At 47.9% G+C, this 237,096-nt stretch overlaps 2 protein-coding genes, 3 long non-coding RNA genes and 2 other non-coding genes across 11 annotated transcripts; 4 read left to right on the top strand and 3 right to left on the bottom strand.

Annotated features, from left to right (window-relative positions):
* Positions 1-4,513: 4,513 nt before the first annotated feature.
* CAPZB (capping actin protein of muscle Z-line subunit beta) lies at positions 4,514-151,274 on the bottom strand. Of its 5 annotated transcripts, none has more exons than XM_003949308.5 (10): positions 151,124-151,266; positions 85,425-85,514; positions 51,229-51,350; positions 44,233-44,346; positions 22,992-23,133; positions 22,201-22,317; positions 10,930-10,995; positions 10,099-10,175; positions 8,492-8,604; positions 4,514-5,356 (listed from the first exon to the last, which is right to left on the bottom strand). In XM_003949308.5, exons 1-9 carry the CDS (start codon positions 151,124-151,126, stop codon positions 8,502-8,504), a joined length of 834 nt encoding a protein of 277 aa, XP_003949357.1. In that variant the 5' UTR covers positions 151,127-151,266; the 3' UTR covers positions 4,514-5,356; positions 8,492-8,501. The 5 variants fall into 5 exon arrangements, 4 of the variants coding, with proteins under 4 accessions (XP_003949357.1, XP_009447967.1, XP_003307887.1 ...); XM_009449692.4 differs by lacking the exon at positions 151,124-151,266 and adding an exon at positions 149,877-151,024; XM_003307839.6 differs by lacking the exon at positions 8,492-8,604 and having other exon boundaries at positions 151,124-151,274.
* Positions 16,846-19,464, bottom strand: LOC743172 (uncharacterized). The gene has a single exon (XM_054680200.2). It carries the CDS (start codon positions 19,342-19,344, stop codon positions 18,304-18,306), a length of 1,041 nt encoding a protein of 346 aa, XP_054536175.1. The 5' UTR covers positions 19,345-19,464; the 3' UTR covers positions 16,846-18,303.
* Positions 74,446-82,473, top strand: LOC107970275 (uncharacterized). The gene is made up of 4 exons (XR_008546893.2): positions 74,446-74,568; positions 75,813-75,942; positions 76,827-76,940; positions 82,027-82,473. It is a non-coding gene; the product is annotated as an uncharacterized LOC107970275 (long non-coding RNA).
* Positions 105,715-108,838, top strand: LOC129143450 (uncharacterized). Its single transcript, XR_008546897.2, has 3 exons — positions 105,715-105,817; positions 107,000-107,124; positions 108,612-108,838. It is a non-coding gene; the product is annotated as an uncharacterized LOC129143450 (long non-coding RNA).
* Positions 151,275-175,989: 24,715 nt separating the features above from the next.
* Positions 175,990-176,130, top strand: LOC112206936 (U4 spliceosomal RNA). The gene has a single exon (XR_002941414.1). It is a non-coding gene; the product is annotated as a U4 spliceosomal RNA (small nuclear RNA).
* Positions 176,131-195,350: 19,220 nt separating this feature from the next.
* On the top strand, positions 195,351-197,250 carry LOC107970293 (uncharacterized). Its single transcript, XR_001712825.3, has 2 exons — positions 195,351-195,501; positions 196,969-197,250. It is a non-coding gene; the product is annotated as an uncharacterized LOC107970293 (long non-coding RNA).
* A 388-nt stretch (positions 197,251-197,638) lies between these two features.
* On the bottom strand, positions 197,639-197,743 carry LOC112207436 (small nucleolar RNA U13). The gene has a single exon (XR_002941880.1). It is a non-coding gene; the product is annotated as a small nucleolar RNA U13 (small nucleolar RNA).
* Between the last annotated feature and the right edge of the window lie 39,353 nt (positions 197,744-237,096).

The following is a 237,096-nucleotide window of genomic DNA, read 5'->3' as shown; positions in this document are numbered from 1 at the left end:
ACAACCACAGAACTACAGAATTGTATACTTTAGATACATGAATTGTGTGGTATGTGAATTATATCTCAAAAGCCATTTGAAAAAATATCAAATGTGCCATTAAGATTTGGATGGGAAGTTATGGGTAATGAGAATATAATGACATCTTGCAACATTATATTGAGAAAAATATAAATTGAAATGTTTTATCTTATATTTAACTTACATGATATTTAATTTACAGGATTTAACTTATAGTATTTGAAATGAGGCGTACTTTTTTTTTTTCTTTTTTTGAGACAGCCGTGACGTGTTCCCCAGGCTAGAGTGCAGTGGCACAATCATGGCTCACTGCAACCTCCGCCTCCCGGGTTCAAGTGATTCTCGTGCCTCAGCCTCTCGAGTAGCTGGGATCACAGGGTGCACCACCACACCTGGCCAATTTTTGTATTTTTAGTAGAGATGGGGTTTTGCTATGTTGCCCAGGCTGGTCTCGAACTCCTGGGCTCAAGTGATCTGCCTGCCTTGGCCTCCCAAAGTGCTGGGATTCCAGGCGTAAGCTACCGCACCTGGCCAAGAGAGAACGTCTTCATTGTCCCAGTGTGGGTCATGCACAGGGGAGGAGGGAGTGTCCTGAGTGCACTGTGCCCAGGTGGCATGGAGGTGGTTTGGCACCAGAAAAAGAGGAGCTGTCCCACCTAGCAAAATCCACAATGCCTACATCACCCCACCTGCTGAGAGAGTGCCACACCCTTGGGTGCAACTAGCCCAGGGCCTGCCGCAAAGCAGTTACCTAGAAAGTAATCTGAATGCAGGAGAAAATCTTGGGAGACTAGGAGTCTTGAACCTGGGGCCCCAGGAGAACCTCAGGAAAGGCTTCAGTCTGGGTGCAGTGGCTCACACCTGCAATCCCAGCACTTTGGGAGGCCAAGGTGGGAGGAGGGCTTGAGCTCGGGAGTTCAAGGCTGCAGTAAGACCACTGCACTCCAGCCTGAGCAACAGAGCGAGACCCTGTCTCAAAAGAAAAGGCCAGGCATGGTGGCTCACACCTATAGTCCCAGCACTTTGGGAGGCTGAGGCGGGCGGATCACGAGGTCAGAAGTTTGAGACCAGCCTGGCCAATATGGTGAAACACTGTCTCTACTAAAAATACAGAAATTAGTCAGGAGTGGTGGCGCATGCCTGTAGTCCTAGCTACTTGGGAGGCTGAGGCAGAAGAATCGCTTGAACCCGGAAGGCAGAGGTTGCAGTGAGCCGAGATTGCACCTCTGCACTCCAGCCTGGGCGACAGAGCAAGACTCTGCCTCAAACAAACAACAACAACAAAAAACGGCTCTGGACAACAACAACAACAACAACAGACTCCGGAGGCTGATTTGTTAAGGCCAAGCAAGGGAGGAATGAAAGGGCTTCAGAGAGACAGGGACCCCCTGGATTACCCACTTAAGCCCTCAGCCCTGGAGAGACCCTCACCAAGGCTGCCTCCCCTTCTGTTAGTTGGCACGAAGGGGACCTCCAGGAAGCATCTAGTGAGCCCTTGGGGTGGGGGACATCTCTGCTGCTGCCAAACCCCAGGAGTCTGTAGCCTGCAGCCCATGAACCCCAGGGGCTCCCATACGCCTTCGTTCTCTTCTTAGGTATGCCTGAGGTGCCCTGCTGGACCCCAGAGCTTTCCTCACCAGGCAGCCAAGGAACGAGCAGGGAAAGGCATGGCTGGGAAGTGGGAGAGGGTCGCCAAACACATCCTCGAGGCCCACTGTCCCCAATCTCACCAGCTGAGTTTAGCATTAAAACACTAGCAGTGAGGGCTGTGTGCGGTGGCTCACACCCGTAATTCCAGTACTTTGGGAGGCCAAGTTGGGGGAGGGATCGCTTGAATTCGGGAGTTCGAGACCAGTCTGGCCAACATGGCAAAACCCGGCCTCTACTAAAAATACAAAAATTAGGTGGGCGTGGTGGCGGGCACCTGTAGTCCCAGCTACTTGAGAGGCTGGGGCAGGAGAATCGCTTGAACCTGGGAAGTGGAGGTTGCAGTGGCCCGAGATCATGCCACTGCAGTCCAGCCTGGGTGACAGAGCAAGACTCCATCATAGAACAAAACAAAACAAAACAACACTAGCAATGAGGGCTGGGCGTGGTGGCTTACACCTGTAATTCTAGCACTTTGGGAGACCGAGGTGGGGGGATCGCTTGAAGCCAGGAGTTTGAGACCAGCCTGGGCAACAGGGTGAGGGCCCGTCTCTACAAAAACAAACAAAAAAAACCCAACTAGTAGTGAGGGTCCCTGTGGAAGATTCTAGATAGCAGAGCAAGATCAGGCCTGGCATACATCACAGTCACAATTTCTGGGTTTCAAGCATTATTTTTGGTTCCAGGATTGTACGGCTGATGAAAGTGACAGCTCAAGGAGCAACTGGTGGGTTTCCTGAAGGGAAATCCCCTGAGAGGAGAGCGGGCCTGAGCCTCCAGGGGTGACTCTCAGGTGAGTCAGAGTCCACTCCACCTCCGCAGTTCTGTGGAATTACCACTGGCGTGCACAACAGCTCCCAGCCTAGCAGCCTCTGCTGCAGGACAGCAGGCCTCTGCTGTGACGTTCCAGGTGTGCCTGTCTCACTGACTTCAGGGGTGGCTGTTTTTCCCTTGCGACCTCAGTTCCTCTCATGTGTCCAAGGAAAGGCGTTTTCCATTTGTCCAGTTTCTTCTTGAAGTGACAACTGCCAAAGATTATTTGCTTGGCCAAACTTTAGTCAGGCTCCTGAACCTTCCCCTAGGCCCACCTGTGTGCCCTTGTAAAACCCAGTTTCAGCAATCCCTTGCTAAGTCAATTTTACAAAAACGGCCATCCTTGATATTTTTCTTTTTTTGAGACAGGATCTCACTGTCTCCTAGGCTGGAGTACAGTGGTACGATCTCGGCTCACTGCAGCCTCAATCTCCCAGGCTCAAGTGATCCTCCCAAATCAGCCTCCCAAGTAGCTGGGACGACAGGTGCACACCACCACGCCTGGTTTGTATTTCTTGTAGAGATGGGGTCTATGTTAACCAGGCTAGTCTCAAAGCCCTGGGCTCAAGCCATCCTCCCAACTTGGTCTCCTAAAGTGCTGGGATCGTAGGCATAAGCCACCACACCTGGCCTCATCCTCCACCCCCGGCCCCAGGTGATGTCTGGTCACCCTGGCCTGTCTTCAGCAAGAATCCTGTTAGGTGTGTTTGGCCAGAAGGCCCCTGACCCCTGAGGTTTCCTCTGAGTCATTTTCCACCCACTGCTCCCCTCTGCTCCTTGGCTCTAATCCCCACCTGCCCGTGCTGCTGCACTCAGAGTTGAGCCCAATCTCTCTCCCCATCCACAAGACCCCACTGCAGTGGCCCCTGTACCTACCTTGATGATCCTGGATAAAACTTTACCATGAAAGAAAATGAAAAGCAAAACATTTGTTTTTCCAGCCCCTTGTGTGTGCCAGGCACCTTGCCAACATGACCCCGGGAGGCTGCAGCACCCATGTGCCCATGGGGAACGGCTCGCTGGGCCCTTCTGTGTGCCAGGCACCTTGCCAACATGACCCCGGGAGGCTGCAGCACCCGTGTGCCCATGGGGAACGGCTCGCTGGGTGCATCCCCTCACGGCTCACGGCTGGAGTGTGCCTGCGTTCTCCACCTGGCACTAGGAACTCAGGGGGCAGGGGCTTCTCTGCTGTCTGTATGCCACGGCACTTGCACTCCATAAAGATACTGCATCGGCCGGGTGCGGTGGCTCACGCCTGTAATCCCAGCACATTGGGAGGCCGAGGCGGGAGGGTCACCTGAGATCAGGAGCTCGAGACCAGCCTGACACACAAGGAGAAACCCCGTCTCTACTAAAAATACGTTAGCTGGGCATGGTGACACATGCCTGTAATGCCAGCTACTGAGGAGGCTGAGGCAGGACAATTGCTTGAATGTGGGAGGCGGAGGTTACGGTGAGCCAAGATCATGCCATTGCACTCCAGCCTGGGCAACAAGAGTGAAACTCCGTCTCAGAAAAAAAAAAAAAAAAAGATGCTGCATCAGACCCAGGGACCTCAAACAGATGGGCTGGCCAGGTTGTGGAGCCCGCTGATTGGCCACGGACAGATGGGGGGATGGTCTCGGCAGGGACTTTGAGATCTGCTTCAGATCTTCCCTGGGGCATTTTGGAGGGTAGAAGGCAGACTCTGTGGCTCTGTGCAGCCTTGGCTGAGTTACTGCAACTGAGCCTCGGCTGCCTCACATTTGTACTAGGCACAGTGGGAAGGCGGCGGGAGGTGCGTGTGGCGGCGCCAGAACAGTGTTTGCTGGTGCTTCTGCCCTCCAACGGCGGAGAGCGGAAAGGGACAGGGACTCTGCACCTCATCACATACCTGGTATGTTTTTAGGGCGGCGGGGCTGGGGACCGGACACTTCCTTGCTGCCGTGAGCGGGGCCCACACACGTCCCAGCTTGGAGCCAGCGCACGGCCACGGCCACACGCGCTCGGAAAGTGAGGCTGGCGAGAAGGAACACAGAAGGCCAGCGCTAACTGCGTCCCAGTTTCTTTTTATTGATTTTTTTTTCTTTTCTTTTCTTTTTTTAAGTATGGAGGCTCAAGTATAAGATGTAGATTTTTTTCTTAAGCTTTACAAAAAAACAAAATAAAACAAAAACCTCCTTTTGCATTCCATAGAAATTGACAGAAAAGCACCTGGCCGGAAGAGCGGAACGGTCGGCGGCCCCCCCCAGCCCCCACCCCGCGGCCTCCGTGGGACGGGCGAGTCTGCGCAGGACGGCACCGAGGGCCACCTCTGCTCCCAGAGCTGTCCCCTGTCCCCACGACCCCCAACCCCAAGCAACTCCCAAACACACACGGAATAAGATTTCCAGTTTTTCTTCTCTCTTTCACACACCACAGTTAGTTCATAAAATTTTTTTGTTTTACATTTTTTACACCAATGTAACAAAAAGGTGGGAGGGAAGGGAGGCTGGCAGACAGTGGATTTTATGCCTATAAATGGGGGGACAGCGAGGAAGACGGGGGGCCCGGGTGAACAAAAACCACACGGTCTCTATGGAAATGTGGAGAGAACTGAGAGCGAGGTGTGGCGGAAGCAGGTTCGGAGCCGGAGGAGGGTGGCTATCGGCTTTATTCTCAGGGAGAGATGGTGCTGTGCGGTCAATGATGCAGCTGTTATGTGACCTGTCGGGGAGGGAAGGGACGAGGGAAGGGAGCAGAAAACGAGTTTTCTAAGAAAGGAATCTAACGAGTGCACGGCGTGTCTGGTTAGCATGAAGCAGAGGTTTAGCATTGCTGCTTTCTCTTCAAAGCCTCCACCAGGTCATTCTTCAGAGCTTCTTGTTTTGATTTGTCTGCAAAAGTCTGCACAGACCTGCAAGGGAGGAAAGGCGTTATCAGCAGATTGAATAGGGACTGGTGAGGCGGTGGAGGCCTGGGGGCCACCATGCCAGTGCCTGGCTGATTTGCCGCATGGACCCGCCTCCTGGGGTGAGGCTCTGGGTCACTGGGCTGGGCATCTGCCCCTCTCAGAAAGGGGCAAAGGGGCACATGGCCGAGACCTGCACCCTCTGCACCTTGCCAGGCCCTGTGGGGGGTGGCATATGGCTTACATGGACAGGTGCTCATCTCTGCCCCTGGCCACCGGTGATCCGGCCATAGTCCCTAGAACCCTAAGTTCACTCCTCTGTGTGTAGGCCCCTATGTCACCCTAAGCCACAAGGTGGCTTCTGGGCTTCCAAACACAATGGAACAAAGCCCCTCTGCTTCAGAACAGCTACCCTGGGTTGCTGGCTGGGGACTCAGGCCAGGGGCTAAGAGGGGAGGACTCCGGGGCCATGCGGGTTCCTCTATAAAAGCTTCCCCCTTGCCCAGGCCCTGCCCAGCAGAACAGCCTCATTCCTCACCCCAGGAGTGCAAGGTGCAGCGTTATCCCACCCTTGGGAGTGGGTAAGAACCAGTGTCTCCGCGTGTCTGAGCACACTGTGTTCATGGCCCATGCAGCAGGTGCTTTCAGGCCTCTGCTGTGAGGCACCATCCGCTGTTAACTTGGCCCAGAAAACCCCTCAGCCTGGATTGCAAAGGGCAGCACAGGACAGCCAAGTGCCCCTGGGATCCCTGCTGTCAAATTCTGGATTTGTGGGGAAACGTTCAGAGCGACCGCATTCACGTATGTGTGGGGACGCTCATCAACAAAGCCAGAAACAATGAAGGCTTATGGAGATTTCACAGTTTACAAAACGCCTTTCACATATATTATCTCATTTAATTCTCACAGGCATCCTGGGGAAGTCTCAACTATCAACCCGGCCGGATGTGGTGGCTCAAGCCTGTAATCCCAGCACTTTGGGAGGCCAAGGCGGGAGGATCATTTAAGGTCAGGAGTTCGAGACCAGCCTGGGCAACATAGTGAGACCCCATCTCTACAACGACAACAACAAAAAGCGAAGTCAAGGCTTAAAAAAGAACAAAGCTATCAACCCAATTTACAGATGAGGAAACTGAGGCTCAGAGGAATGCCCCCCTAGCACTTCTTTAATCATTTTGTCAAATTTACCCAACATATTGGTTAGGCAAAGACTTCCTAAATGTAGGTTTTATAACAGTTTAGAAGCAGTGGAAAGAGTGGGTAGAGGGCTGCTCAACAAGAGTGCTACGGAGAGTGCACTCAGCCGGACTCTCACGTTTGATTCACACCAGCCATGGGAAGGAAGAATCAGAAAAATCAATCCCCAGAAGCAAAAATGGGCAAATGGAAGTGAAGCAGGGCCCAGGAGAAGCAACAGCACCCAGACTGAGTTCTGGCTACCGAATCCCTACAAGTCACAGGAAGAGCCCTCAAAATACTCAGCAGGTGCCATAAGACAAGACCTGGAAGCAAGCTGCATACAACTGAAAAAACTCCCAGGAGAAACGCAGACATTTGGTTCATGCTGGGGAAATACACGTTTCTGAGTATCTTCCCAGGACTGTCCCTGGCTCTGTGGCGGCCAAAGGCATCAGCCCCCACGGCCCCCAGGCTCCAAATCTCATCCGATTCCCCAGGGGCTTCTTGCCAAGCTCACAGCGAGAGGTCAACATGGCCAGCGGGAGATGCGGCGGGCAAAGCAGCAGCGCACAGGACCTCTAGCCTGGGTGGTCACTGGCTCTTCTGGGAAGGAAGAGCCAAGCCCGCCAGGTCTTGGCTGGATCACACGAAGGAGAAAGTTCCAGAGCCAGAATCAAGTTAGACACAGGAAGTTAGAAGTGAAATGGTGGAAGGCGGAAGGAGCAGGGGGCTTATTTAAGGGACAATGCTTGGGAAGGTCACGGCCAAGCAACCTCGAATCAGCGCTTGGAGACAGTGCTCGACTCTGTGGGAGGGAGGAGTCATCTTGAGCAGACCTGGCTGCCAGGGTTTCTACGCCAGGACGCCCCCAGTGGGCGGCCAGGGAACTGCACCATCACGGTGTATCTTAAAAAGGGTTTTTTCTCAATGCCATGATGGAAATGCCTGATGACCACACTGTGAGGCTGACCCGAGTCGTGGGCCTTAAGTTGGCACACACAGACCAGACTGGTGCACTTAAGTCCCACGGCCAAGGAAAAGCAGCTCCACCTGGTTTTCTAAGTGCCTGACCCCACCTCCACCTTGGAAAGTCTGCTGCACCCCTTCTGGGGTGGGCCTTCAGTGCGGAGCCCCTGGACCTGGGCTCTGCAGCCCCAGCTGGCAGGGTTCCAAACGCCTTCTTTTTACAAACAAGTTGCCCTCCTGCTCTCCAGGGATGCTGCCTCCTTCCCTACGTCTGGATCTGTCACAAGCTCAAGTCATGGTTCTTGGCCATTACCAACAAGCAAGACTATTTTCCTTTCCATTAGCGTAACCTGTTTAAAGGAACAGCTGCAGCTCGTTAGGGGCGGAAGGTTATGCTGGTTGTGGCCGAGTCGGCACTGGGCGTCCAGGCAGCTCCAGCAGAGCATCTGGGCCGGCCAGGGTGGAGTCCAGCCCTGACTCTGCCCTCCAACCCCAGAGACTCAGAGATCAGAGAGTGAGGTCACCCCTTCCAAGCCAGCTAGCTCTGGACAGCCAATGTGCCGCTGAGCGGGGGCGGGGCTTATTTGGCTTCTGGGATCCCTGCACCAGCATCAGAGGCTCCTCTGAAGCATGTGGGGGTGGACGACAGGCAGACCCCTGCCCTGGGGACAGTCAGGCCGGTGCACACAAGTGGCTGCTGCTGGAGAGGCAGCATCCATCCCTTGGCCTGGGCTTCTTCAGAAGCAAAAGCCAAAAAATCAGCCGTCTTCCCCACACCCAGCCTCCACCCAGAGTGGAAAGCACACACACGTGATAGGTGCCGTGTTACACGGGGCCGAGGCTACACGGGAATGTGGCTGTGCACCGGCCGGGAGCACACGTGGGGGTTAGTGGTGGTTTAAATGGCCGCGGAGCAGCAGCCGGACCGGCAGGGTCTCGGCGGATTGGTGAGTCCTGTTTTAGTGGGGAGGGTCTCGCGGCTCTCAGGCAGGGTACCTGGATCGGCTTAATTATCAGGCTGGATGTAGATCTGGCGCTGGGTCAGCACTTGAGAGAGCTCCCTCTGCAACTGCTTAAACTTTTGGTTGTCAGGGATAGCATCAATAGATCTACAGAGAGTGTTCAAGATGAGTGGAGTGGGAGGGAAGAGAACGACGAGAAGCCAGGAACGCAGGGGGCCACAGCTGAGGAGGAAATTCAGGGAGACCCACGAGGCGGAAGGGGGGATGCCGCGGCGGCTCTGGGGTGTGGAGTGGTATCGCCGCTGCAGAGGTCCACGCTGGCGGTGGTCGTGGTATTCAGGGGCTCGCCACCACCACCCGCAGGCTCTTCTGCTTCTCTCCCCCACTTCCCAGCCACTGCCTGGGGACTGTGCAGGTTGGCTGGGCGGGAAAGTGTGTTTGGTGTATCGGGCAGTGGCTGCCGGTGGCAGGCCTAACGCCAGGGACCACTGGGCTCTAACCCTGTCACAGGTCACGAAGACCAAGCCTCCCCCAGGTGGGCAGGAGATCAGAAGACAAGGGTCCAAAGAGGACTCCTCCTCTGTTTTAAAACTGTAAAGCAGGTGACTGAAATCTGTCGCCCACCCCAGTCCACGCGCTGGGGCAGCCCCAGGACTGCAGCCTGCCTCTCCTCTGGGCTGGGCTGTGAGAGCTACACCACGGCAGTGGGTGAGAGGGCTGGCCGCTAAAGGCATAGCACAGCCCGACTCACACGGTGCTGCTGGACTGCAGAGCGTGTTCTAGATTCATCATCTCAGCCGACCGTGCCTCCTCGACTGGACAAGGGCCTCTGCGAGGAGTGCCAGGGGCCATGCAGCTCAGGATGACAGAGCTTAGGGGAGATCCCGGCCTCCTGACTCTCCTGACTCCAAGGCCAGTGCTCCCTCCACAGCCGTTTACTGCCCCCAGCTGGGCTCTGGCCTCATGTCAGAGGCCTGCCTCTTGCTCTGTCCGCCATGGACCTGGAGGGTCCAGAGAGCCCCTGGCTTTTGTTTGGGCTGACACTGCAGAGCTGAGGGCACGAGGTGGGAGGGATGGTGCAGGACACTGGTCACTGGCAGCAGAGCCCTGGCAGAGGACGTTAGAGAGGCTGGGGCCCCCTGAGAACGCCCAGGCTGAGGGCCCTGCCTGCATGTGGCGTCAGGGAGGCTGGGGGCCTGAGAAGGCCCGGGCTGAGGGCCCTGCCTGCACGTTGCCCTCTGCTGTCTCGGAGAGCAGGCCAGCCAGAGGCGGCCGGGCTGCCCGGAATGTGGTGTCATGGCTCCCCTAGGCCCAGGATGGAGGGTGGGGAGATTTTTGAGCGGGGACTGACAAACTGCAGGGCTGAGGAGGCTCCGGGGGGCAAGGGCACCAATGGCTGTTAGGGTGAACGTGCCCCAGGAAACAAATGGTGCAGGTAGGGACCGACAGCTGCTACGGAGAGTGCAGATGACACATCAGGACTTTACTTTCCAAAATCAACATAATGATCATCCCAGAAGAGGGGCACTGCAGCCTACCAATGAGGACACCGAGGCCCAAGACCACACAGCTAGTAACTGGCAGAGCCAGGGTTCAAATCCCTCTGTCTGCTTCTAAAGCTTGTGCTTTCTGGTACATTACCTCAGCCCATTGACGATATCCTTTGTTTTTCCAAAGTAGATCTCGTTCAGCGTACTTCTGATTTTATTTTCCATGTCCTGGAAGGGAGGTCGGTCAGCGCAGTGGCAAAAGGTCAGGAACCCTGAGGCCCACGCCCTCCCTCCACCCGCCAGCCCTGCAGTCCCCAGTGTGGCCACTGGAGGGTGGCACATGCCTGCTCTGGGGCATCAGTGAGCGAGCTCCAGGCTGCCAAGACCCCACCTGCCATCTGTGCTCCCGGCGCCTTCCCGTCCACAGTCCACAGGCAGGGAGGAAGCCAGTACCCAGGGATTGGCGGCCAGCTCTGCCCATGCCTGGGAGCTGCTCTAAACCACATCACCACCCCTTGGGCTCCCCACTAATTTTGTGAACAATTCTGTGAAACCCGAGAGCACCTCCCTGCCTTCCTAAACAACGTGGTGACAGGAGAGCCAAGGCAGCCGCAACTGAAGCCACACCAGGGCCCACTGGCATTCCTGGGATCTGCTTCCTCTCCCAGCGCAGGGCCCTGTTCACACCCAGGCGATCAGGGGAGACAAGACCTAGTGCGCCCCAGAGCCAGCGCCTGAGCAGAGTCTTCTGGGAGCCCAGGTCTGGGGGTGGAGCAGGAGGTGGCCCTGAAGCTGGAGCCTGCTGGCATCCAAATCAGAGGCTCCAAAAATATGAGGCCAGGGCAAAATCCAAGAAGCGCTCTGCCGGCTGCTGTGGAGCTGAGAGAAAGCAGCAGAGAAGGAGGCCAGCACAGCGGCTCCGGGGCTGCAGTGTCACTGCTGTGGGTCAATGCAGGAGCCAGCCAGAGCCCAGGCCACTCACCTCTACCAGGCGCCCGATGTTGGCTATGTGTGGGGAGCAGTCACTCACAGTTTCATCCTTCTCCATCTGCAAAAGACAGAAACATTCCAAGTCAGAGAAAGCCAGAGCTTTCTGAGAACGGCAGACAGCCCACCCTACCTCCACGGTCTGCAAAGAGCCTATTGTTCCCACCGCAGAGCCAGCTGCAGGTATGACAAGGCCAGTTTTGCAGCCTGGGAACTGAAGCACAAACCGACTTCAGTTTCAGACCATAAAGAGCCCAGAGGGCAGAAGCCCAGAGTCCCCACTTCCAAGGGAGAAGATTTTGCTGCTGCCCATGGTAGAGCAGGCAGATGCCCAGTGCCACAGCAGCAGCCCTTGGCAGGCACCAGCTCACCCGAGTCAACTGGAGAAGACTCGCTCGGTTTGTCTTCAGGCCTCTACTGGCAGGCGCAGGCCCACGCTGGGCCATCCACCCCAGGTTCAGGGCCTGACACTGCAGGGGAAGCTTCTGTGCTGCTGCTGCGCCCTGGCGCTCCCAAATGGTGGCTTTGGGGTGCCATCTGCTGCAGTCTCGCAGGGAGGGACAGACAACCTCTGACGGAGACTTCGGGCCAGAGGGATTCAGTGGCTCACCCTAGTCATGCAGATGGCAATGGCAGAGCCTGGGTCAAACCCTTCCTCGCACCAGGGCCTGTTCGTTCTACTCTGCGAGGGGAGTTTGAGCAAGAGAGTCTCAATACAGACTCTGAGGTTATGAGGGGGGCAGCAGCACTCAAGCCCCATCTCCTCTTCCCAAGCCCAGGAAGAACTGGCTCTGACCCAATCATCTCAACTCGGAGGAGGGAGGAAATGGAGGCAGGTTAGGGTAGAAGGAATTCGGCACTTTCCCCCGAATTTTTTCTGATCTGAAGCCTTATTTCCCTGACAAGAATATAAATTCTTTCAGGAGAGATGTGCCTGCCTTATAACGCACAGGGTACCTGGAAGAGTGCTAGGAACATAAATGCTCAACGTTACTACACTGAAAACAGGAATACGCAGCTACCATGACTGATGTTGTTGAAATAAAATGTGGGAAGCTGAAATAAATAATCAAGAAAGAGGAAGAAAAGAACAGCATCAGAAAGGGTAGAGTTCAAAATGAGACCAGGCCCACAGAAGAAAAACCAGCAAAAGGCGGGTTCCTCTCTTTGGAACCAGGAGAACAGGGTGGAGTCTGGGGGGAGATACTGTCTCAGAGGGTACGGGCTCTGTTGCTTCTCATCTATTTCTACATCTCCTCATCAGGGAGACTGACTTTCAGGCTGTGAAAGGTGGAACCAACCTGGTTAAGAGGGGGTGAGCAGAGGGCAGGAGAGAACCAAGCCACTTTAAACGACCAGGCTTCCAGGGTTGGGCAAACCCGATCTGTGATTGCAATCCTTGACACTGGGGGCGGCAGCACTGACCCAACTTTTGTCTTTTTTTTTTTTTTTTTGAGACGGAGTTTCGCTCTTGTCACCCAGGCTGGAGTGCAATGGTGCAATCTTGGCTCACTGCAACCTCTGCCTCCTGGGTTCAAGTGATTCTCCTGCCTCAGCCTCCCCAGTAGCTGGGATTACAGGTGCCCACCACCACGTCTGGCTTTTTTTATTTATTTATTTATTTTATTTTTAGTAGAGACAGGGTTTTGCCATGTTGGCCAGGCTGGTCTTGAACTTCTGACTTCAGGTGATCCACCTCCCTTGGCCTCCCAAAGTGCTGGGATTACAAGTATGAGCCACTGCACCTGGCCGACCCAACTTTTGTCAAAAAAGGAAGAATGACCTCTGCAAGGAAACGCTAGCTCGAAACTGATCCAGACAACAATTTTTGATGGGATCGTTAAAATCATCTGCTGGCACATTTTAAACTCAGAGATCATGAGGAGCCAGCCAGGCTCACTGTGAACAAGCCCTGCACGAGAGCACTTCTTTTCCTGTTTTGGTGGGGATGCTGGGCTGGAAGAAAACACAACTACTTAAATAGGGTCGCATCCTTCTGGCAAGTTCCCATCTACCATCCTGCACCTGTGGCTGAGAGGAAGGGCAGGATGGAGCCTCTGCCGATAGGGGTAGGGACCTGGCCACATTTCCACAGCCCCCCACCCACTCCCCTCCACACCTGGTCAGGGTCAGCTCGCTGGCAACACCGACCCACCAAAAATAGAACCATTTGTGCACTGCATACATTATGTGGCCCCCTGTAGCAGTCTCTGCCTGCCCTTGGTCAACTTGTTTCTCCAGGACTTAAGTAAAGGCCCAGCTGAGACAATGACCAGCTTCCTATCGACAGTGTCAAGGGTTGAGATGGTCACAGGGTTAATACGGAACCCGGAAACCTGGGCTACCTACAGAACGAGAGCAGCAACTTGGAATGGAGCCAGGCGGCAGCCACCTTTTTCCATCTCAGCTTCCTAGGAACCCTGTTTTAAACCCAAGGAAACCGAAGCTTAAAGAAGCAAGAATCATACAGCACTGTTAGATTCCGACGCCTTTGCTCTTCCTACTTCACCATGCCAGTTAAATGTACCAGGGCAAATGCAAGCCAGATATTTAGGCTCAAGGGTACATTTCATGCAGTACAAAATGGGGAACTGCTGACTTGCAAACAGTTCCTATGAAGAGACTTGTGGTTTTTAGATAATTTCAAGTTTGACAAGGACGAGATGTTGCTACTAGGAAAGCTTTTGTGCAACTTTAAGGTGCATAAATGACACTATTTCTTGTGCCCAGATAAGGGGCAGCATTCCCACCCCATCGCATGATGAAGACACTGCAGCTGCCAGTTTCCATCGCTTGCTTGGGAAGGCAGTGGTTCCCCTCTGTTCTGTCCTGGCCCAGCTACATCTGCAGGGCTGGATTCAGTTTAGGGCACTTTTTTTTTTTTTTTTTAATTTTCTTTTAAGAGACAAGGTCTTGCTATGTTGCCCAGGCTAGACAGGAACTCCTGCAATCCTCCCACACAGCTGTAACTACAGGTGTGTGCCACTGTACCCTGTACCCTGCTAAGGCACTGGGTTTTAAAAGCCTTGAATGAGTTAGCGTTCATCTGCTTAAAAGGTCTGAACACCCTGACACCAAGAAATGGGAAAGAACTAGGGCTATCCAGGCCTGGCGGTGGTGGGTGGGGAGGGATGTGTGTGTGCTAGGGGAGACACAAGAGATTCTGGCAGGCTCTGAAGGTCTGCTGTCTGCCAGGGGAACAGACCCAACCTATGTCGCTGTAGATGGCAGAGGGGGGACCGAGCAGTGAGAGAACATCACGGCTCACTGGGCTGGACTCGGTCTGTTCTGATAGAGCTGTCCCTGACAGGCGTCTGCTCACAAAGCAATGTGGTCTGGGAGACCAACGGGTCTGAGAAAACGGATGGCATCTGACAAGGAGGGGGTCTAGGTGAGGGCAACAGTCCAGAACCTGCTGCCTCCCAAGTCATAACAGTAAATATCTGCAGAAAAAAGACATCTGGTTCTGGCAAGGCTGTTTTATTGAGGACTAGTGGAAAAGAGGGAGAGAAATGCTAGAAAGACCGGCTTCTCTGCTCCCATCTGTCTTGGCACGCTCTGGCGAGTCATCCTGAGGAATCTCGACCCTCAGACCCCAGGGGGTCTCCATAAAACAGGAGTAGTGAGAGTGCCCATGAGCTTGAGAGTGACAGTTCTCATTTCAGGTCTAATAAACACACCACCCTCGGCAGCACTGGAGCGTCTGCTGGAACATCATCTTTATCTGCCACTAGCAAAACCCTGGTGCCAAGACGACGGGGTGGGCTGTCTGCTCAACAGGAGCTGGGGAGCACCCTCAGGAGGGAGGGGGCTCCATCCACCCAGCTTCAAAAAGAACTTTTGCATGCTGGCCCCCGGGGACTGTGTGTTCTCCCAGACGTGAAGGTGGTCACTGTGCCTAGGCTCAGGGCTGGGTGGAGTCAGCTCGGCAGGCAGGGAAGCCTGGGGGTTGGATGGAAATGAATGAGGTCCTTCCAGCAAATCAGTCTCTCCTCCTCCCCGGCTCCATGTGGACGGCAGATTCCCGGCCACCCTAGGGAAGGGATGAGGGTTTTGAGCTCACCGTGGGCCCCATTTTAAATGGGTACCAACAGCCCAAAGAGAGGCCGCGGCCATCGGCAAAGGTCCTGGGTCACCTGGGCAAGTCCAGTCACATCAGCAATTTGGCCTCTTGGTTACCATCTTTGTGTTTCAGAATCAAGAGCCATCTTACAACAAACAGGCGAAACCCCTTAGCCAACGAAGGTAGAAGAGGTCAGGTGGAGGAGAGGGCTGGGTCTTGCAGTGTGCGACACTGTCCCCAGGAGCAGACTGATCCCCTAGAACACAGGCCCCCCTCAGCCCATGGCAGGGAAGCTGAGCCCACGTAAATGGCCACGCAGCCGCTGGGGAGGGAAGGAGAAAGGTGCTTGGGGAGTGAGGGGCACAGGGCTCGGTGCACCCGGCCATATTTCCACAGCCCCCTTGCCCGCCCCTGCTCACTCCCCTCCACACCTGGTCAGGGTCGGCTCGGTGGCAATACCGACCCACCAAAAATAGAACCATTTGTGCACTGCATATATTATTACATCCTTATAAAAGTGGCTGCCGGAAGGAAAACATTTTTATGTGTTGTGGCTGCAGATGTTCCACAAGGTGGTTCCAATGGCGTCTGAAGCCGGAGCCTGGCCCGTGTGTCCCCAGCAGGCGCCTCTCCTCCTCCCCATGGCCCTAACACAGGCAAGTGTTTGGAAGCTGGCAGCCTTTCCCCCAGAGGGGATATATTACACCTCCCACTGCCACGCGGGATCTTCTAGCGCGACCCGCAGGGCGTGGCCCTAAGGCATGGGCCCCACTCACCAGCGCTGAGGCCCCGCAGCTCCTGTGCCGCAGCCCGAGAGGAAAGGGCCTGGGCTTGTCTAGGCCTCCATTTCTTTGCCTTCACCTCGCACTAAATAAACAAATGTACACAAAAGGCCTAGAGCAGGACTTGCCAGAATGGCAGCTCTCACCGATTGTCAAAGCACAGCTCCATCCCCAGCACTCTTCTGGCCTCTGGCATCCTCCTGGTCACCACACTGTGCTGTGGGTTGGAGGTCAGGACCCGGCATGCAGCCAGGCCAGAAGAAGGTGGTCAGACGGCCTCCCGGGGAAAGTTACGGTTGCCCAGTTTAGGAAAATTTTGAATCTAGAATTGTACATATTCAAAAAGCCTCTCCTTGCAAGATATATGGTAGTAGCAGTAAAAGTTATTGTTTTTATTTTTATTTTTGAGACAGGGTCTGGCTGTGTTGCCCAGGCTGGAGCACAGTGTTGTCACCACAGCTCACTGCAACCTCGGCCTCCCAGGTTCAGGCCATCCTCCCACCTCAGCCTCCTGAATAGCTGGGACTACAGGCACACTGCTGCCTCACCTGGCTAATTTTTGTATTTTTTGTAGAGAGATGGGGTCTTACTTTGTTGCCCAGGCTGGTCTCAAACTCTCGAGCGCAAGTGATCTGCCTGCCTTGGCCTCCCAGTGTTGGGATTACAGGCATGAGCCATCGCGCCTGGCAAAAGTTATTATTTATTGAGCATAAAACTGTGTGTAAAACAGTTTTTTGTTTCTACTCTACAATGATCTTTCCTTTTTTTTTTTTTTTTTTTGAGGTGGAGTCTTGCTCTGTCGCTCAGGCTGGAGTGCAATGGCGCGATCTTGGCTCACTGCAACCTCTGCCTCCTGGGTTCAAGCGATTCTCCTGCCTCAGCCTCCTGAGTAGCTGAGATTACAGGTGCATGCCACCACACCCAGCTAATTTTTGTATTTTTAGTACAGACGGGGTTTCACCGTGTTGGTCAGGCTGATCTCGAACTCCTGACCTCGTGATCCACCTGCCTTGGCCTCCCAAAGTGCTGGGATTACAGGCATGAGCCACTGCGCCCGATCTTTCCATTTTTTTTTTTTAAATAACATTTGTTTATTATGTTTTTTAGAGACAGGGTCTTGCTCTGCTGCCCAGGCTGGAATGCAATGGTGCAATCATAGCTCACTATAACCTCAAACTCCTGGGCTCAAGTGATCCTCCCATCTCAGACTCCCAAGAAGCTAGGACCACAGATGCCACCCTACCCAGGTAACTTTTTGTTTTGTTGGGAGGGGTGAAGGGGTGGGGGGGCAGTGCAACTGTTGCCCAGGTTGGTCTCGAACCCCTGGCCAAGCAATCTTCTTGCCTCAGCCTCTCAAAGTGCTGGAACTATTATCTTTCAAAATGGGCATTATCAACACTGAGTTCAAAGAGGTGGCGGTCTGTCTAGGTCACACAGCTGGAAAGTTCCTGAGCTAGGATCTGAATCAAGGTCTGGGTGATTCTGAAACCTGCTTCCTTTTATGAGATCTCTCTGCTGGCTCAATTTCATATACATCCTTTACCAGAAAACTGAAGGACAAACCACAATCCAGGGCTCAGAAAACCTGAGCAGGGTCCATCCCTGCCTCAGCCGCCTCCTGCCAGGGATCTCCAGTCCCTTCGTCTCCTGTTTCCGCCCTTCACAGCACGGGATGGTTGTGGGGAGCCTGTCTCAGGCCAGCTTTCCTTCTCAGCCAGGCACTGGTCACTCCACCCCAGGTCATCTGGCAAAAACCCAGCCGCCCCTTGAAGCTGCGCTGCTCAAGCATCTCCACCCCTGAACCCAGGCAACCCCACAGGACACGAGGAGCGTGTGTGCAGCTGCAGCCAGGCCTCCCCAGCGAGCGTGCACTCCTGGAACTGCCAAGCTGGGCCCGGCCCACCCTTTGTTCCCTGCATCTGGAAGGGCAATGGGCTTCTTCCCTGTGACAAAAATATACTGCCTGGCCTAACTGCCAAACGCAAGTCAAAGAGGATGTTCCTGCTAGGATACACAGGCAAGTGCCTCTACTGGGGATTTACTGCCTGAAGATATATTGGGGGTGTCTACTGCTGAGTGGGGAGAGACTGCTCACTAGCCAATGACCTGCCTGATCTCCCCACTCAACAAAACATTCCACCTTCATTTCTAAATATTTAGAAGCTGAGAAAATATCAAACGAACATCTGCAGGGCCCTTCCCCGGATGGGAAACCTTGGATCTCTTTCCAGACATTTACAATCTCGCCTCTTTCCCACGTCTCTGCTGTCACACAGGAGAAGTGACCTCTCAGTACAACTTCCTTTTCAACATTTTGGAACTTGGGGCTTGCAACCTTTTTTCACTTGCTCTACAACCCTCCCATGGGGGGCCACGTGGCAGTGTGTCAGAGGGTACCTTCTGCCCGCCTCTCCTCACACACATCCACAAGCCTGGGCAGGAAGGTATGATCCGGCCGGCCTGCGGCTCACCTTCACTCCGACAGCCTCACTGCTGCGGGAATTTGCCAGAAGACTTTAGCTGTTTACCTTGTCTTCCAGTTGACGTCCCTGAGAAACATCTTTTGGTGGTTGGAGGTGGGAGAAATAAAAGCCGAAAATGATGGAGGCAGGGCTAGGTGGAGGCAGCATCGCCTGGTCTGGCTGTGTTCTGGCTGGCTGGCAGGCCACATGCCCAGGAGAGTGGCGCTCTGCCCCGGCCACTGGCCTACCACCAGCCGCCTACACTGGGACACGAGTGGGCACAGGGCATAGCCTGATGTGCCCACGGAAGGGACCCCTGCGAGGTGCCAGCAAGCCAAAGCTGGCGGCCTTCTCCAGATGGGCCGTGGGAAACAGGAAGACAAGGGTGCGCCCGGGGCCACACACAGGGAAGGGCAGCTGCCGCTGCTGCCGGGGTGAGGCAGGCTGGGCCACAGGACCCTGGGAAAGCTGAGGACCCATGGGGCCTTGCTGAGGGTGCTGATGCTGGCTGGGATGGCTCTTGGGGCTAGGGCCTGGCACTGTGGGCCTGGGGAGACAGCTCCAAAACCAAGCAGCCTTCCTTCCTGACACACGTGGGGCAAGGGCATGTGAGCGTGGGTGACCTGGATGAGGCCAGGTTTCCAGAGGAAAAACCCAGGCCCAGGTTGCTGTAAGGACTGTGTAAGGAGGAACTCGAGTGAGGGGCTCTCATCTGACCCCCATCTCATATCTTGGTCGTCCAGCCCCTGACCACTCCACTCCAGAATGCCTCCCAGCCTGCCCTTCTTCCCCTGCCCTTCTGTTTCTGCCCTTGCCACCTCATGCCTCAGACTGACACTAGCTTCTTCACTGACCTCTCTGCTGCAGGGCTGTCCCCTCTGACCCTCCCAGGGCTGCCTGATCCAGGCCCTTGTCATCTCTCTCCTTGATGACTGTAACAGCTTCCCCCTGACCACCCATCCCCCAAGCCCACTGGCAGAGCCACCTTCTGAAAACACAGATCCAATCAGATCATTGGACTCCCTAGAAACCTCAAAGCCCTCCTGACAGCCTCTAGTAGTGAACACACCCCAGTGGCCAAGTGGCTTCCAGCAGGAGATCATCCTGAAAGACAAAGGCACACCTGCGGGAGGGGCCCAGAGGGCAGCGCTGCTCAGCACACACCTGGGGAGCCTTGACCCCGTGTGCGGCTCTGCAGGGTTGATCCTGCTTGCGGGGCCTGCTTGCTCCTGAGGCTACAGGTCCACTGCAGCTGCTCATGCCGGCTGCTGAGACAGAGTCCTGTCTACACTGAGCTGACTGCTCCATGCACTTCCATCTGACTATTTAGCAGTCACCGAATGGCAGGCACAGAGGACGAATTAAGACCAAAACAGTTGTGGCGTGGTATAAAGTAGCATATTTTTTTCTCACCAGGCAAATCTGGGTTCACATCCCAGCTTTGCTTCTTACTGGTTAAATTATATGGGCAAATTATTTAAGTTTGAACTTCAGTTTCCTCACCTGTTAAATGAGAATAACTTGACCTTGGTTACAATCTAATCCAAGGGGAGAGCCTGCAAACCATGCATGTTCATGCTCACTGATCTGCTCACTTCTCCCAGAACCCTTCGTCTCCCATCCAAACAAGCACAGGCGTTTTTCCAAGGCTCCTCTGGGACCCGTAGCCAAGCTCTGCAACCCTCACTTCCCCTGTTTGCTCAGAAGCTGTGCATCATTAACTTAGATTTGTCTACCTCATTGCAATCCCTCCTCCTTCTGTAGTTACTTACATCGGAACCCAGCCCCAGCTTTAATGCACCTCAAATGAATGATGTGGTGATCGGCCGTTAGAATGATGGCAGAGCATTAATTTCCTCATTAAAGCCCCCAGAGCAAAAGGCAACGCGAACCAAGTCCGAAGCCCTGGCCAAGGTGTGCTGAGGACAGGCACTCATCAGGCCTGGGTTTAGCTTGGCAGGAGACACTGCTCATGGCAAGCCGGAACCAGACTCTGGCCATGGGCTGACAGCTCTGATTTAAACTATTAGGAGGGCTGAGGATTAAATATTTGTCCAGGTCACTGTAAACCGGGTGGAATTATCAACAGCCTGGAGTGGTAAGTGATACAGGAAGCAGTCTCTGGATACAGATTCAGGATTTTCCACCCAGTCCCCAGGTGGCAGGATGTGGGAGAGTCAGGCTGCAGGGGAGCTGGCTGCCTGGGGGTTTGGCTGTTCCTCCCTAGCCAATGGCCCCTGGAAGATAGGAGTCCACTTCCACGCAAAAAGGCTAAGTGCCCCCCGTGTGCACTAGTGAGTAGTCCTGGGATGGGACTGTGACATCCCTGCCCAGAGGCCAAAAAGAGGACCGCAATATCCCTTCTGGCCTCCAGCCCCTCTGACACAGGAGAGGCAGTGGAGCTTCTATAGGTGGAGGGAGGGTCCCAGGTATGACGGCTGACATTCACCTTGCGCCACTATTTTTTCAATGCATGTAGATGTTGTTGTAACTAGTAGAATGCAAATTCACTTAAAAGATTTACTACACTGGGCCGGGTGTGGTGGCTTATGCCTGTAATCCCAACACTTTGGGAGACCGAGGTGGGCGGATCACTTGAGGTCAGGAGTTCGAGACCAGCCTGGCCAACATGGTGAAATCCCATCTCTACTAAAAATACAAAAAATGAGCTGGGCGTGGTGGTGCATGCCTGTAATCCCAGCTACTCGGGAGGCTGAGGCAGGAGAATCGCTTGAACCCGGGAGGCAGAGATTGCAGTGAACCGAGATCACACCACTGTACTCCAGCTTGGGTGACAGAGCGAGACTCTGTCTCAAAAAAAAAAAAAAAAAAAAAAAATTTTACTGCATCGATCCTTTCGGTCATATTTTTTCTATCCACAGCTATTGAGAGCATAATTATCTTACCGAAACAGATCTCTGATGTTAAAAGGAATTCTCACAGTGGACAGTCAGGGACTGCTGGAACCGAGAACGGAAGGGCATCCTTGCAGAAAGTGGCGCCCCGCTGAGGCTCTCAAGGCTGTGCCGTTTCTGCCAATACCGACTTCTCCGAAGGCAAAGAGGGGTCCTTGTGAAACCCAGTTGTGCTTGGTCTATGCTTTCTCTTCCCCCTTTACGCCAAGCATCTTGTGGCACTGCACTAGCACAAGATTAAGGCCTTCTCTTGGGATGGGAATGTAAAGGGTCCGGAACATGGACCTTTATACAAGGTTCTTAAACCCACCCAGATGCTTATGGGAGCATCTAAGGTAGAAAGGCAGACAAGTTTGCTCAGGGGAGGCAGTACCTTCCAGTCCAAGTCCAAGTTTGCCTTAGACAGAACCTAGGAACAACGTCGTGGAGAAGGGTTGCTAGTGATACACAAACAAAAGATGGATAAGAGAGAGGTATCCAGTAGGGCACTTCTGAAATTTCAATGTGCACACATTACCTGGGCAATTTTGTGAAAATAGAGATCCTGATATGCTAGGTCTGGGTGGGACCTGATATTTCTGCCTTTCTGCCAAGCTCTTTGGTGATGCTGATGCTGGTCCTTGGACTACGCTGAGGGCAGCAAGGTGCAGACACTCTGAGCTCAGGTAAGCTGCTCCCAGAGAGCTGGCCTGACTGATGGGCTGGGCATGGCCACAGAGACGGCAAACAGGGCCAAGCACCACTTCTCACAGCAAAACATGAGCTGAAGCATGGGGATGTGCGGGGCCCTGAGGGGTAAGGAGGAGCCACGGCCAGCGCCTGGCCTCCCTCAGCAGGAGGCCAGCAGAGTGCCAGCAGCTGTGAGCAACCTTGCAGGCCCAGAGAGCTTTTATTTGAAAATGCAAAGCCCTACTTAGATGGTGGATTTATAGCTGGCTGAACATGCTTACCCTAAATGGGGCACCTGCTCACTCATCTCTGCAGGTCAGCACTGAGGCCAGCACCTGTGGGCACTGGCAAGTGGCTATGAGCGGGTAACTCTACCTGTCTGGTAAGGCTGCCTCCGAGGTTCATGGTGCCAGAGCCAGATTTGTTGGTCTGCAGCCACAGCATCACCGTGGAGGTCAACTTGTAATGGGCGGTGCGACCGCTGGATTTCTCCTGGAAGGACAAGACAGAGATCTGTTGAGCTGAGGGAGAGCCTGAAGTGGCCCCTTGAATTCAGGGTCATCCTAACATCTCCCTTCCTAGGTCATTATCACAATATTACCTTTTTTTTTTTAAATTGGAGACAAAGTCTCGCTCTGTCACCCAGGCTGGAGTGCAGTGGTGCGATCTCAAGTCACTGCAGCCTCCACCTCCCAGGTTCAAGCGATTCTCCTGCCTCAGCCTCCCAAGTAGCTGGGATTATGGGCGCCCACCACCACGCCTGGCTAATGTTTTTTGTGTTTTTGGTAGAGATGCGGTTTCGCCATATTGGCCAGGCTGGTCTTGAACTCCTGACCTCCGGTGATCTGCCCACCTCAGCCTCCCAAACTGCTGGGATTACAGGCCCGAGCCACCGTACCTGGCCTCACAATATTATCTTTCTTATAAAATCTCAACTGGTTTTTAAAGGGACATTTGTAATTATGTATTTCTTCTGGGAACTTAATCATCAATGACTACTGCAATCTTGACTTATCTTTATCCAAATGGCTTTGAGGCATTTCTCAGAATTAGGGGTTCAGAGATCACAGCATCCCCCTACTGCATCTGTTAGAGAGCAGCGCGGCACTGGCTGGTGTGCCATCTGTACTTAGTGGCCCGGGCCACCAGCTGCTGGGAGGCAGTACCTGCACTTCTACCACGTGGATGGAATCCCAGCAGCCTTTGATCTTCTTTGATCCATCTCCAGCCTTCTTTATGAGGATCACTCCAGCAAAGCCATGATCCAGATCCCAGAGGTAGACAGATGAGACGCCGCCTTCAAAATACCTGCAGGAAACAGGCCAACGTGCCTGTTAGATGCTAAAGGACAGATCATCAGCCTGGGTCCCAGGCTACTGCTCAGCAAAGATTCTGGGATTCAGGGCCCTCCCTGCGACAGTTATGGGAGCCGATCCTTGGGTGTGTTCTGATCGTCTGTGGCTGGGGGAGGGGGTGCAGCATTCCTGGGGGTGTAGTAGGTTTAGGCGTCATAAAGATGAATTTGAGTTTGGGCTCTGCCACCTCCTCTAGCTTTGTGGTCTTTGGCTTACTGAACCCCTCTGGGCGTCACACTCCTCCCAGATAAAGAACGCAGCACGACTGACATCCAGTGACAATCCATGCAGGCCATGACTACTGGAGTCACCACGGTGGTTCGATATTTCTGTCTTTTGGGATATTTTACAGGGCAGATGAGAAAATACAGCAACAAACTCCCTATACCCTGATCCCTCCTGAGCCTGGCAGACCAGGGCTCCAGTTGGTCTTTCGGAGCAACCTCCTACAAAGCGCTAGCCGGAAATGAAGGGCTCAGCTTGAGACAGTGCTTCCTCCTCAAATCCGACTCAATGCAAAAACATCTTTTCTTTTTTTCTGTTTTTGAGATGAAGTCTCACCATCTCCCAGGCTGGAGTGCAGTGGCACCATCTCGGCTCACTGCAACCTCTGCCTCCCAGGTTCAAACGATTCTCCTGCCTCAACCTCCTGAGTAGCTGGGATTACAGGTGTGCACCACTGCACCTGGCTAATTTCTGTATTTTTAGTAGAGATGGGGTTTTGCCATGTTGGCCAGGCTGGTCTCAAAACCCTGACCTCAAGTGATCCACCCGCCTCGGCCTCCCAAAGTGCTGGGATTACAGGCATGAGCCACTGCGCCTGGCCCAGAAACATTTCTAATTATAATCAAATGGAAGAGGGATTTCTAATTACGACCAAATGGAAGAGGGAACGAAAAGGTTAGATGAGAAATGGGAATCAGTCTGGGATCCCAAACCCAACAGACCCAGGTCAACTACTGTGGCTCACTGGGACTGCCGTGAGCAGAGGTGAGGGGTGGAGTCAGCTGATGGGAACCGCAAATGCTGTTGATAACCAACAAAAACTATGCGAAATCTCATTTCTTGTGGCGAAAGTCTGTAGCCTCTCCGACCCCAATTAAGCCCCAAAGAGAGAAATCTCATCTCTGTTGATAACCAACGAAACTGTGAGCAATCTCATCTCTCGTGGTGAGCACATCTTTATCAGAAAGTCTGGGGCCTCTCTGACACCTATTAAGCCCCAAAGCCACGGTGCGGCAGGCGCATTCTGGGAGCACCCTGCCCTCAGCCCCGGACGGCTGGGAAGGTGGGCCGCAGAGTACACTGGGTGGGTACAGGCTTGGGAGTCAGACAGACCCAATGACAGCTCTAGCACGCCCAGCTATGAGTTATGCTCAGGCATGCATGCGTCCAACAACTATTTACTAAGGGACCAGCGGTGTGAATATGGGCCTCAGGGACTTAATCTACTTTCTACGGCTGTTGAGAGACAAAAACAATTAGGAAAAGTAGACACCTGCCAAACGGTTAATGTAAAATTAAGTACTAGAAATTAACATGTATCTGTAGATTATGTCTCACCAAAGCTATTATATAACAAAAAATACACATTTACAGAATGTGGGTGATGGGTATACAAGAATACTCTGTACTCTTTTTTTTTTTTTTTTTTGCAATTTTACAGTAAGTCATACCATTCCAAACTAAAAAGCTTTTGTGAAAAATCAGTACACGAATACACCAGAGTGTAATGTAACTAAGAGACCACCAGACCAAGGAAGCAAGGCATCCTCCCAGGAGAATGAGGGTGCCCTGGCTGGTCTGCCCTCACTCCAACCCGCAGATCTGCGGAGCATCCAGGGGGCCGATACTCAGGTGGGCTACCCTTGGCCCCCTGCCCAGGGCTCCCTCAGGCAGGCTGCGGCCAGCCCCTGCGGCAGGACCACATCCTGTCCCATTCCCCTCTCCGGCACTACCCACTATGATTAAGCTCTCAAACCGAGTACACCATGGTGTGTCCACGGGTAAGTCTGCAGGAGGGCAGATGAGGGCAGGGCTGTCTGGCTAACACAAGTGTCACTCAGGGAACACCTGTCGGATGGAGGTGTCAGGTGTCAGATGCTGAGCCCATCGCTGGTTAAACTGCACAGGGTGGGGAAGGGTCTGGCTCTGGCCAGGTGCAGCACAGGCATCCCTTCCTACAAGAGGAAAAGGACCACTGGATGAACAGACACACCTGTGGGGCCCAGAGCTCACTGCTGGCAGAGGTGATGTCCAGGAAACCGGCCAACACTGGCACTCAGAGATCCCACTCCAGAAGATCATTTCCTTTATTCCAGTCTGCTCCAAAGTCCCCATTCTTGGGGCGAGGCGAGGTAAGCAGATGAGTGTTTTGGTCCAGGGCCCAAGACCCTATCTGCCTCCATAGGGCCCTGCTGGTCTGGACCGGGCCCACACAGAGTTGGAGAGATCAGGCCATTCTGCAATGTTCCCGGAACACCTGGAGAGGGATGGACTGCCCCTGCTGGACCTGAGGGTTAGCAGGGCTCAGATGACTGGCAGCATGGGCTCCGTGAGCCTTTCTGGCTTGTTCTCCTGGATTCTTGCAAGTTAACTTACGAGGCACATCAATACTACCGACGGAAGAGCAACTCATAACAGACCTGCTAATACCCTTCCTGTTGGCAACAGATGGCTTGGTTCTAGCACACGGTTTTCCCTTTCAGTCGGCTTACAGGGAGAGCAGCCCCACATCAAAAGAGGGGGAAGAAAAACAAACAAAAAAACCCCACTTTGCTGGCAAAAAGGATGGGCCAATAATCCCTTCTTTCCTTCGGCCATTCTGGAAAGAAGGCTTGCAGCCCAGGGGCATTTCATCCTTCCGCTCCTTCACAGATCCATGCAGAGCTGCGGTGCTGTGCCTGCCCAAGGCTTGCTCTCCTCTGTGTGCTGGGACACTGGGGAGAGGCAGGTCAGGATGCCCTGGAGGGGAACCAGGAGAAATCCCGATGGCCTGACAGCCCTTGTCGACACCCTCCGGTGACCAGTCCAAAAGCACCAGGTGGCCCACGGCTGCTTCCCCTCAGTCCCATCCCTGAGCGTTCCGTTTCTTCCAGAAAAATAAAACAACCGCATTAAAGTTTTATAGGGTGGAACTGGCCGTTTCCACTCCAACGTCCCACCCCATGACGTGGCTCCCACTACGGGCAGCTTCTCCTTGGCGGGCCACGGTGACCAGGTCTAAAGTTTCAAATGCTGGAGCCAGGGGAGGTAAAAATGCAAGCTCAATTGTCACTCCTTGTGGGGTTACTATTCTTTTACCCACAATTTTAAAACTTACTGCAGGAACATTATTGTTTTTTAAAAAAGGAAATCTGAAAATTAGCCCACAATGCCATAAATCAACTTATCCCATAAATCTGATTTTTCCAAATTCCCTTCCAGTCCAGATGCATGACTTTTATATAACTGTAAGCACAGCAAGAGTACCATGCTGAACTCGGCTTTTTACACTTGGCACAGAATCATTAGCATTTTTCCATGGAACCGCATGATCTCCATAATCATTTTTAACAGCAAGGATAGTATTCAGTCGGGTAGTATCCTAATTTACCATCAATCTGACTTTTAATAAAGAAACAACGGCGACAGAGTTAGAGGCAGCGTGGTCAGTCTCTCACTTTGAATCTGTTCCCTCTCTGAATCGGGGTGTTCCAACTGAGGTGAGTCGGACGTGCTGAGACCTGGCCTCTGCAGGTACAGCTCAAACACTACAATAATTCAAGAATGGACTTGCATTCCATTCACCAAAAGGGATCTCCAGGGACTGGAGCAGCCACAAGTCTCAACCTGACATTCCGAGACAAAGGGAGCAGAGGACTGCGTGGTTAGAAAGGCCTGTTTCAGAATCGCCCAGAAGCACCAGCCTCTCCTGCGAGTGCCGTCGGGGCGCTCCGGCACCTTCAGGTGGGAGGTGACTGCAGGGCGCACAGACAGCGCCCCCGCTACATGGTTTATGGCTTTGCTCTGCGCGTGAAGCATTAATTAAAGAGGGACCACAACACGTTTTTGAAAATTTATTTCTTACCTACTGTACTTTGATCATAATGACATGAAACAAGGAAAAAATAATTTTTATGTGGTTTGCATTTATGAGTTTTTACATAAAGGCTTTTGTGGGTATTTTAAGAATGTGCTAAAACGTTGTCTGAAACCACATAAAGCCATCTGAGGAGTCGCCCGCCAGAACTAACAGCACACACATGGAAGCACTTTAACTGGCCTTTGTATATTTAATGAGTCAAATAGTATTAATATTGTTTAAATGCTAACATGCTATTTCAATAAGGTGGCTCTACCATCGCCAGCGACTCACTCTCAGGCCTTGCACTTCCATGTGAGTGAATGATCAAATGTGGCCAAGCGCTGAGAGCAGGCTGCAGAGGAATTAATCCGCCCTGCCTTGGCCCCTGCCCATGCCTGATAATTTCAAAATCTCCCAACTCTGCAGGGAGGGAGGAATGGGCCCAGGACTCACTACCACAGCTCAGCTGATTTGGGCTCAAGAGGAAAATCCCAGAGAGTCCCTGCAGTGAGGTCTCTGGTCAAGGAGGTAGAAGGGGGAACTTTTTATTATATTTTTTTGAGACAAGAGTCTCTCTGTCGCCCAGGCTGGAGTGCTTTATTTTATTTTTTTGAGACAGAGTCTCGCTCTGTCACCCAGGCTGGAGTGCAGTGGCATGACCTCAGCTCACTGCGACCTCCACTTTCTGGGTTCAAGTGATTCTCCTGCTTCAGCTTCCCAAGTAGCTGGGATTCCAGGGGTCTGCCACCATGCCTGGATAATTATTGTATTTTTAGTAGAGACTGGGTCTCACCATGTTGCCCAGGCTGGTCTGTAACTCCTGGCCTCGGTCTCCACTCAGTGTTGGGATTACAGGCGTGAGCCACCGCATCTGGTCAAGAACCTCTTTTAAACATGCAGGCCTAGGACCAGGCGCAGTGGCTCACACCTGTAATCCTAGCACTCTGGGAGGCCGAGGTGGGAGGACTGCTTGAGCCCAGGAGTTTGAGGCCAGCCTCTATAAAAAAAAGAAAGAAAAAAGAAAGAAAAAAAAAAACCCGTGGAGGCCCAAAGAGAAATGCATGAGCTTTTCCTAGGCTCTTTCCTAAATGGAAAGCCAGACAGCACGGGCAGCACAGGGCTGAAATCAATCCCCACAGTCAAGAGGCTGAATGACATGCTCAAATCAGAGCTCCCCAGTGGCCAGGACAACACAGGGACTAGCTTGCAAAGACTGCAGAGAAGTCAACTTGGACAAGTGTTGAACCACGAAGTGGGGGGGCCTCAGAAGCTCCAGGAAGATGAGGAGGGGGTGAAATGACAGACCAACTTGGGAATGACTGGGAGCAAAGTGCTGGAGTCACCTGTTTGCTTGCGTCCACTGAAGAGCTAACTCTTTCAACTGAGTGCCATCAGTTTTACCAACGGTCCCGGCGCCTTTTAAGACTTTCCTAACACAGATTAACATCTTGTTTTGTTTTTTGAGACAGGGTCTTGCTTTGATGCCCAGGCTGGAGTGTGGTGGTGCGATCACCGCTCACTGCAGCCTCGACTTCCTGGGTTCAAGTGATCCTCCTTCCCCAGCCTCCCAAGCAGCTGGGACCACAGGCATGCACCACCATGCATGGCTAATTTAAAAAAAAATTTTTTTTTTTTTTTGTAGAGAGAGGGTCTTGCTATGTTGCCCAGGCTGGTCTCAAGCCATTTATCAGCACAGCCAATTACAATTAAACATCTGGTTGGGTTTTTGTCTATCGTCACCTTGGTCCCTAAACGTGGATCAGCTAAAAGCCTAATGTGTCAGTAATTCTCTTCTTCTCAGAGTTTTAGGTCGCTTCTCCCTGAAAATCACTCTTCCAGTTGAATAATGTCATAGTCACGGATATAGATTCTATGTCCGTAACTTTTCAACCACAGGACTTCTGGGGGGAAGGAGAAAAAAGGGAAAACATAATAGTTCACACTCAAAATGACCTCATTCACAAAAGTAAAAAGAAAGGAAAATGTTTCCGCTCCAAAAGCTTTATGGAGTGTCTGAAGCTGAGGTGTGCGTGGGGTGGAAACGTGCTCGGGGAATCTGAGCTGTAACTATGAATGACCCAATTCCCAGGCCTGGCCAACACGGGGCTGCAAATCTAACAGGGAAAACGGGAGGGGAAGAAGGGGCTTTGAAGCTGCTCTTTACTCCTTCCTTTCACATCACCTCCTGGGAGAAGAGCTGGATTCGTGGCTCGAATACAAAGGCTCCCAACAGGTAATGAGTACATGCCACATGCCACAAGAACCAAGGCCAGGACAGACCTGCTGGGAGCAGGGCTTTCCAGCATGAGCCAAGAAACAGACTCTGTGGTTCTAGGGTTCACTGAGACATGTCCTTCTGGCTATTAGTGGGCTGGCCACACTCACAGGACTTGGACCTCTGGCCTCAGATACCTGTGACGCCGAGGCACAGGCAGCAGCCAAGTTAGGGGCATTATTAAGGTGAGCTCCATAGGTGCTGGAACAGGGCTTTCTCTTGCAGTCAACTTCACTGAATAAAGCCAAGGGAAAGGCAATATTTGGCACCAACACAGTGCAAAAGACTTTTTTCTTATTTGTAAAATCAAAGAGCTGGATCAGAGGCCAGCGTAGAGGGTCCTCCCAGCTCTGACATTCCAGGATTTGGTGGTTGCATCAGGGCCTGTATGAGGCAGACTGAGCACCACAGGGCAGGTTCCTAACATCTTAGTCTCTGTCAAACCGCTGCTTACACACCTCCAGTGACAGTGAACTCATTACATTCCTGAGGCAAACATTTCTGTTCTGAACAACTGAGACAGTTCTCTCTGGACTTGAGTGAAGACTTCTCACTACTGCCTTCCAGAATCACAAAAAAACAAGGACTTAATGCCCTTTCCTTGCATAGTCCTTTCAAACATTTAAAACTGGCTTACACCAAGATTTCTCTTTTCTGGCCTTCTCCTCCTTGTAATTCCTCATATGACTCAATACCTTGTTTATCCTTCTGAACATACTCCAGCTTGTCCATGTCCTTCTTAAAAGAACAGAAAACAATGCCCCAACTAAGTGTTAACCAATGCATAGCAGGGACCAGCACATCTCTTGGCAAACAGGCTACTCCTCCCTCCAGCACTCAAGACCAAATTAGCTTTCATTAGCAATCACACCTAATTCATGCTACACATACTGAACTTGCAGTCATCTCAAATGGAGTATTTTTTCTTTTTTTTCTCTTTTTGAGACAGGGTCTCGTTCTCTTGCCCAGGTTGGAGTGCAATGGCATGACCATGGCTCATTGCAGCCTCGACGTTCTGGGCTCAAGTGATCCTCCCACCTCAGCCTCCTGAGTAGCTGGGACTACAGGTGCGTGCCACCACACCTGGGTAATTTTAAATTTTTTTGTAGAGACAGGGTCTCGCTATGCTCAGGCAGGTCTTGAACTCCTGGGCTCAAGTAATCTTCCCACCTCGGCCTCCCAAAGTGCTGGGATTATAGGCATAAGTCACCATGTACAGCTGAATATTTTTTCTTATGTGTTGCCATGAAAATACCTCTCACATCCTGGACTTGAGAACTTGGTAGACTGGACCCAAGAATATCACTTTCCACTCAAATCTGTTACAGATCACTCTCGTAGACATGGCTTCAACATTTCAACGTCTCTTTTGGGATCCCGAATCTGTTGTGATCTGTATTCTATCCAAGCCACTCTTCCCCCGAAGTCTTTATGCACAGGAATATACGTGAAAGCAGGAGACTGTGCAAATGAGGATGTCACTGAGTTCCAGATCGCGTGGATTTCCAGAAAGAGCACCGGCAGCCCTAGTGAAGGCTTCTGTGGAGAAACTGATGGTCCACTAGGAAGGAGGGCTCTGGTCTGGGCACTTTTTTCATGTTGGAGTCAGTATAAAGATGGAAACCAGGCCGGGCACGGTGGCTCATGCCTGTAATCCCAGCACTTAGGGAGGCCGAGGTGGGCAGATCACCTGAGGTCAGGAGTTCAAGACCAGCCTGACCAACATAGAGAAGCCCCGTCTCTACTAAAAAAACACACAAAATTTGTCGGGCGTGGTGGCGCATGCCTGTAATCCCAGCGACTTGGGAGGCTGAGGCAGGAGTATCGCTTGAACCCGGGAGGAAGAGGTTACGGTGAGCCGAGATCATGCCATTGCACTCCAGCCTGAGTAACAAGAGTGAAACTCCGTCTCAAAAAAAAAAAAGAAAGAAAAGAAAAAGAAAAAGAAAAAGAAAAGATGGAAATGCCCACAGCCTTGATGAGGCAGTAGAAGGGAACACAGGAGGTGGGGCTGGCTGGAATGCCGGCTGAAGAGCTCAGGCTAAAAAATTTAAAATGTTGATGTAACTGAAAAAAGCAGAATTCCTCTATAGTCTGGTGCTAAGCTAGGAACCTGGGCCCTCAAACAGCTCCAACATGTAAGATTCCACGAGATTATAGGCATGATCTCCTACCCTATGTTCTCCCGTCACATGTATGGTGTGTTCTGCTTCTGGGATCTCACCAAGGAGTAGCAGCAAGACTTGGGACAAATAAGTGGTCTTAGGTCAGGCACGGTGGCTCACGCCTATAATCCCAGCACTTTGGGAGGCCAAGGTGGGGGGATCATTTGACTCCAGGAGTTCAAGACCAGCCTGGGCAACATAGTGAGACCGTGTCTCAAAATATATATATATATAAATAAAATAAATGGTCATGAGGGACACTTTTTGCTGTACTGGTGCTTGGTCATGACAAAGACAAGGTCATACAGGCATGAGTTCAAACAAACTCCCGGCCGGGTGCGGTGGCTCATGCCTATAATCCCGGCACTTTGGGAGGCCGAGGCCGGCAGATCACCTGAGGTCAGGAGTTCGAGACCAGTCTGGCCAGCATGGTGAATCCCATTTCTACTAAAAATACAAAAATTAGCCAGGCATGGTGGCAGGTGCTTGTAATCCCAGTTACTCAGGAGGCTGAGACAGGAGAATTGCTTGAACCCGGGAGGCAGAGGTTATAGTGCATTGAGATGGCGCCACTGCACTCCAGCCTGGGCAAAAAGAGCGAGACTCCATCTCAAAAGAAACAACAACAACAAACAAACAGAAACTCCCAAGCTCCATGACTGATTTTATGGCAAAGAGGAAGAGAATAAAACCCAGAGGCAGAGCCATTCCCCGGCAGCTGAGGTTCTGGCCCTAAAACAATGCCTTTTTGTTCCCTCCTAGGGTAAAAAAGAAACTAAAATCCCCAGCTAGCAGCAGTAGTTTGTTTTTCTGATCATCCTTAACATCCTTACAACAAAACAGGCACCTGGTCTTCACAGGTGGGAACAATCCAAGTCCACCTCAAGAAAAAGAGAAAACTGTCCATTCTGCTCAGAGGGGCATCTAAAACCTGGCTCCCTTCCTCGTGGTGTAGACCAACATTCCTTTTTGCTCTGCTGGCTGTCATCTAGCCAGCTTCAAAAAGAAGCTGAGCGCATCCCCTGTCCAATGGATGGGCGTGGGTGCTGCCCAGTGGGCACAATGTTGCAAAGTCCAGAGAGCTGCAGACGGCACACGAGGGGCTGGAGAGTGTGGGTTCTCTTCCTTACACTGGTTGTACCAGCCTGCACTCAAGATGCATCTGGCAAACAAGCATGAGGAGATATAAGGAAGATCACAAGAAAAAAACGAACGGGCAAGCACTTGCCATGGCACCTGGCAGAGCAAGCACTCAACAAGTGGTGGCTGCTGGTTTTCATCAGGCTCTTACTTTCTGAACAGAGGGGAGGAGAAGGCAACCTCGACGTGTTGTGAGCTGCCCTGGAAGTGTCCGTCAGAAACAACAAAGTGCCGCTTACTGGGAGCGGTTCCGTACCCCCGGCACAGGCTCCACACAAAATGGAGAAAGATCAACGCTTGGCTTTGGGCAGGCCGTGTCCAGAGCTGATGCTGAAACTCAACCACCCTTGTTTGTGTGTTGAGACCAGCTGTTTTCACCATGGTTTAGGGAACACGGCCCAGAGGCCGCCCATGGACACGGGACAGGTATTCAGCGGAAATTCCTTCCAGTACACACAGGTGCAACAATCCCCCGAGTCAACATACCAATCAGCTTAGGCATGTGCGACTTTAATGCCAGCTGCACTTAGAAGGCACATCTGGACTGCGGCTGCCGCGCTTTAGAGCCTCGCTTTTACGAGGCTTTTATTTTTTTACTTAAAGAAATAATGAAGGCCTCTCTGGAAACAATGGTGCCGCTGCAGGGGCCGGCTATCTGGCTCTGGGATCTGGTTTTGGGATCTGGCCAAACTGTCCACACTTGGCACCACTGCGACTGTCTTCTGCCCTCTGGACTACTTGTGAAAACACTGCTGGCCCCATGGAGCTACCTCATGAGCCGTCAACAGTCAGGGCTTTCTGGGCTTCCAAGTCATCACTCTCATCCAAAGCTGCCATTGTTGAGAACTCATTCTGTGTCAGGGGCTTTGCATATCTTTTTTTTACAGTTAAGAACACTGTAACCCAGAGAGATAAGGAACGTGCCCAAGTCACAGGCTGAGAAGCAGGGATCTGGGAGGAGATGTCAGGCTTGGCTGGCCCCAGTGCCCATATTCTGCCCCATGTCAGGCTGCCTGGCCATCCTGAGACACGCCAGCTGTGGTGGGATGGAGTGCAGGCGGATAGAACAGGGTCAGCCAGTAGGCTAGATTCACGTATGAAGCCATACCACTGAACACACAGCTGCCCCAAAGAGGAGAAAGTCAGGCCAAGTGCAGTGGCTCATGCCTGTAATCCCCAGCACTTTGGGAGGCCAAGATGGGAGGATCACTTGAGGCCAGGAGTTTGAGACCAGCCTGGGCAACAGAGTGAGAGCCCCCGTCTCCATTTTTTTTCTTGAAAAAAAAAAAAAAAAAAAAAAAAAAAAAAAGGTGGAGAGGTCAGAGTTAAAAAAGGAGCCCGCTGGGTGACCAGGAATCCGGGACATGCCCTGAGCACCCTGTACTGGGGATTTTGGAGGGTTCTCTGCCTCAGTGAGGCAGCTGGGGCTGCTGGCTGGGTCACTGCAAGAATGCCTTTTTTTTTTTTTTTTTTTTTTAAATTAGACATGGGGTCTCTCTCTGTCACCCAGACAGGAGTGTGGTGGTGGGATCATAGTTCACTGCGGCCTCCACCTTCTGGGCTCAAGTGATGCTCCCACCTCAGCCCCCAGACACTGAGATTACAGGTGTGAGCCACTGTGCCCCACCGCACCTATTCTTGATACTTGCACAAAGCAGTTTTCCATCACAGAAGCCTGGGAAACATCTCAGTGAGGGGAGTGCAGGGTCTCTGGCAGGATGGGGGAGCTTGACCAAGGGAGGGAGCTGGTCCCTGCTTCCAGCAGCAGAGTTTCACTCCAACATGTGCAACGGCCCAAACCAAAGAGTGACTGTGTGCCATCTGGTTAGAGGAACCCAAGAATTCTAGAGGCATCAGAGTCCCTGACGCTGACGCGGGGATCATGTTCATAAGCAAACTTGTTTTCTGCACACTCCTGTTTTCCATTTAACTTTCTTTCAGCAGACGAAAATCAGACTGCACATGCCAAGCAACCAGACACTGGCCTGCAGCCTTAGGATGCCAGATGAAAGGGGACCCCAGGACAGGGGGCAACATGCAAGCCTGTCTAGATCCACTCTTTAGGGGCTTGATAACTGTAGCAGACACCCCTACTAGGAGCAGTGGTCACGAAAGAGCTGAAACGCACTGTGAGAGCAGGAAGCAGGCTCAGCTCTACCCCTCCAAAGCTGTGAGGTTTCTCCAGACCTTTCTCTCTGCTCTGTGAAAACAACACAATAGAGGTGGGCTTGGGTTTCCCCATTAAGTGCTTCTGGCACTTTCTCACAAGCCCTAGGCAGTGGCAAGCCGGTGTCCCATAGCAGGCAGGGCGGGTTCTCAGAGGCCCTGTGCGCACATGGCTGAAGACACAAACATGTTCAAACCCAAGTGCTAATTACACTGTGGACATGCCAGAAGCCAGAGACGGCCTGGCTCCACCCTGCTGTCCCGAGTGCAAGATGAGTGGCAAGCGGTGCCCGTCACAGGATCCCTCTGGAGGCCTTTACATCTGGGGAAAGGTCCTACCTCTAGGCAAGGAAATGAGAACACAGACCTCGCTGAAGGGACAGGGAGTGAAGGGGGATGTCCCCAACCAAACCGTCCCTGCAGCTCCAGGATGTTCTTAAGCATTCTCCGTTACTCCCCTTACTCTGCCCACCTCCCAGTGGGGCTCTGAGTCCGCAGGCCTGGCCGTTTCCAGTGGTGGAAAAAGCCCCCAGGGCACCTGGAACTGCAGAGTTCACTCAGCCAGAGCAAGGGAAGCAGCCCTCCACTCTAGCTGAGCTGTCAGGCCCTTCCTGCTCCTGGCCTCTCCAATCCAGCCTCCACACTACTTCCAAGGAACTTCTTTGGATGCACATCAGAGCTGTCCTACCCTTGGAACCTTCCAGACCTTTCCCAAGGCTCCCAGAATGACACCCAGAGCCCGCACCCCACAGGCCTGTGCGCCTCTCCCCACTGCCCTGTCCTGTTCCGGCCTCCACTCACTGCCCACAACCACTGGGAATCCCTTCAGGGCGTGGCCCAGGTGGTTCCCACTGCTCAGGGCACTGTCCTTGTCCTCTCCCATCACAGTACAGGGCTGTGCCCGGGATCCCCAGACCACCCGAGGCTCCATAATTCGCTACAAGGACTCACGGAATGTGGCACAAAGTTGCCCTCGGGGCCAAGGGTTATTGAAGGGAACAGAGCAAAGGAGGCTGAGGGAGAAGGCGCTGGGGCTGGGGTCCTGAGAAACCAGGCACCAGCTTTCAACGTCCTGCTCCATGATGTCACACAGGACGTGATACACTCCCCCCAGGGATGGGCTTGACGGCATGTGTGAAGTACTGTCTACTGGTGAAGCAAGCCAGGGATTCAGTGCCCAGGGCTGTACTACTAAGCACCCTCTACCTAGCACACGGTGAAGTTTCAGATGCCCACAAGGAAAGGAGAAGGAAGGCCACACTGTTTGCACACAGTTCAGACGTCAGAAGTCACTCTTATCAGGGAGTGGTAAGAGCCCTCCTGAAACCCAAGTTCCCAGCTGCCAGCCGTGGGCCAAGCTGGCAAGCAGGCCTCCGAGGGACAGCAGTCTCAGGCCAGCTCTGTTAGCTCTTTCCACTCAAGGGCAACCCCCCTGTAACCGACCCACAGTTCCTTCCTCAGAGCCTTCCCTAACATCCACACCCTTTGCTCTTCCCCACCGCAGGACCCAGCTCTCGTTCCTTTGCAGCGTTTATCAAACTGTGCAAGTACTGTGTTCATCTGTTGACTTGTTCCTGTGTTGAAACATGGGCCCCATGAGGGAGGGACTGGGCCTGACACATTTGCCACTGACCCTGGGCACATGACACCATCCCCGGCAGGTTCTCATTAAGGACCTGGTGACCGATCCCAAGGATTCTCTCTCCAGTCACTGCAGATGGGCACTACCAGCATCTCTGTTCAGCCTCACTACACCCTGATGATGTGGATTGAGCAGGAATCATTAATTCCATTTTTGAGACAGAGATTTCCTGGAGGCCTTGCTGTGGGAGGTGGTGGAAGAGCCCCATCCCGAAACTACAGCCTTCTCGCATGATCACGAAGCCTGCTACCCCATCAGTTCCGCCACCCAAATGGTCCCGTATCTGTGATCATAAACGCACAGAATGTAAGATGCAGGTACAGAATGTAAGATGCACATACAGATACCTGCTGCACAATTAAAAGAGCCCTGTCACCCAGCAGCCTGGAAGGTGCTGGGTGGACGCAAGGCGTGAGTGCAGCAGGGGCCTGACGCACAGTGTGTCACTGAGTGATGCCTCAGCCCGCAGGATGGGTAAGGAAACGGAGGCTCAGAGAGGTTAACTCACTCGCCCACAGTCAGTCAGCAAGAAAAGACAAATAGAGAATCCAGTCCAAAGCTCTTTAAAGCCAAGGTCCTCTCCATTCCGTGGCTGGGCCTCAGATGCCATGGGTGAGGGTCAGAGGCTTTTGGTGGGAGGTGGTGGTGCCTTCTGCCTGGGAAGCCCCCCAGCACCTCAGTTGCCCGCTCACACTTCTGCACTCTTTCCCTGGAAAATCTCCCCCTCTCGCCTGCAGTTCCTCCACACTCACGTCCCAAGGAAGGGGTGCCCTGAGGGGTCTGGGGCTGGGAACCTGCAGTTTCAAGGACCCCGGAAATCAGGTGCAAACATTTCTCACATGTGAACATGGACATCCTGCCCTTCCTGGGCCAATGTTCCTCAAACATCAAATGGCAGGAAGGAGCAGGAACAACTGCAGTTCTGAAATGGCCCAGAGAGGGGACAGGTGCTGGGGAGCCCGGGCCGGGGGGTGGGGCCCATCCACCAAGCTCCTGGCTGCTCCACTCCTGGAGAGGCCCTTGGGCCCTGGGACTGCCATGAGGACGCCAGCCTTGTTTCACTCTATAAACTTCTTCCAGACAAGGAGGGCTGATTGGAAAAACTAATTAAAGCTTTTGAAGATTATCTCAGAACTGAAGCAAGGAAGGACACAAAATACCCTCCCACCCTGCTCCTCCACTCCCCAGACTCTGGCCTTCATTAGGCTTTGATTTCAATCAATTGCACACCCACTAAAATTAACTTATAAGGCCAATAAATTGCAACCGCATGTTTGAAGGTATTATCTGCTCCAAGCCAAGAGCCAAGGACTTCAGAGCATGGGGCGAGATGTCTGGCGCAGATGGGAGTAATCATCTTTGGAAGAAGGCAGTGCCAGCCCTTTGGTCAGAACATCTGGTCCCAGGCAGAACCCGGGGCCGACACAGGCCAGGGCCAGACTTGATGTGAAAGCTCGAGCAGGGAAGGTTTCCTGTCTTCTCCAGGAACCTGAAAAATCAAAGTGTTAATCTTGGGGTTCATGGCAGCCCACTGGTCGCTTACACCAGCAAGATGTTCCTCTGACAGCTGCTGGTGCCTGACCTACAGCAAAGTCTCCACTTCTAAGTCTCTCCCAAGAAAGATCACTTAGGTCAAAAGATGAGGTTTTGTGACTGATGAGCTAGCCTAGGCTTGGACCTAAGAAAGCAGAGTCGGCTCTGCTGAGAAAGAGTGTCAAATGATCCTCCGAGCCAGCTGCCCAGGAGTCGGCCCGCTCGGCTGTCTTCCCCTCTGCCTCAGTGCTCAGTTCTCGTGACATCCCCTGGATGAGCCAGGCCCATCAATTACAGGCAGAAAACCATCTCGGGGCTTGGTAGAGAGAATAGCCTAGATGTTGGGGACCAGGTGGGTGGGCTGGCTGGGAGGGGAAGTGATGAAAATGACGGTGACTTGCGAGCAGATAATACCCTCACCTGGCCCCAGCACACCAGCAAAATGTGCTTGTCATCTCCTAAGCATTTGCGCAAACTGGCTCTTTTCATCTAAAAACAAGGCTGTTTGGGTAGTGACAGTTACTCTCCTAGGGAAAGTACTACTATGATCTCTTTCTGCCCCTGAGGATGGCAGAGAAGGGAATCATCAGCATGGATCGGACCTGGACGTGAGAATGCCGCAGGGACCCAGCAGAGGCAGGGCAAGCCAGGAGCTAGTGGACTTCAGAGGGAGCTGTGAGGACACACGGCTCAGCCCCCTGCACCCCTACTCGCCTTTTGCCCACCTTAAGGAGTCACGCTCCCAACTGCTAGCCCTTTCAATCCACAGGGGAGAGGGGCTGCCACATCTCCAAGGAGTTACAAGCCAGAAAGGCCTGCTGGTCAACCCGTCCCCTGGCCCAGCTCCATCATTCTGACATTGATTCCATGTGCTTATGATTAAATCCAACTTCCTACAAAGTCAGAGCCTTTACAGAGCCAGGGATCAAAGCCCAGAGCCTGAAGACAGAATCTACGTCTTTCCCTCAGGATCCAGTGAAGAAGATTTTTCTCTCCGGTGGCAGAGGGAGCCTCTGGGGAGACGGTAAGTTCTGCTATCTGAGGAGGCTGGTGTGGCCCGTGGGCTGCCTGGATCATGCTCTAGGTCTCTGGACCCTCAAGCCTATCTCTTTACCAATGTCTCCTTTCACATATTTTTTATTTTTTAGTTTTCTTTTTTTTTTTTTTCCAGAGACAAGGACTCACTCTGTCACCCAGGCTGGGTGTATGATGGCATGACTATAGCTCACTGTAACCTTGAACTCCTGGGCTCAAGCAATCCTCCTACCTCAGCTGAGTAGCTAGGCCTATGTGTGTGTGTGCCTCTATGCCTGACTAATGTTTATATTTTATTTTTTGGAGGTACAGGGTCTTGCTATGTCACCCAGGCTGGTCTCGAACTCCCGGCCTCAAGCAATCCTCCTGCCTCAGCCTCCCAAAGCACCATTAATCTTTTCAAGCAGGGCCTCAAGGAGTAAGGACAAAGCTAATGGGTTAATGGGTGGGGGGCAGGCACCTCGTTCCTGACTGTGGCACACACACGGCCAGTGCCTGTGGGTGCTACGTCAGCCGACAACAAACATGCCCACAGACAGCAAGTCCAGTCTTCTGGCATGAGCCAGCAGGGTACGGCGGGGGCAGGAACAGGGGCAAGACAGGGTATCCAAGGCCTCTTTATTCCTTTTCTTGGGTCAAATCTCTGTGTGAGCAAAGTCCAGTGTGACCTTCCCAGCATAAAGAGACTTTTTAGGCCATAAAACAAGTGGCTCCCTGGAGGCTGGCTGCAGCACGGTGTCCCCACGGGAGGATTCTGAGCTCCAACATGGCAGGAGCCTGGCAGCTCTCAGTCATTCAATGGGGTTGGTGGTCATGAGGCTGGAGCTCAAGCCAAACATAGTCCTGATTGCGATTCATCAGGATCCAACAATTCAGAAGCACCTGGAATCGTTGTGAATTAAAGACCCTGTCAACACAGTCTGCTCTTCCAACCCCCAACCACCAGGGGCGCAGGCCAAGCTCTAGCTTGAAGTGTGTGGCCTGAAAGTGGCAGCTGCACCTGTGCAGCCCTCCTGGGCACAAGGGCGAGCCCAGCCTGCTCTCAAGGGGTGGCTTCTCCAGCCACTCCCCTTTTCTCCTGGCAGGGTGGGTCTGGCTGAGGCTCCGGCCATCTCTCACGGGCCAGGGACACCAGCCACTTTCCTGGCCCCTCAGGCAGCAGCTCAGGGTGACCAAGCCAGCAGACGGGAGCATTGGGTGGAGGTCTCCTCTCAGAATGACCCTTGCCTGAACCCATCTGCCAACCTGAACAGAAGACAGGTGGGAGAGCTGTGGCCTTGCTCAGGGGACAACAAACAAGTCTTTCTGTGAGAAAGTGTTTGTATGGGGAAGGGCTAGATAAAAGATGAAGAGAAAGGGATGGCCTACTGCCTCTCCACCCCATGGAACAGCCTGGTCCCTAGAAAACCGAGTGTGACCCTGGCCAATGCCCCTCAGGAGACAAGGCCACCCAGCTGACTCCCCTCTGCTCCAAAGCCATGGGGAAAAGATCTTGCATTCCAGGGCCTGCTGTGGTCACTTATGTGGCCACCAACAGCCTCGCGGGGCACTCTGGGAATGGGAACTTCTGGAGATGAGCAACGTACCACAATGTACCAAGATGTTTTTAAAAAAGAAAAAAAAGAGACTCGTTCTCATAATTTTTAGACTATAAATGGGTTGGTTCGTCACATGTGGTTCAGCTGGGAAAACGCTCCTCGCATGTGGTCCCAGGAGAGAGAGCTCTTCAGCACACTCCGATGGCACTGGGTGAGTCAAAATTCATGCCTCTGGTATCCCGGATGGCAGCTCCAACTGCTGTCCCTTTGGTGGTCTGCGGTCCGTCACCCAGGAAGAGCCTGGCCCCACTGCCCCTGCACATGCAAGGTAAGGAAGGGCCTCCTGCCTCTCCTGCGGGGCCACTCTCCTCCTTCCTCCTGAGGTGCTGGGAACAGAACGGCACCAGCCTGGATCCCACTACACACTGTTGCAGACCCTCGGGGTCTGGGTTATCCAGTTCAACCCCCAACTGGGGGCAGGATGCTGTCTTGTCACCCCTCTTTCAACTCCCCCGAGTCAGTTTACCTTCAGAGAGGAGTGTGTAGGCAAGTCAAAGGCACACAGAAATCAAAAGCCACCTTACAAATACACATTTCCCAAGGAAGGGAAAGGCTTCACCAGAGGCAGCGTGAAGAGTGAGGCCTTAGCTATGACTCCCGGCTCCTGTGGTTTTCTAGCTGTGTTAACCAGCTTGAGTACTTATCTGAGCCTCAGCTTCATCAGCTGCCAAATGGAATAACTCCCACTTGTCCTATAGTCACTGTAAGGATTCAGTGATTATTCTGAAGAGTTTTAATGATAGTAGGGAAATTCTCATGATAACAGGCCAAAAAAGCCCCTGCAGAACCATACACCATGTAATCATTACATATGTGAACGATGAGATGGGAAGGGAGAACAAGGGAAGCAGAAGTCCAAGATGAAACTGGGCTCTTCCCCAAGGCTGGCCCTAAATGGCGAAGTAAGGCAACACATCTGATTCACTTTATTAAGGGAGTAACAACATGAACACTTAAGTCTCATAAAGAATCAGAATCCCCTCACCTCCATATCTCAACATGCAGCCCAGTAATAAGCCAGAGTACAGCCTCCTCATAGAACAGAAGGGGTGAGGCCAGGCAACTTCCTCAGGCTTAGGGGATGGCACGCATGGCACGTTAGCTCCCAAGCTGGCGGAAAATCTAGCAAACACTTTCAAGGGGGAACTTTCCACTTCCACCTTCAAACTTAGCTGAAAGGGCAGGCTGTATTCCTGGAGTATCCTGAGATGGCTCCCAAGAAGCTTACATATAAAAGGGGCCAATTTTGCCCAAATCTCTTTCAAATTGACTTCCAATTTAAAAGAGGCTGAGGGTGTGCATTTGCTGGTTGACAGCTGTGTGTGCACGTTAAGGGGCACCAGTCTCAGGGCCTTAGACAGGTGAGTTTGCCCCTGCCTCAGAGACCCTGGCACAACCAGCCCCCCTGCCTGGCTGGCTTCCTCAATGTCAGACCTCAGTCAAGTGTCTCCTCAAGAGGCCTCATGGGCCGCTCTACATAACAAGTCAGCTGCTCCCTGTTATCACCAGCAGCAATGACTTGTTCACTTGTCCACTGTTTGTTTTTCCACAGTGGAGTGTGGTGAGGGCAGGGGCCTCATCTGCCACGTACGAGGTGCATCCCTGGTACTCAGCGAGCACCCGGCTCATGGGAGGCACTCAAATGTCTGCTGAGTAAATAAATTGATGTTGGACTCTGGAGCTGGATAAGGATGGTTTGATATCCCAGTTCCACCACTAACTAGCTCTGTGAACCTGGGTAAGTTATATCACCTTTCTGATCTGTCAGCTCGTTTGTAAGAGGGGGATAACCCTCTCTCATGGGTTCTTGTGAAGACCGAATGAGACTGAGAACACCTGGAGGCCCACTTGCATGGCCACTGGTAACTGTTATCATCACCATCGTTATTTTATTACCAGTATTATCACTTTAATATTAAACCGATTCTACTTGGGCATTCTTGTTTAATAGCTGGATTGGCCTCTTACCAAATGGGCAGGTAAAAGAAGATAGTAAAAAACAATTACAAGTAAACTACCATAGAGCAATGAGTCAGCTTTTCAGTATCACTGGGGAAGGAGCTATTCTACAATAGGACAAAGTTCTAGATGTAAGAACCTTTAAAAGACTAAAGCCTATTTTAACTGTGAAAATCAACAATTTGTGGGAATTTCAGATGAATATGGGTTCAAATCCTAGCTTTTCACCTCCATGTCCTGCGGTCTTGTGTGAGTCATTTAACCTCTTGGAACCTTGGTCTCATTTGTAAAAGGAGGAACAAAACCATCTTCCCCAGAGGTTCTTGTTAAGAAGTAAAGATAATGTATATAAAATATTCGTACATAATAGAACTACAGACTGGGGGCCAAGCCCCACCCACCTCAAAGCTCAAGAGGTGAATTTTACATTTTAAAGGTTCAACAGAAAACAAACCAAGAAGCAGCAACAGAGACCTTATGTGGCCTGCAAAGCCTAAAACGTTTAGGATCTGGTTCTTGACAGAAAAAAGTCTGCCAACTTGAATTAGTATTGCCTATTTTACAGTTTTGCTGTATTTTCAGTATAGAGCTTAATTATAAATGAGATTCTGTCGATTATGGCTAACTTTCTCTGGAGCCCTTCCTTGTAAGCCTGAACAATTAAGTGACATGTTGGTGCTGTGGTGCTGAGAGGCAGGATTAGACGGAGCAGGAAGAAATCTCAACAGATCTAGCAAAACGCTTTTTAAGGCAGGTGCTGAGGCCACAAACAACTCAGGATTCAGGAAGATGTTTGCTGCTCTGCTCCTGCTCTGTAAGGACTGCACTCATCTTGGCCTGGGAGCAGCTGGAGGCAGAGGCCCCTGAGCTCCAGGTCAGAACTGAGTGTGTGGTATGGCAAAAAAATCCATAGGGGCCTTTGGAGATAAACAGGTCTGACTTTAATTCCTGGCTCTACCCCTTGCTGTGGACAAATACTTTAATCTGTGTCTTAATTTCTTAATCTGAGAAACGAGGACTAAACTAGCTATGTTTGTGAGGATTTGAGATGCTATGTAGAAATACCTGGCACTGTTTCTTATACAGAGTAGGCACTGTACCAGTGGCACCTGCTGTTATTATGAATCACGATGCAGGGGAACAGCACATAGTGAAGTCTGGTAGCATTCTATGACCGAGTCATCTCATAACCAACCCAACCACCAAACGAGTGCCCTGCATCCTGCTATGGGAGGCTCCCAATTTTAGTTAGGTGAGCCAGGTAACAGATTCAAGGGAGAATGCTTGGCCGGGTAACAGATTCAAGGGAGAATGCTTGGCCGGGTAACAGATTCAAGGGAGAATGCTTGGCCGGGTAACAGATTCAAGGGAGAATGCTTGGCCAGGTAACAGATTCCAGATAGAACACTGCCACTTAGGATTTACCTCTCAAAACTCACAAGCGCTAAAGTGCAACAGGAGAAAATGACTCACAGGTCTCGATACTGGTCAAAGGCATTGTTGGCTTCCACCTCCAGCTTTCTCAGCCGAGCCGACGGCATGGCCCCATCCTCCAAGGGAGGGTCATACTTGTTACTCCATGGTGACCTGGAGGGAAGGAAAGAAAAGTATATACCATGAATCGTTCCACGAAGACACGGCCAGCGAGCAGGGAGCCTGAGCCCTGGCTATCTGAAATCTCGGAGGCAAAGCCGCTAACTCCAGCAAAGATTTTTCTGGGTCCTGGCAACAAACAGGGCTTTCTGGAGGTTTGGAGAACAAGGGCTCTGATGCAGGCAGACTGGGGCACACGCCCGTGCTCCACCTCTCACTGGCTGTGAATGCTCAGCAAGTGTCCCAACTCCCTGAGCCTCACTTTTCTCCTGCGTAAAATGCGGCTGCTACTTGCTCCGCACACAGGGTTGTCACGAGAAATGAGACAAGCAGATCAAGTGCCCAGCCCAGAGCTTGCCAGACTGTCAGTGTTCAACAAATGCTAGTTCTTTCTTACCCGCTTTCTCAGTTTTGTGCTCACCATCTATTTTTTTTTCTTTCTTTTTTTTTTTTTTTTAAGACAGAGTCTCGCTCTGTCGCCCAGGCTGGAGTGCAGTGGCGTGATCTTGGCTCACCACAACCTCCGCCTCCTAGGTTCAAGCGATTCTCGTGCCTCAGCCTCCTGAGTAGCTGGAATTACAGGTGCAAGCCACCAGGCCCAGCTAATTTTTGTATTTTTAGTAGAGACGGAGTTTGGCCGTGTCGGCCAGGCTGGTCTCAAACTCCTGGCCTCAAGTAATCTGCCTGCCTCAGCCTCCCAAAGTGCTGGGATTATAGGTGTGAGCCACCGCGCCTGGCCATGTGTTCACCACCTTATAGTTCAACAGATGCCCCTCTCTCCTCCCTGATTTGCTGGAGGCTCTACATAAACTTTAAGACCTTCTTACATAGTAAGCGTTAAGAAGAGAGCTGTCAGTTACAGAGGCGGGCAAGAGACACAGCTCCACAGGGAAATGCTGATTACATTAGAAAACCTGAGCAATCAGGTTCTCCACGCGAACACAGGATAGCTTTTCCAACATCCAAGAGCTATGCACACATATGAAGACTGCTAAGTAATGAGAACCAGTCTTTTTGCAGCCCAAAAGACTTGCTGTATTTCTTGAAATGTATTTTGCCACATCAGGAAAGCATTTAATCACACAGAGAACTGGAAAGGGGGTTATAAGGGAAAGATCTACTCATTAATTCCTGCAGGTGGGGTTCAGAGGGCCGAGTGTTCAGAGAAAGTAGCAGAATTAAAAAGGTGAGAGAGGAATGAAAAGACAGAGAAGACAACATGGAATTCAGAAAAAGTCCTTCACACTCTTGGTCTAAACGCCTCGCTGTTTCCACTGTCAGAGACCCACAATGCCTTTTCTGCATCCCCTCCTGACCACATCATTGTGATGTGGAATGCATGTTAAGGAAAAAAAAAAAGTATGCTCATGATCTTCCAAACCCCAGTTTTAAAGAATTCTGCACACAGACATTTTTCTTCTTGGTAAGTGATGCTCCACCAGGCACCTACGTCAGTAGATGATGGAGTATGGAACCAGAATAAGCTGGGCGGCCTCTTCCACCAGCCACCCGCAGGCAGCTTTCTCAGAGGCTGGTTCACAAACGGTATGTAGGGGAAGAGTTGCTGTGCTTGGTGTCCCCAAAGAGTCTCCAGGCAGGCATTACACTCCTGATCACCTCAAAGCAGAAGGAGCCTTGGAAATCCTTGTTTCCAAGCTGACCACTTTCTGCTGCTCACCGCAGTTTTGGTAGAGACTTTGCAAGAATGGGGTGAGACACCCCCTGCTGCCCCATGAGCAGCAGCCAGCTTTCATGGTCACACTGGGCCATCGCACACCATGGGAAGGAAACTGTCAACAAGCTGGGACCCCAGATGGCTGGGAAGACAGGCGTGCCGCCCACAATAGATGCCTCAGTTCTCCTGAGAAGCCAAGCGCGGGCTGACCTGTCAGTTCTTGTAGCCTGTCGCTCCTCCCTCTGAAACGGGGCTGCCCAACAGAACTTCCTGAGACGATGGAGATGTTCTAAATCTGTGCTGTCCAAAACAAGTCACTAGCCATGTGTAGCTACTTGCATACTTACAATGTGACCGGTATGACCAAGAGACTCAATTCTTAATTTTATTTAATGGGCATCAATTTGAATGCAGATAGCTCACTCTAGAACCTCAGCTAGGAGGGGGCAAGAGCCTTTTCTTGCTAGGAGGGGGCAAGAAGAAGAGAGTCATCTTCTCTTCGGGTTGCTCAGCACCTAGAACAGTGCCTGGCACTCAACTACATGCTCATTAAAAAAAAAAAAAATGTTTTTAAGAATGAATTTGGCCAGGCGTGGTAGCTCACACCTGCAATCCCAGCACCTTGGGAGGCCGAGGCGGGAGGATCACAAGGTCAGGAGTTTGAGACAAGCCTGGCCAACATGGTGAAACCCCATCTCTACTAAACATACAAAAAATTAGCTGGGTGTGGTGGCATGCACCTGTAATCCCAGCTACTCAGGAGGCTGAGGCAGGAGAATCACTTGAACCCAGAAGGTGGAGGCTGCAGTGAGCTGAGATCGCGCCACTGCACTCCAGCCTGGGTGACAGAGCAAGACTCCATCTCGGGGAAACAAAAAAAAAAATGAATGAATTCTTCTTGTCCAATCACAGTTGTAAATAAATAAAATAAAAAAGCATGAATTCTTGCACCCCTGCCCCCCCACGACAACAGAACCAAGCACTCCCTCCTCCCTCTCACACAGATGTTGATCCTCATGCCTGTCATATCCTTGCCCTTCTTCCCTCACCCTCGACTGCAAGAGGTCTTTGACAGCAGAGAGCCTGTGCTGCCTGCCCTTGTCCCCAGTACCCAGCCCTGAGTTAGTGCCAAGCAGATGCTGCTGGTGGACCGAAGCCTCACAGCCCGGGAGAGGAAGAAAGGGGAATTCTGCTGGTGTTCCACTTCTCCAAACCAAGAGATGGAGCAGCTTTCTGGCTTTTTCATGCTGGTCACGGGCATGGTGCCCAGGTGCTGTCCTTCTTGGGAGCATCTTGCTCTGTCGCCCAGGCTGGAGTGCAGCGATGTGAACATGGTCCACTGCACAGGACCACAGGCATGTACCACCATGCCCAGCTAATTTTTTTTTTTTTTTTTTTGAGACAGAGTCTCACTCTGTTGCCCAGGTTGGAGTGCAGTGGCATGATCTCAGCTCACTGCAACCTGTGTCTCCTGGGTTCAAGCAGATTCTCCTGCCTCAGCCTCACCTAAGCACTAAAAAACAAAAACACCAAATCAACAAAAGCTTCTCATCAGATCTCAGAGACAAAGATCCAGGTGAAAAGATGCTGTCGCCATGATTTATCTATAAACAAGGCTTGGTTCTTCTGCTGGCCGGGGGAGTGGATAAGAATCTGAGGGTGTGGAGCTGAATTCCCTCCTTCCCCTGGGTGGCCCTTTGAGACTCTGCAGCACACTCATACGCAGGACCGTTCCCACAGTTCGATGACAGCCATCGCCTTCCTGTAGGCCGGGAAGACCCGACCCAAGTGGCGTTCATTTCAAGGCACCCTGATTAGACACAAGAGCCCATCTTTCGGGCAGACTGGGGGCCTGCAATTTGCAAGAAGCCTGTAACTCACATTTCTACTGGCTCACAGACGATAGCATTTCAAGCTGTTAGTCCTGAAGCCAGGGTAATTGTAGCTGAGGGAAATATCATAACATTAACCAGAATATTCTTAGTGGAAGGGGCACTCAGAACACACTTAAGAGCTTAAATGGAGGCCATTTGAAAAAAGACAGATGGACAGGAATGCCTAGATTTCAAAAGTCAGGCCTTTCATTTCCCTCCGAGAAGGCTTTTTGTTTCAGCTAACAGGTTTCAAACGGTGCTGCTGGCAACAGTCACACCATAAGGATCTTATTTAAGCAAACCATCAAACACAGTCAGGATGGAAATCTGTGGACAGAATCAGAAGACCTTGAAGTTTCATATCGAGAAGAGGAGAAAGAAAGACATACTTTCTGCCTCCACACCCCAGGCTCCTCTCTAAAGGCCTGAGATCCCCCAGAGCTGGTGGTAGGGCCTCAGGAATGCAGGTGGGGGGACAAAGGGGTGACCTGGAAGGGCTGCAGGTACCAAGTCTCCCGCAGAGCCTGGCCTGGCCACGGACCTAGACATGATCCCGTCCTTCCACCAGCTCCTGCAGAACAGCTGCCTTACACAGTCAACTGGAGTTTTTAGGTGGAAATAATAAATATAATAATGATGTTGATTAAGCAAGACCAGTTCAAGGAACACCTTCTTCAGGAAGCATTCCCTGAACTGCATGCCGGGCGAGAATACTTCTCTCTGCCTGCTCCCTGGTCTGTCAGACCACTCACCATCTTCACTGGACTTCTCTCTCTAAGGGCTGGTCCACCCACTTCATCAGTGGCTCCCTGGCTGGGCAATGTGGCTCACACCTGTAATCCTAGCAATTTGGGAAGCTGAAGTGGGAGGACTGCTTGAACCTAGGAGTTCGAGGCCAGCCTGGGCAACAAAATGAGGCCCCCATCTCTCCAAAAAAAAAAAAAAAAAGAGAAAAAAAGTCAAAAAAATTAGCTGGGGCTGGGCGCAGTGGCTCATGCCTATAATCTTGACATTTTGGGAAGCCAAGGCAGGAGGATCATTTGAGGTCAGGAGTTCAAGACCAGCCTGGCCAACGTGGTGAAACCCTGTCTGCACTGAAAATACAAAAACTAGCTGGGAGCGATGGCGTACACCCGTAATCCCAGCTACTTGGGAGGATGAGGCAGGAGAATCTGCTTGAACCCAGGAGACAGAGGTTGCAGTGAGCTGAGATTGTGCCACTGCACTCCAACGTGGGCAACAGAGTGAGACTCTGTCTCAAAAAAAAAAAAAAAATTAGCTGGGCATGGTGATACATGCCTATGGTCTTGTGCAGGGGGCCATGTTCGCATCACTGCACTCCAGCCTGGGCGACAGAGCAAGATGCTCCCAAGGACAGCACCTGGACGCCATGCTGTGACCAGCAGTTCCAGGCACAGAATGAGCCCTTCAAGGATGAATTTGATCGGCCTCAGGGCTGTATCACCATCTATATGCTGGGACATCTGCAGCCACATCCCCAGCCTAAACCTCTCTCCTGGAACTCCACATGGTACATCCACGGCCTACCTGGTATCTCCACTTTGATCTAATGGGCCTCTCAAGCTTAAAGTGTCCCTATGCCAGCTCCTCCCCGAGTCCTCCTCACCTCAATCAACAGTGGCTCAGGTCCGAAGCCTTGTGATCACCCTTCACACCCCACCTCCTCTTCTTCCATCCCCGCCTACCTGCAGAGGCCGCTGGCTCTACTTTTAAAAGTGACCTCAAATCTCACCACTTCTCACCATTTCAACTCTAGTCTGTGGTCTGAAGGAGGGCAAAATATATTCTCTACCTAATTTCCATTTAAAGCTAGGAAAGGGACATGATTATAAAACTGTTGTCTAGTCTCTTATAAGTCAGTATTAAACTTTTTAAGTATATGACAATGTCTGTGCCATTCAACATTTCACGTGTGTTACTTCTTTTATCCCCCCAATAAATAACCCTGTGCTAACTTTTATTACCCTCAGCCTGGCCTTCAAGACCCTGCCAGACCTGCCCTGGCCATGCCTCCTCCCTCATCTCTGCCCCCACTGCCCTCCCCTCACTGCCCTCCCCTCACTGCCTTCTCCACCTCTGGCCTTCTGCCAGCTCCATCCTGGTGAGCTCATCACCCAGGGCCTCAGCACCCAGCAGGCTCTTCCCCAGACCTGGACCTTTTCATCCTCCAGTTCCCACTTGTGGGAGAGCCTTCCCTGCCTGCCCGTCCTCTCCCTCCCTCCCACTGTCCTCTTTATTTTCTTCAGGAAGCATTCTGTTGAGTAAACAAATACTATTATTTCCGTTTTACAGACGACAAAACTAAAAGACCAGCAACAATAAGTGATTTGTCAAAGTCCCATTGACACAGGGAGCTGTGCTGGTTTGAAGCCCACGCTGGCTGACTCCTGATCATTTTTCCTGCTTTGACTTCCCAGAAGCCTTGCCCCATCTCCAAAGAGAGCATCAGGGTGAAGCTTCAAGACAGCCCTGGTTCTGTGGTCTCCAAATAAACCTAAAGCAGGCTGTGTTCCTCTACCATTCTCCAAGGCAGTGACTACTGCAATTCATCATGGAAACACTGGGCCAGTTTAAGGATTCCCACTCTTAAAAAATAGAGGTATAACTCCTACATGCCCTTAAAACCCAGCTCAGACATCACCTCCTTCAGGAAGTCCTCCTGGAGCTGACCATGGCCTCTTCTGTGCTACCGTCCCACCCTGAACAGACTTTGCACTGGCTGTATGAATCACATCATACAGTTATCAGTTACCCAATGTGTCTCCTATGCTAGACCTGGTGATCAGACACCCAGGGCAGGGACTAATGTCAACTTAGTTATTTACAGCCTTGGGTGAGGTGACGGAAAGAGAGAGGAGAGTTGTGTATCTGACAGAGCTGCGTTCGTAGATCCCTTACCACAGAGACCCTCCCTGCCCTCAGGATCCCCATCATATGCGCACCCTGTACACTGCCCTTCGCAGGACTGAATGCAATTATAATAGAACAGTTGTTTTTGAACAACATCCCTCTCCCATTAGACTGGAAGATCCATGAAGGCAGGGGGCCTTTGGTCCACTGCTCTATCTCTCATGCTTGTGGGTGGCACTCTTCAAACGTCTGCTGCATGATTGGAATAACAGATGGAAGGATGAGAAGAATGGGGAGGACAAGAGAAGAAAGGAGAGGAGGGCAGGGAACAAACGGAAGGAAAGCTGAATGGGCTGCCAGCTGCCCAAGTCCAAGGTCCCCGTGCTCTGCAGCAGGCACCTACGGCAGCCCACATGTGGCTGGTGTGCCTGCTGCATCCCAGGGGCATGAGCTCACCTATAGGAGTCCCCATCTCTGTTGTAGTCACACAAAAGGTAATCCTTTCCCACCACCTTGTCTCTGGCAATTTTTAGTGGCTGGTCGACAGAAGACAGGAGATCCTCACATAGACTGGGGACCTGGCAGAGAGAAAGGACAAGGTCGAATTAAAACAGCACACCAAACTCAGGTGGCTAACAATACTGCAGCCATATTATGGTCAGTACCTTTAACATCTGGCCCTGGGTACTGAGCCAAAATTATGGGCCTGTTCTTTTCTTTTCCACATGTGTCTGACACCAACTGTGTCCCTCTATAAAGAAACCCATTCTTGAATTACAGTGGAGCGTGATTTCTAATAAAGTCTTCCTTCCAAAAACTGTGTGCAGCTTTAATTACCTGGTCACCAGGGTGGCCTAGTAAATTTAAGTGTGTATGTGCTTGGTATTGGTCTCTGGTGGGCAAAGTACAAGCTGAAGTCCCGAGAAGAAGGTAAACATTTCAAATACACAGGAATCTAAAGAACTCGGAGTAGAAAAACTCGTCCGTGCTGGGAACTCCCACAGGCTCCTATGCTGGGTGGAGTCTCCAGTACTTTCCAGGCCCCTAGCCAAGTGTTACCAGTTGGCTTGTAGAGTCAACTCTATCTGCTGCAAAGAGAGCTTCACCCCGGCTCCCCCACAGCACAGAGCCCCAGTGGGCTCACCTCCGGCTGGCCTGCCAGGGGGCCGCCTCACCAAGAAAGATGACCCCGCGGTCAGGGGCTGGCAGGACTCAAACTCTGGGCCAATGTTGCGACTCTGACACAAGGCTCTGCAAGTAACCAGGCCACTGGCCTCCTCCTCCCAGCTCAAACATCAATTTCTACCAAAATATCCCAGAAAGGGATGGCAGCACTTTCAGAAATGGATTCCTTCAGGCCTGAGTCACTTCCACGCTATATTTTCAATGTGCTGACTTATTTGTTTCATGGGCCTGGGTTTATGGGGGCCCCACCATATCGTTTACCAGGAAAGCGCCTGCCAGTTGCACCAATAACCCTTCCCAGTGGAAAAATTCAATCGTATGGCAAAGACACCAGCAGAGCAGCTCAGCAGACGGGCTGACAGCGACAGTGGTTCCTGTGTTCTTCCAGAAGGCCCTTGCCACCATCCAAGAGACAGGCAGGGACAGGGAGTCCCACCACCACAGGGACCACCCAGCCTCCACGGGCTCCTCTGCTGCCCCTCCAGGGTGCTTTAGAACTCAGCTTGGAAAGCAATGCCCAGCACAACTAAAGGACTGTAACCCTGCCTCATAACTCACAGAAATTCTGGCCTTGGTGAGATGATCCGTTTCTTATACAGGGGACAGTACCCAAAGAGATAGACATACACCACCAACCCCTGTGTACAATGTGCTGGGCTTACAGGTGTGAGCCCCCAGGCCTGGCCTGTACCTGTGCTTGTTTTCAGAATTCTTTCTCCATGTGTATCTGCCCTTTCCTAACAAACATAATAAAAATGGGGGCTACTTTCAAAGTTGGTTTTGGTGATAATATCATGCACCTTACCATTTCCATGTGCCTGCCATGCACCACGCACTATGGTAGGCCCTTTACATAGAGCATATTGTTGACTTGAAAGCTCACACGCATTCTGCAAAGTGGGTATGCAAAGCCCCATTTTACAGATTAGAGTTGAGGCCCGGAGCCATAAAGTTACCCAAGGGCCACACAAGAAGCAAGCAGTGGAGACAGAAAACAAAACCAGGGCCAGATGAGTCCAAAGTCCCTACTCCTCCTACTCTAACTTTGGTTTAATGTCCAGCTAAGGGGAAGGACAGTGCATGCTAAAGGCACCCTCTGGTGGCAAACAGCCCTCTCCTAGCCCCAGCCCTGCTTAGCTGTGGCCACAGAGCCCTTCAACTGGAAGGAAGTCCTGGCTGAGGAAGGAAGGTCTAACAGCTTCCACCCAAGGCCATCTGGGACCTGAAAGAGGCCTTGCTGTGCTGCCACAGCCAATGAAGCCACCTCACCTAACACATCATGCCTGTCCCTAAGCATCTCTGTTTATAATGCTGGGATGCTGCCTTGGCTTATCTGTTGGGCCTCAACTTTTGCCTGGAACCCATTCTCTCTGGTTGGAGTCCTGACACCATCAGCTCAATTTTTCCTCAATTACAGTAGAGACTGAGCAAACAGGGTCTGAAGTTAGACTTCCTGACTCCGCTGCATACAAGTAGCCTTATGGCCTGGGTAAGTCATTTTACTTCTCTACTAAGACTTGGTTTCCGTACCTGTAAAATGGGGATAATAAAACCAACCCATCTGGGTGCCCATGCCCATGTGATTTCGAGGACCCACATGACACAATGCATTCCGTGTTCAGGGCAGAGCCTGGCACAGGGAAATGCACGTATGTTACTGCCTGACACGTTCAGGTTCCTTTCCCTTCCTTTAGACAATATCATCTGTCACCTGTTACTCTCAGATGGCAACAATAGCCTGGATCATACCTGAATTCACTGTGCTGCTTCAGACACAGGGTACAAACGCACCTGTGAGGATCTGGTGCTTCACCCCAGTTCCACCTGGAGCCAGCTGTTTCCCTTCTTCTGCCAGGCACACTGCTTGCAGCTAAGTCCCCTCAACGTAGGAAAGCTCACAAGAAAATAGGGTTTGGTATAAAAGAGGCTTGACTCTACTCCTATCCAAGAGATTCATCTATGAATCAAAAGCATCTGAGTAATTTCTTCCTAGCACTTAACACCAGGTGGAGTATTTTTTCATTGATCAGTTATCTGTATCCCTCACTAGAATGTAAGTTTTACTGGGGCAAGGACTTCGATCTTATTCACTGCAGGATTCTCAGTGCCTGTGGCTGTGCCTGACACACAGCAAATGCTTAATATATTTGGGAGGAAGGAAAGAAAGGAGGGAAAGAGGGAGGAAAGGAGTTTTACAACACGGAGCCTCCCAAACTCCAATCGACTTTACCTTAAAATTAATAAATTGGCAGGTAATAGGAATCTTTAGCAAAAGCACTTGTCCAGAACTAAATCTGAATGGGTGCTGATGACAAGTTTCCTGTGTGGTTCCAACCCAGCACTCTCAGATATGAACCATGGTATGGTGGGAAAGCACTGAACAAAGAGAACTAGAGCTGTCATGAAAGTGCTGGCATTTTTTATCAACATATGACCTCAAGGAGCCACAGCGTTGGTGGAAAGAGTGAGAACTAAGAGACCTGGGTTCTAGCCTCTGCTCTGCTGTGAGCTGGCCACGGAATCTTAGGCAAAGCCCAAGACTGTTCATTTGTCAAACACAGTAGATGAGCTGCACGGAGACAGACCACCCTTGAAGATCTGTGATGGGACTTCTGAAAGCCAGTATGCCAGGTACTAACCAACCCCAGAAAAACATACATTTAAACTGGAACTCAAAAACTGGCACTGCTTGTCCTACAGTGAAAAGCCTCTGGGACTTGATATGGCCAACTGACTCCACCCAAGCAGGCACGATTTTTGCCTTTTGGATCAACTCTCAAGCTGGGCCATAGTTTTGGCCATATTTCCATCAGCGCTGTTTCTTTTGATCAAAGATAATCTGCTCTGGAATAATAACATTTTCGTTGTCATGGGGAATGAGAAATGTGGAATAATACATAGTGTGCCCACAGACTTGGACCACAGCAGCTGCCCAAAGGTGCATTAGTCACGACCTGGCACCATCACTGATCCCGTCTCATACCCACGCCGTCCCTCCACCTCTGCCCAAAACTCCTCAAACAACCACCCGGTCCCATTCACCACTCCCTGAACATGCACGTGCATCCCCCACTTAAACATCTTCCCCATTGAGGGTTGCTGGATAAAATAGAGGGAGGCCAGTTCAATCTGAATTTCAGATACACAATGAATAACATTTTAGTATGAATACTTCCTAAAGGTTACATGGGTCATGTGTTTTTTTTTCTCAATGAGATGGAGTCCAGCTCTGTCACCCAGGCTGGAGTGCAGTGGCGCGATCTCGGCTCACTGCAAGCTCCGCCTCCCAGGTTCATGCCATTCTCCTGCCTCAGCCTCCCGAGTAGCTGGGATTACAGGTGTGCGCCACCACGCCCAGTTAATTTTTGTATTTTTAGTAAAGACGGGGTTTCACCACATTAGCCAGGATGGTCTCTATCTCCTGACCTCATGATCCACCCACCTCGGCCACCCAAAGTGCTAGGATTACAGGTGTGAGCCACTGCGCCTGGCCAGGCCATGTATTTTTATTTGCTAAATCTGACAGCCAATCCCCACTGCTCTCTTAAATCTTGCTGATCCTTCAGGGCCTGGCCCAAACTCCAACTTCTTTATCAAGATGTCAAATTCTTCAGAATTCCTGCAGTAACACTAATATCAACTGAATCCTAAATGCTTTGGGGATGGCTGTTCTAATACTGCCAATGGCTTTCACCTTACTCCTTCCTCACCACTTAGCATTTTTCATTGTGAATTGACTCCACACCTACAGAGGCCAAGACAGGCCCTTCAGCCTCAGCGCAGCATCACGCCCGCTGCAGCAGGGATCAGTCAATGCATGCTGATTCCATGTAAGTGGATATTAATCCTGTGGTCTGAGGTCATATTACAGAACCAGAATGAAAGCAGTGTATCTCTGTAATCTAACCAGTCCCTACACTCATCTGAACCCCGGCCCCCGCCCCCTACTCATGTCGAGTGCTTAGAGCAGTGGAAGAAATCACATTAAGTGTCACAGACCATGGGTTTGTACAGTGATTTAAATGAAACGACAGGTCCAAACAAAGCCGAGAGTTCACTTTGGGGTGTGTGTGGCACTGGCTCTGTCGCCTCCAAAGCCAGGGAGGGCCTCTGAGGAGGAGGAGCGGTGCTGACACGCGGCAGCCGGATGGTTTCTGTCTAAACCACCCATCTGAACTGCCTAACAGCCTTGGAGGGAACGTTCAGATAACACCAAAGGTGTCACACCAATCCAGGCTGTTGGGGGGATTTAAACATAATTCCCAGTGACTTGGAATAATAAACACTACACTGGTCAGGACAGTGCCTGCCGTCTTTCTGGTGGGAGTTCAGGGCTCCACCAGTTCCTCTGCTGCCACAGGAGTGTGCCCACCCCAGGGAGCAGGAGCCACAAGTCCTTCACCACCGATACTTTTGCCAGGCTCGGTGGTACCCAGGAGGCCACTGGAAAGACGGGTGGGGAGTGGGTAAAGTGAACTAGGGCAGGGAGAAGAAAAACCCCCAGAAGGTAGAAGGTAAGGGAGAGACTAGGATGCCATTGGCAACGGCCTCAGGTGACACCTGAATAATAATCCGTGGAAGGACCAGGTGATCGTAATAGCCCTGTCCTGCGTGGCAGGCACTATGCTAGCAGCTCTCCCTGCCCTTCCCTATGATCCTGACAATGGCTCTTCACACAGACACGCGCTCCAGTCCTTGTTTTAAAGAAGGGGAAACAGGGCCTTAGAGAAATAACTTGACCAGAGGCATGCAGCTACGGGCCAATGTCTGAGGAAGGACATGCAGATATATACAGCACAGCTAGGTTCAAAAAGAAACTGCTTTTGCCCAAACTGAACCCTTTTTTTTTTTTCTTAAATCATCCAACCCAACAGCTGATCACACGAAGAGATACAAATCAGAAGTTTCCGGCCACAAGTGAGGTTCGTGTTTGTGCCGCCATATGGTTCTACTTTGCCTCTTCCTCTTCTCCATTAGTTATTAATGTTGAAAAAAATTGTTCAACCAGAAAAAGAAACTTGAGATGAACCCTTAAAAAAAGCACAAAAGCCAGAGCAGCTCAGACCCACGGAGTCTAACCCACGGCGCCCTTGTCTTTAAGAAGTGCACCCTTGTACCTCGGTTTTTTTAAAAATGGCCAAATGAACACATTCCATCTTTTGATCTGCCTGTTGGCCAAGAGCCCACCACCAGTGAGATAGGAATCAAAAACAGATTCTGCGTACTCGGGTGCGCTCAGAGGAAACTGCCACGCCAGAATGCTGTAGCTGCCGACGTCCAGCAGAGGGCTCTGTGACAATTTGTTCCTTCTATTTTTCCAGAAAGCCCAAAACTTTCTTAAAAAGATAAAAGAGCATTTCACGTGGCACATACACTCGTGTCAGAAACAAAATATACAGTGTGGCATTCTGTAAAAACAGCAACCTCGAAACCGAACAGGTTCAAATCCTCGGTCAGTCACTTGCTGGCTGAGTGTAACCTTCCTAAGTCTCTGGAACTGGGGGTTACAACATCCATGTCAAGGAGAAATTCACACTGTTCCATAAACCCCGAATGCCCGCTCCAGGCCCGTGTCAGGTGCAAGGGCTCAGCACGGGAAGAGATGGACATGGGCGGCCCTGCTCTGACAGCAAAGTCCAGCCACAGAGGCATCCCCAAGAGGCAAGGGTAGGCCAGGCATGGTGGCTCACGCCTGTAACCAGCACTTTGGGAGGCTGAGGACGGTGGATCACTTGAGTTCAGGAATTCAAGACCAGCCTGGCCAATGTGGCAAAACCCCATCTCTACTAAAAATATACAAAAATTAGCCAGGTGTGGTGGTGCGCGCCTATAATCCCAGCTACTCAGGAGGCTGAGGCAGGAGAATCACTTGAATCTGGGAGACAGAGGTTGCAGTGAGCCAAGTCTGTGTCACTGCATTGTAGCCTGTGTGACACAGAGAGACTCTGTCTCAAGGTAAAAAAAAAAAAAAAAGAAAGAAAAAAAAAGAGGCAGGAAGCGAACCTGCAGGAGACGACAGAAGGGGGTTGCTGTGGGGGCAAGTCAGCAGTCTAGGAGGTGGCACAGAGATGACATGTGAATAATGACCAAGGAGCCGGGCCTCCAAGACTGCAGGGAAAAATAACAGGGGCATCCCAAGAAGAGGGAAGAGCTGACATGAGGCTCTGCTGCAGAGGCCACTGAGGCAAGTGCAAGAACAGAGAGGAGCAAAGCGCGGCTGGAGTGAGACCCAGTGAGGCAGCACGCAGCACCTCCTGGGTCACTCCAAGTGTGAGGGCAGGCCCTGGCACACTGCTTTTCTTAAGAATGAAAAAAAAAAAAAAAAAAAAAAAAAAGGCCCGCTGCAGTGGCTCGCTTGAGATCAAGAGTTCAAGACTAGCCTGGGCAACAGAGCAAGACTCCGTCCCTACTAAAATAATAATAATAAAAATAGCCAGGCATGGTGGCGTGTTCCTGTAGTCCCAGCTACTCAGGAGGCTAGGGTGGGAGGATTGTTTGAACCCGGGAAGTCGAGGCTGCAGTGAGCCGTGTTTGTACCACAGTACTCCAGCCTGGGTGACAGAGTAAGAACCTGACTCAAGAAAAAAAGTGTTTACTTATGTATAATAGGTAATACATTCACATAGGTCAGAATTCAAAAAGGTACAAGAGCACATGCTGGGAAAGGCCTCCCAGTGAGGGCCTGCAAGCTGGCTGCCCTCGCCTAGGGAGATGGCCTCCAGGTCAGGATCCCTTCAGTGGGGCTCCCTTCACCGGTCTGTCCAGGTGGACACATGGCCTCCACCAGCCTATGAGAGATGCAGGAATCCCCACCCCACCACCACTACTTAGTGTAGAGAAAACACAAGCCTGCTCCCCAACTCCCCAAGGGCAGCTTCGTTACAGGGACCCCAGTTTGTCATTAGGAACATTGAGCCACGGAAGCACAGCTTCACGTAGCCGAGGCTGGAGCTTCCGACCCATTTTGCCTAATGGCTCTCTGAGCATGGCCACCTCCGCAATGAGAAGGCACCTGCACAGGCGGCAGCTTCGCACCGGGCCTGAAAGTCACACCCGGGTGGCCAAGCTTGTTTTGGATGGGAAGCAGCTGTGCTCCCAGAGACTCAGGCAAGTGGTACCCCTGAGTAACCAGAGGGAGACCTCAGGGGCTCCCGCTCACCCCAGGAAGCATCAAAACATATCTCCTTAGGATAATAGCCACGTGAGCTAGGGTATGGCGCACGTATTCGGAGGCAGGATTGAGGGCACCCCCCCACCTGTGGATGAGAAAACCCAGGCACGGGGAAGCTGCTGGCCCCGGCTGTCCCAGCCAACACGAGGTGGAGAGGAATGAGAATCTCAATTTGAGACTGACCCAGCTCTTCCAAAGACCAGGCCCCACCGGGTCAACAAGGCGAGCTGCCCCCATCCCCAGTCAGGCTCAGGGGACAGGGGAGGAAAAAAGAATAGAATTGGGGGAATTATGGGACTGTGAGGACCAAAGCTTTTTCCCCCAAGTGCCTGGTCACGGCAGACCCAAGGTGCCTGGGGTCGCCTGGGAAGGGCTGCAGGGCTGGGCTCTCCTGCCCCTCACCACAGCCCACAGCCCACAGCAGATCCGACATGTGACCTTTCCACTCTGGGCCTCGGGGACTCCTGGCGTGTGGGCAGGGGCTCAGTGCCTACTGCCCAGCAGAGCCTAGTGAGAAACTGGCCCCCCGCCTGCCAGGGCCACACACAAGAGGACACTTCCAGGTCCAGCCTCTCTCCTCTTTAAGAAGTCACTTGGCGCTGAGGGCCATATTTTTTTGTTTTGTTTTGTTTTTGAGACGAAGTCTCGCTCTGTTGCCCAGGCTGGAGTGCAGTGGCGCGATCTCGGCTCACTGCAACCTCTGCCTCCCAGGTTCAAGCGATTCTCCTGCCTCAGCCTCACGAGTAGCTGGGATTATAAGTGTGCACCACCATGCCCAGCTAATTTTTATATTTTTATAGAGATGGGGTTTCACCATGTTGGCCAGGCTGGTCTCAGGTGATCCGTCCTCCTTGCCCTCTCAAAGTGCTGGGATTACAGGCATGAGCCACCACGCCTGGCCAAGGGCCATATTCTTTAAGTGCAAGCACAGCCTGCTTTCTTCCTGTGAAGGCTGTAACTTGTAAGATGCACCAGTAATTATAACATCGCTAAGTGTACACATTAAGTGTAAGAAGCAATTTCCCAATTTTGGCAACATTAAAACGCAAGCGATGGCTGGGCACAGTGGCTCACGCCTGTAATCCCAGCACTCTGGGAGGCTGAGGTGGGCAGATCACCTGAGGTCAGGAGTTTGAGACCAACCTGGCCAACATAGTGAAACCCTGTTTCTACTAAAAATACAAAAATTAGCCGGGCGTGGTGGCGCAGGCCTGTAATCAGCTACTTGGGAGGCTGAGGCAGAATTGCTTGAACCCAGGAGGCGGAGGTTGCAGTGAGCAGAGATCGCGCCATAGCACTTCAGCCTGGGTGACAGAGCAAGACTCTGTCTCAAAATACAAAACAAAACAAAACAAACAAACAAAAAAGGTGAGCAAGCCACGCAACATAGATTTGAGATAATGGTACATACAGCACATCTGGCGGAGTAACACAGATGTTTCTAACTTAAGATTTTTTTGATTCTGCGATAGTATTCAGTAGAAGCTGTAGTTTGAATTTTGATCTTTTCCTGGGCTAGCGATGCACGGTCTGATCCTCCCTCATGACGCAGGGAGACAGCAGCTCCCACAGCTCCCCACAAGCCCTGTGATCACAAAGGTGAGCGATGACACTCTACAGCCACTGCGCGCCAGGTGCTTTCACCAAACTGTAGGCGTGTTCTGAGCACGTTTAGGGTCAGCCAGCCTAAGCCACGACGCTTGGCAGGTTAGGGGGATTAAAAGCATTTTCTACTTCCAGTGGATTTTTCGTCACGTAACCCCTTCGAGGGTGCAGCAGCATCTGTACCCGCTCATATGAGGCACACGACTCAAGGCGGGGGTTGTGGTTGGTTACCTAGGGTTTAATACAACTGAGGCTGGCCGAGAGGGCCAACATTAGGAAGCCATTTTTGACCAACAAATGATTTATTCTACTTAGAAATGAGTCTTCCACATGCCATTAACAACAAAGAGCTTTTTCAGGAAACGGTAAGTCCCCTCCATCTCTTTCTTTTCTCGGACAGGTGCCCTGACCATCCAGAGACAAATAATAAACAAAAGCAGGCCTCCTGGGCTCGCTTTCAGCCATTCATACTCCAAACCCCAAAGCTTTGCCCTCTGGAATCTCACAGCCTGGAAGGGGCCACAACGGTTTCCTAAAGAAAGGGTCAGGAAGGGGCAGAACAAAGAAGACAAATGGAAAGGAGAAATGAAAATCACTACATTTGGGTCAACCACAGGCACACACAAGGCTCCTGTTGTCCACATGTAACCTTAAGCTTCCCTGAAGGGGATGAACCAGGCCCTCGGAGCCTAATTAAATGAACCATTTCCTGGCCAGGCACACAACCCATCACCTGTGTGCAGAGACGCCAGGGTCTCTCTAAGCTCCCGGCTGCTTTTAATTAAGGACTCGTCCCTGAGAGATGAAGCACAATATACAAAACCACCTTCGAGTCACCAGAATGGAAGTCATCTTGGACTTAATGCTGAGAACTGCCTGCAGCCGGCCGGCCAGCCAGCCGGCAGGAGAAGCTGCCGCCTACAGCCAGGCGATGGCCTCAGGCTAAGGAGCACAGGGAGGCTCCCCTGACTCAGCCTTGCCCCACACCCAGCATCCTGCATGTCTATCCAGACCACCTTTCTTCCCCGTGCTCCACCTAAGTCATCCTTCAGGGTCTAATTCGGCCACGCCTGCCTCTTCCACTGCAACCTCCCAAAGCCGCGACGGCAGAGGCCGTTGCCCCGCCTCTGCTCCTGCACCCTGTGCAGGATGCGGTCTTGAGCCTCACAGGTTTGTGACATGCATGTGTCTCCCCAGGGCAGTGATGAGCTGTCTGGACGGCCTCATGCCCGGCTTGATGCTGGCAGGACTTCTGAAGCGTTGGTGGGATGGTGTGGGATGGTGGAAAACTAGGGCCACTTGGGTCAGGTTCTGATCTTTTGAAGCCCAAGCCTGCCTTGGTGGGAAGCAAGTTCTCAGCACTCTTCAGCGCCTCCCTTAAAGGAGGGACTATTCTTCGGTGAGTGGGAGACAGACCGAAACTTGACGTGGATGGCATTTCATCTTCCTGACTGCCAGCCCTGAGTTGGATGAAGATGTGCACCCACTGCGCGTGGGCTGCCGCCTGCTGTGGAGCTGCCGCTGCCCCTCGTACCCTACACAGGCTCCTCCTAAAGCCAGACCCGCAGCCTTCCCAGCATGAAGGCAAGCACGGGGTAGCTGCTGTTCTCTTCCCGGACGGTCCTCAGTCCTCAGTCCAGCTTTCTCAGTCCACATTTTTATTAAGGATTATTGGCCGGACGCAGTGGCTCATGCCTGTAATCCCAGCACTTTGGGAGGCCGAGGCAGGAGGATCACTTGAGGCCAGGAGTTCGAGACCAGCCTGACCAACACGGTGAAACCCCACCTCTAATAAAAATACAAAAAAAAAAAAAAAAAAAGAAATTAGGCACTGTGGCGAGCACCTGTAATCCCAGCTACTCAGGAGACTAAGGGAGGAGAATCGCTTGAACCTGGGAGGCGGAGGGTGCAGTGAGCCGAGATGGCGCCACTACACTCCAGCCTGGGTGACAGAGAGGACTCTGTCTCAAAAAATTAAAAAAAAAAAAGATTATCGTATTGGCTTGTATTCTTCTGTCACCTGAAATCTTTTTGGGAAAAGACCAGGTAAAAATACACAAACATAACTCATATATAAGATGATTTTTCTTCAAAGACACTGTAATTTCACAGAGGATCTCTGTCCTCTCGTTTAAGTGAAAAGATACATAGTGAAACCAAATTTTTGTTCTCGTCAACATTTTAATGAAACATTATTCAAGGGCCTGCTGTAGGTCATAATTCTCAAGAACCTATGGACAACATTAAGTGAGGACTTACTGAACTATCAAAGTTATGATTGGAATAACAGCAAAGATGTTTAGGTCTTACCATTTAAAAGGCATGTAACACACATCCTCATTTTATCATCACAGCAACCCTGCAGAAGGCAGGGGTGTTATTATCCCACATTACTGTTTACAGGTGAAAAAAAGAGGCACAGGTAGGTTAAGCAACTTGGCTATGGTCACACAGCAGGTAATTCAATGAAAGCCATGCGATCCCACCCTAAGGCCGTGCGGACTCTAGAATGACACCCGATGAGTAACCTAGCAGGCAAAATAATTCAGCTGAAAGAGTCACCAGCTGGATGGTGGCAGAGAGAAGTACTTGGCAAGATTGGGTTTTCACACAAGGTCAACGCGAATGGAACCTCTCATACCAGCCACCTACTAGGGTAGAGCAAGACCTAATTTCAGGGAGGGAAATGGGAAATGCATCCATTTCATCATCACTGGATACTAAGGGTTAGGCCTGGCCTCAGGCTTTATAAACCACATGTGTGCCAAATGTCCACGTCTAAACCTAGAGTTTAGGGTGAAAACTATGAATGGGCTACCATGGAAGTTACAAAATAAGAATGCAGGGGGGAAGCCTGAGGCTGCGCGCCACCCAAATATGGGAGGAGCCAGATGGGGCAGCATAGGAAGGGCAGTTCTTTACCACTGATCTGGGGGGATCATGATCGCCCAGAGGGACAGACCAACAGCATCGGGGTCTGTGGGTTGATATTCATCTGCACGTCGACACTGGTGGGGATGCCAGGGAAATCTCACATGTTCTGTTTAGCAGAAACGAGACACCTGAGGCAGAAAGTGACAATAAGGAGTCACACGGCCAGGCAACCATGGGCAATGGCAACGCAGGGGATATTTTAGAATCTGAAAGCCTGTGAAACACCCTCGAGTCCGAGAGGATCTGCTCCATGATGAGGAACTCCGTGACCTCCAGGGCCCACACATGGAGGTGAGCCGCAGTCATCCTGCCACACCTGCTCAGTCTCCCGATGAGCCAGGCGAGGTGCTGAGCCCTGTACTCCTCGCCCCAGGGGTCTTGATAGCCCCTTGGGAGGCGAATGACCTTTGAAGCCACAGCAGAGGCTGACCAGCTCAGAGCACGGAGCCACTGAGTCAGAGGGCGGAGGTCTGGCTTCCTCCAATAGATTCTCCAAAAATCCTCACGACCACAAGCTTCTAAACCTCAATGACCTACCATGATTCCAGTAATACTTCTGCTTCCCTTCAAGTGGGAGTGTTTGTGCCATGTTTACGTGTCTGAGTGGGGGAGCGGGTGCTGAGGCAGACTCAACAAGTCGGGTTGCTTCCCTGTTCTCAGCAGAAAAGTCACCCAGGCTGTCTGGCCACAATGTTTCACACTGTATTCCTTCCACTGGAGGGATGTCTCATCAGGTTTTGCTGTAATTTCACTGAGTCACCCATAGAAACAACCAAGCAGGGGAGACTGGAGGGGACATCTCCAGGGGGCCACATCTGAGCTGAGTTACAGAAAGTGAGGCAGGGCTGGCAGTTAGGGCAGGTCGCAAAGCAGCCCAAGGACTAAGGTGCAGACAGAGAGCATCTGTCCGTCAAAGGCAGACAGCGTGGGATGCCAAATGCTGATAGCTGCACAACTCTTTTTTTTTTTTTTTTTTTGTCACCCAGGCTGCAGTGCAATGGAGCGATCTCGAGCACCGCAACCTCCGCCTCCCAGGTTCAAGCAAGTCTCCTGCCTCAGCCTCCCGAGTAGCTGGGACTACAGGTGCTTGCCACCATGCTTGGCTAATTTTTTTATTTTTTAGTAGAGACGGGGTTTCACCATGTTGGTCAGGCTGGTCTTGAACTCCTGGACTCAAGTGATCCGCCTGCCTCGCCCTCCCGCAGTGCTGGGATTACAGGCATGAGCCACCATGCCCAGCTAGCTGCACAACTCTTGCGTGTGCTAAAAACCATTGGACTGTACACTTTAAAAGTGTAAATGTTATGTTATGTGAATTATATCTCCAGAAAGCTGTTGTTAAGAAGGTGAATCAAGAGAGGATATTTTAGGCAGAGAGAACCACATGGATCCAAGACATCACAGGTAGACATCCAGGGAACCAACAGTTTCAGAATACGAGTACGTCATGTGACCCAGAGTTAGGTTGGTAAAAGGTGACCCTGGGTGTCAGGAACCATGGGCAGTGTTGTCTTTCTCCTCACTCTCAGTCGTAGCTGTTTGACTCTTCACTCTTACTACCCAGAGCTTTTCCTACATCAAAATAAACCAAGGTAATGCAGGGACTTGCCACTGGCCTGGAAGTCAGAGCTGGTTCTGCCATGAAACGGTGCTACATGGGGCATGGGCCACGGCTCCCTGGTCTCTGCAATGGATGGTTCTCTGAGAGAGGAGCACCTTGAGGGCTGTGAGTACAGAGGGAGGAGCTCAGGGTGTCAAGAGTGGGAGAGGAAGTCTGGGCCTACCACCTTGTACCTGGTTTATTCAAGTTCTAAGATTTTGCTTAAAAAAAGGGCTGTACCAATTTTCAAAATGTTTGAAAACCACTAGATGAGATAATCAGTAAGGTTCATTTTAGTGTTGACATCCTACAAAGTTTCATAGTTCAAGACTTGAGAGTTACTCAAAAGTTTGTGTCATCCTTCCTAAAGCAAACCTTTACTAAGCAAGGTACTCTGAGGCTCAAACCAACTGTGGACTGCCCAGCTCTTCGGTTCACAGCCTTAGGACACAGACGCAAGCAGCTGAGTGAGTTATTCACAAGAAGGGGAAGAAGGAAAAGGCTTGGAACCCATAATCTTCTCCCCTGAATGCCATGTTCAAATTTAAAACTCTTAGGGAATTTCTATATTTGTAGACAGAATCCAAATTCCCTTCTCTTTTCTCTTCCAGGAGAGATTCCGAGCCCACCCCTTGCCTGCCTCCGAGACCTCAACACCATCCTGCTTACTAAAGGGAGCCCAGTTTTTCCCGCTACCCATGGCACAGGTCTTCGTCAATTTCAGTGTGCCCTTCATGAATCTGGCATGCGGTCACTGGCAGTTAAAGGGGGTGATGATGGAGAGGAGAAACCCCAGGCTCCAACTACAAAACCCTGCGGGACACGCAGGCTCCTCTGGGCTTCCCGGCCCACATTCCTGGCCTATTTCAAACATCAGGGAAGCAGACTGAGCGTGCCATGCCCTCCTCAAGTATTTTTAACCTGTTTCCAAAACCAGACACGTTCTAAGGGGGGCGACCCAGGAATTCCTCATCCAGGGCCAGTGCCTGCCAACCGCGAGATGTTGGCTTTCTAACAGCTCTGGGGAGGGAGTTGTTGTCTGCCTTTTCTGGTACGTGGGGAAGTGGGATCTCTCTCCAATTCACTTTTACGTCTCACATTTCTCATCAACCAGAGAGCAGGATCTAACTTAAAGGAAGAGTCTTCAGACCCTCCTCAATGGAAGCTCTCCAAACACTGTTCTCCGGCTTCCAACAACAACAGGAGTCCATAAGGTTCCCCAAATGAAGGACCTGGATAGATCTTGTAGGAAAAAAATCCTATGAGGACAAGGCCAAGGAAGGGGCCTGTATGCACTTCACTTGAATTATGCCTCCTGGCTCTAGGTGACAAGAGCCATCTTTTTCACCACCGGAGAGCTCAGCCTCCTACCACCTTGCCCCGATCCTGACCTGGTTCAGATTCCTCGCTAACATACTTCTCTCACCTTGTAGCACTGCTGCACATTAAACAGGAGGGAAAAGCTCTTTTGTTCATTTTCCTTAGAATGGAACCAAAATGATATTCCAGTAGCTCCATCTAAAAGCTCAAGTGGCAGCTAACAGCACGGACACCAGGGGCATCCCTTGCCAGCTTCCAATGCCATGGTGAGAGACACTCATCATGGTTTAAAAAAAGACCAGAGAGCATTTTCACAAGCAATTCCTAAGAGACTTAAATTTCCTACACATAGGCAGAATAAAAACCAAAAAGGAAAAAAAAAAAAAACTTCCCCCAAACAAAAGTGAGGGCTTTCGAGGAGACTTGCTGAGTGGGCAAACATTTTGGAAAGATGGAATTTTAAACACAAACACAAAAGGGCAAAGATTTGCAGCAGAAGAGCTATGCACACAGCCGGGAGGACTTTAATTAGGGAAAGCTTTGCAAAGCCCAGGGAGCATCAGCATCGGCAAATCTCCCCTTGGTCTCCGGAATGGAAAGAATGTGGAAACCAATGGGTGATCAAGGAGTTCGAATTTTGCCTGACACTCTTGCTGGGAATGAAGCATGCAGTCTTGTTTTTTGCCACCTTTTCAGCAGCCTCAGGTGAGCCTCTTAAAAAGGTGAAGAAGGAAGGACCACCTAGCCTGGGAGAAGCCAGGGTGGATCCTCTCCTTCCTAGGGTGCTTCCTGCAGATGGCACACAGCCAAAGCTCTTCTGGTGTTTTAAGGCAGAAACAGAATTCAGGGGAGGACTAAACAATCCCTTTAGAGCTACGTGCTGTATTTTTTGTTTGCATTTTTCCAAGTCCAGGCATTTTTCCAGGTATTTCCAATGAGAGTGAAATGGCCTGCACATAGGCTGACGACCTATAATAACATAAGAAAGTGATGTTGGCCCCCTGCTCCACCCAGAGGGGACATCTGCTTATTTGGCTTCCAGGTGGTGGGAGCAGTGGTTTTCCCCAAACAGCTAATACCCTTCAATTCTTTGCTTTCTGTATCATGAAGTTCACTGGAGTTTGGAGCACAGACTCTTTAAACCAGTAATTTAACTCTACTTTTGAGGATACCCTATGCCCCCAGCAGTTATGAGAAGGGTTGCCAAATCTTAACTCATAAGGGTGACAGGATCAGGAACAAAGGCCTGGACTCTCCACCCTTCTCCTCTGCCAAAATCTATGAGTTCAGGAAAATGGCAAGCCAGGAGTTTACTTTAGGTTCCCTCAAGAGCAGCAGCTGTTCCCACCAGGGCTGCGAAGGAATCAACAGGAACTGAGAGAACACCTGAATGGTCTGATTCAGAAAGTCCCAGCTCCCTGTGAGGTCAATAAAGAACTTTGTCTCAACAGAGGCAACAAGGCCACTGCCTCCTAGGAAAGGACTGATGTGGGCTTTTCTAGAGGCAGTCAGGCTCTTGGATCAACAGGCTTACAAGGGCACATTTCTCAGTTACGATCTTAAAATTGCAGGGAACCTGCTGATCTCTGTCCCTTACCCATCTAGAAAGTCTGAGTGGGAGCTAACAGCTGATCCTCAGCAAAACCAGAGTGTGCGCCCATCACCTGCTTTCTGGTAAGGGACCCATGTGGCCTGAATCAAAACTCAAAGCTCACTAGACACCAATTCACACGCTCTATCTAATTGGGCAGAAACCCACCTGCTCCTGCTCAGTCCCTGCCCAGCTAGTACTTTCCCACCACCCACCAGCTGTATCTCAGGCTCTGCCCACTCTAAGCTTTCCCTGGGATTTGCCTGCCAAGGGTGGGCCACGGTGTCCTCTGTGATGCTCTGCAGTGCCCATGTTCCTCACATCAGAAGCCTTGCATTCTGGCTGGGAGCGGTGGCTCACCTCTGTAATCCCAGCACTTTGGAAGGCCGAGGCAGGTAGATCACCTGAGGTCAGGAGTTGGAGACCAGCATGGCCAACATGGTGAAACCCCATCTCTACTAAAAATACAAAAAATTAGCCGGGGGTGGTGGCAGCCACCTGTAATCCAAGCTACTTGGGAGGCTGAGGCAGAAGAATTGCTTGAACCAGGGAGGCAGAGGTTGCAGTGAGCCAAGATTGTGCCATCACACTCCAGCCTGGGCAACAAGAACAAAACTCCATCTCTAAAACAAAACAAAACAAAAAGAAGCCTTGCATTCTATCCATCCTGGGTTATCTGGCTCCCATCGTGGCTATGAGCTCTTTAAAGACACAACTATTCTGTTGTCACTCTGACCCTAGTGCTTCAGCTTAGGCAGGGCCTTGCATTCATGGGGGCTCAAGTAGGCATGCACTCACTGAATGTCCGCTTCAGGCTTGACAGTGGGGATACAAAGGTGAACAAAAGAAAAGATCCCTGCCCTCCAAGAGCCAAAGCTCCTAGGATGGAACAACTCCAAGAGACAGGAGAAGCAAGGGGCATGCTGGGGGGCAGGGTGAGGGAAGTGAGGCTCCAGCAGAGGTGGGAAGATGAGCAGTTAGAGGGAGCAGAGTTGGTGTGGACATGTGTCCCAGTCAAGGAAACGGCATGTACAAAGATGCAACAAGACAGGGCACAGGCCTGGGAGTGTGCAAGACAAGGAGACAGGAGGAAGGGGCAGGGCCAGATCAAGAGCTCTTCCACCTAGATGTGTTCTCCGGGCTTGATCCCGACAATGTGGAGTCATTAAGGGACATTATCCGAAGTGCATTTTGGCAAGACTACTCTGTATGCAGAGCAGGCAGGGGATGACAGGCAGGAAGGCCTGTCTACAGGCTATTATGACACTCCAGTAATGCAGGGAGGAGCAGTAGCAATAAACATTCATTGAACTGCTCTAAAATGAGGATTGGGACATACCTTCACCCAACAGGCTGGATAAGGTGGATGGCACTCTGTAAAAAAGTGACCCCGCTTTGGGCAGGTGGAACTGCATCTCCACTGGCCTCCAGCAGCCTGAGCTGCACCCAGTGCCCCTTCTGCCTGCCTCCCTCCTGGACTCCAGCCGCAGTTCCTCCCTGTCACATGCCCTACACTTAACGCCTGCAGTGTCAAGACTCAAGAGGTTGAAGTACAAGAGGTAACAGTAGTAGGCCGGGCACGGTGGCATCACTTGAGGTCGGGAGTTTGAGACTAGCCTGGCCAACATGGTGAAATCTCGTCTCTACTAAATATACAAAAATTAGCTGGCTGTAGTGGTACACACCTGTAGTCCCAGCTACTTGGGAGGCTGAAGCAGGAGAATCGCTTGAACTGGGAAGGCAGAAGTTGCAGTGAGCCGAGATCGTACAACTGCACTCCAGCCTGGGAGACAGACTGAGACTCCATCTCAAAAAAAAAAAAAAAAAAAAAAAAAAAAAAATATGGCTGGGCGCAGTGGCTCATGCCTGTAATCTCAGCACTTTGGGAGGCCGAGGCAGGCAGATCACTTGAGGTCAGGAGTTTGAAACCAGCCTGGCCAAATTGGTAAAACCCCATCTCTACTAAAAATACAAAACTTAGCCAGGCACGGTGGTACAGGCCAGTAGTTCCAGCTATTCCAGACGCTGAGGCTGGAGAATCACTTGAACTCGGGAGGTGGAGGCTGCAGTGAGATGAGATCATGCCACTGTACTCCAGCCTGGGTGACAGAGCAAAACTCCATCTTAAAAAAAAAAAAAAGAGGTAATGGGAATAATGCTCGCTTGTCATTGCAAGATCTGAGCTCACCTCACAGTCCCTCTCCCACCTGGAAGAAGGCAGGACATTTCAGAGCCTGATCAAGCAGCATTCACCCACCTATCTGGCCAAACGGAAACGCAGGCTGCTTTTGACAAGGGACACGCACTCTCCTCCTTAAAAGGACAGCTCAGCAATCATGGGAAAGCAGTGGATTCCAGCCACTCCTGTCAGGGATTCCACCACCTTCTTTGGATGATTTGCACCAAGCATTTTCCCTACACGACTTCCTTTAATATTCACAATTGTCCTCTTTTAGAGTGAGGCAAATCCAGAATTCTCTCCATTACACAGATGAGGAAACTGAGGCCTGGAGTCTAGGTAGCTTACCGAGGGTCACCTAGATATTCAGGATGCATGCTCCCAGCCCCAGCTAACTCATGACTCCCTGACCTTAAAGACTCTGTCCATATACTGCCACCTGCCGGGACCACCAGCCCTTGAGTCCCAGGGGCTGAGGTCTCCTGAGTCACAGCTCAGCTCCAAGAGGCATCCGTCCCTTCTCATCTCTCGGTCTCAGATCACACAGCCTAGAATGTCTAATGTGGACTCCCCTCAGAATTTGGGGATAGCAGGGTTTTTGGTTCATTATCTCATATTTATTTGTGGCCATATCGACACGTGGCCAGGCACTGTGCTAGGGTCTGGGGATAGAGGTGAGCATCATGGCATCCCACAGGTGCTCAGAAGCCAGAGGGCCCTCCAGTGCTAAGAGTACAGTTACAGCACACAGCAGTGCTTTCAGTGCGTTAGATACGACGTGGAGATTTGGCTGCCCCTACAGGCAGCGTTTGGGACTAGGAAGGTCAATGAGACAGGAAAACAATGCGGGTGAAGAAGTATTAAGCCTCTTTAAAACACCTGATGTACATATCTCTACTCCCAACTGATGTTCAACACATGGCTAGAAAGAGGCAAAAAAAAAAAAAAAAAAAAAAAAAAAATCCCCTTGTATGAAGGATAATCCTTTCAGCCTGGGGCAAATCTCCTGAAGAGTTTTGTTCTGAACTAGGAGTGTTGTTTTAGCTTCCAGTCAATAGTAATTAAGAGTCCCAATATATTCCAGAAAGAGGGAGAGGGAGATTAACGATCATTAAATCTCTTCTGCATTTGGCTCCAAATCTCTTTTCGGAGGGGCCGGCTGTCAGATGCTCCCTCCAAAGCGTCCATCTGACAGCACTCCCGCCGCCACCATCTGGAACATCAATTCGAGAGCTCGCCTGAAGGTTTCAATTACATAAAAGGCAATGGGCCCACTAGGACCCGAGAGTCTGGAGCTTCACAAGCGCTGCTCACACCCCCTCTCCTGTACACAAAGCCTCTAGAATTTGGTTGGCAGTCATTTGCAAAGGGACTCATTTTGGTGGGGGCATGGGGCTGGCCAGCCCCTTGGCAAGGCCTCTCTCAGGCAGGCTCTGTGCGTGCTATGACTGACAGGGTCTCTAATGAACCTTAATTGTGAGCTCGACAGGCCCAGGAAGGCAGCCACAGATGTGGCAAAGGGCAACCGCAAACCGTCTGATTAGTGAATAAGAAGTGTCCGGCCCAGTGAGGGCCAATGACCCAAAAAAGGAGGAGGGCGGGACTATTCCTCCCCCACGCATCCCTTCTAAAGCTCTGAAGCTTCTTTATGTAAGCAATGCAAAGCCTCTGGGTGCACTGGAACCCAACGCACCCCTCCCCCCGGCACTACTGCTTGGCAGCTGGCAGCTGGGATGTTGGGGTCTTGTGCTTGTTACCACGGATGCTTCCGTCTCCATCAGCAGTGCACCTTTAACCACAGGAGGCCAGAACAGAACGCCCTTTCAACGTGGGAAGGGGGAAGCTACCCACTACGGAGACTGAGTAACTTCTTGCCGGTGCTAAGAATTGTGAAGACAGCTGCATTCAGAGTCAGCCATCCTCTGGTGACCTGCAGTGACAAGGAGAAAGCTACTCCTGGGGCAGCTTTGGGCACAAACAGCGTGACGGAGAAGACAGGCTTTGCAGACGGGTAGATCCCAACTCTGCTCCTTACTAATTAGCTGTGAGGCTTGGACCAACTCATGAAACCTCACTTGGTTTCCTCATCTGTAAAATGGGCATAAAAGATCAACCTTGTGGTGTGCAGTTTAAATAAGCAAAGGGTCTGGAACAGTACCTGGCACACGATAGTTATCTCTTAAAACCCAGGAGAATAGCAGAGTATTTTGCGCAAGTTTGACATGACCTCAGAACTCCATGCAGACAGCTACTACAAGCCAGGTACTATGCTAGAAGCTTTACACCCCCCATCTCTCATTCTTGAAGTTAGTGTCATTATGCCCATCTCACAGATGAGGAAACTGAGGCTCAGTGGTCACACAGCTAAGACGTGGTAAAGACAAGAGCTGAACAGGATTGTGCCTTTCGATTTCAAGGCACTCCACTATCAACTTCAATGCTCCTAACCAAGCATTTCAGGCATCCTCAGACTAACAGCCTAGAAACACCTAACCAAGAATTTTGTAGAATTTGAATTCCCAAATACACCAAAACAGGCTTCTCTGGCCTGGCATATAAAGGTGTGGTAGGGGGCACTAAATGGCCAATCTGTTTCCAAGGAAGTCTGCAAAACAAATGAGGACTCCACTTCCAGCCTTGGTCTGCTTCTTGGCTAGTGGCACCTCACAAGCATTTTCTGCATCAGGGTCATGAACAGGTAGCAGCAGGTGAGCTGCTAAAATAGCCTCCCCACCAGAAAGCAGTCCCAGGAGAGGCCCAGAGATACAGAACAGAGGCCCATCACTGGGAGGTTGTGTAGGACCCTCACACATAGACTGGGGGGCTCTCAAGCTGAGGAAAAGTGTACCTGGGGGGAGACTAGAGATGTAGGTTCAAGAAGGGGACAAGAGATTCAGAGGAAAGAGGAGCAAGAGGTGAGCAGTGCTGATAAGGAAGAGGGTAAATGGCAAGGAAGCTGGGAAACCGACAGAAAGGATCCTGAGGACCCAGGTTTCACAGGTGACCTGGCACCTCTGGAAGGCTGAGGATTGAGGGGTCGATGACCTGGGAGGCTGCAAGGCTGGCTTGTCCTTGGACACTGAGATCAACCTAAGACTCCTTCCTGCCGCCTTAGACCATCCAGCCACGCTCTTGTCTAGCTTTCTCTCCCAGGGCTTCCGAAGACTTTCCCAATGATAACCGGGGTCAGCTCCTCATTCAGGGAGCAGAAGCAGGAAGAAAAGTGCCTAGCAAGCAATCAGGAAGAGGAGGGGGAGAGACCCTCATCAGGGCGAACTGTGCAGCTGGTGTCAGATGACCCTTCTCTCTGCAGAATGGAAACCAGCCAGCCAAAGTCTGGAGGCTCACCTTCTGACCTCCATGACTCGCCTTTGGGTGGGGGGCCATGGCGTTTTCAGCTTCCCATTCGGGGATCCTCACCTTGACAAGTTCTCATGACTATCTACAAGGCCTCAATGGAGGGCCTCTTAATCTCCTTCCTCAGTTAAATAAGCCAAGTCCTTGCAAACGTGCACTGGGTTATAAAATGCCCCACTGTGGGAGCCAAGGCTGGGACTTGGTTCACCTGTGAAAACTCAGCCCAAAAGGCTGCCCAGGGCATCAGGGCACAGCCTCTAGGCTGGCGGAACCCAGGAGTGAGCCAATCGGCCCTAGGAAGCCAACAAAGGCAGTAAAGGCACCAGCTGGCATCAATTAAGTGCCTGTCTTCCACTCACATCTGCAGTTTACACGCACCCCAAATCCTCACAACCGTCTCATGAATTCGGCTTTTGGAAACTGTGGGAGATGAAGTGCCTTGTCCAAGGTCTCAAAGCTGGAAGGTGACCAGGCCAGGATTCAAGTCCTAGTGAGCCTTCTCTTCTGGCTCTAGTGAGCCACCCAGGGACAAAGACTGTGGACTGGAGTATCTGCTGGAGGCCCCTGCCGGCTCTGTTCTCTCCACTTATTTACCAGATGGGGCAGCTCATAGGCCTGAGAGAAACTGAGGTCTCTTCTGCCAGCAAAAGGGGAGCCTGAAAGTGGTGACATCAACAGAAGGGTATCCATGGTGATGTTCTTTTAGTTCTAGGCAACAGACCTCCAGTTCTGAGAGACTGAGAGACCATCAGGCCTGCACTTCGCAGAGTGGGGGCCCGAGACCCAAAGACCTGCAATTCCCAAAGCAAGTTAGTGGCAGACTCAAAGCCACAGCCCAGGTCTCCTGACTTCCAGTAAGATTTGCCAAGGCACCTTCTTAATGGACATAGTGCTTCCTTTTCATCTACCTTTGTCCCTCCTATTGAAGCAGCAGGAAGTTTCCTGAAGCAGTTCTCTATTTGCACAAATAGATAAATAATTCCAAAAAAGCTATGTTTCCTTCTACCCCATTTTACCAAACACTTATGAAAATAAAAGGTTTGGCTAATATCACACTTAGGGCCATTGTCAAAACAGGGTGTAGAATCCAGGCCATTTAGTGTGTAGGTTATGATCCTTCCCAGGAAAACAATGTTTCCCAAAGCACATTCCTTGAACGTGAGTTGGGATTACAGGTTCAGTTCTTTTTTTATTAACTGCGGGACTTCTCAGAGCCTTTAATATGCCAACATGGGTGATGATGCTCTTAATGGATAATGGAGTCTGATTATCCAGACTCTGGATTTCTCCCAGTCAATCGCTGCCCTTTATCCCTCAAGAGACTCAATGCCAAGGTGAGGGGATCCACTTCATTAGAAAGTCACAAAATGTGCAGGTCACAGTCCAACAAGAAACGAATCCACCCACCAAGCAGAAGGAACAGTCATCCGTGAAGGAGGCTTTTCCAGCCATCCCATCTCGGTTTATTTTGCACTTCTAACTACTAGTGAGGACCAAAGTTTCACATATTAGGCGTTTGTGTTTCTTCCTCTGTGAATTGCCTATGTAGCCAGCTCTTTCTTCTAACAAAGTATTCCTACTTTTCCTATTGATGGAGGCAATGCCATGTGGTAGTTAAGAGCCCCGGAGTCAGGTTGTCTGGGTTCAAAGCTTAGCTCCACCATCATACTTGGTGACCCTGGATAAACTGCTGGAGGCCCTGCTTCTTCATCTGTCCAATGGGGACGACAACTCTAATAGCCTCAGCAGGTGTTCTCAGATTTAAAGAGAGAAGTGTTTTGCCAAAAGGTACAAATGCTTTTCAGAGTGTGTTCCTTGCTTTTTAATTTTGTGTAAACTTCTAAGTTAAATTTGCAGGCAGTCAAAGCTATCATTTCGGCACTGGCTTATGCACCTTCTAAAGGCCTCTTCCATCTCAAGATCAAATACTGATGTTTGCTCTCTGGGTCTTTCATGTTCGTTTAATAGTTAATTCTTCAGTCCATGAGAAATACGCAATATGACTACATGCTGTTGCAATAGAGTTTTAGTGTGTTTTCCTTCAAAAGTATTAGCTGTTTCAACACATTTATCGAACAATTATTTTTCTCCCAAATAGGAATACCACTTGTGATTGTTCTAAGTTCTTCCATTACTGAGTCTGTTTCTGAGAATTCTGACTGATTTGCTTCCGCCACTCAGCCTGGAGCTCTGCAGCTGTCTTCACGCACTGCCTGCTTGCCTCTTAGGTGACTGCCTTTAAATTAAATGTACCAAAATCAGCCTGTGCTCCAGCATAAATCAGTTAGAACAGATAAGATGCCAGGGGAGATGAAGGGACAAGAGCCCATTTGTAACAGCAAAAGGAGATGCCACCTAGAAATAAGCTCCCTTACTGAACCATCCCGTTGGTTCTTGCAGTGCACTGCTTTTTCCAAAATTTTTACATTTGTTTTAACTGAAAGTATAGTGATATACTACTTGTGTCTGGGCAGGATGCTTTCAAAATAGCACTTTCCCCCCAAACACACACAATGCAAAGTGTGTATGGGTGGGGGGTGGTGGGGGGCTGCAATAGGAAGCTTTGCCTCTGCCCCACTGTTCCAACTGAGCCCGGGTTCCCCACAGCCCAGCCGGTTGAAGGGAGCGGCGGCTCCTCTGCTGGTCAAGCTCTGGAGGAACATCGCCTGCCCAGAGCTCCACACCAGCAGTGGCAGGAAGAGAAGTTCAAGTCCTTTTCCCTTAGGTACTTCCATGGTGACCATTCTTCCCAGGCCCTCATTATAAATTTCCTTTACATTTTCACTTTTAAAAGATTATTTAGCTTTGGCAGGACATTTAAGAAATGGCATACTATAATATTTTCATTTGTAAGGCTGTAATTCAGTGGAAAATACTGACTGGAATCAAGAGGTGGGCTTGACACCTCTTCCCCGCAACCCCACGGCACGCATCACCTATCAGGTCAGAGACTCACTGCCCTCCTCCATTCCTCAGTTTCCTCCCACTCACTTCACAGAATGGCTATGAAGACAGATAAGGTCCTGGATGAAGCGTATTAATAATGAGACCCATCTGTCAGTACTTGCTGACATCTGATGGAGATCCATTAAAAGTTACTTATTTTGGCCAGGCACAGTGGCTCACACCTATAATCCCAGAACTTTGGGAGGCCAACGTGGAAGGACTGCTTGAGTGTGGAAGGACTGCTTGAGTTCAGAAGTTTGAGACCAACCTGGGCAACATGGTGAGACCCCCGTCTCTATTTTCTATGTTTAATTTAAAAAGGTGAAAAAAATTTTTTTCCATGTAATTGAAAAGTATTTTATAGGGAATGAAAGAGGGAAGAGTCAAATTGTTAATCTGAGACCAAACAAAAAATACTTTCTGTTTTGAAATTTGTATTCTCTGAAAAATAACCAAAGCTTACTGCGTGGCTATCTTAAAGATGATGGGAGAGCATCAATTTTCAAAATAGTTGGCTTTGGAGAAATTCAAGCCCCTTCCCCTAATGGAAAATCAACCATTACTGTTCTAGGACAGCTCAGGACTGGTGGATATATCGTTGCAGTCTCCTGGAATCAGTCTTTGCTCCCCAAGGAACACACACACAAAATAAAGCCAATGGCCCTACTAATCTCTTTGGTTCATTTCCTTTCTCTTGCACTCCTCTCTTTCATTCATTCCACCGTAATTGTCTGGATTGCCTTTACAGAAGGCAATTAATCGCATTCTTAATTGGATAAAATGAGGAACCATTATGCTGCATGTAACAGAACTCATCAGAATCTGAAATCACTTCTGGCCAAATCTATGAGGGAGCTGGTCAGGTAAGAGCACCCCAGGAAGCCCCACTTCCTCTTTCTAAGCAAATCATGCCATTTCTTCCTGGTGGAGAAGGGCTGCCTGGCTGCCACCTGGACACAAATCAGAGGCTGCACTACTAGGTGGCAGGTCCTCAGGTTGATAACAGGCCGGGGTCATGAAGGGCCACCATCCTCCGGAGAGGCCAGGATGGGCAGGAAACGCCAGCTTGGCACCCACCGTCCAGAGCATGCCTCCTGCTCTCACTGCCTCAGTCCCCACAGCTGCCGCCCATTCACAGAGCAAAAGGCTCACGTGAAAAGACTCACCACAATTTTCCAAGGAATGGAGTTTATTAAAATACTGCTGGAGGCTTTTGGCTGGAATGTTTTTTCTCCTTGTAAAACGGGAACTATAGCAGTGTTGTCTATAGGAAAGCTCAGAATACGCTCAGAAACATCAGTCACAACAGAGACTATGTAGGGGCTGGTGCATATTACCAGTGATTCCATCCATTCCGCGGCTGCTGCTCCAGAGACAACATTCGGCTCAGAGGAGAAAACTTCCAGGCAGACCCTAAGATGGGTAGGAGAGAGGAAGCCAAGTTTCCCCACCCTTAACATAAACCCACGGGGAACTTTGGTGGAAAAAGCATTTTTTTAATGTTAAAATGTCTTGCATGTGGGCATGTTATGGATTGGAATACAATTTATTTTTTAATTTTTTTCTTACGAGATGGGGTCTAGTTATGTTGCCCAGGCTGGTCTTAAACTCTGGGTTCAAGCGATCCTTCCACCTCAGCCTCCCAAGTAGTTGTAACTTCAGATGAATGCCACATTTCCAGAGAGAAAACAATTTTTAAATAAGACAAAACATACAATGCTCTCCTTGAGGCAGGGACCTGTGGATTTTCCCCTAAAACCCCAAAAATGTGTATTTGCTCTTCTTTCTTCCTCTATTGACATGAGTACTTTGGGGAAAGAATGAGAAGCGCCAAGGCACAAGTCACTGAGAAACCGGTTAAAAGGTGGCGAGCAATGGCTTGCAGAAGTGGACATTTACTGATAGCTGGGCATGACCATTAAAGAGCCTCTAACATCTTTATGAGCAAGCAAAAACAAATAAGCACAGCTGCCAGTTATCCTGTTCAACAGATGTATAGCGTGCAAAGCTGACCACAGCCAGGTCCTCCTTCCAGAAATTAATTCCCCATAAAATGTCAGCTCCATAGAGCAAGGCTTTTCATCTGGTTCTCCACGAAAACCCCGGCACCTAGAATAGTGTCTGGTGCATGGATGGTGCATTTAATAAATGTTTGCAGAAAGAATAACTCAGTTCTGCAGCTCTTGCTACTCATCCTCAGAGCTTATTCACTGGTCAATGACCAATGGCCTGAGAGAATCCAACTAGGGTCATTCTTTTCGGGGATCAAGCTGAAGAATCCTTGCATTTTGACCCGTGGAGGAGAAGGCAAGGAATAAAGGCTGCACTTCTTCCCAGAATTAAACACAGTGCCTGACTTCCAGGAGGTGCTCAATAAATGTCGACTGAATCCATTACCTTTTCACTTACTTCAGCTGAGACCCTTTTAGAAAGGCAAAAACTTAAAAACAAAACAGGGTCTCATTCTCTCACCCAAACTGGAGTGTAGTGGGGTGATCATAGCTCACTGCAGCTTTGACCTCCTGGGCTCAAGTGATCTTCCCACCCCAGCTTCCTGGGTAGCTGGGACCACAGGCGCATGCCACCATGCCCAAAACATTTTTTAATTTTTAGTAGAGATGGAGTCTCCCTATGTTGCCCAGGCTGGTCTCAAACTCCTGAGCTCAAGCAATCCTCCCACCTTGGCCTCCCAAAGTGCTGGGATTATAAGTGTGAGCCACCAGGCCCAGCTTAAGTGAAGACATTTTAAATGTTGTCTTTGAAATAAAAGACGAAAAATGCTGGTCTGAGATTGTTTGAATGACAAGGCTAAAGGGGAAGCTAGGGAAGAAGAAAATGTAAGCCTGCTTACTCTATTAACACAGATAAAGCAGATCCTATCTGGCCTTCAAGATCCCCAAAGGCAGGGGTAGTCATCTTGGGTCCCAGGCCCAGTGCAGCTTCATCACCTGGGGGACAAAACTGAGTTTTGCTTCACTCCACACAGCTGTCCCTGGAAAAATGATTTCCAGATTTCATTGCTTTAACTATTAAAGACTGAAAACTGAGCAGCACTGCTTAGCAGACATCAGATATTCTGCTAATCAATCATATTAATGAACTATTGACTAATAGTATCATCCTTAACGTCACCAGTCAATTACAAATGTGTGTGAGCTGGCTCCATGGGCTGTTCACGGAGAGCAGGTTTTTGGAAACGTAAGCAGCGGGTCTCCACTCACTCGTTCACTAAGGCTCGAATGTGGACACGTCCCCCAAGCACTCAGACTTCTCATCTGTCAAATCACACTCCCTGCAGACATCATGCTGCCCTGATGGGGGTGGCGATGCGGGGGTGACAGGGATAATTTCAAAGCATGGCTACCGCTGAGGCTGGCAGTGTGAATACCTGTGCCCAGCTGGCTCTATTTCTAGAGGGCTGCTCTGGCTACTTAAAAAGAAGAATATGCTGAAAACAGTTAACCTATGAAGTTATCAACTCCCCGGTAAAAAATCAGGATGTCTCTTCCACCTTTACCTCACTGGCCTGGATACTTTCCCAGCCCTGATGTCTTCCCCTTGATAGAGTAAAGTCTGGGGACACCCAAGAGCTGAGCCTTAGGACGACTGTAAGAAAGAAAGAAGTGAAGGAACTAAAAACATGAAGTGACCAATGTTTGCAAGCAGAGACTTTCTTGCCTAGCTAAACAGATTCACGGCTATTTTTGGTTTGCTCTTAAAAAGGCAAAGGATGGAAGGCCTGCTGGGTGCCAATATGCAGAAACAAACTCCTTCCTCAGCTCAGGGCTCAAAATACACCCCAGCTGAGACATTTCTGCTCTTGCTGCCAGTGTGCAGAGTAAGGCCATAGAAGGGCCAAGTTTATGAAGCCAAGGGAACATCTTCACATCATATGATTCTTGGCCCTCATGGATGTGTGGGTATTTCTGAAACAGCTTAACAATGGATTTCAGCTGGATTCACTCTAGCACAATGGGATTAATATGTAATAAAATGATGTTTTGGCCATCTGCAAAGGAAGGTCATTTCCCACCAATCAGAGCAGGCCTCATAATCCCAAGGCAGCAAAAACGCTCTGATGCTGGGAAGAAAAAAGAAAGCTGACCTGGCATGATAAATTGGGCTGCCTTGGCCTGGCTGCCAAGCATCCCTCACATTTCTCTTTAATACCACTCTGTAATCAGACCATGGTGGACTGGATCCATTCCCCCACAGTTCCCTGGCCCTGCCATCTTAAGCGAGGCCATTCCCTTCATGGGGAATGCTGGCAAATCCTAACATTCTCGTCCGTCTTAAAACTGGAGACTTTTCTTGAAAACAACAATCTCCCCCCGTTCATTATCTTGGGCAGGTGAGCAGGGAGGAATGACTGCTGTTTGCATGGAGCAGCAGTGCATTAGCTACTTTCAAAACATCTGACTGATCCCAGATTACACGAGACAAAGGCCTGGATCCTTTGCCTTTAGACAGGTGCATAATAGTGTGAATTTTCTGAAACTACCGCTTTGGGAAGAAACTAAAACTGCATGTGAACTTCAATGCTACAACAGTATACTCAGCACAGACCAATCCTTACAGAATAAAAGCATTTCGTAAGTTCAGTTAAACAGGAAAAAAGAAACACTGTCATTCCCAGAGAACACTGGCAGTGATGAAAATAAAACATTCAAAGAAGAAACCTCCAGGATCAGTCACAGGATCCAGTACAAAGCCAGCGCACTGCCCCTTATATGAGCATCGCACGTAGCGAGGAGTTCAAAGCCAGGCCATCAATCAGAAAGTGGCTTCTGAAGCATGTCAATATAGTTTTTTTTTCAGTAGAGATGGGTTTTCGCCATGTTGGCCAGGCTGGTCTCGAACTCCTGGCCTCAAGTTATCCACCTGCCTTGGCCTCCCAAAGTGCTGGGATTACAGGCATGGGCCGCCGCGCCTGGCCAATGCATGTCAATATAGTTTTAATGAGGCATGCATTACCAGATCCTAATTTGTTGAAAAGTCATGCTCCATTTCCATTTTGACATTCCTCATACTTCAATTAAAAAATTAATGAGAACACCGTTTCCCCAACCCACTCTGGACGATGGGAATCCACTCTGGCCTCTTGTTCAGCCTCTGAGGTAGACAAGGCCCCAGGTGGCCTCCACACAGCCGGTGAAGGGAGCTGGCGCCTCTCAGGCCGTCCCCTGAGGCAGTGGAGGAAAGAGAACCACTAATCATAAATGGCCTGGTTCCGAGAAGGGTTTTTTTGCCCCGTGTCTAGTTCTTGCTTTTAAATTATGTGAATTTAACATTATTCTCCATAATATACCTATGTGTTAACATTTTAGATTACTAATGAATTTAATTAACAGTTTCTCTCCCAACAGGCAAAACTGACACAGCACATAGACACGCCACATTTACTCTGTTGCTTTCAGCGTGACTAACCCAAAGGAACCTGGCAAGCAGGAGAAACCAGACCTCCCGGCGCTCCCAAGCCACATCCCTATCCTGGCTTCTTCCCCATAGAGTCTAAATCATCTAAAGGAGGTGAGGTGGCCATATGTACCTTACAGGGGTGTTGTATGACTTTGAAGAAACAATAAACAACACAAACAGAAGTCCCCAGCTTAGTCCCGGGCACACGGCAGGTATTCAACACGTCAGCTGTCCACCTCAACCTCAGCCCACCTCCACCAGCTCTAGCATACATTCTACAGAAGACAAAGTTAAAAACAGAAAAGTAGGATTGCCTGAGGTCAGCAGTTCGAGACCAGCCTGGGCAACATAGGGAGAACCAGTCTCTATGCAAAATAAAACATTTTTAAAAATTGGCCAGATGTGGTGGTGGGCGCCTGTTGTCTTAGCTGCTTGCAAGGCTGAGGCAGAAGATCATTTGAGCCCAGGAGTTTAGGAGGCTGCATTGAGCTTTGGTTGCACCACTACACTCCAGCCTGGGTGACAGAGCAAGACCCTGTCTCAAAAAAAAAAAAAAAAAAGTATGCTCTGACAGTAATCTATAGAATGTCACACACTACACCATATATCAGTGGTAGATACGGCCTGGCACTTCAACCTGTGTCCAAGTACCATCCTGCAACTAAGCCTCAGAGGTGATCTCTCTCATTATCTGCCTATGGCGAAAGACAGCTCTTGATACTCTCCTTCATTCACCATCAATGCTGCAATTTCCCTGTTGAGCCCAGGGAAAACCCGCACGGGCAGCAAGGGAGCCAGTTGACCAGGTTTTCATAAAAGCAGCTACATGCACATCCCTGAAAGAGAGAGTGATGAGGGAGTCCCGGAGAAAAGACACAGCTGTAGTAAAACACTTCAGTTGCCATAAGAACAAAACAGCCTATTAAACACCAGGAAGGGTCTAATGAGAAAAATTTGCTCATCATTTCCTACTTCTATGTTTGGCTTATTTCTAAAATACAGTAATAACTAAATTGGCAAACTAAATTTAAACTCAGCCAAGCATGCTTTCATGCTGAGTTTAGAGGAAAAACAAGCCCCTGCAGCTGACCAAATTAAAGGCAGATCACACCTTCAACTTTTGCCCACCTCTTCCACGTAGGATCAATCATAGATTTCTGACCAAGAAAAATGCAAAGCCATTAAAGCACTTCCCAGACCACATTCTGTAGTCCTACCTCATAGGACTGATGAGAGTTTAAATATGGCTGCGCATGAGGCACTGCATACAAGTTCAGCAGTCAGTGGGCTGATGGTGACCATTCTCACCACATCAAGTCCAAGGTCTCCTCACTTTCAAGGATACCTCCTACCTATCCAACTTTATACTTCAGTATTTCTCAACAAAGGACATCTCCTCTAACCCCTCCAGGCCACACTGCCTGACCGCCCCCAGCTCACATTTCACATGCTCAGGCCCAGGTTCTACACAAAACTGGACCCGGCCAATCTAATGTGCAGCCCAATGTTTAAAAATCAGGATATTCTGCTGGGCACTGTGGCTCACGCCTGTAATCCCAGCACTTTGGGAGGCCGAGACAGGCAGATCACTTGAGGTCAAGAGTTTGAGACAAGCTTGACCAACATGGTGAAATCCCGTCTCTAATGAAAATATAAAATTAGCTGGGCACGGTCGTGGGCGCCTGTAATCCCAGCTACTGGGGAGGCTGAGGCAGGAGGATTGCTTGAACCGGGGAGGTGGAGATTGCAGTGAACCAAGATCACCCCACTGCACTACAGCCCGGGTGACAGAATGAGACTCTATCACAAAAAAAACAAAACAAAAAAAAAAAACAAAAAAAAAACCACCACCACACACAAACAAACCAGGAAATTTTACATAAAACCCCAAATATATGGCTCCTCTGGAAAAATGTGAAAATGAGCAACAGAGGCTCTACTTCCAACAGGGCAACAAGCACCAGGAGTAACGAGGGCAGCTGCTCTTCCCACAGGGGCCTGTGCCTCCAGATCCCACCATGCCCACTTCAATGATCTTCCTCACTCGCTGGCTCCTGGCCGGGGACCCCTGATCCTGAGCACACAGTGGGTTCATTTGCATCACAACTATGTTACTACCCCCCTGAAATGTCGACTGTCTGGCGGGACCCTCTCTTTTTGATACCTGCCTTCTCTCCGCTTACATCACAAGCATGTGCAGTTGTCTCTCTGAGCAGCCAGTGACCTCAAGAAACCTCTTTCTTCCCACTTCCTGAATTACTATGAATGAGATACAGCAGGTTCCCAACTCCCTCCACAGGCTCCGCTCTGTGTCACACACTTGCCTCTCAGCTGGGAGTTTGCATCCCTGTAAATATACAAATAGTCGCACTACAGACCTTTCGGGCTGCTGTATAAAGTTTTCTGTGAATGACATCCGTGCCTCTCCTAGCAGTCATATATTTTTCCTAGTAAAAATGTTCTGAATGCATACAATGGAATTAAATAAATCACTACAGCATATGAACAAGTTCCCAACCCACTCTAAAAAGATACCTCACTGATGAGCCATGCTTGGCAATGGATAATTACATCCAAGAAGACACAGGACACAGTGGAAAAAACAAAGGACCAGACTCAGGGACTCACGTTCCAAACCCAGCACCAGAACTCACTGCCAAGTGATCAGGGTGATTCGGTTGGCCTCTTAGGACCTGATTTTATTTCTTTCCAATATTTCCTATGGCTTTATAGATGTTTTTGAATATTTTGAGCACTCTTCAAATAATATGGTGCTAGTGAATTTGAGGCAACATCTTGAGACCAATCATTCTGAGCATAAAAATCTATGAAAATGAAAAGAATATTTAAAAACTAGATGTGACGGGCCCTTTAACAAGCCAACTTTTGCTTGTTATACCTTTTCAAACTAGAAATGAAGCCACGGAAGCATCTTACAGGTAGATGCTTGTACTGTGTTGGCTGGAGAAACTCACACCATAGCAGAGACTGATACGTCTGGCCTGCGTGCACTGCTGAATGCCTGCGGGATGGGTATGGCCTCTTCCTCACCACGTCTAAATGCAAGCTTCTAGAAACTGAAGACAAGGCAGCTGGGGAGGGAGCAGACTGTCATTAACTTTAGAACTCCTAACTTGGGCTTCAACAACACAGATGGTTCTGAATGACAGACCACCATATGAAATCCATCTTCTCTCTGCCTGGAGGAATCTCATAGTCCAGTGGCATCGTCTGCCAGGGAGAGAAAAGGTTTCCTGTGTTGTGAATTCTGCGTGGAAAAAGCTACACAAAAGCAACTAACTCTTAGCCGCAGTCTCAAATGGAACCATATGAAGGAGGAACATACCAGGTCAATCAGGTCGCTGAGGTTTTTCTCGATTTGCTGGGGAGGCAGGCGCCTCATTAGGTCCAAGGCACAGTCCAGCTGCTGATCACTCTGTGGAGGGAGAAATACAAGTGCGTCAGTCATTTTTGCCAGAAGGAATATCAAAAACTCCTTTTAAAAAGCATGCTTGCCCAAGACATTCTAAAACCCAAAGAGCCACGCAGTGGGCCCTCCGCCAGGTCTGTGTGTGCCAGCAGCCTGGAGCGGGGGGCGACTGTGCAGGCTGTTTGCTCCCCTTTGACAGCAGTCTCTGTCTCAAGTGGGGGCATCCAAAAGACCCTGAAAGAAGTGGAAGCAGGCTGGAGACGTCAGAAAGCTCCCTCACCGGCTCCCCTGCTCCTGCTCAACAGGCCCTGGTGGCTGCAGATGTCGTGCCTCCCAGTTGGTTCCATGGTAAGCACACTCTAGTAGCGGATTACTTTTGCCCTTTGTTGTAACCTGGGTATAAACATCAGGTAACATCCCCAGGCCAGGTTCCTTGATAAGCTCCAAGGGAGGGAGAAAAGCCAGGCAAAGAACAAATGGCAAGATGCACACGGGGTTAAAAGTGCTTCATTCATTCAATAGAAACTTAGGACACTAAGACCTGGACCACACTACAGTCAAGAGCTCACTCCACCCAGCAAACTGGACTGCAAATGCAGTAAACTATGTCACTGCAGAGGCAAGGACTGGAAAGACAACCATTACTCTTGTTTATCAAGCACTCTTTTAAAAAATGTTTTTCATTTTTTAAAGATAGGGTCTTGCTGTGTCACCCAGGCTGGAGTGTAGTGGCATGATCTTGGCTCCCTACAACCCCCACTTTCCAGGCTCAAGTGATCCTCCCACCTCAGCCTCCAGAGTAGTTGGGACCACAGGTGCACGCCACCACACCTGGCTAATTTTGTAGTTTTTTTTGGGGGGGAGGGGGGGAAACATGAGGTTTTGCCATATTGCCCAGGGTGGTCTTGAACTCCTGGGCTCAAGCAGTCAAACTGTCTTGGCCTCCCAAAGTGCCGGGATTACAAGCATGAGCCACCGTGCCCAGCCCAAGCACCTTTTTAAAGCTATGCATCCTGTGCTTCACCATACTCTCCTCACAGTACATATGCTGCAAATATTTACTAAGAGCCACCATGTGCCAGTCACCATAAAGATATAAAAAATAAATAAATAAAGGGAGGGGGAGAGGAAGGGAACTGAGCGGAGGCAAGGCTGGTAAAATGCAAAGTAAATTCAATGCACAGTGGGTTCTAACACAGAAGGCTAGACCTCAGGAGATGAGACAAGAAATAAAGTGAGAAAGGTGGGCCAGGTACAATGGTGAAGACCTGTGTATGCAACTCTTAGAAGTACAGGTGACTCCAAGTAAGGCAGATGGAGTCCCCAACACTACCCAAGCAGCCACTATCTGATTTGTATCTGGAATCTGCTCTGCTCAGACCAATTTCAGGATTTTTGGAAGGCCTAAATCAACAAGCTACAGTCTCATAAAATACACAAAGTAATCCTCAAAATGCCACATTTGGCCTTAACGAAATACAACTTTTGAATATTACCATTTATACTCCAGGTCTGTTAACCACAAGTAGGCCGTGGGGCAAGGACCCACTTCATAGTCACCAAAGACATAACACATTATTAAGGAGAGTCAATTTCATTTTTTTAAAAAAAGATATTGACATGGCATATACAGCCAGCTGTTTTAAAAAAGAATGAAAGAAAAGAAAAAGCCTGTCCCTTGCTCAAGATGGCTATCAGTGACAGTTCATCCTGGAACACACAACGAACTGGCTCCCCTGCAAAGAGAAAAGAAAAACACCACACCAGAAATTCTACCACTTGTTTTGCTGAATGCCAGCAACCATGAATTCCCTACTTGTGCCACGCATTTCTATGCCAACATGTGTCAGCCAAGGCCACAGTGATGGGTTTGGCCCACTGGCATGAGAGGAAATTTTAACACCACGTCTTGGGCAGAACACACAGATAAGCTGATTCGACTCTAGAGAGACATATTCAATTCCCAATACTGCCATTCATTAACTTATGGCCTTGGGTGGGTTTCTTAATCTCTAGAAGTCTCTATTTATTTATCCATAAAATGGGAACACAGTATCTTCCTTAGAGAGTGACAATAATTTAGTAATGTATGTGGAACATTTAATACACAGTAGTATGTGTTTAATGATTGGGGATATTGAGTGCATACAAATAAACATACAGCTTTTAAATCTTTTTAAAAATTTTAAATGATTCCCCTGCCCAACCTCCCTGCCCCTCAACCCAGCCCTGGATCTCTCTCTCTCTCTCTTGCTCCCCTGAAACTAGAGCTAATGTTCAAACTCAATACAAAGCTACGTATTCTCTTGGCCAAGCAAGAATAGAAAACCCTAAATGATTCAAGTCAAACTCGTTAAAAGGTATAAACTAGTATTTCTCAACTAGGGATGATTTTGCACACGTGCACACACATACACACACACCTCCAACAACCCTGCCAGGAGACATCTGGCAATGTATGGAGACATTTTTGTCACAACTGGGAGAGAAGAAACTACTGACATCTAATGGTTAGGGGCCAGGGATGCTTCTAAACATCCCAAAACGCGATACACAGCCTCCCCACAACAAAGAATCACCCGGCCCAAACGTTAATAGAGTTAAGGCTGAGAAGCCCTGGGCTAAAAATAATTGGTTTGGGGGCTGCAGATTCCCAGAATCTGATTGACAATAAAGTCCCCCTCAGGAAGACTGCACATGCAGGCAAACGTTTTATATATAATTCTAATTTAAAGACCACACATACACTTTGGGAGGCCAAGGCGGGCGGATCATGAGGTCAGGAGATCGAGACCATCCTGGCTAACGTGGTGAATCCCCGTCTCTACTAAAAATACAAAAAAATTAGCCGGGCATAGTGGCGGGTGCCTGTAGTTCCAGCAACTCGGGAGGCTGAGGCAGGAGAATGGCATGAACCCAGGAGGCGGAGCTTGCAGTGAGGCCAGATCACTCCAGCCTGGGCGACAGAGCGAGACTCCATCTCAAAAACAACAACAACAACAACAACAACAAACCCACACATAACCCCTAAAAATTTCTGGTCTTCAGAAAGCATCTCAACTAGATATTAGCAATCCTCCTTATAAATGAAAAGCAAATTAAGATATAAGTAAGCCTGTCTAATTTGAAACGGCGATCCAGACAGAACATAGAAGGGATTAACTAGAAAACTGAGCAGTGTTATCTAGGAAAAGACCTAAGTTGACCAGAGAAGCTCAAGGTGAAAGACACTGTTTTAACCCTTCTTCAGTGCCTGTTCACAAGCCCAGTTCCAATATGCTGATCACATCCCCACCCCGCAAGGGGGCTGGACAGTCCTCTGTAGACCTGTATCTAGTTGACAGCACTAGAACACTACTACAAAAGGATCTGACTCATATTTTGCATTAATCCCAATTAATCTTAATTGGAAATGTTTCACTACAAATTTCTAGGGCTAAGGATGTTTAACTATCATTCAATGAGGAAATGACTAAATGCTTCCCATAAGTGAAGCAACATGGGAAAGCTTAATGACAGCTTTTAAGACGTTAAAATTAGAGTTAACTGGAGCCATTTGCTTGGGAGTCATCCCAAACCCTAAGGGGTCCAAACAGGAAACGGCACCAGAGAATGAAGCAGATGTGGATGACCTTCAGCTACAAGCAACAACGTAAGTGACCCAGGAAATGGAACGATGGGGACGGAGGGAGGGGGCTAGTCCCAGGGGCCTCCCTAGGATGCTGTCACTTTTATATAAAGCTCAATAACAAGCAATAGTGAACATTCTTTTTTTTTTTAAAGATAGGCTCTCACTCTGTCGCCCAGGCTGGACTGTAGTGGCACAAGCTCAGCTCACTGCAACCTCTGTCTCCTGGGCTCAAGCTATCCTCCTCCCATCTCAGCCTCCTAAGTAGCTTGGATTACAGGCACACACCACCATGCCTGGTTATTTTTGTTTTTCTTGAGACAGGGTCTCACTTTGTTACCCAGGCTGGAGTATAGTGGCGCAATGTCGGCTCACTGTAGCCTCCACCTCCCAGGCTCAAGCCATCCTCCCACCTCAGCCCTCCAAGTAGCTGGGGGGCCACCATGCCTGGCTAATTTTTTGTAGTTTGGTAGAGATGGGGTTTCACCATGCTGCCCAGGATGGTCTCAAACGCTTGACCTCAAGCGATCCGCCCACCTCGGCCTCCCAAAGTGCTGGGATTACAAGCATGAGCCACCATGCCCAGCCAATTTTTCTATTTTTTGTAGAGATGGGGTTTTGCCATGTTGCCCAGGCTGGTCTCAAAGTCCTGAGCTCAAGCTATCCATCTGCCTCAGCCTCCCGAAGTGCTGGGTTTACAGGCGTGAGCCACTGCACCTGGCCATGAACACTCTTATTATTTAGACACGTGTTTTAGACTAATATAACAAGGCTTTTTTTTTTCTTTAAGCCAAGACAAAGGAATGATAAATACAACATTTAAGAAGAGTAGAAGAGCAGTTCTAGGGAAGCCATGAGGGGAAGATGAAAGCTATACTGTCTAGGTCTCACATGGAATGGCAGGTTCAAGGGTATTCATCATCAACGCGATGCTTAAGTTATGATTATCAGATATCTAAACTTTTTTTAAAGGTAATAGAAAAAACTACAAGTATGCAGGGAGTGGTGGTGCGTGCCTGTAGTTCCGGCTACTCGGGAAGCTGAGGCAGGAGGATCGTTCAAGCCCAGGAGTTCTGGGTTGTAGTGTGCTATGCCCATCAGGTGTCCGCACTAAGTTTGGCATCAATACAGTGACTTCCTGGGAGCAGGGAACCACCAGGTTGCCTAAGGAGGGGTGAACCGGCCCAGGACAGAAACGGAGCAGGTCAAAAAATACAAGGAAGAGCAAGTAAAGAGAGGGCTTAGGACTCAGGAGTCCAGGGTTCAAGGTATGCCCTGTCACTAGACGTCTGTGTGCTTTGGACTGCTCACTTAACCTCGTGGCCTGGGATTTGGCCCAGATGAACTCTAAGACTCCTTCTAGATGGAGTGCCCTCTATCCTACTGCAAGAGCAGACATGCCTAACCGCCACACCCTTCAAAACAAGACCATCATCCTGGATTTGGCCACTTGCAGGCCAGCAACTGGGCTACATGTAGTTCAACAACTGTGCACTGAGTGCCAACCCTGGGCCAGGCCCTGAATCCGGCCCAACAAATGAGACCCAGTCCCAAGCCTCAAGGAACCAATTGTCCATAAAACAGCAAATAACCACAAGGTCGTGTGGTGTGTACAATGATGAGACAGAGAAGGTACAAAGAGACAAGGCACAGTTCACAATACACTGATTTGTACTTCTTTGTGTCAATTATTTTCCTAGGACTTCCCTCCCTCACATGGCTACAAAATAAACAGAAGGCCAGTCAGGGGAAGTAAACTGTCACCCGGTGGCTAAGAGCTCTCCACAGGCCAGCTCCTTCAAAACTCTGACTGGTCCAGGCACCTCCTTCATACAATGAGCTTCACCAGTTCCACCACCCAATGGTGTGTTCCAGGTGGAAAGGTAAATAGTAAAAGAAGGACCATTCCTCCTTATCCTCTGGAATTCTCTGTCCATTCAATTAATCATCTGATCATTATGTGAGTGTTTCCTAGGTAACAAGCACTGTTTTTGATGCTGAGTGGTGAACATAAAAGTCTCTGCTCCTCATGGAGCTTATGGTGCAGTCAAAATCAGTGTGGAAAAAAAAAATCAAGGAAGAGTCCTTGTTAGGATGTCAAATAATAAGGAGGGGACAGTTACCCCATTTTAAGCTGGCAAGGCTCCAAGGGGTAGGTTTAGGGGGTTTTTTGTGTTATTTTCTTATTTTGGTATATAAACTGAGATAAGAAATATTTCACCTCCTGTTTTCACATGATTTAAAGAAAAAGCATAAAATTGCTTAAATCACCCTGCAATAAATAAAACCACCATTAATACGGACTAAAACAATTTTTCAGAATAAGAAATCAGTCAAATAAAACCCCACCATCTAAATATCTGCTACAGTGTTCAGACATCTGCTGGTATTATGAAATCATCTGCATACAGGAAAACTTGGCCTACTAGGCAAACTCCAGGGCAAAGTCTGATTTGGAAACCATCAAGTGAGATGTAACCAGTCCCTACACTCCAAGTTTGGTAGAGTAAACACACCATCTACAACAATGTCAATGTCAGAGTAGAGGTGTCCACTAAGTAGGGCAGGGAGCCCCAGAAGATGTCTCAGAATGGGGCCACAGGAGCAGGTTAGCCCTGGATAAGCAGGTGTGCCTTTCCAGGCAGCAGGTGCAGCAGGCTAAGGAGAGGTGAGCCAGGTGCGTGGAGGAGGAGGTGGGGAACCATGGGGCATGGCCTGGGGAGGTGACTGGGGCCTTGTCACAAGGGCCAGATCACACCCAAACTACTCAGGGGGCAGCTATGCTGGCCCGAGGAGCTAGGCTCAGAACCTCACTTCTCCCCGCAGTTTTTTGCTCCTGTCCAGTTTATAGGTAAGGCATCTGTGCCACATTCTTTAAAATCCACTTTTCTGTGAAGGTTTTGGAGCCCCTAGAGATTTTTCCACAGGGGAATGACGACTGCTGTTGTGACTTAGAAGGCGAAGCAGATTATATTTTCCAAAAATGACCATAACAAGCAGTCACATCCCACATGCTCCTCTTGCAGCGTGACTGTGACACTCCTCCCACTTGTGGTGGGGCGGGGGGGGGGGGGGCTGTGTCCCCTCCGCCTTGGAACGGGAGGAGCTTTTGTAACTTTTTATCATCAGAGCCCAGCACAAATGATGCCCTATGACTTGTGAGCCCACAAGAGACAATGCGGCTTCTCCCTGCCTGCTAAACACACAGGCCTGGAGCCCACTCAACTGCCCCGAGGCCACCCTGTGCAGAAGAGTCCCTGAGACTCCATGGACAGAGGGAGGCCCACTGAGCCCCCAGGTGCTCCAGGCTCCCACTGTTCCAGCTTCAGCTATCTGACTGCAATAGCATGAGACCCCAAGCCAGAACCACCCAGCCAAGGCCCTCCTGAACTCCTGACCCACAGAAACCATCAGAGACAATGAAATGAATTGTTCCTTTAAGTCACTAGGTTTCGGGATGGTTTTGTTAGACAGCAACAGTAAATGACACAGAAGGATTTGTCTGGTGACCTTGGGGAGACAGCCTGACCAGAGACGAAACTGGGGACAGAAGAGCTAGCAGAGGAGCCTCTACAGCAACCAGGTCTCTGGCTGGATGGCCAGAGAGGAGGAGAGCCAAAGACTTTAAGGTCACAACAGATAGGACGAGGTCAGTTACTGGAAATGGGAAGAAGCCCAAGGAGCCTGAGGTGACTACGTTTCCTAGCTGGGGCCAACTGCTAGAGGATGGTGCCACAGCCTCACCGGAGTGTGTACGTTTTGTGTGTGCTTTTAAAACCCACTGTTTTTAATTTCAAAGACAGGCACAGGCAGTAACTCAAATTGCTAATGCTTGCAAGCAGAGGTCCTGCTTGGCCTGCTGTAGTGGCTGGTTAAGGCAGATTTGTGCTTAACAGCATCTGTCTGTACATAAACAACCAACGAAAGCTTCAAGGCCTTCAGAGTTTGTTCTTAAGTTCATCAAGACCTTCACTCGTTTACATTCCCGAGAGGCTTAGCAAATAACTTCATAGACAGCACAAAGGTAAACTCTGCTGGCGCCCAGAATGACTTACCACAAATTTATGGAGTCTCACTTAACCATGGTTTGTCTTGTATAATCCGTGACCCAATAAGCAACTTTGTTTAAACGTCAAATCTGTTTTCTGCCTTGTGGCCCGGGAACAGTTTGTGCTGGGGGCGATTTGGAGAAGGAATCCTGGGCCGGCCCAGCTGACCACTCATCTTTAGGTCACTCTGGAAAACTGCACATTTTGGATTAATAAAAAGAAAAGTGCTTCCTCCACTGCCTGAGTGTCCTCTGGGATGTGACGATAGCTGTGCAGGAGGGAGATGCCTCAAACACAAACACACGAATACTCCTTGGATGACTTTCTGTTCCCATGGGAAAATCCAATACCCTCGCTGTCAAGGGAATCACAGCCACGGCAGAAGTCCACTTGGCGGACCAAGCCTTCTTCAACCTTTTGGGGTCTGCTGTCTACCATCATAGCCAAGTCAATGTCATCTTTTTAAATTGAGGTTTTTTTGTTTGTTTTGTTTTTTAAAAACCATGCAACATAAAAGTAACCATTCTAGTCCTACTCTGACCATACAGACAAACACAAAACCCTGGGAGATGGCAGGGCAACATGAAGGAAGAGGCTGGCTCTGTGGATGACCCACCAGCCAGAATGGGTGACCTGTTGTTATATGAGAAATAAACTCCTATCTCATTTGAGGAATAAAATGTAACCATTTTAGGGCTGGACATAGTGGCTCACGCCTGTAATCCCAGCACTTTGGGAGGTGGAGGCGGGTGGATCACTTGAGGTCAGGAGTTCAAGACCAGCATTGCCAATATGGTGAAACCCCACCTCTACTAAAAATACAAAAATTAGCAGGGCATGGTGGCAGATGCCTGTAATCCCAGCTACACGGGAGGCTGAGGCAGGAGAATCACTTGAAACTGGAAGGCGAAGGTTGCAGTGAGCTGAGATCATGCCACTGCACTCCAGCCTGGGTGACAGAGTGAGACTGTCCCCACACCCTCCCCCCACCTGCCAAAAAAAAAAGAAAAAGAAAAATTAGCCATTTTAAAGTGAACAATTCAGTGGCTATGTTAAGGTCATTTGGATTACCGTGAAAACATAACTGCTTTATGTGTCTCTCTCTTTTTTCTTCTATAAACAAGTCTCTCCTTTAAAAAAATTCTGTTGGGATCACAGAAATTAGATCTGGACTGACATCTCAATTTCATCTGAGTCCTGCTCCTTCATTTGACGATGCATAATGAGGTCCAGCGCAAGTTTTGCCAGGTTGCACAGATAGAGGCAAAATCCGCACCTAAACCCGGATCTTCTTCGTGTTTTGAGGCCTGGCTCTGCCCCAAGCCCTTCTCCCCTGTGAGTCTTTCATCCAGGGACTGTGTAAGTGACTGGCAGACACAACCGAACAGTGAGATGAGATTCTCACCCTCAAGGAGCTGTGACCTAAGGTAGAGGACAGCCAGAAAAAAAAAGCAGGAAAGAACTACACCATCCTCCTACATTCAACGCCCAGCATCCCAGCTACCCCATTATTTTCGAGGACTGGTCCTCCCAGTGATTTGTCCAGGTCTTCAAGGTATCAACTTTTTAAAAAAATTCTAGAAGACAGCAATCTCTCTAAAATGTATTACCTGCTCTACATTTTTACACAATGCAAATGATCACAGGACAATGCAATGAACACAGCTAAACCATTTCTCATTAGCCTAAGGACAGTGTATGAGTAGCCACTCTTGGAATGGCACCGTGTGTCTGCTTTTTACATTTATCTGCTTCTTCTGCCAGGCTGTCAGTTACACTTCCTCAACTAATATGTTGCTTCTAATCTGCTATGAGGTTGAGAACCCAGAAAATTAGAAATCTGCTCTCATTTCAAACAAAAAAAAAGAAACTCTGAGAGAAGGAATAAATCAGGTTGATAACTTGGGGTCCAGAGTCACAGCCCACAAATAGTTTGTAAGTACCCTGACACTATATGAAGATTACTTCTTCCTTTTCTTGAAGAAGTTCAAGACTCTAAAGGCAGAGATACGATATACTAATAATTCCTACTTTCCCATACAACCTGCATAAGCAAGTCACCACCTCATCCCTTGGAACCTTAGTCTTCTTTAAAACCTGGGCCCGACGGTACTGTCTACCTCACGGGCCACTGGGAATGAGGTACCACGTCTGGGCCATAAGGGCACCGCCCACAGAGCATCCTCCATAAAGGGTAGGAACTCTCCCAGAGAGTAAAGCACATGGCTTATCTGCCAGGACTTTTACATAACATTTTTTAGGTGCTAGAGGGTCCTTTCTGCCTGGATTTTTCCCTCACTTGACACAGGTTTTCCATTCAGGCTGCCAGGAGTCTCTAGAAAGGTAGGCGGAGTGTTATGTCAGTTTCCAAGTCATTAAGCACCCACAAAGGAGGGCAGGCTTGCACAGCACTCACTCCACACAACCGCCCCTGCCCTGAGTACGATGGAGCACATGGCTTCCCTAAAGCCACAAGGAGAAGAGAGGCAGGGACAGTGAGAGCTGAAGGAATTCCACATGTGTCCATGGAAGATCACCTTCCCTTTGTTTTCCTGCCCTCTAGTAACTCCCTCATGCAGCTTGCTTTCTGAAGCCCTCTGCTCCATTTCCCCAGCCCAGGACAGCATCAAGAAATATTTCCACCATCTCATCTATTTGAACCTTCTCCCTATTTACCGGTGCTCCCAACCCCATCTGAGGCCACTGAAACCAGACAACTGTGGTAGCACTAGCAGAGTCCCCAAACTACCCTGACACCCTCCCCGGCAAGGAAAATTTCCACGCGCCTCTCCCTGGCATATTTATTCCAGAGGAAAACTTAGCAACCTACACACTACACACAGGCTCTGTGTCAAACTCTACAACAGCCATCAGTTGATTTTTCCCTTACACATCCCTCCAGGAAGTGAAATATCCGAAATGAGTCATACTCAGGAGTCGGAGCTATACTTCCGCTGTAGTTTTTTTGGATAACCAATTCACTGTTTACACTCCAAAACCTCTAATTGCTGAACACAGAACAGTTCCTTTGCAGAGATCAAAGCTTACCTGGTGAACCTGGCGAAGTGACAAAAATTCTCCAAAAGGAGTTAGCCATCCAGAGTGCCAGAGGAGGGTGGCTGTACAAGCACATTTTAATTGGCAAAGCAGAGTCGCTGCCCAGCAAGGAAGAGTATGCAGGGGTTTATTCTGCTGCTCTTCTATTTCCCCTTTAAGGCATATATCTCTTACCCCTGCACCCACCAACTCTAGTCACTCCCAGCACACAGCTGGCGGCCGCCCACCCGCACCCGCACCTGCACCCGCACCTCAGAGAGCTTGCTGATCCCTGAGCCGTGCACTGAAGCTTCCAAGCAGCTCTACCTAAAGGCAATCACTGCCTGCTTTTTACAACATATACAAAGCAAATGGGCTAACCTGATGCACAGAAAAACCCTGGGTCACACGACAACCAACAAACTCATTGCTCAGGATGGCTCTCCGCCACGTTTCTCAGGCACTGTGCTTGGCTCTGCTGGCCAACTGAGTGAGCTGGAGCATTTTCTCTTGGGTGTGCCTACCCCTCCACCTGTCCAACTTTAAAACACAGAATCAACAGGGATGTTACACTAAAGGGGACCCTAGAAACCATATAAACGGTGGAAAATTGAGGCCTGGACTGACCCATAACAAATGAGACATCACATAATGGCAAATGAAACATGACCAGAAAACAAATCTCTTTAGTACACAGTTTAGCGCTTCTGCTTATACAGGTTGAACAGCCCTAACCCAAAAATCCAAATCCCAAACTTTTTGAGCGCAGACATGAGGCTCCAATGAGCATATCAGACTTTCGGATTAGGAATGGCTGACCAGAAAGTTCTGCAAATATTCAAAATCTGAAAAGAATCCAAAGAAGTCTCAAATCCAAAATGCTTCTGGTCCCAAGCATTTCGGATAAGAAACCTGTAGTTTAATCATCAGTCAAAATTTAAGAATAGAGTTGATTTTGGGCCGGGCACAGTGGCTCATGCCTGTAATCCCAGCACTTTGTGAGGCCAAGGTGGGTGGAGATCAGGAGATCAAGACCATCTGGCCGAGGTCAGGAGATCAAGACCATCCTGGCTAACACGGTGAAACCCCGTCTCTACTAAAAATACAAAAAATCAGCTGGGCATGGTGGCGGGAGCCTGCAGTCCCAGCTACTCGGGAGGCTGAGGCAGGAGAATGGCGTGAACCCAGGAGGCAGAGCTTGCAGTGAGCCGAGATTGCACCACTGCACACCAGCCAGGGTGACAGAGTGAGACTCCGTCTCAAAAAAAAAAAAAAAAGAATAGAGTTGATTTTATCCAAGAAAATACTACTTCGGGCTGCGAGCAGTGGTTTACACCTGTAATCCTAGCACTTTGGAAGGCAGAGGTAGGCAGATCACTTGACCCCAGTAGTTCAAGACCAGCCTGGGAAACACAGCGAGACCCCGTCTCTACAAAAAACTTTTTAAATTAGCCAGGTGTGGTGGTGCATGCCTGTAGTCCCAGCTACTCGGGAGGCTGGGGCGGAAAGATCACCTGAGGTTGAGGCTGCCCAGTCTGCATAACAGAATGAGATCCTGTCTCAAAAAAAAAAAAAAAAGAAAAAAGAAAAGAAAATACTCTTTGACTCTTTTGAATAAAATTCTACATTATTAGCATTAACAATGGCAGTATTAAGAATATTTATATATTGTCCAGACTGGGCACACTGGCTCACATTTGTAATCCCAGCACTTTGGGAGGTCGAGGTAGGCAGATCATTGAAGCCGGGAGTTCAAGACTAGCCTGGAGAACATGGCAAAACCCCACCTCCATCCAAAATACAAAAATTAGCCAGGTGTGGTGGTGTATGCCTGTAGTCCCAGCTACCCAGGAGGCTGAGGTATGAGAATCACTTGAACCTAGGTGGCCGAGTTTGCAGTGAGCTGAGATAGCACCACCGCACTCCAGCCTGGGTGACAAGGTGAGACCCTCTCTCAAAAAAAATTTGAAAAAAAGAATACTTATATATTGTCCAGATAATTTTATTTTTATTTTTAAGTGAATTGATCTTTATTAAGAATACTAGGTATCCAAAAGGCAAACCAATTTCAAACGCAAAAGGGAAGGAAACTAACAACTGCTAAGGGTGGCCCGGCATGGGCCAGGCGCTGCACCCTGTGGGTTTCAGGAGAGCCTCGCAACAGCTGCAGGAGGTGGCTCTTGGGTACCCCAGTTTCACAGATAAGTAAAATGAGGCCCTGAAGGGTAAGGTGACTTGCCCCAGAGCACTGAATGACACAGAAGGACATAACACAGGTCCCCTCCCATGCCCAAACATTCTCCAAAGAATGTTAAACACTCCCAATGAAATAAAATTGATTTCTAACGACTTGTAGGGAACAACTTGCAAGCTCACAAAATCAGATAGGGGCAATGAGTCTCTTCTCCCGGGATGAACAAATTATGGACAATGCCATCTACTACCAAATTCTGAAATCTGTCACCGTGGATTACAGACTGTATTCTCACCAACACTATCCCTGGCAGGTGGATTTGTTGAAAACAAGAAAGCCTCTCCCACACAGTTTCTCTGGTTGACGGTTTCCTGGACCCCTTGAGAAGATCTGCAAGGCGCCATCACCTTGTGTCTGATCATTAATGTTTCACAGATGTCTACAGCTGCTGCCTCCACATGATCCTGGCTGGTTTCATGTAACAAGCGACTAATCCCTCCACTTTGTCAACTGGCAGTTAGACACATAATTATGGGCAATCCTGAGACGTCTTCAAGGGATGCCGTACATGTTGTCCATTTCCCCCTCGATGGCACGAGAAATTCAAGAAGCCTTTCACAAAAGTGGAAGCTGAGTAAAGCAGGGTGCTCCTGTCTTCCAAATAACAGTTAAAAGAAAAAACAATTCAGAAAAATGTCGACCACGTGTTCACTGACGAAGGCTAAGAAAAGTAAACTCCTTTTTTCATAGCAGAAGCAGCCAATTCACATAAACCAAACAGATTTATAAAATGGCCTAGATGAAATCTATAATATTTGGACACAGGTTTACTCCAACAAAACCCTGCACATGGCTTCCAAAGATCGGGGAGAAGCTTCGGTCCAACCTGCAAACAGCACAAATGGGCACGTCTGGATGGGAAAGCAGAAAGGTTTAAAGGATCTGCAAAAAACGAAGGCTCCATCAATCCAAATATTTTATCTAGAAGGGGGTGGTGCTGCTTTTTTGACTTATGTCCAAAAGGAAGCTTGAGGAAAAGAACACAGTGCTTATTGATCCAACAAACCACTTGGGCTATTTCTTCCCTGGGCTCTTGGGCTCCAATTTCAGATGCCTGTGTGTGACTCAATATGGAAGACTCTATCAAATCTCTATTTGTCCCTGTCGGCCTTCCCCATCCAGCTCAAGGGTAACTCTCTATTACAGCACCACGCTCTACACTGACAACCATGGGCCCAGCACTGCAGAGCACAACAGAATTCTGCAACAACTGGCCCTCTGGCTCCCCTAAATAGATCACCAAAGTTTTAAACATATTTTAGTGACAGAAATGTACAATGCAACACTCTACCCACCCATGATACCTTTGCAAACTTAACCCAAGACCTGTCATAACGCTGCCCTCTTCCAATTAATGTCAGGACCCACTGGGCAGGGAGATGCCTGAAACATGACATCCTTTGGGCTTCGATTTTCCAGACCAAACACAGAGGCCTTGCAGGTCTGCAGCTGGCAGAAAGACCTTGGAAGTAAGACAGACAAGAGTTCAAAGCCCATACTCGCCATTTCCTAGCAATTAAGGTCTGAATAATTCCTTCACCTCTCTGAGCCTCGATTCCTTCATCTGTTTAGCGGCAATAATAATCAAACCTATCTTACAGGGTTATTTTGAGAACAATATCACAAAATATGTGTAAAGAAACTAGCATAGTTCCTAAAACGACAAATATTCAATTAAATAAAAAAAAAAAAAAACAAAAACACAGGCATTGGCTGGGCATGGTGGCTCACATCTATAATCCTAGCACTTTGGGAAGCTGAGGCAAGAGGACAGCTTGAGGCCAGGAGTTTGAGACCAACCTGACCAACAGAGTAAGCCTTTTTTTTTTTTTTTTTTTTAAGGGTTAAAAAAATACAAAACAGGTATTATCACCATCCTCTTATACAGAACTTCATTCCAGAAAACATAAGATTATAATGTTTCTAGCCAACGCAGTGGCTCATGCCTGGAACCCCAGCACTTTGGGAGGCCGAAATGGGAGGATCACTTGAGCCTAGGAGTTCAAACCAGCTTGGGCAACACGGTAAAACCCCGTCTCTACAAAAAATACAAAAATTCACTGGGCATGCCTGTAGTCCCAGCTATTTGGGAGGCTGAGGTGGGAGGACAGATTGAGCCTGGGAGGTCGTGGCTGCAGTGAGCCACGATTGTGCCACTGCACTCCAGCCTGGGGGACAAAACACCCAAAAGGCAGGAGAGTGGGTAGCCACAGAACAAGGGGCCTGATAATCAAGTCAGTCAAAAAGTTTTTTTTTTCCTTTCTGTCTCAAAGGAAAAAAAAAAAAACCACACTCATTATAATATGGAATTAAACATACACATGCACACTCTCACTTATGTAAGTTAACATTCCCTAAAGGCATGAGAGTGGGTAGCCACGGAACATGGGGCCTGAAAATCAAATCAGTCAAGGCCGCTCCTTTTTGGTTCTTTTGGGTAAGCCAAAATGATCTTTACTAGTGGAAACATTATTCCTCCATCAACAGACAAGTTTCCTGAGAGCTGGTGAACATCTTGCCAACAAGACATATTTCGCAAGCTCAAAACCTTCTTTCTTTCCATCCCCAATCAAACGCTGAGTGTTATGTCTCAAGAAGAAAGCTGGCTGAGGAAGGAGCTTAACATCCTTCCATGAGCAAAAAGAATTAAAGAAAGGGAAGCAACAAGTTCCAGTTCCAAAATAGCTTTTTGATAACTAGGAACTAAGCCCAGCCCTGGACAGTATTACTGACTCTCACCACCACCTAAAGCAGGCTCTGCCAAACACAGCACAACCACCAACTGCTACTAACAACTTTCACTAAGCAGGTAGTGCACAGCAGGCGCTGACTTAGGGCTTAAAACACAGCGATAATAGTAATAGCTAAAACTTATTAAGCCATTCTTCTAAGTGCTTTATATGCCAATATCTCATGTAATCTTAAAAATGAACCAAGGAGTTAAGTGCCAGTATCAGTCTCAGATGCAGAAACTGAGGTACGGAGAGAGTGGTGAGCTTACACATTTAAATGGATGGCAGAGCTGGGGTTCAAAGGCAGGTGCATCTGACCCCAGAACCTGCGTGCCTACTCAATACTCCACAGAGCCCAGCAGCTGGGCCACCTGTGCTAAGAACCACTGCCATCTCTTTGTTTTAAAGTCTACAAAAGAAGAGGAGCGGGTTATTTAGCACCTACTTTTGCACAGTTGAGTCACAAGTGAGGAAGGCAGCACCGCTCTCTAGTTAAGGATACAGGTTTGAAAGCAAGATTGTCTGCATTCAAATCCTGACTCCACCGGGTCCCAGCTGTGTGACCTTGGACAAGTCACTAAACTCTTCTGAGCCTCGAGTTCCCCCATCTATAAATGAGGGTAGTAACACAGTAGTCACCCCTTATCTGCAGTTTTGTTTTTTGGCAGTTTCAGTTACCTGTGGTCAACCATGGTCTGAAAATACTAAGTGGAAAATTCCACAAACAATTTGGAAGTTTTAAATTTCACGCCGTTCTGCGTGATGAAATCTCATGCCTTCCCACTCCGTCCTGCCTGGGACATGAATCATCTTTTTGTCCCGCGTATCCACACTGTACAAGCTATGTACCCGTTAGTCACTCAGGAGCCGGCTCGGTTCTCAGATCCACTGTCATGGTGTCACAGTGCTTGCGTTCAAGTTACCCTTATTTTGCTTCATAATGGCCCTAAAACACAAGAGTAGTGATGCCAGCAATTCAGATATGCCGAAGTGAAGACAAAAGGGCTTCTTTAAGTGCAATTTCTCAATTTAATAAAGGAAGGGAAAAACTATATGTGGAGACTAAGATCTATGGTAAGAATGAGTCTTCTATCTAAAATTTTGAAGGAAAAGAAATCTGTGCTAGTTTTGCTGTCACACCTCAATGCAAAGCATATAGGGTTCGATATTATCTGTGGTTTCAGGCATCCAATGGGGGTCTTGGAGTATATCCCCCATAGCTAAGGAGGGACAACTGCTATACATACATTATACTGTTATTTTAAGGATTATGTGGGGGTAATCCTCATTCAGCATCTGGCACATACCTGGGACACAGTCACTGCTCCATAAATTCTACACGTTAAGTCAACAGAAAAGAGGAAGAAACAAGAAAGTAAAAGCATATAATCTAACAATTTCACAACAAAGGCCTCGCTGGCCTTCTGCCAACCTCTAGAAAACAGTGCTGGACTCTGTGTACCCACAGTGTGGCTGGGACTGCAGACACCAGGAAGACCTTGGGACCTGTGGAGCCTGGATGGTTCAGTTGTCTGAGCCAAGGAGGGCTGGATTAGGCTCAGTGATCTAAGCTGAGCAAGTTTCAGCACATACCTCTACAAAGTGGAAGCCCAGGGATGGCTGATATAATGATTCTTTAGGAAGCCAAATGCTCAGTTTCTCAGAAAGGTGTTTTCCTGTTTCATGACAGATAAAAAGGTTTCTCATCCAGACAAATAAATCTGCTGACTGAGAGCTTTCATTAAAAACAAACAGTCTTGCAATAAGGAACCGTAAGCTAGGAAGGCCTTCCATGAATATATGAAATGTCACAAGTCCTCACAGCCTGTGTCTGAGAGTGGGAGAAGGAGAAATTTGAGAAGGTGCTGACCAGCTCGAAGACTGGGATATCATAACCCTAACAACATCCAGTCAGTACATTCCTCACCTACAAACGAAAATCACAGGCAAGGCCACACACCGCTGAGTCCCAGGAGACACATCTTCCCAAATAAGTGTTTGAGTGGGTTGCTGTTAACTTCCAATAAAGCAGATAAATGGTATCATCAATTGCTTCCTGTCTTCAGGTCTTGTCAATACAGAATGCTAAGTCCGCCAGCCTCGAAAGCCTGTGTACCTTCCACAGTCTTAAAGACTTGATGGGAAACTGGAAAAGCAATCAGGAACAGAACACCATGGGCACGAGACTCATTCCAGGTACTGTCACAGCAAGACACCCTTCTAGTATTCCAAAGCTAGGAACACACCTCCCCTTGCTCCCGCCAGCCCAGGGAAACCGAATAAGCTGTTTACCAGGGACCCCAGCAAAGCGAGCCTCAAAACTCACCAGTGGAAGAACTTCAAGACACAAAGAGAAAACATCTTTGCTTTCATTTGCCAATTTTTAAATACTTAGCTCATAAGTTCTGTGACCAAAACTAATAGAAGGCTCGGTAGGAGAGCTCGGAAAAGCAGAGGGGGTTGTTTTCCTAGGCTCCTTCCTCTAACAAGAAGGTGGAAATCAATTCGCTTCCCCCTTCTAACCCTCGAATCCCTGGAGAACGATCATGTTTGGATGGCCTACGAATGCTCAGCTTTCCGGCAGTGCCCCAGACGAGGAATCCATCCATCCAAGTATTGTTCTTACCTCCCACCACCTCCTACGTCAGGGGAGGGGACCGGGCACATGGTTCCGAGGTCATGCTCCTCACTTAGAGGATCGTGGGAATGCTTACGGAAACACTTGTCACAGCGCTGCCAGCTGGAATCGCTGCTTAAGAAGAGGCTGGAAAACTAGGGAGTGCGCGATCAGAGACGGGAGGCTGGGGAGAGCAGGGAGGCAGATGTTGTGTGTTATCACTGAAACAAACACAAGCCATCCAGTTGTGCACTTCAGCTACGTGCGGCTTAGCGTGCTTCAATAATGCCTCCAGAAAGTCAGGGAAAGGAAATACAGAGGAAGCTGGGCCTCTCTTCTACCACCTCGAAACTGTCCTGCTGCCAAACAGATCTGGGAAAGCAGGTTTTAATGAGAAAATTCAATTAGGAAATAAACTTAAGTAACCCCATAGCATGCTGAGTGAAGAGAGGAGCCTTTCTCAAGTGTCTTAGTGCCGAGGAGTGGACGAAGGGGCTCTGAAAAATGACCAATGAGGCTTCCCGCCACTCAGAGGAAGCCAAGCTCAAATGACCAATGAGGCTTCCCGCCACTCAGAGGAAGCCAAGCTCAGAAAGGCCACGAAGACCATCCTCGCTTAAGCGTGGGGCCAGATTCCAAGGCCAGGTCTGCTCCGCCTCATCCATTTCTTGTGCTGCTTCCCAGTGAGACTCAGCAGAGGACACACGAGGCCACAGGAGGTACCCACGTCAGGATCTCAGCTCTCCAACACAGGGAGGGGTGCAACGAAGGCAAGGACACAGGTGCTGTGCGTGACTCCCCACCGGGGCCGGCGGGCACTGGGTGGCTCAGAGATCATTAGGAACGGTCGCTCCCTCCCTTTGTCCTGGTTTCCCTTCTGTCCTCTGATAGAGGAAAGGGCTTAGATCATTCTCAAAGGAAGATTAAATCCAGAGCAAGGGAAAGGGATAGGAACCCGTTTCCAATCAATGATGGAAACCAGATTCCCTCATCAGTTGGGATTCATTCTTACATGTTGTAAACATCACAGAGCTCCACCCATGGCTACAAGCGTTCAGGAGGTATGAAGCATGGTGGCACATCCTGGGTGAGAGCTGCCTGTGGCCAAGAAGCCTCCCGGCTTGGGCTGGCCCATCTGAGGGACAGGAAGCAACACGTCTCTTGGAAGTTATCCCCAAAACTCCCATCTCAGAAAGGTGAGATAAAGCACAAGACTGTCCCACTCTTGTAAATGTTCTATATTTACAGGAATAAAGTTTTAAAACCATCTTAGACAACTATAACCTCCTTCCTGTAGAACATACCCATGTACATTTGTACTCATATGGGAAAATATGGTATCAATTATTAATAGTAAAGTCTTTGAATTAAAGGTCTTTTGTTCTTGAAGAACCACGGGATCTCAGTATCAGTGGCCTTGGAGTCCCACTTCCCCCGTATGAAATCCCTAAAGCACTAGGTGTTTTGACCCCTGCGTGATCTTGACTATAGGGAAAATGCACTGTGTCCCCGGTCAGCCTGTGTCACGTGGTGCTGGCTGTTTGGCAGCTCTGCCTTACACTGCAGCCTCCAGCACAGAGAGTCCTCTGTCCAGAACCACCTCAAGGATGTGCAAGTTCTCTGCCACATGGCATCCCTGACACCTGAAGTGAGCCATCTCAGCCTCCCTCCAAGCAGCTTCCCTCCCGGCTGACACTCCCAGCTCTGCTGTGTCCTGCACATGGCACGCTTCCGAGACCACTCGCCCTCGGCTGTCCCCAGGGGTTCATGCCACTGGATCACTGGGTGCTTAATAGGCGCCAACAATTTCAGAAACCACCTCTTATTCCCGTGAGAGCAACCCCTGCAAGTATTCTGTTTTGGTTTTGTTTGTGCTTTTTCTTTTTGCAGGAATCAAGGCCCTAACATCCAGAACCTCAGCAGTCTCTCTGGCTGCCATCCACATCATCTGCCCAGACATGAAGAGAGCGGGACAGGACCACAGTGTGGCCAGGTGGGGGTGCTACCGGTTTTCCCTACAGCTGACATAAAATACATATATTACTGCAAATCTAATAACCTGCTTAGAAAGCACTTCAAGGCAGAACCATTCAGGAAATATTTAATACAAAATACCTTTGTTTTTCTTTTCTTTTTGTTTTTCTGAAGCAGGGTCTTGCTTGCATACCACCATGTCTGGTTAATTTTTGTACTTTTTGGAGAGACGGGGTTTCACCATGTTACCCGGGCTGGTCTTGAACTCCTGGGCTCAAGCGATCCACCTGTCTCAGCCTTCCAAAGTGCTGGGATTACAGGTGTGAGCCGTGCACCCGGCCCATAAAATACACCTTTGTAATGAATATGTGAGAAATAGATACTGGAAGAGATGATGTAAAAACAATTTTTTATTTTTATTTAATCTCTCTTATGCAGATTAAGCATTTCCCCTGAAATCCAACCCTCACAGCTCAGTCCAAACTTTTCCTCACCGTGAAAAGGTGAACTCCAGACCAGCCTAAGGCCAACCGTTTTGAATGGCAACCACTAGATTCAAAGCACGGTGCTGTGATGTTGCTAGGTGTTTGGTTTGTGCTCCTATGACCAGTGTGGGGGGAAGCGACTTGGGCAGACATCCAAGCTGAGGTCCCCTGGGCAGAGTGTCTGGATAGGCATCCGTGCACCCAACGCTACTGACTTACTCCAGTTCATCCTGAAGACAGACTATTACAGTAAAAGCCATGTTTTAAAAAAGTTATAGCTGCTAGGCCGGGCGCGGTGGCTCACGCCTGTAATCCCAGCACTTTGGGAGGCCGAGGCGGGCAGATCACGAAGTCAGGAGATCGAGACCACCTTAGCTAACATGGTGAAACCCCGTCTCTACTAAAAACACAAAAAATTAGCCAGGGGTGGTGGCGGGTGCCTGTGGTCCCAGCTACTCAGGAGACTGAGGCAGGAGAATGGCGTGAACCCGGGAGGCGGAGCTTGCCGTGAGCTGAGATCGTGGACTCCAGCCTGGGCGACAGAGTGAGACTCCATCTCAAAAAAAAAAAAACCAAAAAACAAAAAAAACCAGTTATAGCTGCTAAAACCTTATGCAGAAAGTCCACGAAATTTGAAAATATACATCATATAAACGTAAGCAAGGCTGAAAACACGTGAATCCCAGTTAGCTCACCCTGCATTCCTGCCCATGCAGCTTATGACCCAGCTACAGCCTTGGGTCTGTACTCTCCCTGCAGTCAGAGGATGGGGACACGTGGCACACTGCTGGCCTGAGCACAACAGGAGTCCGTTTCCTTGGGGACATTTCTTGGAAATAAAGTAAGTATAAGGGTGTACTCAGGAACACTGCATTTTATCTGGGACTCGGCTTTGTTGCCCAGCCCAGCACAGGGAAAGAGGAGTTTTAAAGTGTTTCAGAGGAAGAAAGAGAAAACCTTATTGGCCTCAGGGGAGTGAGGTATAGCACATTCATTCAGCTTCATTTACTGAGTACCTACCTAGTATACACAGCAGGGCATGTTCACCCCTTTTTTTGCATAACAACATACACCCAGGGTGGCTCCAGTACACTCAGAACTACGGAACTGAAGAAGCATCACATCACATCTTTCCCAAGTGATGCTGGGTGGGGTCCCCAGCGTAGAAGGCAGACAGAGAAAAAAAAAACAGCAGCACCAAGCGGCTCAAAAGCTCAGGAGAGGCCGGGCGCAGTGGCTCATGCCTATAATCCCAGCACTTTGGGAGGCCGAGGCGGGCAGATCACCCGAGGTCAGGAGTTCGAGACCAGCCTGGCAAACATGGCAAAACCCCATCTCTACCAAAAGTACAAAAATTAGCTGGGCGTGGTGGTGGATGCCTTGTAATCCCAGCTACTTGGGAGGCTGAAGCAGGAGAATTGCTTGAACCGGGGAGGCGGAGGTTGCAGTGAGCTGAGATTGTGCCACTGCACTCCAGCCTGGGCGACAGAGCAAGACTCTGTCTCAAAAAGAAAAAAAAAAAAAAAAGCACAGGAGAGGTATCCACAGCCCTTAAAAAGCATCAGTGATAGCTCCAAATGCTGAAAGATGAAGGGCTCTGTCATCTTTAAACCCTGTTTGTGATTTCCAGTTTCAATGAGCCTACATTATTACTGTAATCCTAAAAAAAAGGCTCATAAATTTTTAACTGACAATTTTCAAAAAACAAAAGTCAGTGCTTAGTCCTGTTGTTTACATCGGGTACACTGTTAGAATTTGGCTTTCAGAATGGAGAGACCCAGACTGCTCATGACAATTACACCAGAGGATCTGATTCAAACTGATTAGAGCTGGGGAGTGGGGGGGGGGGGTGTGGAGTGAGCAGGAGCAGCTGAAACAACGCTGGGCACGGAGGATAACTGCTGAAGTTGGGCGACAGATAATTGGGGGCTCATTATATCACGTGCTTGAAATTCTCTGTAACAAAAAGTTCTCTGAATTTAAATCAGGCAACACTAACTTAAAGTTCCCTTACGGTAAGGCCTGGTTGCCACCTACTCCTAGGCTCTTGCAAGCTTTAAGGCCAGTGTGAGTCGAATGTTTACTGGACATTAGGCAATTTTCTCACACTCACACTCGCACTCGGTCCAGGAAAGCCCTCCCGGGGCAGGGGGCCAAAGGAAACCCTAAATGCAGCTTTGTAGCAGCCCAGCTGCTCTGAAGGACTGAAAAATACAGGGTCCTCAAAAATCACCAAAAAACCCTTTGGCTTGGACAGCTTTTCCTTCCCTGGCTTCCTGTAAAGATGCCGCAGGCTCTCTAGAATCTCCAACTCTGGTTTGTTTTTAGGAAAGTTCCGTTGCTCCTGCCTTCAGCTTGGCTGCCTACTCCACGTTATACAAATACACCTCCTCTGTGCAGCGCAAACGACCTCTACGCCAGTGGTGCTGAAGGAGGCCTTCGCTACTTGCATCCATCCTATCAGCGTCCAGAGGAGTGAACACGTAGATGTCTATCACTGACTTCATACCCTTCCCCCAACAAAAAAACCTTAAAATCATAATTACATCCTTCTCTACAACGACCTTTCTTACTTTTATAACAGGATTTTAAAAATCCATTCCTGGCCAGGAGTGGTAGTTCACGCCTGTAATCACAGCACTTTGTGAGGCCAAGCTGGGAGGATGGCTTGAGCCCAGGAGTTCCGAGACCAGCCTGGGCAACATACTGAGATCCCATCTCTACAAAAAAAAAAAAAAACAAAAAAATTAGCAAGGCATGGTAGCGCGTGCCTGTAGTCCCAGCTACTCGGGAGGCTGAGGCAGAAGGATCACCTGAGCCTGGGAGGTCAAAGCTTCAGTGAGCTATGATCACACCACTGTACTCTAGCCTGGGCAACAGAGAAAGACCCTATCTCAAAAAAAAAAAAAAAGATAAAAATCCATTCCTTTTTTAAAAATAAGACACTGTATAATATTAATATAGCCACGGCAGCACCACTGGACTTACGGCCTGGCTTTAGGGAGACCTCAGACTGTTGACGTCAGTTTCTGGTCCACAGCTGCCTTGGAAACCTCCCTGAGCCAAAATTAAAACAACAGCTTTCTCTCAGGGTATGCTTAAGTTATTGTTGTTGTTGTTGTTTTAAAAAGAAAAAAAGACAACAGGTTTGATGTGATACTGAGTGTCTCCGGTGTGCCAGGCACTGTGTCAGGTACTTTACAAACAAGGAAAGCAAGGCACAGAGAGGCCAGGTCACCTGGGCAAGGCTGCCTGGCAGATGCTGTGTGTGGCCGCAGAGTGAGGCATGTCCCAGACTCAGCTTTCCTCACCAAGAGGGACTCAAAGCCTTCTGGGGCACTCTGTGATGAAAGCTATGGGCTCTCTCCCCAGGGAGTGCACACACACAAAAGTCTGAATGAAATATCTGGTGGGTTCATAGTGCCCCTTTGTTCCCCAAACATCCCCTCTGGTTAAAAAAAAACTCTATTCAGGTGAAACCCTGTCTCTACTAAAAATACAAAAATTAGCCAGGCGTGGCGGAGCACGCCTGTAATCCCAGCTACTCAGGGGGCTGAGGCAGGAGAATTGCTTGAACCTGGGAGGCGGAGGTTGCAGGGAGCAGAGATAATGCCACTGTACTCCAGCCAGGGCAACAGAGCCAGACTCCGTCTCAAGGAAAAAAAAAAAATTCTATTCCGATTTTCATCAATGAAGAGCTTCAGCAGGAGTGTCTCCCATAGAAAGAGGCAGGTGTGTCTCTGGCCTCAATCCCTCTCTCTCCTGAGGTGTACATTGCCCCAGGGCTTGCCCCTCCGTCAGTCTGCAACACCCCCCCAGCCCTGAGGTCTCAGACACCCAGCTGCCACCTCCCCACCCTGTGACAACTTGGGCTTGTATCTTATTAAAACACTCTAGGGTCCAACCCTCTTAAAACAATGAAAACATTTTCTTACTCATATAAACAAACAAACCTTTACTGAAAACTAATGATGAACACAAAGGGATTATTTACAGAAAACAGCGTGCCTACCCCCGTCTAGATTATAAACATAACTGCACACTGGCTCTAAGGACCCTGCCATCTTCCCAGGCCCTGGCCTGGCTGTTCTGCCACTCCCCACCTCATGCCTCAAACTGACACAAAGGAACCAATCCTCCAGCCAAAGTAAGCAATTACAACGTGTAGCTGAAATTCAGAGAGGTGATCTAAAAAGCAATTTTGTAAGATAGCTCCAAATTGGGAAGAAAAAAATTTTTGTATTTTATTTTTATTTTTGAGATGGAATCTCACTCTGTTGCCCAGGCTGGAGTGAAGTGGCGCAATCCTGGCTCACTGCAACCTCCACCTCCCAGGTTCAAGTGATTCTCTTGCCTCAGCCTCCCAAGCAGCTGGGACTACAGGCACCTGCCACCACACCCAGCTAATTTTTGTATTTTTAGTAGAGACGGGGTCTCACCACGTTGGCCAGGCTGGTATCGAACTCCTAATCTCCAGTGATCTGCCCGCCTCGGCCTCCCAAAGTGCTGGGTTTATAGGCGTGAGCCACCATGCCTGGCCTTTTTAAAATTTTTTTGACCCACGAGATCTTTGACACAAAGATATCCATTTCAGCTTTATGATAGCAAAAAGTGAAAACAGCCTTCATGTCCAACATGAGTAAATTAAGGTACAACTGTAAGATGAAGCACTGTACGATCACTAACAGGAATTTTGCAAAGGTGTTTTAAGCAAGTGGGAATAAGACTTATGTGACCCAATAGGAAAAAGCAGGATGCAAATTTCAGAGCCATATTTTAAAAATGTGCTCAGAAGACTCGAACAAAAACCCACCAAAAAAGCAAAAGTTGTTTTATCCATGAGGGGGAATTTTGAGTTACTTTTTTTTTTTTAATTCTCTTTATACATTTTGGCATTTTCCAAGAGTAAAACATGCACTTTCCCTGCTTTGCCCTTTCCTTCTGATTATAAATGTAACATAGGCTCTCTGTAGGAAATTCAAAGCATTACAGAAATTGAAACATCCCCCTGTGATCTCACCACCTAGAGACTCCCCAAAGGTAACTGCCAATAATAACTTGGTTCCCATTCTTCCAGATGTTTTCCAACAGGGATTACTTTTAGAATCAAATAATTTCTCTAAAAAATAATCCGCATGATTCCATACACATGAAATGGCCAGACAGAAAGTGAATGGTGAGCTGGGGCAGGAGTGGGCATGAAGAATAACTGCAAATGGATGCAGGGGGTGTTCTGGGGGTGATGGAAATGTTCCAAAATTGGATTGTGGTTATGGATGCACAACTCTGTAAATTTCCTAAAAATGTACAAAACCGCACTGTACACTTAAAGCTGGGGAATCTTATATGTAAATCAGACCTCAATAAAGCAGCTGAAAAAAGAACAAAACAACCACTAGAGGCAGGGAGTGCTGGGCTGTGCAGGAGGGCAGTCCATGGCTTTATGCTCTGCCCTCAAGAGCACATGGTAAGACCCTGTAGCAGGAACAGAGGAAGCTGGAGGCCTCTCGGCATCACCTGGACAAACAGCCCTCAGCAGAGAGGCTCAACAGATAACCTGAGGGCGGCAGGGTCAGCGAGGTCAGTTCCAGTCTACACGGGAGGAAGGAAGAGCGCCAGCCCTGAAAATGCATTCCTGAGGCTCAGGCTGCACTGCCAGGCTCGCTTTAAAGCCAGGCCAAAGGAAAACAGCACTGGCCGGGGTGTCCAAATACTTTACCAAGTTCAGGATGCACTGCGTGCAGGAAAACTGAGACCATTTTTCTCTGTTTCAACAGAAACTTGAAAACCACCCCTGACAACATGTTAGTCCCTAGAAGTACTCAATTACGGTGAAAAGCCATTGGCAAAACTTAAAGTGAGTAATATGACAGTGAGCCATGTAAGAAGTAAAGGTGAGTGGAAGATTATGAACTACACAAAAGGCACAATGATCTGAGTCTAGAAAGGCAATCTGGAAGCCTGAAAAGGTACAAATGGGTGCAATTCTCTTAGAAAGTAATGGGCAAGTAAATGTCAAAAGCGTTTAAAATATTCATACCCTCCTAGGAATCTACCCTAATGAAACCATTCAAGCTGATGAACAAAGATGCCCACTGCTCTACCCACTGCTCCACGGCAAAAAAAAACTGGAAATAATCTCCCCCAACAACAGGGAAGTGATCATCTACTGTGTAACCCTTACAATTGCACAGTGTTAAAAACGTGGGAAAATGTTTTATGTTTAATTAGCAAAACTGAATATAAAAATTTACTATCAAGTGAGTAAAAAAATGCCCAAATCCTGGAAATGATATATAAAAACGTTAACAGTGTTTTTCTTTAGGTGGAAAGATTGATTTATTCCCCTCCTTTCATATGTATTTAGTGAACTCCAAGTTTTTTCTATCACGATTTCAGTCTCTAAAAATCCGTGATCCATCACGCCAACTGGATTTTGTCAATTTTACCCTCTATGGTTTGTACTGTGCAAAACTAGGCTTCACTTTATTTTCCAAACAAAAAATACTATTACTGAGTATGTTTTCTCAAATTACCACCCCACTGCCCAAAAAATGATACCTGCCACACTCAAGATTATGGTGGCCCCCAGGAGGTGTGCCCATCCCAGCCCTCACTGGGTGCAAGCTCTCTCTTTCTTCTATCATCCTTCTGCAGAGAAGGATTTTGTAGTTGTTGTTGCTTTGTTTTAAAGTGGGAAAGAAAAATATTGACGAATTTAAAACTCGACCTAGACAGAGACATTGGGCAGCACCAGACCTAATCTTTTTTTTTTTTTGAGATGGAGTCTCACTCTGTTCAAGCGATTCTCCTGTCTCAGCCTCCCGAGCAGCTGGGATTACAGGCACGCTCCACTACGTCCAGCCAATTTTTTTTTTTTTTTTTTTGGTATTTTTAGTAGAGATGGGGTTTCACCATGTTGGCCAGGCTGGTCTCAAACTCCTGACCTCGGGTGATCTGCCCACCTCGGCCTCCTAAAGTGCTGGGATTATAGGCGAGAGCCACTGCACCTGGCCCAGACCTAATCTTTGAGGGAACTCAGCATCATCATAGAAGGCTGAAACCACAAGATCTATTTTTTGTGCCTTCCTAAGAGTGTTTTGTGGATGCATCAATCCAGCGAAATGGTGAGTTGCACAGATACACCTGGGGGATGCCAGCCTAAGATCAGGGCCAGGGCGGCACAGCAGCACCCTGGGAGCCGGTGGAGGAGGGCACGCCTCACTGGCGCCATCCGACCCAGCCCCAGCAGCTCGCAGGCCACACTGCTCCTCTCCGCCTCGGTGGCCTTGCCAGAATGCTGGGCCTCTCTGATGCACTGGTACCATCTAAGCAATCGGCAACTAACAGTAGTGAAAGCATAGTTCATTTTAGGTTTAAGAATTAGAACAGGCTCAATGTTGCTCTCTAATGACACCCTCACTCCCCTGCACTCTAATAAGCTTCCGTCAGTGTGAAGAAAAGAGGGCGGAGGGAGGGCTTACTCGAGGGAACTGTGAAAACACTCCACCAGGAGTGGGTGGAGCTCAGGACACCTCTCAGGCCTGGCACAGGTGGGCTTTTCTTTCGGAGGAAAATTAAGTAGTAGCCAGTCAACCTATCAGCCAACTGCGCATCAAGGGGCCACAGTCTATAGGATGGGAAGCCAAAATATCTCCAAGCAAGAAGGGTGGTGCGCCGCTGCGCACATCCCAAATACCCGCTTCTCTCCAGGCACTGCCCACCCATGAGGGACTTTCCCTTTTCCAAGTGGCAGAGCTCCACTCCTGGCTGTCAACCACTGTGAATGGGACATCTCCTTTCCTCCTCCCTTCCACCCTTTCGGGAGAGCGTTTGATTAATATTTTTCTACTTTTGTTGCCCCAAGTTGAGGAGTGTTTAGAGACGGAAAATAATACATTACTTCCCTCTCTGACAACCGCCTTAATCCACAAAGCCCAGAGGTAAAAACTCACAAGCTGTTTCTTCTCTGAACCGCAGAAACAAACCTGGTTACAGTTGGGGCACTGTGGACCAGAGAAAGATGCAGTGTTTCATCATCACCTACCCATGATAAATGCTGTAGGGGTTTTTTCTTATTCAACTGCAGATGATTCACATTAGAAGCTGCCTGGTGACCAGACTAACTTTCCTCCCTACTTTGGCAAAAAGTTGTCACCTAGCCAACACATTTCCTGGGGGTAGACTGTGCCTTGTGGATTCCATCAGCTTTGCTATTTACTTCTCCCTTCACCCTGGCAGTTAACATTTCAACTCTGATGGCCACGGCCACCTGTTGCTCCTCCTCCCCCCTCAGATCTAAAGTGCGTGTCACCTTTCTAGGTTCTGGGTCACATCTTCTGGGCTGGCCAAGGCCTGGGCGAGAGAACCCTGTATCCTGGAACTGCCTGGGCATTGGAGGAGGTGATGGGTTAATAACAATCGTTTTGCAGGCAGGGGAGGCGAGGGGGCAAGAGGAAGTGGAAACATGACGTGACTGGGGACGCTGCCCCAGGCTGCTCGCTGCCCGCTCCTGACTTCTCCCATCTGGTTTCCATCTGACCCAAGCAGCTGGCCAGGTGGTTTTCATTTGCAGATGAAACCCCAGCAGTTCCACTGCCACAAAAACTCCTGACCGTAGAGTCTCTGTAAGGCTGATAATGCACAAAGTGCACTGAGGTGTCTCTGAGCAGGCCTGAAAGGTCATGCTTCCCAAAGCCAGAACCAGGACAACAGGAACAAAGTGGGGTCTTGACGCCTGAAAATTCTGATGACAGCCAGAAGAGGAAATGCACTGGCCTGGCGAGATGCGAGTCACAGTCGGGCATGGAGCTGAGGAACGGGGAAGATTTTGCCAGTGAATCAGACCTTGTCTCCATGCCATCCACTAGCATCCTTAAGGTGAGGAAAGAACCAGCAGGTCTCAGGGTGAACCATGGTATGTCCACTCAGTGGAACAGTACGAAACAGCTAAACCCAGGTTCGTAAAGAAAACGTAGGCTGGACTGGCTGGGGGCTGTGGCCCACACCTGTAATCTCGGCACTTTGGGAAGCTGAGACGGGCAGATCACTTGAGATCAGGAGTTCGAGACCAGCCTGGCTGACACAGCAAAACTCTGTCTCTACTAAAAACACAAAAATTAGCTGGGCGTGGTGCGTGCCTACAGTCCCATCTACTTGAGAGGCTGAGGCATGAGAAACCTTGAACCTAAGAGGCAGAGGTTGCAGTGAGCCAAGATCATGCCACTGCACTCTAGCCTGGGTGACAGAGCAAGAGTCTGTCTCAAAAAAAAAAGAAAAAGAAAAAAAAGAAAGAGAGACAGAAAGAAAGAAAGAGAGCGAGAGAAAGAGAAAGAAAAAAATGTAGGCTGGGCACAGTAGCTCACGCCTGTAATCCCAGCACTTTGAGGGGCTGAGTCAGGAGAATTGATTTGAGCCCAGGAGTTTGAGATCAGCCTGGGCAACATAAGGAGACTCTGTCTCTACAAATAATTAAAAAATTAGCCAGGCATGATGTTGCGCACCTGAGTAAGTAGTCCCACTTACTCAGAGGAGGCTGAGGTGGGAGGACTGCTTGAGCCCAGGAGGTGGGGGCTGCAGTGAGCAGGAATTGTACCATTGCACTCCAACCTGGGCAACAGAGCAAGACCCTGTCTCCAAAATAAAAAAAGAAAAGAAAAGAAAAAAAGAAAAAATGTAGTAATACATAGAAATAGTGATAATGCAGGCTGAGTATTAGTTCTCCTTATCTGAAATGCTGGGGACCTGAAGTGTTTTGGATTTTGAATTTTTTCCAATTTTGAAATACTTGCATTATACTTACTGGTTGAGCATCCCAAATCAGAAAATCCAAAATCCATGTCCCAAAGAACATTTCCTTTGAGCCTCATGTCAGTGCTCACAAAGTTTTGGGTTTTGGAGCATTCTGGGTTTTAAATTTTCACATTAGGGATACTCAGCCTGTAAGAGTGTGTCAGGCACTGTTTTAGGCATGTAAAATGTGTCAACTCAATCTTCATAGCATGCCTGTAAGACAGCTTATGTTATTAATCCTACTTCATAGATGAGGGGACTGAGGTAGGGAGAGGTTAAGGAGCTTACCAAATATCACACAGGTAATAAGTGGCAGAGCTGGAAGCCTGGTTCCAGAGACCAGGTGAATCCCAAAAAAGAGAAGCTGGGCACAAGGCCCCAGGGAAGCAAAAACCTGAAAAACTATCTTTTCACACTTGTGCAGGGTCAGTTGATGTTAGGCTTGTATTGCAAAATTTATACTTCTGAAGAAGGATAAAGCAGTAAGAGGGAAAAAGTATCTAAAATGCAGACACATATACCACGTTTGTTTTGGAAAAGACAAGTCAGGAGCCCACAAAAGGTTATGAAAAACCCCAGTGACACCACCACCAATGTTTGTCTTTGGAATAATGGAAAGAGATGTGTATTATTTGTAAGAATGATCTCTGCTATTACATGACTCATTCCTGCATGCAAGGACTGCTCTCATCTGGTGCCAAGGAAAGAGTGCTGAATTATGGAATTGCAAACATTATCACTGACTGTTACTCACAACACTGCAGGGCAAACTGATATGCGCCAAATCAGCCATGTTAAGGGGTTGTTATTGCACCTCTCCTCAGGACCAGCTGTTGCTATTTCGCATTAAGACTTTAACCATATCTTAGTCCAAGAACTCATCAACCTCAGCAGTTGAGTTGCTTGGAAATGCCCAGGGTCCACACAAGTTCCCCAGGGGAACCCACCATGGGTCTGGGGACTGGAGTCATGGGACAAAAAGGGGAATGGTAGAGGCAGAGAACAGAAACAGGGAAGGGAAACAACAGATAAAAGGAAATCACTGACACAGATGGCATGCAAAAGGCCTTTCAGAGTGGAAATGGACAATCCCGAAATTGGCAACATATGATGTACTCTTTATTCCTGCTCCCCACCGGCATGTGGTAGAAGGATGCAGAGGAAAGGACGGTAATGGGTAAGATAATATGAATACCACCCTACAGGCACGTGTCATCTAGGAGCCTACCGAGTGTCCCACCTTAGTGATCTGACCCTCAGACAAAACTGAGAGGGAGACGCCACCATCCCCACCCTGCAGATGGGAGACAGAGGCTCTGGGGAGTGGTCCCCAGAAACATGTGGCTACTCAGAGACAAGGCTAGGACCAGGGGGTGATCACTTTCCACATGGACAGTGTGGAAATATCAGCCAATAATGTGTCCTCTAATCTATTTATTATGGCCTCCACCTCTCTGATGACTTTAAAGTGCCTCACCCTCAACATAGCTGAAACCGAACTAGGTTTGCCCCACCGAAACCTAGCAGTTATCATGCAGATAACAGCTAACATTTACTGAGCATTTATTATGTGCCAATAATAATGCTATGAAGCAATTTTACTGTTTATTATTGTAATTTACTGTTTATTATTGTAATTAGTATTTTATTATTTCTCTCCACCCAAGTACCAACCCTCCCCCACTTTGTCCAAGAGACCACAGTGATTGCCCTACACCTGCCCCAACCCAGCCTCTGTGCACATCTGGGTCAGGGCAAGCTTTCCAAGACTTACCTGGCCAGTCCTCACTGCCCACCCCCTGCAGTCCTCTTACCTGATCATCCCTCCATCCCTCTCGATCCCATGTCCCAGCCTGCTCCTGCCCCCGACTCAGCTCCTTCCTGCCAGGCTTCTGCATGTACTATTCCTTCTGCCTGGACTGCCACCCCCTCAGCTCAAGCCTGCTCCCCCGCAACGGCTCTAGGGCAGCATCTCCCTCCAGATGCCATGACTCCATAGTTGTTGATCATTGCCCCCACTGGGACATAGGCTCCAGGGGAGCAAAGGAAGAGGCTGTTCTTGGTCGCCTCTGTACTGCCCGAGTCTGGCACAGTGGTCGGCTCATAGCCAATGAATAAACATTCCCGGAACAATTCTATGACTCTCAAATTAGCCTGAGCACCAAAAAGAGGAGCAGGGTCTGAGTTGTGGGCTGAGCTATCCTGGTGCCAAGGCAGGCCTTCCACTGCCACGTACACACCCTGAAGGCAGAGTCAGCACGCCCAAATCCTGTGGGGCCTGATGGTGACCACTCAAGCTCGGACAAACCCCAAGTGTGATCTCATTGGAATCCATGTCAACGCCCAAGTCCTCAACTCCAGCAGAAACTCCCCATCTGTTCCTCTGCTCTCCTCTCCACTACACTGCCCTCCTGCCACCGGACCCTCACCACTCCCCTCCAAGCCCCACCTTCGGCAGTCAGAATAATTTCTTTCTTTCTTTTTTTTTTTTTTGTCTTTTTTTGAGATGGAGTCTCACTCTGTCGCCCAGGCTAGAGTGCAGTGGAGCGCTCTTGGCTCACTGCAACCTCTGCCTCCCGAGTTCAAGCGATTCACCTGCCTCAGTCTCCCGAATGGCTGGGATTATAGGCACCTGTCACCATGCCCAACTAATTTTTTTATTTTTAGTAGAGATACAGTTTCACCGTGCTGGCCAGGCTGGTCTCGAACTCCTGACCTCAGGTGATCCACCTGCCTCAGCCTCCCAAAGCACTGGGATTAGAGGCGTGAGCCACCGTGCCTGGCTGGCAGTCAGAATAATTTATTTTAACATAAATAAAGTCATCGCCCAGATTGACACCTTCCAGCTTCTTGTGACTGTTAGACTTACAACCTGGCATACAGGCCCGGTGTCACCGGGCCCCTGTGCTCCTGATAACTAACAGCACGTCTTTTATTCTATTTTTTTGTTTTGTTTTTTTGAGTTGGGGTCTCACTTTGTCGCCTAGGCTGGAGTGCAGTGGCACGATCTCGGCTCACTGAGCCTCCACCTCCCAGGTTCAAGCAATTCTCCCACCTCAGCCTCCTGAGTACCTGGGATTACAGGGGCGCACCACCACGCCAGCTAATTTTTGTATTTTTAGTAGAGACGGCGTTTCACCATGTTGGCCAGGCTGGACTCGAACTCCTGACCTCAGGTGATCTACCTGCCTCGGCCTCCCAAAGTGCTGTGATTACAGGCGTGAACCACTGCCCCTGGCCACCAGCGCCTCTTTCTATATCTCAACCTGGGAAGCCTTGTACCCGTAGCCCCTTCCTTGTCTTCTCCTCCCACCTGGAAGGCCTCTCTCTCCTTCTAGGTCTTCCCCGTCACCCGACTTCACAACACATCTCACAACTCAAAATGACTGTGTTTGTATCACAATCACGATCTGTCCCGCCCAGAATAGCAGGGGCTTTGTCTTGTTCACCATCCCTGTGAATATTTGCTGAATCCACCCCTTTTACTATGTGAATAGTGAACAATTACTGAGCCCTTGCTGGGGGCTAGGCAGTGAAATGCACGTTAGATGCATTAACTCATCCCCTGGTGGACATCCCTACTGCCATTTTACAGATGAAGAAAATGAGGAACAAAGAAGCTAAGGACAGGGGCCACTTGGGACTCATGCCCAGGCAGCCAGCTGCAGCGTCTGCAATTTCAACCCTCCCCTAAGTGCGCTGCCTCCTGGAGTTGTGGAGGGCTGCAGACTCATCCCCCAGAGTGGCCAGGGCTCCTGGAGGGCAGGCATCACATCTTAGGTTTCTCCAGGCTCAGGCCCTCCAACAGGAGGTCCTGAATAAAAGCTCAGGAATAACTGAAGTTCAAGGAAGCCTTGGCTAGAAAACCCTACAATAAAAGGCAGGCAAGACTGGCCATGAGTAGCGCCATCCCTGCAGTGCTGATAATTCACACCTGCACTCACAGGTAGGATAAGGCAGTCCCTCCGGTAGGCTGAAGAATGAAATGCTGGCCACGTAAGATGTAAACCCCAAAGAGCAAGTTTGTCCCATCAGGTCCCCTATTTTACCCCATAATATCTGCATCCTGATCTTCAAAACTCTTTTCCAGAGAAAGTCAAGCAAATGATATTTGGAGGGCTTTCCTGCTGCTTTTATTTTGGAAAGTTATATAAGATTCCTAAGAGTCACTCCTGAGCACTTAGAGTAGTGGCACATTTATGCACATTCCTCACTTGCTCCTTACAACAACCCTCTGAGTCACACACGATCATCCCAAATGACAACTGTGGAAACCCAGGCTCAGTGACCTGAGGGACTTGCCTAGGGCCACACAGCTGCAAAGCAGGAAATCTAGGCTGCCTGAGTGCAAGCTTGCAGTCTGTACTGTAATGCCAAAGGCTTCACTAATTCATTTCAGAAAGCAATTGTCACGATCTTCTCTAAACTATTAATACTTACAAACACTCATTCAAGGAGTAGAGCTTAGAGGCTGTGAGGCAAAGGCAGAACCATTTCTGGGTGACACATCAGAAAATTACTGTTCCGTTCATCTAAATGATGTTTAAAATGCCCACTGCAGCATGAAAGCGCCTCTGGTGAGAAACTGCAGACATCAGCAGGAGCCATAAAGGAAAGATAAACTCTTGGTAAAGGGAAGGAAGAGGGGCTGAGTGGGTGAGTTACAGCTGAATTCACAGGACACCGGTCCCACAAAGAGGAAGCCAAATTGCAGTCCAAGCAGCCAGGATGCGGAGGGCCCGGAGGGCTTGGAACCCTGCAGGCAGCCTGGCTGTGGAGACAGAGCAGGACAAGCTCTGAGACACCCCCAGGAGCGGCAGACAGAGACAATTCATGCCTGGCAGACAGAGACAATTCATGCCTCCCGTCCCGGGAGCAGGCAAGGGTTCCTGGGTTAAGGGGAAACAAAGGGGTCCATCTAAAAAATATGAAAGGCCTGGCTGTGCTGAGTGTGGGTGAATAAGGTGGAGTATGGTTAACAAAACAATTCCACATCAGCAAATGCTAACACAGGGCTCCTGGGATCCCATAGAGAGAGTCTATTCCCATTTTTATTTCTTAACTCAAAAAATAAAATTAAACTTTACTTTCTAGAAGAGGACGATGAGAGAGGATCGCTGGGTGGCCACGCGATGGATAAGACACGCAGGCCTCCCTTGTTGGTCCCCACTGGCCTCATTAAGGCTGGGACTATTATTTCTCAACACACATGGTCTGTCCTGTCACACGCTAGTGGTTTCCAACAAGCGGGATGTCCACAGCAAGTGCCCTCCAATCCGTCACAGTCCCTGCCGCATCTTGGGTCTCTTGACCTGGCCTATTTACTCTTATCTACCAGCCACTGTGGGCCTTTGGATTTGCATCCTGCTTGATAAAAATCACTGAGGAGCTACAAAGAGATGAGATTGGCCCTGACGCCAATTGTCACTCATCTCACGTCCTTCCAAAAGGGCTGGCAGACTCAGAGGTCCATGGACACTGCCACATCCAGTACCACAGGCTACAACACATACACTTCCTTTCTAAGCCATGAATAGGTCACAATCTCAAGCAAGTTATATACACAGGAAAAACAAGGGCCAGTTTCCTACATTTTATAAGATTCTTATATGCAAGGCTCTTGTTTATTTGTTTTTCAGACCTAGTCTCACTCTGTTGCCCAGGCTGGAGTGCAGTGGCACAATCTCAGCTCTGCAACCTCTGCCTCCTGGGTTCAAGCGGTTCTCCTGCCTCAGCCTCCCAAGTAGCTGGGACTACAGGCACGCACCATCATGTCTGGCTAATTTTTGCATTTTTGGTAGAGATGGAGTTTTGCCATGTTGGCCAGGCTGGCCTTGAACTCCTGGCCTCAAGTGATGTGCCTGCCTTGGCCTCCCAAAGTGCTGAAATTACAGGTGTGAACCACCAGGCCCGGTCCACAAGGCTCATAATTTTAAGGGCAACCAACAATCTGCTGCTATAGTAAACAGAACACATTGAAGACAGAAGCAAGAGCTTTGAGAAGTAAACAAAAGAAATTTTAAAATAATCTGAATACTAATGACACCTCTAAGAAGAGGGTCAGGTGCAAATCCAAGCCAGGATCAGGTATTCCATTGGAAACTAGTTTTTAAAAAAAATAAATCCCACAAGATAATCTCTGGTTTCACACAGAGACTGGTATACAACAGGACCATCTTTCCAGCGTTAGCCTCAATATCCCAGTCTTGGGTTCCCTTCAACGTAGGTGTTCTTGGTTCATCGACTGCCTCACATGGAATGCAGAACTATCCCCCTACCCATGCACGATTCCCCCATACAGAAAAAAATTCAGAGCAAGAATACTCCAGCCCACAGAAACAGCCTGTCTTTAAGGATCAGACCATCCCACAACGTGACATCCTCGAACAGACTATTTCACTGGGGCTGCCCATGGAGTCTATTTGGGAAAGGCAAACAGAGCGGCCGATGACAGGGGCTGCTCAGATCACAGGAATCCCAAACCTAACAAAAACCCAATAATGTTATAAAGGGAGAAGGGAAGATGATGCTTAAATCTCAAACACAACTTCAGCAAAAGGTATTGTTGCATGGGTCATCTGTATTCCTCCAGGACAGAAGATGATAAGAGCACTAATAAAGGTCATTATACTCATTTGAGCAGGGCACTCTTGAAGATTTTCATCCAGGAAATGGACCAGCATTCCAAACTATTACTTAGAGATTAGCTCTGTGTGTGTTGGAGGGTAGCCTAAAGGGTTAGGGTTAACCCCAGAAAGGCAGGAAGTTCCAGAAAAAAGGCAGTCATTCTACCCAAGTCTTGTTGGAACTAAAGCACAGCGGGAAAAGCGAGCAAACCAAAGGGGAATTAGAGACATTCACAAAGGGAGGGGCCTTGGGATTAATGGACTCTCTAATTTTTGAATTTCCTGAGGTTTACGGCTAATTAGGCCCCTTAGCCATACTGTAATGTGATCAAATTTCAATTGGGTTCACAGCACAGTTGAAGGTAGAAGATGACACAGACATCACCAGTGGGCCCCAGAGACTACAGACAAGGTCCGCAGTGCTCGCTTCCGGGCTTGATCGCACTAATTAGGCACCTTTAATTCCCCAAACAATGGCGCACAGGCTGGCTCAGAGGGCACTGTGTGATCCACCGCATGCTTGGGGAGCTCTTACAATACTATGTACTGATAATTCTCTAATTTGGTACAAGCATATTTACGCACATGACTCAAAGGTGGAGAGAAATGACATTGCAACCCACAAACACATATGCACAAAAATATTCAACTTTGCCAAGTGAAGACATACAAGTGAAAAATGAGGGACGATGTACTGCTGACTAAATTAGAAATTAAGGGAGAAAAGCGCCCAGTGTTAACAAAGAAGCAATAACCTGATGCTCACACTGCGGACGGTGTTATGAATCGGCCTGACACTTTGGAAAGCAACTTGGCAGAATTTGTCAAGAGCTGTAAAAGTGTTCATACTGTGGCACGGTAACGTTACTCCTGGGAATCCAAACACAGAAACCACTGCAGAAGGACCAGTCACTGTGACATCGCTTATAAGGAAAAAAAAGAAAAACAACAACAACTGGAAAAAACCTAAAGGGCAACATCAGGGAAGTTACCCCCCTGCCATCTGATGTTTAAGGAGTAAACAGCCAGTAAGTAATGATGGTTGTAAGGACTTCCTGATAATGTGGGAAAAGTCTTAAGTCATAATAATTTTTAAAAAGGAAGATGAATAATTATATGTAGCCTATGACCACAACTAATCAAAAACCTCACGTATATAAGAAATAAAAGGAGTTGCCAAAAAAAAAAAACCAACAAAACACTAAACTGGTACAAGTGACTTTTCTCCTTCTGTGATCTGAGCTTTCCACAATGATGCTTTATTAAGTTGAACTACATGAAATTGCCAACACACAGCCATTTCTGACCTACACGAGTGGCACTTTCACATGGGTCAACATAATATTTTTTGAAAGTTTTAATACTTTTATGAAAGTATTTATCCAAGTTTTGTTTTGGTTTGTTTGCTTAATTTTGAGACGGAGTTTCACTCTTGTTGCCCAGGCTGGAGTGCAGTGGTGTGATCTCAGCTCACTGCAACCTCCACCTCCCGGGTTCAAGTGATTCTCCTGCCTCAGCCTCCCAAGTAGCTGGGATTACAGGTGCCTGCCACCAAGCCTGGCTAATTTTTTGTACTTTTAGTAGAGACGGGGTTTCGCCATGTTGGGCAGGCTGGTCTTTAACTCCTGACCTCAGGTGATCCGCTCGCCTCAGCCTCCCAAAGTGCTGGGATTACAGGCGTGAGCCACCACGCCCAGCCTTATGCAAGGTTTAATAACTTTAGATGTTCACAGTATCTGCCCTTGCTCTGCGCTACCACCCCTCTTTAATGTCTAAGGACAGATCTGTAAACACATGTGACACACAAGTAGAATAGTCTAAAAGCAGTCCTCAGAATTCTGTAATCCAAAAAGGAGAGAAATCCTTCTAAGGTGTGAAGCAACTGACAGAAACAAAATGACCAAAGTCAGTTTCACCACATTTAAGCCCAATTCTGAAAAATGCAGGCAGGCTTCTCCTTTTTAACTACTAGGTGGAGAGGGCACCTCCATGTGGAACATTCGAAGGGCAGAAACAGCTCACCAGGTCAGGAAAGCCAGCAGGTAAAGTCTGTTGGCAGGAGACTGTTGGCAGGAAGGTGTGGTAGGGAAAGTGCCACCCCACGGGCCTGACCCTCCCGCCTGCCTGCCCTTCCAAAGGCCTCCTCCACCTTCAACCAGGTCCCATTTTTCCAGGCCAGAGTCTTAAAGGATGTTTGCTTCCCTTTGCTGGCCTGAGGACAAGGCTAATTTTACTCAACAAAGTAAAAAGGATGGAAAGAACACACTGAAAAGAACAGGCTGAACAACCACCTGTATGGGTAGAGCCATTTAAAAATCATACAAACACAGGCACAGAAAACACCTCAACAAATGTCTATCAAAGTCTTAGCAGTATCTCAGGGGTAGAATGAAAAGTCGTTAAAGTTGTTAAAGTTCTATGTTATTTAAATAAAATAAGCATTACTTTTGCAGGCAGAAAAACAATTCGGAGATTAAAATATTTTTAAAGAGAGAAAATAGGAGACCCGCTTTGATTGATTTTTTTAAAACTTTCTACCACGCCTTGCTCAGCCTCTCAGCCCCTACACCTGGGGTAGAATTTCTTCATCCAAAAAACGGGATAGGGGCTGGGAGAAAGAAATGCCAGTACCCGGACAGCCACTGTGGGCCGAGCACTGTGCTGGGAGCTTTAGCCACATCGTCCACCCTTCCACTTGGTTGAAGAAGAGTAAAACAGTCCCCCTTACCTGCAGTTTCACTTTCTGCAGTTTCAATTACCCATAGTCAACAGTGGTCTGAAAATATTAAGTGAAAAACTCTAGAAATGAACAATTCAGAAGTTCAAAATTTCCCACAGCTCGGAGTAGCATGATGACATCCTGCTGTACCGCCCCAGACGTAAATCATCCCTTTATCCAGTGAATCCACTGTCTACACCGCCCACCCCATAGTCACGTAGTTGCCTTCTTAGTGACCACACAGTTGCAGTGCTTGTGTTCAAGTCACCCTTATCTGACTTAATAATGGCCCCAAAGCGCAAGAGTAGTGATGCTGTCAATTCCATTATCCCAAAGAGAAGTTGCCAAATGCTTAAGTGAAAAGGTGAAAGTTCTTGATCTAATAAGGAACGAAAAAAAACTGTATGCTGAGGTTGCTAAGATCTACAGTAAGAACAAACCTTCTATCTGTAAAATTGTGAAGAAGGAAAAATAAAAGCTAGTTTTACTGTCACACCTCAAACTGCAAAAGTTACAGCCACAGTGTGTAGTAAGTGCTTAGTTAAGATGGAAAAGGCATTAAATTTGTGAGTGGAAGACATGAACAGTATTGGTTTTTTGTTTGTTTTTTTATGAGACGGAGTCTCGCTCTGTCGCCCAGGCTACAGCACTGTGGCGCGATCTCAGCTCACTGCAAGCTCCGCCTCCCGGGTTCACGCCATTCTCCTGCCTCAGCCTCCTGAGTAGCTGGGACTACAGGTGCCCGCCACCGCGCCCGGCTAATTTTTTGTATTTTTAGTAGAGACAGGGTTTCACCGTGTTAGCCAGGATGGTCTCGATCTCTTGACCTCGTGATCCACCCGCCTCGGCCTCCCAAAGTGCTAGGTTTACAGGCGTGAGCCACTGCACCCAGCCTTTTTTTTTTTTTTTTTTTTTTTGTATTTTTGGTGGAGATGTTGCCCCGGCTGGTCTCAAGCTCCTGAGCTCAAGCGATCCACCCACCTCAGCATCACAGAGTGCAGGGATTACAGGCATGAGCCACCAAGTTCTGATCAACGGTACTAACCGCAGTTTCAGGCATCCACTCGGGGTCTTGGCACACATTCCCCACGGATAGGGGAGGATGGCTGTATCACTCCTTAAGAGCAACAGGCAGCTAGGGACCCCAGCTCAACACCCACTGACACATGATGTCTACTGTGTTCTGAACATGCATAAGCATATAACTTGAACTGCATTGTTAGCCTTCAGGAAAGGGGCACCAGGAGCTGTGCTGGCCAGGTACCTAGATCATTTACTGTTCAAAACCAACCCAGGAGCTGAGCTACTGAGCTCAGCCTCCCTCTCTCAAGGCTGGGAAAGGAAAGCTCATCTTCACTCAGATGCAAGCTTCAAGTAGGCAGAGCAGCTGTCTCTTATTCACCCCTGGGCGGGGGCGGGGTGGGCGGGTTCCAGCACAGCACGTGGCTCATGGGCTGAGCCTCCAGAAGTATTGTTAGTGGATGGGGAGAATGGATCTTCATATGGGCTTAGAGAGGTGAAGGGACTTGCACAAGGTCACCCAGCTAGTAAGCAGGGGGTGGAGCCCACTTTCAGGTCCAAACTGGCAAGCCTCAGCATAGGTCACTGTTGCTTTGCAAACTGGCAAGCCTCAGCATAGGTCACACAGAGGGACAAGTGAACGTTGTAGGACCAGGCTCTGCCTCCTTCTCTCTCCCCCAACCCACCTGCCACTCCTTGGAGCTCCTGGCTGAGGCGGAGCTTCACCCAGCCTGAGCTGAGCATGGGCATCCAGAGGCACTCCAGTCGGGGTGTGTTTCACAGAAGCAGGCCCTTCGTGAATATGCATGAGGGGCATGAGCTGGCCTCCACGCATGCTTCCTGCTCACCTCATCCTAAATCCTAAACCCGCAGGGCCATTGCCCCCTTGACTTGAGCACTAGGGTAAAATCTATTTTTGTAAAAACCTGATGGAACTTTTACTTAAAATAAGAGTTTTAAGTGTTTATGGAAACGAAATCTATCTTTTAGAAGCCACTGCATAAATACTTAACTGAAGAAGAGTTTGGAATGGGGCAAGCCTGAGTAGGAATCCGAATGCTATGGATCACCAGAAACATCATAACAGGCGAATTACCTACCCTCACTGAGCCTCAGTTTTCTTGTCTCTAAAACTAGGATAATAACACCTAGCTCACTGGGATGAATGAAGATTAAGTCATTACATTTAAATGAGATGATGCATTGACTTAATGTCTTGAATACTGTCTCTGGCACACAGCAATGAATAAATATGTGCTATTACTACTGATTCTATTAATGATACAATCATAAAAATGACTGCACAAGAAGGGACCTGCAGTCCCGGCTACTCAGGAGGCTGAGGAAGGAGGATCACCTGAGCCCAGGGCTTTGAGGCTGCAGTGAGCTGTGATCACACCTGTGAATGAGCCACTGCACTCCAGCCTGGGCAAGATACCCCATCTCTTTAAAAAAAAAAATTAAGGCCAGGCGCGGTGGCTCATGCCTGTAATCCTAGCACTTTGGGAGGCCGAGGCGGGTGGATCACGAGGTCAGGAGATTGAGACCATCCTGGCTAGCACGGTGAAACCCCGTCTCTACTAAAAATACAAAAAAAAAAATTAGCCGGGCGTGGTGGCGGGCGCCTGTAGTCCCAGCTACTCAGGAGGCTGAGGCAGGAGAATGGCGTGAACCCGGGAGGCAGAGCTTGCAGTGAGCCGAGATTGTGCCACTGCACTCTAGCCTGGGCGACAGAGCGAGACTCCGTCTCAAAAAATAAAAAATAAAAAATTAAAATAAAAAAAAGTCATCTGGTCCAAACCCTCAATACAGGTGGGGAAACAGGCCCAAGGAGGGTAAGCATGTTAGATAACTCCTGATAGTCCAACAGCATTTACTGCAGTGTTTAAAAAACAGTAGGCACGAAGTAAGCGCATTGAATAAATAATAACCACATATGAAACAACATATTCACCTATTCACCTAATCTGCTTCAAAACAGTTAAAAACAGGTCCAGTTGAATGGCATTCCCTCTGGCTCCTATCCAGAAGAATTCTTTAAAGAAAAGTTCTCAATGGGAGTCAACATTCATCAGCACCTGCACTGTTCGTTAAGGCAGCCACTAGCCTTCGATAATTTCAATTTATCAAATTGAATTCACTGATATTGAAATTTCAGTCCACTAAAATGAAATAAAACCGAATATTCAGTTCCTCAATCACACTAGCCACATTTCAAGTGCTCAAGAGCTGTATGTGGATAGTGATTATGGAACAGCCCAGATATAGAACATTTCCATCATCACGGAAAGTTCCAGCGGACAGCACAGCTGCAAAGAGAAGATATCATTAATGTGTAATTTCTGTTCTCATCCAGCAGATTTAGTTTCCTAAATCCTATTGCAAGGCGGCAGGAAGGGAAAGACCTCGTTAGCCTTGCTTTATTATGCAAATCTGCATATTCCTGTCAAGTCCAATCTCCCTCAGAAAGTTCAAATAGAGTATTATTAGGTGGCTGCGGGGGTCTACAGGGCAATGTCTGGGGTCTGAGGGCAGGTGAGAGTACATAGGATTTTATGAAAATGTGTTCTGTGCAAACACCTCACTTGTGCCGCTCTTCTCCACACCAGCAAACTGAGCATTCTTTAACACAGTTCAGCGACCGCTGGCCAAGCCTCACTTACATAAGAGTGCCATAAAAGACTGGGTCGGCTGCTTCTGCAAAGCACCTGTGGTTTTGCAAAAGGATGTGATTTCTTAGAAGTCAGTAAACAGGCTCATTTCCTTTACAGTTAAATTTTGGCATCAGAATACCAAAATACTCTACGACCCCACCTAAGCTCACATAACCTTACTCCCCACCTTAAATGGTTGGGAGAGCAAAAGGCCCTGTGAGATGGAACTGCCCAGGGTGCCAGCTTTGCTGCTGGGCCAGTGGCCACCATGCCCACCTCCACCACTTTCCTTTGAGGCCCCAGGAGGCTGGTACCCACTCCAGGAGCCAGGAAGACCACTTGGCACCCTTAGGTCCTGGGACACTAGAACACATGGCCAAGTTATAAAGACTTCATATGCATCTTCTCATCTGGAGGTGAGGCCCTTTCAAAGCACACAGGGTGGAGAAACGTGGATAATATTTCACCCTCTATGTTAAAAAGAGGAGAAATGAAATATATTTGTATTTGCTTGTTATGCCTAAAGAAATGAGGACAGCAGGCCAGGCACGGTGGCTTATGCCTGTAATCCCAGTATTTTGGGAGGTCAAGGTGGGCAGATCACTTGAGACCAGGAGTTTGAGCCGGGCCAACATGGTGAACCCCTATCTCTACTAAAAATACAAAAAAAAAAAAAAAATTAGCTGGATGTGGTGGTGCACACCTGTAATCTCAGCTACTCAGGAGGCTGAGGCAGGAGAATTGCTTTAACCTGGGAGACAGAGGTTGTAGTGAGCCAAGATCATGCCACTGCACTCCAGCCTGGGCAACAGAGCAAGACTCTGTCGAAAAAGGGAAGAAAGAAAAGAGAAAAGAAAGAGAGGAGGAAAGGAAGACAGAAAACCAAAAAAAAAAAAAAAGTCCACATAAAAGCTTATCTGTGAAGTTTTTTTTTTTTTTTTTTTTTGAGATGGAGTCTCGCTCTGTCGCCCAGGCTGGAGTGCAGTGGTGCAATCTCGGCTCACTGCAAGCTCCACCTCCCGGGTTCACGCCATTCTCCTGCCTCAGCCTCCCGAGTAGCTGGGACTACAGGTGCCCGCCACCATGCCCAGCTAATTTTTTGTATTTTTAGTAGAGACGGGGTTTCACCGTGTTAGCCAGGATGGTCTCGATCTCTTGACCTTGTGATCCACCCACCTCGGCCTCCCAAAGTGCTGGGATTACAGGCGTAAGCCACCGCACCCGGCCATATCTGTGAAGATTTATAACAGATTTACTCTCAACATCCAAAAACTGGAGGCAACCCAAATGTTCATCAACTGCTGAATGGTACGCCCATACCATGGAATACTATGGAATGCTCTACAGCAAGAAAAGGAAATATTAATACATGCAACATGAATGAATCAAATAAATCATGTTACACGAAAGAGGTCAAACACAAAAGACTCCATACTATATGCTTCCATTTATTTACAATTATAGAAAAGAAAAAACCGCGGTGACAAAGCAGATCAGTGGTTGTCTAGGGATGGGGAACAAGGCTGTCTAGGAGGGGGAAAAGGGCCAAAGGGGCATGAGGGGACTTTTTAGGGTGAGGAAACTGTTCTATAACTCGATTGTGGTGGTGGCAACATGATTAGTACCAAAACTCAAACTGTACACTTAAAGCTGGTTAATTTTATTACTTGCAAATAATACCCTGATTAAAAAGAAAAAAAAGAAGACCCTAGAAATCTTAGCTGTGGTTGGCAGGGGAGAGTGGAAGACATTGGGCATATGAGAAGAGAAGGCAGTGTTTTATGTGTGTTGTGGTCTGAATGCTGGTACCCCCTCAAAATTCATATGCTGAAACATAATCCCCAATGCAAGAGTTAAGAGGTGAGGCCTTTAAGAGGTGATTAGATCATGAGGGCCCCATCTTCATGAATGACATTAATGCCCCTATAAGAGGCCCAGGGGAGCTGGCCAGCCCCTTCCACCATGTGAGGCGCTGTCAATGATGCAGAGAACAAGCCTTTGCCAAACACTGAGTCTGCCAAGGCCTTGCTTACGGACTTCCCAGCCTTCAGAACTGTGAGTAATCAATTTCTGTTGTGTACAAATTATTCAGTTTAAGGTATTTGTTCCAGGAGCCCAAACAGACTAAGACAATGTATATATTTTTATTTTTGAAACCTGTGACTGAATTGCCTATTCCAAACTTGAGCTCTAATTCTTTCAAAGCCAACTGCAGAGGTGACTCTGTGCAGTGGCTCAGGTAGAAGTTGTGTGGTCCATTGCTGGGTTCCTGTTGGTCAGGGATATAGGCACCAAAAGCTTAGAGGGTGGGGAGAATGAAAACCTCTGGATCTAACCAGAGCTGAATGCAGAAAACCATCTATCTCCTCTCCTCCCAGAAGCCAGTGCCTCCTGTCCTGGGCCTCTGGGCTCCAAGTGATAAAGACAAGAGCTACCATTTATTGGGCACTTACTATGTCCCAGGTGCTACGACTCATTTGACATGCATTAACTCATTAACAGTGATAAGACCAACAACATGTACGGAGCCCTATACGTGCTAGGTATGACAGGCCTTCTTACCTGCTTGACCTCATTTAATTAGCCTCAAATCGATCCTATGACAAGGAACCAGTCCCAGAGAGTTAAGTGAAGCCCAAGGCTACACAGCTAAAAGTGTAAGGGAACAAGGATTTAAACCCAGGCAGTCTGGCCCCAGGAGCCCAGCTACCATCCATGACCAAGGACAACCCTTTTATTGGGACAGAGGCGACACTAATCACTGCACCCACTTAGGCTGAGGTGTGGTGGGTGGAGGATCAGACTCAGAGGTGAATCTGTGCTCCCGGCCTACTCCACCAGCTCCACAGCTCTGCCAGGAGGGTCTTTCACTCCCACACTGGGGAGGCGGAGCCAGATGCATGGAGCTATTCAAGGTCCTGCCTAGCTCCAAAGCCCTTACTCTTTGCACTAGACCAAGCTGCTTCCTTGGCTAATAAACGGTGAGAGCCGAAACCCAAACAAAAACAAGCAGCGCACGTGAAGACAGAATGTTCCTGAGCTGCAACATTTTTCAATCTTTTGAGCTCATAGATCACATGTCTAGGTCAGAGTCCTGAGCTTCCTCACGGCGCAGGTGATGTGAGAGGGGCTGAGTAACCTCGAGGTGCCACTGAATGGCATCCTGCAGTCACTCAAAACGTGTGAGCCTGGAGGGACCCTGGTGCTCACATGGTATGATATGCAAAGAAGAAAAAGAGGCATGGGGGATGGGGAATAGTTCAACATCACCCAGCACATCAGAGGCCAGGATGCAGTCCCAAGTCACGCTCCAGACTCCTGGTACAGTGCTCTTTTCACGCCTGCAGCATTTCCCATGGCGTGCTGTGCAGGCCAGTGGGGTTTAAGGGAGGTTTTAGAGAGCATATGGATGAATGCAGTTTAATAATTACCTATATTTAATATTCATAGGAAAAATATAACTAGCACATCAAACATGATTTTGTAGATGTTTCTGCTTACGAAGAGGCTAGATAGTGGTGTTAGGCTCAGGCCAAAGTTTTTTTTGTTTGTTTTTGAGAGAGGGTGTTGTTCTGTCACCCAGGCTGGAATGCAGGAGTTATTCATAGGAAAAATCCTAACACACAAGCTCCAGGGATCCTCCCGCCTCAGCCTCCCAAGTAGCTGGGACTCCAGATGCACCATCACACCCAGCTTTTATTTATTTATTTATTTATTTATTTTGTAGAGATTGGGTCTCACTATGTTGCCTAGGCTGGTCCCAAGTGATCCTCCCACCTTGGCCTCCCAAAGTGCTGAGATCCACCATGCCTGGCAACTACGGGCACTGTGCCCAGCCCTCAAGCCAATTTTAAGGAAAGCCTCAAATAAATAATAATAAAAGTAGCATACAAATCCAGCAAACATTGTGCTGGTAGACAGCCACACTGGGCTCATTCCTGCAGTGCAGCAGGCTAAAGCAAGAAAGAATAAAAGGTAAGATAAAGCAAACAGAAGGGAGAAGGGAAGGAAAGAGAGGAACAGTCCCCTCCAGCGGCTCAGTTCTTGCGCTGAGGAGTGAGGCCCCCACAGCAGAGGACACGGATGTGCCACACTCATTCTCCCTACAAACTTATCTAGCCTAAGTCACCGCTCTTCTCACCCCAAACGTGCTAAGGTCCAAAGGTCCAAACACTGTGTATCAGCCCAATCACGGGGAGCAAATGGCCCTTTAATCCACCCTGAGACTACTATCAGAATGGCCTCCCTCTATCCCAGTATGTGGGACAGGTATCAGCTCAGATATTTAATCCATTTTCTTGCCTGAGTGATTCAGGTGTCCCCATTAAACTCTCTTCCATCTGCTGCATGCTTCCCAGTGCAGAGAGGCCAGAGGGCCCCCGAAAGCCTCCCCATTCACAAAAGCCCAAATGACCAGGGCTGTTTTGGTTTAAAGCACAATTTGGGTTCACATAACACCTCATTATGCTTCCCCGACATCTGTTTCCACACCAGCATCAGATGCTGGGAACTAGAGCTTGAAAACACTGCAGGGCTGCAGAGCTCTCAAGAGCTGTGCCCATTCCACCCCTGCAGGGCCTAAGAATGCAGCCCTCAGCCAGGCGCAGTGGCTCACGCCTGTAATCCCAACACTTTGAGAGGCTGAGGCAGGAGGATCCCTTGAGCTCAGGAGTCCAAGGCTGCTGTGAGCTATGATTGAGCCACTGCACTCCAGCCTGGGTGACAGAGTGAGACCCCATCTCCTAAAAAAGGGGGCTAGGCACTGACAATAGGAACTCCAAACTATGCATATAGACTAAGACGCTGAAACAATATATTGAAAGGTTAACAGTGCTGCTGGCAAGCTAAGATTATGAATTATTTTTGTTTCTTCCCTCTTTTCTATATTTTCAAACTTTTCCATAATAAACATACTGCTTTTATAACAAAACAAAAAACACAATAAACTTTTATTTAATGATACTATCAGGTTACAAAGGGCTCCCTCCTGATGGGGAGAGGGGTCCCTTGCCACTGGTGCTCACACTCAACCAAGCGCCATCCACTCCCCTCCACTAGCCTGTGGGCCTTTCACTAGCTCGGGGTCCCCAAGGCCTGGCACATAGGAGGCGCTCAGGGAATGATGATACACAGGGGTTGGGGGTGGAGTCGTGAAAAGGAAGTCAATGATAAACTCTGAGGTATCAGCTGTGCGGCAGGGTGGGGCGGAGCAGGGCAGGGCAGGGCAGGGCAGGAGAGTGTACTGAAATAGAAGAGGGTAAATCAGAGCCTCCTTCCACCCAGGACTTCCTTCTCAGCATGGCCCTGCCTCCCACCCAGCTGCTTTGAAAGCTCTCCCACCCCTCACTCTTCTGGCTCCTCTGAGTTTAAATTAGTCGTTTCCCCAGCACCCGCCATGCCCTCCTGGGCCACTGAGTCGGCACACGCCGTCTCTCTGCCTGCCATGTCTCTGGGCCCACCTCTCCTCCTCCTGGCAAATGAGCCCTCTCACCTCCACTTCAACAAAATCGGTCCCCTGGGACCCATGCCTTGAATCTCTCAGCGAGACGCCTCCTTCAATGCACGGCTGCGCTCAGACACAGCCCCGACAGCAATTATCTTCCATTCTACAAGTCCGTCCGTCTGTCTGACTGGCTCCCACCAATGGTCTCCGTATAGCGATGGCAAGTACCTTTTCATGCCCACCCCCAAGCTGGGCACACAATATTAATCAATGTCTCTTTGAATGAATGGACAAGGAGATGGGTATGAAGGCCAGCAGTAGTCAAAGGAAGCTTGGCGGTGAAGACGGGATAGAGCCAAGCCCTGCAAGGCAAGACAGAAAGACACAGGCAGGAGGGAACAGGCAGGGAAGGGGGAGCCACAAGCTGGTGGTGGCCAGAGGATTGTGGGTGCTCTACAGATGAACATCTTTTACAGCAGTAGATGACTATATGTATATAGTGTGTACTTTCTATATACAGCAATTGATATTGTTTTCCATTCATGGTAAGGACAAAGTTTCCTTCCTAAATAATTTAAGTTAAAAAGTGAGGAAACTTAAAGAAAAAATTAATAAATAACAGTTCTGGCATAGAGATTAATACGGCAAAAACCATGAGCTAACCTTAGAACACATTTTTGCAGGAAGGGAGTCCTCTCAACTTGGCCAGAACAGGGAGATTGAGGAAGTGAAGTGAAGCCTGCTAGGCAGGGAGGATGAGTCAGCTCAGAGGGCTCTGGGGACAGGCAGTGAGGCGGCGGCCACAGAGAGAGCATTTGTCAGAGCAAAGTGACTGGTTCAAGAAGGTGCAGAGAGAAAAAACACTCTACACTCGCCCTCCTGGGGACTTATCTCAAGGAAGAAAGATACTCAAAAGGAGGAAAAGAATACACACACACACACACACACACACACACACACACACACCCGCCCGCCCACTGCAAGCAACAGAGAGCACAGTAAAGGGCTTGCAAATTGTTCACTTCTGTAATGCCCACAAGCACCCAGGTCGGGGGGTATTCCACAGAACCACAAGCCCGGGACAGACGGACTACTGTGCTTCACTCAACACTAGCACATCTTCCAAACTACAACACCGTCTTCACATGTCACATGTTAATGGCTGCATTCCATTCCACTGTGGCTTGAGCACAAGAGTTTGAGACCAGACTGGGCAACATGGTGAAACCCCGTCTCTACAAAAAATGCAAAAATTGCTGGGTGCGGTAGAGCACATCTGCAGTCCCAGCTACTCAGGAGGCTGAGGCGAGAGGATTGCTTGAGCCCGGGAGGTGGAGGCTGCAGTGTGCTGTCATCACACCACTGCACTGTAGCCTGAGCAAAAACATGAGACGCTGTCGCCAGAAAATAAAAAATAAAAAAATAGTCCATTGCATAGATGTGCCACCATTTTTACCTACCGTTGGACAACCACTTTCTCCAGTGTCTTGTTAAGACGATTCCTGTCCCTATGTACCCCATAAACATGAGCTACAGATCAAAGGGACCTGGGCTTGAATCTGGACCTTTCCTTAGATTTCTTCTTGAACTCAGGCCATTGGCATTCTGACTGTTCGAGCCAATTGCCACGAAGCTCTCTCACAAGGTCCTATTTGGAAAATGTGGTCTTTCCATGCATCACTGAAGAAGGATATTCAAAGATGAGCTTTGAAACAGGCCTAAGTTTATGTGGCAGAAAAGACTCACACAAGAGTGTAGAATCTAGATTCTAGAGTGTTAGACATAGGACCTGATCCCAGTGCTCCAGTGGTTTACTGTGGGACCTTGGTCAAGCCCCAAACCCCTGTGAGCAGTAAAATTCCATGACACAGCAGAGGCTGAGGGCAAAGGCTTTTAAATTCAGAGCAGCTGGGTTCAAGACCTGACTCTGCCACTTATTAGCAATTTATATAAAGTCTAAATCTGTATCATTCTGAATTTACATAAAGGCCTAAATTCATAGGATCCCATGCTTAGAAGGATTCTGGGAAGGAAACGGAACGGTGCATGCAGAGGACCAGGTGAAGTGCCCAAGAACCAATGCCACCACCTGGCCTGCCTTCCTAGCTCTGAGGCCTGCTGAATGCTAAGGCTGAGGTGTGAGCTGCTTGTACAGTGGCCCCCCTTTATCCTCGGGGGATACCTTCCAAGACCCCCAGTGGATGCCTGAAACCTTGGATAGTACCAAACCCTATATATACTGTTTTTTCCTACACATGCATACCTATCATGTTTAATTCATAAACCAGGCACAGTTATTATCAATAACTGATAACATCGAACAATTCTAACAACATACCATAATAAAAGCTACGTGAATGTGGTATTCTTTTCAAAATACTGGACTGGGGTTGATGGCGGGTGACTGAAATTGCAGAAATCGAAACTATGGAAAAAGGGGGGATGATTATACTTGTTCCAAAACGAGGCCCATCACCTAAGGCTTGGAAATCACTCTTTCCCCATTTGTTTCCCTTTAGATTCTGACATGTAATGAAATTCAAGTGGGAATTTTATCAGTTAACCCAATGCCTCAAACTGACACTGGAGTAAGTAGTCAAGCCTCTTGAAGCACTCGGAGCACAGACCCCAAGGGTGCAGGGCTGAGGATCCCACACTCACAGTATTTACATGACCACATTCTGACAATTAGTCACATGATGGGAGGGCCCTTCGTTGGAACCATGGCAACCAGTTCTTGTCTGTTACGTCAAGAAATGCTTCCTCGGCTGGGCGCTGTGGCTCACACCTGTAATCCCAGCACTTTGGGAGGCCGAGGTGGGCAGATCACAAGGTCAGGAGATCAAGACCATCCTGGCTAACACGGTGAAACCCCATCTCTACTAAAAATACCAAAAAAAATTAGCCAGGCGTGGTGGCGGGTGCCTGTAGTCCCAGCTACTCGGGAGGCTGAGGCAGGAGAATGGCGTGAACCCAGGAGGCAGAGCTTGCAGTGAGCCGAAATCGCTCCACTGCACTCCAGCCTGGGAGACAAAGCGAGACTCCGTCTCAAAAAAAAAAAAAAAAAAAAAAAAAAGAAATGCTTCCTCAACAACCAATATGCATCTCACAGATAGTATGTAACCAAGATAAAAGTAGGATCCTTGAGGATATTCCCAGGATTCTCCTACGTGCTCTCCATCTGGAATACAGAAAGCTCAGAAACCATGGGCCATCAGCACACAGGGAAAACCAGTTCTGTGGCAGGCAAAAGGACAAGGGTATTCTAGTTAGAAGGTTGATAAACGCCTCCAGATAAAGTTATTAGAGGAAGGACAGATGAAATCAGTGTTTAAGAAAATGCGAGGCCTGTTTCCCAGGAATATTACCTAGTGCAAAGTAGGATGAAAAAGTAAAAGAGGTTGTCATGAACTGAGGACATGGAGACCCTACTCATCTCGAAGGCAGATGTTGCCATCTACAGCCTAGAGCTCTAAACCCTCTGAGGTTAGGGATCTCTTTCAACATCTCTGGGTGGCTCAAACCCTTGGGGCATGAACTAATAACCTGTCGGTTATGTAGGCAGGCAGCAGACTGTGGCCTCTGCTCGTCCCTGGCCGCAGGTGTAACACAGCCAGGGCAAGGAACCAGCTGGTCCTGAGTGTGAACACCAGCTTAGCCAATGACAGCTTTATCCTCATACTATGCTCTATTATTCCAGAGTCTGCCTGGATGTGTGCAGAGAAGAGGAGGAGAAAGGGAAGTGAGGGGCAGGACTATGCAGTACCCAAGGACTCAAAGGTGATTCCAGACCCTGACTACCGATTAGTAGTTACTATGTAGAGAATGAGGTTCCGTTTTAGATGAAGAGCTGCAACTATTGTGCTTTCATTCTTCCTGCATTTTTTTTTTTTTTTTTTTTTTTTTTGAGCTGGAGTCTTGCTGTCACCCAGGCTGGAGTGCAGTGGCACGATCTCGGCTCACTGCAAGCTCCGCCTCCTGGGTTCACGCCATTCTCCTGCCTCAGCCTCCCGAGTAGCTGGGACTACAGGCGCCCACCATCACGCCCGGCTAATTTTTTGTACTTTTAGTAGAGATGGGATTTCATCATGTTAGCCAGGATGGTCTTGATCTCCTGACCGCATGATCCGCCTGCCTCAGCCTCCCAAAGTGCTGGGATTACAGGCGTGAGCCACAGTGCCCGGCCCATTCTTCCTGCATTTTAAGATGGGTTCCAAGTCATCAAAGCAAAACTGAGGGAGTCACCTAAGAAATACTCCACTTTCAGCTGCAGAAGTTTAAAAAACTCTAAAGAACATCTGTTGCAATCACCAACATAAAGCACTTTCCCCTGTACATGAAAATGACATCCTTGGATCAGACTCCAGGGTGCCTGCGAGGGACAAGTTTTAGAATCTGAAAGGAATGGCTTGAAAGGCCATCTCTGCCCCTTCCTAGCTGTGTGATGTTTTACAAGTATTTTTTAACTTTTCAAGACCTCCATATCCACATCTGCAAAATGGGGGCATGCCAAGACTATGGTAGTAATTGCATAAAATAATAACTACAAGGTTAAGCACAGAGGCCAGCCTAATCCAAGTCCCCTTGCATGATAAACCCCATAAGCAGAAGTGCAAAGGCCTGATCAGCTTAAAGGAGTGGCCCAAAAGCAAGCACCCTAGAGCCTGAAAGTCAGGATCTGTCCTTAGTGTGATCACTATTACTTGCATTTTAGATGTACAGTATCCTTCAGCACAGTGATTTTTAGATCTGGCTGGGCATGGTGGCTCACACCTGTAATCCCAGCACTTTGGGAGGCCAAGGCAGGTGGATCACCTGAGGTCAGGAGTTCGAGACCAGCCTGCCCAACATGGCAAAACCCCGTCTCTACTAAAAATACAAAAATTAGCTGGGCATAGTGGCACGTGCCTGTAATCCCAGCTACTCGGGAGGCTGAGGCAGGAGAATCACTTGAACCCAGAAGGCGGAGGTTGCAGTGAGCTGAGACTGCACCACTGCACTCCAGCCTAGGCAAAGAGAATGAAACTCTGTCTTAAAAAAAAGAGAGAGCTTTTTAGACCCAATCCAATGGTGTTAATAGCATGACAAATGATGGAATTCCTATGGACAATCACAAGCCTGCATTAAATGTCCACATGGGAGAACTAAGCTATAGCATTTTATGTACATTCTTTTTTTTTTTTTGAGACAGGGTCTCACTCCGTCACCCAGACTGGAGGGCAGTGATGTGATCTCGGCTCACTGCAACTTCTACCTCCCAGGCTCAAACGATCCTCCCACCTCAGCCTCCCAAGTAGCTAGGACTACAGGTGTGTGCCACCACATTTGGCTAATTTTTGTATTTTTTGTAGAGACAGGATTTCACCCTGTTGCCCAGGCTGGTCTCGAACTCCTGGCTCAAGCAATCCACCTGCCTCAGCCTCCCAAAGTGCTGGGATTACAGGTGTGAACTACCTCACCGGGCCCTATTTACAGTATTTTTACTTAATCCTCTGGACTACCCTGTGAAGAGGACAATAGTATTTCCATTTTGCTGCTCAGGAAGTTGAGGCTGAGACATGAAGTGACTAGGTTCAAGCCCGCACAGTTCATAAGCAGCCACAGTGGGGTGTGGATCTGGGAGGCTCCTTTCGCTATACTACCCCAGGCTGCCTTCCAACAAGCCCTATTTTTCTTCCTGCATTCCTTTATCTTGCCCCCTTCTTAAACCTAAACCCTGACACTTCACATGCCTTAGAATCAAACACCTGCCCTTAAAATGAAATATCAAACCCTGAAGCAGGGCAGCTTGTAAGTACGGGGCAGTTTACCAATGCAAACGGGTTAGTAGAAGCTGAGAGTGCCTAGGAAGACCTGCCACCTTCACAAGAGGAGAAAATGGACCAGAAAATAAACACAGTACCTGTTGGGGGGTCATGCGGGTGACGAGGAGCATCTAAAGACACCATACTTTGGCTGCCTCAAAGGCTCTGGGTACCAAATGTAACTGGCATGCCTGGGTGGGCCACTTACACCCAGAGAAACAAAAAAATTAAGTCTTCCAGAAGAGTGACTTGTATTATCACCTGAAACAAAAGCACCATTTCAAACAACTTGTTCATGGAGAGGCAGGTGCATGGTCTGCAAGGCCCAGAACTGACAAGGACCTGCAGGGAGCTATGGAGGAGGCAGGAGATCAGGCGTCCACACTAAGTCCAAGCTCCCAACACAAAGCAAAGGGAGTGTCCACATGCGAAGACCCTTCCGGCTCTAATAACACACTACGAGTCCATGTCACTGATAATAACATCGTGTTGCGGTTAATGTTAATAATTATGGTTAACACTTGCCTGGCTTTACACATATTAACTCATTTAATCCTCATAAAATCCATCAGAAATATCTACTTTTATGCTCACCATTTCTTAGACAAGGAGATGGAGGCACAGAGTGAAGGGAACTGCCCTGGTCTATATGGCTTGGACCTGACGCCAGGCTCTCTGGCTCCAGAGTCTGCCCTTCACTGCCCCCGGACTAGGAATCATGACTGCCTGGGATCACATAGAAACTCCAAGAAAGCCACCCGTGTGACTTCGGGCCAAGCGCTCAGCGCCCACCATGTGCAGAGCCTTCAGTAAATGTCAGCTGCTGTTAGGATCACGGCTCCCACCACGGCCAAACCCTGACAAGGCCAGCACCACTGGGGCAGTCCTGAGCAGCAGAACCGCTCAAGAGAGCACTGCCCCATCTCGGGGGCAGACCCCGCTCGGCTCCTCTCTTCTCAACTGAGAGCCTGACACTGACAACTGGGTAGGCCCTAGGAGAAGCCAGGCTTGGCCGAGAGCTCAGGCCCAGAGATCTGGACGTGGCTAGTCTCACAGTGGAATTGCCCGGCCCCAGTGTTTAGTCTGTATTAGGTTGAACCACATGAAAGGCTGGTTAATTCAACCCTTTTTTACCTAGGAAAATGGCAACTTCATATGGTTCAACCTAACGGAGGGAGGGATTCTTACATTTATTAAGGACCTACTGGACATTCAGTCATTCATCTAACACCTGTAGAGCAATGGCTGTGTCAGGGCCAGTGTGTAACATTGCTTCAGCACCCCAAGACTGACAGCCAGGATTTTTCATCTTCCCTCCTAAGGATAAGAAACAAACTTACCAGGCAGAACAAGGGTAACCAACTCGATCTGCCTGAACTTAGGTAACTACTAAAACAGGCCAATTTTGGCCAGGCATGGTGGCTTCACGCCCATCATCTCAGCATTTTAGAAGGTCAAGGCGGGAGGATCCCTTGAGCCCACAAGTTCGAGACCAGCCTGGGCAACAAAGTAAGACTCTGTCTCTAAAAAATAAGTAGATAGATAGATAGATAGATAGATAGATAGACAGACAGACAGACAGACAGACAGACAGGCAGGCAGGCACTGTGGCACATGCCTGTGATCCCAGCTACATGAGAGGCTGAAGGGGGAGGACTGCTTGAGCCGAGGAGGTTGAGGCTACAGTGAGCCAAGATGGAACCACTGCACTCCAGCCTGGGCAACAGAATGAGACCCTGTCTCAATCAATCAATCAATCAGACAGGCCAATTTTGTCTTTCCTCTCAGAATCCCTGCATCTTACACTGCATATGGTGACCAGGGCTAGGATGGGGCTTCATAGGAAAAAGCCAAAGGATCCTGCAAGGCTTTGTCATCCAACAGTCCCCATGGAGGGCTGTCGCAATGATTAAGATGTGCTGCTGCCACTCACGTCACAGGCAGGAAGAGCCAGGGACACTGACACTACTGCACAAAGAACCGTCCTGTCCAGTAGGCCAAGCCACACAGTGGCCGACACTAGGCTAAGACTATCTCGCCCTTTCAGCTGAGTGGCTATCTTTTGGAAAACAGATTGCAGTTCACAAAGTTCCATCTCCTTGCATTTCAACAAGTGGAACCAAAAAAACCTCCTAAACAAAACCCAGACCTCTTCAGCCACTGTGGCTAGACGTACAGGGGAACCTCTCGGCCCCAGTTTCCTCATCTATAAAATAAACATCCCCATGGGCTGGTGCCAGAGAGGCAGGAGAGGGGAATTCCATCAGCATGCGCTCCTGAGTGCGGTGGACCTGGACCTCCGTGGCAACTGCCATTAACTAGCTGGGGGCCCTTCAGCAAGTTACTACACCTCTCTGAGCTCCGGTTTCCTTATCTGCAAAATGAGGAAACAGACCTCACAGGGTTGGTGTTGAGAGAATTACAGATAATGACTGTGGGCATCCGGTAAATACTGGCAGAAGGAAGGGGCCACTCTGTGAGTGAACACTCAATACCAGCCTACAGACTGAAGGCATCCTTCATTTCATGGCATCCCCTAATGCCTGTGCCATGAGTGCACTCCTCAAGACCAAGAATGGACTCTGCTTAACCACACGCCAGCCCATCCTCTCTGCCTGAACAAGGTCTCAAATCTCAGGACAACCAGGGGTCCACACCACCCTGTGCCCAAAAGAGATTTCAGGATAGAAGGTGTCTGGAGGGTATACACTGAGGACACGACAACAGCTCACATTGGAAATTCTCAGCAGAGGAACAGCCAAGCCTGGCCGCTGCTCTTTTGGAGTCTGAGTTCCTCAGTGTCTCAAGACTTTTCACACCAGAAGGATGTGGTGGATTAAGGCTCCTCCTTCCAGTTTCTGAGCACAAAACTGCAACGCAGGGAGCCCACTCATGTGAAACCAACGACAGCCCGTCAGGGTCAAAGCCTCACGACGGAGAAGCCTTCAGCAGCAACACTCTACCTGCCAATCACTGCTGCAACTGAGAAGGGAAAAGGGCACCGGTACCACCGGAAAATGCCACTGGCTCAATTCTAATTGGAAGCTCCAGCAGATAGGGTGCAATGCAAAAGCATCTTTTCATAACTTCTTTTGAAAGAAAGATGGGGTCTTACTATGTTGCCCAGGTTGGCCTTGAACTCCTGGGCCCAAGCGATCCTCCCACCTCAGCCTCCTGAGTAGCTGGGACCACTGACACACACCACAGCACCTGGCTTAACTTTCTATTTTAAGTTAAAGTACTTCACTTGGTAAATACGATGCCTGAATCCACTTATTAGGGCTCTGAGACAGCAAGCCCAAACACTGTTAAATAAGATACCGAGCCTAACTCAGCAGCATCATGCTGAGTTCAGCACTAGAAGAGGAAGCTGCACAGAGCAATTGAAGCAGAGGGTGGAGAAGTGCGGGGTCTGAGCCAGTGGTAACAACTGCTTCCAAGCTGCAATGTGGTAAGAGCTCTTGAGACCAGAAATCCTGGGCTGCTGTTTTCAGCAGTCTGGTGTTTAAACAGAATGAGCCCCTTAAGACCACTCTCCTTGGGCAAGGGACTCTACATCTTGGAGTCTCAGAAGAAGGAACTAACACCTGCCTTCCAGGCTGGTTGGGAAGTTAAATGAAACACCACCTATCATCCATCCATGTTAACAGAATAACCACAATAATAAGAGATAACACTCCTACTGCACTTACAATGTGCCAGGCATCGTCTACACTTTCCACACACAAACTCAGTCCTCACAATCATCACTACATGCCAGGTTAATGGCAACCACCAGGGTTGTTGCCTTACAAGACACATGAAGACACAACTGGAAACCTAACACTAGAAAGTTGTAGGCAAAGGCTCCTGTTCACAGGCATCCAGAGATGTCAGAAACATGTGGGGTGACCACAGGAGGAAGCACAGAAAAACGCAGGCAAGCAGCCTCCCTGCCTGTCTGACGCTGTGGACTTCCCCAGGCTGGTTCTGCACTCACTCCTGAGTCTTTCAGAACTTTGGACATACTTGCTTCCACCCGCTTCCTCCATTTAACCTTAAGACTCAGATGGCATATTCTATTAGGTCTATCTATTAGGTCTACCTGACTGCTCAGTAGACATCCACGGAATGAATGACTCAATGGAAAAAATCACTGAAGGGAGCATAGTGCAGTGCCAGGACTGCCAGGTGGGCCTCGGTTTCCTCACCTGCATAATGAGGGTGACATGAGAATCTGCCTCGTAGGGCTGGCTGGAATATTAAAAAGTCATCAGTCAAAACTAGCTCCTGGCCAAGTACAGTGGCTCATGCCTGTAATCCCCAGCACTTTGGGAGGCTGAGGCAGGCAGATCATGAGGCCAGGTGTTCGAGACCAGCCTGGCCAACATGGTGAAACCCTGTCTCTACTAAAAATACAAAAAATTAGCTAGGCATGGTGGTACACACCTGTAGTCCCAGCTACTTAGGAGGCTGAGGCAAGAGAATTCCCTGAGTCTAGGAGATGGAGGTTGCAGGGAGTCGAGATCGTGCCACTGTACTCCAGCCTAGGTGACAGAGCGAGACTCTGTCTCAAACAAACAAACAAAAAAAAACTAGCTTCTGTTATTCCTACAGCTGCCATGCAGAGCCCGCCACCCCACCATCTCCCTCAGCAGACTGGTGTCTTAGGCACCAGAACCTAATGCTGTGTGCATCAGGCTGAACTTGGTGCCACCTGCAGTCACAGAGTCACTGGCTGGATGGATCACTGGGCTACCCAGACTGAAATCCCCATTCAGTTGTTAACAGGCTCTCAAGGCTTTGCAGACACCACTATCTAGGATTTAAACTGACCTGAAATAGCTGTGTGTCAATGATAAACTGTCCAATCAGAACACCTACATGGGACAGCTCTGGGGCAGACTCCCTCAGCTCCAGAGGTGGTAAATCATTCCGTGTCACTCTGCCTTTATCTCCTTCCACCATCCCTTCCTTTCCACACCCACAGCTGCACAGTGGCCAGGACCCTCATAAGCTCACAAGCTGATGCTTGTGGAGGCCTCTCTCCCATCTCTTTCACCTCCCCAGGCCTCCTGCACGCACAGCCAGAGGACTCTTCCTAAAATACCACTGCTCTGCCAGCCTCCTCGAATTTCTACCTGCCCTGTCAAAAATTTCACTGGCTCCACACTGTCCCAGATCTAATGCAAACTCCTTAGCTTAGCAACTCAGGCACTCCACAACTCACTCCTGAGACTGAGGCACCCCATGGGCTCGCATCTACTGCTTGTGTGACCACACCCCCTGACCTCTGCTTTTGTGCCAGTCCCCTTGACCATACCCCACCCTGTCCTCTCTGCCTCAGCACACTCTTCCCAGGCTTCATGCCCAGCCCCCAAGCCGACCGCAGGCTGGAGTGGTCTGCAGGGCTGCGTGGAGGAGGGGGAAATGCAAGCCAGGCCTGCAGGGATGGGCAGACCACAGCACCCATGGGTCCCTGGCTAAGTCTTTTCTAGTACTACTTCCTTCCTGCTGCACTTGGCTTTTTGGACGCATCTTGCCTCCCCCTCCCAGATTAGAGGACAGGGATGATGGCTTCTATTTGTGTCCCTTACTCTGTGGTATGCAGAATAAGACATGCAACAACCACAGCTACTGTGTGCCAAGCACTGGAGTAAGTACATTACAAATTTCACCCCTACTCCCCATCTCTATAAAATGTTATCCTCATGCTATGGACCAGGAAAACTGAGACCGAGGGAATTAGCCGCCTCACTGACAGTCACATGCTGAGTGGCAGACAGGACTCAAATCCAGATGTGCCCAATTGCAGAGACCATGTTCTGTGGAGCAGGCAGCCGCCTCTCAGCTCTCACTCAGTGTTTTTGTAGCTGGCGCTAAGTGCCAGGCGGCCAGTGCAAGGTGTGGGGTACTCAGAGGGAACCAAACAGACAAGGTCCCTGCTCTCACAGAGCTCATATGCTCTGTCCCCAGCCCTGTCTCTCTTCTTCCAGGCCTGGAAGAGGGCAGGAACCCTCCAGTCACAGGGGGTTCCAATGGCACAAACAAGGAATTCGGGCCTGACATATAGCATGAGGCTCTGGCAACACATGGTGCCCAGCTCACAGCGAGCTTGTCTTTAATGGAGAAAAGAGCCCCAGGCTCTATTAGGTAAGTTGTGCGTTCAAGGCACAACCCAGAGCCAGACAAACTCCAAAGCAGCCATCGGCAGGCAGTACGGAGTGGAGAAAAATGGTTTGCTCTGGAGTCAGAAAACCCAATTCCTCCACTTAGTAGCTAGACAGGGACTAACCATACACCCCTCTGCACACTTTTGGAAAATGGTGATAATAACAATAGTTAATGTTTACATCACTATGTGCCAGATGCTACTGGATGCACTTGACAGATATTACTTAACCCTCATTACGACCTTATGCAGAGGTACTGTTATCCTAAAGCAGTCTGGCTCCTAACTCTATTTTCTTGTACTATGCTGCCTCCAGCCTAAAGTTGAACCTACCTTGTCAGGCTGTGGTGAGGACCGTTCTAACAGAGTGCATAGCATGTGGCTGGTGCTCCATAACCATTAAGCCTCCCTTTCCTTCCACTGAAACACGAATCTGTGAAAGCCTAGGTCTGGAAATAGCATATGGCTCTAGCTGGTCCCAATATGGGTGATCTTGCAGTTGCATCCCCTGGAATTCCACACCGCACCCTCACTGGTGGATGTGCTGCAAGGGGAAATGGGACAAGATCCTGTATTTACAGGGCCCTCTGCTCACTGTGTTCTGGAAAACACAGTGAGTGGGGTCCAGCACATGACTTGGGCTGACAGGGATCCGAATCCCAGGCCTGCTGCTCACACCGGTCACTCAAGCTCTCAAGCTTCAGGTTCCTTGTGAGTAAAATGGGGGCTGGGCTATAACCTAAGTCATGTTTCTGGGTCACAGCAGATCCTCGGGTACCCAGGTTGGACAGGCTGAACAAAGCTACCCAGGCTGGACTTCCAAGGTACTGTAAGGTTTCATTTTGGGGCCCCAGAAAGCCTTGGCTGTGCAGAGGAGCGGACTGCGTGCACGTGCAATCCAATTCCACCCAATGGCAGACACAAGAGAAGACACACCCCAAAAGGCCTGGAAGTGGAGCCTGGCACAAGCCCCCAGCTTTCTCTGCAGTTTCCTGCCATAGCTCATGCAGATGTGCCTGCAGGTACATTGAATAAGGCTCTTTCCCCCTTAAGCTTTAGGTAACGGTGACATCCCCACCCCTCAACAATGTGAGCCATGAGGGCAGAGATCCTTGTCTTGCATCCTCAGCACATAAGCACCACAGAGTAGGCACTTAATACACAAAAAGCTGAATTAACATTATCCTGTAGCTGCAGGTACCCCACAACGTGTCTCAGTATTTGCCTAACAGTAAGCATTTCCCAGCCTGGAGGGAGGGCAGGCTTCTAACGGGCGAGGCACCTGCCCTGCCACCATTTCCCTGTGGTCAGTCATATGTCCTGTTCCCCACCTCATGGAATGTAAAAGTATAGAACATCTGAGTTATAAATAGGAGTATCTGCTTTCAAAGACACGGCTTATCATTTCCTTAATCTCAAGCCACTGATCACTGCCTACTTTTTATAAGCATGCCACCAAAAAGAGGCCAGGTGGGCTTAAATGAACAGGGCTGTATAGACAGACAAGAGGGATGTGAGTTGAACAATGTATCTTATCCACATCAAGAGACATTAATGTCAACTATGTTGTTTCACCTTGTAACAATACCAAGTTCCCATCAGCTCCTGCCAGGCAAAACCATCTGTGAGCTGGAGCAGCAATTCCTGAGGGGGCCTCCCTAGTCCCCGTTCCTGCTAAAGCCTCACCATCATCATAACTAAGAATAATTCCCAAGTCAGAAACTGAAGCTGTGTAAGGAACGGTGCTCTGAAATTGTACAGCACTCAAACAGTGGTAAGATTATTACCCGCTAAGGGAATGCAAATAAATTCCATTTGCCTATGCATTTTAACTGGGAAGGAGAAACTCATGCCAACAAAAATCATGGAATTCATTCCAAAGTCAAATGCATTTTAGATTCTCAAGTCACTATTTCCCTCAATGGATAACAGAGATCTAGCTGTATTCTCTACCATCAAATCTACTGAAAATGAAAAACATGGTGATCTGAATTCATTTACCTACAATGCAACCTCACACCACCACTTCTGTCCTACGCCAACCATCTACACCGGCTTAATGGTCAGAGTATTCAAATAGGGGATAAACCTAACAATAAGCAGTCAGAAATTACAAGGCTAAGGGATACTAAGAACAAGTGACTGAGAGAATGAATATGAAATCCAAGCAGGTAAGTTCATGGACACAGACACATGCCAAGAGAACATTCCAAGTGGTTTCTTCCAACGCCAGGTGCTGTTCTAGGCCCCACGGATACAGCTGCGGAAAACACAAGACACAAATCTCTGCCCTCCAAGAGCTCATTCTGGCCCATGCTAAATATGCCTGTACCACCATACAGCTATTTCACTATAAACATGATTTCCTATACAAAGGATCTAAAATACAATACATGGGCAATAAATACTGCTCCTCCCCCCTTGCCATGTTTGAATATCCCATTTTATGTTTTTCAAACGGTATCATTAAACCTTCTGACATACAAGCAGCTTGGTACAATGGGAAGAACAGTTTAGAGCCTGCCAGATGGGCTTCCACTGACCAACAGTGGTTCCTCCACTGGCTGAGCAACACCCTGAATAAGTCACTCCACCTCCTGAGCCTCAGCTGCCTCATCTATAAAACGGGGACAGCCCCAGAAGGGCTTCGTGTGGATGAAACCAGCTTGTACAGGTGAAGCACACCACAGTGACTGGCAGACAGTTCCTCCACCCTTTCCAGCCTTTTCAGATGAGAGCTGAGTACAAGACTCCTGAGAAGCTTCAGGTGTCATGTGCTCCTCCTGGGGGACTGAGGCACTTTCCCATCACCTGGCGAGAATCGCTGCTTCCTGCCTTATACTTTGTCCTGAGTGTACACTCAGGAAACTTCAGCCCACTTTCAAAGTCCTCACCCACCACTGCCCTGGAGAAGTCATTCTCCATCAAGGCCTGGGGCCGGGCCCACCTCCCCAAACAAGGAGTTTTCAGCCAAAGTTACTGGACAAATCCGAAGGCCTTAAAAGTGGCATTGCCCATGTTTTTAATCAGCATACAGGAAGGCATCAAAAGAAAGCTTAACCCATCTCAACTACTCACCCTCGTTCAGCAGCAACATCCCTTGACTAAACAAGGAACCATGGTCCTCAAAACACTTTGAGGCCCAAAGTCCACATACAAACATGCTCCAAAAATCCCTTGATCCTGTCAGGAAGAAGTTCTCTGGCCCTTCCAACCTAAGTGCTGGGCCTGTCCTGTGGAAGGGTCAAGTGGCAGGAGGGCAGGTCTATCTGTGGGGGCCTATGTGAAACCCCAGGTTCCTCAAAAGTCTGGATAGCATCTGCCTTCTTTACCAAAACAAACACCACGAGCGGAGCCAGCACTCTCCCTAGGCGTTCTGCTCACCTGATCCGAGGGACTTCCATAATCAGCAGTTCCAACCCTTACAAGCTGACAGTTCAGAGGGAAGGGGAGGCTGCGCCTGCTTGGGTGCATCGTGTCCAGGCCATATGCTGGATCCAGGGCCTGGTGGCCCCCCAAGGCCACGGCCTCACAAGGGCGATTGTGCGTTCATCCTTGTCCTGTGGGCCACCCATCCTCGCCCCTCGGCTCCCACTCAGGCCCGGGCGCCGCGGACCCCGGCCTGCCCTGCAGAATGCTTCGCACGCACAGCACCCACGGCGGCGGCCTCGAGAAGGGCCCGCAGAGCAGCGCGCTGCCTTCTGGGCACACCGATGCCCGCCCTTCCCTCGCTGGCTCCTAGGCGGCCTCCCTAGAAGCGGCAACTGAGAAGGCACAGCACCGGGACCACCCTATCCCTGATGGAGAGCTCCCCTCGCTCCCCAAAGGCTGCAAAGAAGGCTCGCCCCAGGTACAGGGAAGGGGACCCTGGGTCGTGCACCAGGCAGGGGGCAGGACCCTGATGAGAGGGTCAGGGCGGGGACCGAGCGGGGCTGACGCAGGTTACGCTAGGAGTGGTGAAAAGTCCAGGGAAGGGGATCATGGTGGGGAGGAGGCAGTGAGGTCCAGACGGGGGCCATGGGCGGAGAAGAGGAGGTCCAGATTTAAGTTCACAGAGAGAAGAGGAGATTCAGGCTGAGGCCACGGAGAAGAGGGGAAGCAAACCTAGGCCGCTGCAGAAGGGGCTGACCGGGGTCCAGCCTGAGGCCATGGAGAAGGCAAGGGAGGGAGGGACAGAGGGAGGCAGCGGCCTAGCCTGGGCCATGGCAGGGAGAAACGACGGCCTAGCCTGGGCCGGAGAGACGGGGGAAAGCAGACCCAGCCCTAGACCGGGGGAGGAAGGGGGCCCACGCCAGGGTCACCGAGGGGGTGCCTGGCTGGGGCCACGGTTCGGGAGGGAGGGTCTAGCCTGGACTATGGGAGAGACCAGCCTGAACACAGAGGTGGTGAGTGGGACTCCAGCTTGCGCCAAGGGCGGGGGCTGGGAGCGGGGGCAGGGTCACTGCCACCCAAGTCGTCCGCGCCGGCGGCACCCTCCTGGGCGGGGAGGGACCGGGTCCACCCAGGGTCCGGGACCCCGCCCCTCCCCCACCCCGGGAAGCCACCCGTCCCAGGCCAGGGATGGGCAGGGGGAGGGGGACGCGAGCTCCGGAGGGGCCCCCGGGCCGGGGAGGGGGCCGTGCGGCCTTTACCATGGTGGCGGCGGCGGCGGCGGTCCCGGTCCCGGCGTCAGTGGCTCTCCCCCCCGCAGCAGGGCCCGGCGCTTCCACTTCCCCGGGTGCCCAGGAGTGAACATCCGGGTCAGCACCCCCCTCCCCCCGCGCCGGGCCGCCGCCACCTTCCTTCCCCGCCCCGGCCCGGCCCGGGCCCGCCCCCCACGCCGCCAGCTCGCGGCCAATGAGCGCGCGGGGCTGCGGCGATCGCCAAGTATGGAGAGCGGCGCGAGAGGCGGGCGCCGACGGGGTGCGGGGGCGGGGCCTGCGAGGCGGGGCGGGGCGCGGCGCTGCGCGGCGCGGCTGCCGGGGGTCCCCGGCACGGGTTGCGGGCCGGGGCGGAAAGGTCTCCTGGCTGTCTGAGGTCCAGTCCCCGACTCTGGGCCTGCAGCAGCGAGTGGCGGCGAGGGAACCGCACCCCACAGTCCCCGCGGGCGGGGATGCGGAAGGCACCGCGGCTGGGAGGGGACCGGCCCTCCGCGCCCCACCCCGTGCACGCGCTCATTCCTGCGGCGCACCCGGAACTGCCGCCGAGCGCGGACCGGCCCGGCCCGGCCCGGCCCAGCCCAACCCAGCCCAACCCAGCACTGGGGGAGCGCGCCGGGAGCGGGGCAGGAGCCCATCGCTGCCGCTCGCTACGGCAGGATCTGGAGCGCCGCGCTGCACCTGAGCCCGGGCACGAATTGAGGAGCCTCGGGCTGACGCCATTTATTCAGCACCTACTATGTACCAGGCCTTGTTTAGGCACCGGAAGATAACAGATAAGACATAAAGATCCCTGCCGGTATAGCTGCAGACAGAATAGCTGTGAGGATGACACAGGTAGAGATTAGAAAATTAAGTTCAACAGGTCGGCCGCGGTGGCTCACGCCTGTAATCCCAGCACTTTGGAAGGCCGAGGCGGGCCAAGGTCAAGAGATCGAGACCATCCTGGCCAACATGGTGAAACCCCGTTTCTACTAAAAATACAAAAATTAGCTGGGCGTGGTGGTTCGCTCCTATAGTCCCAGCTACTCGGGAGGCTGAGGCAGGAGAATCGTTTGAACCCGGGGGGCAGAGGTTGCTGTGAGCCAAGATCGCGCCACTGCACCCCAGCCTGGCGACAGAGCAAGACTGTCTCAAAAAAAAAAAAAAAAAAAAAAAAAAAGAAAGAAAATTAAGTTCAACAAATGCTAGCTGTTATGAGTACTGTTGGATGTGCTACAGAGAACCATTCCATTAGCCCAGAAGGGCTTCCTCGCTCCACAAAGTGACTCAAGTTTCTCTCTCCCAATCTCTCTCTCTCTCTCTCTCTCAATCAAATATTTGTTAAGCTTAGTCTAGGTAGCAGGAGAGACCTGGATTGCTAACAATATCTGCCTCCGTGGCCTGTTTGCTTTGGTTAAATCAAATTAGGCGATCTGTGAGGGGATGGTAAACAGCACAGATGACAGGAATTGTTTCCCTGAGCCAGGCCCTGTCCTCAGGGAGCTTATAGACAAGTCGAAGCTTTCACAGGTAGCCACTGGCAGAAAAAGCATACGGGTAAGTCTCGCAAGAATGGTATTGGATGAGTATTACAGAAATTCAAGGAAGAGAATGGCACACGCAGTAGATATTTATTGAGCATCTGCTATGTGCCAAGCACTGTGCTAGGCTCTGGAAATAGAGCAATGAGCAAAATAACCCCCATGGTTGTGGAGCTTGAGTGTTGTCAGGGAGACAGTCGGCCACCAGGCAAATACAGTGTCCAAGGCCAGGCATAGTGGCTCACGCCTGTAATCTCAGCACTTTGGGAGGCCGAGGTGGGCAATCGCTTGAAGTCAGGAGTTCCAGATCAGCCTGGCTAACATGGCGAAACCCCGTCTCTACTAAAAATACACAAAGTTAGCCGAGGCCGGGCGCAGTGGCTCACGCCTGTAATCCTAGCACTTTGGGAGGCCGAGGTGGGCGCATCACGGGGTCAGGAGATCGAGACCATCTTGGATAACACGGTTATCTCTACTAAAAATAAAAAAATTAGCTGGGCGCGATGACGGGCGCCTGTAGTCCCAGCTACTCGGGAGGCTGAGGCAGGAGAATGGCGTGAACCCGGGAGGCGGAGCTTGCAGTGAGCTGAGATCGCGCCACTGCACTCCAGCCTGGGCGACAGAGAGAGACTTCGTCTCAAAAATAAAATAGTAATAATAATAATACAGTGTCGGGTAGTGATTAGAGATAATGAGAAAAATTCAAGCAAACAGGTAGGCAGGCAAGGCCTAACTTAGCAATATTTGATCATATAGCTGAAGGGAAGGAGGGAGCAAGCCGTGTGGATAGCAGAGGCACAAGGAGCAGCAAGGGTAAAAACCCTGAAGGTGACAGTGCTGGATCAGCACTGGTGTGTTTTCAAGGGCCAGACAGGAGGCCAGTGTGGCTAGCCTAGGTCGAGCAGGAGCTGAAGGGCAGAGCAATGACAAGATTTGACCTAGGCTTTAAAAGGATCATGAGGCTGCTGTGTTCTGAATGGACTGTAGGGGGACTAGGGCCTTAGAAAGCCATTTCTATATTGAGGACATTTATTTATTTAAAAAGCACTGATATGGCACATCCTATGTGATGAACACTGTTAAGCACCTTACAGATAATAAGCCATTTAATCCTCATGACAGAAGCCTGAAAAGGTAAGGAGCGCCCAAGGTCACACAGCAGAGAGATGAAGCTGGCTTAGACCAGGGTAGTAGCATTGGAGATGGCAAGAAGTAGATAGTATTCTAGGTATTTCCTGATGTATTGGTGGTAGGCATGAGAAGAAAGGAATCAAGGATGATGCTAAGATTTTATTTTCCCATATTTAAAGACTTTGTCTTTTGTTTTTTTTTGTTTTGAGACAGTGTCTCAGTTCTGTTGCCCAGACTGGAGTGCAGTGGCGCAATCATAGCTCACTGCAGCCTCAACACCCCCGGACTCAAGTGATCCTCCCACCTCAGCCCCTCCCCGCCCCCGCCCTGAGTAGCTGGGACTACAGGCGTGCATCACCGTGCCAGGCTAATTTTTTTGTAGAGACTGAGTCGCACTGTATTACCCAGGCTGGTCTCAAACTCCTGGGCTTAAGCAATCCTCCCACCTCAGCCTCCTAAAGTGCTGGGATTACAGGCATGAGCCACTGCACCCGGCCAAGACTTTGTTTTTTAGAGCAGTTTTAGTTTCACAAGAAAATTGAGAGGAAGGTACAGAGATAATCCATATATACCCCCCTGCCCCACATATGCAGAGCCTCCCTGAATTGTCCCCATTCCCCACTAGTGTGGTACATCTGTTGCAAATAACCTGCATTCATACATCGTGATCACCCAATAGTTTACATTAGGGTTCACTTATACAATCTATGGGCTTGGAGAAGTGGATAATTACATCTAGCCACCGTTAGAACCATCATACGGAATATTTTCACTGCCCTAAAAATCCCCCGTGTTCCACCTCTTCATCCCCTTTCCCCCAGCTCCCGGCAACCACTGATCTTTTTACTCCATAGTTTTGCCTAATGCTAAGGTTTTTGGCTTAACACTGGAAGGATTTACCATTTATTGATCTGGGGAAGACTGTAGGAGGAGCAGGGTTTTTCTGAGGAGAGGGTTGTGGATAAGAGGGAGCAAGTTATGTTTGAGATGCCTATTGGAGATTTTTTTGTTTTTGTTTTTGAGATGGAGTCTCACTCTGTCGCCCAGGCTGGAGTGCAGTGGTGCGATCTCGGCTCACTGCAGCCTCCGTCTCCTGGATTCAAGCAATTCTCCCACCTCAGCCTCCCAAGGAGCTGGGACTGCAGGCGTGCGCCACCACGCCTGGCTGATTTTTGAATTTTTAGCAGAGACAGGGTTTCACCATGTTGGCCAGGCTGGTCTTGAACTCCTGACCTCAAATGATCTGCCCGCCTTGGCCTCCCAAAGTTCTAGGATTACAGATGTGAGCCACTGCGCCCAGCCTCCTACTGGAGATTTTTTATTTTTTGTTTATTTTTTTTGAGACGGAGTCTGGCTCTGTCGCCCAGGCTGGAGTGCAGTGGCACAATCTCGGCTCACTGCAAGCTCCGCCTCCCGGGTTCACGCCATTCTCCTGCCTCAGCCTCCCGAGTAGCTGGGACTACAGGTGCCCGCCACTACACCTGGCTAATTTTTTTTTTTGTATTTTTAGTAGAGACGGGGTTTCACCGTGTTAGCCAAGATGGTCTTGATCTCCTGACCTCATGATCTGCCCACCTCGGCCTCCCAAAGTGCTGGGATTACAGGCGTGAGCCACTGCGCCAGGCCCCTCCTACTAGAGATTTAAATGGAGATGTCAGGTGGGCGTGGTGGCTCACACCTGTAATTCTAGCACTTTGGGGAGACAAGTGGATCACCTGAGGTCAGGAGTTCAAAACCAGCCTGGCCAACATGGTGAAACCCTGTCTCTACTAAAAATATCAAAATTAGGTGGGCATGTTGGCACATGCCTATAATCCCAGCTACTCAGGAGGCTGAGCCAGGAGAATCACTTGAACCTAGAGGTGGAGGATGCAGTGAGCAGAGATTGCACCACTGCACTCCAGGCTGGGTAACAGAGTGATACTCCATCTCAAAAAATAAAAATAAAAATAAATAAATGGAGATATCAAATAAGTAATTATATATGGAAGTCTGGAGTTGGGGGAAGAAGTTAGAGCTGTGATAAACTTATGAGAACTGTCAGCTAGTAAATGGCATGTAAAGATATTTGAAAGCACAGACATCTTGGTTAACTCACTTCGTGGGTGAATGTAGAGAGAAGAGGTCATGAAGATAAAGAGGAACCAGCAGGAAGACTGAGAAGGAATGACCCGTGAGGCAGGAACAAGACCAAGAAAAGGTGGTGTCCTTCTTGGATACCAAGGGTTGGAGGCCAAGCATAAGGAAAGTTCATTCACTGGACAGGTCACTCCACAGATTGGCTGCCCATTGCTCAGATCCTGCCCCTAGATCCAACAGCTATTGCTATGAGCATGGAGACACATGGCATTAAACATGGTCATCTACAAGGGGTTGTGAATTGGTAGGCAGGCACTATAAATTTTGTTTATTTTAAAATTTTCTGGCCAAGCATGGTAGCTCACGCCTATAATCCCAGCACTTTGGAAGCCTAGGTGGGAGTATTGCTTAAACCCAGGAGTTCGAGACCAGCCTAGGTGACAAAGTGAGACCCCGTCTCTATAAAAAAGTGGAATAATTAGGCATGGTGGCACATGCCACTGGTCCCAGCTACACAGGAGGCTGAGGCAGGAAGATTCCTTCAGCCCAGGAGATTAAGGCTGCAGTGAGCCATGATTGCGCCACTGCATTCCAACCTGCACAACAGAGTGAGACCCTCATATCCAAATAAATAAATAAATAAATAAATAAATAAATAAATAAATAACTTTATAATTTAAATAGGGACGGGATCTCACCATGTTGGTCAGGCTGATCTTGAACTCCTGGGCCCAAGTGATTCTCCTGCCTTGGCCTCCCAAAGTGTTGGGATATCAGGTGTGAGCCACAACATCCAGGCCATAAATATCTTCAGCAATGTTTCTCCTCTCATCCTCTTTTAAAGACCCTAACCCCCTTGAAGTTCATACTGTGATATTTTTCCACCTGCCACACCCTTTTTTTTTTTTTTTTTTAGCTTTCATGAACTTACCTCCATCTCCCCTTCTACACTTTCTTTAGGACTTCAGCATCCATAAGCATAATCCACCAGAAATCTCACTGACTTCTCCCTGATTTCTTCCCTACCAATCAGTTTCCTTTGCCTCTCTCTAGGTCCCACTCCTGTGGTCTTACCCTGGCCTGTTCTCGCCTTTAACTGCACTATCTCAGAAATCACAATCACACTGGCCAGGCATGGTGGCTCATACCTGTATTCCTAACACTTTGGGAGGCTAAGCCCAGGATTTTGAGACCAGCATGGGCAACATGGCAAGACCCCATTTCTATAAAGATTTTTTTTTTTAATTAGCCAGGCATGGTGTCATGTACCTGTGGTCCCAGCTACTTGGAAGGCTGAGGTGGGAGAACCTTTCGAGCCCAGGAGGTTGAGGCTGCAGTAAGCTGTGTTTGCGCCACTGCACTCCAGCCTGGGCAACAGAGTGAGACCCAGTCTCCAAAAAAGAAAAGAAATCACAGTCACAAAGATCTCAAATCTGAGTCTAACCCGCTTACCATAGTATCACCACAAAAGCATTTCCTCAACCTCATTATTTCTTCAACCTCATCAAGACCTGCAAACCTTTGTCCCTGCCAGATTTTCACAATTACCTTCCCCTTCATGCTCACATCCCACCTGACCCAGCTTAGTAATGAGTATGATACTAACTCCCTTACAAAAGCCCAGAACCCTTTTACCTCCACCTTTTTTCATCAGAACATCTGAACATTGGCTGGGCAAGGTGGCTCGTGTCTGTAATCCCAGCACTTTGGGAGGCTGAGATGGGCAGATCACTTGAGGCCAAGAGTTTGAGACCAGCCTGGCCAATATGGGGAAACACTATCTTTACTAAACATACAAAATCATCCAGGCATGGTGGTGGGCGCCTGTAATCTCAGCTACTCAGGAAGCTGAGACAGGAGAATCGCTTGAACCCAGGAGGCAGAGGTTGCAGTGAGCCAATATCACGCCACTGCACTCCAGCCGGGGTGACAGAGTGAAACTCCGTCTCAAAAAACAAAACAACAACAACAACAAAACCATCTGAACATTGCTGGAAAGTTGAAAGTGATTGCTCTTCCTTTAAGGTGAGGTCCACAAATTTCAAACGAGCCCTCAAGCCTGCCTAGCAATTCTACTGTATTACCCCGCTGTAGCCCACTGCTCACACTCAAATGATGATTTTTCATCCTTTTTCCTCCTCAAGCTTCCTTTGTCCCCTTTGCATCCTTCTCTCTAAGCAGATGGCCTTGCCTCACACTTCACAGAAATAATGGAACCAGACAGGAGCTTATCATCTACCAACATCTCTGCACCTTCCCCGCAATCTTTGACTCCCCAGATTTTACAATAAATGAAGCGTTTTTGTTCCTATCAGAGTCACCCCTCCACTTGTTCTCTGGATCCTTCCTTCCTTAGTCACCAGTTTCTCCCTTAGTACTGGATCATTCCTATCTGCTTCAGAAAACATGCTCTAATAGCTCCTATCATAAAAAAAAAAGTTTTAAGAACCACCACTCAAAACTCCTGGATCCTGCGTCTCCCTGTAGCCACTTCCCCCATTTTTCTGCTGTCATTCACACCAAAACCTTGTAAATTCTTTGCAGTTGTTGATTCCACACCTGCTCCATTTTCTCCTCCAGTCAGTCTGATCAGGCCTCTGCCCCCACCTGCCCAGGAAGAGACATTGCTCTCCTCAAGCTGACCTGGGAACTCGATGTTGCAGAAGCCAGTGCTCACTTTGGGGCCTCATCTTACTCCTGGCTTCTCCTCCTTCATGTACCTCTCTTGGCTTGCCTGAGATCAGTAAGGCTACCACATCCCAGCACATAGTATGGCACATAGTAGGGGCCCATAAGCATTTCCTGATTGGAGGCAAGGTGGAAAGGAAGCCTTCTCCTGGTGCTCAAGTTTCCCCTGAGTTTCCTTTGATGGTTCTTCCTTTCCTGAAGGCTTAGTTCTGGGACCCTTGTTCTTCTGCATCTGAGTCCTCTTTTGGTCATTATGGACCTAGGTGTTCACCTAGAACATAATCAGTGCTCAATGAAGGTATGTGAACGAAGATAATAGTATCAACAGGATAAGATTATTGTGTGAATAAACAAAGAATGAATAATACAGCTACTTTTTCATGAGTACTTGCTATGTGCTAAGCACTTTTTGTGTATTATAGACTCCTCCCAACCATCCTTTGAGTTAGGAACTTTTTTTTTTTTTTTTTTTTTTTTTTGGAGACAGGGTCTCGGGTTGGAATGCAATGGCACAATCTCGACTTACTGCAACCTCCGCCTCCCAGGCTCAAGCAATCCTCCCAACTCAGCCATCTATGTAGCTGGTACCACAGGTGTGAGCCACCACTGCTGGCTAATTTTTATATTTTTTGTAGAGACAGATTTTTGCCATGTTGCCCAGGCTGGTCTCAAACTCCTGGGCTCAAGCGATCCCCCCACCTCAGCCTCCCAAAGTGCTGGGATTATAGGTGTGAGCCACCATGCCTGGCCAGAACTTTTATTATTACCAATTTATAGAAGAAGTTGGGGCTTAGATGAAATGACTTGTCTAAAGTCACACATAATACGTGGATGGATTTATTCTCACTTTGGTCTTTCTGACTCAAAATCTGTTCTCAGAATCACCAGATTGAGATCATAGGTAGGAAAGGGCTTTGTAAGCTGCAAAAGGCAGTGCTACCACATCCCGGCACATAGAATGGCAATTACACATAGTAGGTGCCAATAAGCATTTTCTGAATTGAGGCAAGGTGGAAGGGAAGCCCCAAGCCATATAATACCATCACCTGAGGAAGGAAGCAGCAACCTTGAGGTCCTTGAAAGACAGCCTTCTACCCTATGCCGAATCAGCTCATACAGGACCCATTAAAGCAGACATTGCCCAGAAGTTGCCCAACATCTGTCTTTCCTTCTTCAATTACATCTATTAATTGGGTTAATAAATGCACAGTTATCCCAGGAGCTGGGGATTGCCTAGCTCCTAAATTATCTCCCGTCTAACAGGTCTGGGCCTGTTTCCTAAGTTGGGCATCTTCTCAAGTTACTAACACGGTTTTAGGTGTTTTACTGTGTCTTTAGAAATGCCCGAGAACCCTTAGAATAAGCCAGATTTTAACCCCTCAATACACTGAATTCTACAGCTAGCCATATTGCCTGAACATCCTAACTCCATATACTGAAGTTTCAATGGGATTCAATTTAAGAATCTTTGTTACCGGCCGGGCATGGTGGCTCATGCCTGTAATCCCAGAACTTTGGAAGGCCGAGGTGGGCGGATCACCTGAGATCACGAGTTCGAGACCAGCCTGGCCAACATGGTGAAACCCCATCTCTACTAAAAAACTAGCTGAGCGTAGAGGTGTGCACCTGTAATCTCAGCTACTCAGGAGGTCGAGGCATGAGAATTGCTTGAACCTGTGAGGCAGAGGTTTCAGTGAGCTGAGATCACGCCACTGCACTCCAGCCTGGGTGACCACAGAGACTCTGTCTCAAAAAAAAAAAGAATCTTTGTTACCAAGAGTTCCAAGAGGGAGGGAACACCACATGGCAAGGCCATCTGCACCATTATTCAGTTGGCTTCGAGGTCACTGCTGGGGTACCTCCCAGGTATGAATACCGTCTCTTTCCTACAACTTAACCCTGTCTCATTTTCAGACATTTAGTTTGGGTGGGGTTCAGCCCACCCCCAGCTCTAGAAGAGAGGATTCTGATTGACCAAAGTCAAAGTATAGCCTTGGCCATGCTAATTGGTTTGCAGATCAGCCCTTGACCTAATTTGGGCCAGGGTGCTTTCTGCGGAACAGTAATCAAAATGAACTCTGCCTGAAGAGGGGCAGTTCACCAAGTAAGTTTGGGAAATGCTGTAAACAATATTCCCTCTTGGGGATTTTATTTTCTCAAGAACCTTACACTTCAATTATCCTGTCTCTCCCCAGATTGTTCAACTAATGATTACTCTGGTTTTAAACATGCCTAAGTGTTCTGATTTTTTTTTTTTAAAGAAAGAAACCTACGTGAATTCCTCATCTTCTCCAGCTTACCGCCACCTCCTCCCTTTCCCAGCTGGAGAATTGTCTGTGTTTCCTCCTTCCGCTTCCTAACCTCCCATTCGCTTACGTAACTCCTCCACTGAAATAGCTCTGAGGTCACCCATAACCTTCATGTTGAAGGTCACAGGCACAACTTTCTTTTAAAAAAAATTTTTTTTTTTTTTTTTTTGAGACAGGGTCTCGTTTTGTTGCCCAGGCTGGTCTCAAACTCCTGGGCTGAAGCACGAAGCACTCCTCCCTTCCCAGCCTCCCATAGTGCTGGGATCACAGGCATGAGCCACCTTGCCGGGCCACATGCACAATTTTCAAACTTCACCTCCTGTAACTTCCCAGTAGCCTCTGGTGCTTTGGCCACGTCCTCCCTCCTTGAAGCACTCTTTCCCATTGGCTTCCATGACATCATGTGACTCTCCTAGTCTTAATCCTACCTCTACGCTCCTTCTCTGGGTTCTCTGGAGACTCCTTCTCCTCCACACACCTACTAAACGATGGAGTTCCTTGAGATTTGGTAGCAGGTTCTTTCCTTCTCTAACTTTGCCCTTTTTCCTTAGACAATTTCAGCCATGTTCATTTCTTCAGTTACCAGTGGCCTCAGCCCTGGAGCTGGCAGATGGGGACCTGATGATCAGGGAGGGAAACTGTTTCCCTGATGATGGGGGAAATCAGGATACTGTTACCAAAAGAAGGAGAAGGGCTGCTGAAAAGTAGAGAGAAGGAAAGAAAGAAACAGATGGGCATTACGGGCATCCTGAGTAAGCTCTGGCAAGTGAATGAAACAGACTTATTTGTGGTCTCAGAAATTTCTAGTCATTGAAACCTTAAGCAGGACTGAGTACAGGCCAAAAAAAAAAAATGTGCTGATTTCCTTTGAAGACAGAAAATTGTGTGGTTTGTAGAGGAGGCAGCCTCGGCTAGACAGCTTAGATCAACTTTTTCCAGCCTTCAGCATCTTGAAAGAACATGTAGCAGGGAGCAGGGAGGTGGACAGACCACTAGCAATCCACTTCTTTTTAATGCATCCCCAAAGTCTTCAGTGCCAAGAGGATACTTTACTCTGAGGTTAGACACAATCATCTCAGGGTTTTTGCTTTTGCTTTTCTAATAGGTACCTGGGAGAACTCACAGCTGCCTTCTGCTGGACCAGAAGTATTTGTATCCTGACCATCTGCGGGGTCTTGGTCAGAGTTATGGAAGGGCCTCTCACATGCAGGCCAGCTGTTGGAGTTTTTATATGCATATTTGGGAAACTTCACGTTTAGTGTATTAAGCTGGCCAGCCAGTCACCCACCAGGGTTGGGCTGGACTCTACAATGTGTCTAAAGCTGACTCTTCCTTTAGATTCAGCATAATCACCCTCTTATCCTGGTAATATCTCTGACAGTCGCCTCAAAAGCTGGGTTTGGGACCCCCTGTTCTGTGTTGCCATGGAAACTTCTACTTTGTGTACCTTATCAGATCACTTTTCACTTGGTCCCTACTGCGCTATGGCTCCTTGAGGCAGGGACTGTGAGTCATATCACTAACAATTAGCATGGAACCTGGGATATGGCACAATATGAATGAAGCCTGTCAAATTGTGAGCCAGAGAACCTCCAGTCATCCAGGATGCAAACCTCAGCCATCCTCTACTTCTCCAAAATCCTCATCTCTCATTCCAATCAGACATTGCAGTGTTCCAAATGAAGCTAAACTACATGCAGAACTGATATAGGACCTGATAAAGTGGTAGGACTTAGAGAAAAATCTAGTGAAAGGCTGGAATAAAAGATCAGAGCAATGAACAATTGTAAAATAAATTTAAATATCTTTATAATAATATCAAAAAATATAAAATACTCAGGAGATATATATATATATATATATATATAGAGAGAGAGAGAGAGAGAGAGAGAGAGAGATGGAGTTTCACTCTTGTTGCCCAGGCTGGAGTGCAATGGCATGATCTCGGCTCACCGCAACCTCCGGCTCCCAGGTTCAAACGATTCTCCTGCCTCAGCCTCCCTAGTAGCTGGGATTATAGGCATGTGCCACCATGCCCGGCTAATTTTGTATTTTTAGTAGAGATGGGGTTTCTCCATGTTGGTCAGGCTGGTCTTGAACTCCCGACCTCAGTTTATCTGCCCACCTCGGCCTCCCAAAGTGCTGGGATTACAGGCGTGAACCACCATGCCCAGCCACTCAGGATATATTTAATGAAAGATGTACAAGGCCTGAAAACAAGAAAACATTGCCAAGATAAATTAAAAATCTAGATCAATAAGATATACCCTATTTATGGATTGAAAGATTCAATATCATCAAGATGTTCATTCTCCTGAAAATGTACCATAAATTCAATGCAATTAAAATCACAATCCCAGCAAGTTTTTGTATATAAACTCACAAGCTGATTCTTTTTTTTTTTTTTTTTTTTGAGTCAGTGTCTCACTCTGTCACCCAGGCTGGAGAGCAGTGGTGCAATCATTGCTCACTACAGCCTTGACCTCCCAGGCCCAAGCAATCCTCTTACCTCAGCCTCCCAAATAGCTGGGACTACAGGCACATGGCACCACAAGTGGCTAATTTTTACAATTATTTTTAGTAAAGATGAGGTCTCACTATGTTATGCAGGTTGGTCTTGAACTCTTGGGCTCAAGCAATCCTCAGCCTCCCAGAGTGCTGGGATTACAGGTATGAGCCACTGTGCCTGGCCTGATTCTAAAATGTATATGGAAATCCCACGATAGTAGAACAATCTTTTTTTTTTTTTTTTGGGGACGGAGTCTCACTCTGTTGCCCAGTCTGGAGTGCAGTGGTGCAATCTTGGCTTACTGCAACCTCCACCTCCTGGGTTCAAGCAATTCTCTGCCTCAGCCTCCCGAGTGGCTGGGATTACAGGCACCTGCCACCACGCCTGGCTAATTTTCGTATTTTTAGTAGACACGGGGTTTCATCATCTTGGCCAGGCTGGTCTTGAACTCCTGACCTCGTGATCTACCCGCCTCGGCCTCCCAAAGTGCTGGGATTGCAGGCGTGAGCCACCGTGCCCAGCCAGCAATCTTTTTAAAAAGAGCAATCTTTAAAAAAGAACAATCTTTTAAAAAGGTATATGGAAATCCCAGAATATTTAGAACAATCTTTAAAAAGAGGGAAAAAGTTAGAGGGCCTACACTACCTGACTTTGAGACGTAACTATAAAGCTATCAACCCAATGTGGCATTGACAGAAGGATAGACACATACATGAATGGAACATAATAGTCCAAAAATAGACCCACATGTATATACAGTAAAATAATTTTTGACAAAGGCACCAATGTAACAATGTGGTGAAGAACAGTGTTTAACAAAAATTCTGGGACAACTGGAGATCGTTTGTTTGTTTATTTACTTGTTTAGAGACAGGGTCTTGCTCTGTCACCCAGACTGGAGTGCAGTGGTATAAGCTTAGCTCGCTGCAGCCTTGACCTCAACTGGGCTCAAGCAATCCTCCCACCTCAGTCTCCCAAGTTGCTGAAACTACAGGAGTGCTCCACCATGCCCGGCTATTTTTGTTTGTTTGTTTGTTTTTGGGACAGGATCTCACTTTGTCACCCAGGCTGGAGTTCAGTGGTGTGATCTTGGCTCACTGCAGCCTCGACCTCCTGGGCACAAGCGGACCTCCCACCTCAGCCCCTGAGTAGCACTGGGCCTACAGGTGCATGCCACCACTCCTGGCTGATTTTTGTATTTTTTGTAGAGACAGGGTTTCACCATATTGCCCAGGCTGGTCTCAAACTCCTGGACTCAAGCAATCTGTCCGCCTCGGCCTCCCAATGTGCTGGGATTACAAGCATGAGCCACCACAGTGCCTATTGTTTTTTTTTTTTGCATTTTTTATAGAGACGAGGTCTCACTATGTTGCCCATGCTGGTTTTGAACCCCTGGGCTCAAGGGATCCTTCTGTCTTCTCCTCCCAAGATCCATTTAGAAAAAAAATGAATCTTGACCCTTACCTCACACCATAGATAAACATTAACTCAATGGATCATAGACATAAACATAAAGAGCTAAAACTTCTAAAAGAAAACAGATGAGAAATCTTCACAACATTGAGTTGGCAAAGATTTCTTAAGATACAAAAAGCACTAACTAAAAAAGAAAAAAATGATAAATTGGATTTGATGAAAACAAGAAAATTCTGCCCTTCCAAAGATACCATTTAAGAAAAAGATTTCAGCTATGTAAAGCATTATTTAAACATACACAGGACATTAAATTTTTTGGAAGAAAAGGCATTCTGTCTATAAGTTTCAATCCTTCCAAGTAAATAAACATACATATCAGCTTAATATTTTTGTTTAAGTGAAAAAATGGAGTGTATAGCATAAAAGGACCTTTGTTGAGATTCTTAACTCCCAAGACCAGACTAGACCTGATGACCTATTTATCTGAAGCAATCAATAAGGCAATCAATGCCATTATAGTCAGAAAGACTCCAGATTATGGTCTGAAAGAAAAACAGAGGTCAGAGAAACGATGTTGAGTATCTGGTCCAGCTGTGTAAAGTGAGACTATAAGTGGGGAAAATGAATCACCAAGCCTGAGGCTTGGCAGATTGGGAACAAAATGTGAAGGGGGAAACTGAGGGGCACAGAGAGTTAGGATGATTGAGCAGAGAGTCCCAGAGCAATGTCAATGGTGATAGGGTCTATTTCATAGCTGCTGCCTCTTTGCAGCTTAAAACTGCCAAACTGGATCAGACATATGTGACCTAAGATCCTATAAGATCTGGCTCAGCTTAAAATCTGTATCTGTCAAGAAAAACTGACTGCCAGTGATTTCTGTCTGTCACACACCATTGCTTGGACAACTGCCATTGCAGTTCTCTTGGGCTTTAATCTTTTCTTTTTTTTTTTTTTTTTTTTGAGACAGGGTCTTGCTCTGTTGCCCAGGCTGGAGTACAGTGGCATGAACATAGCTCACTGCAGCCTTGACCTCCCGACTGAAGCAATCCTCCTGCCTCAGCCTCCAGAGTAGCTGGGACGACAGGCATGCACCACCACACCCTACTAATCTTTTAATTTTTTGTAGAGACAGGATCTCCCTATGTTGCCCAAGCTGGTCTCAAACTCCTGGACTCAAGCAATCCTCCTACCTCGGCCTCCTGAAGTGTTGGGATTACAGGCATGAGCCACGGTGCACAGCAAGAGCTTTAACCTTAATGACCATTCATTCTCTACCCCACATTACCTACAACTGATACAGGTATGCTAGCATTAATAAGCTGCATAATTACCTTTTCCATTTCGTCTTTCTGGGCACAAACATAGTCATATGGTCATGTGACTGTGTTTTAACTAATGGAATGTGGGCAGAAGTGACATGTGCCATCTCCAGGCATGGCGATAAAATGGCCCTTGTGTCCTGTCGCACACTCTTTCTTTGTTCATCAATAAACTGAATGCAGAGGACCTAAGGGAGGACTCCAAGATGGAAGAAGCCTGTATCTGTTTCCGTGGTAGTCGCTGAAAACACCCAACCAGACTGTGCCTTTGGGGGCAAGTAAACCTTTATCATAGCAGTAAGCCACTCAAAGTTGGGAGTTCTTTGTTCCATCAGCTAGCATTACCCCCAACGACTTCAGGTCTGAAGAGCTCCTACGATAGCTTTCAATATAGCAGGAAGTGTTTGGGATGATAAATCGAAGCAGGATTTCCAGCCAGGTGCGGTGGCTCACGCCTCTAATCCCAGCACTTTGGGAGGCCGAAGTGGGCGGATCATGAGGTCAGGAGATCGAGACCATCCTGGCTAACACGGTGAAACCCCGTTTCTACTTAAAAAAAAAAAAATTAGCTGGGCCTGGTGGCGGGCGCCTGTAGTCCCAGCTAGGCAGGAGAATGGCGTGAACCCGGGAGGCGGAGCTTGCAGTGAGCCGAGATCATGTCATTGCACTCCAGCCTGGGTGACAGAGCGAGACTCCGTCTCAAAAAAAAAAAAAAAAAAAAAAAAAAATTCAAGCAGGATTTCCATAAAAGTGTGAAGGTGCCACAGGGATCTCAAGGCCAAGCTGGTGAAGTGGGACAAAGATCACATGGCTATTAATACATGGATGGTAAGCCAGGATTTCAATGGAGGTCTGTCTGGTACCACAGCCTATGCACTTTCACTCCTCTACCTTATCCCAAACAAAGAGGTGTTTATATGTTTTGAGTGATGATCATAACGATAATAGACTCTGGGCTTCTGTGTAATTTACTCTCTGGTGCATCGGCGCTATATATTCCTACAGAACTTCCACCATTTCCCACTAGCCAGTGAGGTTGAATATGATGACACCCTGTAATCCTCATTTTTATGTCAACATCATCCCCAAGCGCTCAAAGCAGGGTAGTTAAAATTATTATTTTCTCCAGCTTGCAACCTGAATGTTTACCAGGCTAGGGAAAAGGCTTTTGTAGGTCTTCGTTCTCCATCCACTTGTACCTTCCTATCTTAACTATTTAGTCTCAGAAGCTCTATCCCTCTCTTACCTGAATAACTGCATCTACCTCCTCCCTGAAATGTTGAAGGAGCGGGTGACTAAAACCTCCTTCTATACCTACTTTTCCCTTCTATAAATGGAGAGCATGATACCTACCTCATACAATTGCTGTGAGGTTTTTGTGTTTTGTGTGTGTGTGTGTGTGTGTGTGTGTGTGTGTGTGTGTTTTGAGATGGATTCTTGCCGTTGTTGGCCAGGGCTGGAGTGCAATGGCACAATATCGGCTCACTGCAACCTCTGCCTCCCAAGTGCCAGTAATTCTTCTGCCTCAGTCTCCTGAGTAGCTGAGATTACAGGCACCCGCCACCATGCCTGGCTAATTTTTGGATTTTTTAGTAGAGACAGGGCTTCACCATGTTAGCCAGGCTGGCCTCGAACTCCTGACCTCAGGTGATCCACCTGCCTCAGCCTCCCAAAGTGCTGGGATTATAGGCATGAGCCATCACGCTGGGCCTTTTTTTTTTTTTTTTTTTTTTTTTTGAGACAGAGTCTCACTGTTGTTGGCCTGGGCTGGAATGCAATGGTGCGATCTCAGCTCCCTGCAACCTCCACCTCCCGGGTTCAAGTGATTCTCATGCCTCAGCCTCCTGAGTACCTAGGACTACAGGCTTGTGCCACCATGCCTGGCTGATTTTTGTATTTTTAGTACAGACAAGGTTTTGCCATGTTGGCCAGGTTGGTCTCAAACTCCTGACCTCAAATGATCTGCCCATCTTGGCCTCCCAAAGTGCTGGGATTACTGGCATGAGCCACTGCTCCCGGCTAAGATTATTTTAAAAGGCATGACACACTGTCTCTCGTGCTCCACCATGGTAAGACGTGCTTGCTTCCCCTTCACCTTCCGCTATGATTGTAAGTTTCCTGAGGCCTCCTAGTCATGCTTCCTGTTAAGCCTGTGGAACTGATGCAATTGAAGACACTGGTTATTTTATCAAGGTTTTGACTGGAATGGCGTGCTTTCAGATACAGACTGTTCTAAGAAACCAAAGTTGACTTATAGAGCCAATGAAACTCCTCAGGAAAGCTGGCCTTATACCTTGTCTACCCAGTCCCTGTATAGGGTTCCTGATCTGTGGGGTTTTGCATGTCTGACGCCCATGGCTCCACCTGGACCTCCCAACCCCACTCCTGTGGCCCCACCCAGAAGGAATTCAGCTCACAGGAGGACAGTTTAGACTCCCTATGATTTCATCCGCCCCAATCAATCAGCAGCAAGCCCCAGTTACCTGACCTCTCCCCTCTTTCCCCAAACTGCCTTTGAAAAACTCCTAACCTAGGAACTTTGGAGGAGATGATTTGAGTGCTAACTCCATCTCCCACATGGCGTGGTCAGCCTTGTGTCTGTTAAGCTCTTTCTTTATGGGGGGAAAAAAAAAAGCTTGGCAGCTTATTATTTATCTGAAAAAATAGCGTTTTAAACATCTGACTACAGAAATACATGCTCATTGTAGTGGCCAGGTGTGGTGGCTTATGCCTGTAATCCCAGCACTTTGGGAGGCCAAAGTAGTGGATTACTTGAGGCCAGGAGTTCGAGACCAGCCTTGTCAACATGGTGAAACCCCATCTCTACTAAAAATACAAAAATTAGCCAGGCATGGTGGCACATGCCTGTAGTCCCAGCTACTCAGGAGGCAGAGGCAGAGAATTGCTTGAAGCCAGGAGGCAGAGGTTGTAGTGAGCTGAGATCATGCCCTGTGCTCCAGCCTGGGCAACAGAGGGAAACTCGTTCTCAAAAAAAAAAAAAAAAAATGCCAGGCACGGTGACTCATGCCTGTAATCTCAGTACTTTGGGAGGCTGAGGCAGGCAGGTGATCACCTGAGGTCAGGAGATCAAGACCAGCTTGGCCAACATGGGGAAACCCTGTCTCTACTAAAAATACAAAAATTAGCCAGGTGTGGTGGCGTGCACCTGTAATCCCAGCTACTCAGGAGGCTGAGATGGGAAAATCACTTGAACCCAGGAGGCAGAGGTTGCAGTGAGCCAAGATCTCACCACTGCACTCCAGCCTAGGTGATAGAGCAAGATTCCATTTCAAAAAGAAAGAAAAGAAATACATGCCCATTGTAGAAAAATTATAAACAAAAGCACCAGAAAAGAAAATTCCCAAGAAATACTTTCATCTTTTTGAATTTATCCTTCTTATCCTTTTTATTGTCACCAGGTTGGAGTGCAGTGGTGCCATCTCGGCTCACTGCAACCTCCACCTCCCAGGTCCAAGCAATTCTCCTGCCTCAGCCTCCCAAGTAGCTAGGACTACAGGCGCCCACCACCATGCCGGGCTAATTTTTGTATTTTTAGTAGAGACGGGGTTTCACCATATTGGCCAGGCTGGTCTCGAACTCCTGACCTTGCGATCTGCCCGCCTCGGCCTCCCAAAGTGCTGGGATTGCAGGCATGGGCCACCGCGCCTGGTCTTTTTTTTTCTTGAGATGGAGTCTCGCTTTATCACCCAGGCTGGAGTGCAGTGGTGTGATTTCGGCTCATTGCAACCTCTGCCTCCTGGGTTCAAGCGATTCCCCTGCCGCAGCCCCCCAAGTAGCTGGGATTACAGATGCCCACCCCTGTACCCGGCTAATTTTTGTATTTTTAGTAGAGACAGAGTTTCACCATGTTGGCCAGGCTAGTCTCGAACTCCTGATCTCAAGTGATCTGCCAGCCTTGGCCTCCAAAAGTGCTGGGATTACAGGCACGAGCCACCGCTCCCAACTGGCATAATTTTTAATAGTGGCTCAGTATCCATTGCATGGAGCGGGGGTCATGATTTTTTTTGTTGTTTTACTTTTTAAAAATTGTTTGTAGAGACAGCGTCCCACTGTGTTGCCTAGGCTGGTCTCAAACTGCTAGGTTCAAGTGCTCCTCCCACCTCAGCCTCCCAAAGTGCTGGGATTATAGGCATGAGCCACTGCGCCAGTCCTGGATTTTGATTTTTTTAAAGTAACCCCCTAATGTTGTACAGTTTGGTTGTTTCAAATTTTTCACCGTCAATAGCAATAAACATCTTTGTATGTATCCTTCTGCTCATATCCCTAATTATTTTTTTAGCACCCACAAGTAGAATTTTGCATCTAAGGAAGAGCTACATTGTCAAGACTTTTGCTATTCATTGCCAAATTTCATTAGAAAGTTGTACAAATACACACCCCTGGCAGCAGTGTATGAGAATGCTATAATAAAGGCTTTGGGCCAAGTTGACAATTATGACCAAAAAAAAAAAAAAAAAACAAAAACAAAATCAAGAAGATAAGTGTTTGCTAAAGGCTCACCCTACGCCAGCTGTGTTTATTTGTTGAACTCTATCACCATGTTCCTTGGCCCAAACACTGAAGGTCCTTTAGATTCTTAGTTTATTTAGTGCCTCTTTCAACACTCTAGTACTTTGACCCCAGTCTTATCTGAAGGAAAGAGGATTTCTGGTAAATAGTTTCCAATTTGGAAACTCAACCCAAGCACTTCCATCCCTCATCCCAGTGTGGACCACCTCTGTGGTTTTAACTGCTGGGGATGAGTCAGAAAGTGATGCTGGCTGAGTTGGAACTGAGAACTGTAATGCTTATAAGAAATAATAGAGAAGGTTTGAGGTGAAAAAGTCATGTTCCGAGGTACAAAGGAAAAACCAATAACAACCCAGAGTTTGGAGTTTCATTCTGCCCTGCTCTGATAATATCACTATGGTGATGTTCTCCGTAAACAATTGCAAAATAGCAAGATGAAAAGGAACAAGCAAGTTCCACCCAGGCGATCTGGAGTTATTTTAGGGATCAAGGCAGTGTCATCTGGGGTAAATATGGAATGCAAAATCTGTTCTTGTAATAATCATCCCCTTCTTTTGTGAGGCTGAACAAAGACCTGGCAAATCAGTCGTTTTGTGCTCAAAGAAGCACTGACCCAGTGTTCTCAGGGCCAAAGAGAAAGTGAAGCCAAAAAAATGGAAATGATGGTTAATAACAGATGCTGGAATTATTCTTCTCACACCCTTGGACTCTGAGACTCCACTGAGCCTGGTGTGGAGTCCAAGCGGGTGGAACAACGGTGATGTTCTTGGGTAGGGTTGGCCCAGTTGAGAGGCTGGGATCGGGACCCCAGGGGGCTGAGCTTGGTTGCCTGCCCTTGAACTTGATTCTTGGGCCAGAGTCGGTGGAGGGAAGCATCTTCAAGGCCACGGTCTGTCTCTGGGGCATCACCATCTGCTGCAGATGACATTTACTGCTCCTATCCTCATGCTATTCTCTTTGAACCCCTGACTCAGCGAGCCCCAGTCCAAAAAGCAGAACTAGCTATTTTTTGCATCAAGAAAAAGATGTCAGGCAATACACTTGCCGAATTCTTTGCTGACCCTGAAACGCTTCCTCTTTGCACTTAACTCCTGTTCTTCCCTTATTCTCTTTGCTGCCTTCTCTTCTAGACCACTAAATTGCAAGCGCCGCTATCTTCTCCAGTGAAGATGCTCAAGGGAAGGGCTGTACTCAGCCATGGAGGCTGGCACAGTGCCTGGGGCACGCAAGTTTCTCCATAAATGTCAGCTCGTAGGAGGTGAATTCAAAATCCCATGCCTACCCTAAAATGGACATTTCTCCGGCAGATCTGAGACGGAGGCTATTTGTTCATTCATTCAACAAATATTTATTGAGCACCTACTAGAAACCAGAATTTGTGCTAGGGACTGGAGCTGTAAGGGAAACAAGATTCCAGGGCCCTGTCCTTATGGAGATTACATTCTTGTACACTGTAATGCAAGTGGTGAGCAGAGCTTCCATCTTGTCACAGTGGTGAGCACAACCTACTTCTCTGACCATTGGACAAAAAATTGCACTCCCCACTTACCTTGTCTTATTTTATATTTCTTTGTTGTTGATCTTTCAGTCTTTGCATGCAAAAATGTATCCTCTTTGAGGGTGCTTTATGATGTTCATTGCTGAATCCCAAGCACCTAGAACCACTTCTAGCATACAGCAGGTGTGTTGGTCTATTTGGGCTGTTAGAACAAACTACCATGGACTGAGCATTTTATAAACAGCAGAAATTTACTTCTTACCGTTCTGGAGGCTGGCAAGTCCAAGATCATGGCGCCAGCAGATTTGGTGTCTGGTGAACGCCCTATTCCTGGTTCACAGGTGGTGCCTTCTCGCTGTGTCCCCACATGGTGGAAGGGGCTGGCTAGTGCCCTATGGTCTCTTTCATAAGCACACTGATCCCAATCCTGGGGTCACCACTCTCATGCCCTGATCACTTCCCCAAATGCCCACCTCCTAATACCTTGGAAGTGAAGATTTTACATATGAATATTAGGGACACAAAAACATTCAGACCATAGCAAAGTGTTCAACAAATACCTGTCAAATCAATTTATTTAATAAACTCTGCAATCTTCTAGAACTTTCTAGCACAAATCTCCAGGGAATGAGCTGAGAACTCCAGAAATTCATAACTACAAATTACAACTACCCAGGACTTTCCAGATTACAAAGGAGGGAGGTGCATGGGAAGGAGCCTTCCCCTCTCTGAGTCCTGGGTTCCTTCTTGTAAAATAGAAACAATAACACCTACCTTTGGGGCCTGTTGTGAGGATCGGATGAAGTAATGCGTGGGAATTACTCAGCCCAGAACCTGGCAAGCAGTATTTGCTCCATGCCTGGGGACAGTGCTATTGTTTATTATTTGAGCTTCCCAATTCTGTGTGGACATTATTATTAGCTTGGCCATTTAACTGACACGGAAAACAGGACTAACAGGGGTATACTAATTTGCCGAGGGTAGCTCAGGAGGGACTAGAACCCCAGCTACATACACCCATGGGGCTGAATTCCAAACACAATGCCTTATCTACCACCCCAGGGGTGCCACCTCTGGAGGGAAAACACAAGGGTGCCTCCTGATTCTTCCAACTCCCGGCTCCACCACCCCATCCTCTCCCACCATTGTGTTGTTCTCCATTCTCAGTCTACCCCACCCATCACCAAGGGCACAAAAGAGCTCAGAGGAGAAGCAAGCTTGAGGGGAAGACTGTGCATTTGGTTAGTAGGAGCAGGACGAATCCCCCTCCCGCCCACCTGCGGCTTCCTGTGATGCTTCCTCCAAGTTCCCCACACCCCCCTCTTCTCTCATGCCTTGGGGACCCTCAGCCTGCCAGCCTCTAAGCTGTCGGGGATTCAGATCCAATCAGAAGAGATGGGCCATGAGACCTGTTAGCATAAACAGATCGGGAAATCTTCTTGAAACAGAGAGGTCCTTGAAATTGAACTTCCTAAAAATGATTATGGGTTTTTTTTTTTTTTTTTTTTTTTTTGGTGACGGAGTCTCGCTCTGTCACCCAGGCTGGAGTGCAGTGGCCAGTCTCGGCTCACTGCAAGCTCCACCTCCCGGGTTCACGCCATTCTCCTGCCTCAGCCTCCCGAGTAGCTGGGACTACCGGTGCCTGCCACCATGCCCGGCTAATTTTTTTGTATTTTTTTTAGTAGAGATGGGTTTCACTGTGTTACCCAGGATGATCTTGATCTCCTGACCTCATGATCTGCCCGCCTCGGCCTCCCAAAGTGCTAGGATTACAGGCATGAGCCACTGCACCTGGCCAAAAATGATTATGATTTTTTTAAAAAGTAGGCCAGGTGCGGTGGTTCACACCTATAATCCCAACACTTTGGGAGGCTGAGGCAGGAGGATCACTTGAGGCCAGTGTTACTGGAAAGGGGTCCCAATCCAGACCCCAAGAGAGGGTTCTTGGATCTTGTGCAATAAAGAATTCAGGGCAAGTCCATAGAGTGAAGTGAAAGCAACTTTATTAAGAAAGTAAAAGAATAAAAGAATGGCTACTCCACAGGCAGAGCAGTGGTATGTGCTGCCCACCTGAATGTACTTATAGTTATTTCTTGACTATACGCTAAACAAGGGGTGGATTATTCATGAGTTTTCTGGGAAAGGGATGGGGATTTCCAGGAATTGAGTGTTCCTTCCCTTTTTAGACCATAAAGGATAACTTCAGAACATTGCCACGGCATTTGTAAACTGTCATGGAGCTGGTGGGAGTGTCTTTTAGCATGCTAATGCATTCTAATTAGCATATCATGAGCAGTGAGGTCAACAAGAGGTCACTTTCATCACCATTTTGGTTTTGGTGGGTTTTGGCCGGCTTCTTTACCACATCCTGTTTTATCAGCAAGGTCTTTGTGACCTGTATCTTGTGCCGGCCTCCTATCTCATCCTGTGACTAAGAATGCCTAACCTGGGAACGCAGCCCAGGAGGTCTCAGCGTTATTTTACCCAGCCCCTATTCAAGATGGAGTTGCTCTGGTTCAAATGCCTCTGACACTAGGAGTTCAAGACCAACCTGGGCAACATAGTGAGACACCATCCATACAAAATAAAAATTTTAAAATTAGCTGGGCATGGTGGCATGCCTACAGTCCCAGCCATTGGGGAGGTTGAGGCAGGAGGATTGCTTGAGTCCAGGAGTTTGAGGCTGCACTTAGCAGTGATGGCGCCACTGCACTCCAGCCTGGGTGACAGCATGTCTAAAGAAAACAAACAAAACGAAAACTATAATAGCGTTAGTTGTAATTCATTAAATATTTCCATGGTGCTGGGTAGTGTGAGAGGCAATTTATAAATGTCCAGCTCTGATAACAACCAGGAAAGGCAGGTAGTATTATTCCTATTTTATAGATGAAAAAGTTGAGGCTCTGGAAAATGAATGATCTTGTGGGCCGGGCATGGTGGCTTATGCCTGTAATCCCAGCACTTTGGGAGGCTGAAGCGGGTGGATCACTTGAGGTCAGGAGTTCCACACAAGCCTGGCCAACATAGTGAAACCCCATCTCTACTAAAAATACAAAAATCAGTTGGGCATGGTGGCACGTGCCTGTAGTCCCAATTACTCAGGAGGCTGAGGCAGGAGAATCGCTTGAACCTGGGAAGTGGAGATTGCAGTGAGCCGATATCGTATCACTGGACTCCAGCCTGGGCGACAGTACGAGAGAAAAAAGAAAGAGAGAAAGAGAGAAAGAGAGAGAGGGAGGGAGGAAGGGAGGGAGGGAGAGAAAATGAATGATCTTGTCAGAGGTCATGTGGCTACTAAGTAATGAATGCTGAGGATTTAAACCCTGGTCTATCTGCCCTCAAAACTCATGCTCCTTCTGCCTTACAAAAATGGTGGGGGGTGCAGGGGAAGTTATGTGGCACCCATCCTAGCGTCACTCTGAAAAAAATTGGAAACATCCTAAAAAATACAAAAATTGAGGATGGTTATGTGATTTATAGTGAGTGTAGTCAGTAGACTATTGCAATGACTAAAAACGATGCAAGGGGCCGGGCATGGTGGCTCATGCCTATAATCCTAGCACTTTGAGAGGCTGAGGTGGGTGGATCACCTGAGGTCAAGAGTTCAAGACCAGCCTGGCCAACATGGTGAAACCTCATCTCTACCAAAAATACAAAAAAATTAGCCAGGCATGGTAGTGGGCACCTGTAATCCCAGCTATTCAGGAGGCTGAGGCAGGAGAATTGCTTGAACCCAGGAGGTGGAGGTTGCAGTGAGCCGAGATCGCGCCACTGCACTCCAGCCTGGGCGACAGAGCAAGACTCTGTCTCAAAACAAAACAAAATAAAACAAAACAAAAACAAACAAAAAAGCCAAGACGTTTTGTGCTGTGGCAGTATCATAGCCGATGAAGTTTATCCAAGGCACAATTGTTGCTAATTGAAAACTTTACCCAATACCCCACCATGACAACTTGCAACATATTCAGCATTGGCAATTTTTTTTTTTTTTTTTGAGACAGAGTTTCACTCTTGTTGCCCAGGCTGGAGTGCAATGGTGCAATCCCGGCTCACTGCAACCTCCACCTCCCGGTTCAAGCGATTCTCCTGCCTCAGCCTCCTGAGCAGCTGGGATTATAGGCACGTGCCACCATGCCTGGCTAATTTTTGTATTTTTGCAGAAATGGGGTTTCACTGTTGACCAAGCTGGTCTCAAACTCCTGACCTCAAATAATCGGCCTGCCTTGACCTCCCAAAGTGTTGGGATTACAGGCGTGAGCCACTGCGCCTGTCCGGGTGGCTTTTCTTTAGTACCTCTGTAAACCTGGAGACTCACCTGCTTCTAAGCCGTAGTAACTTTTCCTGCCCAAGCAAGCACTGGCTATTATTCTCATCTACTTCTGTGCCTGTCTACTAATGCCATGCTCCAATCTGGAGCTGCTCTATTCAATATGGTAGCCGTTGCCCCATGTGGATATGTAAATTTAAATTAATTTAAATCAATAAATAATTCAGTACCTCAGTTCCACTAGTCCTTTTCCAAGTGCTCAGTAGTCACGTGTAGCTTGTGGTTACTCTGGTAGACAGCACAGATATAAATATTTCCATCAGAGAAGGAAGTTCTGTGAGGCAGCGATGATCTAGCATCTAGGCTGAAGACCATTTTTAGAACTCTAGCTGAATGAAAGATTCCCCAGTTCCTTGTAATCAGTGGATGGACTGGACAATGACCTTTCCATTCTGAGATTTTACTCTCTCATCCCTTCTCTACTCTCTGGAAAGCTCAAGGGTCATGGAAAATTAAGTATGGCCCTCCCCACTAAAAGGTAGGTCTCCCAATTATAGCTTTTTAGAAGAGCTTTACAGAGCAAAGGTTGATCAAGCAGGGCGGAACAGTGAGGAAGGTTAATTAGAGTAGTGTTTTTTATTATAAAGGTTATCAACAGAAGCCACTTACTGATATCTACTCTGTGCCAGGTACTCCATTTTGTCTCAGTTAATCCTTAAAGAAGTAAACAAACTTGCCCAACTCCATGAGCCAGAATCCATAACTCCAGTTACCAAAGCTCATGCTTTCTCTATTATACTAACTTGCCTCCTGAGAGATTCCAAATCTCATAGAAGGATTCTGATTGGCCCTTCTCGAGTAACAAGCCTATCCCTAGGACCAGCCATATTGGATGAAAAGTTTGGCTACTATGATTGGTCTGTCCCAGGTCACTGTCCACCACTGTACTGGTAGACAGTGACTCAGGAAACTTACAATCTTGAAGAACAATGGAGGTACAAGTGTGAACATCAACAATAGCATAAAAAGCACACACAGCTGGGCTTGGTGGCTGATGCCTATAATTCTTTGAGAGGTCAAGGCAGGTGGATTGTTGGAGTCCAGGAGACCAACATGAGATTTGGATGGGGATGGACTCCAGCGATCCACCTGCCTCGGCCTCCTAAAGTGCTAGGATTATGGGTGTGAGCTGCCAAGCCCAGCCTCATGTGCTTTTTATGTGCACTATTGGTTGATGTTCTCACTTGTACCTCCATTGTTCTTCAAGATTGTAAATTTCGGTCCCCTTAGAACCACCTAAGATCAGGCCAGGCATGGTGGCTCACGCCTGTAATCCCAGCACTTTGGGAGGCCGAGGTGGGCAGATCACGAGGTCAGGAATTCGAGACCAGCCTAGCCAACATAGTGAAACCCCGTCTCTACTAAAAATACAAAAATTACCCGGGCATGGTGGCAGGCTCCTGTAATCCCAGCTACTTGGGAGGCTGAGGCAGGAGAATTGCTTGAACCGAGGAGGCGGAGGTTGCAGTGAGTCGAGATCGCGCCATTGCACTCCAGCCTGGGTGACAGAGCAAGGCTCTGTCTCAAAAACAAAACAAAACAAAACAAAACAAAACACCACCTAAGATCAGAGAAAGGCAATCACCAAATAAAAGGATAGGACAGACAGAAACTACTATTAACTGCTTTAATTCTGTCAGTATAATTCCCACTGGGCCTACCCACATGCCAATTTCATTAGTTGATATGATTTGGCTCTGTGTCCTCCCCCAAATCTCATGTCGAATTGTAATCCCCACGTGTCAGGGGAGGGACCTGGTGGGAGGTGATTGGATCATGGGGGTGGAATTCCCCCTTGCTGTTCTTGTGATAGTGGGTGAATTCTTATGAGATCTGATTTTTAAAAGTGTGTGACCTTTTTCCCTTTGTTCTCTCTCTTCTGCCATCATGCGAAGAGGGTCTTTGCTTACCCTTCGCTTTCCACCATGAGTGTAAGTTTCCTGAGGCCTCCAAGCCATGATTCCTGTTAAGCCTGCAGAACTGTGAGTCAATTAAACCCCTTTTCTTCATAAATTACCCAGTCTCAAGTGGTTCTTCACAGCAGTGTGAAAATGGACTAATACATTAATTTTCCAAGTTATCTCAACGAGAACAATAATAACGATTACTACTACCTTTTATTCAGAGCCTAGGTACTGTGGCATGTGCTTTTTTTTTTTTTTTTTTTTTTTCTTGTGAAATAGGGTCTTGCTCTGTCACCCAGGCTGGAGTGCAGTGGTGCAATTATGGCTCACTACAGCCTTGACCTACCAGGCACAAACAATCCTCCCTCCTGAGTAGCTGGCACTACAGCACGCCACCACACCCGGCTAATTTTTGTATTTTTTATAGAGATGCAGTTTCACCTTGTTGCTCAGGCTGGTCTTCAACTCCTGGACTCCAGTGATCCACCTGCCTCGGCCTCCTAAAGTGCTGGGATTACAGGCGTGAGCCACCGCGCCCAGCCGTATGTGCTTTTTATGTGCACAATTGTTGATATTCACACTTGTACCTCCATTGTTCTTCAATAACATAGGGCTTGTTTTCTTGCTTTGGGTAGAAATAGCAGATCGTGTTTCCTGAACACTCAGACTTCACCTTCCTAGGTTCTCTGTGGCCAGTTTCCCACAGCGGGCCCATGTCCTGAATTATGCTCTAGACTAATTCAAGTCACCCACATATTAAACATCAAATCCTTTGCCCTGAAGCCAAAGCTCTCTCTTTGGGAGTTAAATAAATGAGATGTTCACATACACAATTACTCAAAAGGTTGGGCGCGAAGGGGCCAATTCTTCTTGTTGTCGTTGTTGTTGTTGTTGTTGAGACAGAGTCTCGCTCTGTCGCCCAGGCTGGAGTGCAGTGGCGCAATCTCGGCTCACTGCAAGCTCCACCTCCCGGGTTCACACTATTCTCCTGCCTCAGCCTCCCAAGTAGCTGGGACTCCCGGCTAATTTTTTGTATTTTTAGTAGAGACGGGGTTTCACCATGTTAGCCAGGATGGTGATCTCCTGACCTTGTGGTCCGCCCGCCTCAGCCTCCCAAAGTGCTGGGATTACAGGCGTGAGCCACCGTGCTCAGCGTTTTTTTTGTTTTGTTTTGTTTTGTTTTTTGTTTTTTGAGACTGAGTCTCGCTCTGTCGCCCAGACTGGAGTGCAGTGACACGATTTTGGCTCACTGCAACCTCTGTCTCCTGGGTTCAAGCAATTCTCTGCCTCGGTCTCCTGAGGAGCTGGTATTACAGGTGCCCACCCCCACGCCCGGCTAATTTTTGCATTTTTGGTAGAGATGGGGTTTCATCATCTTGGCCAGGCTGGTCTTGAACTCCAGACCTCATGATTCATCCGCCTTGGCCTTCCAAAGTGCTGGGATTACAGGTGTGAGCCACTGCGCCCAGCCTGGGAATTCTAAAAAAGGACTTAGTCTCCGTTGTCTAGGCTGGGCACTGGACAGTTGACCAGAGGCTGAACCGGATGCCTTCGAGAGGGCCCTGGAGAACTGAGAGGTCTGCGGTTCAATGGTCAGGGGAGAAGGAGGAATGTTCCCGGGCCTTGGTTTCTCCTTGGATTGAATTCAGTCTACACAAGGGCCGCTTGGGGCCCGAGTTGTCTAAGTAAACACTGATTCCTTGACAAGTTTCCAAAAGCAGGAACAGAGCAACTGTTTGGTTTGAACAAGCTGTGCTCTGTAAACCACCACTTGCATATGACCAGGGCCCCGTGTAAATATTTTAGCTACAGATGGAAAGAACATAACTTTTTTTGAAATCCCATCACTTCACTGCTAGACTTACAATGAATTATGTGTTGTCTCTATTTGCTGTTAGACTTAAAATGAATTATGTGTTATTTCTATTTGTTGGGAGGTCCAGTTCTCTAATTTAATTGTAGGCTGCTTAGATGTGCCTCTACTGAGACTGCTAGGGTTTGGGGAAAGCACAGTAAAGAACATGCCCCTTTTGGCCGGGTGCAGTGGCTCACACCTGTAATCCCAGCACTTTGGGAGGCCAAGGCGGGCAGATCACCTGAGGTCAGGAGTTCGAGACCAGCCTGGCCAACATGGTGAAACCCTGTCTCTATTAAAAAATACAAAAATTAGCTGGGTTGTGGTGGCAGGCGCCTTAATCCCAGCTACTTGGGAGGCAGAGACAGGAGAATTGTTTGAACCTGGGAGGCGGAGGTTGCAGTGAGCTGAGATCGAGCCATTGCGCTCAAGCCTGGGGAATAAGAGCGAGACTTGTCTCAAAAAAAAAAGGAACATGCCACTTTTTCCTGCTTGAATTTGGCACAAAATGAAAGGAAGACACAAGAACCAAGTAGGTGGGGATGATAATATCACTTGATTTCCAGTGAACTGATTTTGGAGATATTTGATTTGTTTTAGGTGTGTGGCTAAAGAGCTGCTGCTGCTGCTTCTTCCTCTTCTTTTTTTTTTGAGACAGAGTCTGGCTCTGTTGCCCAAGCTGGAGTGCAGTGGTGTGATAATGGCTCACTGCAGCCTTGACCTCCCAGGCTCAAGCAATCCTCCCATCTCAGCCTCCCAAGTAGCTTGGACCACAAGCACATGCCACCATGCCCAGCTAATTTTAAAAATTATTCTTGGTAGAGATGGCATATTAGTTTGTTCTTGCACTGCTATAAAGACCTACTGGGCTGGGTGCGGTGGCTCACGCATGTAATTCAAGTACTTTGGGAGGCTGAGGTGGGCAGATCACCTGAGGTCAGGAATTCGAGACCAGACTGACCAATATGGTGAAACCCCATCTCTACTAAAAATACAAAAATTAGCCAGGTAGGTGCCTGTAGTCCCAGCTACTTTGGAGGCTGAGACAGGAGAATCACTTGAACTCAGGAGGCAGAGGTTGCAGTGAGCTGAGATCGTGCCACTGCACTCCAGCCTGGGTGACAGAGCAACATTCCATCTCCAAAAAAAAAAAAAAAAAAAAAAAAAAAACTATCTGAGGCTGCATAATTTATTTTTTAACAAGTTTTATTTTATTTTATTTTATTTTATTTTTTGAGAGGAGTCTCGTTCTGTCACCCAGGCTGAAGTGCAATGGCGTGATCTCGGCTCACTGCAACCCCAGCTTCCCAGGTTCAAGAGATTCTCCTGCCTCAGCCTCCTGAGTAGCTGGGACTACAGGTGTGCACTGCCACACCTGGCTAATCTTTGTATTTTTAGTACAGATGGGGTTTTACCATGTTGGCCAGGCTGGTCTCAAACTCTTGGCCTCAAGTGATCCACCCGCCTCGGCTTCCCAAAGTGTTGAGAATACAGACATGAGCCACTGTGCCCAGCCTTAAGAAAAGAGGTTTAATTGGCTTGTGGTTCCACTGGCTGACCAGGAACCATGGCTGGGGAGGCCTCAGGAAACTTAGGATCATGGCAGAAGGTGAGGGAAAGCAGGCAAGTCTTACATGGCTGGAGTAGGAGGAAGAGGGCAAAGCAGGAGGTGCTACACACCTTTTAAACAACCAGATCTCATAAGAACTCACTCACTATCATAAGAACAACGAGGGGGAACTTCGCCCCCAGGATCCACTCACCCTCCCACCAGGCCCCTCCTCCAACACTGGGGATTACAATTCCACATGAGATTTCGGTGGGGACACAAATCTAAACCATATCAGGTGGGCTCTCACTATGTTGCCCAGGCTGGTCTTGAACCCTTGGGCTCAAACAATCCTCTCACCTCAGCCTCCCAACATGCTGGATTACAGCCACTGCATCCAGTCAACTAAGGAGCTTCTAATTCCTCACCCTAGAGTTAAGCGGACTTAGCCACCCTGTTTGAGTGCTTGGTGCTTTACTACCCAGCACTGAAGTGAGCAGACCCATGCCTCAGAGGTAGAGCCTGGCCCTGTAGGACTTAAGGCATGGAGGAACAGAAGAGAAGGTGTGTTGGCAAAAAGAACAGAAAGAAGGAACTCAGTGGAGCATGCCCAGTTCCTTCTCCCACACCCACCAGAGTGTTATTCTTCCTCCCATGGGAAACAGTAAGGGAGGGGACCAAGAGCAGCTAATATGTTACTCTGATGGACCTCCTGCCACATGGAAACTTGAAGCCAGAGCAAAGGAAGTTTGCCACCAACAGACACCTTGATGAAGAATGAAGCAAAGGAGAGGCCTGGCCAAGGAACCCAGACACAGCCTCTTGGCAAAGAAGATGACAACTGCTTGAATCAGAAAGCAGAACTAGGCTGGGTGTGGTGGCTCACATCTGTAATCCCAACATGTTGGGAGGCCAAGGGATTGCTTGAGGCCAATAATTAAACATCAGCCTGGGCAGCATAGCAAGACCTCATCTCTACAAAAAATAAAAATATAGCTAGGTGTGGTAGTGCACAGCTGTAGTCCTATCTACTTGGGAGGCTGAGGTGGGAGGAGTGCTTGAGCCCAGGAGGTCAAGGCTGTAGAGTGAGCTATCATTATACCACTACACTCTACCCAAGAAGAACTTGACCTTGAAAAGGAAGTTTGCCTTCAGGAATAGTTCCAATACTGGTAATACTTAGACCCTGTATTAGTCAGTTCTCACACTGCTAATAAAGACATACCCAAGGCTGGGTAATTTATAAAGGAAAGAGGTTTAATTGACTCACAGTTCCACATGGCTGAGGAGGCCTCACAGTCGTAGCAGAAGAGCAAGGGACGTCTTACATGGTGGTAGGCAAGAGAGAGAACTTGTGCAGGGAAACTTCCCTTTATAAAACTATCAGATCTCGTGAGACTTATTCACTATCATGAGAACAGCACAGGAAAGACCTGTCCCATCATTCAATTACCTCCCACCACATCCTTCCCAAGACACATGGAAATTGTGGGAGCTACAATTCAAGATGAGATTTGGGTGGGGACACAGCCAAACCATATCAGACCCCTTTATAGGTAGGAAGACAGACTCTGAGAGTATTGCCTCCAGATCCAATCATCACAATTGACATCATCTCCCTTTGCCAAGAACACTCCACTCCCTGTCCAACCATGCCTCCCTTTGTGACTGGGGCAGACCAGGCTGTGCCCTAGTCAGGTGGAAATTAGCATCATGAATTTCAAACCTGATTCTTTATATGTTTCCCCTCTGGTTATGTGGCAGATTGGGTTTTTCTGGTGCCTCTACCTGGAAGGAGATGAGAGGGCAGATCTTTCAACATAATAATTCCCCAAAGATCTACAAGAACCTATTCATATTATTAAGATGGAAGTATATCTCTTTAGCCTCAATCACAAAGGCTGAGGTTGTGGTTGGATGGAGCCAGAGACTCTGGAGGAGGGTCGAGGGGTAGAAAATGAAAGAGGGGCTGGGCAAGGTGGCTCATGCCTGTAATCCCAGCACTTTGGCAGGCCGAGGCGGGCAGATCGCTTGAGCGTAGGAGTTTGAGACCAGCCTGAGCACCATGGCAAAACCCCATCTCTATAAAAAAATTAAGAAATTAGCCAGGAGGCTGGGCATGGTGGCTCACACCTGTAATCCCAGCACTTTGGGAGGCCGAAGCTGGTGGATAAGCTGAGGTCAGGAGTTTGAGACCAGCCTGCCCAACCTGGTGAAACCCCGTCTCTACTAAAAATACAAAAATTGATTACACTTGTAATCCCAGCACTTTGGGAGGCCAAGGTGGGAGGATTGGGCACCTGTAATCCCAGCTACTTGGGAGGCTGAGGCAGGAGAATCACTTGAACCCGAGATGCAGAGGTTGCAGTGAACCGAGATTGTGCCATTGCTGTAATAAGATGGGAACCTTCCTGGGAGTGGAGGCTGCCTGTTTGCCTTTCTGGAGGTTGCTGGGAGTAAGGGCAGGGTTTTTCTTGAATAGCCTAACCATCCTCAGTCACTGTTGACCTCTCTACTGCGTTCCTCTCTCCTTGTTGATTTCTGCCTTAGTCTATTTGGGCTGCTATAACAGAATACCATAGACTGGGTGGCTTATAATAGAAAGTGTTTCTCACAGTTCTGAATGCTGGGAAGTTGAAGATCAAAGTACCAACAGATTCAGAAACATCGCTCTGGTAGGAACTGAACAGTAGGAGGGCAATCAAGGCAGGAAGTCTAGGTAAGAAGTTTTTCCAACAGTTCAATTAAGAGTTGATGAAGCTGGGTCCAGTGGCTCATGCCTTTAATGCCAGCACTTTGGGAGGCTGAGATGGGAGGATTGCTTTAGTGCAGGAGTTTGAGACCAGCCTGGGCAACAGAGTGGGACCCATCTCAAAAAAAAAAGAGTTGATGAGCAGGAGGATTGAAAATAGAAACGAGGAAGCAGATGAGAGAAAGATCTTGGCAGAGAAAGAATGCACAAGGCTGGTCATTGCTATATCTGAATGTTTATGTCATCCCAAAATGTCTGGTGAGCACCCACTTTCTGGTTCATAGAAGGCACCTTCTCACTGTGTCTTTACATGGTTGAAGGGGTGAGGGGTTTCTCTGGGGCCTCTTTTATAAGCGTACCATTCCCATTCATGAGCGCCCCCACCCTCATTATCTTATCACCTCCCAAAGGCTCTACCTCCTAATACCATCACCTTGGAGATGAGGATTTCAATCTATTAATTTGGGGATGACACAAACATTCAGACGATTGCAATGACCGGCCTTGTGCATTCTTTCTCAGCAAGGTCTTTCTGTCATCTGCTTCCTCGTTTTTATTTTCAATGCTCCTGCTTATCAACTCTTTTTGTTTTCTTTTTTCTTTTTGAGATGGGGTCCTGCTATGTTGCCCAGGCTGGTCTCGAACTCCCGGGATCAAGCAATCCTCCCAACCTGGCCTCCCAAAGTGCTGGGATTACAAGTATGAGCCACTGTGCCCTGCCTCATCAACTCTTAATTGAACTGTTGGAAAAACTTTTTACCTAGACTTCCTGCCTTTATTGCCCTCCATCTGCACTTACTGTTCAGTTCCTACCACAGTGATGTTTCTGATAAAACTGATCTAATCTACTTAAGGCCCTCTGCTACTCAAGTCTTTGCTCATTCTCCATTGTCTATAAAACAAAATCCAAGATTCAAGAGTCTTAGGCAAGCTTGCAATTTATCTTCTGCTATGATTGTTCATACATCCTATACACTAAGACAAGCGCAGCCAAGCAAGTATGGAATGTTGGGTTAGAAGGAAAGAGGTTGGGGGTAAACTGAATAAATGGGCCAGTTTTGCAGGAAATTGGCGGAAAAGAGAAATAATTTGGTATTTCTAATATTTATTATGTCTTCCTAAAGGGAATGGTCAAGTGATTTATGGAACCACTACTTATGATATGTTATAGACCCTTTAAAAAATTGCATTCACACTTCAAAAATAGGGTTATATGTGTACTAATAGAATCCATGGTATATTAATATAATACTTTATTATTAAGACTTCTAAAAATCAAATTGGAAAAATATGGGAGTATAAAATGCTCAACATATTAATATAATGTTACAGTGAAAAAAGTAGAATAAATTTATTCTTATACTATCTTTTTTTTTTTTTTTTTGAGACAGAATCTCCCTCTGCCACCCAGGCTGGAGTGCAGTGGCACAATCTTGGCTCACTGCAACCTCTGCCTCCCAAGTTCAAGCAATTCTCGTGACTCAGCCTCCCAAGTAGCTGGGGCTACAGGCACGCGCCTCTGCACCCGGCTAAATTTTTTGTATTTTTTAGTAGAGATGGGGTTTCACCATGTTATCCAGGTTGGTCTCGAACTCCTGACCTCAGGTCATCCGCCTGCTTTGGCCTGCCAAAGTGCTGGGATTACAGGCGTGAGCCACTACGCCCAGCCGATTTTTGTTTTTAATTTTTTAAATTTTTTTTATTTTTTTGAGAAGGATCTTGCTCTGTTACCCAGCCTGAAGTACGGTGGCATGATCTTAGCTCACTGCAGCCTCAACCTCCTGGACTCAAGCAATCCGCCCACCTCAGTCTCCTGAGGTGCTGAGGTTACAAGCATGACCCACCATGCCCAGCTATACTATAATATAATTTCCACAAAGAGAACACAGACTACAATGTATTACAAAAACATATTAATATATGATGGGATTATAGAAGAGTTTTTATTCATTCTTAAATTTTTAAACATTTTTCTTCCTTTTTCTTTTCTTTATTTTTTTTTAAATTGAGACAGGGTCTTACTGTGCTGCCCAGGCTGGTCTCAAACTCCCAGGCTCAAGTGATCCTCCCACCTTGGCCTCCTAAAGTGCTGGGATTACCGGCATGAGCCATTGCATCCAGCCAATTTTTTGTATTTGTCAAATGTCCTACAATAATCCTACTTTTATGATTAGAAAAGAGGAATAATGGTTACAAGGTTTATAATATGAGGAAATGCAATTTGTTATAATATTAAATTTAAAAGGCAGAAGACAAAATTATGTAAAGTGATCTCAACGGTGTTAAATTTTTTTAAAGTGGGAAGGAAACATACCCAAATGTTAACAGAGAGAAAAAGAGAGGGTGAGAGAGAAATTCATTATAAGAAATTGGCTCATACAATTATGGAGGCTGGCAAGTCCCAAATCTGCAATGTGGGCTGGCAGGCTGTAGACCTAGGAGAACTGGTGGTATAGTTTCAGTACAAAGGCAGTCTTCTGGAAAATTCCTCCTTGCTCACAGAGGCCAGAATTTTTGTTCTATTCAGGCCTTCATCTAATTGGATGAGGCCCACTCACATTATGGAAGGCCGCCCGCTTACTCAAAGATTTAAATGTTGATCCCATCCAAACACACCCTCCAAGTTGACAGATAAAATTAACCATTACAGACAGCACCACCAGTAAAGTATTCCTGCCAAAAATGTAAATCTAGCTGAATCTCATTAATCTTCTCAATGTAATTATCAGATAATGTGATGAACAACAGGGGATAGAGGAGCATGTTAAAAGACACCATGAGAGGCCAGGTGCAGTGGCTCACACCTGTAATCCCAGCACTTTGGGAGGCCAAGGCGGGCGGATCACCTGAGGTCAGGAGTTCAAGACCAGCCTAGCCACCATGGTGAAACCCCATCTCTACAAAAATACAAAAATTAGCTGGGTGTGGTGGCGGGTGCCTGTAGTCCCAGCTACTTGGGAGGCTGAGGCAGGAGAATGGCGTGAACCTGGCAGGCGGAGCTTGCAGTGGGCTGAGATCGCGCCACTGCACTCCAGCCCAGGCGACAGAGCGAGACTCTGTCTCAAAAAAAAAAAAAAAAAAAAGACACCATGAGGAGGAGATTCGTCAATCCTCTACATGATAAATGAATGGCATTAAAAAATAGAGGAATCATGATAGATGAAAAGTGATTCTTTGTTTGTATCCTGAGTTGAACAAAACAACCCTACAGGGACATTTATAAGAATATCAGAGAAATCTGAACAGTAACTAGACATTAGTGGATATTAAGAGTTTTTTCATGTGTTAATGGTATCATAGTTTTATTTTTTATTTTTTAAAACAAAAGATCTTGTTTCTTTTTTCTTTTCTTTTCTTTTGAGATGGAGTCTTGCTCTGATGCACAGGCTGGAGTGCAGTCGTGCAGTCTCACTGACTGCAACCTCTGCTTCCTGGGTTCCAGCGATTCTCCTGCCTGAGCCTCCAAAGTAGCTGGGATTACAGGTGTGCACCACCACTCCTGGCTAATTTTTGTATTTTTGGTAGAGACAGGGTTTTACCATGTGGACCAGGCTGATCTCGAACTTCTGACCTCAGGTGATCCACCCACCTTGGCCTCCCGGAGTGCTGGAATTACAGGCATGAGCCACCATGCCTGGCTGATCTTGTTTCTTAAAAATGCATGGTGAGAGGGCAGGCACAGCATCTCACACTTACAACCACAATACTTTGGGAGGCTGAGGGAGGCAGATAGCTTGAGGCCAGGAATTCAAGACCAGCTTGGGCAACATGGCAAAATCCCATCTCTATGAAAAATACAAAAGTTAGCTGGGTGTGGTGGTACATGCCTGTAGTTCCAGCTACTCGGGAGGCTGAGGTGGGAGGATTGTTTGAGCCTGGGAGGTCAAGGCTGCAGTGAGCTATGATCGTGCCACTGCACTCCAGACTGGGCAACACAGTGAGACACTGTCTCACATACACACAAAAATACATTGTGACACATTTGCAAATGGGAAGATTTGATGTCTGAGCTTTGCTTTAGTATAACCAAGCACATTGGTTTCAGGGCATGGAAATTCTGTATTCTCAAAGTCACACTTACCTGTAAAAGAGCAAATCAGTGGGATTCTCCTGGCTTGCATAACTACAAATCTGGAATGAAAGCAGCATATGTAATTTAAAATTTTCTAGGTCACATTAATGAAAGTAAAAGAAACATCCTGGGCGAGGTGGCTCTTGCCTGTAATCCCAGCATTTGGGAGACCAGGGTTGGAGGATTGCTTGAGCCCAGAAGTTTGAGACCAGCCTAGGCAACATGATAAGAACCCATCTCTACAAAATTTTAAAAATTAGCCACATGTAGTGGTGTGTGCCTGTGGTCTCATCTACTCAGGAGGCTGAGGCAGAAGGATCGCTTGAACCCAGGAGGGCAAGGCTGCAGTGAGCCATGTTCTCCCCACTGCACTCCAGCTAGGGCAACAGAGTGAGACCCTGTCTCAAAATAAAAAAATAAAATAAAATAAACAGAAGAAGAAGAAAAGAAATGAAACAAGTAAAATTAATAATCAGTATTAATTATTATTATTATTATTTTGAGACAGAGTTTCACTGTGATGCCCAGGCTGGAGTGCAATGGCACGGTATCGGCTCACTGCAACCTCCACCTCCTGGGTTCAAGCGCTTCTCCTGCCTCAGCCTCCCCAGTGGCTGGGATTACAGGCGCCTGCCACTGCACCCAGCTAATTTTTGTATTTTTGGTAGAGACGGGGTTTCACCATATTGGCCAGGCTGGTCTTGAACTCCTGACTCAAGTGATCCCCCCTCCTCAGTCTCCCGAAGTGCTGGGATTACAGGCGTGAGCCACCACGCCCAGCCTAATACAAATTTTTCTAACCCAATATATTCAAAAGATTATTTCAATATGTAATCAACATAAAAAAGTATTGAAATATTTTGGCTTTTTTCATCCTAAGTTTTTGAAATCTGTTGTGTATTATACACTTACAGCATATCTCAATTTGGCCTCACCATATATTTTGAGTGCTCAGAAGCCACATGTGGCCACCATATTGAACAGCACAGGGCTACAGTTGGTTGGTAAGGACTCTGGAGACACTATTTTGGGGGATTTTCTCTTTTTATTTTTTAATTTTTTTTAGAGACAGGGTCTTGCTCTGTTGTCCAGGCTAGAGTGCAGTGACACAATTATAGCTCACTACAGCCTCAAACTCCTGGGCTCCAAGCAACCTTCCTGCCTTAGCCTCCTGAGTAGCTAGGACTACAGGCACACACCATCACTCCTAGCTAATTTTTTGTTTTTATTTTTATTTTTAGAGATAGGGGTATCGCTCTGTTGGCCTAGGTTGGTCTCGAACACCTAGCCCCAAAGGATCCTCCTGCCTCAGTCTCTCAAAGCTCTGGGATTGTAGGTGTCAGTCACCGCACCAGGCCAGATATTCTCTTTCTTACTTCAAATATTGTCTAGTTCTCAGGATGTCTTTTTCATGACTGCAGAAGGACTTCCCATAGAAACTAGAACAATGTGTTTCTAGTTTACATTCAAAAAGACTGAGAACTTAGCAAAATTTTCCAGTAACTCTTTGGCCCACATTGGCCTCGACCTGCCATCCCTGAACCAAACATTAGCCAAAAAAAAAAAAAAAAAAAAAAAGATGGGTGATTGATTAGACTAATCAGAGGCCTAGAGGTGGCATCAATTCCTTGAGCCTCTCAGCCGTTATTCTGTGGAGGAGAGATGGAGAGGATGTTGAGCGCCAAGCCCAAAGTCATCTACTTTAGGGAAGGTTCTAGCACCCAGAAATACCATCCAGCAGGCTCAAAATCTTCTCCACCAGCTGGGTGCAATGGCTCATGCCTGTAATCCCAGCACCTTAGGAGGTTGAAATGGGAGGATCACTGGAGCCCAGGAGTTTGAGACCAGCCTGGGCAGCACAGCAAGACCCCACCTCTACAAAAAAAATTTTTTAAAATCAACCAGGTGTGGTGGTGCGCCCCTGTACTCCCAGCTATTCAGGATGCTGTGGTGGGAGGATGGCTTGACCTGAGCCCATGAGGTTGAGGCTGCAGTGAGCCGTAGTCATGCCATTGCACTCCAGCCTGAGTGACAGAGCGAGGCCTTGTCTCAAAACAACAACAAAACTTCTCCACCATTCATGGGACAAGAAAGCGCAACTCCTCCAGGGACCACCTTCAATGACCTTTGCCATGAAGAAGCAAAGAGCTCTTTTTTTTTTTTCCTTCTTTTTTTTTTTTTTTTTTTTCCGAGAGGTTCTCCCTCTGTCACCCAAGCTGGAACACAGTGGTGTGATCACAGCTCACTGCAGCCTCGACCTCCTGGGATCAAGCAATTCTTCCACCTCAGCCTCCTGAGTAGCTGTAACTACAGGCGCACATCAGCACGCCTGGCTAATTTTTGTATTTTTTTTGTGTAGAGATGGGGTTTCACCATGTTGCCCAGGCTGATCTCAAACTCCTGGACTCAAGGGATCTGCCTGCCTCAATCTCCCAAAATGCTGGGATTATAGATGTGAGCCACTGCACCCAGCCAAAGAGCTCATTTATACCATCTTTTTTCAAGCTGGCATGGAGCTGAGCTGTTACCAGTGATGTATGAGACTTCCCTAGGAAAACAAGACCCCAAAATTCCAGTCTTTCAGCACAGTATAGACAGCGCAGTGTAGTGAAACAGCCCTGCCCTGGTTTCTGCACCTCTTCTACCCACCTCTCAGTCGTGGGACCTCAGGCAGAGCACATAGCTGTCCTGGTTGTGTTTCCCATTTGTAAAGTACAGGCTTACATTACAACACGAGTGAGTGTTCACCCATTGTTCTTCCTTTTAATGACATTTTACAAGGAAGCCCAACATAAAAGCAGATAAAAGCAAAGCTTCTCTGCTTATAGTGAGAACAGGGACCTGGCCTTTCCCTCAGTAGAGCCACTGAGTCATTCTTTAACAAACACTTAAATTGTATTTACTTTAAGCTCAGCTCTAAGTGTATTACATGCATTAATTTAATATTTCACTTAAATCTTCTTAATAACCCTGTGAAGTGGGCATTATAATGATCCACAATTTCCATGAGGCAGTTGAAGCCCAATGGAGTTGAGCAACTTGCTGAAGGTCACACAGCTCATAAGTCACAGAGCCAAGATTCAAACCCAGACACTCAATTCCAGGATCCACGTCTCTATCTTTTTAAAGCCCAGTGACTCCACAAACCAGCTCAAAGCCACTCAGCTGGATGATGCCTAAGATACCCTTCAGTCTTCAAGTGTGTCAGCCTACGAGTAATAGTCTGGTGTGTTGCTTATTTATTTCAGCATAGTAGACATCCTCAATCGAAATCCCACTGTCCAGCCTCCAGCACTCCATGCATGGGTGCAAGTGAGAGTGGTGGTAGGAAGAGCGATGGAGAGGGCATGTCTTCTGCAGATCCTCAATAAGTCTAAGTCCAGGCAGCTCACTCCAGTCCACTTCAACTAAAACCCATGGACTCTTATTTCAGGCTTTTGACTCTACTCCTACACCATAATCTCAGGAGGAGTATATTTTTCTAACCTCAACTCACATATTCACGGGGAATATGGGAGAGAATTGTAGTAGTAAAGGTTATCCTGGATATGGAGTGTCCCCAGGATCCTGATCACCCAACCTATAGCCCTGTGCTGTCCAATATGGTGGCCACATGTGGCTACTGAGCACTCAAAATATATGGTGAGGCCAAACTGAGATATGTTGTAAGTGTAAAATACACAACAGATTTTGATGACTTAGGATGAAACTTATATGATGTACTTGGATCAGTCAAACTCATAGAGACAAACTAGAAGAGCAGTTACTAGGGGCTGAAGGGAGGATGGAATGAGGAATTATTTTTTAATGGGTACAGAGTTTCAGTTTTGAAAGATAAAAAAGTTCTGGAGATAAATAGTGCAAGCAATGTGAATCTACTTAATACCACTGAATTATACACTAAAAAATGGTTGAAATAGTAAATTTTATGTTATAGATTATATAAATATAGATTTATAAATAATCTTGGTATATATAGCATACATATATTAATATATACATATTAAAATATTCATGATATATAAATATTTTACACATATATTTAAATACATATACACATATGTAGATATAATATACACATAATATATACATATTATGTATTTATGCAATGTATATACATATTAGTATACATAATAATATGTATGTATCATAAATTAGTACATATTATACAATAATAAACATAAATTATATTACATGAATATTATATAATTGATATGTATATAATGTATATATAATATGTATATATACCGACTATGTATTATGTATTATATATTATACATACACATAACGTGTATATACACATATTATATATGTATACATATTATATATAACATGTATATATTTATACATATTATATTATTATATTTTTATCACTAGGTATATGTATGTTTATATATAAATATATAGTGGTAAAATATATACTTATATATTAAAAAGTGGCTGTATATATAGTCATAAAATAAATATAACAAAATTTAAATAAATAATGTCTACTTCATGGGGAGATATATGTGTGTGTATGTGTTGTATATATACAATGGTAAAATATATATAGTGGGCCGGGAGCAGTGGCTCAAGCCTGTAATTCCAGTACTTTGGGAAGCTGAGGTGGGTGGATCACCTGAGATCAGGAGTTTGAGACCAGTCTGGCCAACATAGTGAAACCTCATCTCTACCAAAAAAAAATATATATATATACAAAAAATTAGCCAGGTTTGGTGGTGTGCACCTATAATCCCAGCTACTCGGGAGGCTGAGGGAGGAGAATCGCGTGAACCCAGGAGGTGGAGGTTGCAGTGAGCTGAGATTGTGCCACTGCACTCCAGCCTGGGCGACAGTGTAAGACTTTGTCACAAAAAATAAAATAAAAAATATGAAAATATATATATAGTGGATATATATATATATATAAATAGTGGTCATATATATAGTGGTAAAATATATGTTACATAAAATTTAAGTAAATAATGTCTACTTCATAGGGAGAGATATGTGTGTATGTGCATATGTGTATGCATATCTATCTATCTATCTATCTATCTATCTATGTATATATATATATAGGAAGACCCTGCTGGAAAATTTACAATGTGTTGACTGTATTTTAGTTGGGGAACAGATTCACTGTAGCGCAATTCTCAGCTCTGTTCTGCCACTTATTCTCTCACCGCTTTGAGGAGGTTAGATCAGAGATTTGATAGTCAGTTAAACCTAGGGTACACTCTTAGCTCTACCACTTGCTAGCTGTGGGACCAGTACAAGTTACTAAAAAACAAAAAATATCAACTAACATTTATTAATTGATTGAGCATTTTCATTTATGGCAGGCACTGTACTGAGCATTTTACATACATTGTTCATTTCATCCTCATAATCACCCCATACCATATAGTCTACCATTTATTCCCACATTACATAAAGTGAGGCACAGAGAGGTGAAGTTGGCTAAGGTCACGCAGTCAGCACGTGGGAGAATCAGGACTCACCCCACAAGGCCAACTTCCCCATCAGACACCGCAAGCACAGGGCCCATGAGGCTTTATTTTATTCTAATAGCATTGTTTTATTTTAATTTGTTTTAAACTTGGAAGAAAAACATAAATATAATAATAATGAGCATATAATAATGAATTCAGCAAGGCACAGTGGCTCACACCCATAATCCCAGCACTTTGGGAAACCAAAGCAGAAGGATCACTTGAGTCCAGGAGGTTGAGACCAGCCTGGGCAACATAGTGAAACCTCATCTCTATTATTACATTTTTTAAAATTAAAAAATAAAAAAATACATTTTAAAAATAGTGACTTCAGTCTGGATTAGATTTAACTTCATTCCGACATAGTCGTGAAATATAAAGTTAAATTTTTTTATGGAGGGAAGGGGCCCACAGAGGCAAGATTGCCTAGGGTCCATGAAATCAGGCCCCCTCAGTGCAGGCCCTGGGCTTAAACTGTTATAGTTTACCAGCTCTCCGCACCCCAGCTAACCTGCTTGAAGACCATATATCTATGCGCACCCAGACAAGTCGTCCGTTTTGTATTTTCTCTCTCTTTTTTTTTTTTTTTTGAGACAGAGACCAGGCTGGAGTGCAGTGACGTGATCTTGACTCACTGCAACCTCTGCCTCCCAGGTGTAAGTGATTCTCCTGTCTCAGCCTCCCAAGTAGCTGGGATTGTAGGCATGCGCCACCATGCCTGGCTAATATTTGTATTTTTGGTAGAGATGGGGTTTCACCATGTTGGCCAGGCTGTTCTCGAACACCTGATCTCAAGTGATCCACCCACCTCGGACTTCCAAAGTGCTGGGATTACAGGCGTGAGCCACTGTGCCTGGCCCAAGTTGTCCTTTTTGTCTCAGTTTCCCCCTCTGTAAGATGGGAATAATAAAGAGTATTGACTTGTGTATGGCCATGAAGACGCTGAGTAAATGTGCACACCTAAACCCCGTGCCTGACGCTCAGCAAAGGCTCCATAACATTTAGCTACATCTGACCTCATTCCTTCGGGCAGCAACAGGGTCTGGAGCTTTTCTCAGAGAGCCAGCTGTCTGACAGCCTCGGTGCAGCAACACCTCATCAGACACACCAAGAATTCCACAGCATCTTCACAGCAGACTCTGGAGAGATTCTGATCTAGTCTTCAACCAACCAGGGGAAATCCACGCTTGTGAAAACTTCCAGGCACCAGCAATAATTTCCCCCCTTCCCACGCTCCTCCCCAGTCTCCTGGGCCCTTTTCCATCTTAGCTCTGTTTCTGCAGGAAGCAGGACAAAAAGGATTCCATTTTAAGCAAGTGTAGAAGAAAGAGCACAGACTCAGCACTCTTGGGACCTGGCTTTGCAGCTCGGCTCTGCCAAAAACAACGTTGGACATTTCACTCATGCTCTCTGAGCCTCAGAGTCGTCAGCTACGTAACAGGAATCCATCATTAAAACAGTAATAATAACTGTCACTGTTATTACTAGAACACTCTATGGTGTAAGCATACAGACTTTCAGGTCAGAGTCCTTTGGTTGTGCCATGGCCTGGATGTCTGTGATCTGCACCCCTCCCAAATTCATACATTGAAATCCTAACCCCCAAAGTGATGGTATTAGGAGGTGGGGCCTTTTGGAGGTGACAGGTCATAAGGGTGAGCCCTCATGAATGTGATTAGTACCTTTGTAAAAGAGGCTCTAGAGAGACCCCTCACCCCTTCTACTACGTGAGGACACAGTGAGGAGATGCTATCTGTGAACCAGAAAGTAGGCCCTTATCAGATACTGAATTTGCTAGTGTCATGATCTTGGACTTTCCAGCCACCGGAACTGTGAGAAGTAAGTGGTTGTTGATTATAAGCCATGCAGTTGATGGCGTTTTTTTTGTTAGAGCAGCCCAAACAGACTAAGATTCACATCACGGGTTCTACCCCTTGAAAGTACATGACCTTCCCTTTCTAAGGTTTCTCATTTGTAAATGGGGAATAATAACAGCCCCCACCTCAAAGGGTTATTGGGATAATTAAATGAGATAATTAAATCCAAAGATCTTTGTAGTACTGGGCACACAGTAAGTGCTAGATAAAGGCCAGCAATTGTTGTTGTTGTTTTTATTATTATTATTATTATTATTATTATTATTATTATTATTATTATTGAGACAGGACCTCACTTTGTCACCCAGGCTGGAGTGCAGTGATGCAATCTTGGCTCACTGAAGCCTCTGCCTCCGAGGCTCATGGTCCTCCCACCTCAGTCTCCCTAGTAGCTGGGACTACAGGCACACACCACTACATCTGGGTAATTTTTTTATTTTTTGTAGAGATAGGATTTCACCATGTTGCCCAGGCTGGTCGCAAACTCCTGAGCTCAAGCGATCCTTCCGCCTTTGCCTCCCAGTGCTGGGATTACAGACATGAACCACTGTGCCCAGCTAGCAATGGTTATTTTAATTATAATGGTGTTTGTTCTTGAGCCCTGTAGCATATAACAGAGTTTTCCAACTGCACACAGTAATGGTCAATTAATAGCTGTTGAATGAGTGGATGAATGAATGGATGGATGAATTAGTGAATGAATCTTGCTATCACTGTCAATCTAGAACTCTTTTCTTCATACTAAATTCCCATTGTCCTAATGGCAGCAGGAGTTTTAGCAGCCTCAAGACTTTCAGGTTTCTTGTTTCTTTTTGATTTGATGAGGTGGTTTAAGATATGTCCACAATTTGACACTTCCTTCAAAAGGTGGACCCTATTTCCCTTCCTCTTGACTGTGAACTGAATTTAGTAACTCATTTGTAACAAACAGAATAAAGTGGAAGTGACAGTGTACAACTTCCAAGACCAAAGTCACAAAAGACCTTGAGGCTTCTGTCTTGGTCTCTCTCTCTCTCTCTCTCAGATTGCCTGCTCCTGCAGAGGGCTGCTGCCATGTCATGAGCACTCTCAAGCAGCTCTAGCAAGGGGTCATGTCACGAGGAACTGAGACCTTCTGCCAATAGCTGTGTGAATGAGCCATCATGGAGGCAGGTCCTCCAGCCCCAGTCAAGCCTTCAGATGATGGCAGCCCCAGCTGATGATTTGACTGCAAACTCTCATGCAACCAGGAATAAGAACCACTCAGCAGAACCACTCCCAATTTCCTGACCCACAGAAACTGTGAGATAAATAAATATTGTTTTAAGCTGCTGTGCTTAGGGATAATTTGTTACACAGCAATAGATAAGTTATACATTTTGTATGACTTTTTTTTTTTCTTTTTGAGACAGGGTCTCACTCTGCCACCCAGGTTGGAGTGCAGTGGCATGATCACAGCTCACTGCAGCCTCAACCTCCCAGGTTCAAGTGATACTCTTGCCTCAGCCACCCGAGTAGCTGGGACCACAGTTGTGCACCACTACCCGTGGCTAATTTTTTATATTTTTTTGTAGAGATAGGGTCTCCTTATGTTGCCCAGACTGGTCTTGAACTCCTGAACTCAAGCAATCTGCCCACCTTGGCCTCCCAAAGTGCTGGGATTACAGGTGTGAGCCACCATGCCTGGCTCATATATGACTTTTTTTTTTTTTTCAGGTTAGACGGGTAATGTGACAATGTTGTAACAAGGTTCAGAGAGTGGCAGATCTCACACATACACATAAACACCCAATCATCATGCTCATGAACTACAAAAGGATCTTATATGACTATTCTTGATAAAAGGTTGTTGAACGAATTCTTTTCTATCAATCCTTCCTCATGGAGACTTTGGACTGTTCATTCTCCATATTATGTTAGCACTATTCAGAAACCCTGAATCCCACACATTATTGGTGATGTTACTGTTACTAAACCATGCCTGCTAACTAATGAAGGACCCCCTACCCCTTAAGGTCTCAGGTGGGCTGCATCCTGACCACCGATGAACGCCAGACCTCAGCGGGATTGGCATCACCAGATCTCTGGCTGGGGAGGAAGATTCAGGCTCCATAACAAGCAGGCTTCTTTCCAGTCAGTAGCTCATATTTGGAAGGCTCGTGTTGTATATTTCAGCAGGGCCCATCTCAGAGAGAATATTTCCTTACTCACAGCTCTCACACTGTTTTAACAACAGCTAATCCTTTCACCTTATTTGGATGCGATGTCAGAATCCCTTCTGTGGCTGGCGAAGTCTCAGCACTAACTGGAGAGAAGACTTATAGGCCTTTGCAACTGAAGACAAACTCTGCCTGAGGTGGAAAAGAGAGGCTGGGAAGAGCGTTGAGGTTGACATTTGACAGCCTCATCAGCTCAGGGCTGAAAAAGACAAGCTGGCCAGGTGCAGTGGCTCATGCCTGTAATCCCAGCACTTTGGGAGGCCAAGACAGGTGGATCACTTGAGGCCAGGAGTTTGAGACCAGCTTGGCCAACATGGTGAAACCCCATCTGTAATAAAAATAAAAATAAATAAATAAATAAGATGGGCTGGCTAGCTCTCTCTGTTTCACCACGAGGACCTTAGCCAGGCTGTCCTAAGGGTATGGTGGTGTGGCTAAGGCCAGCCAGTTCAACAGTCTTTAACCAAGCATGTGCTATGCACCAGTCACTGTAGACAAGGCCAGCACACAAAGATGAGTAGCCAAGGTCCTTGCCCTCGGGGAGTTCATGGTCCAGTTGGGGAAGACAAGCAAACCAATTAGTAACTACAGTTCAGAGCAGTAGCTGCCGCATTCACTTGGCCAGGTGCAGCGGCTCCTGCCTGTAATCCCAGCACTTTGGGAGGCCGACGCGGGCAGATTGCTTGAGCCCAGGAGTTTGAGACCAGCCTGGGCAACATGGCAAGACCCTGTCTCTCCAAAAAAAAAAATACAGAAATTAGTTGGGCATGGTGGCACACGCCTGTAGTCCCAGCTACTTGGGAGGCTGAGGAGGATCACTTGAGCCTGGGAGGTCAAGGCTGCGGTGAGCTGAGATTGCACCACTGCACTCCAGCCAGGGCGACCGGAATGAGAACCTGTCTCAAAAAAATTAAAAAAAAAAAAACCCCCAGAGCAGCAGCAGAGGTGTACTGCCACGCCAGGTGAACTGGGGGCACGGGACAGGGGACGCCAAGGGAGGGTTCCTGGACTCTTGGAGGCGGTGTTTCCTGAGCTAATTGTGAGGTGAGAGAAGTAACCACACAACAGAGGCTGGGAACAGTTACCTAGGCGGAGGGAAGAGCCTAAGCCAGGCCTCACCAGCAAGGCAGGAAGTGGAAGGAGGAGCACCAAGTGCTGGGTGAGGCTGGGGGTCAAGTGGGAGTGAAGTGGGAGGGGCGGGAAGTGTAGCTGGAGGAGAAGGAAGTGTCCAGCGGAGGAGAGTCTTGCATCCCACGATACAGAGCTAGCGTTTCATCTTGGACGTGATGGGCAGTCACTGAAAGGTTTTGAGCAGAAAAGGGACTCCATTAGGTTTGGGTTTTAGGATGTTCATTCAGTCGACCCTGGGGAGGGTGGATTTGAAGACTGGAAGCAGAGAGGCCAGTGAAGAGGGACGCTGCCATCACTTGTGCAGCCAAGTGTGATGAGGGTCTGGAAGTGGCCTTGGAGATGGAGAGGATGGGATAGATCCAGGGAATAACAAGGCTTATCAGCCAGGAGCCAAGTACAGGGAAGGGTATTTCCTGGCTGGAGGACTTTGAAGGCTGGGGCAGGATTCCTCTGCATTCTTGGTCATAGCTTCTGAGACCTGGCTGGCAGGATCTAATGTAGCCTCCTCCGATCCCTTGTAGAGTCTAGCTGGAACATTAACTGCCAAACTGGATTTGATATTAGAAGAGGTATCACTAAAAGAGGTCTATAAACCCACACCCAGTGTGTGGCGAGAATCCCGCGACAGGATGAAGTGCAGATTTCTTGTGGAGTCTGCATTCTGGCTGCTTCTCTCCATCTGCTCTTGCCCTCACCTGGATCTCAGCCAACATCTTTTCTTGCCTAGACTACTGCAGTAGCTTCCTAACTGGCTGGCTCTTTTCTTTTTAATTTCTCTTTCTTTTTTTATTTTATTTTATCTTACAGAGACAAGGTCTTACTATGTTGCCCAGGCTGGTATTGAACTCCTGGGCTCAAATGATCCTCCTTCTTTGGCCGAAGTAATCCTCCCTTCTTGGCCTCCCAAAGTGCTAGGATTACAGGTGTGAGCCATTGTGCCTGCCCTTTTCCTTTCCTTTCTTTTTTTTTTTTTTTTTTTTTGAGACAGGGTCTTACTCTGGCACCCAGGCTGGAGTACAGTGGTGCAATCATGGCTCACTGCAGCCTTGAACTCCTAGACTCAAGCGATTCTCCCACTTCAACCTCTTGAGTAGTTGGGACTACAGGTGCATGCCACCACCATGCCTGGCTAATATTTTAATTATTATTATTTTTTTTAGAAACAGGGTCTCACTGTGTTGCCTAGGCTTTTCTCAAACTCTCAGCCTCAAACGATCCTCCCACCTTGGTCTCCTGAGTAGCTGGGATTACAGGTGTGAGCCACCATGCCTGGTTGGTTGATTCTTTTCTACCCATTACTTACTACTCTGGACCCCTACATTCGGGTCTAACAAGGCAGCCATTGTGACCCTTTAAAAATACAAATTAGATAATGTCACTCTGCTACTTAAAACCCCTGCAAGGTCTTCTATTATTGTTTAAATCCACCCTCATTTCCATGGCCTAGCAGCCTGTGTGTCTGCCCCCGACCACCCCTCCAAGCTCCCCTCCTGCCCCACTGACTTGCTCCCTTGTCCCATCCACTGGCCTTCTACTGTTGCACAAATATACCAAACTATTTCCCACACAGAGCTACCTATTCACTCAACAAGTTCTTATGAAACACCTACTATGTGCCACACACTGTACTTGGTGCTGAAGAGACAGGAATGAAAGGCATGCAAATCCCTGCCACTGGGAAACTTACATGCTAATGAAGAAAGACAGACTGTAAACATGACAAGTAAACAAATATAGTATGTCAGGCCAGATGTGGTGGCTTACGCCTGTAATCCCAGCACTTTGGGAGGCCAAGGCTTGAGAATCACTTGAGTCCAGGAGTTCAAGACCAGCCTGGGCAACATAGTGAGACCCCATCTTTACCAAAAAAAATGAACAAAATTAGCCAGGCCTGTGGGGTGCACACCTGTAGTCCAAGCTACACAGGAGGCTGAGATGGGAGAATCACTTGAGCCCAGAAGATCAAAGCTGTAGTGAGCCATGATTGTGCCACTGCACTCCAGCCTGGGCAACAAGAATGAAACTCTATCGCAAAAAAGAAAAGAAAAAAAAAAGTAGCAAAATCTCTTTGCTGTAATACAAGCTCCACTGAAGTTAGGAGCCCTGTGTTTTTGACCCATTATAAACCCAGACTTAGAAGACAGTTCAGCCAATTGTCCTGCAATTGTCCAGTACATGCTCAATAAATCACTGGCTGAATGAAAGAAGGAGGGACATTCTATAATTATGATTCCTTAAACCTTACGGAGTATGGAGAACTGTGTTTTGATGTGGGAGGAATAGCCCCAGGAAACTTGTGGCCATTGGGCTAGAGGTAGGAGAGGTAGAGAGGAACCTAACAAGATTTCAGAGAGAGAGAGGAGAAAACCTAAAAGAATGCCACATCTAAAGACTTGGGGTATGGCTAGGTGCGGTGACTCATGCCTATAATCCTGGCACTTTGGGCCGTGGTAGGTGGATCGCTTGAGCCTAGGACTTCAAACATCAGACCGGGCAACATGGGGAAACCCCATCTCTACAAAAACAAAAACAAAAATTAGCCAAGCATGGTAGCTCACACCTGTGGTCACAACTACTGGGGAGGCTGAGATGGGAGGATCACTTGAGCCTGGGAGGTGGAGGATGCAGTTGAGCTGTGATTGCACCACTGCACTCCAGCCTGGGTAACACAGTGAGATCCTGTCTCAAAAAAAAAAAAAAAAAAAGACTTGGGGTGTATTAATTATACATCAATAAAATTGTTTTTTTAAAAAGATGTGAATTAGAATGGCCTTGAACTTCTAAATAATAACATTAGAAACTAGAAGGCAAAAAACAACAACAACAAATGATATCTTCAAAATACTCAAAAGTCAGCTCTAGTTGACTTAATTAGAAAGGGAATTTATTAAGAGTGAAAAATATCATTAACATAGAATTTTATTCCCAGCCAAGCTATCAACTGGATGTGAGGCAGAAGGAACATAATTTCTTTTTTTCTTTCTTTCTTTTTATTTTTTGAGACAGTCTCACTCTATCACCTAGGCTGGAGGGCAGTGGTGCGATCTCGGCTCACAGCAACCTCCGCCTCCTGGGTTCAAGCGATTCTCTTGCCTCAGCCTTCCAAATAGCTGGTATTACAGGCACGCACCACCACTCTCAGCTAATTTTATATATAATATGTGTGTATATATATATATATATTTTTTTTTGAGACGGAGTCTTGCTCTTGTTGCCCAGGCTGGAGTGCAGTGGCGTGATCTCTGCTCACTGCAACCTCTGCCTCCTGGGTTCAAGATATTCTCCTGCCTCAGCCTCCCGAGTAGCTGAGATTACAGGTGTGTACCACCACGCTCAGCTAATTTTGTATTTTTAGTAGAGATGGGGTTTCTCCATGTTGGTCAGGTTGGTCTCGAACTTCCGAACTCAGGTGATCCGCCCCTCCCCACCCCGGCCTTGGCCTCCCAAAGTGCTGGAATTACAGGCGTGAGCCACCGCACCCAGTGGGACAAGGTCTTGCTCTGTCACCCAGACAGGAGTGCAGTGGCGAGATCTCAGCTCACTGCAACCTCCGCCTCCTGGGCTCAAGCCATTCTCCCACCTTGACCTCCCAAGTAGCTGGGGCTATAGGTGCACACCACCATATCTGGCTAGTTTTTGTATTTTTTGTAGAGACGGTGTTTTGCCATGTTACCCAGGCTGGTCTCGAACTTCTGACTTCAGGTGATCCACCCACCTTGGCCTCCCAAAGCTCTGGGATTACAGGCATGAGCCACTGCGCCCGGCCAATAGCTCATTTATTTTTATCACTGAATTAATATTCCATTGTGTGGATGTACCAGTTTGTTCATCTCTTTACCTGTCAAAGGACATCTTGGTTGCTTCCGAGTTTTGGCGATTATGAATAAAGCTGCTATTCATGTGCAGGTTTTTGTGTGGACATGTTTTCACCATATTTGAGTAAATACCTAGCAGTGTGATTGCTGTATCATATGGTAAGACTATGTTTAGCTTTGTAAGAAACTGCCAAATTGTCCTCCAAATTGTCTGTACCATTTGTATTCCCAACAGCAATGAATGAAAATTTTTGAGGTCAGGTGCAATGGCTCATGCCTGTAATCCCAGCACTTTGGGAGGCCAAGGCGGGTGGATCATGAGGTCAGGAGTTCGAGACCAGCCTGACCAACATGGTGAAACCCCATCTCTACTAAAAATACAAAAATTAGCCAGGCATGGTGGTGCATGCCTGTAATCCCAGCTACTCAGGAGGCTGAGGCAGGAGAATCTCTTGAACCCAGGAGGCAGAGGTTGCAGTGAGCCCAGATGGTGCCACTGCATTCCAGCCTGGGCGACAGAGCGAGACTCCATCTCAAAAAAAAAGTTTTTGTTGCTCTGTGTCCTCACTTGCATTATCAGTGCTTCGGATTTTAGCTGTTTTCACAGATATGTAGTGATATCTCATTGTTGTTTTGATTTGCAATTCCCTGCTGACATACAATGATGAACATCTTTTCATTTGCTTATTTGCGATGGTCTTTCTTCTTCTCCCTTTTTTTTAAAATTTTTTTTATTTGAGACAAGGTTTCACTCCCATCACCTAGGCTGGAGTGCAGTTGCGGGATCTCAGCGCACTGCAACCTCCACCTCCCGGACTCAAGCAATTCTCCAGCCTCAGCCTCCTGAGTAGCTGGGACTGTAGGCGCACGTCACTATACCTGGCTAATTTTTGTATTTCTATTGAAGTTTTAGTAAAGATAGGCTTTCGCTGTGTTGCCCAAGCTGGTCTCGAACTCCTGAGCTCAAGCGACCCTCCTGCCTCAGCCTCCCAAAGTGGTGGGATTACAGATGTGAGCCACCTTGCCTGGCCTCTTCTTTTTTTTTTTTCTTTACTTTTTTTTTTTTTTTTTTGAGACAGAGTCTTGCTCTGTTGCCCAGGCCAGAGTACAGTGGCATGATCACAGCTCACTGCAGCGTCAACTTCCTGGGCTCAGCAAGTGATCCTCCCACCTCAGCCTCCTGAGTAGCTGGGACTACTGGCATGCACCATCATGCCTAATTTTTTGTATTTTGTAGAGATGAGTTTCCACCGTGTTGCCCAGGCTGGTCTGAAACTCCTGGGCTCAAGTGATCTACATGCCTCGGCCTCCCAAAGTGCTGAGAGCCACCATATCCAGCCATCCATCTGTATATCTTCTTTGGTGAGGTGTCTCTTCAGATTTTTTGCCCACTTTTTGATTTGGTTGCTTATTTTCTTATTCAGTTTCAAGAGTTCTTTGTATACGGCCAGGTGCAGTGGTTCACGCCTGTAATCCCAGCACTTTGGGAGACTGAGGCAGGAGGATCATTTGAGGCCAGGAGTTCAAGGCCAGCCTGGGCCACATAGTGAAACCCTATCTCTAGACTCCATCTCTACCAAAAAAAAAAAAAAAAAAAATCAAAAAATTAGCTGGGCATATGGGATTATGTGCCTGTGGTCCCAGCTACTCTGGAGACTGAGGTGGGAGGATAGCTTCAGCCCAGGAGGTCCAGGATATAGTGAGCCAAGACCATGCCACTGCACTCCAGCCTAGGCAATAGAGTAAGACCCTGTCTCCGAAAAATAAAGAAAAAAAGTTCTGGCTAGGCGCAGTGGCTCATGCCTGTAATCCCAACACTTTGGGAGGACAAGGTGGGTGGATCACCTGAGGTCAGGAGTTCGAGACCATCCTGGCCAACATGGTGAAACCCCATCTCTACTAAAAATACAAGAATTAGCTGGGTGTGGTGAGCCACACCTGTAGTCCTAGGTACTCAGGAGGCTGAGGCAGGAGAATTGATTGAACCTGGGAGGTGGGGGTTGAGATGAGCCGAGATTGCATCATTGCATTCCAGCCTGGGCAGCAAGAGCAAAACTCTGTCTCAAATAACAACAACAACAAAAAAATTCTTCTTTCTCCATTGAATTTTCTTTGTTCCTCTTTCAAAGATCAGTTGATTATATTTATGTAGGTCTATTTCTAGGCTTTCTCTTGTATTTCTTTTCTTTTTTTTTTTTTTTTTTGAGACAGAGTTTCACTCTTGTTGCCCAGGCTGGAGTGCAATGGCACAATCCCGGCTCACTGCAACCTCCGCCTCCCAGGTTCAAGCAAGTCTCCTGCCTCAGCCTCTCGAGTAGCTGGGATTACAGGCATGCACCACCATGCCTGGCTAATTTTGTATTTTTAGTAGAGACGGGGTTTCTCCATGTTGAGGCTGGTCTGGAACTCCTGACCTCAGGTGATCCGCCCACCTCGGCCTCCCAAAGTGCTGGGATTACAGGCATGAGCCACCGCACCTGGCTAGGTTTCTCTTGTATTTCATTGATCTAATTGTCTATTCTTTGTTTCTTTTTTTTAAAGTATCTATTCTTTTACCAGTGTCACATGTCTTGATTATTGCAGTGTATAGTAAAGATGAGTAATGTTAGTCTTCTGACTGTTCTTTTTTACTAATATTGTCTTGGCTATTTTGGATCTTTTGCCTCTCCATAAAAACTTTAGAATTAGTTTGTCAGTATCCACAAAATAACTTGCTGGAATTTTGATTGGGATTGTATTGAATCCATAGATCAAGTTGGGATGACTGGCATCTTGATAATATTGAGTCTTCCTATCAATGAATATGGAATGTCTATTTATTTATTTATTTATTTTGAGACAGAGTCTTGCTCTGTCGCCCAGGCTGGAGTGCAGTGGTATGATCTCAGCTCACTGCAACCTCTGCTTCCCAGGTTCAAGTGATTCTCCTGCCTCAGCCTCCTGAGTAGCTGGGATTACAGGAACCCACCACCATGCCCAGCTAGTTTTTGCAGTTTTAGTAGAGACAGGGTTTCACCATGTTGGCCAGGCTGGTCTCAAACTCCTGACCTCAGGTGATCTGCCGGCCTTGGCCTTCCAAAGTGCTGGGATTACAGGCATGAGCTGCTGTGCCTAGCCAATTTATTTACACCTTCTTTGATTTCTTTCTTCAGAGTTTTATAGTTTTCCTCATATAGATCTTGTACATATTTTTTTAGATTATACCTAAATGTGTTTTTTGGTGGTAATATAAATGTTAAATTATAAAATTAAAATTATTCAAATTATTATTATTTAATTTTTATTTTTTTGAGACAGGGTCTCACTCTGTCACAAGGCTGGAATGAAGTGACGTGATCATAGCTCACTGCAGCCTCAACTTCCCCCGGCTCAGGTGATCCTCCTGCCTCGGCCCCCCAAGTAGCTGGTAGTACAGGCATGTGCCACCATGCTTGGCTAAATTTTTTTTTTTTTTTTGTAGAGATGGGATTTCCCCATGTTGCCCAGGTTGGTCTTGAACTCCTGGATTCAAGTGATCCACCTGCCTCAGCCTCCCAAAGTGCTGGGACTATAGGCATGAGCCTTTTATTTTTTATTTTCTAATATATATATATATAGAGAGAGAGAGAGAGAGAGAGAGTCTTTCTTTGTCACCTAGGCTGGAGTGCAATAGCTTGATCATAGCTCACTGCAGCCTCAACTCCTGGGCTCAAGCAATCCTCCCACCTCAGTCTCCCAAGTAGCTGGGACTATAGGCACACATCACAATGCCTGGTTAATTTTTTAATTATTTTGTAGAGATGGGGTTGTCACAATTATTTTGTAGAGATGTCACTATTGTTGGGAACATGCCCCCAAATCTGGCCATAAACTGGCCCCAAAACTGGCCATTAACAAAATCTCTGCGGCACTGTGACATATTCATGATGGCCATGACACAACGCTGAAGGTTGTGGGTTTACCGGAATGAGGGCAAGGAACACCTGGCCCACCCAGGGTAGAAAATTGCTTAAAGGCATTCCTAAACCACAAACAATAGCATGAGCGATCTGTGCCTTAAGGACATGTTCCTGCTGCAGATAACTAGCCAGAGCCCATCCCTTTGTTTCAGCCCATCCCTTTGTTTCCTGTAAGGACTACTTTTAGTTAATCTATAATCTATAGAAACAATGCTTATCACTGGCTTGCTGTCAATAAATATGTGGGTAAAACTCTGTTTGCGGCTCTCAGCTCTGAAGGCTGTCAGCCCCCTGATTTCCCACTGCACACTCCATATTTCTGTGTGTGGGTCTTTAAGTCCTCAAGCACCACTGGGTTAGGGTCTCCACGACTGAGCTGGCCTCAGCAAGTAGCGCCCATACGTGGGGATTGAACCCGGGTCGAAGGGTTGCTGGAGCGATGGTTGGAGAACGTGGAACTAAGCTGGAGGACACCCGAGTACTCTTAAAAAATCCCTGTGGTGAGTAAGAAGGGGAGCTCAGAAGCATCAGGGTAATAATGGGACAAGTGTGGGATCTGGTTTATTCCACCTTGGAACCTTTTCACACTAACGATGAGGAGGAAGGAAAGTATAACGAAGTAACAGAAGAGGTGACAGAGCAGGTTTGTTTGCCAGCTAAAGCTAAAGCGGCAAAGAAGGAAGAGGTTAATGCCTACTCTTCTGCACCCCCTCCTTATTTTGAAGAGAAAGAGTGGCCTGACCCTCCAGATCTTTCTTTTCTGGAGGACACTAGGTGAAAAGTAGTTGCCCCAGTGACTGTTTGAGGAGCACCTTAAGCGATCACTCTCAGATCTATTCAGGCAGGAATCCAGCAAGCTAGATGAGAGGGTGACTTAGAGGCTTGGCAGTTCCCTGTTAGGATACACCCCCCAGATCAACAGGGAAATATTATAGCTACATTTGAGCCTTTTCCTTTTAAATTACTCGAATTTAAACAAGCTATCAATCAGTGTGAGCCTAGAATATGTCCAAAATGCAAAAAAAGGAAAACATTAGGCTAATCAGCATCACTCTAAGTTTGATAAAGATGGGAACCTGATTTCAGGAAACGCCATCAGGGGCCTGACCTGGGCCCTGTTCCAAACCAGGGCATTTCTGGCTCAGGCCACTCCTTCACTCCTGTACAAAGTCTGTCCCACACCACAGCCAGTAGTGCCACAGATTTATGCTACACAAAAGCTGTGAGTCTTCTGCCTGGGGAACCCCCACAAAAGGTCCCAACAGGAGTCTGTGGACCCTTGCCAGCAGGGACAACAGGATTACTTCTAGGTAGATCTAGTTTGAATTTAAAAGGAGTACAAGTACATATAGGAGTCATTGATTCAGATTACAATGGGAAAATTCAAATTGTTATATCTACTTCTGTTCCCTGGAAAGGAGAGCCAGGAGAGCGTACAGCACAGCTCCTGATGGTACTGTATGTGGAAATGGGGAAAAGTGAAATTAAATGAACAGGGGGATTTGGAAGCACAAATAAACAAGGCAAAGCAGCTTACTGGGTGAATCAAATTACTGATAAACGTCCTACCTGTGAAATAACTATTCAGGGACAGAAATTTAAAGGTTTGGTAGATACAGGAGCAGACATTTCAATCATTTCTCTACAGCACTGGCCATCCGCGTGGCCAATTCAACCCACTCAATTTAACATAGTTGGAGTTGGTAAAGCCCCTGAAGTATATCAAAGTAGTTATATTTTGCATTGTGAAGGGCCTGATGGACAACCTGGGACTATTCCACCAATTATAACTTCTGTATCTGTAAATTTATGATGGAGAGATTTATTACAACAATGGGGAGCACAAGTTCTAATTCCAGAGCAATTATATAGCCCTCAAAGTCAACATATGATGTATGAAATGGGGTATGTCCCTGGTAGGGCACTAGGAAAAAATTTGCAAGTTTCAAAGGAACCGCTTCAAGTGGGAAGACAAAGTTCCCGCCAAGGTTTAGGATATCATTTTTCATGGTGGCCATTGTTAAGCCTCCAGAACCTATACCTTTAAAATGGTTAACAGATAAGCCAATTTGGATAGAACAATGGCCACTAAGTAAAGAGAAACTGGAGGCTTTAGAGGACTTAGTTACTGAACAATTAGAAAAAGGACACATAGCTCCAACATTTTCCCCTGGAATTCTCCAGTTTTTGTAATGAAGAAAAAATCAGGTAAATGGAGAATGTTAACTGACTTAAGGGCCATGAATTCAGTTATACAACCTATGGAGACATTACAGCCAGGATTGCCTTCTCCTGCTATGATTCCAAAAAATTGGCCTTTAATAGTCATAGATTTAAAAGACTGTTACTTTACTGTCCCCTTAGCTGAACAAGACTGTGAACAGTTTGCATTTACAATTCCTGCAATAAACAACCTGCAGCCTGCTAAGTGTTTTCATTGGAAAGTGTTGCCACAAGGCATTTTAAATAGTCCACCAATTTGCCAGACTTATGTAGGGCAAGCAATTGAACCTACTTGTAAAAAATTTTCACAGTGTTACATTATTCATTATATGGATGATATTCTTTGTGGTGCCTCAACTCGGGAAATATTACTCCAATGTTATGATCACTTGGAAAATTCAATTTCTCATGCTGGTTTAATTATAGCTCCTGACAAAATTCAGACTAACACTCCTTACTCCTACTTAGGGACCTTAGTAAATGACACTATCATCGTGCCACAGAAAGTAACCATATGTAGGGATCAATTGTAAACATTAAATGACTTTCAAAAATTACTAGGGGACATTAATTGGATACGACCTGCTCTAGGCATTCCTACCTATGCCATGAGTCATCTATTTTTTATCCTTAGAGGAGCTCCTAGTCTCACTAGCCCTCGACAATTAACAAAGGGGGCTGAGGCAGAGTTACAGCTAATAGAGAAGCAAGTCCATAAGGCTCAAATAAATAGAATAGATCCAGAGAAGACTCTAGATTTGCTAATTTTTTCAACTCAGCATTCACCTACTGGTGTTATTGTTCAAGAGCAAGATCTTGTAGAATGGCTTTTTCTTCCACATACTAATTCACGGACTCTAACTCCTTATTTGGATCAAATCGCTACTATGATAGGAAATGGGAGAACTCGGATAGTTAAATTGCATGAATATGATCCTGGAAAAATCATTGTCCCTCTCATGAAGGCACAAATACAGCAAGTTTTTATAAATAGTCTTACTTGGCAAACCCATTTAGCTGACTTTGTGGGTATTCTCGATAACCATTTTCCTAAAATGAAACTGTTTCAATTTTTGAAATTACCTAATTGGATTCTCCCTAAAATAACTAAATTTAAACCAATTGAAGTTGCTGAAAACGTCTTCACAGATGGGTCTAGTAATGATAAAGCTTCTTATACTGGCTCAAAAGGTAAAGTTTTTCAGACGCCCTATACTTCAGCTCAAAAAGTGGAACTTGTAGCTCTAATTAAGGTATTGACTGCTTTTGATATGCCTATTAATGTAATTTCTGATTCTTTATATGTGGTTCATCCTACACAGTTAGTTGAAAATGCTCAGCTGTGATTCCATACAGATGAACAACTGATGACTTTATTTACTCAATTACAAACAGCAGTTAGGAGTAGAATGCACCCTTTTTTCATCACTCACATTAGGGCTCATACACCTCTTCCAGGACCTTTGACTGCAGGCAATCAATGTTCGCCTAGTTGCTACTGCAATGTCTAATGCCAGACCCTTTCACAATTTAACCCATGTTGATGCCTCTGGTCTCAAATGCAGATACAACATTACCTGGAAAGAAGCTAAAGCTGTTATCCAGCGATGCCCAACTTGCCAAATGGTACATTCCTCATCTTTTACAGGAGGAGTAAATCCTCAAGGATTAGAACCTAATTCTCTTTGGCAAATGGATGTCACACATGTTCCCTCATTTGGGGGACTAGCTTATGTACATGTATGTGTGGTCACCTTTTCTCACTTTGTCTGGGCTACATGCCAATCAGGAGAGTCTTCTGCCTGTGTTAAACGTCACCTTTTGCAGTGTTTTGCGGTGATGGGCATTCCAGCTTCTAGGAAAACAGATAATGCCCCAGGCTACACTAGCCAAGCTCTAGCTACATTTTTCTCTATATGGAATATTAAACACATTACTGGTATCTCATATAATTCTCAAGGACCAGCCATAGTGGAAAGAATGAATCTCTCCCTAAAACAAAAATTGCAAAAGCAGAGGTGGGGGGGAGGGCAGGGAACAGGGACTACAGAACACCCCATATGCAATTGAATCTAGCATTATTGACTTTAAATTTTTTGAGCCTGCCTAAAGGCCAGATGCTATCAGCAGCTGAATAGCATCTACAGAAACCAGCTGCAAAGACATAAGCAGAACAACTGGTTTGGTGGAGAGATCCGATAACAAAAAGTTGAGAAATAGGTAAAATAATAACTTGGGGTAGAGGTTATGCTTGTGTTTCTCGGGCCAAAACCAGCAGCCAATTTGGATACCAGCAAGACACCTGAAACCTTGTCATGAGCCAGATGCTGAGGAAGAGATTCCAGGAGGATCCCAAGGACCCCCTAGTTGCAGCCATGTCGAGACTGATGCTGAGGAGGACCCCAACTGTCATGAGCAACATCCGTGGAACACAGCCACCCACCTGGAGACAGATCAAGAAGCTGTTGCAGATGGCAGAAGAAAACCTGAGAAAAGTGGGACAACCAGTAGCAATGAGTAATTTAATGATAGCTATGATAGCAGTGATCACCATTGCCATGAGTATCCCTTTAGCAAGGGCTCACACAAAGAACAATTATACTTATTGGGCATATTTATCAATCTTGGCTGGCAATAATGCCTGGATGCAATCACTCTATGACACAGTTACACATGCTTCCCGATCTCAGTATTTACCATAATGAATCTGCTCCTATAATTGAGGCATACTGCCCTCAAGAACCTATTTGTAAACAGAATTGTACCTGGCCAGACATAGTGAACGTACTTGTTTGGGAAGATTACATTGCAGAACAGGCAGAGGTGCTGCACAATGATTCCTATGGAATCATTATTGATTGGTCCCCCTAAGGGGATGTTTAGCTTGAATTGCACCTCTCAGTCTGTGTGCCATGGCCACACTGTGTTCAGCTGGTCTGAACAAAATGGTCAGATAGTAGAAATGGTAAAAAAAAAAAAAAAAAAATACTGCAAGAGTTCCTATTGTCTGGAAACATGGAGGTATAGTGGCACCTCAACCTCAAATGATATGGCCCACTTTAGGAGCTAAACATAAGGATTTGTGGAAACTATTAATGGCCCTTAATAAGATCAAAATTTGGGAAAGAATGAAAAAGCATCTAGAAGGACACTGTACAAACTTGTCTTTGGATATTGCAAAATTAAAAGAACAAATATGTAAAGCATCCCAGGCACACCTGACCTTAATGCCAGGAACTGGAGTGCTTGAAGGAGCTGCAGACAGATTAGCAGCTAGTAACCCATCAAAATGGATACGAACACTTGGAAGCTCTGTGATTTCAATGATGATTGTGCTTTTAATCTGTGTTGTTTATCTTTATATAGTTTGCAGATGGGGATCCCGATTCCTGTGAGAAGTAGCTCACTGTGATAAAGCCACCTTTGCTTTTATTGTCTTGCAAAAACAAAAAGGGGGAACATGTTGGGAACAGGCCCCCAAATCTGGCCATAAACTGGCCCCAAAACTGGCCATTAACAAAATCTCTGCAGCACTGTGACATATTCATGGTGGCCATGACACAACGCTGAAGATTGTGGGTTTACCAGAATGAGGGCAAGGAACACCTGGCCCACCCAGGGTGGAAAACCGCTTAAAGGCGTTCCTAAACCACAAACAATAGCATGAGTGATCTGTGCCATGAGGACATGTTCCTGCTGCAGATCACTAGCCAGAGCCCATCCCTTTGTTTCAGCCCATCCCTTTGTTTCCTGTGAGGAATACTTTTAGTTCATCTATAATCTGTAGAAACAATGCTTATCACTGGCTTGCTGTCCATAAATACGTGGATAAAACTCTGTTTGGGGCTCTCAGCTCTGAAGGCTGTCAGCCTCCTGATTTCCCACTGCACACTCTATATTTCTGTGTGTGGGTCTTTAAGTCCTCTAGTGCAGATGGGTTAGGGTCTCCATGACTGAGCTGGCCTCGGTCCACTATGTTGCCCAGGTAGGTCTTGAACTCCTGGGCTTAAATGATCCTCCCACCTCAGCCTCCCAAAGTGCTGGGATTACAAGCATGAGCCACTGAACCTGGCTGGGTTTTCTTAAGGTAATCAAATGTATAGCATTTCTTGAGATTCAAAAAGTTGCCATTTTCTGAGCCCAGACAAAATACAACTATTCAACTAGCATTTATCATGTGAAAAAAAAAAGAATTAGAAACAGCCATGTTGTCAGAGCAATTAGTTTGTTTTCAATCTTAATGACACTGTGACTTACACATCAAAAGTGTTTTCCTGTTTGCTTTGCAAACCAGGAGCTCAGAACAAGATTTGAGTACATCTCTAACATTTACATGGTGCTTAAGGCAAGAGAGGTTTCAACAACTGTTTTAATTTGTCTCTTAATTCATCTCATCTTTTTTCTTTCCCCAATTTTTGATTAGTTCCAACTTCATTTTTTTTTTCGAGACAGAGTCTTGCTCTGTTACCCAGGCTGGAGTGCAGGGGCAGTGGTGTGATCTCGGCTCACTGCAACCTCCACCTCCTGGGTTCAAGTGATTCTTCTCCTTCAGCCTCCTGAGTAGCTGGGATTTTGCCCAGCTAAAATATTCATCTTTAAATATATATATATATATTGCAGGCTGGGTATGGTGGCTCACATCTGTAATCCTAGCACTTTGGGAGGCCCAGGTGGGTGGATTACTTGAGCTCAGGAGTTTGAAACCAGCCTGGATAACATGGCAAAACCTCATCTCTACAAAAGAATACAAAAATTAGCCCGGTGTGGTGGCATGTGTCTGTAGTCTCAGCTTCTTGGGAGGCTGAGGTAGGAAGATGGCTTGAGCCCAGGAGGTTGAGGCTGCAGTGAGCTGAGATCACACCACTGCACTCCAGCCTGGGCAACATAGTGAGATCCTGTCTCAAAAAAATAAAAAATAAAAATAAAAATAAACTATGCAGTGAGGAAACTTTTAAAGACATGGTTGTATTGTGAGTCAAGTTGACACTAATGAGTTATGTGAGTTGTAATCTGCCTTGAGCTGTTTCTCCAGCAGTGGGAAAGAGGGACTTTGAGCCATCCCTACTCTCCCTTCTAACTTTCTTTCCTAAGAGCCACAGAGAATTAAATGAGATTGAGTAAGTGCTGCATCAATCAGGGTTCTTGGTTGCAAGCCACAGAAACTGACTCTACCTTAAGCAAAACCAAAATTTATTAGAAGAATGTAGGGGCTCATAGAATCAAGAGGAAGCTGTGGGGCCAGGTGTGGAAAATCAGGAGGAACAAACAGAGCTCTGGAGGCCTGGCAGCTATGTTTGCACAACTCTAGGGGCTACTCTCAAAGTCCAGGGATTAGCAAACTATGGCCCACTGGCCAATTCCAGCCCACTAGATGTTTTTATAAATAAAGTTTTAGGTCAGGCATGGTGGATCACACCTGTAATCCCAGCACTTTGAGAGGCTGAGGCAGGTGAATCACCTGAGGTCATGAGTTTGAGACCAACCTGGCCAATATGGCGAAACCCTGTCTCTACTAAAAATACAAAAATTAGCCAGGTGTGGTGGTGGGCACCTGTAATCCCAGCTACTTGGAAGGCTGAGGCTGGAGAACTACTTGAACCCAGGAGGCAGATGTTGCAGTGAGGCGAGATCATGCCATTGCACTCTAGCCTGGGTGACAGTGTGAGCATCAGTCTCAAGAAAAAAATTAATTTAAAAAAATAATAAAATAAATAAATATAAAGTTTTGTTGGAACTACTTCTTTCTGATAACATAGCTGATTTCTTCAATCCAGTCTGCAATGAACAATAACTGTCCCCAAGAATGTTGATCAGTTGCAGCCTATGGCTTCCTTCACACTTGACAGAGACCATGTGGCCTGCAAAGCCTAAAATATTTACAGAAAATGTTTCCTGACCCCTGTCATTGCTTAACATAGAATAGAATGGAAATGGCACTCCTCCTGGAGTTGTGCAGTATACAGGTGGCCTTGTCTGGAGGGAGGCTGAGCAGGCAAAACTGCATGCTGCAGGACAGGTGAGGTTTATGTGCTTTCTCAGTGGTGAATCTGGGGTTTCCAATCTCTTTTCCTGTTCTCTGTCTTTAGAGAGTCCATGGGTTGAGCTTAAGTCCAATATCCAGCCCTGGCTATTCTATGGGACAGAAGGTGAAAAGATCTGGTCCACTTGGTTTCCTTTACAAGGGTGGTAAAGGGTGCCAGAACTGCCCTCACATCAAGACTCCAAGTGTGTTCCTGTAGAGGTGGACTGGGGTATTAACAGGAAGAAGGAAGGAGATGGATGCTGACTGGCCAAAAGTCTATAGGTATCTTCACAAATGCTTACAAATATCACCACCGCTGTTATATGACCCTTCCAGGTAGATCTAGGTGGCTCCTTCATTCGTGTCCTATTGGGGGAACCAGCCCCCAATATTTCAATGTAGGTTCTTTCTATTTTCCCTAAGTGTCGGCCAGTCTGAGAAATAAAGAGAAAGAGTACAAAGAGAGAAATTTTACAGCTGGGCCTCCAGGGGTGTCATCACATATTGGTAGGACGGTGATGGCAACCCTGAGCCACAAAACCAGCAAGTTTTTATGAGGGATTTTAAAAGGGGAGGGGATGTATGAACAGGGAGTGGGTCACAAGGATCACATGCTTCAAAGGGCTATAAAGAACACAAGGCAAAGGCAAAATTAGAATTACTGATTCTATGTCCCACTGTGCATGCATTGTCTTGATAAACATCTTAACAGGAAACAGGGTTCAAGAGCAGACAACCGGTCTGACTAGAATTTACCAGTCTGGAATTTCCCAATCCTGGTAAGCCTGAGGGTACTGCAGGAGACCAAGATCTATTTCAGTCCTTATCTCAACTGCATAAGACAGACACTCCCAGAGCGGCAGTCTATAGACCCACCCCCAGGAATGCATTCCTTCCCCAGGGTTATTCCTTGCTGGGAAAAGAGTTCAGCAATATTTCTCCTACTCGCTTTCTGCAAGAAGAAAAATATGGCTCTATTCTGCCCGACCCCACAGGCAGTCAGACCTTATGGTTATCTTCCCTTGTTCCCTGAAAATCGCTGTTATTCTGTTCTTTTTCAGGGTGCACTGATTTCATATTGTTCAAACACACATGTTTTACAATCCATTTGTACAATAGTGGTCCTGAGGTGACGTACAGTCTCAGCTTATGAAGGTAACAGGATTAAGAGATAAAGACAGGCATAAGAAAGTATAAGAGTATTATTAGGGAAGTGATGAATGTCCATGAAATCTTCACAATTTATGTTCAGAGATTGCAGTAAAGACAGGAGTAAGAAATTATAAAACTATTAATTTGGGGAACTGATAAATGTCCATGAAATCTTCACAATTTATGTTCTTCTACCTTGGCTCCAGCCGGTCCCTCCATTCGGGGTCCCCGACTTCCCACAACAGTGTCTTTCCTCCAGCATCTGGCCACTTCTCACTACCTGCACTGCTGCACCCTAGTCCTGCACCTGCACCCTAGTCCCAGCCAACTCCATCTCTCACTGGTATTATTGCAGCAGATGCCTAATACCCATCTCCATGCTTCCATCTTTGCTTACTGCAGTCTGTTCTTCACACAGCTGCCAAAGTACTTCTTCTGTTGTCTGTGTGTTGGTTTTTTGGTTTGTGGGGTGTATTAGTCTGTTCTCACATTGCTATAAAGAAACACCTGAGACTGAGTAATTTATAAGAAAAGAGGTATGGGCACAGTGGCTCATGTCTGTAATCCTAGCACTTTGAGAGGCTGAGGCAGGTGGATTGCCTGAGTTCAGGGGTTCAAGACCAGCCTGGGAAACATGGTGAAACCCTGTCTCCACTAAAATACAAAAAATAGCTGAGTATGGTGGTGTGCACCTGTAATCCCAGCTACTCAAGAGGCTGAGACAGGAGAATCACTTGAACCTGGGAGGTGGAGGTTGCAGTGAGCCGAGATTGCACCACTGCACTCCAGCCTGGGTGACAGAGGGAGACTCCATCTCAAAAAAAAAAAAGAAAAAAAAAGAGGTTTAATTGGTTCATGGTTCTTCAGGCTATATAGGAAGCATGGCAGCATCTGCTTCTTGGAAGGCCTCAAGGAGCTTTTACTCATGGTGGAAGGCAAAGCTGGAGCAGGCATCTTCACATGGCTGGAGTAGGAGGAAGAGAGCAAGGTGGGAAGTGCCACACAACTTTAAACAACCAGATCTCATGAGAACTCACTATCGTGATGACAGCACCAAGTGGGATGGTATTAAACCATGAGAAACCACCCCCATGATCCGATCCCCTCCCACCAGGCCCCACCTCCAACATTGAGGATTACAGTTGAACACGAGGCCGGGCACACTGGCTCATGCCTATAATCCCAGCACTTTGGGAGGCCGAGATAGGCGGATCACATGAGGTCAGGAGTTCAAGACAAGCCTGGCCAACATGGTGAAACCCTGTCTGTGCTAAAAATACAAAAATTAGCTGGGCATGGTGCCAGGCGCCTGTAATCCCAGCCTGAGGCAGGAGAATTGCTTGAACCCAAGACAGAGGTTGCAGTGATCCGAGATCGTGCCACTGCACTCCAGCCTGGCAACAGAGCAAGACTCCGTCTCCAAAACTATATCATTGTGTGATTCCTTAACACCCAAAGTCAGATAATGCTCACCATGCCCACTGTCTTCCTGTCTCACTCAGAGTAAAGCCAACATTGTTACCAGGGTGACCTCCTTTTATCTCTCTGACCTCACCTCCTACCATTCTCCCTTTCACTCACTCTGTTCCAGCCACACCAGCCTTCTGGCTGCTCCTCCAATGAGGCAGGCATCTCTTGCCACAAGGCCTTTGATCTTGCGTTTCTCCCTGCCTGGAATTCTACTCCCCAGACAATTGCACGGCTTCATCCATCACACCCTTCAGTCTTTGTTCAAACGTCTTCTCAACAGAGAGGACTTCCTCGGCCACCTGGTGACCCTCTACCCCTCAGCCTGTTTCATCATTCCTCCCTGCATCTCTCACCACTGGACATGCCACACATGCCTGTTTCATTGGTCATTCTGTGCCCTGTCTTAGAGAGTAAACTCCATGAGGACAGGAACTCTCGCTTGCTGCTGTATCACTGTGAACTCTGCATGAAGCAGAGAAGGCACTCAATGATTAACTGCTAAGTGAAAGACTCCTGACCCAGGAAGAGGTGTGGCTTCACTCAAACACAAGGGAAGATCAAGACCCTGAAACCCCTACAGCTTGTAATTGAACATCTTTTCCCACCCTCAGAAAGTTGTTAATGAATTCCTTCACTTCACCTCAAAGAATCTCCAGAGTGCAAAGCTAAAAGCTGAAGGCATTGACCTTTCAAGCTCCAAAAATGCTGCAAGAGCAGCTTCAAAAGAGGTATTAGTTTCAGAGCAGTGAAGATTTTCTCTCTTTTTTTTTGTCCTCATTATCCTGCTTAATTTTTTTGTTTTTTTTGAGGCAGGGTCTCACTTTGTTGCCCAGACTAGAGTGCAGTGGTGCCATCACATCTCACTGCAGCCTAGACCTCCAGGCTCAAGCTCTCCTCCCACCTCAGCCTCCTGAGTAGCAGGGGATGACAGGCATGCACCACCATGCCTGGCTAATTTTTGTACCTTTTTGTTGTTGTTGTTGTTGTTGTTGTTGTTGAGACCAAGTCTCCCTCTGTCACCAGGCTGGAGTACAGTGGTGTGATCTTGGCTCGCTGCAACCTCCGCCTCCCGGGTTCAAGTGATTTTCCTGCCTCAGCCTCCCAAGTAGCTGGGACTACAGGCTCGTGCCACCATGCCCAGCTAATTTTTGTATTTTTAGTAGAGATGGGGTTTCACCATGTTGGCCAGGATGGTCTCGATCTCTTGACCTCATGATCTGCCCACCTCAGCCTCCCAAAGTGCTGGGGTTACAGGTGTGAGCCACTGTGCCCGGCCTAATTTTTGGATCTTTTTGTAGAGATGGAGTCTCACCATGTTGCCCAGACTGGTCTCAAACTCCTGGGCTCAGGTGTTCCTCCCACCTCGGCCTCCCAAAGTGCTGAGATTACAGGTGTGAGCCATAGTGCCTGGCCCTGCTTTATTTTTCTTTGTAGATTTGTCACTATTTGAAGTGGAGCTGAAGCCTCATCCAGCCACTTGGCTGTCCCTTTATTTTATGTCTTTTCTTTCTCAAATCTCCTTCTTCTGATTTTTCTTTAGGGATACTACCCCTTCTCCACTCTCAGTCCATGTGACTTGGTTGGAATCACTTACCACGCTCCAGGAATGGGCATGCAGATCAGGTCTACACTAGTCAATCTATTTTATCCCTGGCCACAGTGACTGCTTTGAATATGGCCATGTGACCCCATTCAAACAGAAGAGAGTCAGGACCAATGCAGGCCAATGAGCTCCAGGGGCATTAGAGCATCTTCCTGCTGGTTTTAAGAGAAGATAAGGTGTAAGCCTGGAGTTGTTGGTGCCAGTGCCAGAGCTTTCAATAAGCCTTCCTATATAACATTCCACAATAAAAAGACAAAGAGAGATAGGTCCTGATAACCTTGAGTCCCTGGATCCAGCCATACCTGAAGCCAATGGGATTTTCAGAGACATATTGCCTAAGATGGTTTGAGTTTCATTTCTGTTACTTGCCACCAAGGGATCTTTACTTATTCATCCACTCTTTCCTCCCAACTCATTGTTCATTCATTTGTTCCCTCTAACTCCTCTTCTGCTAGTGAGAGTGTGTCTTTAGGTCAGACATCAAACCCTGAAATAGGACACAAAAACACTTCCTGCTCAAAGTCAAAATAACTGGCTCAAGAAGGGAAAAGATCAGGCTGGCACGGTGGCTCACACCTATAATCCCAGCACTTTGGGAGGCTGAGGTGGGCGGATTACCTGAGATCAGGAGTTCAAGACCAGCCTGGCCAACATGGCAAAACCCCATCTCTACTAAAAAATACAAAAAACTGGCTGGGCATGGTGGCGGGTGCCTGTAAACCCAGCTACTCAGGAGACTAAGGCAGGAGAATTGCTTGAACCCAGGAGGCAGAGGTTGCAGCGAGCCAGGATTGCTCTATTGCACTCCAGCCTGGGCAACAAGTGCGAAACTCCGTTTCCAAAAACAAACAAAACAAAACAAAAAATCTTTGAACTAAGGGCATACACAGCAGCTCACACCTGGAATCCCAGCACTTTGAGAGGCAGAGGTGGGAGGATCACTTGAGCTCGGGAGTTTGAAACCAGCCTGGCCAACAAAGTATGACCTTGTCCTTACAAAAAAAAATGTTTTTAATTAGCTAGGCACTGTGGCATGTGCCTGCAGTAGTCCTAGCTACTCTAGACGCTGAGATGGGAGGATTGCTTGAGTCGGGAGTTTGAGGCTGGGGTGAGCCATGATTGCACCACGGCACTCCAGCCTGGGAGACAGAACAAAACTCTGTCTCTACAAAACCTGAACTGATACTAAATTGAGTTATTTAATGAATAATCATTGATACCTAAATGATTGCTAACTAAAGATAGAAACAATGCTTACTAAACATAATTTAAAGTTTATATACTTCTGCTCATATGCTATATAAAATATTTATAAAATAGTATATGTACTGTTTAAAATATTTGGGGTTATGTTAATGGACATTTTTTAAAGGTGTAAAAAAGGATGTGTGGCTGTATAAAGTTGTACTGTTATCTTTGTTAGTCAGCTCCCATGCTGGATAAAGCAGACCGGCCTTAATTACTTACCCTCTCTCCACCCCCTAGCTTGACCTGCAAAATAGAAGTCCATTACTTTGGTAAAAAGTAAAACTTTGGTATCAAATAAAAATTAATATGAGTGGTTGAGATTACACTAGAAGTAACAGTGACCAAGAGATTCATCTTTATGTAAGCAGAGTTTCTCAGGTTTTTGTTTTTTTTTTGTTTGTTTGTTTTGGTCTCTTGAATCCTTTCCACTCTTGGGACTTCATGAAGATCCACAACAGTTTTTGTTTATGTGAATTATAGCTATCAATATTTAATTAAAAAGAATTATTTTTTTTCAAGACAGGGTCTTGCACTATCACCCAGATTGGAGTGTAGTGGCATGATCACAGCTCACTGTAACCTCGAACTCCTGGGCTCAAGTGATCCTCCCACCTCAGCTTCCCAAGTAGCTAGTACTACAGGTGCTTGCCACCATGTTTGGCTATTTTTTTTTTTTTTTTTGAGACAGGGTCTCACTCTGTTGCCCAGGCTGGAGTGCAGTGGCACGATCTCGGCTCACTGCAAGCTCTGCCTCCCGGGTTCACGCCATTCTCCTGCCTCAGCCTCCTGAGTAGCTGGGACTACAGGTGCCCACCACCACCCCCAGCTAATTTGTTGTGTTTTTAGTAGAGACGGGGCTTCACCGTGTTAGCCAGGGTGGTCACCATCTCCTGACCTCGTGATCCACCCGCCTTGGCCTCCCAAAGTGCTGGGATTACAGGCATGAGCCACTGCACCCAACCCATGCCTGGCTACTTTTTTTTAAAACTTTTTATTTATGCTGCCCAGGCTGGTCTTGAACTCCTGGCCACAAGTGATCCTCAGCCTCCCGAAGTGCTAGGATTACAAGTGTGAGCCACCGTGATTGGCCTAAAATACTTAATGAGTGACTCATTTAAAGCTAAGAATTATGAACACATTGTATGCTAATGTAAATAACATTTTACTGTTAATATGAAAATTGTTTTGACCTCATAGACCCACTGAAAGAGAAACATTGTACTCAAGTAAAGCATTAATTTGGCCCAGAATATAAAAGAGCATTAAAAAAGACAAAACTCAAAAGTGAATTTCACTTGTCTTGGTTTGTCCATATCTGAGTCGGAAAAGGAGCTATGAAATACATTGAAATTGTAGCGAAGTTTGCTCAATCTTGATGGGCTTGATTTACCGCAATATAATAGGTTATTCTTCACTATACAATTACACAGAGAACAAAGACTCCAGGTCTTAATAAATTCTTTTTTCCCCCTAAATAATCAATTTACTTCAGGAATTCTCACTTATGAAGAAGCTAATGTTCTTTACCATTTTTGTTACCTTCTATGCTTATTTTTAAGTGCTACTTGTCACAATTACAGGCACCCAAGATCCTATCTTAATCAAATGTCCAAATCTCCTTGACAACTGTTTTGATTTTTGCCTTCCTAAATTGAATCCTTAAATAGAAAAAAATAAAATAAAACTTTCAAAATATGTTCTTCACCAAAAATGATCTTTGAGATTTCCCAAGTATCCCTGGAAAATCACAAAGATTTGTTCTTTCACTTTAGATGAAAAATGCAAGAAATAATTAGGTTTAATTTAAAAGTTGGACAGGAAGAGTTGTCAATTCAGAAGAGATGCTCGGGTTAAATTTGTGTAATTAAAATATTATTCACAGAAATATTTTAAAATTGCATGCTTTATGGGAAGCCCCTGAGACAATGGCCTTATCCCTTATATTTTTGTTTTGTTTTTTGGGGGGGTTTGGGGTGGTCCTGGCTGGAGTGCAGTGGCGCGATCTCGGCTCACAGCAGCCTCAACCTCCCAGGTTCAGGTGATTCTTCCACCTCAGCCTCCCGAGTAGCTGGAACTATAGGCGCACGCCACCATGCCCAGCTAATTCCTTTATTTTTAAAGTAGAGACGGGGTTTTCACCATGTTGCCTAGGCTGGTCTCAAACTCCTGGACTCAAGGAATCCACTGCCTCAGCCTCCCAAAGTGCTGGGGTTACAGGCGTGAACTCCTGCTCCCGGCCGTCCCTTGTATGTTTTTATCCTTAAGGAGAACGCTCCCATGAGCTAGTTCTCTTATGAACTGTACTCATGAAACAGATCTGTCGAGTTTTCCGACTTTTATCAAAGTCCTGGTCATGCTTTGCCTGATGATATTGGCAACAACAGTATAGTGTTATCAGCTATGAGTTCAGTTTTCTTTCTTCCTTCCCTTCCTTTCCCTTCCCTTCCCTTCCCTTCTCTTCCCTTCCCTTCCCTTCCCTTCCCTTCCCTTCCCCTTCCCCTTCCCCCTTCCCTTCAATTCCCTTTCCCCTTTCCCTTCCCCTCCCCTTTCCCTTCCCTTCCCCTTCCCTTCCTCTTCCCCTTCCCCTTCCCTTCCCTTCCCCTTCCCCTTCCCCTTTCACTTTCCTTTCCTTTCTTTTTTTTATTTTGTTGAGACAGGGTATCTGTCACCCAGGCTGGAGTGCAGTGATGCAATCATGGCTCACTGCAGGCTCAACCTCCCCGGGCTCAGATGATCCTCCCACCTCAGCCTTCCTTAGTAGCTGGGACCACAAGCAGGCACCACCATGCCTGGCAATTTTTGTATTTTTCTGGGATTTCTACATGTTGTCCGGGCTAGTCTTGAACTCCTGGGCTCAAGAGATCTGCCCGTCTTGGCCTCCCAAAGAGCTGGGATTATAGGCATGAGCTACCACACCCGGCCAAGTTCAGTTATTTAAAATGTTTACTTGCCACAACCTTCCTTCTTTAATTTGAGTCTATCATGGTCAAAGCCAGTGTGTCTTGGTTAGGATGCACATCAGACTCGTCATGGAATAGAGAGCTGTAAACATTTGTAAGGTGTCTAGGCTCTACTCTACTGTTACTGAATCTTGCTTCTTTCTTTTTTTAAACAGAGTTTTGCTTTGTTGCCCAGGCTGGAGTGCAGTGGCACAATCTCAGCTCACTGCAACATCCGCCTCCTGGGTTTGAGCAATTATACTGCCTCAGCCTCTGAGTAGCTGGGATTACAGGTGCATACTACCACGCCCAGCTGATTTTTGGTATTTTAGTAGAGACGGAGTTTTACCATGTCAGCCAGGCTGGTCTCAAACTCCTGAGCTCAGGTAATCCATCTGTCTCAGCCTCCCAAAGTGCTAGGATTACAGGCGTGAAGCCACCACTCCTGGCCTGAATCTCTTTAGTTGATATTCTTGGTACCAAACTCTTGGGCTCATAAAAACAAAAATTATGTCCAGGAGCAGTGGCTCATGTCTGTAATCCCAACATTTTGGGAGGTTGAGGTGAGAGGATTGCTTGAGACCAGGAGTTCGAGACCAGTTTGGGCAATATGGTGGGATCCCATCTCTATAAAAAATAAAAATAAAATTAGCTAGGCATGGTGGTACATGCCCGTAGTCCAAGCTACTTGGGAGACTGAGGCAGGAGGATCACTTGAGCTCAAGAAGTTGAGGCGGTGGTGAGCCATGATCATGCCACTGCACTCCAGCCTGGGCGACGGAGTCAGAACCTGTCTCAAAAAAAAAATGTTTCTGTATTATCATATGTTCAATCTCAAGATTTTCTTTCCTCTGCACAAATTATGTTCATACATTTCTATGAATCAGATGTAATATTTACTGATTTCTGTGCAGATAGATGATATCAATTATCTTTAGAGGTATTTTTGTCAAAATTCTGGATGTGGTTTTATTATCTCTGTTTTGCATGCCACAAAAACAACCACATTTCCTTGTTTCCTGGCTCCTGTTATGAACCTTCATCAGATCTTTCTTATTTTATTTTATTTTATATTGTATTGTATTTTAAGATGGACTCTCGCTCTGTTGCCCAGGCTGGAGTGCAGTGGCACAATCTCAGCTCACTACAACCTCCGCTCCCTGGGTTCAAGCAATTCTCCTGCCTCAGCCTCCTGAATAACTGTATTACAGGCGTGTGACACCATGCCCAGCTAATTTTTTGTATTTTTAATAGAGACAGGGTGTCATCATGTTGGCCAGGCTGGTCTCGAACTCCTGACCTCAGGTGAGCCGCCCCCCTCGGCCTCCCAAAATGTTGGGATTACAGGTGTGAGCCACCGAGCCCGGCCAGACCTTTCACATTTTAAGATGATCTATAATAAATTAACCAAAGCCATATTAACTCTCTGTCATCTGCAATGCCTCAGAGGTTTACTGCTATAAGCTACAGGCTGGATTTGGTGTTTCCAACCAAGGACAGTCTTACAGCTGTATGCGAAAGGACTGTACCAGGTACTTCAAACTGAGCTGAGCTGACATTACTTAGAAAATTCTCAGACTATTATCAATGGAATGAGTCAGGATTTCCAGGGCTGTTGAGGGTTAGAAGCAAATAGTTTCATGTTTAACTCAGAAGACAGCAGAATAAGAATTAATTACATAGGACTGAGTGAACCGATGAGGGAAATTTTATTGTATTTTTCTAAACAAATATGTTTAGAAAACTGCTGGTGTTGTTTCAACGTTCTATTGTCCTTATTTATTAAAGAAGAAATGTCCTTTCTCTCTCTTCTTAATCCATCTGTAACCATAACAATTTTGTCATCTCTGCTTTTATAAACGGAAAGAAACCATTTAAAAATGATATCTGATTCTCCCTGGCCTTCTAGAATTCAGAAACTCTTATAAAGTCTTTTTACTTTTTGGCCAGGCGTGGTGGCTCATGCCTGTAATCCCAGCACTTTGGGAGGCCGAGGCGGGCAGATCATCTGAGGTCAGGAGTTCGAGACCAGCCTGACCAACATGGAGAAACCTCGTCTCTGCTAAAAATACAAAACTAGCCGGGCTTGGTGGTGGGCACCTGTAATTCTAGCTACTCGGGAGGCTGAGGCGGGAGACTCTCTTGAACCCGGGAGGTGGAGGTTGCGGTGAGCCGAGATTGCGCGATTGCACTCCAGCCTGGGCAACAGGAGCGAAACTCCACCTAAAAAAACAAAACAAAACAAAAGCCTTTTTCCTTTTCATGGTAATAGTTATTTGCACATGTTCAGCAGGACTATGTCCTTCTTACCAGGACAAATGGATTAATTGTAGCCAAGGCCCCACTTGGAGCATCATATCTGAGAATGGTGCTCACTAAATCAGGTGTGACAGGGCATTTTAAGGGATAAAATTTGTATTAATACTTACGGAACACATGCCTACAAAGGTCTCCGTGAAAACTGGCTTGAGGCCAGGTGCGGTGGCTCACACCTGTAATCCCACCACTTTGGGCGGCCAAGGCAGGCAGATCACCTGAGGTCAGGCGTTTGAGAACAGTATGGCCAACATGGTGAAACCTCATTTCTACTAAAAATATAAAAATTAGCCAGCTGTGGTGGCGGTAATCTGTAGTCCCAGCTACTGGGCAGGCTGAGGCAGGAGAATAGCCTGAACCTGGGAGGCGGAAGTTGCAGTGAGCCGAGGTCACACCACTGCACTCCAGTCTGGATGATAGAATGAAACTCTGTCTTTAAAAAAGAAAAAAAAAAAAAAAAAAGAACAAACAAAAAAACAAAACTGGCTTGGTACCTGATTTACAGATATTAAAGACAGTCACTTCCTGGAAGGCCAGGAACTTTATGATATTCAGAGAACAAAAAAAGAGAAGAATTCACTCAGATATACAGGTTTGACAGGTGAAAGAAATTTTGTGGGAAGTGTCTTGAGCTGGGTGTCTTAACTTTGAAATAACAAATAATAGAGCCTTTTACGATTCCAGCTGGGAAAAGAATAAAGATTCCAATTGGAGATTCCTTATGAAAACTTCTAGACAAAAGCTAATTTTGTAATTGTTTGAAACGACATGGCTGTAAATTTTGTGAAGCACATTTAGGAGGCCTATACGACAAATTAATATTTTTTTTCTTTGAGACAATGTGTCATTCTGTCGCCCAGGCTGGAGTGCAGTGGTGCAATCATGGCTCACTGCAGCCTCAACCTCCTAGGCTCAGGTAACCCTCCCACCTTAGCCTCCCTAGTAGCTGAGACTACAGGTGTGTGCCACCATGCCCAGCTAATTTTTTGTATTTTTTGTAGAGAAGGGGTTTCACGATGTTGCCCAAGCTAGTCTGGACCTCCTGGGCTCAAGTGATCCATCCACCTCGGCCTCCCAAAAGTGCTGGGGTTACAGGCATGAGCCACCATGTCTAGCTGACAAATTAACTCTCTTGCTGTACCTACATAAACAATCAGGCCACATCTCATGAGAACAGTCAATTTTTAAATCAAGAGTCATTTTTCTTTAAGATTATAATGATCCTAAGGGGTTGGGGAGATCATAGGGACAAATTAGAAAAACCTTGACATTCAGTGGGTGTCCTGACTAGCTCAACCCATAGGATTATTTTTGGCCCTTCGTTGTCTTTGAGCTACTTTATAGCTCTGTATCTTGTAGAAAGCTGTCAGTAAAACAAATTGTTCTTGGTTTTTTTTTTTTTTTTTTGAGATGGGAGTTTCACTCTTGTTGCCCAGGCTGGAGTGTAATGGTGCGATCTTGGCTCACTGCAACCTCCACCACCTGGGTTCAAGCGATTCTGCTGCCTCAACCTCCCGAGTAGCTGGGATTACAGGCATGCACCACCACACCCAGCTAATTTTTGTGTTTTTAGTAGAGACAGGGTTTCATCATGTTGGTCAGGCTAGTCTCGAACTCCTGACCTCAAGTGATCTGCTGCCTCGGCCTCCCATAGTGCTGGGATTACAGGCATGAGTCACTGTGCCCGGCCTGGTTCTCGTCCATAGAAATGCAACTTGTGTCCGGTAGAATGCAATTAATTATTGTCTTGTGGATATCAACCAACTTTGCCAGTTTTGTACCTAATCTGTAAGTTCACTTCCCTGTTCCTTACGTGACTATAACTGTGAGATATTTTGAACTAGTCGTAACGTCTTACCACTTCCCTCATTACTTAATGTGTTCCACAAAATCTTTGATATGGGTTCATTTAATATCTGTATGAGAGACATAATTTTATTGTTTTTGAAAATTACCCCAGGACTTAATATATATAAGGTGCTTAGAATAGGGCCTGGCACCAAGTATGGACTCAGTAAATGTTAGCTTTTGTAAGTAACAGATTAATAACATCCCCTGTTTTATAGATGAACAGAATGAAGTGCAGAGGAGACAAGCACATTTGCTTAAATGGCACTGCTTGCTGGAGATGGAGCAGGAGCTAGAAGCCAAGTCTCTGCCATCAAGCCCCTGCTTTCTTGCTGCCACCCCCGCCCCACCCCTCTCCTACCCACAGTCCTCTCTGGCTGTGCTTTGCTGACCCTACACATTCTTTGGGTTTCATTCTAGATCCTTCTAGGCTAGGTTAGCAGCCCCAACCCCAACCTTTGTGTCTTCCCCTGTGAAGCTGGTATTGTAAATATATTGCAACTATCAATTTCTTCATCTAGGCCAGGTGAACTACTGGCTCATGCCTGTAATCCCAGCACTTTGGGAGGCCGAGGTAGGAGGATGGTTTGAGGCCAGGAGTTTGAGACCAGTCTGGGCAGGATAGTGAGACCCCACCTCTAAAAAATAAAAAAAGAAAATTATCTTCATCTAAGCCATGAGCCACACACAACTAAGGACCGAAACTGTCTTGATTGCCACCCAGCCTGGCACACAGCAAGTAGAAACACCAGAAGTGAGGCCTCATATAGGTGTGGCGTTCTCTCCCCTGGGGATGGGGAACAGGGCTGCTTTCCAGAACTGACTGGAAACCCTCTGCTCCTCCGTCCTCTGCCGGCCCAAAACTCCCCCAGGCTCCTGGCAGCTCTAGGCAATATCAAGCCTCCTAGAGAGGATGCCTGGAGCCACTAGCCTCTCAAGACTTGAGTTTCTGTTTTGTTTTTTTCCAAATAAAATTCCAGAAATCCAGGTTTAAAAATAACTAAGCAATGCAATCTTCTCCACCAAGCTGCTTGGCAAAAACAAACCCTCAACAAAGACCAGTGTGCAGTCTCACTTCACACTTACTCATTTTCGGCCGCCAACTCAGCTCTGTTTTGGGTGGGGAGGAAAAGCGGGAGGCAGGACTCCCAGGGGCAGAAGCACAAGGGCACAGGCGCTGGGCAGAAGCTGGGCTGGACCATAGGGCCGCCCTGGCTTTGCAGGCACACACCCGTTTGGGAAGACAGCTGCTAGAGACTGCTGCGAAGTCCGGTTTTCCTTGGAGTCCCAACTTGCTGGTCTCCAGCCCTGGATCTGGCAAGAGATCAAAGCAGCCCTGGAAAATGGTCTCCATTCGTAATCCAGAATTCATTCTCCTTCCCTGGGGAGACATCAGCTTCTGCCTGAGCCTGCCTTTCCCCATTATTACTTAGGGAACTGGCCGGTCATAATGGGGAGCAGCATTTATGCTTTTGCGGAACAACAACCTCAGACTCCCCACTTTTTTTGACATGGTCTATTTTCTAACCTGTCATCCTTTTTTTAAGGCCCATTTTGTGGGTGAGAAAAACGTGTGATGGAAGAGAGGAAATTCAGGACCAGAGGCCTGGAAAACTGTCAGATTTCATATTTCCTCCTCCTTTGAATCAGCATTAATGCCCCTCAATGGGGTTTTCCTGCAAATGCTTGTATAACTCCCTTTTAAAACAATTTTTGCTGTTTTTTCCTTTCCCTGCCCCTGGGTAAGTTATTCCAACTGACTACTTTCCACCTCAAAAGAAAGTAGTGGACAGGAAAAAAGTGGTCGTGTGGTCTGTTGGCTACAGCTCCAAGTGGAGCCAGGAGATTTGGGTTCTATTCTGAGCCTTTCTGAGAACATGACGAGGGGGAGGGACACAAACTCGGCTCTTTTACTGGAGTCCAGGGGCTCCATGCCAACAGGAGGAAGTTACTTATTCCGGATCAGAAGGGGATCAGGAACTGGCATTTATTAAACACCTGCAAAGCGCCACGCCCTTGACCAACTAGCTCTTTTTTTCTTTTTTCTTTTTTTTTTTTTTGAGATGGGATCTTGCTCTGTCACCCAGGCTGAAGTGCAGTGGCGCAATCACAGCTCACTGCAGTCTCTGCCTCCCAGGCTCAAGCAATCCTCCCACCTCAGCCTCCCGTGTAGCTGAGACTACAGGCGTGTGCCACTGTGCCTGGCTAATTTTTTTGTATTTTTTGTAGAGATGGGGTTTCATCATATTGCCCAGGCTGGTCTCCAATTCCTGAGCTCAAGTGATTTGCCCACTCACCTCGGCCTCCCAAAGTGCTGGAATTACAGGCATGAGCCACCATGCCTGGCCCCAAGTAACTGTCTCTCTCTTTTTTTTTTTTTTCGAGATGGAGTCTTGCTCTGTTGCCCAGGCTGGAGTGCAGTGGCGCAATCTCAGCTCACTGCAAACTCTCCCTCCTGGATTCAAGCGATTCTCCTGCCTCAGCCTCCTGAGTACCTGGGATTACAGGCATGCGCCACCACACCTGGCTAATTTTTGTATTTTTAGTAGAGATGGGGTTTCACCATGTTGGTCAGGCTGGTCTCGAACTCCTGACCTCATGATCTGCCCACCTCGGCCTCCCAAAGTGCTGGGATTACAGGCATGAGCCACCTCACCTGGCCTCTAACTAGCTCTCTTAATCCTCACAACTTTGCGGGTTAGCTTCTGTAACTTCCTTGTTACAGACTAGGACCCGGAAGCTCAGAGAGATGCAGTGAGTTCCTCAGGGTAGCACAGCTTGTTGGTGCTAGAGCTGGGAACAGAGTCCAGCTCTGGTTCTGGGGTCTGAGTTGTTTCACTACAACATGTAACCCACCAGCTATGCTTTCGTCCTTGACTTACTCCATGTACCGAGTACCTATTATGTACTATAAAGATAACAGTAAGCAAAACAAAGATTCTTTTTCGTATGGAGTTTATTTTCTAGTTGGAGGTGGGTGGAAAAAGGAGGAAGACAGAAAACAAATAGGTAAATTATATAACATGCTGTAAGATCTTAAGCACCAAATACGAAAGAAAGATTAGAACAGGATAAGGGGATTGGGAGGGCTGAAGATAGATGTTCCACATTTAAAGAGGGGAATGAGGGGCCAGGCCCAGTGGCTCACGTCTGTAATCCCAGCACTTTGGGAGGCCAAGGTGGGAGGATCACTTGAGGTCAGGAGTTCGAGACCAGCCTGGCCAACATAGTGAAACCCTGTCTCCACTAAAAATACAAAAGTTAGCCAGGTATGGTGGCATGCATCTGTAGTCCCAGCTACTTGGGAGGCTGAGGTAGGAGGATTGCTTGAGCCTGGGAGGCAGAGGTTGCAGTGAGCTGAGATCACGCTGCTGCATTCCAGCTTTATTTATTTATTCTCAAATAAATAAGGTAATCAGGGTAGGCCTCATAGAAGAGATGACATTTGCATGAAGAGTTCGAAGAGATGTGAGAATTAGAAATGCTGCTGTTGGAGGGAAGATTACTGCTGTCAAAGGGAACAGTCAAGTCAGTGCAAAGGCCCTAAGGTAGGAGCTTGCCTAGCATGTTTGAGGAGCAGCAAGGAGACCAAAGTGCCTGTAGCAAAGTGAGCAAGGAGCCCGCACATAAAGGGTCACTCTGCCTGCTGTGTTAAAAATAAACAGCAGGGATGGCCAGGTGCAGTGGCTCACACCTGTAATCCTGGCACTTTGGGAGGCCAAGGTGGGCAGATTGCTTGAGCCCAAGAGTTCAAGACCATCCTGGGCAACATGGTGAAACCCCATCTCTACAAAAAACACAAAAATTAGCCGGGCGTGGTGGCGCGCACCCATAGTCCCAGCTACGTGGGAGGCTGAGGTGGAAGGATGGCTTGAGCCTGGGAGGTGGAGGTTGCAGTGAGCTGAGATTGTGCAGCCTGGGTGACAGAGCCAGACACCGTCTCAAAAAAAAAAAAAAAAAAAAATGAACTGCAGGGATGGCCAGGCATGGTGGCTCGTGCCTGTAATCCTAGCACTTTGGGAGGCTGAGACGGGAGGATCACTTGAGCTCAGGAGTTCAAGACCAGCCTGGACACCATAGTGAGACTATGTCTCTACTTAATTTAAGAATAAAAATAAAAATAAATGAACTTCAGGGGGACAAGGAGGAAGCTGGGGGAGTAGATGGGGCCATTGCAGTAACCAGGTGAGAAGTCATTGCAGCTCAGACAAGGTTGGGAGCAGTGGAGGCAGGCAGCGGTGGGCAGAGTCAGGAAGGCAGAGCCAGTAGGATTTTCCAATGGATTCAATGTGGGGTGCTTCAAGGCAACGCCAGGGTTTTTGTTGGGCAATTGGAAGAAGAGAGCCATCCACGGAGCTGAAGAAGGCTTCGGGTGGGGCAGGTCTGGGGGTGGAGGGAAGATCAGCAGTTATGCTTTGAGAATTGTGAATCTGACATGTATCACTGCTCTCCATACAGGGCCAAATCAATAACATCCAAAAAGATGACTGAAGAGGCCCATATACGAAGCGCTTCCAAACAAACTGGCTAGTTCCAGAGTTTCCTCTCCACTGCCTTCCTCTACACCAGCTGTTCTTAACCCAGGGGTCTGTGAACTTGGATGGAAAAAAAATTACACCTTTTTTTCTTTTCCCTTCACTGATCTCATGCTGGAATTTAGCATTTTCTTCCATTGTGATTGTAGGCAACAAACCCCTGCAGACTTAGCAGGACTGGCTCCTGTCACTGATAGAAACCATTGCTATTTTCATCTCACACAACGGGTGCTCTGGATTATCCCCAAATATCTTTCACCCTCATCACTTCTTTGAATTTTTGGTCTTTTTGGATCTGCCATTAAGTCTTATTACTTAACGCATTAACAAGCTCATAAATTATTATATCATAAATTTAAATTTGAAACACTTTTGATAATGGTATTTCACTATGTTTGACCTCCCTTGTAGTCCTATGCATTTTATTGTTTGTATGTAAAATCATTATTCTGAGGCTGGGTGCGGTGCCTCACGCCTGTAATCCCAGCACGTTGGGAGGCCAAGGTGAGTGGAGTGCTTGAGCCCAGGAGTTACCAGCCTGGGCCACATGGTGAAACCCCGTCTCTACAAAAAAAAAAAAAAAATACAAAAAGTAGCTCGGTATGGTGGCGCTCGCCTGTAGTCCCAGCTACTTGGGAGGCTGAGGTGGGAGGATCACCTGACTCAGGAGAAGTTGAGGCTGCAGTGAGCCGTGATGGCACTACTATGCTCCACCCTGGGCAACAGAGTGAGACCCTGTCTCAAAAACAACAACAACAACAACAACAACAATAATAATAATAATGATAATAAAATAAATATTCTGAGAAAGGCCTCATCAGCTTCCCCAGACTGCTAAAGGGGGTCTGTGGCGCAAAAGAGTTAAGACCCCTGATCTAAGCTAAATATCTTCAGCAAGATGGGAGGGGAAAAAAAGTCATTAAAATGTCTTGATCATGCCAGGAACTCTGCCAGGAACTTTATATTCATGACCTCATTACTCCTCACAATTGCAAAGTGGATATGAATTTTTTTTTTTTTTTGAGACGGAGTTTTGTTCTTTTTGCCCAGGCTGGAGTGCAATGGTGCGATCTTGGCTCACTGCAACCTGCGCCTCCTGGGTTCAAGCAATTCCCTGCCTCAGCCTCCCAAATAACTGGGATTACAGGCGTGTGCCACCACACCCAGCTAATTTTTGTATTTTTAGTAGAGACGGGGTTTCACCATGTTGGCCGGGCTGGTCTCAAACTCCTGACCTCAGATGATCCACCCACCTAGGCCTCCCAAAGTGCTGGGATTACCGGCCTGAGCCACCATGCCCAGCCTGGATATGGTTTTTCTTTGCATTTTACAATTGGGGAAAGTCACCCAGCAAGTCACTGGAAAATCAGATGTTCAAACTCAGGGCTATCTATTCCTAAAGTCTGTGTTTATTTCACCAAATCAAACTGGATCATATGTTGCAACCTAAATGCCGATAATCAGCCTTGCCCCTCACTTAGCCAAGCAGCAGGGTAGTATTTATTAGTTATGAGCTTGGAAGCTGGGGCTAGACTGTCCGATCTCAAATCTAGCCTTTCTGCTTATTTATATGTGGCTTTAAGTAAATCACTTAACCTCTCCATGTCTTTGTTTCCTGGTCTATAACACAGGCATGATGGTGACAATAATATTGCCAGCATAGATGTGTTGTAGGGTAGCAAGTGTGTGACGCTTAGACCAGTACCTGGGCCTGGCAGGGTGGCTCACACCTGTAATCCCAGGACTTTGGGAGGCCAAGGCAGGAGGATCACTTGAGCCCAGGAATTCAAGACCAGCCTGGGCAACATAGCAAGACCTTGCCTCTACAAAAAATACAAAAATTAGCCAGGTGTGTTGGCAGATGACGGTAGTCCCAGTTACTAGGGAGGCTGAGACAGGAGGCCAAGGCTGCAGTGAGCCAAGATTTCACCACTGCACTCCACCTGGGCATCAGAGTGAGGCCCTGTCTCAAAAAAAAAAAGAATAGTACCTGGATTATAGAAGGTGCTTGCATTTTTGTTTTTTTGTTTGTTTGTTTGAGACAGAGTCTTGCTCTGTCACCAGGCTGGAGTGCAGTGGCGCCATCTCGGCTCACTGCAAGCTCTGCCTCCCGGGTTCACGCCATTCTCCTGCCTCAGCCTCCCGAGTAGCTGGGACCACAGGCGCCCGCCACCACGCCTGGCTAATTTTTTGTATTTTTAGTAGAGACGGGGTTTCACCGTGTTAGCCAGGATGGTCTCGATCTCCTGACCTCGTGATCCACCCGCCTCGGCCTCCCAATGTGCTGGGATTACAGGCGTGAGCCACCGCGCCCAGCCGCTTGCATTTATTTTTGTTGAGAGCTCTGGCTCCAGAGAAAAACAGATTGGGTTTGAAGGTCAGCATAACTTTTTACTGTGTGATCTTGGGCAACTCATTTAACCTCTCTTTGCTTCAGTGTCCTCATCTGTAAGTGGAGACCATAATACCTACCTCCTAGGGTGGTGGAAAGGATCAAATGAGATAATCAATACAAGAGCCTCAGATATTTACTGACTAGTATAAGCAATCCCTAAAGAGACACATGCTCAATGTGTTAGCATTAATTATTATTATCTGTTGCTCTCTCATTTAAGCCCCATCCATTTCTCTAGTTCTTGCCTTTCTTTCTGTTAAGGCTTTCTTAGCCCTATTTCCTTACTCTTGGGGATTTCATGGAATGTCTAATCAAATTATTAAGGTTATATTCAGACATTTATTACCCAAATATTTACTTAGCTCTTACCATATGCCAGACACTGTTCGGGACATCTGGAAGTATCAGTGAACAAGAGCCACAAATCTCAGCCCACAAGACTCTGATATTCTTTTTTTCTTTTCTTTACTTTTTTTTTGAGATGGAGTTTCACTGTTGTCACCCAGGCTGGAATGCATTGGCGCAATCTCTGCTTACTGCAACCTCCGCCTCCTGGGTTCAAGCGATTCTCCTACCTCCACCTTCAGAGTAACTGGGATTACAGGCGCGCACCACCACACCCAGCTAATTTTTGTATTTTTTAGTAGAGATGGGGTTTTGCCAAGTTGGCCAGGCTGGTCTCAAACTTCTGACCTCAAGTGATCCACCCACCTCAGCATCCCAAGGTGCTGAGATTACCGCGCCCCGCCTTCTTTTTTTTTTTGAGACAGGATTTCATTCTGTCATCGAGGCTGGAGTGCAGTGGTACAATCAGAGCTCACTCCAGCCTCAACCTCCCAAGTTCAGGTGATCCTCCCACCTCAGCCTGCCTAGCAAGAAGCTGGTATCCTAAACACTAGATATTCTGCTTCACATACAGTCCCTTTTGCTGATCTGGAGAGAATCAAATTAATATTTGACAATAAGGACTTCATATCAACATACTGATTTTTCCAGGAATCACACTAAGGAATTCACCTTCTGTTGGTGATTATTCACCCTCAGCCTTACATTGTCCTCCATTGCACTGATAGCCTCCAACAATTGTCATCTGCTACGGTTTGAATGTGTCCTTCCAAAATTCATGTTGAAAATTAATTCCCAATGCAATAGTATTAAGAGGTGGGGCCAGCTGTGGTGGCTCACACCCACAATCCCAGCACTTTGGGAGGCCGAAGCAGGCAAATCACTGGAGCCCAGGAGTTCAAGAGCAGCCTGGGCAACATGGTAAGACCCCCATCTCTATGAAAAATACAAAAATTAACTGGGCATGGTAGCATGCACCTGTAGTCCCAGCTACTTGGGAGGCTGAGGTGGGCGGATCACTTGAGCCCAGGAGGTGGAGGTTGTAATGAGCTGAGATTGTGCTACTGCACTCTAGCGTGGGTGATGAGGTGAGACCCTGTCTCAAAAAAAAAAAGAAAAAGAGATAGAGTCTTTAAGAGGTGCTAAGGTCATGAGAACTCCACCCTTGTGAATGAGATTAGTGCCCTTATGAAAGGGCTTGAAGAAACCTATTTTGCCCTTCCATCCCTTCCACTATGTGAGGACATGGTATGTGTCCCTTCCACCATGTGAGGATACAGCAAGAAGCTGCCACCTTGGAAACAGACAGGAACCCTTCACTAGACACTGAATCTGCTGGTGCCTTGATTTTGGACTTCCCAGCCTCCAGAACTGTGAGAAATAAATTTTTATTATTTGTAAATTAGCAAGTCTAAGGTATTTTGTTATAGCAGCCTAAAGGAAGCAAGACACTATCCAATTCCAAAGTCTTTAAAACTCTCAAACACCTGGTAGATTGCACTCATCAGTTTATTTCTCTCATATCCCACTCTAGTCCACCATCAGTGAAAATCTTAACAATTCTCACACAATTGCGTGCCAGAGGCTATTGGTACTCCACAAATGACCAGTGACAGGGTCTTCATTGCCAGCTAAATGGCAGGTGATCCAGCTCTGAGATCTCATTTTAGTTTGCTTCCTAAGACTACTTTGAGTGTCAGCTGACCTAGGTTGAGTTCTCTGCTGCTATGATGTGAATGTTTGTGTCACCCACCTCAATTCATATGTTGAAACTTAATCTCCAGTGTGGTAGGGCTAAGAGGTGGCACCTTTGGGAAGTAATTAGGTCTGGGATTAGTGCTTTTCTAAAAGGAGCCCAAGGGAGCTTGTTTGCCCTTCTACCATAAGAAGACACAGGAAGAGAGTGCCAGGTATGGGGAGTAGACCCTCGCCAGACACCAATTCTGCTGGCACCTTCATCCTGTACTTGCAAGC

The sequence above is a fragment of the Pan troglodytes genome, chromosome 1, assembly GCF_028858775.2.
Source record: "Pan troglodytes isolate AG18354 chromosome 1, NHGRI_mPanTro3-v2.0_pri, whole genome shotgun sequence".
NCBI classification, from domain to species: domain Eukaryota; kingdom Metazoa; phylum Chordata; class Mammalia; order Primates; family Hominidae; genus Pan; species Pan troglodytes.
The sequence above is the reverse complement of the archived record's forward strand: the minus strand, read 5'-3'. Positions and strand labels throughout refer to the sequence as shown.

What these genes read in the sequence shown, in the direction of transcription:
- LOC743172 (XM_054680200.2), bottom strand. Translation starts at nt 19,344, where the DNA reads ATGATCTCCTGCTGGAAGCCACTTGGCCACTGGGGTGTGTTCACTACT.
- CAPZB (XM_009449692.4), bottom strand. Translation starts at nt 149,966, where the DNA reads ATGCACCCAAGCAGGCGCAGCCTCCCCTTCCCTCTGAACTGTCAGCTT. An exon ending in TCAGCGACCTGATTGACCTG is followed by an intron (nt 51,351 to 85,424) that starts GTATGTTCCTCC and finishes TCTCTCTGCCAG; the next exon opens with GTCCCCAGTCTATGTGAGGA. An exon ending in AGAGATGGGGACTCCTATAG is followed by an intron (nt 44,347 to 51,228) that starts GTGAGCTCATGC and finishes CCTTCCCTCCAG; the next exon opens with GTCACCATGGAGTAACAAGT.